The 228,849-nt window shown below is 36.2% G+C and overlaps 4 protein-coding genes across 10 annotated transcripts; 2 read left to right on the top strand and 2 right to left on the bottom strand.

Annotated features, from left to right (window-relative positions):
• Positions 1-12,250: 12,250 nt before the first annotated feature.
• rcn1 (reticulocalbin 1, EF-hand calcium binding domain) lies at positions 12,251-18,777 on the bottom strand. The gene is made up of 6 exons (XM_051900635.1): positions 18,314-18,777; positions 16,544-16,737; positions 16,274-16,452; positions 16,114-16,174; positions 15,765-15,964; positions 12,251-13,963 (listed from the first exon to the last, which is right to left on the bottom strand). The coding sequence occupies exons 1-6, from the start codon at positions 18,532-18,534 to the stop codon at positions 13,856-13,858; spliced, it is 963 nt and encodes a 320-aa protein (XP_051756595.1). The 5' UTR covers positions 18,535-18,777; the 3' UTR covers positions 12,251-13,855.
• Positions 18,778-44,271: 25,494 nt separating this feature from the next.
• On the top strand, positions 44,272-64,153 carry pax6b (paired box 6b). Of its 5 annotated transcripts, none has more exons than XM_051900613.1 (13): positions 44,275-44,441; positions 47,482-47,621; positions 50,145-50,198; positions 53,590-53,720; positions 53,960-53,998; positions 54,088-54,303; positions 54,565-54,730; positions 58,213-58,371; positions 58,463-58,545; positions 58,646-58,796; positions 60,529-60,641; positions 60,858-60,999; positions 62,626-64,153. In XM_051900613.1, exons 2-13 carry the CDS (start codon positions 47,609-47,611, stop codon positions 62,709-62,711), a joined length of 1,353 nt encoding a protein of 450 aa, XP_051756573.1. In that variant the 5' UTR covers positions 44,275-44,441; positions 47,482-47,608; the 3' UTR covers positions 62,712-64,153. The 5 variants fall into 5 exon arrangements, with proteins under 5 accessions (XP_051756577.1, XP_051756578.1, XP_051756573.1 ...); XM_051900615.1 differs by lacking the exon at positions 44,275-44,441 and adding an exon at positions 49,914-49,982 and having other exon boundaries at positions 47,484-47,621; XM_051900617.1 differs by lacking the exon at positions 60,858-60,999 and having other exon boundaries at positions 44,272-44,441.
• A 4,179-nt stretch (positions 64,154-68,332) lies between these two features.
• elp4 (elongator acetyltransferase complex subunit 4) lies at positions 68,333-157,351 on the bottom strand. Of its 2 annotated transcripts, XM_051900625.1 has the most exons (10): positions 157,148-157,351; positions 156,525-156,560; positions 149,771-149,892; positions 147,128-147,259; positions 141,279-141,412; positions 130,363-130,447; positions 121,412-121,600; positions 112,441-112,549; positions 106,894-107,000; positions 68,333-68,823 (listed from the first exon to the last, which is right to left on the bottom strand). In XM_051900625.1, exons 1-10 carry the CDS (start codon positions 157,314-157,316, stop codon positions 68,713-68,715), a joined length of 1,194 nt encoding a protein of 397 aa, XP_051756585.1. In that variant the 5' UTR covers positions 157,317-157,351; the 3' UTR covers positions 68,333-68,712. The 2 variants fall into 2 exon arrangements, with proteins under 2 accessions (XP_051756585.1, XP_051756587.1); XM_051900627.1 differs by lacking the exon at positions 121,412-121,600.
• Positions 157,352-157,365: 14 nt separating this feature from the next.
• immp1l (inner mitochondrial membrane peptidase subunit 1) lies at positions 157,366-175,122 on the top strand. Of its 2 annotated transcripts, none has more exons than XM_051900636.1 (6): positions 157,366-157,504; positions 168,818-168,942; positions 169,044-169,132; positions 169,224-169,350; positions 174,341-174,451; positions 174,982-175,122. In XM_051900636.1, the coding sequence occupies exons 2-6, from the start codon at positions 168,838-168,840 to the stop codon at positions 175,042-175,044; spliced, it is 495 nt and encodes a 164-aa protein (XP_051756596.1). In that variant the 5' UTR covers positions 157,366-157,504; positions 168,818-168,837; the 3' UTR covers positions 175,045-175,122. The 2 variants fall into 2 exon arrangements, with proteins under 2 accessions (XP_051756596.1, XP_051756597.1); XM_051900637.1 differs by lacking the exon at positions 157,366-157,504 and adding an exon at positions 163,173-163,383.
• Positions 175,123-228,849: the final 53,727 nt, after the last annotated feature.

Raw genomic sequence — 228,849 nt, 5'->3', positions numbered from 1 at the left:
CATTATAATTGTAATGTTATGTGCTTTGAGGCATGAGGTAGTTTAACGCCGTCTCTTGTCGCACTTTGCCGAGAGCAGCTGTGTGTATGTGTGTGCATTCATGTGTTTTGGAGGAGGCCAGTGTTGCCAAGTCCGCAGTTTTCCCATGGAATTGGGGTACTTTTACACTGTTGCCGTGGGTTGTTTTTCATGTCGGCGGATTGAAGCAACCCCAAATAACATGATATTTAGCTCCTCAAATGTGAATTTTACCAGGGGAACCCTGCCAAAAATGTGAATTTTACCCCACACATCAGATTTTATCTCCACAGGACCTCCCCCCGAAATGCGATTTTGGCTAGTTTTGGGCTTGTTTTAAGTAGCAAATCCGCTGCCAACCCTGGAGGAGGCATGGCTTTGGAGAGTGCTCTGAAGGGCGGGTGGGATGTTTTGATTTGAAAGCTAGCTCGCTATTGCTAGCCTCTCCGAAAATGTACTATTGCACCTTTAAGGCTTTAAAATTCATAAAGTTTGAGTTCATCTGTGAAGATTATCATGATGAACAAAACGTGTAAGAATCATAAACTTTTGTTGGTCACAGAGCTTATATTCTACACGTCATCCCTGCAGGAATCTATTTACTCATCTTACTCATTATCTTCTTTTGTATTCCACAGAAGTCAGTCATACAGGTTTATGATGACATAAGGGTGAGTAAATAATGACAGATGTTTCATTTTTGGGTGAACTAGGCAGCATTGAATTTCAACAGAGTTTGAAATCCTGAAGCTCATTCACCCTTTATTAGTGAAATACACTGAACACTTTCTGAACCAGCACACTGAAACACACTCGCACACTTTTTCAGTGAAAATCTGGCTTTCTTAACACCATGTAATTGCCCCATCTTAGAACTACTATTTTCAGTTTGAAACACTCCCTCTATTTTTGGATAATGAGAGGGCTGCTGTTAAAGAGCTGTACACTAAGAAAGAAAGTCTGAAATAGTAATTCCTCACTGTAGGGATGTGCGAATGAATGGGACACAACAGGCTGGGTAGAAAGACTTATTTTTACCCTGGCTGAACCCTCATTCCTTCTCACTCCTTACAGAAAACCAGTCCTAATTAGCTCCTGTGAGCATTTAGCCATTAGCAGAAGAATAACGTCATGTCTGGCCACAAAAGATGGAGCCCCATGGATCACCAAAAGATCAAAATGAGATATGTGATAACAAGATCATATCTATCATGCCTCTAGACACGTTCCAATTCATAGCCAGGGCAGTTGTCTGAAACAACACGGCTAATTGTGCGAGGAGCTCAGTTTGATTTAATTTTCCATGAGTCTGCCCATGATTAAGCCTATAAAACCTGACACATGAAATAATAGTCAGGAGAAAATTTTTTTTTAAATGGAACAGTTGATTGAACATTTAGACAAAATAATTGTAAACAATCAGAAAAAAAGTTGGCATGTGTTTTTTGGTGAGTATCATATCAGGCTTTTATGACTCATGTAGTTTGGTATCTGGAGAATTTGGAGCAAAATATTAAAAACTAAGCAAGATAAGCAATTTGGTGAACTTGCTGGGATGGGCAAAAAGTAAGATGGAATTTTGATATCTTGTAAATCAATGAGACCTTTATAACAATATAGGAGACTACTTGCATAAAATGCAAATAAATATCAGTTGTCACTCTGTATCTTCCAATAATATGTCTTAGTAAGATGATGATATTGATTAGTCCTATGTAATCAAAACATAATGCAATTCAATGACGGTTGAGAGAACGTTCCTCAAAAGCCCAATGTAAATACATTTCAACATGATTTTTCTAGAAAATTATGTATGGATAATTGAATAAATGTAAGTTGCTTCAGTCTAGTAAGTGTTCATTTTGAAATACAACAAACAATATAAAATGTATTCTCCCAATTACGTCCGTTTAAGGAAAGACACGTGTAAAACAACCTGAAGGGGATGTTTTTAAAATTATACTAAAAGGCCTTTTACTTGCTAAAAAAGTATAAACTATCAATCACATGACAGAACGCATTTATTAACAGTTTTTTCAGCAAAGTTTTGATCATGTTTATCATTTAGAAATCATATAAATTTGCATATCAAATATGATGCAGTAGGATTTATAGGCTCTAAACGTCCATTTATGTGTAGATAAGAGAGTCAACCAAACTATTATAGTGAACAAGATGACAATCACATGAGGAGAGTCAATGAAAGTAAAACGCAAACTGAGGAAAGATTCCATCAGCTGTCTGCATATAAAGGGAACTCCAAAGTGGCCACTACAGAGCTCAGAAGCAGCCTCCTTTCTCCCGTTTCCTCACAAGACACACTGTTTAGCAGATGGGTCTTCATTCCCTGAGGAGGAAGAGACGGGGGGAGAGGATGATGTTGGGAAGGAGGGGGCAAAACACCTACAGCATTTCCCTTTCCTATGCCTTTCTCCAAGCTAAAGGAATCTAGGCCAGACACACAGTACAAAGAGAGAGTGCAATGGACAAGGCCTTTTCAGGGCATTGCATTGTGGGAATGAAGATATTATGCCAGAGGCAGACGAATCATTCTGGGCCAACTTAGTGATCCAGCAAATTGAATTTGACAATCAGTAATTCTATTGAACTCTACCTGAAAACTCTACCAACTGATGATTTTGTTGATTTTTGTTGATTCTATGCAGACAAGGGATGAGAAAGCTATTATCATTTTGAACTATTTGCAAATAATATTTGCATTAAAATATGCACACATACTTTTATGTGTATACCTAATATGTCGAAAACATAAAACGTTTCTTGTCTAGTCACACTCAGAAATTACATGAATCACGTAAATGCATATTTTCAATTCAAAGTGTCCATATTTGGGAAAAAGCTAGCTTGCATCATTGGATGTCACTGTCAGTCGTTTAACATTTCTATCGCAAAACAGTTGACATGTATTAAATGTTTCGCTATTTACATCTTAACTGTTGACCGATGAGGCAAAAATGGAACTTTTAAACCTTTTTGTCAAACTTATAATTATATTACAGCTGTCGGGACGGATTTCGCGGGAAATTGCATACAGTACGTCATTCGCCTATGCGTGCACGTCATATCCATACACAGAAAAAATGCCCCGGCTACTGTGGTGTGTATGGGACTAGAGTTAAGGTGAATGGTTGTCTCAATGAGAAAAACTCACCAAGGATTATTAAAAACGGCAAACATCCGGGGAATTACCAGTTACAAGAAACAGAAACCGTAATTTGTATCCCGTATGCATGTGTAGGCTACATCGGTGCTTCGAAACACATTCATCCGCGCAGATGAGCAGACTAGAGCCGAAATACAACCAAAATAACGTTCTTCCGCAAGATGTATTCCGCATGCAGTTGTATTATTTAACCGCTAGAGGGCCAAAAGTAAAAAGTTGCATTGCTTTCAATCAGTTGCTTATGTACGGAGCCCCACACATGACATACAAGAAAAAAAAAAAATTAAATCGTGCGCACGATTTACTAATTCATTCCCTCGATTTATTAAATTGTGCGCACTACTTACTAATATGTTCCCTCGATTTACTAAATTGTGCGCACGATTTACTAAAACGTGCAAACGATTTACTATTTCGTTCCCTCGATTTATAAATCATGTGCATGATTTATAAATCGAGGGAACGAAATAGTACATCGTGCGCACATTTTAGTAAATCGAGGGAACGAATTAGTAAATCGTGCGCACGATTTAGCCTACTATTTTTTTCCTGCATGTCATGTCCGGGGCTCCGTACTTATGCAGGTTTTTGAATTAATTAATTAATCCTTTGCATATGGCAATAAAATAATTTCTTAGTGTCTTATTTTTTTTTTTCAATAAAAAAAAGTATAAAAGTATATTGACTTGATATAATGACGTATGATATTAGGTCTTGTTTCCAAAGAAAGTTTATGCATAATTCTCTAAAAAAAAAAAAAAAAAAAAAAAAAAAAAAATGCAGTAAAAACTAATATTATGAAATATTACATTAAAAAAAAAAAATATTTACAATGTAATTTATTCATGTGATCAAAGCTGAATTTTCAGCGTCATTACTCTAGTCTTCAGTGTCACATGATCTTTCAGAAATCATTCTGATATGATGATTTACTGCTCAAGAAACATTTATTATTATTATCAATGTTGAAAACAGTTGTGCTGCTTAATTACAGGATTCTTTTGTTTTGAAGTTCAAAATAACAGCATTTATTTGAAATAGAAATCTTTTGATCAATTTAATGCATCCTTAGAAATTTAATATATCCTATATTTTTAAGTCATAATTATGTGCCACAGACTTGGCATTTTCTTAGTCTTTTGTCTTTTATAAAACATATTTAAATCAAAATATATTCACATATTGTTTCCAAAGAAATCAAACAAGTTTTGTGAAGTTTATGCATAAAATAATAAAAAATGTCAATTGGGGAAATTTCATTAGATTTTTCTGGAAATAAGACTTACTGTATGTCGATTTGCTTCTTAAGTAAACTGATCATGAGTTACCACTTTGTTGCACACCAGCTTTTTATTATGGTGTCTGTTTCTTATTTACTCACACCTAAGTGGTGCATTAAAATAAACCGTGGCTGGTCACTTATGGGTCAGTCCCACCGTAAGCTGCAAAGCGCACCATGTCCACATTATGTTGCTGCCAAAAATCACACACACACATAATTCTCTGCTTTACAAAATGATGGAGACACACACGTCAACTAACCTGAACATTAAGTCAACCTCCTCCTGTTCAAAACCTCCTGACTTTATTCCAGTTACGTTTCCTTGCAGGACATTGATAGCAGTTAAACTCTGAGAGGATTAGACTTAACCCCTTTTACTTATAGGCCAGTGAGCAATCATTTGAAGTGGAGTGTTCTTGCATTTCTGCGTTTAATGTTTGACAGGGCATTCCCGTGATGTGTTCTGTGCCTCAGACACAGATAATCCTGTGCACTTTAATTATAAAGCGCCAGCCTTTGGTCTCACTGCTGAGTGGAGGTGGGGAAGATCAAAAAACGCTCCTGAAGAACATGGCTACGTCCTTCTTCTCCGCTCACAAATCCAAATCATCCCACTCCATCGCTGTTTATTGTTCACTTAGGGTAGGGTTAGTGGTTTGAACAAACCAAAAGATACCAAAACAACTTCCAATTGCATATAATGTGCCAGTTGCTGTGGATACAAATTAAGTGAAACAAAAACCATGATACAAGGGCTTGTATTAACCCTTGTGCGACCTTATGGACATTTTTGTCTTTTGGTTTTGTTTTTTGATCATTTTGCCTGTTAATGCCAACTACATACATTTTGGCACAGGTGTGTATTTTTATTGGAATTTTACTATTTCACCCCCATTTTTTTACTAAATCTATTTTGCACTATAGGTACACAAAATAGTTCCACTCAGGACCTTAAGGACATAAAAAATGTCCCCACTGAAACCCATTAAAACTGCAATTTTTAATCCCAGGGTCATTTAACTATGAAATTATGCAATCTTTGTTAACAGGCTTTCATTCTGTTGGCAAAGTTTCAAAATTAAAATTTTTTACTATTATTTTACCAGTGCCATTTTCTCAGGATTGGTCTATAAAGCAAATAGTCACTTTATTGCTGTTTTCTGCTTCTGCATATTATAGCGCCAATTGGATAATTTATGCAGGTATAATTGTGAGGGTGTGTTGGTATGTGTGTAATAAAATTGTGTGTGTTGCTTGTAATATTTGAGAGAGAAAAACTGTGTGTACCAGTGTTTTACTGGCATGTGGAAAATTTGGTACTGCGCCCAAACAAAATCTTACTGAAAGCTCATTTTTTGAGATTTCAACCTCAAATTTGGAACACAACTTGTTTAGATTTATGGCTTTGGTTTTCTAGCAGTTTTAGAGTTCAACATGTTTCATAAAATATATATTTTATATAAAACAATGTTCATAAATCATTTTCATAAACTTAAACCTCTATAACTTTTTTGTTTCACTTTTTAAACTTTTTTTTTACATCAACAATAATCTGCCAAGGGTCTTCTTTAAAATGAGACCAAACTTAAGTCTGTGTTCCCAAGCTTAAAATTTTAATTTTTTTTTTTTTTTAAACAGACATTTTTATCTACTTATGTGTAACTTTTTTTAATTGACGCACAAGAGTTAAATGAATTTCAGCAAATAGTGTGGATGTACATTTTATTATGTGCTTGAACTAAAGGTGCGGTCACATTTAGACCTACCGTTGCTCAGCGAAATTTTGCAGAAGAAATCCAGTCATTGCGATTGAGAATATCGCATGAGGTGATTCCAATTTCAATAATAATATCATTAATACTATCATTATTATCATTATATCAATAATAATATCATTGCGGTGGCTATATTTTGCACATTTTCGAGTTAGTCATGTGAGTTCCCCGCGCTGACCAACAGAAAGCTGTTCAGTTTGAAAGAAACTTCTGTTTGAACTGTGCTTTATACAATGTACATTATTGACACTCGACAATGGACCTTTTGTGCCTGCAATATATTGCTGAAATTCCGCTAACTAATGTGACCGCACCTTAATTCATAAATTCAGATTCATCCATAACAACTTTGGACTGCCTCTGTGACACCAAGCTGTAAAACCTGAATTAAAGGTGCAGTAAGTGATTTCTGAGAAAAATTTTTGAAATCAACTCAAACAAACACACTTTTCGGTGCTCCTCCCCCAAAATGCACAAACTCGCAGTACAAGAACAGATGTGTCTTTATCATAGCTGAAGTGAAGTAAAATGAAGCGGAAATAAAACAACACAAAGATGACAAACAACAAGAAAGAAAAAAGAATGAACATACAGTACACAAGAGTGTATAAAAATAAAAGTTGGTTGTTGTTAGTCACCAGCAGCACAGCAACTCCAGACAAACAATGACACTCAAAATTTCTTAGTTCTGTGAAACAGCAAAATCAGTGTTACTCATGTATGGAGAAACAACGCAACCTCAGCATCAGCTTTCAGGCTTTCCTGCTTAGGTCTCTCCAGCGCTCGAAAGCTTTTCTAATATTAACGTGGCTCTTGCCTGATCATAACCCTTCTTTTCCCAGTCATATTCCTCTGAGCTTTTCTCTTTTGTAATGTCTCTCAGCCATCTCTCTTTCTACAGTCTTTCTTCAAATTCCTCTTGTTCACTTTCTCTCATCATGAGTGGACACGCCCCTTACTGCTGATTGGCTCACTCTCTCTCCTCCCCCATAATGATCGGACACGCACCCCACTGTTCAGTCCAATCCACTTTCAACAGCATTTCTCAGAAATCGCTTACTGCACCTTTAAGTGATGAGCGAAAACCGAGAACCAATTTTGTGTGCATTATAGATATGACTAAATGTTTCGAAACTTTTAAAGTTTGTGGTCCGATGCAGTTTTCAATTCATTAACTTTCATTTCCACCATTAGGTACTGTTAACTATTACAACAAGGGTGCTAACATTGAGAGCTTCTACTTAAATGTTCTTAATGTGTCTTTGCAGAAAATAAAAAAATCACATTACTTTAATAAAGGCAGCTCCTAATTTTCTTTATCGTTACAACTGTATGAATTCACAAGTGCCAAGACACTGTCTAAAATGTCATGTATGATGAGACCAACAAAATCCTGACAATGAAATGTACTGCAGCTCTATTTGTTTGGGATGCACGCAGATCATTAGTGGCTGAGGATGGAGGTCTTAACAGTGTTTTTAATGCTACTGAAGCGTAGGGACAGTTTGTTCCCTTCACACCCCTTCATTAGCCGAATGTCTGTCGACTGTGCCCTCAATTCTGCAGCAATTGTCTGTACGGTTTGGCACGAAATAATGGATAAATGAGGTCATATTTCACTCATTTTAACACAAAATGCCTTTTTAAAAACAAAGCTTCTTTATTGGCATCAGTGGTTTCATGAAGAACATTCCATGGAACATCAATGGAATCTTTCCATTCCACAAACATTTCTTTATAGTAGAAAAAGGTTCTTTAGAATTTTAAAATGTTCTTTACACAAAGAAAAAAAAAAAATGGTTCTTTTAGAAACTGTTCCCTGAAAATGAGATGCATGGGAATACTAACAGATAGCTTGCTCCAGGTATTTTATAAGTCCTTTGTTTAGACTAAGGTCATCATCAGAGGTCATCTATAATGAAATTTATATTTTAGTAGCATGCAGTCCAGAATTAAACTCACTTATAGAGTTATATAGTTATCTCACAAGAGTAATGTCTTTATATATCATCTGCAGCAAGAAATACCTCAATACACATAGGACGCCTTAGAGTTGTGTGTGTGTGTGTGTGCCATGTGACAGAGCCCTCCGGTGTCCTGAGAGGCTGTGAAAATGCAGACGTCTCCCATGCTGTACGCCTTAATGCCTGGGGGGCACAGGGACACCGGGGCCCCTGGCAGCTGGAGCTGAGAGAGACTCAGATGGGGCCCGTCTAAGCAGTCACTCTGGGACCAGAGACAGAGGAGAAGCCAGAGAGAGGAGACGAGGGTACAACACCTTGAGAGGAAAAGAGCAGCCAGAGTATTCCCAAGACACACAGACAAACATATTTAAAGACAGATGCATTCATGATAGAAATATATGGATGTACAGCGTTTATATGATATAAAAACAAAGTGACCCATATTAGGTAGTGGAGATGGAAAAATAATGCAAATAAGATGCAAATTTACCATACTGTTGTCCTCACCATGTATCCATTTTCGCTTACTTTTAGGTATAGTTCAAATAAAATAAGGAAATGAGTATTGGGGCTGTTGAACTCGAAAAATAACACATGCACTAGTCGTGAATCATTTTTACTCATACTGTTGATATGACAACAACATATTGTTGACTAGTTTATTATACTTTAATATGATGCATCTTATGTGGTTCTTTTTATTTATTTTTTTTGGTAATTTCTAAGTAAACTGTTCCTTTAAACAGTTCTAACGTGTTTACATTGATTAACATCATGTTAGAGTTTGGATCAGACGACATAAGGTCTTCAGGGAGGGACTGATTCAACCCCTCTAGGTCTCCGAGGAAAGCGAAAGACACAAGAGAAACAAGGATCCCCGAGGCTGAACGTATTTGTTTTAAAGTCCTAAAGGAATCTGGGTTCTCTCCTGGGATAAGACCATCAACTTAACCTCATTTATAAACATAGGCAGATGTTTGGTGTACAGTCATGTACTGGAGAACTGATGGAGGAATTATAAACATTAAGTTAATGTTAATTAAATATCCATTCAAAGAATTTACAGTAAAATGCATAGAGAAAAATGAATAGAAATAGATTTAAAAACTGAAATATACATTTATAGAATGGTTATTTTTATATTTAATTTATTTCTATTTTATTATTATATATTTCTATTTTATTATAGGCTTTTGACATAGGACAATTTGAAAGCTTGTTTCCACCACAAAATAAAAGAAATTAAAAGATAATTGTGACTTTTTTTCTAACAATTGCGAGATAAACTTATAATTGCTAGTTATTATAGGTGCAATGTGTAAATTTTAGGAGGATCTATTGACAGAAATGCAATGTAACAGCTATGTTTTCAGTGGTGTATAAAGACCTTACATAATAATCCGTTATGTTTTTATTACCTTAGAATGAGGCATTTCTATCTCATACACCGCGGGTCTCCTTACATATTAAGTCACCATTTTGCGTCGGCATGTTTCTACAGTAGCCCTAAACGGACAAACTGCACTACAGAGCGCGTTTGCTTGACTGGCTACTCTGCTGTCTCAGACGACGACATCTTTGTCCTGTGTTGGCCACCATAGCTTCTCTATATTGCAATTCACGACCTCACCGCTAGATGCCACTACAATTTACACACTGCTTTAAGTCCAATTCTGAGGGAAAAAAGACTTTTGCAAGACATAAAATGTGATGTTTTGTGATGTAAACTCGCAATTTTAAATAATTGCACCCTGAGGGCTGTATGATTTCTCAATTTCTCCAGGATTATTCATAAAAGTTCAGGATTTATGCTGAGAAATTGCTTGTGTGCACAACTATATACAAGTTCTTAATGTATCAACCACTAGAGGGAAGAAAAAGACTTAATTTCATGTAACAAAAACAGTATGTAAACATATTTCACTGCAAGAAACCACTTTAAGACAAAAGTCTTTTTGACTACCAACTATCTTCAGGCCAAATACACATTGTGTAAACTCTGCTAGGAGAAGGGAGAAAAATAGAAACAATACTGGAATGCTATCGATTTAACGTGAATAAAACATCGCTCACGTGAAGATGAGAGATATTTTCTGCTCAGGGCTCAAAACCTGAGATATGCTGGAAGCGGGGATTGCAAACTGTATCTACTCAATCTTTACCTTAGGCAGTGGGTCAGGTAATCCTTACATTAACTGGCTTAGCTTTGACCAATGTTGTCTTCAAATTATGTGATTACCTTCTGCAGGGCATCTTATTGAAGACGGCTGGGCTGCAGACATGCACTTGGACATTTGATATTACAGTATCTCCAATAAAAATCCATGAGTCACTTCACTGGAGGTAAACAGATGGAGCCGCAGTTTTGCCTTAAGTACTAAATGCCAGGTTGAATTCATTTCTGTCTTTTGCAGAAAATAATGCACTTAAGCTTGGAAAAAGTGGGGGTGAACAATGGTCAAACAGTTACAGAAATCCCTAAACACTGATTTCAAAATTATATGGGCCATTCTACAGAACTGGTGCAAACTACTGTCCCACAACCAAAAAACACATTTAAAAAGCATTATTCACATTTTAGATGTTTACTAAGATCCTTAATATTTAAAATCTCAGTAAGCTTAATATATATAAATCATCATTTATTGGGTACTTTAAATTGGGAGGTGGCTGTCCCGAACCCTAAATTTAAACTTAATTCAACTTAATTTTTCAACAATAATTTTTGCAATTTTTTCGATTGTTTTTACAAATATATTTTAGATTTTTTTTTTAAAAAGTGAAGTTAAAATATATATATATATATATATATATATATATATATATATTTAAATCATGAAACAATGTAAAAAAAAAAAAAAAAAAAATGTGTCCCGCATTTTCATGTCACTACCGAAACAGTGCATGTTTTAGTCCATTGGCTGAGACTGATTTTAATCACACCCCAAAATTTTTGATCAGGAATTATTTCTGTGTCCCTCCCTCTCATAGCCTCTCATTCATAGTAGATAGGTACCATCATTTTGAGTTAAATGTATTCAAAATCTGAAAATCTGCATGTAACTTTAAGGAACGTCACTACTAAACACCTTTTTTCTGCAATTAAGCAAACTTTTTTAGGTGTTATTTCATAAAAATTAGTTTTTATGTGTGTACAACTGTTTATAACTGTGCTAGCTAACCATGTGCTGATTAGCATCTTTGAGGCTCAAAAGTATCTAAAATTGTCACTACCGAAACTTCACCGTTTCAGTCGTGACTGTTTTGGTAATGACATCATTGTTTTGGGGTAGGGAACACATAATTGTTTATTTGGGAGAAAACACAATTTTAGTACAGTTATGCAAATCATTAGAATTTTAGTATGTTTTATTATGCAAATCAATAATGTTTTAGTATGCAAGTTAAAATTCTGTAATGTGATGTGGTCACTACCGAAACTGTACAGTTATGACTGAAACATGGGATGTTTTGTCAAAAATAAAGCATATTGAATCATCAGCTAAGATGTTATTATAGTGTTTGGTTCAATGTATATTCAAACTAATGAATCCTTAACTTTGAAATCAGTATGATAAACTTTATGCCTTTTACAAAGATTGGACTCAAAATACAGCAAATCTCATAAATTACGCTTAAAATATTGTTAAAATTGTTATGATCTACCTGTGAAAACCTAAAAAAAAAAAAAAAAAAAAAATAGCAAAAAATATATTTACAAGTTAGATGTAAACAAAACCTTAATAGGTCAATGTAATCTTTCTTATTAAATTTATCGTTTTTTGGGGAGAGGAAAAATAATCAAATAAAATAATCCAAAACTTTCTGAAAATATGAGAATTAACTGTACAATTACTAGAAATGTGTACCTTGGATATTATACAATTTACATGCATACAAAATTTGTGGAAAAAGACTTTTTTTTCCCCAAGATGTTTCCAACTCTGACTTTGAACCAATTCTGTAGAATGGCCCATATAGCAATTAATTAGACAAAAAACAAAACAAAACAAAAAAACCCCACAACTTTCAAGTTTTATGAAAAGTTTTATTTTAACTTTTTTCGCAAAGTATCACTGAGAAAAAAAAAATGTCTCAAATGAGTGTTTGTTCGCTTTGCTGGCAGACAGCTGACATTTCGGCTCGTTTGCTCTTCCTCCAGCAGGTTTTTAACAACATGGTGCCATTTAAAGTTGTGAATTAAATTAAAATAAAAACATTTCACAAAATAAACATATTCATGCAAGCCTCTGTAGCCAAGCCAAAAAAAAGAAGGTCTTGGTGATAAATTATCTACTATTATTCTGCATAAAAATGAAGACTACCAGACTTTAGTCAGGTTAGACGCCATATTGAATTTAACGCTGATGAAACCGAGGCTGTGAGGGATGGATGGCAAGCACTGTATAAACGTCCAAAGATCACATACTGTATTTTCACAACTTTTAAAACAGTTTCTGGAGTTTGTCTTCTGGGAGTTTTTTTCTTTTTCCCAGAAAGGTGTCTCAGTATGTTTTTAAATAAATAACAGTACAAACTACTGAACACACTGTATTCTCTCCCTCACAGCCTCATTTCATTCCTGTCAACAATTAAATATGGCACTACCCTGATTAAGGTCTATAGGACTAATTTTGTAGTCAATTGAGTTCTTATTGAGTAACTGGTAGAATTCAGAGAGAAATGACTGAAATGGGTTATCAAATTATCAAACACATTTAGACCTTCATCTAAGCAGCTTCAAAAGTTGGTCTGAAATATCGCTTCAGATTATCATGCCAAAACTTCTCAGGTTCAAAACAAATAAGACTCATTATTGGCCAGCAATGGGAAATTTGTGATAATCTAAAGTATAATGCACATTTATGTATAACCATATATCAACACTGACTTGTAGTGCTTTCTGTAGTAAAAGCATAATAATATCAAAGCATGAAGTTCAAATTCTAATTAAATAGAATGTTTGTTCTAATATAGACCTTATGCACCAGAGAGAAGCGCGCAGCCATCTTTTTTGTGTTTGAACTTCCATTTTTGCGGTAGCTCTGTATGAGTCTATGGCATCGCTGTCGAAGAGTAGCTAGCTGATGAAGTGGATTTACTTATTGTAGAGTTATAATGAGTACTGTAATGTTTGAAGCGGATGTCATAGAAAATGTCATTAGACCGGGAGGATTTTAAAACGAGTGTTTCATTCATAAATCCATAAGATCTTACCTTAATGCTGTGGAAATACAAACCAGAAGACAGAACACAACAAACGCAACACTGAAAAGGGGCGGGGCTACACAGAATCAATACTGACACCGGACAAAAACAGGCACAACTTGTACAAGTACAGGCTTTGTCCTATAACTGCTCTTTGAGTTAAAAGTTTGAGTTAAAAGGCTCAGCTTCAGCTGAAGAAATCTGTAGCAGCTCATTCAACCAGGACCAGAAGAGTTTCTTGAGCACTCACAAAAAGAACATAGAGTAAAGGAGTTTATATTCAAGAGTATGGCCGTCAGTCAGTGATTCCTCTATGTCCAGTGTCTGTGAGGTAGAGCTGCAGTAGATCAGTCAGTGGCACGGCTTCTCAGGGAAAGGAAGCCATGGAGTTCCTCAGGTAGAGTTCCACACCCTTCGCTCGGGCTCATAGCTCATCATGGTTCCTGGTGAGATCTTCGCCGTAGTTGGTGGCCTGGCTGCCTACAAACATGTTCCAGTTCTCAAGAATCTCTTCTTTGGTCAGCATCTGGTCCTAAAAGAATTTAATATTTCATATAACGCATTATTATAAAACAATTTCTCCTTAAAATTCACGATCAATTAATTTATTTGTTCTTTATATACAAATATACTAAGCTTTGAAAGTTGGGGGTGAGTCAATATTTTTAATTTATTTAGAAGGAAATCTCTACTGCTCACCAAGGCTGCATTTATTTGATGAAAAATACAGTAAAAACAGTAATATTGTGAAATATTATAACAATTTAAACTGATCTGATGTATTTACTACATGGATTTTCCTCTCAATTTTTAACCATTAATGACAGCAATTCAACATTACAGTATAATTGATAGTACAGTATGATGACATTATAATTGATCGTCATTTTTAACATTTAATAAGCCTGAAAAAATATCCCCCAGTTTTACAGACCAGGTTAAAAGGCACAATATGTAAGATTTTTAGATTAAAATATCCAAAAACCACTAGAACAGTGTTGTATATTTTATTGATTTCGTACATTATCCCAAATGTTTCCAAGAATGTTTAAATCCTGAGAAATAAGCAATTTTAACCAGGACACGGACCGTGTCTGTGCGTCGGTTTCCGGTTTTATTTTGTAGAAACCATGGAAACACCAAAGACACTTTAATGTATTATGTGTTTTATTAGACAGGTGAGCAACTGTTTTGATACATTCATCGACAGAAAACTAATCATGTTATATAGTTCAACACAGTAAGTCTTATTGTTTAAATCTTGTTTTCTTGATTTATAGCAAGTACCATGTTTTACCATGCCTAATATCGATCTAGCTCACTGCAGTGTGCAACAAGTGTCTCATAGCAGCCGCCGAGCGAACGCACAGAGTAGCACTATAACAACTTTCAACACACAAATGTATCTAATATGATATACAGCGCTGCGTTACCCCACAAACGCTTGACCGGAAGAAGCGGAAGCGGCGACTGCGGCATAATAAAAGTCCCGCTGCTCTCAAGCCGTGTGTCGCGCTCGTCTCTCATTAGCAATCACTCCAGCAACCTCATTTCTGCTTGCACAGCACTCAGCCCTGCTCTGCTTCATACTACAGTAACCTTAATAATCTCATCCACGAACATGATTTCTGCTCAAGCCCGAGTATTTTCCACCAGCTGTAGACGTGAAGACAACACCTCCCATTATTCCGTGAAATCAAGGCGTCATCAAGCTATGCCTTTGTTTTGAATAAGCGACCTCTAGTGGCGAAAAATTACATATTGTGCCTTTAAGCTAGTCGCATACTAAAATGCATGTTTGAGCTGTTTTAACTGAAAGCAACTTACACTGACAAATCTTAAAATATGTCAGTGCCATTGTTTCATCTCAAGATGCACACCAGTAATAAGGCACATTTATAAAAGGTGCTTGAATGTCCTAATTAAACTAAGGGCTAATCCTGGCTTAATCCGAACCCTAACTGTGAAACCAGGCCTATAACTTTTAATTTAAGTGAACTTCAAACAATTAAGTTTAGCCACATTTAGCTGTTCAATTAACAGTGTGTTGTATATAGCGTAAATAATAATATAGAGATGTTGCTGTCTCTGTAATATCAGCAGAGCTGTCAGTTCATTTTTTTTTTACCCCACTAAGTTTATTTTGCACATTAATTTTTACAATAAGTAAAAAAATTACTTTGCTATCAGTATTTTTATGCAAGGATTGGTCCTCTCGATACAAGCAATTTGAATTAATGGTAATTCAAATTAGTTTAAATTACCATTAATGTATTACAGGATCAGTACTAATATTTTTGATTCAGGTTTAGAGATACTCCTGGTCAGCTTACCTTGTCAGTGTCCGACTCGTACACCAGATGCCGGGCTTCTGCCTGCGCATGGTCATAGTCCTGCGGCAGGATCCAGTGACGAATCTCTTCTAGGTCCATCTTCCCGTCTTTGTTCAGATCTCTGAAATCTGAAAACTGGTCTCTCTCAGTTCTCACCCAATCTGGCTCTGGACCGCCATCTTCATGAGCAAACATGTCCGCTGGAAAATAGCAAAAAAGAAACAATGAAAACTTTTTCCCTTGGATGAGGATAATTCAACCAAAATGTCAATTCTGTCAAGAGTTTTAGTTTCTAAAACTCACAAGAAGATCTGTAATACTGCACATGCAAAAATACAGATGAACCTACCAATGTATTCGTCCTCATCTACATGTCCATCTCCATTTTTGTCAATGTCCTCCAGAGTTTCCTGATAGAAGATAGTAAAGCGATTAATGATTTTTTAAAAATAATCAGCATTATTAAACTGACAGCTAGTCACACGGTCTAAAATCCAACTGACACTCACAAGAACCACAATTTCCTGCATGTGATCAAACTCCTCCGGGTGGAGGAAAGCAGTGAACTCCTCTCGTTCTGCGGCTAAATCACCATTGAGATCTGCAGCCTTAAACCTGCGTTCATCTCGCGGAAGCATCTTCTTAAAGCTGAACTGGTCTGTTGCGTCTTCGAACTCCTCTGGATTGGCTGGAAAACAATGAATTTCATTAAGCGAGCTATCACAAAAACATTTCATCGATATTAAAACTTCAGATGGTTTGAGAACAGTGTGGCTCACCGAGGTAGTAACCATAAGTTGCTTGCTTATATTCATCCCATGAGATCTTGTTGTCTTTGTTCAGGTCATAGTCAGTCCAGACCTTTGCGACGTTCTCATAGACGTAACGCTTCTGGACTCTCTTGATCCAGGCCTTGAGTTCATCGGTGGTGATATATCCATCAACATCACTGTCAATACGATCAACTATTTTCCTAAAGAGTTTAAAAGTGCGTAAAAAGAAAAGAGTGTATAAAATGTGTAACTTGATATTATTTGCATGTACAGTGGACACACGTACACACGTTTCTAGTTTTTCAGCTCATACAGGGTGAAACCTATAGATAGAGATACCAGGTAATATTGCATTATATATAGGTATAGGTTATATTAAAATTATATATATATATATATAACACTGCTGTTCAAAAGTTTGGGATCTGTAAATATAATATAAATAATTGTAATAATACAAATAATTGTTTTCTGTTTGAATATAATTTAAAATGTAATGTATTTCTGTGGTCAAAGCTGAATTTTCAGCATCATTACTCCAGTCTTCAGTGTCACATGATCCTTCAGAAATCACTCTAATATGATGATTTGCTGCTCAAGAAACATTTCTGATTATCATCAATGTTGAAAACAGGTGTACAATTTAATTTTTCAGGATTCTTTGATGAATAGAAAGTTCAAAAGAACAGAATTTTTGAAATAAAAATCTTTTGTAACATTATAAATGTCTTTACTGTCACTTTTGATCAATTTAATGTGTCCTTGCTGAATAAAAGTAGTAATTTCTTTCCAAAAAAAAAAAATCTTACTGACCCCAAACTTTTTGAATGGTAGCGTATGTTACAAAAGCTCTCTATTTCAGATAAATGCTCTTTTAACGGTCTATTTATCAAATAATATTTTTTCAACATTGATAATAATATGATGTTTCATCAAATCATATTAGAATGATTTCTGAAGGATCATGTGACACTGAAGACTGGAGTAATGATGCTGAAAATTCAGCTTTGATCACAGAAATAAATTACATTTTAAGATGTATTCAAACAGAAAACAGTTATTTTTAACTGTAACAATATTACTGTATTTTAGATCAAATAAATGCAGGCTTGGTGAGCAGAAGAGACTTCTATATATATTAATGTAATAGATAATTGATACATTCAATATTTATTTGCATTAAAGTCATGAGAACGGAGTGGGAAATGTGCTTAATTTCCATCTTTCTTGCTTAGCATCATTTTCTTTTGAGCAAGATATAATCTAAGTTTATTTTGGCTTGAAATACAACCGAGAAATGTTCTTGACAGGAACTAGAGTCTAAGTAACTAGAAGACTGTCAACAGCAAATTATTTTTATCTCTGATGCCACGTTGTGATGTTAAGTGAGCCCTCCCATGCATCCAGTACTGGAGAGGGAGTTCTGTGGGAAGGGCACGTGAGCTTCATGTCTACGCCCATTTCACCCAACGGGTCAGCTGCAGAACTTATTACATTAAACCCTGATATCCAGCACCAAAATGTTGGCAACCACTATGTTATATGTTATATATATATATATAATACACACACACACACACACACACATATATATACTCTTTAAATCTGTTTGTAGAAAATTGTATTACATGAACTTAGCATGTTTGAAACTAGATTATTAAACGAATGAGTTCTCCTTTTTGTCATCTGGAACAGTCTTATCTGCTATTGACCCACATACAGAGATATGCAACACTACTGCTGGAGTAGGTCTGTTGAACAAAACCCCAATCTTACCCTAATCTGGCTTTGCTTTCCTCTGGGGTGAGCTGATCAAATGTGGTGGCCTCCTCTTTGCCCAGAAAGGCCTCGTGGTCGTACTGATAGCTCTGGTTATCTTCGTGAGGTTGTCTGCTCAGTTCAGGCTCGTGGTGAACTCTTTCTTTCCTGAGAGTGGGTTTCCCGTGCACCAGACACGTGCAAACAGACAAAAACCATAAATAAGTCGACACGTCCATGTCTGAAAGACGCAATCCAACGCAAAGACAGTTTAAAACTGGCACAAAGTTAAATGCTGTAACTATCTGATCGATCACCGTCAAAACCGCAGAAGCTGCGGTTGCCAGGCAGACGCGTTTCAATTGTTATCAACTCGGAGCGAAACAATTCAAGTCATCAGAATACGAACAAGACAGTTCTTTTCATTTTCGATTCAAACATACCCGGCGGATCACTAAAGGCTACAACCAAACCCCGAATGGATGCGTGTCAACGCACAGCCAATCATACCGCGGCTAACAAAGCACGGGATTGTTAGAAGCTCTGCTATTGGCCAGTGGGTTGTCTGTAACTCGAGATGGGCGTGGACGCCACGTTGCAAGATGACACGCAGAGCGTCTGCTTCTTATTTTAGGAATGCCATAGCAGGAGAACATAAAAGTGTATTATTAAAATTTAGACCATACTAGTCTAGTAGTATTAATATTAGTGACCTGTTAATTTCCATCATAGCGCTGAACATATTTAAATAAATATTTGCATTAAACAAGAAAATATGGTTATTGTTCGTGCATTGTTAAACGTTGTTTAGATATTCAGAAGTGCTGAAAGAGCTCTGAAGGAAGAATCTTAAGTACAAAAGCACAATCTATTAAATTATTGACTGAACGTACGATACACTGATTTGTTATAACATTTCTTCTTTTGTCAAATCAACTTATATAATTAATGTAGTTCAGATAACATAATATTTTGAGTTTCTGTTGATTAAACCAATCACCTTCATTGTATTAACTCAAAATTTTAATTTCAATGAACTCAAAATTTTTAAGGCAACCAGGTAACTTACTTTTTTTTTTTTTTTAAGTTAAACCAACAACTCTTTTTTTTTTTACAGTGTAGCTGTCTTCCAGGAGTGTCATCATCATCATCATTGCGCGAAAATTGTGGATCAAGAGATCTCATGCATGTGTGCATCTTTGTTTGTTGTTTACTGACATTTGCGATTTCTTATTTTTTGTCTTCTATGTGTTTATCTTTCACACTGTACTGCAGTGCATCTGCAAACTATATTTGAAACATCATGTCAAATAGCTGAGAAAATATGATGCAGATTAATACAAAGTTAGGCATCAGATTTAGAAGACTGTGACATATAGAACTATGTTTCATTAAAATCACCAGATTGACCTTATTTAAATTGACAGAGCAAATATAATTTAAATACATTAACTATTCATTACTCAAATAAAAGGCCACTGGCCTTGGGCTAGTTTCATAACAGAGCCGTGGCTCTCAGTTTGTGCTGGAAAGATGGCATGTGTTAGCATATTAATCAAATAATGAATGACAAAATTCATGTTGGCCTGTTTGTAGAGGGGAATTTGAGATGACAATGTCAGCAAGTTATTCCCACAGTACATTACATGAGCTGATGCAAATTTTTAACATATGGAAATATTTATTAATTTGTGAATACATTAATATGAACATCTTTGACTGGATTTGGTTAAAAACTACAATGGTGACATCATATAGATGTTCGGGTTTGCATTTATGTATAGGAAAAAGATTTCACATTTCACTTTTAATTCTTTCCCCGCCAGCGTTTTTGAACAAAGTTGCCAGCCAGTGCTAGGATTTTTGATCATTTTCACAAAAGTTTCATGGCCCCCAGAATATTTTCTTGTATGAATAGACTATCTGAACATGCAATACATCAAAAGAAAGAACAGACCCTCTGCTTTTAAACAAAACAAACAAACAAAACCCTGTTTTACTCTAGCTTAATGCATTCTTTTTTTATTAACATCTGAATATGAGTAAGTTTAATTAAAAAAAGCAACATTTTGAGCAGATGAGAAAACTGTGTTTTTGTCAAAGGCTACACTCACTGTCAGTCCAAATCCGATTATTTGTGTATCCGATTGGAATCTGATCTAAAATTATTGACTGTCCACATTGTGTATCGCAACTGTTCAGATCCGATTTGTGTGTCCACGCAGCTCTTTCCCAGCAAACATTTGGACGTTTAATGACCGTTGAAAAGACTTCCCTCCGACACATCCCATCATGGTTGAAAAATAGTTCCAAAATGAAATTTGAACGGATGTCTTTGACGTTATCTTATTATTATATATTGAACTACACATAGCTAAAAGTCAAAGTAACAATTATACATGCAACCCCAGAGAATTGTAGACATACAAACGTATCTAAATGCATTTTTAGGAAATGTTCTGTTACATATTTTTACCAATTTATGTAGCGTGAGAAAGTCACATAAACCACGCAAAATCTGATCAGAGCAGGATTTCCAGAAATGAATTGGATTTCATACCACATATGAACGTAGCCCGAAACTGATATATAAAAATTGCATTTCACGTGATTTTTGGCCGTTTAGACATGCTAAATCTGATAGGATTTCAATTGATAAGCAGAAAAATCGGATTTGGACTGACAGTCTGAACGTAGCCAATGACTCCGCCTGGATCGTATTCACAACTATGATCAAAATATAGATGGAGTAGATCGAGTCCATCAACACCCCAGAAGCTTTACAGATACAGCTCGTTTTGATTTATATGCTGTCATAAATTATCACATTTTACATTTGCATTTGCTTACATTATGCTTGTTTTTACTTCTTCTTCGCCTGTGTTTTGATCAAGAGATTCACTACTCTTTCACACAATGCGTAAAAGCTAGGGTGACCAGGCGTCCCATTTTTCCTGGGACAGTCCCGTATTTCATCTCCATTTTTAGTGTCCCGATTTATTAAGAAAATATCATGTTTTGTCCCATATTTCATCTTTCCTAATTTCTTTATTACAGGGTAATCAAAGAACGAGTAGTGGAAGTGTTCTGCTACATGAGAACAGCCCAATTCGTCGAAGAACAAAAGTACCATCCAATCACAATTTGTTATTGATTAACTTGCCATTAGTGAAGGCGGGATAGGCGTAATCGCGCTGAATGAAACACACCAGAAGCGCTCTCTCTCAGCGCATGATCAGTTCCCCTTGCGCCTCAATAGTCAAATGCACACATAGTTTTTCAAAATGTCTATCATGTGGAGTACATAAATACAGTCGGTTATGGCTTAAGTGGATGTAAACAGGTGGGTGAAAATCAGATATGTGTCAGTACATCCGTGAATTCGCTCTTAAAGGGACAGTAGCCTAATTAATATTAATGTTAATCAAACAACAAAAGATGTTAAATAAATGTATACATGGTAAATAAACCTACTGTCTCTGAAAAACAAGTTTATTTAATTTATATCTCTATCATATTGTTTGTAAATTTATGCTCACCCCTCCCCCGTATTCCACCATGAGAAATCTGGTCACCCTAGTAATAGCGCATAAAACCCTACCATATAGATCTTATGTAGCCCCGCCCCCCTTTCAGCATTGCGCTCATTGTATTCTGTCTTACGGTTTGTAAATCCACAACTTGAAGGTAAGATCTTACGGATTTAAAAATGAACTGCTCATTGTAAAATCCAGACCCAGTCTGCCGACATTTGTTATCACATCCACTCCAAACATTACAATGCTCATCATAACTTTCGTTAACACTACAATAAGTAAATCCACTTCACTAGCTAATTACTCTTCGACAGCGATGCCATACACATATACAGAGCTACCGCAAAAACGGAAGTTCAAAGACAAAATTGTAAAGATGGCTGCATGCTTGTTTCTCTCATGGCGCATAAGGTCTATAACAGTGAAAACACGGAAAGTCAGAAAGTCCCGTCAGTGGCAGGGAAAGGGTTAACAATACTAAGTTTTAAACAAAAATTTAAAATGTTAAACTATTAATGATAAAGGCACACTTTTTTTTTTGATGAGTGACTGGGCTAATCATAATAGACTTTCTCCAGCACTTAAATTGGCGAATAATTGTCGTGCTGCCATGCTTAACACAGAGAACCAGCTAGTGGAAACTGGCTATTACTTTTTACTATTCTCTCAACCACTGATCTGTAAGCCTTTCGTGAACGTGAACTGTGTGTTCACTCACTGCGCCTGTGTTAAAAAACCTTTTGCAAATGGAGGGCATCAGGGAAGAAAATAGTATTTACAGCACCATGTTATGAAGATAAATGTTCCTTTGAGCATGAACATCATGAAAGATTTTTAAAGGTCTTTTATGCACAATGTACCTCATGGATCTTAATCTAGCTTTACATTACCAGTTTTATGCCATTAATCAACTGGAAGCATCGCTGTGGTTTTTTGGATGAGCTGGAAGGCCAGAAGAAACATTAGTCCACTCATCAGATAACTTTTCAAACCAATCCATACATGTACTTTACAAAAAGAAGGAATTTTCATATTATGTATTTAGTATTTTGTGTTTGGGCTTCTTTACATAGAAGCTCACGGATATTTTTTTGGCTGCATATTCATTGCATTGTTCTACAGTGACTGGTTTCAGCATAACTGCTTTTCAAACAAACATTCCTTGTGCTTATTTTCAGTTTCCGAACCCAAAGGCTTTACTAATTATCTCATCATCTCCGAGGAAGTGTTAATTCTTAGTTTGGCTCCCAGCACTAATGTTCCATTAATTAGATTGGCCTTCATAAACACATCTCATATTCAATAATTGTTGAATTGTCCTGACAATTCATTAGAGAAATTAGACAACTGATCATGATTTGTAACACTGATGATAAACTGTCAGGCTGGGCCAATGGTGTAGATAGTTTTTGGTTTTTAATAGATTGGAAACAATATCTCACTTTTTTCAGTCTTCAATGATCCTTCAGAAATCATTCTAATATGCGGATTTGCTGCTTAAGAAGCATTTTTGATTATTATTATCAATGTTAAAAACAGCTTAATCTTTTTGAGGAAACAGTGATACATTTTCAGTAGCCTATTTGTTTATATAAAGTTCAAAAGAACAGTATTTATTTGAAAAATAAATCTTTTGTAACATTATAAATGTCCTTACTGTTGCTGAATAAAAATACTAATTTCTTACCAATCTTTTGAACCGTAATATATAGGCCTATAGATTTTTTTGTAAGTAACTTCCTCTGTGTGTTTGTTAGGTTCAAACATCACACACACACTCATAATCTCCTCCAGCCTTTAAAGCAATAATATCTGTTATTCACTATCTATCAAAACGATCTCAGAAGAGAAGGTTGGACAAGGACAAGATAATCAGCGGGTGACACCAAACGCTTCCTGCGATCTAAAATCTGGATGTGACATAATATGCAAAAATGATTGAGAGGAAACAAAGGCAAGCAAGATGTGCCTTTGTGTGTTGTCAGTGATGTGATGATTATAACCATCAGGCTTGGACTGAAACACAGACACATCTCTACATAGTCAGCCAACTGGAGCGCCTCACAAGAAGTCAAATGCTTTATGGTCTTGCAAAAAGAAACAGACATATTCTCATTCAAAATGTGTGATCTGGGTACAGATGCAAATGTATTGCTCATTGTGCCTTCTCTGTTGCATAAGACTTTACTTTTTATGATGAAAACATAAGCTTGCCTGTGCATAAGGCGTCGAATCAATACTCATTAAAAAAGTAACAACCTTTCCCCAATAAGATGTGTAATTTGAGATATTTACTACTCAAATTACTCTTTTTGTTCAAATTCTTGTGATTCTTGCCTTAACCCTATAAAGCCTTTCAAATTTGATACACAACATTCTAAGGCCTCTAAATCATCAACATGATCAAAACTTTGCTGAAAAACCTTTTGTACACAATCTGCTTCATGCCTTCTATTATCTGATGGAGATTTCATACTCAATATTTTTCCTAACTCTAAGGGTACCTTTACACGACAATGATGTACTAAAAATGGAAAGTGTTTCCTTTGCATTTTCGCATACAGGCAGCACCACTGTCAAAACGATCCTCATTCACCCAGGTGAATAAAAAGAATAAAGAATAAAAACATTTCCATAATGTACTTAAAGTGCTCTATTTTTGCGCACTAATTTTGTATACCAAAAATAATTTTGTAGTACTTAAGATAATCTTAAGAACATCTAAGTGTACTCAACTGTGCTATTTTAAGACAGCATGAATATGAACTAAAATGTGCTTTTAACATACTATCTCTATATTAAAAAAAAATGCATTTAGCACATTTTAGTTCATTTTAGTTCTACACTGTTTTCCAAATTATTATGCAAGTGACATATCAGTAGGATTTCAGTACAATAAACATTCAGATTTTAGTTTTTCTAAGAAAGTATTTTTGTTTATTTATCCATGTCTTTTTAGATAACTGTTATCAATCTCAGATAAAATAATTTGCCAGGTCTACTTAGGTAAATGGAAACCCTACTTAGAGGTTGTTCCACATTATTAAGCAAGTCACAGTTCTCATGCAATATGGGGAGGAAGAAAGATCTTTCTGAAGATGAAAAGCATGAAATGGTGCAATGTTGTGCAAAAGGCATGAAAACAACTAATATTGTGCGAAAACTGAATGGAGATTATCGAATTATCATAAGATTTGTGAGTGAAATTACATCAAAAGTGGAAAACGTACATTTACACACAAACTAACCTGTAAACGCAACTTACAGACACCATCTTTCTATTTCTAGCTCAACTGTCAAGGAATGGAAAGCACAGGATTGTGGGATATCAAAGGCAGCGAAGGATACATTGATGCTGCCTTTAAAAATCGACCAGATGAAGGTATCTCAGGAAACAGGAAGTGAAGATAACATTGGATTCGGACTTGTCTTGATGCCTTCCTACCTTGAAATGTATCCTCCGAAGGCAGCATTTTTCAATTTTCGGATGCAACCTATGACTACATGTCTATCTGAACACGTAATAAACACATGCGCATGACGTAACTATTTTCACAAATTCATGTTTTTGTAGATTACACAGAGATGATAACGTTTTTTTGTTTTTTTTAAACTTGCTCTTTGAAACCAGTTTTTCAAAAGTTGTGTAAATGAACGGCCAAAATGCATAAAAAGTTTTACCTTTTTAGTTGATAACGGTGTCATGTAAACGGCTCCTAATTCTATTGTTTGCAGGTGTGTCTTCCTCTCATGTACACCCCAGTGTTTCCTGTGTTCATTGTCAGGTCTTGTCCTTTACAGGCTGTTATGTTGGTGTGCTCAGTTCTGTTTCGTTTATCTGTTCCTGGAGATCCCTAGTGTCTGTTACTTGGTTTATTTTAGTTCTTTTATATCTTTAAAGGCCCACTGAAGTGCCTTGAAACACGCAGCATTATTCAATGTGTTGACGTAACTTTCACTGAAACAGGAAGACAGGGCGGGACATATCAAACACCTTTTTTAAAATAGCCAATAGTGTTTAGTTTACATCACAGCTCGGCCAGAGCCGCTAAATAGTTGCAGTTTCCTCCTAATCTCTGACTGTTTATCCTCCTAATCTCCTCCATATCGCTTTTAAAATACAGCATTCTGTGCAGAATTCAAATGGGTCTGATACGTTTTGCGGTCTGCGCCGACTCATGCATATGATCCGCTCTGTGCTCTCGTGTCTCTGGACCGGAGTAGACTGTGCGCACGGTGGCGGTTCGTGTGACACTAACATGAAACCAGACTTTATTCGCCTCAATGGAAAGCATATTTACACTGTCTGAATCGTTCACTATCCCCTATATAGTGCACTATGTGCCATTCACCATGTAGTAAAATAGTAAATGTGTGAACAAATGACCGATTTCAGCTGCAGCTTCAGCGTCTATTTATAATGTAAGGGGCGGGACGCTTCAGATTCTAGAGAGCATTTGATTGGACAGAAAATCTGATAAGAAGCTTAAGTGCAGCGTGACGTCATCAAAATCATTGATCCATATTGGCGGAAGTGAGAGACTGTAAGTTTTGAATGCTTATATTTTCTAAATACAAATTTTGTCTGTTTTTTGGAGCACGCTAGCTTATAGATAACAGTAATGGTGCGTTCACACCAGACGCGAATGAAGCGAAAAGCACGAGTGATTTACATGTTAAGTCAATGCAAAGACGCGATAGACATCCTGCGGCGCGAATTGAGCATTTTGGGTGTTTGAAAAGTTTGAGTTGAAAAATCTGAACTTTGGCGAATATTCACGCCGCGTTAACCAATCAGGAGCTTGCTCTAGTAGTGACGTGACGTAGCGAGCGGAGGCAGAAATTCGAAACAACAATGGAGGACAAAATCACCGTCGCTGTATGTGGATACCTGGAACTGTACAATACATCTTCGTACTTTTATAGAAACAGGAACAAAATGGATCTTGCTTGGAAGAAAGTGAGTGAGCAGGTCGGACAATCTGGTAAGATGTAAAAAACGCTCTTTACTCAATTTCAGCTATATATATACATATTGAGACTACAAGCTAGCTAAAGCCGGCAAATTGAGCTTATTCGCCATATTTTACAACTACTTTCCCCTCCCATGACACGAATTCACGTCTGTTGTGAAGTGAATTTCACGCGCAAATGAAGCGAGTAAACTCAAAATGTTCAAGTGTCCAACTACGTGCGAATAACGCAATTTATTCGCGCAAGTTGCATCTGGTGTGAACCCCCCATTAGGCTAACATTCATACTAAAAGCCCAAAAAAAAAAAGAAAAAAAAAAGACAATTTTGATTTCATGGCGACTTTAATAAACCTTATTAGCATTTGGATCCAGCCTTCCCTCATCTCTGAGTTCACATCACGCCAGGCTTTACACAAACACCATTAACAAGCATTAATTGAGGAAATTGACACGATTACAGTGAGACTTTCACCTAAATCATTTGAGACCCTTTTGCATCCTTGTCTTTCTACAGTCGCCCCTCACCACACCCCCCAGCCCTGTAATGTCCCAGGAATGTCAAATGATTAATAGCTGATTAGTGCGCATTAATAAGGGTCTGCAGAGCCTGTAGTTCTGCTACTGCAAAGGTCACAGTCAGCAAAGGGGGCAGATGGGTAATCTGTCTTTTAGCTACTGCAAACCCTTGGCCAGTTATCTAATGCTTCAGCCAGAGCCAGAGGCGGCCAGAGTGTCACACAATCATCAAATGATTTCTGACCTCAATAAGCTGGCTGGTGCACAAATATTGTATATGCTTTAACATATTATGATGATGCATAAAAGGGTAGTGGTTAAAGACCTAAAATGGAGGATGCAGCAAGGAGCAATCTATGAATTATCATCATTGTAGTCTCAGTTTGCCCACAGTCTGTTCTCTAATCATATGATGCATAATGCATCTAAATTTAGCAAAATTTGACTGAAATCTGTATAACCAATGTTATACGGAGTGACACCACTGTTAATGAACATCTGATAGATGTGAGTGGCAGGGTTGTCTTTTGTCTAAATTTGAATTGAGGTATAGCAAACAGGATGCAGAACTGCAGTTTGATTTTGGATGAAAGAAAGCACCATTAAAATTAATTAAAAAAGTTTAAATAACTGTAATTTGTCAACACAAACTATAAATGTTCCCTTGTGAAAGCATCTTTGAAAGTTTTGAAACAAAAGAAAAAGTCTTCAAGTTTGGCATCTATGCATGATTTTTTTTCTGTTGGTTACATAGTAAGCTACACCATTAGGTGCGACAAATGACTTTATGAGTGAATCAATGCATTCGTTACTTCAACCTGTTAGTTTAAATCATTGATTCGTTCAGAAAACGATATAAGCGAGTCATTGAATAATTCATTCAACCAATTTGTTCGAAAATTTTGAATCATTCAGAAACGAAACAATTACTGCCTGTTGTTCGATTCTACGGATCTCATGTGGCTTTGCTTGGAACTATTTTCGTTGGATTTTCTTTGATGGATTAAAATCAGACTGCCAATATTGTGCATAAAATGTAAGTTACTCGATATTAACTAATTATTAAACTTGTCCCAAGAAAAACTGTTTTTGAAAAATGTTTAAAAATCTTTACATTTGAAGGTTTATAGGGCTTACAGACAAAACAATGATTTTAATCATATGTAATAAATAAAATTTTGTGTACTAGAGTCTAAAAACACAGCCTAATTTCGCAGTGGGTGTTGAATGCCTTTGAGTTACAATGCAGCACTTTCTCAGACCATGACACCGATACATAAATCTAGTAGCTAAATCATTGTAAATCAAGTTTTGTTTTGTTTTTTATGTAGCCAATACATTTATAACACTATACTTTGTCTTTGTGTTTTATTACTGTGGCATTGAGTTAGAGGGAGTGGCGGCAAATTTGACATCTTTCTCTCTTCTGTTCTGACCAAGGTAATCACCCTTACAAAAATAAGTAGGCCTAGTCTATACTTCAAGTTCATTTTATTAAGTATACTGAGGTATTATTCTTAATACCTTATGTAGTAAGTATACTAATATCAATGTACTAATAGTATACTTGTAAGTGTACTATTTTAATACTATTTGGGACTAAATCGGCCCACTTTTTAGTATATAAAAGACAGTATACTTTCAAGTATACTTTAAGTGTAGTAAACTTTGAGTACACAACTCGTTAACAACTATGTTTTTCACTTGTAATGCAACTGCATTACAAGTGATGTTATAGTTATACTGATAGTTTACTTGTTAAATACTTGAAGAACAATTTTTATGAAAGTACACTTTAAAGCATACTCTTCAGTAAATTACTAGTTAAGTAGTTTTATTCTGCAAGAATACTTGTAAGTTTTCTTTAAGTTAACTTAACCTCATACTTATAGTTTACTATTTATATATTATTTTTACATGTTAAGTACTATGTTCCAATTTAGGCATTCATTTTTATACTTAAAATATACCTTTAATTGTGCTAGATTTGAAGTAACTTCCTACTACACAAAAATGAACATACATATATTATAAATCAATATTTTCAAACAAATCTATCGTGTTGGATGCCAAAGCATGTATGTTTATAAAAGGGTATGTAAAACTATGTGAAATAAGTATTTAGTAGGCTAATCAATCAAAAGAATAAACACACCTACAAAATATACTTAGAATACTTAATTATACTTTTAAATATATCTCAATCAAAAGATTGAGTACAAGTATAGGCCAAAGACTTTTCTGTCAGTATAAGTCAAGTATACTTTAGTGTAATTTTAAGTAAATTTAAAGTACATAAAAAGTAGACTGAAAGTATACTTTATTATTTTTAGTTTAAAAGAAGTATACTACACTCTAAAAACTGCTGGGTTAAAAATAACCCAAGTTGGGTAAAATGTTTGACCCAGCATGTTGAGTGGTTTATTTAACTCAAATATTGATTATAAATTACTTTATTGCTCACTTAAAATGAACCCAAAATAGGTTGGAAATTAACATTTAGTAATATGTTTAATTAATGAACATTTATTAATAAGTTTAATAAAAGTTGAGTTAAATAAAACTGCCCAGCAGGTTGGTCAAACATTTAACCCAACTGCTGGGTCAAAACAACCCAAACACTGTTTAACCCAACTTGGGTTGTTTTTAACCCAGCATTTTGAGTGTAATAGCACACTTGAATAAACTTTTTTGTAAGGGCAGTCTCTCAATATTTTTTCTTCTTTTGGAAAGTCACAAGTGCTATCATGGATTCTTTTTTCTTTTGCTATTGGGGCAAATGAGAATGAAAAAATCATATTTGTTGTAGTTCCGGTCACCACTAGAAGTTTACTTAATTCGTTTTACTTCCTCTGCTGAGACCCTGAAAATGTCTCCATTCAGATAATTCTTCTTCCTGTCATTCCAAATCAACTTCTGGTGCAGTGTGTCCAATTCAGTTCAAATTCACACTCATGAACTGAAACAAAGCCAGTTCTTCCATTCTGAATGTTTCACCTTTCTGTAAGCAAAGAGTTTGTGCATGTTCCTCCTCAAACTTGCGCACACGCTCGCTTCCTCATCTGTCGTACTTCCAAGAGGACGCTGCTGGTCTCGATTATCCCTGAATGAAGCTCGTCCAGTGGGGCTGCTCTTCTGGTGTCTGCAGCTGTGGAAGAACATGGACAGATGCTTTCATTGGCCAGCCCTCATCAAGAGAAAGGAATGACAAACTCAACTGGCTCATGCACCTGACTGCTCCAAACAGAACATTCCAACTCACTGCATGACAGGTTGTCAGACTTTTTAATCCAAAATGTGTTTGAATACATGCACAAAACATTGTGGCTCATATAAACTTCACTATGTACTCCCAATATGTATGTGAACGCTAATAGGGAATCAACTGTGTGTGTATGGCCATGCAGGACCACAGGGAAAGACAGAATGAAAGAGACATCGAGACAGGCTGGGAAACAGATGGATGAGGCTTCGGTGTGGGCACAGAACAGACGGGGCTGGCACAGCCTGGCATAACTGTGAGAACAGGTACAGATGTGGTGTGCATATTGGAAAGGGCTGCAGCTCAACCACAGCAGTCATACATACATTTATGAAGATATAAGAGAAAAACAGACACAAGGAGTCATTTGCTGGTCAGTTCAGGGTCGCAAGTGACAGAAGAGCACAGAAACATTCACATTTATTCAATATGAGTCATGACTGTTTACTTTAGTCCATCTCATACCCTGAAGTCCGTTCTGCAGAGATGGACTAAAACTTACTGCTGGATTCTGGAAGATGAATTCTTCAGACAGTGGTACAAGAGGATGTGGTGCTGTTCCTTCAAGAGTCACTCTCAATCTGTCTGTTTATAAAGCCTATAAAAAACAATCTTCATGTATTTTACAACACTTAAGCTTGTGATTCTTATTAAGTGGAGGTCATTTTTTAGGATTCTTTACCTAACCTAAGTCTTTGACATCCTGACACCTTGCACTTCTGGAGACTCCAGGTAGGTTGCAGTTCTGGAAAATGGTGGCGCTGGAGACTAAAGGGTTCCTGATGGTTTCATGCTTAATTCTTCACCTTAATTCCTAATTATTTTGCAGTTAACATGGGTCTTTTCTTCTCCACCTGTTTTTGTCTGACCCTGCTGACCCAATGAGCATTTCACTGTCCAATGGTCATGCCTTAAAGTCCCCCTGTGGTGAAAATCAAATTTTTAATGTTGTTCATATGTCTATCTGGTGTTTTTACCATGCTTTAAGACAAACCATGTGCAAATTCATAAGTTAACACCATTGCCGAGTATTTTTGCTTTAAAACTACAGCGAACTAAAGACAGTCTCAAACCCTCGGTTTGAAATCGCTGGTGTTTCTGACATCACAAACTACCTTGTAACCAATCATGTCAACATGCCGGCAGGCTTTAGCATAACTGACTGCAAAGGAGTCTCAAAAGAAGATTATCCCGGAATATTTTTCTGTTGATATGAAAAATCGGGTAGATTTAGCAATATGGCTGTCTGACTCGTGAACAGGAACATGGTTTCTGTAACATTAGCAACACATTATTAACTGTTTGATAATGTAGTCAAGCAAAACGCTAATCATATTAATTACCGTCATGTGTCCGACGTTGTAAAAAGCATTTTTTTAAACAAAACCATTGTGCAGCGATTACCTCAGTAAGTTGACCGAGTGGTTCTCTGAGCTCGTGTGAGTGAGTGGAGGCGGGGCTAATTATCATATTCATAGATCCGTGTATATTAAATGAGGCAAGGGTGTAAAGTTACATTCAAGCTATTTTAAGGCATTAAGTTTTTTTTTTTTTTTCACAGGAAAAAATGTTTAAATATGTAATTTTGGTGATCAAAGATGAGTTTTAAGGGATACAATTATTGACTACAGGGGGACTTTAACTGCAATTATGCATTACTATTGCATTCTTCTCATGGGCATTTAATAATTTTTGACTTTTCATTCTGAGTTAAATCTCTTTTTTTGGCTCATTTTATCTGTAAAAGAAAACCTGCCTAATTAATTATGCACACCTGAATATAAGGCGTTTTTCATTTCCAACCTTCATGAACAATTATATATCACTTATAAATTATTAAATACAATATTAATAGTAGTTATTAAGATTAGGTTTTAAGATGTGGTTTGGAATTGGTAAGATGTACCTGGAAAAAAATATAATCAGAAAATCAACTTGCTTAATAATTCTGAACGCACTGTACTGGTTAATTTAAAGGGGTGGTTGATTATGATTTCACTTTTTTAACTTTAGTTAGTGTGTAATGTTGCTGTTTGAGCATAAACAACATCTGCAAAGTTACAACGCTCAAAGTTCACTGCAAAGGGAGATATTTTCTTTTAAAGAATTTTCTGTTTAAGGACTACAGCAAACAGCTGGTAGGGACTACAACGAGCTTCTTCCCAGGTTAGTGACATCACTAACCTTAAAATTTACATAAACCCTGTGAGGCCATGTTATTGCAATACAGTACCTAATGCAAATGCAATAGTATGTCATAAAAGCAAGATGACAAGTTATAACCGTAATTACACTAAACTATACCTGTTCTATCTTCATGCAGAATATATTCTCTGGCTCTGTAAGCATTTTACAACAGTTCCCACACTAGCGATTAATAGATTATCATGACAGATTATGCTAATCAATGACTTTAAGATAGTTAACTCTACATCAGCTACATAAATTCATCAACTAACCATTCAGAAACGTCCTGTTGCATTCTACATGTTGTCACTTCTTGGTCTCCATCATTGTCCGACTTAAAAGGCTGAACAGTTTCTGACATTTTCTGTGAGTCTGAGGTAATCCGCGCTGCTAAAACGAGCTCTTGAAACTCCGCCCTCTTTGTAGGAGCAGCAGCTTATTTGCATTTAAAGACACATGCAGGAAAACAGCATGTTTTTCCTTCCACTCAAAAATGGGCATTTACAACATGGTATAATAAATGATCTGTGGGGTATTTTGAGCTGAAACTTCACACACACACTCTGGGGACATCAGAGACTTATTTTACATCTTGTAAAAGTGACATTATATGACCCCTTTAATAGATCCTTGATAAATAAAAGTAGCAGTTTCTTTCTTCATAGAGAATCCAAACTTTTGAACAGTAGTGTAAAAATAATCTCAAAGCTTTTTCAGAAAGTGATAATAAAGATCAGTTGTTGAGATGCATATGAAAAAAAAAAAAAAAAAAAAAAAAAAAAAAAAAGAGAACGAGGCAGTTGAAGTGAATCACTCTTGGCTAGATGTTCAATTCTATGGTGGCATTAAAGCCAGATTTCAGAAGTAAGAGACTTTGGGTTAAATTGCTTGTTAAATTGACCAAAGTGATTTTCACTTTAGATGACCACTCAAAAGTCAGTTTCTTAAATGGGATTCAGCAGTTCATTGTTGTTGTTATTTAATGTAGGCTATTATTTATTAACAATTTATTTATTTTACATAGATGCCACAGAGTATAAGACGAATACTAGAGTATATAAGACGAAGACTGAGTGGAGTGGGTACATTAGGGGTGCAGCAGAATTAATTACAGATGACTGTCCGAAAAGAAAAGGTTAAAAAAAAAAAAAAAAAAACAGTATGAGGGATTTAAATAAGGTAAGTGAATTGAGTAATAAAGAATCAGCATTAGTTCGAGCTCAATTAGAGTGTAACGCGCACGATACGCTCGCGCCTGCGCCATAACTGCACGCGCATCTGGTAATGCGGTCACTGGAGGAGAAAATAAAGATAAAGTTCTCCACTGGCGCTGACATTTTCTTTCAGCTACTGGAAATCAACCTATTCTTTCTTTAAAGAATGTATGTTTGATCAGTCTCTATCTATCTATCTATCTATCTATCTATCTATCTCTAAAATACTTCAAATAGTTTGGTTGCAATATACATTATTGCCTGAACTATAAAAATAAGCACCATCAGTATTCACACGTGTGTTTTTGTACATCTATCAATAATTCAAGCATAATTTAATATCAATAGAATAGAATAGAATCTATGTGTAGTACTGCAGTCTGTAGGTAAGTGACCTTTGACCTGGTCCAGTGCATGCAAAGGTTGTCTTATTACACTGACATCATACGTTATTTAGAAAGCATGCAGTTATGATGGATACACAGCTGGCATTATGAACACCCGCACGTTTCTGTGCACATTATATACAGTGCTATTAGAAGTTGTTTGGTATAGGCATTTTTTTTTTACGTTCATGTTTGTTTTTACGCTTTCACATTCACGTTTTTACGCTGATACCATGATGTAGAAATTACATTTTCATTACATCAAGGTAAAGTTCAAAAGAAATTAAACATGAAAATTAAATTTAATGTGAAATTAATTAACGTGCTGACAAAATTCAATACCTGATAGCACTGAATTCACAGTGCACATGTTTAAGTCCTTGTTCTGTCTGCTGTCCATTTTCATTTCAGCTGAACCACAAAAATATTAAAATGAAGTGTTGTTAAACCACCAGAGGGCGCACTAACACAGCATCAACAGGACCAAAGGCTCAGATTCCTCACATCACTGCACACTACACAAAACTTAAAAGATGTTTGGATGTTTTATGAGGTGTAATCTGAATTTTTATGTTATGCTTGATAGGCTTACTTTGCTCATAATCATCTGAAATATGAATTGCATGCTATTCTAAAAGTTTTATTTTATTACAGTGTTTATTACTTTAGCAATTCAACATGCAATGCAGAATAAAATGCCCAAGAAACTGAAAGCATTTTTACTCCTCTTCACATGCAGCCTAATGAAGCCTCACTACAGTCAGCTCACTGCTCCAGGGCAACTTTACACCCACATCGTGCTTTAGTCACCCTAAGAGTCCTGAGAGATTAATCATCCAACAACACCACTGAAGCAGGACAAAAAAAAAAAAAAAAAAAAAAAAAAAAAATCACACAAGATTTTTTTTAAAATGGATCACAAGTTTCCTCTTCATCTTTATTGCTTTTTTATTTTTTATTTTACATTATATCTATTATATTTAAAATGCAGATTTCATACACTAATAATAGATAAAAAATAATAGACACCAATAAAAATGTATTGGTATGGATCTATGAACCTTCCATGGAACCTTTCCATTCCAAAAAGGTTCTTTAGATTTTAAAAAATGCTCTTCACACTAAGAAAATAAGTGGTTCTTTTAAGAACTGATCACTGAAAGATTCTTTGGGGACCAAAAACTGTTCTTTTTGGACATCACTGCAGGGAAAAAAGGTTCCTTCCTTTTGGAACCTATATTTTAATAGTGTATCTAAATAAAGTGTCCTGTCACATCTTAAAGGGCCATGTATACAGAAGAATAATGTGAATAATCTCATCATCTAAATGACCTGTGGGAAGGAGTAAAATTTAAATGATCAAATATTCAAATATTGCACTATTATTATTCGAGCCATAACAGAGAACAGTAACTGCAGTTCAAATGAAGTGTGGAGAAGGTCAGTAGAGATACTTGATACCACTTGTGCATTACAGCAATGATTTCAATTTATTTAAACTAAACCAAAATGTATGTTTAAGAGAAATATCCTTAGAGTTGTATACTGTAGAAGTCTACAAAATCAAAAAGTACACTTGACATTTCACCTTTCTGTTTAGATAAGTCATTAAGGAGCACAAGTACGATTATCTGGGTCAGTATATGGACCTGTTGCAGGCCGAGTTATGCCATCAAGCTAATGTATTGTGACTGCCGCTGGCTTCTGCGACTGAGCCTTACAGCTGTCCCCGAATCAATAGATGTCAGAGAACTATTAGGGCAGTCATGACAGAAACCGTAAACCCCAGCCTCCCACTTGGTTACGACAAATGTGCTCAGGTTCTCAAGACTGGGGGATTAATCTACTACAAACTTTATTTATACCCCCTAAACCCCCCATCTATCTAACTGCGGACGGAGCCCGGTACATCTGCTTGGGGTTCAGAGTGTAATTCTCCATTATTGGCCTTCATGCTCTGTGGCCTTTAATTACAACAGTGATTCACGGAAAGACCAGATGGTACAGTGACGGGTCAAGGAGGACTTCATTGCCTGCATTGTACTGTTGTCCTAGTGAGTTTCAATGTAAGTTTGGGTTAAACAGAGTATGGTCAGGTTTGTGAACTTACATTCAACTCATCTGTGAAAACAATACAGGTCTTTGAAAATGAGTGGGAATAATTATTGTCTAAAAAAGAACACTGTAAAACAGCATACAAGCGTCTAAAAATGTAACATTCTTTATAGTAAAAAGTTTGGGGCCAGTAAGATTTTTTTCTCTTTAGTCTCTTATACTCACTACGGCTGCATTTATTTAATCAAAAATACAGTAAAAAGACCAATATTGTGAAATATTATTACAATTTAAAATATCTGTTTTTTATAAGAATATAATTTAAAATGTAATTTATTCCTGTGATCAAAGCTGAATTTTCAGCATCATTACTCCAGTCTTCAGTGTCACATGATCCTTCAGAAATCATTCTAATATGATTTGCTGCTCAAGAAACATTTCTGATTATTATCAATGTTGAAAACAGCTGTGCTGCTTCACATTTTTTCCACAATTCTTTTATGAATAAAAAGCTAAAAATAGCATTTATTTGAAATAGAAATCTGTTATAGAATTATAAATGCCTTTACTGTCACTTTCGATAAATGTAATGCATCCATGCTGGATAAAAGTATCAATTTCTTTAAAAAAACAAATCTTGAACGGTAGTGTATGGAGAAAGTTGAAAAGTAATGCGTTACAATATTGTGTTACTCACTAAAAAAGTAACTAATTGCATTATTTTGTTAATTTTTATGGAAAGTAATCTGTTACAGTATTGCGTCACTCACTAAAAAGTAACTTATTGTGTTACTTGGTTAATTTTTATGGAAAGTAACGCATTACGATATTGCATTACTAAAAAAGTAACATTGCGTTACTTATTTAATTTTTATGGAAAGTAATGCATTACAATATTGCGTTACTCACTAAAAAAGTTACTTATTGCGTTACTTAGTTATTTTTTATGGAAAGTAACGCGTTACAATATTGCGTTACTCACTAAAAAAGTAACTTATTGCATTACTTATTTAATTTTTATGGAAAGTAATGCGTTACAATATTGCACTACTCACTAAAAAAGTAACTGCGTTAGTTAATTTTTATGGAAAGTAATGCGTTACAATATTGCCTAACTCACTAAAAAGTAACTTATTGTGTTACTTAGTTAATTTTTATGGAAAGTAATGCGTTACAATACTTTTGTGTTGCTTTTTCTGGGCTTGCTTGGGCTCGCTTACACAAAAGCTGTATTTTTGGCAAATGTAAAGTCCCTTTCACACCAAAAGTGAAATGAAGAAGCCTCAGGCTAAAGGAAATGCAAATTCACACGTGTACAGTAGAGGGCGCAGTTCAAACAAACCTTTCAGCTGTGCTGATAAAAAGAAACACAAATTTGATGTTTAACTAAAGTAATTTTTGCTTATTAGTGTGGTTGAATCATCGAAAGTCAGCAGCAAAGGCATTGGTAAATAAAGTGAAATTAAATACATAACGTATATTTGCGTTATTTAACATTTAAGTATTGCAGGTTTGCATAATCTGTTTTTCATAGTTTTTATTCATTTTGAGGAATACTGAATCTATTTTTGTGCAAGTGAGATGAGTAAATGCTCACATTCATTCGAGAACTGTAATACCCGTGACTGTATGTTCACACAGCGCACACAACACCTCTGCACTTACTCATGATTTCTCTCAACATGTGGGCAGGAGAGGAGTCAATAAATGGAAAACAAAGCAACCTGTGTTACATATTTGAAAAAGTAACTTAGATATTTTGTTGTAAATTTAAAAATAAAGCATTACTTTACTAGTTACTTGAAAAAAGTAATCTGATTATGTAACTTGTAATGTGTTACCCCCAATACTAATATATATATATATATATATATATATATGTATATATATACATACATAAAATGAGGTATATTTTACATAGTAAACATCACAGAAACGCATGTGATATTACAAATGTTGATATCCAGACCCATTTACTGCAGTAGAAGCAGTACACACTTTCACTGAAATGAGATTCTCAGAATGAGACACTTTACCGAACGGACATGACAGGTCTGGATCTGCCCTGGACTGCAAATTGAGGCCAAAACAGCACCATCACATCATATTTAAAACAGTAGAAAAGCATTTCAGAATGTACATATTCTGCATCATGATTCATTGATGCTTTGCATTTCCATTAAAATGAGAAACATGTACAAAAGGCAAAAGAGGCCTATTTTTCCCCCTTTGCATCACTCGTAGGCCTGTTCAAGGATGGAATTCGCACCCAGCAATCAGTTCGATTATCTTAAAAATACGCACTGCATGAGAGAATGCGTCAGGCAGATGTAAGATGGGATGAGTGGGGTCTCTCCCGAGTCTATTTTCCAGATGGTTTGCTGTTGTTATTGCCTGATTTAGTGTGAGTTGTCGAACACGGAAAAGGGTTAGCAACACAGGATCCATTTAAACCTATCACTTGGATTTGCGTTGAGTTCCTCACGCTAGGTGCTCCTTAGTTCTGCCCATGCTTTTGCCCCGAGCGAGAGATTGCTGTGTCGCATGCCTTAATGACCCTGTTTGGGCACGTGGCACGTTATAAATGTGCACGCTCTTGTGAAGGCTTTACTCTGCCACGTTTCATTAATAGTTTATTATTTAGAGTCCCTTGTGAAGCACTTTACAGCTTTACGTCTCAGTTTTGTCACATAAGACAGAGCATTAGGCCACAAACATAAACACAGCTGGGAGAGATATATGATAGCTAAGAACATATGAACACAACAGTAAACAAACAAACACACACATTTAGCTTGGTATCTCAATGGGAACATATTAAATGGTCGGTTAAAAACAACCCAAGTTGGGGTAAATATGGACAAACCCAGCGTTTGGGTTGTTTTGGCCCAGTGGTTGGGTTAAATGTTTGCCCAACGTGCTGGACAGTTTATTTAACTCAACTATTTTTTAAAAATTACTTTATGGCTGGCTTAAAATGAACCCAAAATAGGTTGAGTTTTTGAGTTTTTTTTTACACTAAAATAATGTATTTATGATTCCCTTTTTAAAGCAAACCCCAATAAATGAACTTTTCTGATAGTGGGAACTGCTTCAAATTTCTTTTTTGACATGTTTCTCTATATTTGTGAGGACATTTTTAAATAAAGACACACACTTTTCCACTTTCCCCCCAAACCTGCCTTACACTTAGCCACAAACATATGTTAGGTCAACACTGCACAGTTAAGTGTTCTTTTGTTTAACTCTAATCTGGCATGGTAACATCATTTGTTGAGCACCACTCAGCGTAAAAGCGATATCAGCTTTAAATGTGGGCTGGGGGGTAAACATAGATGTAATTTATGAATGACTTTGTCCGGCTCATTGTCACAGCAACCAAGTTTCCTGTTACTGTAGCAAGACGCAGAGAGGGAAGTTACACCTGGACAAGCAGAAATGACGCAAGAACAAGAACTGAACTCAGCCTGGTTTTCAGTGATCCACAATAATAACTGGCAAAATCATAAAAATCATAAAAAAGTAACTCAAGAGGAGATGCACAAAAAATGAAAATCTGTATATAATGTACAATATATAATAATCTTGGATGAATGGATGGATGGATGACTCTAAAAAATGCTGGGTTAAAAACAACTCAAGTTGGGTTGAAAATGGACAAACTCAGCGACTGGGTTGTTTTAACCCAGCAGTTGGGTTAAATGTTTGCCCAACCAGTTTTAAATAACTCAACTATTTTTCAAAAATTGCTATATGTCTGGCTTAAAATAAACCCACAATATGTTGGAAATTAAAAATCAGACACATAATTAATTACTAGAGGCAACAATAATGATCAAAAGGTAAACATGTATTAATAAGCAATTTAATAAATGTTTATTGTTTAATTATTATTAATTAAACACATAAATAAATGTTCATTTATTAAACATATTAATAAATGTTAATTTCCAACATACTTTGGGTCCATTTTAAGCAAGCAATACAGTCATTTTTAAACAATAGTTGAGTTAAATAAAACTACCCAGCAGGTTGGGTAAACTTTTAACCCAACCACTGGGTTAAAACAACCCAATTGCTGGGTTATTTTTAACCCAACATTTTTTGAATGGATGGATGGATAGATAGATATAGATTTTGTAAGATATTTTGTTGGATATTTAACCTCAGGGAATTAACGCGGAAATTCGCCCCTCATAATTAATTCGTTGTGTATTTTGAACTGAGCAATACGTTTCCACTAAACGTTATTAAATCGCGGGGAGTGACGAGCTTTTATTTGTGCTGTCAGAGTATCTGACAGCCTCGTTAGCTCCCATTTCGCCCTGTCAGCTCACAGTTTGCCACGGACACTGAGTCTCTCCTCTCCATTTACCGTGTTATTGCTGCCAGCTCTGCGCAGCGCGATCAATCACTGGCAGGTGTCAATCATTTCATCCTGCGACGAGAACCAATCAAGGGTCAACTTTTTGTGCGTTACTTCTGCTAGTCATAGATAGATAGATAGATAGATAGATAGATAGATAGATGTACAATAAATCTGTTTATTAAAAACAACTATTGCATGTTCATTGTTCATCATCGCAGAGTTTCGGACATACGGATGATTGTCATGAGCTTTGGGCGTATATACTGTATATAATTGAAGCTCGCCGCTGAATCTTTACTCTGGCTGTGTTTTCAGACTGTGGCTCGTATACTCAGGCTTGTCACATTGAGGTAAAGTGAGTTTCTAACATCCAGGGCTTTGCTGTCTGCGCCGGACAAATTGATTGCGATCAGCCTGAGGGAATTCAGCTAATGTCTCTGTCCAGGGCCGGGGGGTGGACTGCTTAAATTAAAGAGGGGGAGAGATTCACACATATTGCTGAAAACCCGAAATACACATAATACACATCACAAAGTCATCAGCATCTGAGAGAAAACTGGGACGACAAGGACCTGAAGGTAGAGATTTGAGGAGATCTCATATATATCATATACTCATATAATTAAACCTTAATGTCTTTAAGTATAGCTACTTATAGGCCTTGATGAGAAGAAGAGGGAAATATTATAAGTGCATAATTATTAAGTCTATTCATGCACTTTAGTTTTTCAGAACCCAAGAGAATAGAAACTGAGATTTGTCCATTCAGACACGATGACAATGCACAGTCCAAAATAATGTAATCTGTAATGCCTGGTCAGTGCTGAAGCTATTTTACTGTGTGTAAGCAGAAGCAGAAGCAAACAAAAGATCCATGACATGCTCGTGTGCTTCTTCTGCATGGATAGAGAGTTAAGGCCAGTCATTAGAGGAGTTATTCCAAATCTAACAGAACAGAAGGCATACAAAGAAGGAAAAGTGCGCATATCTTTTGCCTTTTCGGATCTCAGTTCTTTAAGGCTAATCCAACCTACCCGTCACTGGGGTTTAGACAAGTCGTATGAATTCGTACGAATTAGCCACCTCGTAAAATACGTATGAATTGGTCGTGAGATAGCGCTGGCTAATCAATATTAAATGCATAGTTTTAAAAATTGCCAATAATATTTTAATAAAGACGCGTTTTGCAGGTTACATGAAACTATTAGAAAACTTTGGAAAAAGAGTGACTCAAAAATTCACGATATTATCGATATACAAAAAATACATTATAATATGTCTTTCTTGAAATGTCTTGAAATAAATATGACACTCACATGTATTTGAAGAATCGTATTTTAATACTTTTTACGTGATGGTGACCACTTCTCTGAGTCATTAAAACAATTATTGTAAAAAGAATGTATTTAACCAACATGAATATAAAGATAACATTATAAGAACCTGACAGATATGTCAAAAACTAGATTTTTCCCCTCATTATCTACTGACATTTGTCTGTAGTCTTTATGAGATTGTTAATATACCAACATATTGTAATAAAAATGTAACGTAAAACAAAATATTAAATAGAGATGCACCGATACAAATTTTTTCCACCGATACCGATTATTCAGTGATAACAACACCGATAAAAATACAGATGGGGTTCTGCTGTTTATACCTTCTTTTAAATTAATGATAATTTCATTATAATTAGGCTAATAATTAATCATTATATTTTTAATCATTATGTTTTGAAAGAAATGCAAATAAAAACGTTAAAAGTATCTTTTATAATCAAACACATTACTCAAATATTAACACACTAACTAAATTCTGAAGATTAAATTAATACTTCTTAACTTTCTGAATGTTATTAATTCATATAATTACTATTAATGTTGAACATCAAACTGGTTTCTTAGCATTTTCTTTACACAAAGCCCAAATGCAGTGCATTTTCCTGCCCTCTTTTGATCGACAGGATATATCGGCCCTGACTATCGGCTGTTTTTAAACTATCGGCCGATAGTGTGGAAATGTGCTTTTATCAGCCGATACCGATTATTGGCCTATATATCTCTAAAATTAAATAAATATTCATTACATTTAATAACGAACATTTTGATTGCTCATATCAAACTCATCACTGATATTATTTGAAAACTTGTTGTATAGAAGAGAAATGTTATATATGTCAATGTATGTGTGTGTGTGAGATACACAGAGAGATAGAGGGGGGAGAGAGAGAGGATGCTGAGAGGCTGGCTGAACAGATTTTCCTTCACGCCTGGTCGGGTTCTTGAGAGCGGGGCGTCGTGGAGCAGGGAACGGAGGCACCTGGCCCGGCCGCTGCTCAGCGTCTTCTTTTATTGACCGCATGATAAGCCGTGCGGTTTCCAGCGATCACCTGGAGAACCCTGCAGCGTTGCACGGTTTCTGTGGCCCTTAATTGTGGTTACGTCAAACAAAGGGCTGAATAATGCTCGTGCGTCCCATACCTGCTTATATACGTCCTGAAGAACCAACACAACCCATTCATTTCCTGAGAGACACACCACGAAACTGTTGCGCATTTGCGCACTATATGCACAGTGACATCTGTAGACACGTCATATGAAGTAAATATTATGTGCTTATAATTATATTATATGCTTCTTCACCTTTACTGTTCTAATGTTTTCTTTGTTTAGATGTAGCTATTATGCGCAGAATCTCATAAATGTAAGCCTCTCCTTCATAGGAAGAGTAGTCCAGAAATGGTCGTAAACAACAGTGAAAGACATTAACGAAAAACTCACACAGGTGGAAGAAAACATTTTCACTAAACGGGCTGTTGTACCGGTTAACCATTTGATTTTCCACGTGAATGAGTAGGGTAAATAAGATCTCCGTGACGCCTTGGCCAATATTTGCTTAACAGACGGAAAGCAACTTGGGATCAAAAAGAGAGGCTGAAAAATAACATATGCCATTTGAAATATTTGCATTTATTGCAGTTATTGATAGGCTTTGGGACTTTCTGCAATTAGGCTTCTGAAATATATTCTCAAAGATAATTATTTTCAATGCACTATAAGGGAAAAGATGTGATGATCTCGAAGGAACTAGCAAAATATAATAATGTATTTTAAAAATTAACTATTTTATTCATATGATATAATATTATTATTAGATAGTAGGCTATATATACCATTATATACTTATTATATTATTGATATTATAAAACTGCCTCGCATTTGGTATCAAAGAAATGCCCAGAAGTCAGTCTGTCTTCTTCAGGAAACACCATGACTTCAGAAGCATAATTCTCCTAATTCTTCACTTGAAATATAGGGCAATAATCACGCCACGTCTTGAAAATCGAGGCTAATGTGAGCGCGTGGAGTTCCCCTGATATGTTGCATGCATGGCTGTATGAGAACTATTTTCCAGCGTGACGTAGCGCGTCATCTGACCAATCGCTGTCGAGCTGAGGCTGATATTAAGAGAAAGTTTACAGTGAGTGAGGGTTACACCGTTTTTTCATTCTCACTGACATTTCCGCTCCAAACGGGATTCAAACGTGACAACAATACAGTCTGGACTCATGAGATCGTTTTAATTTTATTCAATCGCAAGGGCTTGAAACTGCAGGATATTGATCAGAAGTCAGAAATATCCCGGTAAGTTCAGATCAAATACTGCATGTTTTCCCCACCGTCCTCAGTAAAGCAAACGCACGGCATTATCTTCATTAGGAAAATACATTTCATTGTGTCTGAAATATTTCATTATGAATGTTTTATTTGAAATATTTATCACAAACCAACTAAATTATACAAATTACATAAATTACAAAATATTTAGTAGCATAAATTTCTAGCGAAATTAGTTCATGGATTTGGAATTTTTATTTGTACTCAATAGAATTGGTATAACTAAATTTCAATCTTAATTAGGCTAATATCTTTAATTTATTACCTTTAGTTTGTGTCAAATTTAGACACAGGCATAAATCTGCTTTTGAAATGGTTATTTTAGTACATTTTCATAACGTGATGAATTACGTCAATTCATTCGCGCAGATACAGCGCGTTACTTCAAAATTATTTTTTTATTACATCAAAAGCACTTTTCCCCTTTTAAAAACAGTTCTAGGAATGATACGCAAATTAACATTATAATTAAGTAAAACATTTTTTTCAAAACTTTTTTTTTTTTTTTTTTGTCACAGCAATTAGAATAAATTTGTTTACTAAACATTCTTCTTCCTAATAATAATAATAATAATAATAATAATAATATGGGTGGTGCTTTTTCTATTATTATTTAATGTTAAACAATACATTTTTGTTATTATTCTAAAATAATAAACACCAATAAAAGAAAGTAAACAATATAAATAACATAAATAACTATTAAAAAGATCAACCAAAAATGATTTATAAAATAATCTGTCAGCCCGTTTCTGTTTATCGATACACTCTTTTGTTCGTGTTCTCCTGAAGTATGACGTCAGTCCCATTCCCTCCTCCCTCGTTCCCCTTTTCTAAAAAGTTTTCTACAGAAGACACAGTGACCACTTTGCCCAAGAGCGAAACAGCCACGAGATTAGGGATTACTTTTCACGACTTTGTATTAGCAGTTACTAATCCCAATCGGGCTAATTGCTTTGCGTGTAAAATTGCTATCTGCAGGGTTCGTGTGATGTCGCTGGGTTTGTATGGCCTGGAGGGCGATGATGCCCCCTGAATTAGACCACATCCTAAATACACCTCATTAACAGAGGATTTACAACTTATCTAAATGAGAAATCAACAGCCAGGGCACAATTACTAAGCTTTTTAGGCCATTCTTTTTTGTCACTGACTATTTGGAACTGGGTTTTTTGCAGCTTTATAATAAAGTTTAAATTAAAATTAATATATTTGAAGGTGCATTATAGAGACTAACACAGATAAGAAGAGCTCATCTATGGAAATATTTGCAGCAGTAAGAGAGAAACTCTGCAAGGCCATACAGAGACAGTGCTGTTCATTATCCGTTTTCATAAGGCCTCTTTTTATTATTATTATTATTTTTATTTTTTTTTACAGTGTCATTTGTCTCCTTCAGTGGTTCTCAAGCGCTCTCATTCACCTCTTAGATAGTTTACTGATGAACTTTGACTTTTTCCCATCTTTGCATACCTCGGGAAAAGTGAATGCAATGGCTTTCGTATCTTTTAAATCCCATTAGTTCTTGTACAAACCGGCTCCCATAGACTCGGGAGTCGAGCTACGACTTATATATATATATATATATATATATATATATATATATGCACTGCATTTTATTTTAGTTATGAAGTAGTTTTCAGTGTGTGCGTGTATTTTATATATAGGCCTATATATATATATATATTATATATATATATATATATACATACACAACAGTACTTAGCAATTATATCAAAGTTACCTAGTATTGTATCAAAGTTTGAGACACGCAGCGCGCGCGCACACACACACACACACACACACACACACACACTACAGCGATACAGACAGACTTTGGGAAATATGGTTGGAGCTAGCAGTTAAATTAGCAAAAATTCAAAGCCTAATTTTCACTATCTTGCTTGAGCTACAATAAATTTACCTCAGGGACCAGTAATTTCCGCATGATTATTTTTTTTATTTGCACTTTAAAATCACACACCACCACTGCTGCTGCAAACAGAATGTAAACAGATGTCATCACTATTTGCGACTCCGATGAACAAGCTGTAAAATTAGTGAACAGTGAACAATTTAAGGGGGGGAAAAAACTCCGGCCACGTGGACACGGAGGTAACCTCCACGCGCAGATACGGTGCAAAAGCGCGTGAGTGTCAACAAAAGCACGTGGAGAGTGTTTGCGTTTGTTTTAGCCAGTTGCACCAGGGACCATTTGCAAGTGCACTTAATGCACAGAGCAAACAGGTTCTCCTTTTGAATTCGCAGCTGTCAACAGGTTGCTTTCTTTTATCAGTGTCATGGAGGGCCACATCTCTCAGGACTTAAAAGCTCCATGCAGCAAACAATTATATTCAGCAAAAACAGATTTTCGTGCTTAACACTTCACAACAGTGTCCATACACATATTAGATATGCTCAAATAATTCAGCAGACCTTCTAGAGTAACATTAATGTAAAAGCAATTTCTTTTAAATGAAATATAATTTGCATTATGCAATCCACTCTATACTGTAAAATGTTACTTCTCACAAATTTCGGGCCAAACTAATATGAAAAAGACACTAAAATGCATTTTGTGAGTGAGCTCAAGTGCCCAGTGGTGAGATTTAAGCAGTGCAATCCTACCCCATTGCATAAAGCAATATTGAGTGAGATTGAGAGGGGGCGCTCGGCATTTGCATGCGCGGACTGATTAGTTGGTTCAAAAGTGGCCTGTTTTCTGTTCTGTGATGGCAGAGGGTCAGTGCTTCTCTAATGGGCCAGTAAAGAGCTGCAACCGGGAACAGACAGACTAAAGACATCAGTACTATCACCAATCAGCATAGGTGTGTGTGTCTCTCTCTCTCTCTCTCGAGCGCGCGCGCTCTCTCTCTCCCTACATGCGCCTTCACTTTCTCTCTCTCTCTCACTCACTCACTCACTACACATGCGAGCACACACACACTCTCAGTCCCTGAGCAGTCCTGACATCTCCGCTCACTGTCAATCTGTGTCTCCTTCGCAGGGAATTTCCTTCCAGATAGAGGGACGCTGGAAAAACATATATTTTGAGAAGAAATTACTATCGGAGAGCCATTGTTTATTTCCAAGTTTCAGTGTTTTGCTCGGAAGGGCTCAGGCGGGGGAGCAGAATGCCTCAAAAAGGTGAGTGCGCATGCTAAAACTAAAAGTTAGTTGTTCGTGTGATGCAGCATTTTATTGGAATTATCCACTAGCTATTATTTATTATTGACATTAAGATTATTAGCCTAGTAATAATGGTGTTGCCCAAGTCATAAAAATATAAACGTGCTCGTTGTGTTAATAATTTAGCTGTAAAACTAAATTAGCCTATACGAAATAAAGCTGTATTTTTTCGGTCTACTTTTTATGCAGAAAACCGCTTCTGTTTGTGGATAATAAATATTTATCTGTGAGAGGAAAGAGTTTGGAGTCACATTAGGCCTGAACAGTGTTTTTTCGGAGCACGGGAATGCACTGACCCGTTGAGGAAAGGTGTCAGTTTGATTCATCAGCCTGAATCTCGCGAGGACCTGCTTGTTTATTATTCTGTACATTGTAGGAATATTTATATTTAACGTTTTTGTAATTGTAAATAAAGTACAGATAATAAAGTTCAATATTTTTTTAATCAAATGCACTGTCAAGACTTTCCACTTAATGTATACTAGCCTAAAAGTGTTGCACAAATTAAATTTAGTAAAAAAAAATTATTAAGCAAATAATTACATTTAAAAACCGTTTATTGTAGCATCCAGCAAATATTCCCCATGCAGGCCTACTCTAGTGGCATTAGGACGCTCATAAACACTCACTAAATAAATGTAGCTCCAAAAACACAAAGGTTTCCCCATCGAAGGCAGTATAAGATGATTAGGGCATGTTAATGTCAGATCCTTCAAAACTTCCCACTGCGCTTTTGTACACGTACAGATGCGCGTCTGCATGAGAATGATGTTTATGGAGAACACAGTTTCCTGAATAAGCATGTTTAATTAAAGCAATTGTAGTTAAGGATTACACAAACGAAAGAAATGCAGATGAGATCCTAGTTAACCTCATAAACAACAACAACAGCCTGTATACGACGTTAGATAAATCATTAACGGGAACACGCAGAGTCGCGATGCGCGTACACAAAACAATTAACATTTCTGTGATTAAGAGCGATTAAGGGTTTTAATCATCGCATTAGGCTTTAAAGGTGTTTCGGATTTACCTTCGGGTTGTAGTTTCCATTTGACGTAACTTTTTTTTATTATTATTATTAATATTTTTTAAAGATCCGGCACTAAAATATTCACATTTATGAAGGCATATTACAGCTGGCAACATCTTGACACATTATATATATATATATATATATATATATATATATATATATATAAATTTAAATACAAATGTTTGAATTACATTATATTAATTTTAGGCCTACTTGTTTATGGGAAATTATAAAATGAAAATAAAAGAGTTGAAAGGTTAAAAACAACAACAAAAAATATTTAGAATATAGAAGACACAAATCCACAAAATGTTTTAGAAAACAAAAAAGAACTTTAGAACGCTTAAATACAAAAGTTTAGAATGTTCAAATATAAATGTTCTGATATGGTAAAGTTGATACATTTAAATGTTAAACGAACACTTCCAGCAGCTCTAGCTCTTCGATCTTGGGAAGCGCGCGAATGGAAACGGGCACACCGGTTTTGTTATTTCAGCGTCGGGAGAGAAAATGAAACGAAAGACTTTCCTTCCCTGGGCCCCTTTTTAGCAATGTCGCTGAATAGATCCTTTATTGCAATTGTTTTTTTCCCCCAATTGAGCACCCTACTGGGCTGTTGCATCCTTTTACAACCCCTAACAACCCACACCCGTTACACAAACACCAGATATTTATAACGCGAAATTACTTTTCTATTTCCCCAAAGCTCACAAACAGAAACACGCATTGGGGTTCGGGCACCGGGGTCATGGCCGTCAGGAAAGTGACAGTGGATGTGTGTGTGTGTGTGTGTGTGTGGATGGTCGTCTGGGGGGCAGGGTGCCCTCGGCTCTTTGTATTCGGGCAAGTATTGGTAGGTTTGGTGGGAGGTTGTGTTGCTAGTTGCAGAGGCCGAGTTGTGCTGGCTGGGTTTGGGTATAGAAGGTAAAAGAGGCGCATTGTTGAGCTCCAGCAGGCTTTGTTAGGATCCTCTCACCCCCTCCGGTTCTCACTTTTCAGAGCACTGATGCGAAGTAGACAGCGTGTGTCACTGTACACTTTTGACGGGAAGATCTAAAGAGGAAGGTTGAACATATTTTACAGACCACCAAGAAATTGAGATGCATATTTAACAGCACAAATTCTTCTATTTTATGTGCGCAGGTGCTGCTAAAAACTATATGACTAAAAACGAGCCATTCGAACTAATATTACTCTTTTGCTCTATCCTATAGGAATGATCTAAATAGTCAGACGCAAATGAAGGGCTAAATTTTTAAACGGACAGTCAACTCTGTTACCAGGCAAGTTTTTAAAGCTGAAATTCCCTTAGAAGGGATTATTCCCAAATATATTATGCGCTGAGACCGTTAACGCAACGCCGCAACTGCTGCAAAACTGCAATAAAAACAAAAACAAAACTGGATTTCACGACTAACCCTGTTTATTTTCTTTGTCATAAATAGAATACCATAACCAACCCACGTGGGAATCAGGAGTGGCGTCCATGATGCAAAACAGTAAGTGCAATTCTTATTAAGCCACTCATGACTGCATTGCATTTCTGATGGGAAATTATATTTATATTTTATCCCCCCCCGCACAGAAAAGTTTTCTATTATTTCATGTTGAGATTTAAAAGAAAAGGCATATGAATACATATATGTCGAGCATAAATAAATGCATGGCTGATGGGGGAGGAGATGTTTATTTCTGCTTGAGTTGGTAACAAATAAATGCAGCTCTGGCTCGATTATTTAATGCAGAGGATTTGCCAACTTCCACAGAGGACTTGACAGTCCCGAAACAGCGAATGCATGTTTAAAAAAAATAGTTTGATGATTCCAGGATTTTCTGTGCTTGCTTGAGGGGGAAAAACATGAGTTATGTTAGTTTGAAAACGGCAAAGCGTCACTTAGATCTTGCATTTGTCTCTTGCTGTAGGATCAGAGGTCTGACATACGATAAATGCTTGAATTAGCTCGTCGTGATTACGTAATGCAATCATATATTGTTCTATGTAATTCATGATATAATTTATGATTGCACTTGTTTTTATGGCCTCGGACCAAGCTGAATAAATGATGTTTTGAAGAGTTATGCCCTACTTTTCTGTGTGCGAATCTATTGGATTTCTTCGTTTGGATTGACGCACCTGTATATGGGTCAAATACGATAAAGGGGTTTCAAGCATCAAAACAATAAGTGTAACACAGCTTTGAATTGTAGTTGTTTTTCAGCACATCAGAATGGGTCCTGTTTAATTTGTTTGCTTTTTTTCTGAGCAAAAATTAAATATCATACATTTTTACCATGATTTACAGAAGACATGTCGTTCAGTGTAACAATCTTGTCAGGGATATTTACAACAAAAAATCTATTTTGGGCCTTATTAAAGACTAATTACTTGTAATTTTACATTTTTAAACTTTGCCACTCAAGTTTTGCCCATTTGTCAGCAAGAATTTTTTACTCATTTAAAATACAATAAAATGTAGTTATTCTGTTACATATTTTAATACGTACAGGTCAGAATAAGTATGTTGTTTCAATTTTGACAAATATAAGTGTTTCACTCTAAAAAATGCTGGGTTAAAAACAACCCAAGTTGGGTTGAAAATAGGCAAACCCAGTGATTGAGTTTTTTTTTAACCCAGCAGTTGGGTTAAATGTTAAATGTTTTATTTAACCCAACTATTGTTCAAAAATTACTATATGTCTGGCTTAAAATGAACAGGTTGGAAATTAAAAATTAGACATTATTACTAGACGCAACAATAAAAATCAAAAGGTGAACATTTATTAATAAGCAATTTAATAGATGTTTATTGTTTAATTATAATTCATTAAATGTATTAATAAATGTTCATTTATTAAACATATTAATAAATGTTAATTTCCAACATACTTTGGGTTCATTTTAAGCAAGCTATACGGTAATTTTTAAACAATAGTTGAGGTAAATAAAACTACCCAACAGGTTGGGCAAACATTTAACCCAATTGCTGGGTTTGTCCATTTTCAACCCAGCTTGGGTTGTTTTTAACCCAGCATACACTGAATGACAATGGAACATTATTTCAACCACATTTTGACATTTTATTCTCCCAAAACTTATTTGAAACCTTAAAAGTAGACATTTTACTTGCATTTAATGTGCTTTCTATGTATATAAAATCACTTTTTTTTTGTAAATTTCTATTGATGCGGACATCTAAATATCTTTGACCCATTTTGTCCTAATTTTTATCAAGATAAATTGAGAAATTCGACAATTTTGTTTAAAAAAAACAAAAACAATTTGGCCTGGAGATTTAGGACTGATGTTTAAAATTCACGACATATGTTTTCCCCATTAGTAGGGGAGCAATAAAATACAAGTCTCATTACGACTGCCACAATCCTACACCGTGGGGAATTATATGATTATTAAGACTTAACCTTTGAACTGTGAAATGACAGGCCGGGTCATGTTTCTGTGTGATGGTGACATCAATCAAATGCCTTCATTTGATAAACACCCACGCCTCCTTACGTTCAAGAGTCTATTAAATCCAACTAATCCAGGAATTATTGAAGACAGAGAGGATGACAGTGGATTATTCCACCGGATTTGAAGAGATTACCACACGTTTGTTGTGCGGTATCAGTGCTTAAAAGAATCAGGTTCATTAAAATGAGTTGGATTTAAAATACCCTTACTTTAACTTTTCCCACTGTAAATTTGAAATTTAGACACTTGAATTTATCTCCAGCAGATGTGGGGTTTGTTACAAACAGTACAACACAAAAAAAGAAGCTTTGTCAGATTTAATATGTTTGGGAGCACGCACGCCCCTGTCCTCGTAGCTCGAAATAAACCGAAGCCTCCCTTGAAGGCAACAAGAGCAGAATCCGATTTTGTCTGCTATCCAAATGCGGACAGAAAGGGTCGTTTTATCATGCTACTATTTGTCGTGACGATGCGTTTTTCAAAAGCAGAGCGGTGTCATATAAAGTGACAGTCCTGCCACAAGTACTTCAGCTGATCTTTTCAATGAGCCTTCCATGCATGATCCGAGGCGACCTCCGCCTATTTCCAGAAATTAAGCTCAAACTTGACGTGCAGCTAGCTTTATTCTAAAGACAAATGTCAGGGAGGCTCATCATATTTTCCCCCCTCTTCTTCTTCTACTTCTATATTTGGAGCTTATTTATTGCTTAGGAGCTCAGGCTCCTGCAGTCAGACGAGAGAGGAGCAGAGAGCTAGAGCACACACGCGCTCCGGGGAGGCTTTTCGTAGGGATTCGCCTGCGTTTTTGTGCTCGCTTTGTATTGACTTTTCATTGGACTTTCATCAAAAGTACCGGTATGCGCTTTTCATATTCTTCTGAGACAGTGCTCATCTAACATCGAATTATTTTACACATTGTTGGACTGCTGCCGTGTGCTTTGCGATAATTGGTCTGTTTCTGTTGTTCCTCAATGGTGACGTGTGCTTATTTATTAGGGATTTGTTGCTGGTCTGGTGTGAATGAGAGTTTCCAAACACTGACGCACGGTTCTCTTGAGGACAGTTTGATTATGACGATTTCAGTTCACTTGAACGGAGAGGTCGGTTCATCAGTCGATTCTGTGTGCTGATTGATTCGAGTCCAGTGCATGACATTCCTCTGTTGATTTGCTGGGTAGTGAGCATTCAAAAAATAAGTATAAAGTTTCCTTTGCTGTTGTGCATTTAAATATTTGATGTGCACAGTTATTGATCACACTGACAGTGCAATGCAAAAACTCAGCCTTTTTTCCTCTCTAATCCGACTCGGTTTGTCTGATCAAAGAAACGCTCCAGGACTCTGGACAATGGGACACCCATTGAGGGACTTTTTTCGAGGGGAAAGACGAGCCAATTTGTTATGTCTCCATGTGCCACAGGTCACAGCGGCGTCAACCAGCTCGGCGGGGTGTTTGTGAACGGCAGACCGTTACCGGACTCCACCAGACAGAAGATCGTCGAACTCGCTCATAGTGGAGCGCGACCCTGCGACATCTCCAGGATTTTGCAGGTGACCCTGAAGCCCATTTTCTACATCCGGGTGCTAGTGGAATAATTACATAGTCATATCATGGTCCGTGTTACAAATAGTACAGCTAAATGACAACAATATCAATATAATACGAACCGTATTCAAGATACTAACCCTCAGTAAACAAGCAAACACTAATGTAAAGTGTGACCCTAATTACTTTTAAGCGTAAATGAGATCATCCTAGCAATTTTAAGGCATATTTTCTGTGTTCATAGACCCATGATGATGCAAAAGTCCAACTGGACAATAAGAACGTAAGCGTATAATTGTTTGAAGTACATTACTTTATTTCAATTTAGTCTTAAATAATGTATGTGAATTGTGTATATTGCTGTCCATTCAGGTGTCGAACGGGTGTGTGAGCAAGATTCTGGGGAGATATTATGAGACCGGCTCCATCCGACCACGAGCCATCGGAGGAAGCAAGCCGAGAGTAGCGACGCCTGAAGTGGTCGGCAAAATAGCACAGTACAAGAGGGAGTGTCCCTCTATCTTTGCCTGGGAAATTCGGGACAGACTGCTGTCTGAGGGGGTGTGCACCAACGATAACATACCCAGCGTAAGTGCCAGTAATGATTCATTTGCATCATTTGAACGTCATTGAGAGCTTCTTACGTCAATAAATGAAATCATGCGGTCACTGCATTTCTTAATGGATAAGTAAGAATGCATATAATGCAAAAAAAAAATTATCCATATTGCAAAAACGAACAGGTATAAATATAAATGGCATTTATGGACAGAGCTATAGTGGAACTGAATGAAATAAAATGGCTGATACAAACAGTACTTGACTGACTGGCTTCTTTATGCCTTTCAGGTGTCGTCGATAAATCGAGTCCTACGCAACCTGGCTAGCGAAAAGCAACAGATGGGTGCAGATGGCATGTACGACAAGCTGAGAATGCTCAACGGGCAGACCGGCACGTGGGGGACGCGCCCGGGATGGTACCCTGGTACGTCTGTGCCAGGACAACCAAATCAAGGTGAGACAGTCGAAAAGCAATAAGAGCATCACTGTCATGAGAAAAATGATAATAACGACAACAACAACATAAAGGCATAGCAGGAACAAAACAACTGCAGAAAAAATAATAAAATAAAAATATTAATAATATTAAAAGATTTTTAAATATTTTAATAATGTATTTATAATAAAAAATAATATTATTAATGATTTTATTATCACATTTTCATGCTATAATATTCATACTGAATTTATACTAAAATATACAAATATAATCAAGTATACTATATATTGAATTATTTAAAAATAATAAATTAATAAAGTAGATAATGCATATATTGCACATTATTATTTTTTAACAACGTAAATACTGTAGTCAACAACAACAAAACAACTGCAGTAAAAAAATTATAAAATAAAAATAATAATAATATTAAAAGATTTTTAAATATTTTAAGTTTATTTATCATAAAAAATACTATTAATCTTTTTATCATCCCATTTTCCATGCTATAATATTCATACTGAATTTATATTAAAATATATAATATAATAAAGTATACTATATATTAAATTATTATTTAAAAATACTAAATTAATAAAGAATATGGTACATAATGCATATATTGTACATTATTAATTTTTAATGATGTAATTACTGTAGTCACAAACAAAACAACTGCAGCAAAAAAATAAATAAAAATTAATTAATAATATTAAAAGATTTTAAAATATTTTAATTATTTGTAATAATAAAAATAATAATATTAATCTTTTTATTATCACATTTTCATACTATAATATTCATACTGGATTTATATTAAAATATACAATATAATAAAGTATACTATATATTAAATTATTATTTAAAGATAATTAATAAAGTATATGGTACATAATGCATATATTGTACATTATTATTTTTAACAACGTAAACACTGTAGTCACCAACATCAAAACAACTGCAGCAAAAATAATAAAATAAAAATAATATTAATTAATAATATTAAAAGATTAATAATATTAATCTTTTTTATTATCCCATTTTCATGTTATATTCATACTGAATTTATAATAAAGTACACTATATATTAAATTATTATTTTAAAATAAATAAATAAATAAAGTAGATAATGCATATATTGTACATTATTATTTTATTATGAATTCATAGTATTCATAGTATTGAAAAGTATTTAAATTATGTAGGAAATCTCTCTCAGTCATTAGGTCTATATGTCAATCCATCTGGAGACGCATTAGATTATTATACAGGATCTAGAATTGCGTGCCACTGACATGCTTGGATGAGAAAAGGCCACTCATTAATTGAGGAGTTAATCGCTCACTTCAATACGGCTTCTGTCTGGGTCTTGGATCTGCGTGACTAGGAACAGAGTTTTCGGCGGAGGTGTCCATGCAGTACCACCTGCCCCCTCCCCCTGCTAGTGCCCTCCACATCATTTGCGCCCCATGGGGAGTGAGAGAAAAGCACTGTGCGTCCCGGGACAAAAGATGTTTCTGTCACATGCAAGAATTTGTGACAGGCACAGCTCTGTCTCTCTGTAATTGCTCATTAGAGGTTGTTGTTTTTTTGAGGGAGAGAAAGAACATGTACAGGCTTTTGGTCAGAGGAGACAATGATAAAAAGTTGAGTTGATGAATCGTTAGTTTCTAATCAGGTTGACGAATCCTTCACAGTAACACTATCTGAGAGCATTCATGTTAAACGAGAAAAATGCAAGCGATTGAATGTGTGATGTGTTGCTTAAAGGGACAATTCACCCATAAAATGAAAATATTAGAGAGATTCTGGTCAGATCGCAGAGACTTTTCCCAACTCATCCTAACCAAGCAAGCAAAGGTCTTTCAATGGTCATCATCATCTCCTGTTGAACGTATATAAATCCTAACTGGCGTTTAACAGGCCTGGCCTGGGGTTCTTTGATTAATGACAGTGGTGTGTAGAGGTTAACATACTGAACTGAAAGGTCTGTTGACTAGATCCTTGTGTTATACAATGCTGAGCACTGCACGCCTCTTTTTGTTGTTCCTTTCCAATTGTGCCCTCGGGAGAATTTGAGCCTGGCAGCCCATCTCTGTCTGCACAGTTTAATGGTTCCCCTCATTCTTCTGCTGGTATTGTGTCATTGAGAAAAGCAGCTCTCTATTCAAGTGTTGGTGGTCACCTCAATAGGTCCCTGGACACCCATACGGTGAATAGCACTAAGAATCCCTATACATTATATGTGCAGTGTATGAAAACATCCAAGGGAACCTGAGGATGATTCAATGCGCTTCTTTTGGGACTTTGTTACGGAACTATGGAGATAATGCTGACGACTCTTGCCTCGAATCTTTGGGGTGTATTCACACCATATGCTAATTTTCCATCTGAAATTAGTCTGAAATATTTATATTATATTATGTAGTATTATATAATATATTATTATATTAAATTATAAAATACAAAACATTTTTTTATTAATTATTTTATTTATTTATATTATATATTTTTAATCAATTTATTTATATTTTGTATGCATTAAAATACATATACACACATACATTTATATATATATATATATATATATATATAGTGTGTGTGTGTGTGTGTGTATATAATATAATGATTTGAATGCATACAAAATAACTAATAAAATAAATAATAATGAAATTATTTTGTATTTTAAAGTTATTTTGTATTTTATAATATAATATAAATAATGTTTTTGTTATTTTGTATTTTATATTATATAAAATACAAAATAACAAAATAATTTTATTATTTATTTTATTAGTCATATTTTGTATGCTTTCATATATATATATATATATATATATATATATATATATATATAATGATTTGAATGCATACAAAATATAAATGTATTACATTACAAAAAGAAATAAATAAAATAGTTAGCGAATTTATAATACTTTGTCAATTATTCACATGCAACTCTAATTGACTAAAACTAATTAAAAATTGTTTTCGGTAATCGAAATAAAGCTGAAATAAAATAAAATGAATAAAAAACTCAAACTTATACTTTGATACGGAATATTGCCTTGGCAACTAACTTTAATAGATATGTTTAAGATGAAGTACTAAAATTACTAAAAATTAAAATGGAAATAAAAAAATAAGGCTATACTGTAATGGGCGGAGTCTAAATGTAAGATGTTGAATGTGATGAGCATGATGAGAGGTATCAGGTGAACTAAGTTTAATTTTTCTAGAATAAAGAGTTATAACCATTTGAAAAGTGAATTTTTGAACTGGTGGTGGCGCTATAGAGTTGGTCCTAGAGACTCCAAAATTGGTCAGATTACTATTCATTACCATCACTACAAGTGTGCCAAATTTCTTCATTTTCCTTCTTACGGTTCATAGGGCTGCAATAGACTCCCAGTGGGGAAAAATAACATGCAACTCAAGGTAATGGAAAAAGTGGATTGCGTGATCTTTCTACAATTTTTCACCTTTTTTTTCTGCAGATGGTTGCCAGCAACAGGACAATAGTGGCGAGAACACTAACTCCATCAGCTCAAATGGCGAGGACTCAGATGAGACTCAAATGCGGCTGCAATTGAAAAGAAAGCTGCAAAGAAACCGAACGTCGTTCACTCAGGAGCAGATCGAAGCCCTGGAAAAAGGTATGCATCAAGAGTAAGCATCAACAACACACGTCTCACACGTCAAGCTGAGGTTCAAACTGAGTAACATTTGTTTTCACATCGGTTTTAGAGTTTGAAAGAACCCACTATCCAGATGTTTTCGCAAGAGAAAGACTTGCAGCAAAAATTGACCTTCCGGAAGCTAGAATACAGGTGAGAATATGGTAACAGTTCAATTTTGATACCATACCATCTAATGCATGTTCACTATTACTATTGTTTACATCTATGCTGACCTTCTCTGTGTCTGCAGGTATGGTTCTCAAACAGAAGAGCGAAATGGAGGAGGGAAGAGAAGCTGAGGAACCAGCGACGACAAGCCAGCAATTCCTCCAGTCACATTCCCATCAGCAGCAGTTTCAACACGAGCGTCTACCAGGCAATCCCACAACCCACCACTCCTGGTAAATAGCATACATCAACCTAAATTCTTGAGGATTGGATATGCAGATTTTCAATGCAAACACAGCTGGATTTTAAATGGAATCAATGCTTAGTTCTCTCATGAAACTCTAGATGGCACAGGCTCATGGGTCCTTAACGCAAGCTGATGATATTTACAGTGTTAACTACATTTAAATGGAACGAACATTTAAAACTATTAAAAACATTGATGTTTAGTGAAATAAAGATAAAATATAAATATTAGTTACAGGTACACTATGTAATTTTTAGCACTTAAACAAAACTATGAATTTTGCGGAAGAACATTGTTTTGGTTGTGCTTTGGCTCTGCATGACGGTGAGGATGAATATGGTTATCCTACTGCTCATAAAACATTCACTACTAGACTTAAGAGATATAACCAGTTTAGATGGAAAGGATATCAAGCTGACTAGCTGAAGATGTTACTGGAGCTAGTAGTGTTGTCAAAAGTACTCATTTCGGTACCAAAATTAAAAAAATGTGACGATATCAGCGTTTCCCCCTAGTATTTTTAACGCTGTTGAGTGGATTCTTAAACACCTCTGATTGGCCATTGTGTTCATGTGCTCAACAGATATGTCTCTGATTGTCTATTGCGTTAACATGATCAACAGATATGTCTGTGATTGGCTATTGCGTTCACATGCTCAACAGATATGTCTGTGATTGGCTACTGTGTAAGCGCTTGGTGAAGAGCGTCACACAGATTACTATTTACAACATGTTTTTATCATTGTTGCCAACCACAGACATATCTGTTGAGCATGTGAACACAATGGCCAATCAGAGGTGTTTAAGAATCCGATTAACAGTGCTCAAAATGCTAGGGGGAAATGCTGCCATCGTCACATTTTTAACATTTCAGTACCGTCTTGGTACCGAAGTTGGTACTTTTGACAACACTAGTAGCTATACCCTTTAATAGACACGGTACTTCTTTGAAAATAAATTCCAGCACAGCGCTACAACAACCATAATGAAATGCCCCTTTGCAATAGATGATGCTTTACAATGAACTCTGTCAAAAAGCTACATATGGCAGTTTATCTGTTCAATAAAACACCTTACTCGTGTGCTGAGTAATAAAAACATCACTTTTACAACATTTCAAATCCCTCAGTTTTTGCCACCTCCGAAAAGCTAAGTCAATGTTGATTCTTGTTTTATTACAAGATCAGTCACCTCCGTTCGGCCTTTTTTTTTTTTTTTAAATGGTTAATCCCGAAGGTTGAAGATTTTCAACCTTTCTTGCTCGTTGTGCCCACTTAACTATGCCACTCCCTCACCAGACAGCTGAGCGACTTCTCTGTATTTACGTATATGACAAGACGCGCACAGGCGAGTGACAGATGTACGCAATTTCCCGCCAAAACCACCCCGCTATTAATACTTATAATTAGGCTTACCATAATGAATCAGGTGAAGACAAAAACACGTTTTGGAAGAAGAATTAATGATGTTGTTAATTTTGAACAAAACACAGTTACATAGTGTACCTTCAAAAAATTCCAACTAAATGAAAATTAGAAATAAGTTTATGTTGAAGCACTAAAAATTATTAACTGGAAATAAATAAAAACAAAAAACGAAATAAACCTTAACAGCAATATAAAAAAAATAAAATAAAAAAATAAAATAAAAAAAACTAATAAAATGACAAAAGCACATAATGAAATGACTAAAATCTTTTTACCATTTTTCTTTACCAGTGTCCTTCACAACAGGGTCAATGCTGGGCCGCTCAGACACGGCTCTGACCAACTCGTACACGGGTTTGCCTCCGATGCCCAGCTTCACGATGGCCAACAACCTGCCTATGCAAGTGAGTAACATCACAAACACTTGTTTCCTCCTCTACCCTTGATAACTGGATTAATGTGTTGTGTGTGATGCTTCCTTAAGTGTCTCCCATTCCATCACCCAAGTCAAACTATACTGACACGTTTAACTCAAACTCCTCTGTGTTATAGAAACTACAGTTGTGCCTGTAGGTATAACTAAAGCTATATTTATATACATATATTCTTGTTTTTTATAGCCAAGCCAGACATCTTCCTATTCCTGCATGCTGCCCACCAGTCCGTCCGTGAATGGGCGAAGCTACGACACATACACACCCCCTCATATGCAGGCACACATGAACAGCCAAACAATGGCAACTTCTGGTACCACCTCAACAGGTAGGCAGAATAAGTTCATTGTGCGATTAACAAACTCACCCTTGATCAAATAGTGCATTTATGCTACTGTTCAAAAGTTTGGGGTCAGTAAGGTTTTTGGTTTTGAAGAAAATGAGTACTTTTATTCAGCATTAAATTGATCAAAAGTGACAGTAAAGACATTTATAATCAGGGCTTGACATTAACACCCGCCAAATGCGGGTGGATTTCAGCAGTGGTGTGTAATGCAGTCACTCCTACTAGCCACTTAATTTTGGTTGAGTTGAATTTTATATATAATATATACATTTTTCAATTGTAGTCTTTTAAAATGGCATCTGAAATAATAAACTAAGTGCAATGTAGTGTGCCAATAATCATTTTCCGCAGGATAGACACACGATACCAGCAGCTCTTTCTCTCTCTCTCATCTCTCCGACAGCGAGTCGACACACAAACCCTCCTCCGCTCACTCACTCGTTTAATTTGCTCCGGATAAATATTGTTGGTGTTACAGGGCTTGAATTTCGCCATGGAATTGTGCATAATTTTACTCATTCCAGCAGATTTTGTGCCCACACCCAAAGCCTCCTTTCAGTAATAAATTAAGTCATTTTTTCGCTGCTTATTGCACTTAAACAGTCAAATACACACAAAATAATGTCTTGGCGAGTATTCACGTAAACACAGTCAGTTATGTTTTAAGTGAACGTAAACAGTTAAGAAAGAAAATGCATGTGTAACAGTATACTGGATCAGTGCGTCAGGTCTTAAAGTGACAGCAGGTATATTAGGTATATTATAACTGCTGCCAAATTATGAGATAATATTAGAAATATCTATATTGCAATTTTCCCCCATGGTATCGATGTCAAAATTGGCTAGTGGCTAGTAACTTTGGAAAACCACTAGCCACAGTGATTAATGTCAAGCCCCTTTTATAATGTTACAAAACATTTCTATTTCAAATAAATGCTGTTCTTTTGTCAAGGAATCCTAACATAAATCATGGTTTCCACTAAAATATAAAGCAGCACAACTGTTTTTAACATTGATAATAATCAGAAATGTTTCTTAAACATCAAATCAGCATATTAGAATGATTTCTGAAGGATCAGATGACACTGAAGACTGGAGTAATTCAGCTTTGATCACAGGAATAAATTACATTTTACAATATATTACAATAGAAAACAGTTAATTAAAATTGTAATATTTCAAAATATTACTGTTTTTACAGTATTTTTGATCAAATAAATGCAGCCTTGGTGAGCATAAGAGACATAAAACATAAAAAAACAAAAACATTTGAACGGTAGCGTATATGTATACACTTATTTACCAATTTGTTCACATTTGTGTATGTATTTCCTGATTGTTCCATTTAATTTTAAATGCATGGTTTTATATATCGAAAATTGTCTTTCTTTGTTCCTCACCCATTTTATGTAACATTACTGAGCATTAACACTTTAAAAACCACACACACATCCTTTTCAATGTCTAGTTTTAATTTCATTACTTCTTTAATCATCACATTTGTTTAAAATATGATAATGCTTAGTGGACAGCACAGGTTCTTACATAACACCAAAGTTTGAAAAGGAACGTGTTTTTGACCTATATTTGACCTTTCTCTATTTACAGGACTCATCTCTCCTGGAGTGTCTGTCCCTGTCCAAGTTCCCGGAACTGAGCCAGACATGTCTCAGTACTGGTCAAGATTACAGTAAAGAAAAGAGTTACTTCGCCCTTTGACTTCCACACAGAGACTAAGAGAGAACCTGGACCTCTGCAGCAGTATTTTCACAAACACACAGACAGACACACACAGACAAACACGGGGACGAGGCGACGTGTGGTCTCTTCATGGTCTGAAAACTTTGCGGCACTACCTTTAAGAGGAAAAACTGACACTAGAGAGACTTTAATGGAACAAAACGCAACAAACCTCTGCTACATCCACATTTTTTTTGTTGTATTTGTACATTTATATGTAAAGAGGAAAAGACAATTCAACAGCCAAAAGATATGTTGGTCTCGCATCCATTTGAAATGGTGGAGAACGACATATTGGGACTGTTTTCTGCTGCGCTAATATCAGGATTACGGATCAGACTTCATACAGGCCCATATCAAACCAGCGAAGCAGAAACATACCAAGAGGAGACGCCCACTAGAGTTATCGGCTATAAGGACGAAGCTCAAATCAACCCACAACGGCTTCAGTTGACGACATACTATTGTACCTACAAAAGGAACAACAGCCATTATGTAAATTACTGAGTACTTTATAATTATGTATGAGGGTTGGGAGATGAGTAGACTGATTCTGAGGTTGTTTGCGCTTGATAATTTATTGGGAAGTTATCGTACGGTAGACTTTGGCATCAAACTAACAGTCATCCATTCTGCTACAGTCCAATTGTAAGTATTTGTTTTCCCTAGAAATTTCCTCTCGGAATTATCGCGGAACATAAATATATTCTTATTTGTATTGCCCCGAGAAAAATCTTTAATTGTTTTATACAGATTTTCATGCATCGTTAAAAAAAAGAAAAAAGAAAAGGAAAAACATTTCTTTAGGTCAGGTACAAGTTGTCTATTAGGTATAGTTGTATTATAGTGTCCTACGGTCAAATAATTTTGTGAGACTAGAAATATTTAATTCCAATAATTATGATTAAAAACGCTTGACAGAGTTTTTTTTTTAAAAAAACGTAAGTGTTTGGCAGTTGTTTACAAGTACATATCAGACTTAAACCATTGTTGATTGTAAAAACAGACCAAAGCCTTTGTATTTCATCTATTACACAACAATCTTAATCTTCTCTCTCTTTTTTTTTTTAATCGTTAGTCTTGTGTTGCTACATTTTGTAAAGGAAAAAAAAGTCGTTTTACATTCTAGTACACTGGCTTCGAGTATATTCGACTGCGGCTTAATCACGCAGTCATTTATTTATGATCGACAACCATTTGTGGTTTTAAAAACATCTCTTGAATTCTGCGTTTTTGTTGTGTACCTGAAACATGAACACTTGTAATGGTTTTTTGTGTCAGAGCAATGCTTTGGAAAACGAAAGGTCTACCCTGTCTTGCAGATATTTCAATTTAACTTTATTTAAAAGCTTTCTAAATGTATTTTGTGAAAACTATTAAAACATTTTGTACAGTATCCGTTTCTTTCTCTGTGAATATAACCGACTCCTAATGAAAACGAGGCATCGTTTTCAAAAGTATTGTTTATAATTGAAAACATGACCACAAACTACCCATTTAAAGACACATCGGCATGTCAAAACCTCTCTCTTCTCTCCACATACCTCATAACCACCAAAGAGCTCGTGAACAAAGGCACCAGCCGACTCCACACAACTCAGACATCACAAAAACACACCACAATAGAAAAGGCCTATGCCATTCAGCACTGCCAGCTCTTGTTTTGGTAGAGTTACGATGGTCTAAAAGGAAAAAGAAAAAAAAAAGCGAGCGAGCGTGGGGGGAGGAGAGAGGGGGAAGAAACCAGAAGAATAAAGCGGTCCGAGTAAGCTCAGGGTGAGCAGAGGGAGAGATGAAGCGATTGTGTGGCAGAATGAGTTATTTTGCTTCACTTGCTGTCTCAGCGGGAGGGCCGAGGGGAGAGAAAGTGTCCGTGTGGAAGGGTTTTTGGGGGTGGTAGGTTGGTCCTGACGTTAGCTGGGTCAGGTACTGGCCTATGGGACTCTCTCTCAGAGACAGCAATGGAAAGTGAAAAGGATGGAGAAATCTAACTAAAGCCACCTAAAGTTATACTTGGACAAAATTGTTATGTTTCACTGCCAAAAAGAGTATCAGTCGTATTATGTTGTACATGCATTTATGAGCTCAAATTAATTGAGAAACTATTTTCTTAAAAAATATTCATGTCACACCACATGAGTGCACTGCAAAAAAATAAATAAAAGTTGTGAAAACTAGGTGACCATACTCTTTAATTCAAAATAAACTGAGGTAATTCACAAAAATAGAAACCTCATTTGGAACCTAAAGAACTAAAAACTGTGAACATTGACAGCTATATTGAAAATGAGGCTATGAAACATTAACTTTTTTGGTAACACTTTATAGGGAACACACATAAACTATTAACTATGACTTTCCCCCTCAATAAACTCCTAATTTACTGCTTATTAATAGTTAGTAAGGTAGTTGTTAAGTTTAGGTATTGGGTAGGATTCAGAATGTAGAATAAGGTCATGCAGAATAAGGCATTAATATGTGTTTAATAAGTGCTAATAAATAGCCAATATTCTTGTACTATTCCAATATTCTTTTTTAAAGAATAATGACATATTAGATAGGTTTCAGTCCAGGTTCAGAGCTCAGTTCAGCACAGAATCTTTTTTTGAAAGTGTTATTGCCTGTTGATTTTGGAAAATGTGTCGTTTTTGTTCTCTTGGATCTAAATGCAGCCTTTAAAACTATCGATCACTCTATTTTACTGAAACGTCTTGAGCAGTATGTTTGCATTAGGGGAACAGCTTTAAACTGGTTTGTGTCCTATCTCAAGGGAAGAACTTTTTCTGTAGAAATCGAAAACCTCAATTCCTCCTCTGCAGCATGTACATGCGGTGTGCCACAGGGCTCCGTCTTAGGCCCTGTTTTGTTTTCCCTTTATCTCTTTCCTTTAGCCAATATTTTTCGTAAGCATCAGATTTCATATCATTGTTATGCAGATGACATTACAGCTTTATCTTCCAGTTAAGTCTGACGAGAATACATCTCCCCAGTCATTATTTGATTGTTTGAGTGAAGTTAAAAGTTGGAATGGCGGAAAACTTCTTTCAATTAAATGATTCCAAGACTGAAGTGTTAGTTTTTGGACGTCCAGATTCTGCCAATATCCTCTCAAAAACTTTGGGCCCTATACTTTGGGTACTTATGCAAGAAATTAGAGTTATTTTTGACCCGGCACTTAAATTTGACAAACAAATAAATTTTTTCAGCTTAGGATGATCACCAAAATTAAATCATTTCTTTTATTCAGGGACTTAGAAGCCATTATCCACGCATTCATCTCATCAAGACTGGACTACTGCAATTCATTACATTTAGGGGTCACTCAATCTTCTTTGTCTCGCCTCCAGTTGGTCCAAAATGCTGTGGCCAGACTTTTAACAGGGACTAAGTAGAGGGAAAATATTACACCTGTTTTGGCTAGTTTGCACTGGCTCCCCATTGAGTATAGAATCCAGTTCAAGGTATTATTGTTTGTCTGTAAGTCCCTGACAGGATTGGCACCAAACTACTTATCTGATCTTCTCTCCTATCATCAGACCAATAGGCCTTTAAGGTCATCAAACACAGTACCCAATGACACGCTTAAAACTTAAGGGGGATCGTGCATTTTCGGTGGCAGCACCCCAGTTGTAAAATAACTTGCCTTTTTGCTTGAGATCGGTCACTTCTGTACAGGTTTTTAAATCTTTACTTAAGACAAATCTTTTTATGGGCGCTTATGGGCTGGAGTAACTGCTGTATACAGTTTTATCTTGTGTGAATTTAGTGTTGTGTACTACTTGTGATTTGTTTTATTGCTAATAGCTTAATTCTATTTCTCTGTGCAGCACTTTGGTCGGCTCTGTCGATTTTAAATGTGCTATAGAAAAAAATTAAACTGAAACTGAAACCGTGTGTATAAAAACATACCTGCCTGATGAATACATGCTTTTACAGGCAGCTTTATTCATCAGCAGAAATGAAAAATTTGTGCATGCATGCATTTTTACATTACAAATACATTTTCCCATAAAGTCAAGCAGGATCACGTCAGCTGAAATTTATGTTGAGTATTATGAATGCAAAAGGATCTTATTATAATTAAATTGTAAATAAATGCAGTATCTTATTGTGGAACCTAAAAAATGTCCGGGTCACCTTTCACCCCAAAAGAAATTATATTTCCATCAAGCCTATTTTTTTTAAGAAAATTAACTTGAGTGAAAATGTATGCACATTAAATTTTCATTACTCTAATGAGGTCAGAGATAATTCCAAAAACATACCATTGTTCTCAATGGTGATTCCCATTACTGCAACAGTTTTTTACTGTACTAAAATAAATCATAACTGCAAATAAATGTTTTTTTTTTTTTTTTTTTTTTTTTTTTTAAACATAAAACCCAGCATAAATTAAAGGCAGATTTTGTATTTGAGATTTGTATTGAGAATTTTGTATTTTGAACAAACTTTGCGACCGTAAAAAAAACTACATTCCATATAGTATGAATGTGTGTAGTATGAATGTAATCTGGACTTACTACATCCGCCATGTTGTCATTTATGACGTGACCTACCAGCGCCAGTTACGTCGCTTCACCTCCATTCATAAATCCCCTACCGTGGCCTCATGGGACAGTAAAGTGTCCATTGTATGCACACTTCAGAATCTCACCGGAAGTAGTAGATCATCTGGGGACTCTTCGCTAACTGCTTTTAGAATACTACAAATTCGGACGTACTACTCTGTTGACATACTGTTTTTCGCATGCTATATAGTAGGGAAGTATTTGATTTCGCACGCAGCGTGTATCTCCAGTCGTGTATTTGAATATGATAACCTCTGACCTAGTTCATCGCCGTAGAGCTCTCATAAAAACACAAGACTGTATGCAGCTGTCCTGATGCATTATAAAGTACAACCTCATCTGCACCAACATCTCTCAACCCCTGAATTTTACACTCCTCACTTCCTGTACACGATCTCACTATCTTTTGGGTGAGGGAAAATGATAAGGCACAGATTCTTCATCTGTCCAATGAAAAGTACCATTTAAATGACAAAAGGCCTAATGGACACTTCGAAAAGAAGAAACATTTCAGCTTTAAAGAGGACCTATTATTCCCTTTTTCAAAGTCTTGATTGTGTTTTTGGGCTCTACTAGAATAAGATTTCATGCTTGAATGTTAAAAATTATTATTTTTCACATATTTTATATTGTTGAAGCTCCTCTCTTCCCAGTCTGTCAGTAACGCTCTGTTTAGTTCCTGTCTCTATGAAGCCCCTCCTTCTGAAAAGCGCAATGTGCTCTGATTGGTCGGCTGGACCAGTGTGTTATAATTGGTCAAGCACTTTCAGCGTGTTTGGGAAATGTCCTGACCCTTACCATAACCCTGAGATTCAACACACTACTAACTCAACCAGGCCCCGCCCCTTTATTTTGCGTATGCCTTATTTAAATGAGGAATATTGTGACGTGTTTGTTCTCGTGTTAATTCAATCAAGAAAAAAAGTTTGTTTGTAAAAAATGAGGGATGAGAGTAGAAACCATTTTCTGCCATAAAGCTTGTTTTGAGCCTGAATAAAAACATGACATTTATTACATTTTGTAGAAACTTTATTGACGCCAAATATTTATTAGCTATCGATGCTCATAAACACCAGGAAGCCATGAAGCGCACTGAAAAGACACCGGTAGCCAAATTACGTTATCGTTATTTGTGTCACATTCTCGCTTTATCCAAAGAGAGCAACAGGTACTTGTCAGGTTCTTGTGGCACGGAGTATCTTGTATGTAGTTACTAAACGCTGTGCCATCTTAATCTCTTTCACTAATATTCAAGTAAGCGTGTCAGTGCAGGTGTGACTGTAACCTAGTGTTGGCGTAGTGCAGCTCCAGCGCTCTCCTGCCCTTGAACATCACAGGGGTGGAGGTGGGAATGGGAGGGGGAGGGTGACGGAGGGATGGGAATCCGCTAGAAATCTAGGTGCTTGTTGCCTGTGGCAGTGGTACCACATCCTGCTGCCAGTTCTGTTTTACTCACTCGACTCACCGTCTCTGACAGGTCTGGAGGCAAATGCAGTCTCTGAAAGAGAGAGAGAGAGAGGGAGGATGTAAGAATAATGTAGAGAACAAGTGATAAAGCTATAAATGCAAAACAAACCTGTCACGGTACATTGGTATAGTGATGGTATCAGATGGTAATACAGTGGTATTTTAGTGTTAATCATTATATTGTCTGAATTACTGTATTCAAGCAGCTGAAAAGGCTCTTCTGCTCACCAAAGCTGCATATATTTGATCAAAAATAAAGTAAAAAGATAAATATTTTGAAATATTTTTACAATTTGAAATAACCTTTCTATTTGAATATATTTTAAAATGTAATTCATTCCTGTGAATTTTCAGCATCAGTCTTCAGAGTCACATGATCTTTCAGAAATCATAATATGCTGATTTGCTGCTCAAGAAACATTTCTGGTTACTATCAATGTTGGAAACAGTTGTGCCAAACCTTTAAACATACATATACATACATACACACACACACACACACACACACACGATACATATATACAACATGGTGTCAAATCATTTCTGTCCTCACTGAAAGTATGAAATACCACATAAATAGGTAAAATCACAGACATCCAACAGATATTTGTCAAAGTGTCTATTTATACCAAGTGCAAATAGCCCGCCTTGTTGGCAGAGGCTATTTACACTAACTCCGCCTACCAAAGTCTGGTTTGGCCAGACAAAAGTAGTAGACAAAAAGCAGTGTTGAGAGGGCTTTATTGTCCCAATAAGGTGGCAATTATTTCAGAAATACAATCATTTACACTCAATATGTTATTATTGCATACTATTTTATAATGTCCTAAAATACTAAGGTGCACACAGTATCTAAATACTATTTACACTTATTGCAAAGAAAATGCAAAGTGCCAATGCACCTGCATATAAACATTCACAGAGTTATCTATATAGTCAGCTTGCTCACAATTATGGAATTTCAGTGAAAAACAGGCTATTTTTGCTGTGTATAAAACATACAATATGCTTTAAATGATTTTTCATATATGTAAACATGCACTACTGTAATTATAAGACAAGGTGATGTAGCTGTAGTGAAAAAAATAATAAAGAATAGCAGTCATAACTACAGTACAATCGTTCTCCCTTCCGCCATGTTAAAAGTTTGTCCCGTCCAACTCGGAAACTTGGGTATCAAAATGATCCCTGAGCTTCCCAGTGGTAAATACGACTTGAGAGGGCGGTTATGTCCAGTTTTTAACAAGAAACTTGTATTTATGATAATTCCGATAGCATGTAAATGCAACATTAATATAATGAAATGTGGAGTGGGCTTTTAGACCAATGAGATTTCACTGTGGGCGGAGCTACCCAGTGCAAAGAAACAACTTGAACATAGAAACTATGAGACTGATAACTCATGTTGTGGTCGTGGCTGGTTAGGACAAAAACAAAAAAGAACAGAAAGGCCAAGATAGACTCGACTCACAACTGATTTAAACAAACTCTGACAACAATGCAGTTCTCTAATAAGCATAAAAAATACAATGCACACAAAAGATTTGCACATTTTGGAAATACTATCCAGATCAGCATTGTTGTTATTACTATTAAAAATATTTTCTGTTAATTAAAATAAATAAATATAAAACAAAATAAAAACAAAACAAATGAGAATTAGATAAATTATAACAAGTAGAAATAAAGAAAATAAGAAATAAAATGACTAAAACTACAATAAAAATAAATTAAATTAAAATATTTAAAACATATATAAAAAACACAAAACAAATTTTCTTAAACTTAAAATAAAATTAAAATGAAAACTGAAAATATAAAAATAAAAGCAAATTAAAAATATTAAAATAATTAAATAATTAATAAATACTATAATAGTATGTTTCAAAGGCAACTATTATAGTATTTATTAATTATTTAATATTTATTATTTATTTGCTTTTATTTTTATAGTTTCAGATTTTTTATTTTTAAACTAAAAAAACAAAATGAAAATTAGATTAATTAAATATAAGTTGAAGAACTAAAATTACTAAAACTACAATAAAAATAAAGTAAACTAAATTTAAGAAATATATGTTAAAAGCAACAAAAAATTAAATTTCTTAAACTTCAAATAAAATTAAAAAGAAAACTGAAAATATAAAAATAAAAGCAAATTCAAAATATTAATAATTAATAAATACTATAATAGTATACATAAAAAAAACTGGCCTAGATAGACAGCTCACTAGGACATTGAAATGAGCAGCACTGTTAGCATTTTAGTTTTCAGTTTTATTGAACTTTTGTAGACTGTAACAAATAGCATCTGCACAGTGCTGAATACAACAAACCAAACCTTTACAATCTGAGATCAGTTTAAACGAATAAGTCCTCATAGACACTTTTAGCCAGTGATGCCTGTTTCAGCTTCTTGCCTCCACAGTGAAGATCTGTAGACTCGAGACAGGTGAGAAAACATGTTTGCAGACAGACGAAACAGAGTGTGTGAACACAAATCGCGTTAGACGCTTGGCCATGCACCTTAAATGGTCCGAAAAGTGTAACTGTTAGCGTGCCGCTAAAAAACCCTTCAGGGAGGCTCAAGCTTTTTAGTGGTTTGTGCGTAGAGTTACAGCTTAGAGGAGAGTCATTAGAATCAAGCGTTTTATTACGGTAACTTGGCCCCACATGGGCACTAATCTCTAACAAGGCAATGAGCGACGCCAAAAGCTTGTGCTAAAGAGGCTAATGAGGGAGCTCAGCACAAGGTATACACACACACACACACACACACACACACACACACACACACACACACACACACACAGTGTCAAGAGTAGTCAAGTGCATGATTAACTACAGTTCTGTACAGTAAGTAAATTGCCACAAGCCAAACATACCTTCAGCCTTAATTCAGATGACCTTTTTTTCCTCAGGTTGATGTTTATCTCCTACCAAACAATGGCCTTCTAAAGCTGCTATTGTTTGCTGAACAGCAGGTAAGTCATGTCCCTAAAAGGGTCAGCCGCAGAAGCTCAGGACAATCTGTAATTTCCCTGAGCCTTTTCCACACGCCTTTAAGAGCTTCAGATCCTTTCCCCCTGAAACCCTCAAGGCTACAATGCATCCTAATCAGGAGACACCCAGGATCAAAATGTTAAGCTTGTCAGGAGGAATTGTGAAGAATATGAGAAGGGATCTGCAGATCGGTAGATGTTGGAACTTAAAGGGATAGTTCACCACGTAATGTGAATTCTGTACTCACCCTCATGACGTTTCAAAACTTTTTTTGTAATTTTTGGAGCTTTGTCACTATGTTGTTGTATCTACTGTAAAAAAGCTGCAGGAAATGTCCTTTTGAGTTTGTGTTCCACATGAAGGGTGAGGACATAATGACATCATTTAAACTCTTAAACTCTTTGCAGTTTTCCAAAAAAAGTGGACCAAATATATGTAAAGATATATAATAAATAATATCAGTGTATATATAAATAATAGTTAAATTAAATACTATAATATTTAAAAAATGGCTAAATATTTATTACTCAAAATGGCTGCAACAACTACTTTGGTAAGCATACAAGCTACATTCCCTCGTCCTTAAGTCACTGAAATGCATACAAATGGATAATATAATATAATATAATATAATTCTGTTAAATTTACGGTAAAAAAAAAAAAAAAAACGGATTTCATTAACTGATATAATGTTAATTTACCAACCTATTGAAGTGCTAATATCTATTTTGTACCTTTGTAATACACTGAGAACCACCAATCACAGTGGTGATGGGAGTCACATGATGAATCAAAGTTCATCACAAGCAGCTTTTCCACAAGCTGAGAAGGACAAAACTAATATACAGAAGGTGCACAGTCATTCACAAATTATACAATGACTTATTTCTCACTTCCAAAAACTGTAAATTCAATGGTATTATACTGTAAAATTACATTAAATGTACCATTGGATCTACAGATAGTCACCATATATAGTACGGAAACTTTCTGTAAACCAATTAACTGTTTTTCACCCTAGCATTTTTATACTCTTTTACCGTTAAAATCACGGTCATTTTTTACAGTGTAGTTCATGTTAGTCAATGCATTATATAATGTTAACAAACGAGACCTTATTGTAAAGTGACACCAATAATATAATATAATATAATATAATATAATATAATATAATATAATATAATATAATATAATATAATATAATATAATATAATATAATATAATATAATATGTATCATATTTAAATAAAATATATTATAATATTTAAATAAATATATTATAATATTTAAAAAGTGACATAATGTCGATATGTAGCGCCGATGCGCTTCAGACAACCCGAGTTCGAGTCCCGGCTCGTGATCCTTTTCCGATCCCATCCCCCTTTCTCTCCCACTTTGCTTCCTGTCTGAATACTGTCCTTGCAATAAAAGCAAAAGTGCCAAAAAATAAATCTTAAAAAAAAGTGACTTAATATTATTTACTCTAAAAGGGCTACAACAGTACTTTGCTACGCAGTCGAGCTCCTAAAGATCTGCATGCAACATTCCCTCGTCTTGAAGACACTGAAGTTAAATAAAAAACAAAACAAAAAAACAGACCACTTTGACTTTGCTCTTCAAAGCCCATTATTGCGTACAATTTGCAATTTCATCATCATCATCATCATCCATTAACATACTACTGTCAGCCTCTCAGCTGGCTAGACCAGTCAACACTAGACAGTGTGACTAAGAGGACTTGAACCTGACACACACTTGAACACACTATCTCCTACTGTCTGTGGAAATGCAGGAACTGTGTACACGTAATGTTTTTGGTATAGTTTAAGTCTAAGGGTGCTCTGTTAGTGTGGTTCATCTGAATAAGAGTGAACGCTGACATCCGATCCCATGTGGACACCAAACAAGTGGACCGAGAATGGTAAAAAGTTTGATCCCAGCACCCTTTGTTTGAGATGTTTGGTAAGTTTCACTGCAAAATATACACCATAAAAGACTTTTTGTTTTGTATCTTTAGGTGTCTGCCATTGGTCAGACAAACAGATGAAAGATACAAAATTTAAACAAACAAAACCAGAATGGCTTATTTATAATTGCATATTAAGCGGAGATTTTAACCAAGAAAGTTTCACACTTAAAACATAATAGAAAAGACAACCAACGCAGCCAACAGAAAGCTCTAGGATCATTAAAGGGATGAGTGGATTATTAAGAGGCAATCATTGTCATGAAGTGCTTCATGCAAACAACAATTTCTGCCAACAACTCACTTGAACAAAATCAGTTCAAATCACTTGAAGTGATTTACAAGAGGCTCTCGAGAGGAACATGAAGAGTGGCTTTCCTTAAGAGGGTTACAAATAACACTCAACGCCGAACAAAACCTCACACTGATAATAGCTTCAAAGCCCTCCAGCTACTTCTTGATGGTCGCACTTGTGAAGAATCACCACAAATCTCACAGGAGATTGTGTTTCAACACACTTAACGTAATGTGCTTCGGGATCAGAGGAGTTTGGATTGAAGCAGGTGACTTTACATGGGGTGAATTCAGGTAAATTAGGAAAGATGAAAAGCAAATGTAGCCCAATTTACCTGAATTCACACTAACTTATCCCAACTCTAAAAGTCTGGGATAGTGTGAAAAGGTTTTCACCAACTTACTCAAGAATAGATCACAATGTGCAACAAATTTTCAGAAAACACTAGGCCTGGTTTCACAGACAGGGCTTAGATTAAGCCAGGATTAGGAATTAGTTTAATTAGGAAGTATCTTTTATAAACGTACCTTAGAAAAAACATTACTGGTGTGCATCTTGAGACGAAACAATGGCACTGACGTATTTAAAGATATGTCAGTGCAAGTTGCTTTCAGTAAAAACAGCTCAAACATGCATTTTAATCTGGGACTAGGCTTGAGCCTTGTCTGTGTAACTGGGCATAATGACACAATCTAAACCAAATAAAATATTTTGATAAAAATAAAACATCTTTATATGCAATGTAAACCAAATATATTTAATTAAACTATTATAATTCTTAAAAAAAAAAAATCATGAAAATAATTTGATTCTGGTATGAAATGGAGCCAGTTGGGAATAAGAACCAACTCTTGATTCCCAACACTAACATTAAGCTTGTGTCTTCATTTTTCACCAAGCTTTGCATTTCATAGGCAAAATGTTAAATGATGCATGAAAGCACAAACTGTAGTTTAAACATGTTAAATATCCCATGCAATAACATTGCACATGTCCAGAAGCCTTTTTGTTTGACAGACATGAACACATTTTCCAGAACAGTACTTCTTATTTTTAAATGCTGATGAAGTTCTTTAGAGGCACATATACAGTATGTGCTCGAGGGCAAACGGAGAGGTTACTGAAGACCAGCTTAGTCTAACTAGAACCAATATTACCTGTTATTGTCTTCTTTCACTCTGATCACAAAGACCAGTGTAATATGATTCTCCGAAGATCACCTCACTATCTTCCGTTTCCTTCATTCCCTAAGAGTCTAGCATCAGGTACTTTTACCTAACATCAATGCATTAAAGGGATAGTTCACCAAAAAATGAAAATTCTGTCATCATTTACACACTCTCAGGTTGTTTCAAACCTATATAATTTTTTTTGTTATGTTGAACACAAAGTAAGATATTTTAAAGAATGTGGGAAACTGAACAGTTCTGGGGCACCATTGACTTCCATAGTATTTTTTTTTACTACTATGGAAGTCAATGGTGCCCCAAAGCGGCCTGGTTACAAACTTTCTTCAAAATATCTTCCTTTGTGTTCAACAGAACAAAGAAATTTTTACAGGTTTAGAACAACTTGAGGGTGAGTAAATGATGACAGAATTTTAATTTTTGGGTGAACTATCCCTTTAAGAGCATTAAAACCCCCATTATGTGATTCTTGAAGTAGCAACACTGTAATCAATGCAAAAAGTTGATTTCTTACTTTCCCAATAGCTTCTTTTACCATTTAACAAGATCCCCTCTGAGTATTTACTGTCACAAACATGTATTTTCTATCGCCCTACACCAACCCTACCCCTAAACCTACCCATCACAGGAAACTGTGCACATTTTTACTTTCTCAAAAAAACTAATTCTGTATGATTTATAAGCCTTTTGAAAAATGGGGACATGAGGTAATGTCCTCATAAGTCACCCTCTCCTTGTAATACCTATGTCATACCCATGTCATTATACAAATTTGTGTCTTGATATGTCACAAAAACGCACACACACACACACACACATACTTGTTGTCAAAAGAACAGACTTCGGTACCAAGTCGATACTCAGATTTTAAAAATGTCAAGTCAAGTCATCTTCATTTATATAGCGCTTTTCACAATATATATTGTTTCAAAGCAGCTTCACAGTGACAATAGGAAAATTATTATTGAGCTAAAGTTGGTTTTTGATTGAACCACTTCTGTTGTAAAAATTGTTAATTACATGTATTACTTTAGGGGCCGCTTAAAAGACACCTTTCCTACTGAAAACCGAATACCTTTAATGCATTCTTGCTGTTCATTTACGTGTTTAGTCTATAGGTTTGCGTGTTTGAGTGTGTATGTGCGCAGAAGCTTGGTCTTTTTTTAAAAAGTGATATTTGCCAAAGTACTTGTCTGGTCTGCACAATACAGAAAAATTAGTTGTGTCTGCGGATCTATGCGAAATGGAATAATTTTGATAACGTTTTATCTATGCATAGGGAAAGGAAAGGGAAGGAGGCCTTCACAGGGGATAGTTTAGTTGAAACGTCAGGGCTGCGTTGTGGCGCTTTGAGCGCTGTTGAACGGATTCCTAAACACCTCTGATTGGCCATTGCGTTCATGCGCTCATCAGATATGTCTGTGATTGGCTACAATGATCAACACTTCAAAAACATGTAAATACATCAATGACGCTCTTCACTGAGTGCTTACACAGATACACACAGCAGCGTTTGAAAGCAGGCATCTATCAGAGGACCGGTCCGCTGATAGACGCCTGCTTTTAAAAAATCCCGGTTTCAAAACGCTTTTACATTCAAATATTTCTGTGTGCTTTCAAACACTCCCGTGCGTAGATCATCTATCTGATGAGCGCGTCAACACAATGGCCAATCAGAGGCGTTTTTGAATCCGCTCAACGAGTCACATTTTTAAAATTTCAGTACTGACTTGGTATCGAAGTTGGTACTTTTGACAACATTATATATATTATTATAATATATTTTAAATATATATAGATATATACACACACATATACATACATTTAAATATAAAAAAAAATCGTGTATATGTGTATATATCCATACACAATTCTTGGCAAACTCTTCCATTTGTGTTTTCTGCATGGCGGGTTTTTTAATTAACCATGTTTAAACAAGCACCAAGAGTTAGTGCTCTTAAACACAGCTCTGTTTCACAATATGCAATTTGGGGGGCCTACATAATATCAGAACCATCGGACATGAAATAATGTGAAGTAATAACTTCTGGCGTCAGCACTATAATTATCACAATTTTCTTTTTCATTTGCTTCTTTCTGCACGTTATTCAAAATCCAACCCAAGCCAAGTGACAAGCACCCGAGGACAAGTGAAAGTAACCGAGATGATAAAAAACCCCAACTGTGTAGCACAATCAGTATCGTTCTCATTGCACCTCACCCTCTGGTCAGCTGTGTCCACTGTGCTCTGAGTCTTTAGGCCAGCGACTGCAGAGGTCAAGAGTCCAGGGGGAGTTTTCACTCCTCTCTGCTCGTTCGGATTTGGAGAGGTGCCATAAGAATGGACCCTGGGTGCTGTCGGATGGGCGTTGGATGTACGCTGGGGGCTTAAGACCCTTGCGGACTGGCTGGCTGGAATATGAATGCAGAGGCGGACGCCCTCAAGGTACTCCGGGGTGCAAAAGGCACAGAGGACAAACACGTGTAAGTGCTGCTTTCATATCCGATTGGCTGAGCTGAGAAATGAAGGCAGTATATGATATGACAGTGTATCACGAGGAACACCACCTCTGCTTCTGCTAGCTTCTTAAAATGCTTGTTTTAACCCTTTTGTGGAGAGTTACATAAACATTTTATATATAAGTGGCAATAATCTGTATGTTGTAACTGAAGAACTACATAAATCCAAATGTATCCTTCTACAGAACATATAGCAAACCAAAAAAGTGATTATTATACATGATGATTGTGTAATGGAGCATTTTTCTGGGTTCATATAAATGTAAATGACTAATAAAATAAGAAAACAGTGACCGAACAGTTGATTGTGAATACTTTTCTCACTGAAGCCCACAAGTTCATAAGTTTGAGATCAATACGATTTTTTATGTTTTTGAAAGAAGTCTCTTCTGCTCTCAAAAGCTGCATTTATTTGATCAAAACAAACTTTGATCAAAAGATTATAATTGCTTCATTGTCACTTTTAGACAGAATAAAAAGCAATAAAAGTGAATAAAAGTATTCATTACTTTCAAAGAAATCTCAGACTTTTGAATGGTTGTGTACTTTTACAATAAAGTACAGTTTGAAGGCTCAATTCAAACAACCACAGATTAAAGTAATTAAATTAATTTTAATACAGTATATAACAATTACTTTTTACTACAGTATATAACAACTAATTTTTGAGTTACCGAATTGTCAAATTGGTAAGTGGGACATCACCTTAAAGATGGAATACATTACTCAACTTTTAACATCTGAAAAGAATAGAAATATGAACAGAAATGGGTCAAGCTCATTTGAGTGGCATTAAAACACTGTTGAGATTCAGATTTGAGTCATAATTTAGTATACACTACTATATTACCTCTATAGTCTACTCTAAAATACCAAAGGCCAGATTTACTAACGGCTTGCGCCAGCGCAAACCCTCTTATGGCATTAAAACACTACTGTCAAGATTTACTAAAGACATACAGTGAAAAATTATTATAGGGTTGTTTCAACCTGGTCTCAAGGAAAGATGTACTTGTGGAAACATTTTTGCAAGTCGCAAAATACGTACATATCACTGCAGTTTCCAACAGAAATGAACACTAGAGGCAGTAAAACAGCAAGCACTTTAAATGGTTTTCATACACAGCTATGATTACAGGGTCAGATTATGGATTAATAAAGACTTCTTTTCACATCTCCTTGCACAATATTATGTTATGATCTCAAAACGCTTTTACCAAAGTGCACGATTTGTAAACAAATACATTTTGGACTTTGCATCGCTTAACCAGCTCCATATGTTTCGCTTTTCTGACATAACAAGTTTGCTCAGTAGCTCAGCTGATAAGGAGTTGTACTTAGGATGCAGAAGGCTTGAGTACGAATCCCGTGAAAGACGAGTCATGGTAAAAGAGCTCAAAGATGAGAGATCAAAAACAAGCTAAAATGGCATGATTACAAATGCTTTTTATGTCACATTTGATTTTGTTAACACTATCGGGTAGGTTTAGGTGTAGTGTTTGTGGTACGTTATTTTTAAATGTAATGGAGCATTAGTGCCACTCACCGGACATTTCAAATCAGAACTGCGGTGAAACGTATAAAACCAATGTAATAACAACATGCCATATTAACGTTCATCCGTTTCGGAAAAAAAACTGAACACGCTTTTAGCGCCACTCACATTTAAAGTGTCACGAAACTTACATGGCGCTACGTATTTTCGTTTGCAAAATTTTCCCAGAGGTACATTTTCTAATGAGACTGGGCTGGGTTGTTTTTGCAGTTGACCTTATTGCATATGCATTTGTAGGAGTTTTCCTTTCAGACCCAAAACTTATGGGAGGAGAGTATTTAAATGAATCATGCAAGGTGATTTACTAAGGTTTGCGCTAGTCAATTTACTGTTATTTGCGGCATTATTTACCGGGGATGTCTTAGGATGTCTTAAACCAGACGCTAATTTGCACTGCTCTTGGTAGATTGCGTTGGTCATTGTGGAAATGATCTGGATGCGTCTGTCTTCTTTAATTCAGTAGATCACATGCAGAACTTTCCACTTCCGTCAGTGCTGTTTTTGGAATTGCACTAATTTGCCATGTTTAGTAAATCTGGCCCCAAATGGAGAACAAATAGATGGAATCTGATGGTAAGAAATTGTACCCATTAGGGCTTGTATTGTATTGTATTTGATTTTCGATTTTGGCTTCCAATGATTATGAAAACAAGATAAAATGACCACTGCCGTATGCTGTTTTGGCGAATATCCTCGTAAAGTTGAGAAAGAAAACGCATGTTGTGTAACAGTATACTGGATCCGTGCAGCTCTTAAAGTGACAGCAGCCTAATAAATCTTCTGCGGTCATTAATGATAATCAAACAACAAAATACAAAGATAAAAATCACTCACGGCTCTTGAATGAATAACTTTTGTAGTTTTAATAAGGATTAGTCTATATTTAATGTATACAGCACTGTTATTTTACATTTGATTACTTTATATAATTTCTGTTGTAGGCTATTACTTATTTGAATACCACTGTTAGTACATCTTCCTGAAAAACCTAAAGCACTGCTTATTTAATTTGTATTTTTGTTCTGTTGTATTAATTTGTCGGTTTTGTTTGCAATTCCTTTCTTTGTTCTTATTGCATTGCTGACTGTTTGCTTATCTTCTGTAACTGTTTTGAGGACCTTTTATTAGTTAGCCTAGTTTTAGTTTTTGCTGAAGTATTGATAAATGTGAAATTTCACTGATATTTAAAATAACTCATTTCATGAAATAAGACTTTGATCATATCACCCACCAATAATTGTATTAAATAATGATGATTATGAATTTTGTCATAATCATAAAATTTGACGACTTCGACAGCGCAAAATATGCAGACTGGACCCGTCGGTAAGCTAAAATCAGGTTAGAAAAAGGGCTAAAATCTGTTTTGAAGTCAGGTAATATAATCCAGCCGTTAAATGTTCATCCCATCCCATTGTTTCCTCTGCAATTTTACATTGAAAAGAGCGACGTTTCTGAAAGGACTTTGTTGACCTTTTTGACCTTTCATGCTCATTAAAGACTGGAGGCGCTTGGAACTGCCAGTGGTAAACTCCCCAAAAAGGAACCACAGACAAATATACAATGTGAAGCCCTTCCAGTCTGTTCTCCACTTGCCCAACAAAACCCAGTCGCCGTCCTCCTCCTGCCCACCTCCCCCATACCAGAAGTGGGGTTCAAACACAGTTTAAACGCATTACGTGCAGCAGCGGCGAGGTCGGCCACGGGTTACTGTGCCGTTCCCTCTACGGGCCTGACCAGTCGGTTGAGTGCCGGAGTCTGGATCACACTCCAGGGTACATGTGTGCTGCGTGCAAGCATCCCCCAATGTCTAGCAGAATACAAAAAAAAAAAGAAACTCCCGTCTGATGCGGCTACAAATGGAGGTGTGGGACTCCATCCTTCAGCCCAGTAAGAGCAGCCCACAAGCTTAAGGGAAGTGTGCGTGAGAGTGTGTGCATTTGTGTGTGTGTGACAGTGAGCTAAAGGCTTCTGCTGTTAGCCATCGCTGCTCTTTATGCGTGTGCAGCACCGTGAGGAAGGAGCTAATGAGCCAGCAGGTATTTTCAGCTATCAAGACGACGTGGGAGGAGAAACGCTAGCGAGAGAAGGAAAAAGAGAAGGTGGGGAGAGAGAGGAAAAGGATTCTTTTAGGATAATGGCAGATAAAGATGGGGTTTTTCTATGGACGACTTGGCTTTTGCAAGACTGCAGATCAAACCGAGACAAAAGGAGAACTGGGTGTGTGAGAGGACGAGAGAGGAACTTGGAGACAGAGAGAGAGAGCGGGCAAAAGAGAGTCTAAGTGTGTGTTTAAGTGCTTCACAGAGTGTTAATGAATTGGGGGTGTAATCCATCACAGGTTGTAACTCTTCACAAGAAAGAGTCCCTTTAACTAAAGGACAGCACTTGTGGGGACAAAGACCGGCATAGTGTGGACTTAATACTGCAGCGCTGAAAAGGTGTTGCCATTAGTAACCCCATCCCCTTGAACCACAATTTGCGCTTTAACAGTCACAAGTCTGACCTTAACCAACAACACCGAGCTGACTAGAATGACAACTTTAGGCCTGTATATATGAAGACTTCAGATGCAAAAGCTGCTAAATATCACCTCCGTCAAAGTGAGATATGAGCGAATATTCTCCACACATAGTTTACGTTCATCAAATACTTCAGCTTCAAACCTGCTAAATCCCAGTCTTAGCCCATTCAGAAATACCAGTTTGTTGGCAGAAACCTTTAAACACCAGTTCCCTTTGCCAGCCAAAGCCTCCAAGTTCACAGAACCAATCAGAAGACGCAAATCGAATCATGATTTCAAGATGAATGAGCTTTCAATTGTCGAGCTGCCAAGTTTTTATCCTGTTTAAAGAGATTTTTAACTAAACAAGATGGAGGAGTATGACGAAATGGATGAAGATGTGGTAGTTTCAGTCATTGGTAAAAGGAAACGTTGTCAACCTCATAATTCTGCACGTTGTTAAGGCCTGTACACACCGGGACGAATATCGCTCGCGATTATCGCCGACGTTTAACGTTTCGTGACTAAACAAAGGGCACCAATGTGAGTGTGCACACCGAAAAACGGCAGGCGTAAAAGCATCATTTTTTAAAAAAACGCCTCGGGTTCGTTTTTTTTGGTTTGACGTGCCGCGTTAAAAACTGGCCGATGAGATTGGCGCTTTTGTTCACGTGCATGGAGCTGCTGAAGTTACAGTAAAACACGACTTGGTGGCGCTCAAGCACAAAACGGTCTTGCCGAGCACACATTGATACCAAGACGACGAAGAGGAAGTAAGTAGATGAGGAAGACCCCTACAAACTATCCCTGCGTCTCAATCAGCTCCCTAGCTTCCTAGGTCGTGTATCAGTATACCGTGTAAATGAATGTGGCCGACTTCCTGATCAGTGCCCTGACTACTGAACTAGGGAGCTGATTGAGATGCACGCTATGGGTGCTCTGCTAGTTCTTGGCCACACCAATTGTATTATTTCTTTATTTTTACTGTTTGTTTTTTTCTTTTACATTCAAAGAAATATAGTTGAGAATATCTATTTCATAAATATGTTTATTTGCACTACCGTCCACTTGCACTACTGTCATTGTGACTTATTTGCACTAATGTTTCTGAATACCATCTCTCATGTGTCATGTATATGCCATATATGCCATTTTATATCTGTATTTTTTATCTTCTTTAACTTTATTAATATCATAAATATGTTTATTTGCACTACCGTTCAGCACAAGAGCCAAATAATATCAGGGAGTGAATTTACTCTGCGCATCGCCAGTAAAAATCGATTGGGTATGAACACAAAAAACGTCTCGAAAAACGCTGGCGATAAGCGCGTGCGATATTCGTCCCGGTGCGTACAGGCCTTAAGGCTCAAGGAAATCGTTACAGTGGCAATGACAGGATTTCGTGAGTAGCATGTAAACACAACAGTGTTTTGTGGGCTGCTGTAACTCTGATAGAAACGGACATAACCTACTTTAAAGAACAGCTTCAGAGTTTTTTGCAAAAAAAGTACACAAAGTCTTGATATTTCTTGGAAATAACATCACAATATTTATTTCCATCAAGAGGTTCATCAATTTTTGGCCAAGATCTTGTATTGACAATGCAAGAGGTGAGCTCTCTGTAAAGTCTCCTCCAGCACATCCCAAAGACTTTCAATGAATTTAAGGTCTGGACTCAAGAGGTGCCAATTCATGTGTGGAAATTTATTCTTCATGCTCCCTCCCAACCATTCTTTCACAATTTGAGCCTGATGAATCTTGACATTGTCATCTTGGAATATGGCCATGATGTGTCTTCCTACATGATTGTTTAAGAAATGAAAAGCTACACACTCCATCTTTAAGGGTTAGAAGAACTATTGCCAAACATTTAACATGCTAGAAACATAATAATCACTGCAATAATGATAGACTCTTAAGCTTTTGCCAATTTAAATCCAAACAGCGACTTTTTTTGGCAGGTCAGTGTGTATATATATCGACCTTAATGCCCTCCCATGACACTTTAAACTTGACGTTGACTAGTCGCTGATTATGGCCTATAGAGTTAATGACAAATAAATGCATACACCAAGAGTGTTCCAGAAGATATGTTTGATTATATCATCTGGATGTTCAATATTGATCAGGTGAATGCACGTTTTAAATAGCTTATTGCATACGTTAGTTAATCGCCGTTCTAAACTAACGCGCTGCTGCATTAACGCACACACACACATACAGACAGTAGCACGCAGATCATGTGCAGATCGCACGCAAGCGCAGAAATGTATTGTCAACACTGTTCTTTGATTTATCACTAAAATAGCTTAGTTCTAGCATATATTTCTTAGCAAATATAACCCACAGCTTCACTATTCGTAGAGAGACGCTGCCAAGTAGAATTCATTCACACGCTCAATTGCTCTCTCTCTCTCACTAATGCATTCATATAAATGTAAGTAATCTTTCTGTGCTACTTTATCTGTATCAGATTTAGAACAAGCAATCTGTGAGAAATATAATGACCAGAAGACAAAATAACTGATAAAAATAAACTGTTATGTTGGAGCAATAGCCTTGTGGGCAGCGCTGTGTCATATGTCTGTGCACAAGGCGACCCACGTTTGAGTCTCAGCTTGAGGTTCAGGCTTATTTGACGTCATCAGCGACTAGTCAACGTCAACTTTAATCACATAAATGTTGACTTTAAAAAATCTGAAGTCATTCAACCCCTAATATACACACACACACACACACACACACACACACACACACACACACACACGTCTATATCTATCTATAAGTCTATCTAGACATAAAGTTGTCATTCTAGATAGTTTTATGTGTGTGTGGCTCATGTGAGGTACACAGATTTGTAATTGTGTGCTGTGAGTGACTTGAAGGTCACTGAAGGACATACTGTAGCAGGGAGAGACAACAATACTCCAGCGACTCCTCTCCTGTCACAACAGGTTTAGTCCAGCACACATTATAACAGAGAAACAACAGCTCTGTTACGCTACATACACACCATTCACATCTGCCGTAACAAAAAGTTTTTTTTTTTTTTTTTTTTTTTTTAAACATGTGTTTTACCTGTATTTAGAATTTGCACATTGCACATTGAGTTGTGTTTTAGGGTTAACGGAAATGTCTGTAAAATGACTGGATAATGTCCAGGTAATGAGCTGCCAGCACGTTTTCTGTTATTTTACGGATTTATTTTTTACAGTGTAGAAGGAAAGAGGGAGACACTGTCCATTCTGAGATGTCGGTCCATTCATCCTTTACCATAACTGTGCAAATAACTGTATATAGTTGCAACTCCTGGTTGTGCAGTTCCTTGTTGTGTTTTTGTTGCAACAGGCTCTTGATGGGGAATTCTGTTTGGATATGCTAGAAAAAGCTTGTGTGCAGTTCTGTTATAATAAACACATCAAAATTATAACAACTTCAGAGTGGATGGGTAACCAACTGGTCACTTTTTCAGACAGAAAACTTTCAGTAATTCAAAAAAACAGCAGGGAAAGAAAGAGGAGAAGCAAAAGAGAGAGAGACGGTGTGGGTGTTTGGCTACAGTTTGTGCTGTGCAATTGAATTTCACACAATATGAGGCAGCAAATGACATGTAAATCATGAACAGCGTCCGGCTTGCTTTTCCACGACAGAGTTAAATACCGGAGGTGTTAGAGAAATCATACGGCCGCTCCAGAGGGCCAGGCAAGAGAACAGCAGGGGTGCAGAGGGCTCCGAGACACTGAAAGGTCTTCCTCGAGCTCCACTGAACAGCCAATCTGGTGCACACACACACAAACGATTGCTTCAGACTCTGGGCCACCACAATGAGGACGAGGCCTGTAATTGTGTTTGTCCACCTGGGTATAAAATAAGCATTCTGGCGATGTGATGCTGGCTTGCTGTGCTGCTGAGTCCTGCGCGGAGGGGAGCAGCCATGAGTGGATACACTTCATTACCCCCTAGATTCTCCCTCCAATTACCCCTAAATAAATACACACAGCCTACTGGCAACAACAATGACATATAGCCCAAAAGGAGAATGAAAGGAGACCGTATCCAACGCAATTCGCATGCATATATGAGTGCTGCTGGATAATGACCATGGACAAAGAGAGATACGCACACATTTAAAAAATTATTTCAGACCTGGAGGATCTACATATTTAAGAGCTAAAGAGGGTCAGTGCAAAGAGTCTGAAGAGATCATTCAGAAGGACACCAGGGATTTATTGATAGACTGATAGACAGACTTTGAAACAGACAGACAGATAGATAGTAGACAAACAGATAGCTAGATAGATGATTAGACAGAATGTCAGATACATTTTTAGACAGACAGACACACATTGAAACAGACAGACAGATTTGTAGACAGACAGTCAGAAACTTATCTGTGTCTGTTTATACATTTATCTGTCTGTCGATAACAGATTTATAGACAGACAGCTACATAGATGGATAGACAGAATGACAGATACATTTATACAGACAGACGGATAGATATAGACAGACAGACAGATAGAAAGACAGAAATACAGACAGAGACAGACAGATGGATAGATAGATAGACAGATAGATAGAGACAGACGAATGGATGGATAGAAAGAGACAGACAGATGGATAGACAGACAGACAGACAGACAGACAGACAGAGACAGACAAATAGATGGATACATAGATAGATAGATGATAGACAGACAGACAGACAGACAGATTGACAGATAGACAGACAGACAGAGAGACAGATAGACAGATAGATAGACAGACAGACAGATGGATAGATATATAAAGAAATATTAGACAGACAGACAGACAAACAGACAGATAGATAGATAGATAGATAGACAGATATAGACAGACAGACAGATAAATAGATGATAGACAGATAGATATAGACAGATAGATAGATAGACGGATGGATAGACAGACAGACAGATAGACAGAGACAGATAGACAGACAGACAGACACACACACAGACAGATAGACAGACAGATAGATAGATAGACGGATGGACAGACAGACAGACAGACAGAGACAGATAGACAGAGACAGATAGACAGAGACAGACAGACAGACAGACACACACACAGACAGATAGATAGATATAGACAGACAGATGGATAGACAGATAGATAGACAGACAGACACACACACAGACAGATAGATATAGACAGACAGATGGATAGACAGATTGTCAGACAGACAGACAGACAGACAGACAGACAGACAGACAGACGGATGGATAGACAGACAGACAGACAGATAGACAGAGACAGACAGATAGACAGACAGACAGACACACACAGACAGATAGATATAGACAGACAGATAGACAGACAGACAGACAGACAGACAGACGGATAGATAGATAGATAGATAGATAGATAGATAGATAGATAGATAGATAGATAGATAGATAGATAGATAGATAGACGGATGGATAGATAGATATATAGAGACAGACAGAAAAAGAAATATTAGACAGACAGACAGATATAGACAGACGGATAGATATAGATAGATAGATAGATAGATAGATAGATAGATAGATAGATAGATAGACAGACGGATGGATAAGATAGATATATATAGACAGACAGATAGATAAAGAAATATTAGACAGACAGACAGACGGATGGATGTATAGACAGACAAGACAGACAGACAGACGGATAGATATAGACAGACAGACAGACAGACAGACAGATGGATGGATGGATGGATAGATAGACAGACAGACAGACAGACAGACAGACAGATGGATGGATAGACAGACAAGACAGACAGACAGACAGACAGACGGATAGATATAGACAGACAGACAGACAGATGGATGGATAGATAGATAGACAGACAGACAGATGGATGGATAGACAGACAAGACAGACCGACAGACAGACGGATAGATATAGACAGACAGACAGACAGACAGATAGATATATAGATATATATATAGTGACCACTATCTCAGCATTCGATCGGACTATTTCACTAAATTCCAGCTACTAGAACCAAAATTTATGGCATCTTCAAATACAGAAAAAATAAATCATATTCTAGGAGAAAACAGCAAATTGATTGCAACAGCAGCAAAATACGTAACAGCTTGCCACAATCTAAGAGAGACAGCAACCAGTGGACAAAACTAGAATCAGAAATATTCTTAATGTTTGTACAGTTTTTTTTTTTTTTTATATTGTCTTATTCTTTTTTTGTTATTGTTGTTATTTCTTGTATGCATATTTATATGTTTATGCATTATATAATCATTATTTGTTCATTGTAATGGCCACTGCTTTGGCAATACTGTGTAAGTCATGCCAATAAAGCAAATTTGAATTTGAATTTGAAATTTGATATATAGATAGACAAATTTACAAACTCAATGAAGAACTTTACAGCCATGACTGAAGTAGAACAAATAAAGATAATATTAAGAGGGACAGACAGCAGCACTGGCTGTGAGATACGTGTGGATGAGCCACAGCCTGAGAGACAGCAGGTGAGTGTGTGTAATGTGTGTGTCTGACCTCAGTGTGTTTCCCTACCGTCCACCACAGCATGTATGTGTGTATATGTTAAAACACTGTTCTAACACGGTTTATTTAAGTTTAATTTATGTTATAATATTTTCTTCTATTATTTTTGATGTTTTTATTATTGTTTTATTTATGTATGTATGTATTCCAAGCTTTGGCAATATTGTATTATTTACAGTCATGCCAATAAAGCAATTCTGAATTTGAATTCGATAGATAGATAGATACAGACGTGAGCAGAAGGCGTTTATCTATCAGTGATCTCAATCATCGTAAGACTGGAGCACGTGAGCAGTCAGCGCACCTGCCAAAAGGCTGTTCCCACATCACCAGTTTTTAAGTCCTGCTCAGCAAGAGACCAATCACACTCACGGGAGCATGAATGAACACGGCCATTCACAAAGCAGGAGGCGTGTGTTCGCTCATGGCCAAGCTAATGATTTTGACGAGAAACGCAGTTGAAAACGCATCCTGTGCAGCTGAGTGATGCTGATTGATGTGAACTGACACCAAAAATGAAACGGGTTCATCAAAAATCCAGTCTGATTGGGAACTAATTGGAAACCATCACAGGTATTACATGAACGGCGGGGGTTAACGTGCATCCAGTGCATTGTCAGCATTCTGCCATGGTAGAACACCTTTCAAAAGAATCCCTGCACACCTGTACACAAGCACCACCTTGGCTCTGGGCATACAGTTAGTATTTGTCATGCCATTCGATCAGTTGTTCCCACGGAGGAGGGAGGCAGGCACATATTTTCACCAGCTTATAGGCAGGCTTTCATTTCAGCGAACAAAGTGTAACTGGCTTCCCGAGAACAAAGAGTGTCGAGAATGGCAGCTATGAACTGTGGCATCTTTACCTGTTGCATTGCGTGTGAGCATGCAGAAGATCAGTGCATACACTTAGTGACATAAATAATTATATATACAAGATTTATTACGTTAGAGGCAATGTGACAGGAAAAAATACTTAAATCCATTGTATAAAACAACCAGTGCCAAAACACACCACATTTCTCCCAAAGACAGATGGATCAGAATCTATATGGTAGCCTTTCATGTCAAAGATCTATTGATATACATTTACATATAGCATTCAAAAGTTTTTTTTACTTTTATTCAGCAAGTTTGCATTACAAAAGATTTCTATTTCAGATAAATGCTGTTCTTTTGAACTTTCTATTCATCAAAGAATCCTGAAAAAAAAATGTATCACCGTTTCCACAAAAATATAACCTGTTTTCAACAATAATAAATGTTGCTTGAGCAGCAAATCAGCATATTAGAATGATTTTTGAAGGATCATGTGACATGTGTCAGCTTTGCATCACGGGAATAAATTAGAAAACGGTTATTTTAAATTGTAATAATATTTCACAATATTACTGTTTATATTTCTGATCAAATAAATGCAGCCTTGGTGAGCACATAAGAGACTTCTTTCAAAAACATAAAAATATCTTACCAATCCTAAAATTTTGAATGTTATATTTTATATAGTTTTACGATTTCACTTATTTTCAATGACAGGTATCATAATCATAACACAGTAAAATGTTTTAATTATTTTTCTAATAAGTCAGAAATTAAAAACCAGCAGAACAAATACTGCCATGATGTATTACAAAAACATTTAAAATTTAAATAATCTAAAATTTAATTGAATATTACTGTAATAAAAAAACGAGGAAAAGGAACTATATAAAAAAAATATGGTAACACTATTTTATAGTGTCCTTGTTACACACTGAATAATAACAATAAGCAAAATGTATTAAATTTTTCTTTTGCAAGTTTTTGCATGCATATTTTTTAAGTAAATTTCAAATATGGAATTAAGTAACTCTACTTATAAGTTAAGTAAAATTAACAAAGAAAATAAGTCATTTTAACTTGCCAGTAAAAGGTTGAGTGATTTCTACTTAGTTTTTTTTGCAATACATTTTACTCAAACAATATAACACTAAATTAAACCACGCTTTTAAAGTGTATGCTGTACTTAGAAACATCTAAGTAAATTATGCAATAGATATTGTGTAGATACCATATCTACATATTAGAAGTAACGCGGCACCTGAACACAGAGACCTCAATACTTGGTAGACAATACACAATGACGGTAACATTCGATGGATCGTTTATGAGGGTGAATGTGCCATTCTGAGTAGAAAATGAACTCCAAATGTCACAAAATGGCAAGTTACTAAACATAACTAAACATAAAAAAAAAGTTACTAAAAATAACAAAACAGTGTAAAAACAGCTGGAAAAACAACGAAAAAAATCAAACAAATTAATTATTCAAGGCCCAGTGTATGATAGGAACACCAGTATCAGAAAAGTTGAGTAGTTTTACTTAAAATTGTATAATGTTGATATTTACTCTTTAATTTCTACAAGCTTAAATTGAGTACTAATATAGAATTTACTTAGTTTTTTTTAATTCTTGCCTGAACTAACTTTTTCATGTAAAAATTACATTTGTTTTTTCTGTAGTATTTACTTCACCATAAAGTCATTTTTTACAGTGCATGTTACAAGTAGTTACTAAAGTAATAACTAAAAATTATGCATAATTACATGCAACTAAACCTAAACCAAACTTAAACCTAACTCTAACCCTACACTCTAAAAAATGCTGGGTTAAAAACAACCCAAGTTGGGTTGAAAATGGACAAATCCAGCGATTGGGTTGTTTTAACCCAGCAAATTGATTGTTTTAACCCAGCAGTTGGGTTAAATGTTTGCCCAGCAATTATGTTGGAAATGAACATTAATATGTTTAATAAAATGAATAATAATTAAACAATAAACATTTATTAAATTGCTTATTAATAAATGTTCATCTTTTGATTATTACTGTTGCCTCTAGTGATTATGTGTCTTATTTTTAATTTCCAACCTATTTTTGGTTCATTTTAAGCCAACCATATAGTAATTTTTAAACAATAGTTGGGTTAAATAAAACTTCCCAGCACGTTGGGCAAACATTTAACCCAACCACTAGGTTAAAACAACCCAAATCGCTGGGTTTGTCCATTTTCAACCCAACTTGGGTTGTTTTTAACCCAGCATTTTTTAGAGTGTATAGTAAGTACATGTAGTTTATTATTATTACTCAGTACTTAAATGTATAATTACAGTGACAAAGGCACCTTAAAATAAAGTACAACCAAAAATATATATGCTTCATATTCTTTATACAAAATGTAATTTCTTATTTTCTTATACTGAAGAATATGATCTTTACATTTCTTTGTGAAACTCACCCAAGTACAGAACGCTGAAAGACATTTCAATGGAAAAAATGCTGCCGATCTTCACATGATCAACAGCCTGGTCAGACTCATAAAACACACCTCATAAATGCACGCAAAATCTCTCTGGCGTTAGCCTAGCCGGTCTGACCCTCGCTCACAGAAACATTAGCATGCTAATGTCAGTCAGCATGGTTAATTGATTACCAGTCCACCCGGGCCAAAACCACTTGAAGCAAGAAATAAAGCAGATATCCCTAGGTGGCCATATTGTTTGGGGCAAAAACTATTAATTTGTCCACTGCCAAAAAACCCTAAATGAACACTAATTTTTTGGCTTGTTCCTGGCAGGGTTTCTCGCTTTCAGCTGGCTTTCAAAGGGAAATTAATTATCTCAGATACATGTAGCTCTTCGGTGGGTCTGGGCTTATTTGCATTGAGGAATATTCAGCAGAAGTAATGGATGCACAATCAAAATACTGGCACAAAAACGAACGCAATTTTCATACGCAAATTTCTCAAATCCCACAGGAGCAAAAGTATCAAGCACGGGTGAAATAAAAATACAAAACCAAACAAAAGGTACAGAAAATGAACTGAGAATATTCTGAACAGAATAGCTGGGCTGTGTCTTCACTAAAACACAACAACTGAAGGGAAACGTCAAGAAATGATGATGTGTTTGTAGGCTGGCCACCAAAGGGTGAAAAAGGGATATAATGACATGGCTATGTGACAGTTGATGTCTTCATCTAAATGTAAGAATTTACATTTCAATTATGGGTAAATTTACATATTAATCAGGTATTGGTGCTCAGTGCTCCGTTAGCATTAGTAATAACGCCGAGGCTGTGCCTCTTCTGCTGGAAACTGCCATGATCTCATAATACTTTTTAATTAATGCCTCTAAAATTGCTGCTCAAATAGAAAAAGGTTTATAATAGTCATAATAATATTAAAATATTATGACAATGCTGCTTAAATTTCAATCTGCTCATTACACACATCTACTAGATGGCTTCAGAAGACTTAGTTTTATGGTGCTTTTTTGGTCATTTTCAAGCTTAACAGCTCCAGTCCTCATTCACTTGGTCAAATAATAATACTGTCCAGTAATTTTCTGGCCACTGTATTAAAGCTCAATCTATCCTCATTAATTTCTCAATTAAGCACCTTAGATAAGACTCCTCTCTGTACAAAAATCATATAAAGACTGAGTAAATCAAAGGCAAACACACAGCACCATTACAGCTTGCTCAAGGTAAATGAAGTGTGTTCGTGTGACATCTTTCTATCGCCTTCCCTTAGCCCGCACTAAAACATAAAGGTCAATGAATGTATTAGAGTTAGTCCTGCTTCACTGGTGGCCATTACCAGCACCTTAATCACAGTAATACTAATAAAAATACCAGCTGAAAGATGATGAAAAAATGCAGACACCCCAGATTATTACAAAGAAGAAATCTTCATAATTAAATCATTTACAACTAAATCAAGTTTAATATATATATATATATATATATATATATATATATATATATATATATATATATATATATATATATATATATATATATATATATAAAAAAAGAAACAAGCAAAAAATATTTCTCAGGATAAAGTACAAACTATTTTAACAGTTTTTTTTTTAAATAAATAAACATATATGGTTTTTTATAAATAAATGTTGTACACTTTAAACATTCTTAAAATTAGGACAAAGGTAATTAAATAAAGGACCTATAACGCCCCTTTTACAAGATGTAATATAAGTCTCTGGTGTCCCCAGAATGTGTCTGTGAAGTTTCAGCTCAAAATACCCCACAGATCATTTATTATAGCTTGTCAAATTTGCCTCTATTTGGTTGTGAGCAAAAACACGCCGTTTTTGTGTGTGTCCCTTTAAATGCAAATGAGCTGCTGCTCTAAAAGAGGGAGGAGCTTTAACAGCTCACACTTCGGTTGCTCAACAACAACAAAGCTGGAGAATCTCACGCAGCCAAAATGAGGATTGTCAGTAACGGTGTTCAGCCTTACATTGATCAAACCGGAGTCGACACTGATGGAGAGACTCAGGAAGAAGTTACAACTTTTAGAAAGAAACTGGACGTTTCTGAATGGTTAGTGGATAAATTTATGTAGTTTCTGTTGAGTTGATTCAACTCATCGACTAGCATGTGCCGTCATGTTAATCTTTTGTGAATTGACCCTCGTTTGTGAAGCAGTCCGGTGTAAAATGACGGCATGATAACAACACTTTGTGATGTCACCAACCCAGGAAGAAGCTTGTTGTAGTCCCTACCAGCTGTTTGTTGTAGTCCTTAAAAAGTGATTTCTGTAAAAGAAAATATCTCCCTTTGCATTGAACTTTGAGCGTCGTAACTTTGCAGATGTTGTTTATGCTGAAATAGCAACATTACACACTAACTAAAGTTAAAAAAGTGAAACCATAATCAACCACCCCTTTAAAAGTGTTATAAACTACTTTTTAAAACTAGAATAATTAAAAAAAAAAAAAAAAAAAAAATCTTACTAGGGGACAGAATTAAAGAATCACCCATTTATGAAATGTAATATTTTATTCATGAAAAAAAGTAGATGAGATGACATTAGGGAAAATCCAGTGGAGAAGCATGTGTGTTTTAAGAATGAAGAAAAATAATGTTTTAATTTATCTATTATAATAATTTATATTTATTTATAAAAAAAAAAAAAAAAAATGGGAAAAGGCCTCTGAGAACACTGCTTGTACAACCGGCCTGTGGAGGGGCAGAGAAAAGAAATGAGATCGTAGAACGGAGAAAAACAAAAAAGAGTACATGACTGGTCTCAGATACGACTCTAATGCTGCTCTCATATTCATGCCGACTCATGCATTTGTGCTCTGTTTCACACTGGCCCAGCACGCAACCCTCCATTTCACAACATACAAACACACACTCACTCGCCCACAGCAAACACGATGAAAATACCCAAGTGCTTTGAGCAGTTAGAAGACACACTTGCCACTTTAACCCTGCCACTTTCTATCTCCATAAACAATGAGACCTAAATGGCTGTCCATGTTTGACAAAGTCAGGCAATACAACAAACTGAAAAGAAACAAAATCCAAAAATAATAGTTCATACAACAAAGAAAATAAGGAAATATAAAGATATCTGCCCAGACCCTGGTACTTCTGACCTCAAAATCAAATACAAACCAAACAATAAGAAATCCAAACTATAACACTCCTATTTCAAATCTAATGCTTCGTGGAAAATGATAAGAAACACACATCAAATTAAACTCCTGAAAAAATAAAAACAATCAGCAAAATGGACCATATTCTTAATAAGACGCTCATGTTTGCCATAATAGATTATGTCATGAACACTAACTGTGTCATGAACACTAGTTAATATCTAATTATATTGAGGTTATGAAGAATTAATCATCCTAATACACAAGTATCCATATGTACGTGTGTGTAAACACAAACACTGGTGTGTTTAGCAATCCAGAATTCACAGCAAATGTGCGTGATTGCGGCAGTGTGCGTGTGAATGGGGGATGGGACGAACCGGAGGCACGCCAGGGATAGGTGAGCTGTCACTGGTCATTAACATCATCACCGCCACAATACAAGGAACCAGGGGAGGCTGGGGGAAGTGGGCGGAGACTGTTTGGCCATAAAATGCAAGTGTGATAGGAAAGGCTCTCCTGCCTTTCTGAATTGCCACATGGCAGTTGCCTCATGGGAAACCCTGGCACGCAAACACTGTAGTTATTGCCAAAAGGGAATGCACACCAATACAATAACGCACAAATGAATAGCTGTCTGAGGGCGGAAAATAAACCGATTTGCTGTAATTTTACAAAGTACAATTCTGAAACAAGATGATCAAGAATATGGTTACATGGATGCAATAAAGAACATGCAGTTGACGGGGCAGTGCTGTATCGTCATGAAAGTTTAAGCCTTGCCAATTTAAATATTCAAGCGCAAGACAACGCAAAAGGAAATCAATTCGTTACTCACTTTATTCAGTTTAGTGTGTGCAAACATCTGAAGCACACACCCAGAAAGCCCTGTCTCAAAGAGCCCGTGACTACTGAATTGAGCTCAGTTTCACATTGTCTCACGCTTGAATGGACATATTCACAAAAAAATGTGTCAAAAAATGCCCGTTTGGGCGAGTATCCTAGTAAACACAGTCGGTTGTGGCTTAAGTGAAAGTGAAAGAGAAAGACAACATGTGTAGGTCTTAAAGTGACAGCAGCCTAATATTTCTGCTGCTGTCTGTGTTTTTAATGTTAATGTAAATGTTTCATTTATACAGTGAAGACTAGCTTATATGTGTGAGTGAATTACGATTTTTTTTTTAATTTACTGCATAATTCTTTGCCATTTTCTCATTAAAAACAAAAGCGCAACATTTGAGATAGAAATGTTTTGTAAAATTGTCAAGTGTTTACTGTGACTATAAATCAATTTAATGCGTCCCTGCTGAACAAACGTATTAATTTCTTTAAACAAAATCTCACTGACAATACTTTATATAACAATAATTTAACAGGCCAATATAAATATTTAGACTATATATAAAATTGTTTAAAACTAAAAAAAATTTAAAATTAAAATATAGGCTCATATTTATATCAATTAAATCTTTTGTAACATTTTTAAGTGTTTACTGTCACTTTAAATCAACGTAATGCAGCCTTGCTGAATAAAAGTATTAATTTCTTAAAATAATTACTGACAATACTTTATATAATAACAATACTTTAATAGGGCAATTTTTAATTTAAATATTTAGATTATGAATAAAGTTTACAAAAACTAAAAAAATATTTAAATTTAAATATAGGCTTTTATTTATATGAATTAAATATTTTGTAACATTGTCAAGTGTTTACCGTCACTTTAAATCAATTTAACGTGGCCTTGCGGAATAAAAGTATTAGTTTATTTTAAAATTTCTGACAATACTTTATAGAACAGCAGTAATTTAATATGTCAATATTTAATTTAAATATTTAGATTACATACAGTTTACTAAAACGAAAAAAATATACACAAAAAAAAAAATTAAATATAGGCTTATATTTATATAAATTAAATTTAAGTATAAAGTTTTCACAAACCAAAAATAGTCTTTATTATGGTAAAAAAGCAAATAATTGATTAAAACAACTATTTTCCAATGATTCAATCATATAAATTTTAGAGTAAAAAATGTGTTTGTGAAATTTTAATGAAGACTTTAGCAGTGCTTGAGTGTAATTTGTCAGTTCAAACATGATTGGCTCTGACATACTGTAGCCCCGCCCCTTGTCCCAATACCACTGTCACTCAGCATTACTCCTCCTCATTAGCTACGATGGGAAAGTTTGTCTAAAGCAGAAATAGCACAGGTTGGCTCACAGTTCACAAAGCTGGGCTTTGGTCTCAAAAACATTCTTTAAAATGGATCAGGACCCCCCCATTTTGACTCATGAATAATCTATTAATCTACATTAAAGTGCATTGAGAACTCATTAATTTGCATTTCCAGTGACCTCGGTCATCTGTTTGGGTTCCACTGAAAAGCAGCCAGCTGTAGGTGTCAGGGTAAAGATGGTCATAAAATTCACCAAGTTTTTATGACCACTTACTCAACGACTGCCTGTTTAAAGGTTTTGATTTATGCAACCTTTAGAAGAAAAAGAGGTAGGACAAAGCAGCCCAATAATTCCTCCTTTCAACATTAAAAACTTCATCATCAAGTGTTAAGTATATAGTCACTGACAACTAGGGAACTGGATTTGTACATAACCAGAGGCTTACCATTACTAACCAACTGCAATTCTCAAAACCCCTCACCTGCAAAATATCCTTTATGATGCACAAAGCTATTTTTACTTTGTGGACAGAGTTCAGAAAACTAGCTGTCAGTTGAAAGAAAGTACTGCGAAAGCCCTTGGAGCATTTCAAGAGTGTGGGAAAGTTATTTTTAGCAGCCATGCCAGAACCGACAAAGACTTCTACTCGGCCATCTTCTGCTCCGGATCAAAATTCCACCTTTGAACCGGCCGACAGTGGACCAGGTGGGGGTGAGGCGGACTTTGCTGATGATGGCAAGTTTAGCTCAAACTGTGTCGCTGACTATTTAAAGTGAAGCAGTGCACCTCTAAAGAGGCAATAATTGCATGTATCTGCTCAAATATTCCAGGAGCAGAGGGAAGCGGAGTCAGAAATTAACCGTTTAACAATTAAAAACAACATCAGTCTAATTACTTAATACATTTTCAATCAGGATATGTTGATCTGATTATCCCACAAGTACACAATACTTGTCTCATCCTTGCTTTTACTTTCATAACCTACATTTTCATAACATAGGGTATGTTCAGAATGGCACACTACTATTTATTTTTTTAAAGAAAGTAGTATGCAGTATGCATACCATGAATAGTATTGCTCATGCATGGCCTAAAACATTTGCCAAATTTGTCAATGCAAAGCACACTGCGTGAAATACTGTATCATACAATGCAATGCACTTGACTTGAACTTTCATTTAGTGTAAAAACGAACCTGAAGCAATATTAATCGAATTTTAACACCTCTGTCTAGACGCCACCTGCTGAAGTGAACATGCAACATAATGAGGTCATTCGACAACACATGAAACTACTGTACATTAATGTTGAGGAAAGTTTGTATTAAATTTGTCCTCTATGCAAAGAGAAATAAGACAAAAAATAAATAGCATAAAAATATTTCTGTCATTTCTATCATTTCTTAAGCACATGCAGCTGTAAGTGACAGGCTGTAAATATATGGTCACATGACCAAAAATTGGTCAGTTTCTTAGGTGGTGACGCCCACTTACTGTACTGACACATCTTATTTTACTTATTTATTTATTTTTTTATAAATCTTGTAGGTAGGGCTGCCCCCTAATATTTGAATAATCGTTACTCGACTGGAAGAGACTTAGTCGACTAAAAATTGCATTAGTCAGTTAGTCGCAGAAAAAAAAAAAAAATTTTTTTTACAGTAATTACAGTATGTCAGTCAGGAAATACAAATGCTCGCCTATCATCCATCGACCTCAAATATGGCTTAGCTTTCGAAACATGTAAGTAATAGCAACTTTACTTGGCTCTCACTCTAACGTTAACCTAGATTAATGTGCGCTATTATTAGGTGCATATCCAAGTGTTTGCACTTTACTGCAAGACATAGAGGCGCCGGTGCGATCGCTTGCATTTTTTCCTGATAACGGCGGTAACAACATAAAATACTCCATTTTTATTCATACAGATAAGAGTAATATATCATTCGAAACTGTAAAAATATAAATAAACCAAAACTCAAAGTATACTTGCCTCACAGACTTGAGAAATATATCTATAGATAGCTTGAAATGTCAAGCGCTTGTCAACCAATTCAAGTGGAAAACAAATATTCTCAGATTATGTAATCCATATGAAATGTGCATATAGGTGCGTCCACTACTGTGAAGATGACAAGTCAGCATCGTCGACTTAATCTCTTAATTGACTTAATAAATTATTAAAATGTTTAGACAGTCTCCTTGCTGTGTTTTTCACGACACATTCTTGTGCGCTGCGGAAAAATTTATGCGTGCGCTTGAGAGCTGATTAGGCTATGTATTACCGGTATAGATAGGCAATTAAAGGCTCATTATTATGATTTATATGGCTTATTAATATACACGTGCAATTAGTTGACTAATTGCTCAAATGAACGATTACTAGAATGGTCACGTGTTGGAAAGTTCACGTGTGACGTAGTCAGAAAGATCCAGAGTTTACAAAGCGAATGTGCAAAGACTAAGTCAAATGGCCTTTACAATAAAAAGGTAAAACAACGATGTCGGACAATTTTGAAGTTGGAGTTTTTCGCCCTACGTCACACGTGACCTTTCCAACGTGATTACGTAATTTTATTTTATTTTTTTTTTAGAAAACGGCCGATCGTTTCTCTAGATAAGACACTTATTCCTCGTCTGGGATCGTGTAGAGACCTTTGAAGCTGCAATGAAACTGCAATTTGGACCTTTAACCCGTTGGTAATCATTTCTTTTCGACTGAAGTAAGAAAGACAAACATTTTGGATGACATGGGGGTGAGTAAATTGTCAGGAAATTTTAACTCTGAAATGAACTAATCCTTTAAAAGGAGTCAACCTTAAAAACGGATCATTTCAGACAGAGGGTCAGAATGAAGGTTGAAAATAATCGTTTTTCTGCATTTATATTTGGATTTTCTGTGCAAACAACTTTATTAACATTATAAGAAAACCTCAAGGAATATATTACAGTAATAATAAAAAAATATTTTATAAAAAGAAAAGAAAAATAGCACTGACCCCAAACTTTTGAATGGTAGTGTAAATCAACACTCAAATGATACAACAATAAGTTATTAACATTAATTTACATGATCGAGCAACAATGTTTTACTATATTTTAATTACAGTAATAATTTCTCCTAAATTTAGTTTAAAACTATCCAAAAGCACAGATACTTCACTGATTTGCAGAAAAGACCAAATGATTGATTAAAAATTAAAATAATTGCCTGAATGAATAAATAAAAAAAGAAAGAAAGAAAAAAAAATTGTTACTTGATATTGGTCACTGTTAAACGCATACTGGTCAACCACTAAAACTAACTAACTCTCCAAAAACTTTACAAATATATATATGATAGTTGGATCACGGCAGCAAGGCCCAACCAGCCAGACCCAAATAGGCTGGCCCAGACACAACCAATCAATCAAGATCTTGCCGCAGGTGCAGAACCTTCAAAACTAAGATGGGACAACAAAAAAACAATTACTAAAGGAATGCTTGTGTGGTTATGAAAATTATAAAACCAATGTTCTGACATAACACCATAAATATGTCCACACAAGTCTTAAATATGCCCTCAACTTGAAGGCTCAATCAGTCCAAGGAAAGCAATGCAGGTATTGCGATTAAAATGCTCATAGATAATGACACTCAACCCAGTGCTGATCTTTCAAGATTGTACCTCCACAGCTAATTTTACCCAAATTCTGGGCTGAAGGTATCTGACCTCACCTCTAAAAACCCCAGCACCCTCAAGGTGTGTTTGGCTCAAGTTTGGGTCAGGTGTCACACTAGGGTAAGTATAGTTTAATCACATACCTCTTACATTCCTGTCTGAATCCTCAGTTGATCACCCCACTCGTTGTCGAGCGCTCAACTGAGTGCGTGAGTGTTTGCTAATCACGATTTTCCTCATAACCCCTCTTTCTCTCTCTCTACCTGCCGGAACAGGGACAGAGGTTAATTCTGGCTGCAGGGCATTCTGGGCAATTGACTGCTCATCAACCGCCAACTGAACTTTACCAGTCAGTCAAAGACAAGCAGCCAAAATGCTCCTCTGGGTAGCTGAGTGACAGCATGTAGACCCAGCCTGCATTAATTACATTACAGCACAGCAACTCACTTCAACAGACAGGCAGAATATCAGCAAAATCACGCATGGCTGTATTTGCTTTTGAGAGTTGGGAAGGCAAGATATACTCAAAATGTTAAAAAACTTAAAAAAGACATACTTTTAGCTTCTTCTGTTGATAAGATTCCAACTCTTTCTTTCTTCACTATACAGTGCAAAATAAATAAATAAATAAATTCAAATTAAATTAAATTAATTTTTTTTTTTTTTTTCTTTTGAGAGTTGGGAAGGCTTTTTGAGATTTACTCAAAATGTCTAACAAATGAAAACGTTAAACCAATTAAAAGACATATTTTAGCTTCTTCGGTTGATTAGATTCAAATTCTTCCTATCTTCACAACACAGTGCAAAATAAAATAAAATAATAAAATTAAATAAAATAAAACAATAAAATAAAAAAAAAATAATAAAATAAAAAAATAAAATAATAATGAATGAATACCAATTAATAAAATGGTAATTTTAGTTATTTTATTTTATTAGTAATTTTAGCTTGTATTGTGTGTATAATATATATATATATTATATGATATATATGATGCCTAATTTCACTTGAGGCAAGACTTAATCATGAAAAAGTTTTTTAAAGTAATAATAATAAAATAAATAAATAAATAAAGCAAAGTGATGATGATCAAAATAAACTATTATCGGTTATTGACCATAACAAATATAATTATAACACATGACCCCAAATAATAAAATAAAATAAAAAATAAAATAATGCATTAAATTCTTTATTAATGAATGAATACAAAATTATTAATAAAATGATAATTATAGTTATTTTATTAGTAATTTTAGATTGTATTGTGTGTATGTGTGCGTGCGTGCGTATATATATATATATTAAATTTTTCTGATGCCTAATTTCACTTGAGGCAAGACTTAAGCATGAAAGTTTTTTTAAATAATAATAATAATAATAATTTAAAAAAATAAATAAATAAAAAATAAATCAAGCAAAGTGATGATGATCAATCATCAAAATAAACTATTATCAGTTATCGACCATAACAAATATAATTCTAACACATGACTCCAAATTTCTATATCACTGCATCCCTAAAAATAATGAATGAATCGAGCATACAAGAAAGTTTCAAGCTCGGAAAGTTTCAAGTTCGGAATGATTCAGGCTAAAATTTCAAATTGAGGTTTCCATGTCTTGCATGGTTTCTATGTGTGAAAACACATCTTTCTGCGGTCATGTTGCCATGACATGGCTAATCTTTGATTGACGTGTGCACTCTAAACGACCTGACTGACACACACTTGGCCTGCCAATCACCTTTCAAATACAATCATTGAACACAGATCAGACCTCTGATTCACACTGACTCATCTTAAAGGGAAGGTGACGAGCATGTCTTTCTTTGTAGGAATGAAGGTTGGAATGATGGCATGGCTAGCAAGAACAATGTCTCAACGTTTCCAGCGAGCAGGTGGCAAAGGGGCCATATCATATTTCAAGTCATAATTCAGGTTAATTCAGACATGCCAAAAGTCCACCAAGCTCTCAATGTCAAAAGATTTAAAAAAAAAAAATCTGATTCTTCCTTATATGACCTTTTTATAGTAAATACTGTACTTGATTCTTGATGTGGTGATAATGTAAGCATACATAAACAATTGGTGTCCTTCTGTCAAGCCTTCCCATCAAGACTGCATCACAGATATATTCATGGAATGATGGCATGTGGTTGGAGCGCACACACGCTACCAACAGCCCTGCGGGGAAAACTCACTGCATGAATTTCGTTTCACCCAGTATAAACTCTGCACGGCACATTTGTTTGTGCGTGTGACAACGGTATTGGTGCAACACTATTTATCAAAGGCCTGTCTGTAGGTTATAGACTAGAATGGTACAGTAGGATCAAATGGGGAAAATCCCTCATGAAGACAAGTCACTATCTCTTCCTTTTACTGATGATTTCACATCAAATTTTCCTGAGAAATTCTCAACTGCTAGTTTGTCGTGTCCCCTTGATTGTGATGTCATCACACCTGACGCAGCTCCAATCAAGAACACGTTGTCATATGATCTCATTTCTAACTATTCATTTAAATTGTGTTGTTGTATGAAGAAAGGTAATATTTATACAGAAATTTGTGAAATAAAATATATAGCATTTCTGTCAACCCAAAAGGTCATGGGTTCAGTTCTCAGGGAATGCATGAACTGATAAAATACATACATTAACTGCAGTACTGTTTAGGGTTTAGGCAGGGCTTGACATTAACGTTTTTGCTCAGCAGTCACTGTGGCTAGTGGTTTTCCAAAGTTACTAGCCACTCAACATTTTCACTGGCCACAATTTTGACAGCAATACCATAGGTAAAAAAACTGCCATATAGATATTTTTAATATTATCTCATAATTTGGCAGCAGGTATATTAGGCTGCTGTCACTTTAAGACCTGACGCACGGATCCATTATACTGTTACACATGTGTTTTCTTTCTCAACTGTTTACGTTCACTTAATACATAACTGACTGTGTTTATGTGAATACTCACCAAGACTGGCATTTTGACATTATTTTGTGTGTATTTCACTGTTTAAGCACAATAAGCAGTGAAAAACAACTCAATTTAGTGCTGAGAGGTGGCTTTATATGCCACACTTTGGGTGTGAGCACAAAATCTGCAGGAGTAAAATTATGCAAATTATGTTTTTTCAGTGTTTGGGTAGTTTTTGTGTTACCCAGCTCCTGGGTCACCCAGCTCCTGGGTCATACGTAGCAACCCAGCGGTTGAGTTATTTATCGCAAGCTTTTTGCATCCTCTTCAGAAGAGAGCAGTTCTCAGTGCCATTGAATTGGTTTGTCTACATTTTATTTTATCTATAAAATCCTTACTGTGCTGTAAATCAATTAATTTATGTTGTAAGAGTTTCTCCATCAGTGTTGACTCCGGTTTGAACAATGTAAGGCTGAACACCGTTACTGACAATCCTCATTTTGGCTGCGTGAGATTCTCCAGCTTTGTTGTTGTTGAGCGACCGAAGCGCGAGCTGTTAAAGCTCCGCCCTCTTCTGGAGCAGCAGCTCATTTGCAATTTAAGGGACACACACAAAAATGGTGTGTTTTTGCTCACACCCAAATAGGAGAAAATTTGACAAGCTATAATAAATGATCTGTGGGGTATTTTGAGCTGAAACTTCACAGACACATTCTGGGGACACCAGAGACGTATATTACATCTTGTGAAAAGGGGCATAATAGGTCCCCTTTAATTGTTACTTCTAATGTTTTTTAAATTTAAGTTTAAATGTAGGCAATATGTATAGCCTACATATTAAAAATGGTATAAAATATGCTATACTGTAAAATATGACCGAAAATTAAGGAAGTTATCATGCAAACCAGTGGTTGTGTGGAGTATTTTACAAAACTTTAGAGGATTTAAGTTAATTGGTAAGCACTAATTCATATTTGAGGTAAAAAAAAAACAGACAAACAAACAAACAAAAAAACTAGTACTATAGTAAAAGTGAATTATTAAAATCAACCCATTATGCTGGGTAAAATTAGCCCAACATGTGTTATGCCCTATATTTACCCAGCCTTGGGCTGAAAACAACCCAAATTAGGTTGTTTTTAACCCAATGTTTTTAGAGTGCAAGTTTAGTGTCAGTATGATATTTTTTGTTTACATTTGAATTCGCCAAGTAGCACAAATGTTTTCAACAATGACAATAATAAGAAATGTTTCTTGAACAACAAATCAGCATATTACAATGATTTTACATGCATATTTTGTTTATGATTTTTAAATTTATGCATTTGGCAGACACAAAGCATCTTACATTGTATTTAAGGTATACATTTGATCAGTTGAAGCATTAGAAAAAGGCGTTTGTTAAAAGATCAGGTATATTACACTGCCCAAAAAGATACAAATTCTTCAGCGCTGCTCCAACACAAACCCACATCTGAGCTCTTCCACAAACTCAAAGCGGTCGGCTCATTAAACAGCCATTGAGGGAAACCACCTTGACTTTTATTGACCCTATAAATCTAGTGAGGAGTGGATGAGAGGTCTCTGCCTTAGAGAGCGTTTAAAGACAAAGACTACTGGTCCTTCGGAGACAATAGACTTCCTGATTAACTATTAACAGCTTCAACGGTGATAACTTAATTAGGGGCCAATGATGGGGCTTCAGTAAGAGCTCGGGCCCTTTCATTTGTCTCCACTTGATGGACAGGCACTCATTGGTTGGAAGTGGATTGTGTGTGTGTGTGTGTGTGTGTGTGTGTGTGTGTGTGTGTGTGTGTGTGCTGAAGAGTTTGTAATGGTAGTAAACATACAACCAGGGTCCAAAATGAACACTAGCCAAGCACCAAAGGAAACCAATATTTAAAACTTTTCTATTGCAAATGAATGCAAAATAATTTTAAAGTTTAACATAGCAAGCCAAACTAAGATCTCTTATTATAAACAAGGTTGTATTTTATCTTACAATCTCAACAACTAATTCATGAATTATTACCAACATGACAGCAGGTTTTAAACTCAACTTACAGTAATTGTCAGCAACAAGTAGCTTTAAGTCGTCAAAACAGAAATGTTAGTATCAAAACCACAACATTTTCAACATTTTTGCTGCAAGTTACAGAATTACATCTACTGTATCTGTTGTAGGTAAAACAGCTAAATTGTTCATTTATTACTGGGACATATATATATATATATATATATATATATATATATACACATACACATATATATATATATATACACATATATACACACATATATATATATATATATATATATATATATACACACATATATATATATATATACACACATATATATATATATATATATATATATATATATATATATTCAAAGAAACTTATAAGAGTAGACTTATGTAATCAGATTACTTTTTCAAGTAACTAATAAAACAACGCATAACTTAAATTTGAAACAAAAAATCCGAGTTAGTTTTTCAAACAAGTAAGGCAAGTTACTTTGTTTTTCCATTTATCTACTGACTCCTCTCCTGAGCTCATGTTGAGAGAAATCGAGTGCAGACACGTTGTGTGTGCGCTGTGTGAACATGAATAACACAAAATATACTTTATGAATTTAATCTCACTTTATTAAACAATGTCTTTGCTGCTGACTTTTGATGATCTAATTCAACCATAGTAATAAGCAAAAATGACTTGGATAAACATTACATTTGCGTTTCATTTCACAGCCAAGGTGAAAAAAAAAAAGCAAAAGTAATGTAATTACTTATTATTACTTATTAAAGTACTTTTTTTGGAGTAACTATTTCTGACCGGACCTGTCCGAATACCATATAATTTACAGCAAAAACAAGTTACACATTAATGAAAGTGTATGTATGAGTCTTCAGAAAGAAAGTCTTTTGAGGTTATTCTTTAAGATGTAACATCTCCAGACTAAAATCAATAGTTTCAACCTTTCAAATTGACACTCAATAGCTCAGGAAAATAAACAGGAATTAGTGAAGCACAGCTAATGTGGACATCAATTCATAATCATGACCTCCTAATATGTGCACCGATTCGAGAGACATGGGGGAGGAAAATAAAATTCGCAATTAAAAGGAGTAATTTTTTAGCACCTAGTAACGTCATACTCTTTAGGTTTTCCACCAGAATGAACAAACGTTAAGATAAAAAAGCTGCATAAATATATGCTAGCAGGAGTTAAATAAATTAAAACGAACATTATTCAAAGAAACCTATAAGAGGAGACTTTATCTGGTGTACTGTGACAGCATTATTGTGAACTCACCTCAATTGTGAACTGCTTCCTCTTAAGTTTGAAGGCCAAGTCTTTCGTATCGGGTACTTCACATGACAGACAGTTCAGATGGGGCAACTGACGAACATGCAGGAGACCTGAACAAACACAGAAGACATTAACATTGAATCATATCACTGCAGAAACGTGCTGGAAATACATACTGTCAGAGATATTTTTCAGTATACACTGCCATTCAAAAGTTTTTGAAAGATGTTTCTTTTGCTCGCCAAGGCTGCATTTATTTGATCAAAAATACAGTAAAAACAGTAATATTGTGAAATATTATTATAATTTAAAAGAACTGTTTTCTATTACAGTATACTTTAAAATGTATTTTATTCCTGTGATGCAAAGCTGATTTTTCAGCATCATTACTCCAGTCTTCAGTGTCACATGATCCTTCAGAAATCATTCTGATATGATGATCTGCTGCTTGAGAACACTGAAAAAAATAGTAGGATTTACTTTGAAATAATTTTCACTCAGAAATTACTAGTAAATTTCATAATTACAAAGAAAAGACAAGTGCCACATTGAATTAAAAGTGAAATTTTGAAGTAAAATATCTTCTTGTAAAACAATTTTTATTTTATTTACAACTTTGAAAAATAATGTTAATATTATTTGCCTAACTATTCTGCTTAACATTTTCGTGGAAACCGTGATTCTTTGATGAACAGAAACTTAAAATAACAGCATTTATTTGAAATAGGAATATTTAAAAAAAAATAAAAATTATAAATGTCTTTACTGTCACTTTTGATCAATTTAATGCATCCTTGCTGAATAAAATCTTACTGACCCCAAACTTTTGCACACTAGTGTACACAATGTAGTGCTTATGGGGACGAAGGTGTAATTAGTGTTGGTCCGAGTTTTAATTAGCATTCAATGATGGCGAGTAAATGATTACAGAAGGCTCAACTTATATGAATGGGTTTATTTTTTGGTCGAAACTGCATTCAAAATCCATTTGGCTCAAAAATCTGAGGCAGGGCATGACGTTTCAAAATATATCGCACAGGCTAATAAACATGCTCTGTAGCAAATATTTTCCCCAGGTTTTGTTTTGCCTGTTACCTATTTAAACAGACTCTGGCTTTCATTGTCTGCTGAGTTTTACTGTGGGCACATGTAGCTATCATCTTTCACACTGGCCACTATAGCATTGTATCAACCATTATTTTATTAGCTGCACCAATGGGCAGAAACCAAAACATATGAGAGAAGGAGTGCAACGGAGGGAGGAGGAGAGAAATAGGTTGGTGGGAGGGAGAGAAAGCAAGAGAGGTGAGTGGAGGATGGGGTAAAACAAGGTCAGTCGGCACAGGGGCATGTTGGGAGGAGAGAAAGCTTTTTCGCCCTCTTTAATTCCTCCCTCCATCTCTTTTTTTCCCTCAGTTATGTGGCCAGTAGAAATATGACATTAAAAAGGAGCACTGAAGACCAAGATGAGGGGGATGAGAGGACGGAAAGAGCATGTGTGTGTGTGTGTGTGTGTGTTAGGCCCCGCTTGTAAAGGGACCCGTGCGCTAGGTTGATTCCGCTCGAGTTGATTCGCTGTGACAGAACTCCCAACATGCTTTGTGCAGTAGACGCACCACAGAAAAGAAAGAGTGGCCTCGTGTACGTCTTCACATTCACTAAGACCTTATGGCAAAGCATTATTCACGAAATGAGGTGAAAATCAATAGCAAAAGCTGACAATAACTGTTAAAAAAAACACTAAAAAGTAAGGATACATGCATTTCTGAGACGTTTGTGAAACCACCTGGAAAGCATTGCGTTGTATTTTTAAAAAGAGGTGATTCACATACAACTCAAGCAACATTAATATCATTAGTTTCTTATTTGTTTACAAATATGTTATCTCATAAACATGCATGAACTTGAAATTATTAATTTCTAACATCTGTATTGATGAACAAATGCTCTAACAATTACAATTTTCATCCATTCAATACATGTGTGTGTTAGTTTTAACTTGTCAAATAACTATAAACTAAATTAATAAAATTGACACAAGTGACTGACCTAACAATTTTTTTAATATTATAAAATGAATAACACTCTGACAAAATGTAACTGTGCCTGATATTTAAAATAAAAATGTGAATCAGAAATTAACAACACTGACAAAACTGCTATTTTTTAAATACATATTTTGCTATATACATATATATAGCAAACAAAACAAACATTTCAATTCATTTATTTAATAAAAGAACTAACTCATTTAATTAAATAGCGATTAGCATCTTTGCTCATCAACAACTGATAAGCATCTTAAAGTTAACAAATAAACATAAAAAAATACCATTATAAAATAAAAAGATAAATATTAAAATCAGGTAACAATAAATAAAAGTACTAAATCAAGATATTAAAAACATTTTTCATAATTATCTGATAAGCATCTTAATAAAGAAATATCATAATAATAAATAAATAAATAAATAAAACTAATGATCTTAGATGATTTATTTTTTTAATAAAAGAACTATCTCATTAAATTGAAATCATTAGCATCTAATTTGCTCATCAACAACTGATAAGCATCTTAAAGTTAACAAATAAACATAAAAAATACCATTATAAAATAAAATGATAATTAAAATAACGTAACAACAGATAAAAGTACTAACTCATGAAATCAAAAACATTACTGTAAGAATAATATATATAAGCATCTTAATAAAGAAATATCATAAGCAATAAATAAATAAATAAAACTAATGATCTCAGATGGTTTATTTATTCAATAAAATAACTCATTAGCATCCAATTTGTTCAACAACTGTTGAAGAAATTAATGAAATTAACAAATAAATAAAAAATACCATTATAAAAAATAATAAATATTAAAATAATGTAGCAATAAATAAAAGTACTAACTCATGAAATTGAAAACATTAGAGTGAGACTAATTTGCTCATAAATATTTGATAAGCATCTTAATAAAGAAATATAAGTAATAAATAAACAAATAAAACTAATGATCTCAGATGATTTGTTTATTTATTCAATAAAAAAACTCAATAAATTGAAATCATTAGCATCCAATTTGCTCAACAACAGTTAAAGTAATTAATTACATTAACAAATAAATAAAAAATACCATTATAAATACATATTATTTATTGTTACATTTTTTTAAAAGTACTAACTCATGAAATTGAAAACATTAGAGTGTAATTCGTATCTGATAAGCACCTTAAAAAAGAAAATATTAAGATAAGTAAGCAAATAAGTAAGTAAATAACTAAATGAATAATAAAATCATGTGAGGTCATTAGTGTTTGTGAACCACACCCCCTTCGGCCATTCCGTACACATGGAGCAAATGAATGCAAAAAAGAAACAGGGCAGGGGGCGGAAATGAGGAGAGAAAACTGTAAACAAACTGACCTTTACAGAAAGACGGACACAAAAGAGATGAAAAGATAAAGCATGCAACATGAAGAGATGGAGAGAGAGTGTACGATGAAAACAAGGGAGAATATAAAGAGGCACAATGAGAGGAAAAAGGGAGAGAACGGAAAGAGCGCGAGCCCCAAAGATCTTCCTCATCTGCAGTGTGGCCAGAGAGGTTTCAGCCAGTATGAAAATATTGATTCTGCAACTCTGCGGCCCCTGAGGGCTGTGCTGGGTGCTTGTGTGTGTGTGTGTGTGTGTGTGTGTGTGTGCGTGGCAGCTGAATCTCCCCCTGGCCTGTCTGCCAAGGAGCACGTCTGATTGAACACGGCCACACTAACATGAGCTGACAGCTAGAGAGAGGTCCACCCTGCCTGCCCCTTTCTACTAATGCACTTTACTGAGCCAGAGTGTGTGTGTGTGTGTGTGTGTGTGTGTGTGTGTGTGTGTGTGTGTGTGTGTGTGTGTGTGAGAGAGAGAGAGAGAGAGAGAGAGTCAGAAAGATAGGATGATGCAAAAGGCATGAATCAGACGAGGGACCAATAAAAAAAACATCTTTTGAAAATAGATTTTCTGAAGAAATGTGAGGAGTGTCTGTCGTGATTCTAGACTGTTGTGGATGGTTGTCAGGGTGTTGCTATGCATTTGCTGAGGTGTTCTATGCAGTTATTTATATACAATTATTACTATTATAGCTTTTATTTTTCTATATATTCAGTTTTCACGTGAGATTAAGTGCTTTTGTCCTTTTTAATAGTTTTTTTTTTGGTAACACTTTAGTATAGGGAACACATATAAACTATTAACTATGACTTTTTCCTCAATAAACTCCTAATTTACTGCTTATTAATAGTCAGTAAGGTAGTTGTTAAGTTTAGGTATTGGGTAGGATTAAGAATGTAGAATAAGGTCATGCAGAATAAGGCATTAATATGTGCTTAATAAGTACTAATAAACAGCCAATATTCTAGTAATATGCATAATAATAAGCAACTAGTTAAAAAAAACCCTAAAATAAAGTGTTAACGAATATTTCTATTTTCAAGTTAAAGTCTTTCATCTAATATTCATATACATATATTTTTTTTTATCCTATAATGCTTTATATTTTCATTTCAGCTTCATTTTAAATAACAGCAACAATTTTTAATAGTTTTAGTTGACAATAAAAACACTGATTCTGAGTCACCCTCATGTCATTGATATACTATCATAGTTTTTGTTAATAATTTGAATTAGATTTTATTTGTATTATTTCTGTTTTCACTTTAATTTTAGTTTAAATAATTTTATCGTGTTTTATCAAATGTCAATATAGCATTTAATCATTTTTATTTATTAGTTTTAGTTTATTTAATTTCAGTTATTATTAAAGTACTTGAATTTAACCTAAACGAAAAATAAGAAATGTTTTTTTGGCAACTTGCTAAAATAAAATATGTTTAATTTGTTTTATTATTATTTTATGTAACAAATTAATGGTTAATTAATGATAATAACTCTGGTCCTCATGACATTACGGTCAGTAGATATGTTGATTTTTTTTATTTTTTTTATCAGATTTATTGTCTGACATATAATATAATCTGGTAACACTTTATTTTACGGTGTCCTTGTTACACATATTACATGTAGTTACTATAGTAATAACTATAAATTATGCATAAATACTAACCCTACAACAAAAATCTAATTCTAACCCTGTAGTAAGTATACGTAGTTAACTAATGTTACTCAGTACTTAAATGTATAATTACACTGTAACAAGGACAACCAAAAATCTAAATCCCATTGTTTAAAAATAGGGGTTACACACTTTATTTTAAGGTGTCCGTGTTACAGTGTAATTATATATTTAAGTACTGAGTAATAATAATTAACTACATGTACTTACTATAGGGTGAGGGTTAGTCGCATGTAATTATGCATAATTTATAGTTTTTTACTACAGCAACTACATGTAATATGTGTAACAAGGACACCGTAAAATAAAGTGTTACCAAAATAGGTATCAGTTATTACAGAATGACTTACGAGCCAATGTTTAATACTTAAGCTTTGGGTTTGTTTTTTTTTGTTTTTTTGTCAGTGTATTTGAACTCTTTGTATGTTTCTTCTCACCATGATAGTCTTTGTAAAGTGGGTTGGTCTCCTTCTCCGAGCCTCTGAATGATTCCAGAGCGATGGCTGTGTCACTCAGTCTGATTATTCGCCCCATTACGGCTCTGTTCTGAGAGTGCGAGATGGAAAGAGAGAGGGGGAATGGATGAGAAAGACAGGAAATACATGAGAAGAGTCCAATTAAAAGTGTACAAGCAAACGTAGAAACATCTAGAGCGATGCTGAGAGCATGCTAATTAAACCCTTCATTACAAGCAGGGGTTTCACTCTCTTTGCTCTGAGAACTGAATTAGGTCAACATTATCTCTCGGAAAAAAATGGAGCAGGGTATTCCGGAGACGGAATTCATGATCTTACAACAAAGCCTGAGCTTATAGATCCAAAACTACCTCAATCACCAGATAAAAAAAATAAAATAAAAAAAAGTACCCATTTTACCAACACCACTCTCTATGATAAATGAGGTGGACGATTACTTTTCACACATATGGTGATACGGGCCGGAATTGGGCCAGAATATCACAGACACTTTTTAACCAATTATAAACCATCCAGAACAGCATAGCAACAGCCTGGCGATGGTTTGCCCAAACAAGATTGTATGGGCAAACATTACTCATATTTACTTCCTCTGAAAATGTAAAATATAACATTCAATGCATCAAAATGATGCTTAAACATATAAGCACTAGCACTAATCATGGCATCCAAACTGGTATTAAGTTATCTTAGGATGCCACCTCTGTGAACTGCTGCCTTTGGTTGCATTGTGTAACATTAAATCCATCAGATCAGAGCAGAACATACGTTTGGTGCTCAAACACATTGAGTGCTCTGATTCCCTCAAACACATGCTCTCCAAATCTGTCTGTCTCTCTTACTCTGATCGCACAACTCATGCAGCGTCGCCATACGGCACAAATCTGGATGAACGTAAGCACAAAGCCACATCAACTCAGAGAAAGATCCAAAGATCCCATCCGCATCAGAGCAAAGACGTCTTATCCATTAATGCTTTCGTTCCAAAAATATCTGCTGTTAAATGGTGTAAAAATGCCTTTAAATGCCTTTTAGCTCAACAAGGTTTTGTGGCACGCAGGAATAACACAAATTTACATTTATGCTATGAAATGGACTAAGTTTGTGTTTACATAATGTGTGTATATATATACACTAGGGGTGTAACAGGACATGTATTCGTCATGGTACAGACTTCACGGTTTGGTGCATACAGTCAGAAGACGAATACAGTCAGTCACAGGTGATCCACACTCCAATCCAGAAGGGGGCGCGCACGGTAATGCAACACTGTTTGCTAACCACCACATCAGGAAAAAGCGAAGAAGAACAGATGAACTACGCATAGATATGATTAAGTATAATCTCCCAACCAGTGTTTCAACCGCAGAAAGACATCAATAAAACAGCTTGAGAATAATATCTCACGTAACATTACATTTACCTCAGGCAAGTCATTTAGTGTCCGCAGCATGTTAGTTCACTAGAGAAATCAACTCTAGAGGGAGAATATATGCACTATATTAGCTTATATATTCATTATTTTTACTTTACCTGTTAGTAATGTCTTAATTATTTAATAGATGTTTAAATAAATTTGTCATGAAAACAAGTTATGAGAGTAACGGTGTAAATGATCGTAAATGAGCAACTGAATTTAATAGTTTGGGCTCTGTTGTTAATTGTAACCTTTAATATCATAGTAATATGCAAGAAAGTGCTCCCTGTATGTAGTTTACATCATTAGCGGAGATAGATTTGTTTTATCCTTAAGAAAAAGTTTATTATAACTGAATTTATTTAAAGAGACACAATTTGTTCAATAAACCACTGTCTAATAAAAAAAGAAGAAAAAAGAACCTCTGACCTTGACCTTACTGATATGAAGACTGAACAAACACAAATCAACAGCTGCAAAGGCCAATACAGATGAGAAAATAAGCCAGTTTAAAGCGAAAAACCCCACACAAAAATCAAATACAGTACACACAGCAAATCTGCTGAGAGCGCCTCCTCCTGGCCAAAAACTAATACAGAGACCATTCAAAAAGGAGGGAGCACTCCAAAGAAAGGCTGTAGTGAAAAATTAATCTCTATGCCACTCCTGAATATTTCATACGCTCCCTCTCTGTAGCAGCTGACACGGCCTAATGCAGTTTTCATGCATCCGTGTCCTTTCTTTTTTTCTTGCCATTCCTTCCTCTCATCTACAGCAGACTTTGAGAGCATGCGTGTTTGTGTACGCAGCCTTGACCCTTTTCCCAAATCTAGCATAAAAAATTTATCCCAAGCAACTGTGTTAGTGACAGTCGCTGCTACATCAACACTATCACACCAATTCAAAATAAAATGCAATGCAACTGTACAACAGTTGGGACAACACATTGAAGGCTAGAGTCCAGGATAGGATCCAAACAGATGGGTTAACAAAAGAGACAGTGTTTTAAATCGATTGCTTGCATTATTTATAATTCATAATGATATTAGGAAACATTGTGTAGTTGAACTTCTTGAAGCACCTATAAATAAAGATGTTTTATGGACAAGTCAGGAAAAAAAGCACTTCTGTTAATTAGATTATGATATATGAAAAAAGAAGCATATGCAATTAAACTGAAGTATACATTTCATAGTGGCAAATAATATGAAGCACATGCAAAAGTACAAGTAGCCTACACATCAAAAGATGAAGCAATTTATATTCATTCTGCTCATGTGTCATGAATGAAACCCATTATTTTTTAAAGATATTTAGGCTTTTTGTTCAACTTTATTTTTCAAACATATCAGCAAACTGTTCATCATAAAAAGACAACAACTAAGGCTACGTTCACACTGCGAGCCTTAGTGCTCAATTCCAATTTTTGCTCAGATCTGATTTTTTTTTTTTTTTTTTTTTTTGTATAGCTGTTCACATTGTTGTTTTAAATGTGGCCAATATCAGATTTCCAGTGTGAACAGATCATGGTTCTGAACTGACCTGCGCAAAAGAACGATACAAACAGTCTTGCCAGGTTTTTACCACAAAATCCACTCAATTGCTTCTCAAAATTAGTCCAAAACTAGCCCAGTCACGTTCCATGGGGTATCCCGGTAAAAATCGCATTCTGGTGGTTAAATATCGCGTTATTGCGGTCATTCCAACAACCCGCGGAAACAGTGAAAAAGTAACCCAATCCTGCGGGAAAATCACGTACTTGACAACAAACACAGCGCACTGCCATACAGAAGTAAACACGGAGGGCATTAAAGTAAGCGATTACGCGTTTGTTTATAGCGTGATCTGCTGTGGAAGTTATGCGCAGGCAATATGAAAATAAAGACAATGATGTGACAAAAGAGAGCAGAGTTTTGAAACTTTTATGATACGAGCCCTCATGTTTTGCTGCTATTATAGAGCTGTCGAGTTCTGACACATCACTGTCCTTCTACTGACTACCTTTCGCAACCGTCTTGATAACGTTGGATATGCAAAATCTTTGAATAGACTCCCATGAGCGCAGAATCGTGACGAATGTTGATCTTGAGTGACATAAAAATCACATGAATTCCGATATGACTGTTCACACTGCGGTCGCATTACAAAACATCTGACCTGTGTCGTATTTAGTACCACATATGGAATTGAAAAGATCAGATTCCATGTGGTTCGTACTGCTCACACTGTCACGGGGAAAACAGATATGAGTCACATGTGGGCAAAAAAAAACCAAAAAACCAAAATCAGATTTGGGCCACATTTACCAGTGTAAACGTAGCCTAATTTACATACATAGTGCAGAGTCCTGCACGGGTCCTGTTTGATAAACCCGCACCCGCCCCACACCTGCAGTTATTAACAGCACCCGACCCGATATCCGACAGAAACACTAATTTTAGCCCGTACCCGACCCATTTGACATAAAAACCGCGACCCGACCCGTGCCCGCATTAAATCTCCTTCATGACATAAGGCAGACAAAAATAATTTTCTCATGTAGCCTAACACAATCAATAAAACCAACATTAGGCATTCTATACGTCGCTGCATTTAATTAAACATTGCATTAAACAACACAAGTAAAATAATAGAACAAATAATGTTTTAGTAGCCTATTTAACTATAAGCTTAAAGCTAGTAAATATTTCAGCAGATTCACTCGGCATTTAAACACGGCTGTCTCTTCTGAAACTTAGCAGTGTTTACCTGGCCGCTGGTCCTCTTTGTAGCAGCGCGAAAAATATTCTACAACTTTTATACAAATTGTGAATAGCCTATATTAAAAACATAAAGAGAGCAAAAGCGCGTTCCCTTTAATATAATCATAGCTTTCAATCAGATGCAGCGTGATTGGCTACAATGCTCAGCGCTGCAAATCATGCTGTAAGCCTTTAACGGTCTTCAGACAGAGCGTGAACACAAATAAGCATGGGACCATTTGAAAGCAGCTGTCAAACGCACCGAATTGAGTTGGAATAGTCTTGGCTATTGGACCCGCAGTCCGCCCGTGCCTACCGCGCGTCCGACCCGCACCCGACACGTAAATATTATTCCACCCGTTACATAAAATTTAGCGGGTCACCCGTCGGGTACCGCCCGCATGCAGGACTCTGACATAGTACACTTCAAATAGATTAGAAAGAGAATTTTAATGACACAAGAAGAACAAATCTCTATACTTTAGTTGCACATAAACTATAATTCAACTTAATGCAACAATTTACGTAATGTAAGGAAGTAATTTTTATGAACATTTACACAAATTTGTGTTAATGAATGAGGTTGCTGCAACAGTTGGAATTTGCACATTTTTGTGGGGAAATCTGTGCAATTAATAGATTTTAAAATGGCAAACAGTGTTAAATATAGACCTTATGTAGCCCCGCCCCTTTTCAGCGTCACGCTCGTTGTGTTCTGTCTTCCGGTTTGTAAATCCACAGCATGAAGGTAAGATCTTACGGATTTATGAATGAACCACTCGTTTTAAAATCTTTCTAGTCTGCTGACATTTGTTATGACATCCGCTTCAAACATTACAATGCTCATGATAACTTTCGTTAACTCTACAATAAGTAAATCCACTTCACCAGCTAATTACTCTTCAACAGTAATGTCATAGACATATACAGAGCTGCCGCTAAAAATGGAAGTTCAAACGCAAAACTGTAAAAATGGCTGCGCACTTTTGGAACAGATTTCATGAAGGCCTACTAATTGGTAAAAGAAAACGCATCTAAGATAGACCTGCTCTACAAGTCACATTAAAACAAACCAAAGTCTAGCCATGATAGCAGTCCAGCTCTTCCGTCTCCAAAGCTGTCATCCTTCAGACTGATAGACTGGGTCTCCAGGGTCCTGACCCAACAGAGGCTGTATCTGTAGGTGTGTGGTAGTGGACTACGGCTATTTGAGCAGAGATTGATTAAAGATTCAGATGGACTGTGGCTTTAATCTCGTCATAGGAGGCTTTCAATGCCTGGCCCCTTCCTGGCGACATTAAAAATAAATGACAGGATACATGACTTTTCATTACAAGTCGCATCAGAATAGAGGATTAACACAGCAGTTCAACAAAAGTTGACTCTACATTTAGTAGTTAAAGCAAAAATATAGATTCCTCACACATACTGTACATTCAGAAAACTTCTTCAAGCCCTACATAGAAGCAGATGTATTGATTCAAAAGCTTTTGAGATTTTGGGTCCTATCATACACCCGGCGGAATGCGATGCCAGGCGGGTCGCAAGTGTTTTTTGCTTGTTTCAGCCCGATGCAGTTATCATTTTCACGTCCTGCGCCACGTTGTTTAAATATCAAATGCATTTGCGCCCATCTGTTCGCCCATGGGCGTGCTGGTCTGAAAACGAGGTGTGTTCAGGCGCACTGTTGGCACGTTGCAATTTTGAGGCAACTGAAAACGACTGCACCATTGACCAACTGAAACCTGGTCTAAAGTCAATGGCGCGTTAAAGAGCGCGTTAGTAATATGCGCCTATATGCGGGTGCACAACGCACGTACACTCTGCTTATTACACACACAGGGCACACAAGCAGCAGCAGCACACACAAACATGCCAAATATTAAAAATAATAGGATTACAAATGTAAAAGATTATTATTGTGTGCATAAAGATAAAAATGCCTTGGTGCAATCCGGCTTGTCCTGTAGATGGTGTGCTCGCATGCTTTAACCTCGCGCATGAGCAGATCCGTTTCCTCGCTAGAGAAGCGTTCAGATTTTTCGCTTGCAAATTCCGCCATGTAAATAGTAAATCCCCCATGGCATGAGCGCAACTGAATTTTAAAGGGAATGGGAGATGAGACTCTGATTGGTTTATTACACTTTACCTTTTTAACACTCATTAAGAGACTAGGGACAACCCTTTTAGACCATGCACCGGGTGTGTTGACCATTTTTCCTGAGCATTTTTCCTGCCCTAAGTGCACTTGCGTGTGCTTCAGACCATGCACTTAGATTGTTAAAATAGGGCCCAAAATATGTTTGTGACTAGTTAAGACCTCACTGCCTCAAAATACTGTACTTACTGAAAGGTCTATATATTTACATCCAGGGTCTAAAATTAACACTCGCCAAGCACCAAATACAAGAAAAAAAAATCAGCGCTGGCCAGTATATGAAACATTGTCAATCGCTAGTTGGCCAATGATGTGGATGCAATGATGCGAGAACATGAACGTAACTGTGAGAACATGAACTTTGGCAATTTGGCAATGAAGAGCAAGAAGACGCGAAAGGGATCTCAATTCGTTACTCATGCGCTGTGTGGGAAGTTTAGTGTGCGCAAACATCCGAAGCGCGCGCCCAAAATCCACGTCTCAGACAGCGCGCGAATACTGAATTGAGCTTTCTTTCACGTCTTTTTGCACTTGAACAGACATATTCACATTTATGACAAAAATAAGTAAACACAGTCGGGTATGGCTTGAGTGAATGTAAACAGTCGAAAAAGACAACGCATGTGTACAGTATCAGTATATTGGATCCGTGCATTTGGTCTTCATTTGCTGTCTGTGTTTTTAATGTTAATCAAAAAAAAAAAAAAAAAGGACAAAAAAAATTCACTCACTGCTCTTGACTGAATAACTTTTGAAACTTTAATAAGGATTAATCTATTTTTAATTTATACAGTGAAGACTATCCAGTGTTTACATTTGATTACTTTTTTATTCAATGTCTCTACCTGCAAACTACTGTTACTTGTCTTTAATAATGTTTTACATTTATATTAGTTAGGCTAGTAGTTTTAGCTGTGATAATTGGAATAGAGAATTGTGAATTTTCACTGGTAACAAAAATGTTGGTGTCATACCTGGGTATTTTTGTATAAACAATTAAATGGCCGATAAAAAAATATTTATGGACGGTAAATTGTAATAAAAGTCACCAGCCATTGGCAGGTGCGGCAAAAAGTTAGTTTTAGGCCCTGTTTACATCACATCCGCTCCGCAAAATCACTTTTAAACCAATCACAGCGTTTACACCACAGAAAACCGCTGTGTGCCCCCCGGCCTCCCTCAGAGGGGTTTTAGCACTTTGTCTCCAAACGGACAAAGAACAGCGAGATCTTGTCTTTTGAGCGTGCTTAGAGCACAGCGGCTGTGGCCTCACTCTCGTTGGCTAATGGAGGCACAAAGAAAAGGGCCTCTCAGGAACCGAAAGACGCTGAAAGAGAGAAGCGCCCAGAAAGACTCAAGACTGACCATTGGGTGGCTGAATGCAAAGTTGAGGGCCTCAGACAAAGAACTGTGGGTTCACGCGCCAATAAAGAAGCTCCTCTGAAGGCCAAACATACATGTACTCAAACAGATACACACACAGGCCCCCTGAACCCCAGCCAAGCGGAACCTCATTCACACAACGGAGGGGGGTCGACTCTTTGACTCCGGCTCATGGGGCGGTTATGGTGTGCCAGGGTGGACAAACTTATGGTGACCTCAATGCTGGTCCATGTGACTGACAGTTAAAAAACAAAAAAGTCTAAAAAGGCCGTTTTGCAAAATTAGTTTTGGAAGCTGATGTTGGAAATGTTGATCATCATCACAAGTAATAATGGTATCGTTAATTCAAAAGTTTGAAAACACAGCAAAACCAAAAATAAACCAGATATATTTTCTGAGGAAAAAGCTGCATCCAAAATCACATACTCTCGAGTAGGTACTTATTATGAATAAGTAATTACTTCACGACCGCTAAAAAAGTACGTTCTATATAGTATGAATGTGTGTAGTATGAATGTAATCTGCATGTACTACATTCACCATGTTGTCATTATCATGTGACCAACCAGCATCAGTTACATTGCTTCACTGCCATTCATAAATCCTCTCCCGTGGCCTCATGAGATAATAAAGTGTCCATCGTATACGCACTCCAGAATCCCGCCGGAAGTAGTAGATCATCCGGGTACTTTTTGCCTGCACTATTACTGTGAATTAATTTCAGACACAATTCTTTTATCACATACTGCTTTTCGCCTACTATATAGTAGGGAAGTATGCGCTTTCGGATGCAGACAGAGTGTTGTGAGTAGTTGCTAGGGTGTTGCTTACTGGTCAATTTAGCCATATATATATATATATATATATATATAGAACAAAGTATAAAACAAAGGCTGCATTTATTTGATCAAAAATACAGTAAAAAAACAGTAATATTGTGAAATATTACAATTTAAAATAGCTGTTTTCTATTTGAATATATTGTAAAATGTACTGTAATTTATTCATGTGATCAAAGCTGAATTTTCAACATCATTACTCCAGTCTTCAGTGTCACATGATCCTTCAGAAATCATTCTAATACGCTGATTTGCTGCTCAAGAAACATTTCTTACTATTATCAATGTTGAAAACATTACAATTTTATTTTTTTTTTCCAAGTCTATTTGATGAAAAGTAAGTTAAACAGCATTTAATTGAAATAGAAACCAGAAACTATTTAATCAATCATACCTGTATGAGGTGGGATGGTACGGTCACCATAGCGACCGAGAGTGAAGTGCGTAACAGGCCTCGGAGGGCATAGAGAAAGGTGGTGAGGGCATGGCAGTGGGTGGGGTTATCCTTACAGCACACATCATCCCCCCACAGCGCAGATCCCAGAGAATGAAGACCCAGCCGCAGGACATTCCGAACCTTAGACTACAGAGGTCAAAAAGATGAACATAAAACATTTGAATTTAAAACAACACTGTATTGTCAGGATACGTACAATTCATCTGAACAAATCCCCATCTGGCTTTTGCTATGAATATTTTATTAAAGCACCATAGGGAAAACTTTGGCGAACTTAAAGTTTTCAATAATGCATTTTAATAAGTGCACCTTAATTTAGAATAGAAACAAGGAGAAACCTGTAGTGCATGACATTTTACAGTAATACACTATATTGCCAAAAGTTTTGGGACACCTGCCTTTACGTGCACATGAACTTTAATGACATCCCATTCTTAATCCGTAGGGTGTAATATGGAGTTGGCCCACCCTTTGCAGCTATAACAGCTCTTCTGGGAAGGCTTTCCACAAGGTTTAGGAGTGTGTTTATGGGAATTTTTGACCATTCTTCTAGAAGCGCATTTGTGAGGTCAGGCAGCGATGTTGGCGAGACGGCCTGGCTCACAGTCTCCGCTCTAATTCATCCCAAAGGTGTTCTATCAGGTTGAGGTCAGGACTCTGTGCAGGCCAGTCAAGTTCCTCCACACCAAACTTGCTCATCCATGTATTTATGGACCTTGCTTTGTGCACTGGTGCGCAGTCATGTTGGAACAGGAAGGGGCCATCCCCAAACTGTTCCCACAAAGTTGGGAGCATGAAATTGTCCAAAATGTCTTGGTATGCTGAAGCATTAAGAGTTCCTTTCACTGGAACTAAGGGGCCAAGCCCAACCCCTGAAAAACAACCCCACACCATAATCGCCCCCCCACAAACTTTACACTTGGCACAATGCAGTCAGGCAAGTACCGTTCTCTTGGCAACCGCCAAACCCAGACTCGTCCATTGGATTGCCGGACAGAGAAGCGTGATTCGTCACTCCAGAGAACACGTCTCCACTGCTCTAGAGTCCAGTGACAGCGTGCTTTACACCACTGCATCCGACGCTTTGCATTGCACTTGTTGATGTAAGGCTTGGATGCAGCTGCTTGGCCATGGAAACCCATTCCATGAAGCTCTCTACGCACTGTTCTTGAGCTAATCTGAAGGCCACACGAAGTTTGGAGGTCTGTAGCTATGGACTCTGCCGAAAGTTGCCGACTTCTGCACACCGTGCACCTCACATGCGCTGACCCCGCTCTGTGATTTTACGTGGCCTACCACTTCATGGCTGAGTTGCTGTTGTTCACAATTGCTTCCACTTTGTTATGATATCACTAACAGTTGACCGTGGAATATTTAGTAGTGAGGAAATCGTAAACTTTTTAGAGTCACCATGAAATCAAAATGAACAATTCTTATTTTTTATGGACTATTGCAGTATTTATTATAAATAAAAAACAAAACTAATTCGCCAGTGTTTCCCTCAAGATCTTCCTATGGGATTTTATAATGGGGGTTTTCGATTTATGTGTTAAAAAAGCCTGTGGTAAACATAACCTGCCAGTTTACGTTGTAGAACGAAATGTATCATCAAGTTATGTTTATCACAGACCTTACTTTACTCATAAATTGAAAAACCCCATTATAAAACCCAATTGGAAAATCTTGAGGGAACCAGTGGTGAATTAGACTTCGAAGTTTTGACGTCATCCCTGCACCATGTACAAAATCAAACCCCACCCTACATTTTTCTTGTTCGAGAAGCCATTTAACTCGACATTTCACTCAGATATACAACACAATAGGGAAGAAAAGGCTATTGCAACTTCCATTTCATGCCAAATAAAGCTGGAACACCTAAGACTGAAATTATACACAAAACAAAGTTTGAACAAGGTTAAAATAATGGAGGAGGAGAAAAAAAGAAGGACTGTAACAATGCAATTATTTAAATTATGGATTTTCTTAAATATAAACACTATAAAATCTAGTGAATATGCATAAAATGAGCAGTTATTTTATGTTATTAGTAAGATTTCACTGTTTAAGCACAGTCTGTGTTTCTGTCTTGTATAGATTTTCTAATAAATGTATGTTGAAATCACAGGACAATACTTCATTTACTTCAATTAGAGACTCTCAACAGGACATGATTAGCTATTGTACAATTTCACATTAATACTCTCTCTATAATGAATGAGAGGGGGAGAGAGAGAATGGTGAAAAGCAAACAAAACAGTGCCCAAATAGTATGTCATACATGAGTGTGCAATGACTTGTGTAACTAAGTCAGTAGTGGAATCCTGTCTGTAGTGAAAAGCCTTTTGTCTGTTGGAGTGAGGGTCATGTACCTCTCAAACAACTTGAATCAATGAAACAAACGGCCCAGCCAAGACCACTCAACAGCACGGTCAAACGGAACACGATGGTCAAAAGTGATTGGACAACATCTTCCAATCAGGACAGTCGCCTGACACGACCACAATGTGGCTGTCAACCTAAGAGCCAAAATGTCTGCTTCCAACAAGTGCCAGGAAATTCTTGGCACGTTATCCACCAACATCAGCCAAGCTAAGGGGCCATGGGTGAGAGATGTGCCCTCTACAGTGTACAAAGCCTGAGATAGAGTGACAGAGAATTGAACCTTATTCACAAATCATCAAAGACCAAAGAGCTTATTCTGAACCTGCTAAATAGAGATAAATAGGACACCTGTCTCAGATGAGAACATCTACAAGACTGGCCTCATGGAACCGTGTGAGACACCAATACAAGTTTCAGATATCTTGAAAAAGCAGGACAACTTCATACTTGCATGTTTATGAGGAGAAGATGATCACAGATCATACCTAATAGCTTTGTAGTCTTTAGTAAGCCGTTCAGTGACAAATACACTTTTTGGGCAAGCTGTGGACTTGCCAACACAACAAGTTAGCTACTGTAGAAGTCAAATTAAAGAGTTAGTTCACCCAAAAATGAAAATTGTGTCATTAATTACTCACCCTCATGTCGTTCCACACCCGTAAGACCTGAACAATTATTACTTTTTATGGACTATTCCAGTATTTATTATAAATAAAAAAACAAAACTAATTTCCACACCAAATTTCCAATTTCCAAAACTAATTTCCAAACCCGTAAGACTTCATCTTCAGAACACAAATTAAGATCTTTTTGATGAAATCTGAAAGCTTTCTGTTCCTCCATAGACAGCTACGAAACTGAAACTTTGATGCTTCAAAAAGTTCATAAAGTGATTGTAAAATTAAACCATATGAATTGAGTGGTTTAGTTCAAATTTTCTGAAGAGACACGATCGCTTTATATGAACAGATTGAATTTAGGCTTTTATTCACAAATAAACATTGATCAGCGAACATAAACAGAAGCTCAACCGAACCTGCTTGATGCACGAAAACAAACCTCTTCTGCAAGCTCAAATGCGCTGTGTAACACACGAGAATTAACCTTACTGGTTCTTGCAGAAGCTCAAATGTGCTGCGTAACGCGAGAATGAACCTAATTGGTTCTTGTAGAAGCTCAAACATGCTGCGTAATGCGAGAATGAACCTCACTGGTTCTTGTAAAAGCTCAAACGTGCTGCGTAACGTGAGAATGAACCTCATTGGTTCTTATGGAAGATCAAACGTGCTGCGTAACACAAGAATGAACCTCATTGGTTTTTGTAGAAGCTGAAACGTGCTGCGTAATGCGAGAATGAACCTCATTGGTTCTTGCAGAAGCTCAAACGTGCTGTGTAACGCGAGAATGAACCTCATTGGTTCTTGTAGAAGCTCAAACGTGCTGCGTAATGTGAGAATGAACCTCATTGGTTCTTGTAGAAGCTCAAACGTGCTGCGTAATGTGAGAATGAACCTCATTGGTTCTTGTAGAAGCTGAAACGTGCTGCGTAACGCGAGAATGAAACTCATTGGTTCTTGTAGAAGCTCAAACGTGCTGCGTAACGCGAGAATGAACCTCATTGGTTCTTGTAGAAGCTCAAACGTGCTGCCTAACACATGAGAATGAACCTCATTGGTTCTTACGGAAGATCAAACTTGCTGCATATAATCATAATTAAATTTCTTATCTTGAACTGCCAGTTAGGAAACGGTGCAAAATAATATTTCAATGATTTTTACAGGCTTTATATAGATGGAAATATTATTTTGCATCCTTTCCTATTAATTAAAGGGAAAGATAAAATGTAATTCTGGCTAATGTAACTGTAGAAAACACTCTTAAAAATGTAGAAATAGTCCTTAAGACACAAAAATGTTTAAAGCTATTATAATCTAGCTTTTACATCATCCTACACTTTTAAAATAATGGTTGTTCAAAAAATGTTGTTCTATGGTATCGCTGTGAAAACGCCCATTTAGAACCTTTATTTTTTAAACTGTAAAGGACAGAAAAGTTCTACTGATATTATTGTACATATGCCTTCATTCAATGAAATCGTTGTATTGTGAACTAAACAGCCTGCTTATGTCTTTGAAATAGAGAAAAGGAGGGTAGATATCTTAAACAAACCAGCTGAAAATAGCCATGGTGTTGAATTAGGTCTACCGCCCTGGTTGTTCTCCTCACATTAGCCTTCGTCCACTGACAATAAACACCCTCCACGCCGTCCAGCAATCACAAGCATCTTAAGTTAAATAAACCTCATTGTTTGACTGTTTCCAAAGCTTCTTGAGGGTTGAGCTCAACATTTCAACAGTGAGGGTGTTCCTGACTCACTGGCTTCCTCCTTGCCTTCAGACACACTCCAGCTTTTTTAATCACTCACACTCTTTTCCCCACTATGTGTGCATGAGAAAGATGATATGCTTATAACCAATTCTGATGGTAACAAACACAACTGCTATTCTTTAAATTAAATTAATGTCCACTACCAAAGCTAACACAACCTACAAAATGTTTTACTTTAAGTTTAATTCAAACTTCATAGGTCATTGCAATCATACTAGAATTGAGTTGCCAATTTGACAAACGTTTTGGTCAGTCTCACTGCTGTCCCTGTTTGCTCTCATTCTGAACATTCTTGCCTTTGTGCCCATGTTCTCTCAACCTCATCACATTCCGCGACCTCTGCCAACAGAACGGCACTGTTTGATGATGTAAGCGCTTAATCCGTCGGTTGACTGACAGGGATCGAGGACTTCCAGGGTGAGGAGCCCGAGGTGTCCATCAGTGCCACGGATTCAAAGAAAAACACTGCAAATATCAACAAGAAAGTGCTAGCATAAACAAGACTGCAACTACTAAACAGTACAAGATGTTACATTTGATTGGGAACTTGATTCAATCAGATTTATTTTTTTTTTTTTTAAAGAGCAATAATAAGATTGTTTACAAGTCTAAATTTAGAGGTGCTCAACAAGTGAAAATTTGATGACATGAGCTCGATTTGCTCATTTTTGCACAGCTGGTAAGACTAAAACATAAAGAGTAAAAAACAGAAGTTTTTTAATTGTAAATGGGAGGACAAATAGATTTTTTTTTTCAAATGTCTTCATGTAATCTAACAAAACTGTGCACAGACAAGATTATCTTGTCTTTAATTGAATTAGAACTCCAATTAGAACTCTTAATTTATTATTTTGTTTTATTCCCATTTCCTATTTTAGCTGAATTTAACACAAGCAATTTCACAAGTTTGTTGATTTGACATAAGCGTACAGTGTAGCTACAATATGTACAAATGAAAAAGAAATCTGTGAAATATAAAATAAATAAAATGACTCAGATTAACCCTGGAGTAAATTTTACTGTGAGAGACTTTATATCGGTTACAAATATACAAATTTGATTTAAGCTGATGAACAATAAAAACATTGACAGCCAATCAATTAACTTTTTTAAACAACGTTATTGTGTATTGGTGTGGGAGCAAATATAGTTATCGTTACTGTTCTTGGTGTGAACGGGCCTTTAACTGTGAGTTCTGTGTGTTGTCATATCACTCTGTTCTCATTCATGTTCATCTTTAAGTGTAGCATTTAAGTTAAAATTATGTGACATGAGCTTAATTAGGTTATTTTTGCACAGCTGGTAAGATCGAAACTGATAAAAGAGTTAAAAACAGAAGGTTTTTATTTGCAAAAGAGAGGTCAAACTGTAATTTTTTCCCAAAATGTCTTCATGTGATCTAACAAAACTGTAGACAGACACGGTTATCATAACTGAACTACAACTCCATTTAACGAAAAAATAAATAAAGTAATACTAAAGAAAATTATTTCATTTTATTACCATTTGCTATATTAGCTTGTTTCTGCCACGGAATAAAAAAAATTAAAAAGTTAATTGCGACTTTTTATCTAACAATTCAGATTTTTTTTCTCTCTGAATTAGAAGAAATGTTTGAATTGTGACAAACTGTGAGAAAAAAACCTCATAATTGTGAGATAAATTCTCATTTACCTTTTTTATTTTGTTATTCCGTGGTTGAAAAAAAAGAAAGAATTGTGAGATGTAAACTCATAATTCAGAGAATTGTGAGATTAAATCTGATAAAAAAAAAAAAAAAAAAAAAAAAAAAAGAGTCAAATATGTGAGTTGTAAACTCTCAGTTATAAGTTTATACCTTGCAATTGCAATATATACACTTGCAAATGCGTCAAACTCAGAATTGTGAGAAATAGTCAAAATTGTGAGATATAAACTCAGAAAAGAGGTTTTTAGACTCTGGAGTAAATTTGGATGGGATTTTTGTATAGGTTAGACTAACTTCATGTAATAAAGGTATAGACCTGTTTACTAAAGGCCCCGATATACTTCAAGCGTAATCGAAGAACGAACTGGTGTGACAAAAACAGCTTGCCAAAGCAAACTTTCCAGAAAAGTTCATTCCAGCTGGTAAACACCTTTAAACTTCCACTTAAAGGTGTCTGTGGCGATGATGTAATAGTAAGGTGTGTTCTAAGGCTCCGCCTTCTTTGGTCTGGAAATCTTCTCCAGTTCATTTTTTTCTGTTCAGTCCATCAAGGTCAGACATCCGCGAGTAAAAACATGAACACACTAGGGAGCCAATTTATAGTAGAAAATGTAGTTGTAAATTCTTAAAGTTGTAATTCTAATTGAAAGAGAAACTGGCGTATTTTATTTTCGTTTATTTTCGTACGTATTTTACAAGGTGGCTAATTCGTACGAATTCAAACGACCTCACTCGTACGAATTCATACGATTTGTCTAAACCCCAGTGACGGGTTTAGGGGTGGGGTTAGGGGTAGGTCATTTGTACCAATTCATACGAATTTAGCAACTCTAAAAATACGTACGTTTTAGAAAACCTTGTAAAATACCTACGAATTGCCGTGAGATCGTGTTAGTTTTTTCATGTTTATTACTGCTTTCTTTAAAACAAACTACTGTAAAAGGGACACAAAGTTTGGTCACAAGACCATCTCTGGAGTTCACCACATGACAGAAGCCACATTAGAGCCACATAAAGTTGGAAACTGATTAAAAATAGCGAGTGTATCCTCAAGCGGCCGGGTCCCAAGAGCAGCTCAGCAGATGCAGTGCTGATGTGGAAGTCAAGACAGGGGCTATCATGGGGCCGTTTCTGAGAGGGGCCCCCAGAGGGGCCGAGCTCCCCTGCTTCTCAGTAGGAGCTAATGAATATGAACAGACAGAGGGCATATTGCCCAGTGTCTGTCTTGGCCTGTTTACCACAAAACTAATAGGACTCAGCTTTAAGGAAGAGGAACCCAAGGGAATCCATCTCCCTCCTGAGAGAGATTCAAGCACAACATGGAGAAACTGACAACTGAGGATGAGATGAGAAAAAGAGGAATAAAGATGGAAAATTAAATAAAACATACAGACTTTATTTCTGAAGTTCATTTCTACTTCCTAATTATCACAAGCTACGCAAAAGCCACATAACAAAGGAAGTGAAAGCACAGAAATCAGGCAACAATTAGCCAACCGAGACCAATCAATGAAACAACAAATTAAAGGTCTTGTAAAAACATTGCCTGAAGCAAAACGCTTTCATTGTTCCCGAGGTGTGAATGACAGAGAGACTGTTAACTGTGCATTTCATGATAGCCTTTTTACTCAATTTAAGGCAAGACACTACAGGCAAAAACACTTTTTTCATGCATCTGTCAATTTTGAGATTTTGGCTTTTAATAAAGTGTTTTTTCAGACTAGTGGAAAGAAAACATCCAAAATACATGTTTAAGTGCATCTTTTATAGCACTTTATGTATTTGCGAATGCAGATTTCAATTGAAGTACATATCTTTAAAGGCCATTTTCTCAAAATGAGTTTCTCCACTTCAGAGGAATATCAGAAAGAGCAGAATTGGGGCACTTTAAAATCATAACTGTTGGAAAAACGTTATCTGCATGATCACAAGAACAACAGAGACAGAGATAACAAATAGTAGGGATGCACCGATATGAACATTTTGGCCGATACCGATAACTCTTTATATCTGAAAGCAGATAACTGATATGTTGGCCCATAAATCTAAATCCAAATTTTTATATAATTCTTGAGAGCCTGATTACAAAGACAAAAGTTTCACCATTAAAAGCCATGTCCCAAGCACACAATTATAATGTTCTCATTACAATTTTATGTAGCCGATATAACAGACTTACACTATACATTGTACTTATCTGTATTTTCAATCATATTTTAAGCAATTCAAAACCATAATGGTGGAAAGTGTGCATCTGAAGTGTCTCAGCTGAAGGAAATAATCCATTATTTATCGGCTTTAATATATCGGCCAAATTTTATTATCAGGCCGATAACGATAACATTAAAAATGAACATATATCGGTCGATACCGATATGGTGGTCGATATATTGTGCATCCCTAACAAGCAGCTAAACAAATGGAAACCAACCTGGGGTGTGGATCCATCAAACCCTTCCTTCCGGATGACCGTCTGGATGGACTTCAGGAGAGCTTGATAGGGCGATGGTAACGGACTAAGAGAAATTGGAGAAGAACAAAACATACTTAACCCTAAAACAGGCAAGAGTAGAAAATGATCAGCAAAAAAATCATTTCATGTTACTTTTTATATCATCATACTTTTTAAGTAAAACATATCCAAAGGAATTTTTGAAATATTTGATATAGTTAGGATTTTGTGAGATGTATCTCCCAGGATATGTTGCCCTATTTAGGTATAAAAAAGACCAAAGTCATCAATGTTTCTGTGATTTATTTGATGCAAAAAAAAAGTAATATGCAAAATATGCTTCATGTATGACATGTCTAAGTATCCTAACATTGAGGAATATACATTTCTTATATTTTTTCACTGCTCAACTGTTTCATCTTCAATCTCAGGGGTGGGAAACTCTAACCTTAGAGGTCCAGTGTCCTGCAGGGTTTGGCTCCATCCCTAATCAATCATATAATGTAATTTATGATACAACTTTTAATTTTTTAAGTAACCCTGAAGCCTTTTCAGGTGCGTTTGCACGGTAGCCCTCCAGGAGCAGGGTCGGACAACCCTGTTCTACCATAAAATGAGCTGTGTGAAACCCTGCAAGAAAATAGCTAAAAATGCAAAGATGTAGTCAACTAAATGTAATAATTTCAGTTTTACATGTGAATATTACCATTTGCACATTTTTTAACTGACAATACATAGATTGAGAAGGGGGACTGTGTACAGGGAGCCCAGTTTACCTTGAGACACCACTCATTGTCAATACATCATCCTTTTTTCTTTTCAAAATGTAAGGAGTCATAACTAAGAAAAGTTTAAAAGATGGATACAATCTATCTGAGCTTCATGATGAGCTTCAATCTATATGTTATTTTATTTATTTTCAGCAAAGTGCTTGAATGTGAATGATTATGATTACGGCTTCGTAACAGGTCAAAAGTTGACGATACCTGCGTACACTTCAATTAAAACCACTCATGGCTGTGGCATATGCTGCCAACATAAAACAAGATTTGCTTCGGTATCACAAAAGCCTGTTGACATCGACAGTAACCCTGGCAACCAACCCTTACATGTAGACGCAAGGAAATACATCACTAATTAAATCAAATGAAATGAAAGGAAATTAATTAAAGACTTTGGCACCTCCGTCAGCTCCGGGCGCTCCCCCTGAGGTCTGCGGTGAGCTGAAACAGAGCGCTGTGTTAACGGGACAGTGCTTCTGATCCCAGTGACACAGCGCTTCTATGTTAAATCAGGGGTAAGATGTGCAACTCCTAATAAGGAAGGTCATAACATTTGACCTGCACTAAGTTCACTAAGCACATTCTGTCTTTACTTTTTAGACCTTCTAGTCACACTTAAAATTGCATGAATGACATTGTATTAGATAAGAAAACTCTAAACCATGTGGCATTTATTTGAAGGAAGGTTAGCATAGGCACACCTTTCAAGCAAAACACAGCCAAATGCAGGTGTATTTCAGCAGTGGCGTGTAACGCACTCACTCCTACTAGCCACTTTGGCGAGCTGAATTGTATATATAAATTTATACATTTTTAATTTGTAGTCTTTTAAAAAGGCGTCTGAAATAATAAACTAAGTGCAATGTAGTGGTCAAAAATAAAGATTTTTCAAAATAAAGATTTTTCAACACTTCCAGTGCTCATTTTCACACACGATACCAGCTGCTCTTTCTCTTTCTCTTATCTCTCAGACAGCGAGTCGACACAGAAACCCTCCTCCCCTCACTCACTCGTTTTCGGTGTGGGATTGCACATAATTTTACTCATTCTTGCAGATTTTGTGCTCACACCCAAACCGTGCGCACATAAAGCCGCCTCTCAGTACTAAATTGACTTCTTTTTCACTACTTATTGCGCTTAAACAGTCAAATACACACAAAATAACGTCAAAATGCCGGTCTTGGCGAGTATTCACGTTAACACAGTCAGTTGAGAAAGAAAACGCATGTGTAACAGTATAATGGATCCGTGCGTCAGGAGTTAAAGTGACAGCAGCCTAATATACCTGCTGCCAAATTATGAGATAATATTAAAAATATCTATATGGCAGTTTTTCCCCATGGTATCGATGTCAAAATTGTGGCCAGTGAAAATGCTGAGTGGTTAGTAACTTTGGAAAACCACTAGCCACAGTGACTGGTGAGCAAAAAAGTTCAAGCCCTGGCAAAACATGCTACAAAAATAAGTATATTAAGTTTAACATTATTCAACAACAGACACACTACTGTTCAAAAGTTTGGGGTCAGTAAGATGTTTTAAAAAAAAAAAAAAAAAAAAAAGAAATTAACACTTTTATTTAGTAAAGACATTAATTTAATCAAAAAGTGACCGTAAATTTCTTTTTCAAATAAATACTTTTAACTTTCTATATTCATAAAAGAATGCTGAAACGAATGTTTCATCATGGATAATAAAAATGGTTTCTGAAGGATCATGTGACACTGAAGACTGGAGTAATGATGCTAAATATAGTATTTGGACATTTCAGAATGTCTGAACCTCAGGGGTTTTGCAAAGTCATTCATTCTGTCACTTCAGTCAATCATTTCAGCCTTTCCCTCTCATTCTGGCTCACAACATGTTGTAATGACCACACTGTGCCACTCTGCATGTAGCTATGATAGCCATCAATTACTCAAAGATTGACAACTGGACTTAAAACAGCCACCTCCAGGCCTGTCACTGCCTTTCAGTTGTTTAAAGGGACTCACAGAAAAACAGCATCTATTGCATAATGCCAACAAATGTCCACAGCAATTCATTCTGAAATTAATTCTAAAAGTCTCTCAGTTTAAAATAATGAATTTTTAAAAGCAATAATGAAGCTCATTTTAAATTCGATAAAAGCACCTGAATTCCTTTTTTAAATATTGTGAGTTATTTGCGCCTTTAAGATGTTCATTGTGATTTGGGCAGCTGTTCTAGGTGGATGAACTTCTAAATTTTGCACCTGTGAAATATTACAGGGTTTATTGGCTTTACATGGCCGAGATGTGACTGGAAATACTTGATTATAACTTTGAAAAGATTAAAGCAGTTTTCATGTCAACACATAATGTTTAAGTCTCAAAGTTTCAAAACTATTTTCTGTGGTAATCAACATTATCCCACAAATGCTGTTGATAGAACTGATGATAAACCTAAAACATCATGATGCATGTTTAGTCTTCCATTCTCACACATACACTATCGTTCAATTATGCTCACCAAAGCTGCTTTTTATTAATTAAAAATACAGTAAGAACCATATGTGAAATATTATTACAATTTAAAATAACTGAATGTAATTTATTCCTGTGAATTTTTTTTAACATCATTACTCCAGTCTTCAGTGTCACATGGTCCTTCAGAAATCATTCTAATATGCTGATTTGCTGCTCAAGATATATGTATTATCAATACTGAAAACAGTTGCGCAGCTTAATATTCATCATGCTTAGTGCATGATTTTTTTTTTTTTTTTTCAGGATTCTCTGATGAATAGAAAGTTCAAAAGAACAGCATTTATTTGAAATGGAAATCACTTTTGATCAATTTAATGCATTCTTGCTGAAGTATTAATATTGAAATATTGAACCTAAACTTTTGAACAACAGTACAATTTCACACTCTGATCCCAACTTACTGATTTGCTCCTTAATGGGGTGAAACACGTGTTTCCCTCTTTTGATTAAGACCTGGAGAGGTGGGGGTGGTGGTAATCAAAAGAAGACACGCCCCCATTGTGTCTGAGACACCGAGACTGCAGCAGCCCAACGGAGCGTGATCGCTTAAGGTGCCGTCCGTGGAGGATAAAGGCCGACAGGTGAGCTAATTAAGATCACAGTGATGTGAGCGCGAGGGGGACCAGAGGGGTGCATGGAGGTAGCATCCGTCTTAAACAACAGGCTCCGCTTTCACCTGGAGAGCAATTTGTGCCAATTACGCCACGTAGTGAAACGGAGCGATTTAACAGTCTGGAAACGGCATGGGGCTTTTTATTCTATGAGCTGTGAAACACAGAAAGACAATGAGGGGTTTTTTTTGTATCTCAAGACATTTATTTGTCGTTTAAGCTTGCTGATTAATTGATTTCTCTGAAATGGATATGAAGCAGTTTTCTACAGCAGCTCCAATTTGTGCTTTATAGAAAAATGACCAACATAGGCTCATTGCAAAAAACATTATTTTCAGACAAACTCAAAAAAATTTACTGATTTTCACAACGGTTTCCTTCTAAAATGAACATTAGAGGCAGTAAAACATTATCAACTTGTATTGCTTTTCACATAAATTAACATTACAGCCAGGGTAGATTATCGAGCAATAAATCATTTTCATGCAGTCCTTGCACAATACACAAAACACTTTTACCAATGTGCATGATTTATAAGCTAATTTGACGTTTACAACACATAAATCAGCTACATATGTATGGCTTTTCTGACATGGTAAACTTGCTCGTTAACTTACCTGGTACAGTATTGCAAACGCTCTGGTACGAGTCCCGTGAAACACCAGTAAAAGTTCAGGAGTTCAAAGACACAAGCTAAAATGGCATGGTTGCTTCAGCAAATGCATTTTTTTATATTTGTATGAATTTCAGGTGGCACATTATTTTCAAATGTGATTAACCTTTTAGCACCAATCACCGGACATTTCATTTTCAAGCTGCTGCGATACGTACAACCACCAATAGGGCTGGGCAAAAAAAAAAAGACTTTTCGATTAATCGTTTTTTAAAATGTGGCCGATTCGATATCAATTCTCAAAAGCCACGAATCAATCTTTTTTTCTGTATTTATATCCACAAACATTGAACATAATATCTGATTGACATTAATCGTATTTCTAGTCGCGAAAGCGGGGACACTGTCATTCATTCAGTGCAAAACATGGCGGATGCAGATGCGCGTTAAGCGTGAAAGATGTTCCAGACAGTTGAAGGAACGGTCACTGTCCAGATCGGGCCAGTGCTGAATGGTCACAAAAGCTTATTTGCACACATTTACAAGCCTTGCCAATTTAAATCAAAGGAGATGTGAAAGAAAACTGGCGTGTGCTGTGTGGGAAGTTTTGTGTGTACAAACAGAAATCTGCGCATCTCAGACAGCGTGCAAATAATAAAATTAATTCTCTTTCATGTCTCCTTGTGCTTAAACGGACAAATTCACACAAATTTATCTCAAAATGCCCACGTTGGCGAGTATCCTAGTAAACATGGTCGGTTATGGCTTAAGTGAACGTAAACAGCAGAGAAAGACAACGTATGTGTATCATATGTATAATGGATCCATGCAGCTCTTAAAGTGACAGCAGCCTAATATTCCCGCTGCTGTCTGCATTTTTAATGTTAATCAAACTACAAATGACAAAGAAATTACTCACTGCTCTTCACTTTTTTTGTAACTTTAATAAGCATTAACCTTTATTTGATTTGTACAGTGAAGATTAAATGCAGTGTTGTTTTACATTTGATTACTTTATTCAATTTCTGTACCTGAAAACTACTGTCAGACCTACCTGAAAAACCTTAAAAGCACTGATTATTTCATTTGTATCTTTGTTCTGTTGTATTTATTTAATTGTGCTATTGCTTGTAGTTTAATAATTTGTTCTTTAGTTAATTAATGACAGCTTACTAAGTCTTTAAAGGGGACCTATTATGCCCCTTTTCACAAGATGTAATACAAGTCTCTGGTGTCCCCAGAATGTGTCTGAAGTTTCAGCTCAAAATACCCCACAGATCATTTATTATAGCTTGTCAAATTTGCCCCTATTTGTGTGTGAGCAAAAACACGCTGTTTTTTTGTGTGTCCCTTTAAATGCAAATGAGCTGCTGCTCCCGGCCCCCTTTCCAGAAGAGGGTGGAGCTTTAACAGCAACAAAGCTGGAGAATCTCACACAGCCAAAATGACAATTGTCAGTAACGGTGTTCAGCCTTACATTGTTCAAACCAGAGTCAGACACTGATGGAGAGACTCAGGAAAAAGTTACAACTTTTAAAATGCAACAGGAAGTTTCTGAATGGTTAGTGGATAAATTTATGTAGTTGCTGTGGAGTTGATTCAACTCATCGACTAGCATGTGCAGTCATGTTAATCTTTTATGCAAATCCAGCATTGAATTGACCCGTTTGTGAAGCAGTCCGGCGTAAAATGACGGCATGGTAACAACACTCTACCACAACAACTCTTCCTCTTCTCTAAAGCAGCCCAACATGGCCTCACCCCCTTTGTTGCATGTTCCAGAGGGCAGGGTTTATGTAAACTTTGGGGTTTGTGATGTCACTAACCAGCTTGTTGTAGTCCCTACCAGCCGTTCGTTGTAGTCCTTAAAAAGTGATTTCTGTAAAAGAAAATATCTCCCTTCGCATAGAACTTTGAGCGTTGTAACTTTGCAGATGTTGTTTATGCTCAAACAGCAACATTACACACTAACTAAAGTTTAAAAGTAAAATCATAATCAAGGACCCCTTTAATAATCTTCTAAATTTATATTAGTTAGTAGTTTTAGCTGCGGTATCGAAATTGGAATCGAGAGTTGTTCAATTTCACCGGTACCTAAAATTTTGGTGTCATAACCTTATTTATTACAATACAAGGATACATGGGTCAAAAACAACAAAAACAATAACTATTTTATTAATTTATTTTAATGTGATGGGGCCAGTGAAAATTGAATCATTGAATTGAATCACAAATCGAATCGAATCAAGATCTTGTGAATCAGAATCGAACTGAATCAAATCTGAACACATGAATTGATACCCAGCCCTAACAATCAACGTAATAAAATTTTCCACATTCACACAAAACATGCCAGGAAACATGCAACATAAAATCATTTTGCAGAAATGTAGCCACTGGCATGTTTTTCCAGTGAGCCTGGGTTAAAAAAAATTACATGACGACTAGAAACTCTTCATCAATATATGTACTAGGAATAACATCTCTTGGTGTTCCTGTGGAACCAAAACACATATAAAAAGGCGTTCTAAAAGAGCTAATGGCTAAAAGCTTTATGATTGCATTATAACACGTCATAAAATCATAATAAACTGAATGCGGAGGAAGGAATGACGGCAAAATTCCAAAAGCAACACCTACGTAGGCCACAACATCCATCATGTTGCTGCCACGGCACAAGCTGTTCCGCCGACACAGTATCGCCACACAGGAACACATTTACCGATGCAAGTAAACATAGGCTGGGAACACGACCCCTTCACTATGGTGCTGTTATGCAGATAAACAATTAGAAGACCTCTCTGTTTGCGGACATAAAAAGCAGAGAGAGGCTCCATGAACCAGGGGCTCCAGATTGATTTGTTTGCACTGCGGCCATGCCGTAGACTTTAATGCAACCAAAGCTCCTGCCTCCTCTACACGGGCACCCCTCGCAACCATAAAACAACCGCATCGCAAACACCACTGAAGACTCAACCCCGTCTCTCGCAGTGCCGGCTAGGACCTGGAAGTACAGAGACGTTTTTACGAAAACCTTTATTAGGCTGAACACCCGTCATAAAACGAAATTGCAGATGTGTTCCTCAGAAACATGACATCAGCATTGAGAAAGCATTTTCTTCTTGGAGATATGTGACGATACTTAGCGCACTTATCATGCTAGAAGGACATGTATGAAAGATAAGTGCAGAAGGCCGTGTGTGTGTTCAGTTATAATGTTTGGTTAAGCTGTTCCTGATCATAAGCATTCTTTTATGAACTTCCATGAGTAATAATAAAAGCCCTGTCAGAGCAATATAGATATTTACGCAAGACAGGCAGACTCTGTTGTCTGATGCTCTGAAGATGACATATACACACACTCCCATTAAAAAGTTTGGAGTCAATAATACAATAAAAAAATAATATTTCACAATATTGCTGCATTCTTGATCAAATAAATGCAGCCTTGGTAAGCATAAGAAACTTCTTTCAAAACAAAATTAATAAAAAAAATCTTGCCCCCAAACTTTTAAATGTACATCTTGGCAAACACAACGCCAATGCTATCAAAGCTGGTTTATGCTTGGAATAAATCACATTTTTGGGTCAACTAATTTTGAATATTGGCCATAACTGAACAGACATTATGATACTGGTAATAGATATTCATACATATGTACACACTGTCCATTTTTGGGATTAACAACCATATTTAGTTTCGACATGTCTCTTATAAGTAATTATGGTGACAGTGGGCCTTTACCCGACAGTGACCAAAGTAATATCAAAGATGGTAACGCCCATGGGGCAAATTCCAATCGGAAGTGAGCATCCCTATGCCCTACTCACTCAGAAGGGCGGAGCCCTTAAAGTGGGAACTGTGTAGGGAGCAGGGCACTTGTGTGCCATTTTGAAGCTGTTTGGAACACACTTGGTGAAGGGAGAAATGAAAGACCACATCATTTAACTCATTAGCTTCACATGGAAAGTTATCACAACAAAGCTAGGCAGCAACAATAGGAATATCTTATTATTGCTGTTAATAAGATACAAATACATTTATAATGAAGTTTTAAAATATGCTTTATATGTGTGTCTGTGTGTTCCTGATTTGCTCTTAACTTTTTAAGTTAAGCATTAAACAAAGCATTAAGGACATTTCTTACCTATTAAACATTTTAAAACTTAAAAGGCACACTATGTAAGTTTTCGCCGACAGAGGTCGCATTTTCAAAACAATATCAAAGTCGAAGCTTGATGACACTAAAGGAGAGTGGAACGATGGGAGATGTCATTTTCACCATGTAGAGACGTATGGAATTGACGAATCATGTTCATGGATGAGGTAATGAATTAGATTTTGTATTGCCTGTACGTTTGACCACACTAGTTTATGTCATCGTAATGAATCTGCTGCAAGGAACGTGAAATTTAAAGGATTAGTTCACTTTTGAATGAAAATTTCCTGATAATTTACTCACCCCCATGTCATCCAATATGTTCATGTCTTTCTTTCTTCAGTCGAAAAGAAATTAAGGTTTTTGATGAAAACATTCCAGGATTATTCTCCTTATAGTGGACTTCAGTGGTCTCCAAACGATTGAAGGTCAAAATTAGTTTCAGTGCAGCTATAAAGGGCTTTAAACGATACCAGACGAGGAATAAGGGTCTTATCTAGCGAAACGATCGGTAATTTTCTTAAAAAAAAAAAAAAAAAAAAAAAAAAAAAAATACAACTGTATGTTTAACAAACACAAATGATCGCCTTGCAAGTGCTTCCACCATTCCGCTTTCCGTATTCTTCAAAATGCTTACGCTGTATGTCTTACGCCTTCCCTATTCTACTTATGGAAAAAATGTAACTGGCGCTGCGTTCGTTCCGTAAGTTGAATAGGGAGGGCGTAGGACATACAGCGTAAGCTTTTTGAAGAATACGGAAAGCGGAAACACTTGCAAGGCGATCATTTGTGTTTATAAAGCATATACATTCGTATTTTTTTTAGAAAATGACCAATTGTTTCGCTAGATAAGACCCTTATTCCTCGTCTGGTATCGTTTAAAGCCCTTTGAAGCTGCACTGAAACTGTAATTTTGACCTTCAACCGTTTGGAGACCAATGAAGTCCACTATAAGGAGAATAATCCTGGAATGTTTTCATCAAAAACCTTAATTTCTTTTCGACTGAAGAAAGAAAGACATGAACATCTTGGATGACATGGGGGTGAGTAAATTATCAGGAAAATTTTATTTGAAAGTGGACTAATCCTTTAATGCTATATTAGCCCATTAGTGATATGTGACTATTTGTCAATTGATTTGGTGGGTTAATGCTGCGCAGTTTTACGTGTTTAAAACATTCATACTAAAAGTAAATTTGAACGAACCCACAGTATTTGCAAGTAATGGCTAAATATTTACTAACACATACTGTATTTAATTTCACGGCCATAGATGTGGTCACCAGACTTGATAAAAAGCGTTACTGAAGTACAAACAAAATGCAATATAAGTATGTGTAATTTCATCAGCATAACCCACAGATTTATGTAATTACGAAGACTTGATAGTTTTTCAAGTGAATCTACCTATGCATTATCAGATGTCATGTCATATCTGTATCTTGCATTGTTTATATGTGCTATTATTGACATTCATATCTATTCAAATCATCTGTAAATGACTATTACTTGTAAAATAAACAATATATTTGCTTAACTGACTATTAAAACATGCGAGAGCGGAGTCTCTGTCAAGTCCAAGTTTGTCGTGAAGCTCTCTTCATCTCAAAAATGCCATGGCAATATTGATCCTTGTTTTATTTCTCCATTTGTCCCAAAGCCTGCTTGCCTCAGCTGATCTACGATTACGTTTTTTTGGGATTTTCTGTACTCTCCAATGAGTAATGGTGATTCATGATGACTGAACGACACAACAGCAACGTGCTCGTCGACAAGGGATGAGCCATTATTTAAAATTGGAATTTCACTGGATTTACAAATCCTTGGGAACCTTTGGGATAATGTAAGTACACAGCTGCATGAAATATATCACACTGTGGTTTTTGGATATTTTATTACAAACATTTTACATATTGTGACTTAAATATGAAATGCATGACAAAACAAAACAACTTGAATTATTCTACACGTTAACTCCAACTCTACCAACGTGTCTAGATTTAAAATGAATCGTGAGGATTTGTCACCCTGAGTCATATGACCATAAATTATTAAATTACTTCATTGAAGTGACTATCGCATGTTCCCTTCACTAACGGACTTGTGGAAAGTGCCTTCATGAAGTAAGTTACTGAAACCACACATGAAAACCCTCAACACATGGTAGACAAGCGTTTGTGACTGACAACCATATTCTGCTTCTGTGTGAACGTGGCCTTAGTTACCTTGATCCTGTGGTTACTGGTGTTTCCTGTAGCTGATAAAAACTGTGGCATTTGGCTGCTTGCCGTAGCTCAGGCTCCATGGTCTTGGACACGTCATAGTAATGACCAAACCTCATTGAGGACGCCAATGCAGTCTATAAAAAAAGAAAGAAAACATTTATGACAACACAACTATATGGATAGAAGCACAGAGAAATAATTTCATTTAAATCACTTTTAGAACGATTTTTTCCAGCTGATGAACGGTACAAACACTGACAACCAATCAGAATCCATCCTGCTTTAAAGAGCTCGAGCATTTAAAGCGGCAGACGACAGAACTGCAGAATAAACAGAACGGTATCGTCCGCTGGTGTGGACGCTAATATAGTTCTCATTATAGTTATCTTTATAGTTATCAATCTTGGTGTGAACGGGCCTGTACCCTCATTAATGAAAGTGACATTACAACCCGAATTCCAGAAATGTTGGGACGTTTTTTAAATTTGAATAAAATGAAAACTAAAACTTTCAAACCACATGAGCCAATATTTTATTCACAATAGAACATGGATAACATAAATGTTTAAACTGAGAAATTTTACAATTTTATGCACAAAATGAGCTCATTTCAAATTTGATGCCTGCTACAGGTCTTAAAATAGTTGGGACGGGGGCATGTTTACTATGGTGTAGCATCTCCTCTTCTTTTCAAAACAGTTAGAAGACGTCTGGGCATCGAAGTTATGAGTTTCTGGAGTTTTGGTGTTGGAATTTGGTACCATTCTTGCCTGATATAGATTTACAGCTGCTGAAGAGTTCGTGGTTGTCTTTCGTTTAATGATGCGGCAAATGTTCTCTATAGGTGAAAGATTCACCCGGACTCTTCTACGACGAAGCCATGCTGTTGTAATAGCTGCAGTATGTGGTTTTGCATTGTCCTGCTGAAATACACAAGGCCTTCCCTGAAATAGACGTAGTCTGGAGGGGAGCATTTGTTGCTCTAAAACCTTTATATACCTTTCAGCATTCATAGTGCCTTCCAAAACATGCAAGCTGCCCATACCGTATGCACTTATGCACCCCCATACCATCAGAGATGCTGGCTTTTGAACTGAACACTGATAACATGCTGGAAGGTCTCCCTCCTCTTTAGCCCAGAGGACACGGCGTCCGTGATTTCCAACAAGAATGTCAAATTTGGACTCGTCTGACCATAGAACACTTTTCCACTTTGAAACAGTCCATTTTAAATGAGCCTTGGCCCACAGGACATGACAGCGCTTCTGGACCATGTTCACATATGGTTTCCTTTTTGCATGATAGAGTTTTAGTTGGCATCTGCAGATGGCACGGCGGATTGTGTTTACCAACAGTGGTTTCTGGAAGTATTCCTGGGCCCATTTAGTAATGTCATTGACACAATCATGCCGATGAGTGATGCAGTGTCGTCTGAGGGCCCGAAGACCACGGGCATCCAATAAAAGTCTTCGACCTTGTCCCTTACGCACAGAGATTTCTCCAGTTTCTCTGAATCTTTTGATGATGTTATGCACTGTAGATGATGAGATTTGCAAAGCCTTTTGCAATTTGACGTTGAGGAACATTGTTTTCAAAGTATTCCACAGTTTTTTTACGCACTCTTTCACAGATTGGAGAGCCTCTGCCCATCTTTACTTCTGAGAGACTCTGCCCCTCTAAGGCATCCCTTTTATAGCTAATCATGTTACAGACCTGATATCAATTAACTTAATTAGTTGCTAGATTTTCTCCCAGCTGAATCTTTTCAAAATTTCTTGCCTTTTCAGCCATTTGTTGCCCCAGTGCCAACTTTTTTGAGACCTGTAGCAGGCATCAAATTTGAAATGAGCTTATTTAGTGGATAAAAGTGTGACATTTCTCCGTTTAAACATTTGTTATGTTATCTATGTTCTATTGTGAATTAAATACTGTCTCATGTGATTTGAAAGTCTTTTAGTTTTCATTTTATTCAACATCCCAACTTTTCCGGAATTCGGGTTGTAATTTTATACCCTCTTTACACCTATTGACAGTCATGTTTTTCCTCAATCATAATCATTTTCCCCTGATATGATTGTGAAGCGTTTTGGGTGTGTGCAATAGTACATAATAAAGTGCTATTTAAAGGCATAGTTCACCCAAAAATTATTTACTCACCCTCATGTTGTTCCAAACATGTATGAGTTTATTTCTTACACAAAAGAAGATATTTTGAAGAATGTTGGTAACCATATAGTTGATGGCACTTATTGACTTCCATAGTATTTTTTTCCTACTATGGAAGTCAACGGCTACAGTCAACTGTTTGGTTACCAACATTCTTTAAAATATAAGAATTTGTGCTCAACAGAAGAGAGAAATTTTTGAAACAACATAAGAGTGAGTAAATGATGACAGAATTTTCATTTTTGGGTGAACTATCCCTTTAACCACTCATTCATTTAACCATTGTTAAACCGTAAAAAACCCAGATGATTCGTTAAGCCATTGAGAACATAATGACTTTCTGACAAGACTGAGCTTAGAAAAACACTTGCACCCGGGCAGATGTTTTCCTGAGGTCTGGCTTTCGCTCCAGAGTTTCTAATGAGCAGTGAGGTGAGCCCCTAATCTTCTCCTGATCTGGATCAGCGACTCTTATGTGTTCCAGCACCACCTTCGGAGATTGACAGCTTGGCACTTATCCTCGTTTAGTGGGCAGGTCGGGTCGACCCCTTTAACGTTACGGGATGGGTTTTGACTGACTGAACTTTGATCTGGTGTCTCCATTGAGATCGTGAAACGAGGGGGGCACTCCATGTTTAGGATGCAAATCCCTTACTAGATTTACTGGTGCTTTGTGAAAAGGACAGAGGTATGATAAAGGTTAAGGAGGGTAAGTATCCCCTCTGAGACAGAGAGGAAGAAAGGGTGGGGGGGGAGGAGGAAAGGACGAAATAAGAAAATGAGACGAAGAGGAAAAGAGTAAAAACACGAATTCTGTGAAATTTTATTACAATTATTAGCAAACAGTTATTTTAAAATATAATGTATTCCAAGAGGAATTTTCAGCATCATTACTCCAGTCTTCAGTGTCACATGATCCTTCAGAAATCATTCTAATATGCTGATTTGATGCTCAATGTTCAGCTATTTAATTTTTTTTTTTTTTTTTTAGGACTCTTTGATGAATTGAAAGTATGTCCAATGAGAAGGAGGGGAGGGAAAAACAGGAAAGAGAGAGAGCAAAAGTTGTCAGAAAACACAAACAGAAAGAGTGAAATCTTTGGGGACTCACTGGTGTCCCCCTAATCTCCATAGCAATCTGGATTATGGGCTGGCGGGAGGGGTCTTTTCTCCAAACGGAAGAAAGAGGGGCACGGGGATGCCATGGCAAGGGCTGTGAAGGGATTTGGGGGTGCTGGAGGCTGCTGTTCTATTGTAAAAGGCTTGAGGTTGAATAGAGCCGCCATGTCCTCCTGTCTCCTCGGGTTTTAAGTCTACCTATAACCAGCTAAGCGTGAGTAATCCACCTAAACTGTGAATGAGAACAGCGAAAGCCCATTCACAGCACTGGGTGGGTAGGAATTGATATATTTATTATGGGACACTATTTTTCCCAACCCCCTCCTTTTCTTAGCCAGTATAAGTAAGTAGTTGGTCACAACCTAAAAATGAGTCACAGGCCCTGTTTACACCTGGTATTAAGATGTGTTTTGGTCGATCGGATCACAAGTGGATGAGGGAGACACATTCCCTTTTACACCTGGTGTTTTAAAGGTGCAATGTGTAAAATTTGTGAGGATCTACTGACAGAAATACAATATAATATGTATGACTATGTTTTCAGTGGTGTATAAAGACCTTACATAATGAACCGTTATGTTTTTATTAGCTTAGAACGAGCTATTTCTATCACGTACACCGTGGGTCAAACACTCTACAGAGCGCGTTTCATCACTATGTTGTTGTTCTTCTAAATCGTTCGTGTTTTTAGAGGCAGCTTACATCATTGAATACACACAAGGAAGAAGTAGTAGTAGTAGTAGTAGCCTTCTGGTTTATTAGAAGCAGAGACCGTTCTTTGTTAGAAGTAAGAAGGAACCTCATTGCTTGACTGGCTAACATACTCTCTGCTGTCTCAGACGACGACATCTTTGACTTGTGTCGGCCAGACAACCACCGTAGCTACTTTATTTTGCTTCGAAATGGAGGGGTGAGCTGCCGTTGGTTACAGTTCGCAACCTCACCGCTAGATGCAGCTAAAATTTACACACTGCACCTTTAATCTGTCTCTTTTGTCCACTTTCAACTACTTCTGTTCTGATTTCTTCGAGGGGAGGGTTTATGGGCGGGTAAATGTATGGGCTTTTTCAGATCTTCTGACCTACTGGACAAAATATGCTCACACAATTTACATATGAACACGCACAGATGACGGAAAAACATACGGAGAGCAGCAGCTTTTGTTTCTGCTCTGACAGCCGCAAGACCGGCCGAACACTGTGAGTGTGTGTTAGAAATCAGGAATGGTGAGAGAACATTGTGCTTGGTATGTTTTTCATCTTCAAAACAAACTTGGGTCTTCAGCCGACAACGTTTAAATCTCGTCTGGCTAGCGTTCTTCCTATAATGTTTACGCATTAGGTCAGTAGATGGAGAGTAGATGTCTTTTGTGGCTGTTCGAACACAATGTGTTTTCAACTACCTCTGGTGGTCGAAAGTGGACAAGCGCAAAACGTTTTACACCCCGTTTACACCTGTATTTAGTGTCGTCCACTTGTGATCCGATCATCAGGTTCATACAAGTTTTGATAGGGTTGCAGAAAGCAGGGATAAAAACAATGCTAAATGCAAACAGGAAAATGCAACTAATTGAACCATAAAATCTTGCATGGGTAGGACAGTAAAGTAAAGAGGCTTGTCAATTTTTAAAAGGAAAGACAAGACAAAATTCTTCACATTGCTTTGGTTGTTGATGTCGAAAGTTGAGTGTCCAATCAAACTATATGGTATTTTGGCATAAAAGCTAGACAAATAAGACCAAAGCTAACATGGACAGGTTGTGTGACATGCACTCATTCTCAAAAAACATTAACAAAACTATGCAAAGCAAAACAAACTAGACTTCTTTAAATCTAAATTCACTAGCAATGAAGATTAACAATGTGCCAAGCACAATGAGTGTGTACAGTGACAATGTGAAATTTATATACACCATAAATACTTTTGCTACATTGCAGGTTGCCACTCATTGTCTAATGTAAACCTGGGTTTCTTAAAGGGTTAGTTCACACAAAAATGAATTTTCTGTCATTAATTACTCACCCTCATGTCGTTTCACACCCATAAGACCTTCGTTCATCTTTAGAACACAAATTAAGATATCTGAAATCTTAAAGGTTCTCCTACGCTGTTTACGCCATAGGAGAATGGCAGGGTAGAGAAGAAATTGTTGAATAAAGTCGTTAGTTTTGTTTTGTCGCACAAAAATTCTTGTCGCTTCATAACATGAACTACTTTAAAGATGTTTTTACTAATTTCTGGACCTTGAATTTGGTAATTACGTTGATTTCTACGGGGGATAAAAAAAACGTCACGGATTTCATCAAAAATATCTTAATTTGTGTTCTGAAGATGAACAAAGGTCTTGTGGGTGTGGAACGACATGAGGACGAGTAATTAATGACAGAATTTTCATTTTTGGGCGAACTAACCCTTGAAGCAAAACCAGTTGAGAACCCCTACTTTATAAACAGGGCTATCAATTTAAAACATACTTTTAGCAAATGCCATCTTATATGAATGTGTGAGGGTGATTTTTCAGTGTTTTACTGAATAAAAGTACTTCCCAACAGATGGTCTTTTACCTGGACTCTGGGTTGGTTCTGGTAGCGCCAGGCGATTTTCATTGTGTCTGGACTCTCTGGGTCGCTTGGTTGAGGTTGACCCTCACCGATTTTCAGGCTGGCAACATCATCCACAATCGGAGAAGGGAGTTCCTATTTCAGAATACATAAAATATATAAAAAAACAACATTAAAGTCACAACGAAATCAAAATAGACAATTCTTCTTTTTTTTTTTTATGGAATATTGCAGTATTTATTATTAATGATTTGTCCCTGCACATCATTTTTTTTTTAAAATTAATATGTCTTTGTAATCTTTAATCAAAATAAAAATAAAAAAAAAAAACCCCCGCAGCGACATCTCTTCTCTAATGAGGGCGGGGCAACCTGTCACTCACATGAGTTCAACCAATAGCAAGCCACGACCATCCAACCATCCAATCAAGTCCTGTCCTGCACTTTTTTTCCTATTTTTTTTTCCTATGAAATGTGCATATATTTTAGACACTGAAGAAAATGAAAATGAAATTAAAAAAATGAAAATTATGAAATAATGTCAATGAATCATTTTTTGCATCCACTAGAGCGACTATTTTACGGTTGACAAATGCAATCTGAATATGGCAAGACATCTTACTAAAAGCTATAGAGAGGCAATTAAAACTGGAACATTTTCACATTAAACGAATTGCTACATATTTTTATCTTTGACAAATCAAATATTTTGCCTATATCTTCTGTTTGTGTGGGTATAGTTCTTTCTAGATCTTTACATTGTATCTAGATAGACTAAAGCTACAGTCTTGGCCAGAGCTCGCTTGTGAAAAGGGAAATAAATGTCAAGTGACCCGTTTTAACAAGGCCAAAAGTATGAACAAACACATCAAAATAGTGCAGGCACTTCAGAAGCTGTTGTTTAAACAACAGGGTTGACACTGTCGTTAATGCCAAAAAATGCCAAAATGAGGGTGGGGGAACTGTCTCCCTTAGGGGACAATTCATACAGACCATGCAATAACAAAAAACAGAGACTGTTTCACAAATAACAGCTCAACGCAGGAACAGTCTGAAGGGCAACAACAGGCCCTCATTAAGCTTGTGTTGACTGGGGGCCAATCAGGGGCCAGCGAGAGAGGAACTCCTGTCCACTGTCATTAAGGTGAGACTCGTTAGCGCTGTTAACACAGGTAACTCCCTGAGCTCCCACACAAAAACATTCATGTATCAGTCTAGGAACGCTTAGATGGGGAAGGAGAAGAGGGAGAAAACACTGGCTATGTTTGGAATTGAATCTTAGTGAACTGCCTAAAGCACACTGTGAACTAGACATTGAGAACAGCCTAGCACGCTTTTTTTAAGGCAGTACATGAAACAGTATGCATTAGACAACCATTTAAATTTTAAACAGTTGCATTCTACAGTGACATACACATAATAAGACTATGTGGCAACCAATAAAATAAAAATTAAATAAAGGTCTGATAAAATAATAAAGCAAGAAAAGATGCAAATAATGTCAAAATAAGATAAAAAAAAAAAAATAAAAATAAAAAGTGTGATCAAATAATGACGCAAGAAAAGATGTGAATTAAATCAAAATAAAAAATAAATAAAAACGTCTGATCAATGAATCAAGAAAAGATGTGAATGGTGTCAAAATAAAATAATTATTAAATTAAATTAAATGTGTGATCAAATAATGAAGCAAGAAAAGATGTGAATTATATCAAATTAAAATAAATTAATTAAAAATAAAATAAAAATGTCTGATCAATGAATCAAGAAAAGATGTGAATGATGTCAAAATAAAATAATACTAAAATAAAATAAAATGTGTGACCATATAAAGAAGCAAGAGATGTGAATATCAAAATAAATGAATTAAAAATATAATAAAATAATAAAGATGTCTGATCAATGAATCAAGAAAAGATGTGAACGATGTCAACTGAATGATCAACAAATGAAGCAATAAAAGATGCAAGTGATGCCATATAAATAAATAAATAAATAAATAAATAAAAATGTCTAAATCAAACAATGAAGCAAAAAAGATGTTAAAATAAAATAATCTGATAAAATAATTAAGTAAGAAAATATGTGAATAATGTTAAAATAAAATAAAAATGTTTGATCAAATGAAGCAATAAAAGATGCAAATGAGGTCAGAATAAAGTAATAAACAAATAAATAAATAAATGCCTGATCAAAGAAATGTTAAATGTATAATTTGATATGCAAGCTCAATCTGCATGAATTGTGGGATAGATTTGGAATGTGCAAAGAACATTTAGTAATGTTCAATCATATTCTATACTTCTTATTCCAAAACACACCCAAAAACAAAAGTATACAACACAGAGAGGCAGCAGTTTCAAAGTGACCATAGACCAAAAGTAGATAAATTAGAGTATGGCGGAGTCATAATAATACATACAGACACTGTGTCAGGTTCAGTCAAACTATTCCCGACCGATGCTGAGAATAATATCTTTCTCAGATTTCTCAAGGTTTATTGTTTTGAGGGCCAGGTACTGGTTATATAAGGAGAATACGGTTGTAAATAATGTATTTTGATGTACTTAGAGTTCACAGAACCAAAAAACGTGACTAAAGTGTCAAACGGGCCGTGTGTGAACACATGATTTGATTCGATTCTTACCTGCATGATCTCATCAGGGTGATCTCGGGCGGATGCCAGGAAGAGTTCATGTCCGCACACAACACCCTCCGCCAGGAAGTACTTGAGCAGCATGCGGGAGTAGCTGTCATAGCGGTCCTCCTCTGTGAAGAAAAATCACCATCAATGCCACATACATCAACCCAAACTGTACCAAAACACACAGCGGTGAGACTCTTGACGCACCTAATGACAAAAGAACGGCCAGAGAGACAATATCCCAACATGGAGAACAAAAACAACACTAACCTTAGTTGAAATAATAGAACACCTGTTTATTCTGGTTGCTAGTGATGCCAAATACACTAGCCGCTTTATCATGGGGTGTCTGACAACAGGATCAGAAGCCAGTATTCGTAATGGATTTAATGGTCAGCAGCTACATCATACATGAATACTGATATATTTCTGTTATAAAACAGCACTGAGGAAAAGAGAAGGGAACACCTGTCTTGATCCATCTACCAGCTCTTCAGCACTATACTTTGTCCCATGAAACCTCCATCAGATACAGTTATACAGACACACATTTAGATACAAGTTCTTCTGAGATAAACATTTTCATAACTGCAGACGTGTTACATTTTCTTGGTGAGAAGAAAATTTTAGTGGCCAAAAATGCCATTGCTATTACTGTCTTTGCATTTACATTATTATTAGTACCCTGAAAGCACCAAGGAGGTCTAAAATAGAAATGTATTTGTTAGCATTTCCAATTTCTTCCAGTTGCAGTTGATTGGCAGGCAAATAATCAAACTCTCTCATCTAAAATATCTATTCTGCCTCACTCTCAACTGAATCATTGTGAAGTCTGATTCATTTTAGCAAGCTGGTTTGTTTGGACGGTTCAAAATTATTCAGTGGGGTTTTATGTAAATATCTTTTTCATAGAAATGCAATATACTGTACAATATAGTATTATATTACAAAATGGACAATATAAAATAAAATACAAGAATGTTTGGAAACATTACTATTTTTAATGTTTTTGAAAGAAGATTTATTTACACCTCCAATACATTTATTTGATCAAAAATACATAAAAACTGTAATATTGTGAAATATTATTACAATTTAAAATAATGGTTTTCTATTTTAATATACTTTATAAAACTCTATAAAAATACAATTTATTTCTATGATGAAAAAATTGTCAGCATCATTACTCCAGTCTTCTGTGTCACATGATTCTTCAGAAATCATTCTAATATGCTGATTTATTGTTGGAAAGTGTTGTGCTGCTTCATATATTTTTATAACCTGTGATACTTTTTTCAGGATTTTTTGATGAATAAAAAGTTAAAAAAGAACAGCATTTATTTAAAATAGAAATCGTTTTTTTAAAAATATACACTACCGTTCAAAAGTTTGGGGTCAGCAGTTTTTTTTTTTTTTTAAAGAAATTAATACTTTTATTCAGCATGGATGTATTAAATTGATAAAAAGTGATTGTAAAGACCAAAATATTTTTATTCTATTTTGAATAAATGCTGATCTTTTTAACTTTTTATTCATCAATGAATCCTGAAAAAAGTATCAGAGGTTATAAAAATATATGAAGCAGCACAACTGTTTCCAACATTGATAATAAATCATCATATTAAAATGATTTCCGAAGGATCATGTGACACTGAAGACTGGAGTAATGATGCTGACAATTCAGCTTTGATCACAGAAATAAATTATATTTTAAAGTATATTAAAATAGAAAACCATTATTTTAAATTGTAATAATATTTCACAATATTACTGTTTTTACTGTATTTTTTTATTTTTAAAAAAAATGCAGTCTTCATGAGCATAAGAGACTTCTTTCAAAAGCATTAAAAATAGTAATGTTTCCAAACTTTTGACCGATACTGTATGTGTATATATAATAGAAAAAATATCTAGAAAATATTATATTATATATATATAATATTTTCTAGATATTTTTTCTATTATATATATACACAGAACAACATTTTATAGTCAAACTGAAAAAAAATGATTTTATGTAAATTACATAAATGTTATCTGATAGTTAAACTACCATTCAAATGTTTGGGGTCTGTAAGATTTAATGTTTTTAAAGAATTCTATTATGCTCAGCAAGACTGGATTTATTTGATCAAAATGCAGTAAAACCAGTAATATAACGAAATAGTATTAAAATTACAAATTAAAATAAACTTTTTTATTTAAATATATTGTAAAATGTAATTTATTCCTGTGATATCAAATTTTCAGCATCATTACTCCAGTCTTCAGTGTCACATGATCCTTCAGAAATCATTCTAATACACTGATTTATAATTATTATTAATAATGTTAAAACAACTTAATATTTTTGTAAGAACAGTGAAACCTTTTTTTTTTTTTCCCTCAGGATTCTGAATGAATAGAAAGGAAAAAAGAACTGCATTTATTCAAAATTGTTACAAAAAAATGTAAATCTTTACTGTCCTATTTGATCAACAATGTATTCTTGCTGAATAAAAGTAATAATATATTATTATTTAATTACTGTCCCCGCACCTTTGATCAACTGTTTTTTTTTTCTATGTAAATTAAATCAGCTTCCTTATTGGTTTAGGGCTGACACAACAAAACAAAACAAAAAACCAATTATATATATATATATATATTATATTATATTATATATATATTACAACCAATGTGGAAAAATGGTTTTGAGCATAGGTGACTGGTCAACAATTTTTAGCGTTAATCAAGCATTAATCAATGGTCCACTCAGAAACACTGACAGTCTGCTTCATCTTCTCCAACACACACTGACAGTTTCACCCTTGCATTCTCTCTGACAAACAGCCTCAAACCCACACAGGTCTAAAGCCTCTGAAGGATTCCTCCAACAGCAGGAGAGAACGAGGGGTTTCCTGTCCTCTTCCTGACTCTGCCTACTAACCGGGATGCCTCTCATATTCCATCACCAACGGAAGAAAAAAAAAAATTCCTCAGCTCTTCAATTTGTCATCGGAAGAACTCCCCTCTCCCTTATTGATGTGTTTCTAGGTCAGCAGGCCTTTGTGGCTTTCAGCGGCCCCGACAAAGACTCCCAGATGGGCCCACTCGAGATGGGGCCTATTGTGGTGGTGTTTCTATGGCGCCTTACAAATGAAACCTGCGGGTGCTATTAGCCTAGCGGGGGTGTTTCGGGGGCAGGATGGGATATGTTGGGGGTGCATATCTCCACTGTAGAGGCACATATCAGTCACTCAAGAGGTGGGGCATCTAGAGACTTCCTATCTTTTCTGATGCAGAGAGAGGCGGTCTGTTTTGGTGAAAGAATAATGTAAGTCGTGTGTAGGGCAGTAGAAGTCTGTGAGTGCAGCGAGTGTGAGTCAGTCGCTCAAAGCTGCAGGGGAAATTTGGGTCAACACTTCTGCCCTCCTGCTTCCATATGTTTGCCGTCTGAGTCCCACTGATTCACAGTGGAACCGGTAGCACAAATCTAATTTGAATGCGCAACCTCTGGGGACACATCTAACATCTATTTCTTACTTTAATTACTGTTGCATCAAATAATAACAGCGAAATTTTCAACTCTACATAAACAGCTTACAATTTTGACCCTAATCTTAAAGGTGAAGTCTGTATATTTTAGGGTTGCAAAATTCAGGGAAGTTGGAAACTTTCCATGAAAATTAATGGGAATATATGGGAATTAATCGGAATGAACCGGAAATTTGCTAAATTGCATGTTAGCCTATAACAGGGAACTTAAATGTAGTTAGGAAAAAACATTTTGCAGCAACAACTTAGTTAAAGGGCACCTATTATGCAAAATTCACTTTTACATGGTGTTTGGCTATAAATGTGTGTTGGCAGTGTGTGTACACAACCACCCTATAGTGTTAAAAATCCAACCATTCCTTTTTTTTTAATCCCCATAAATCATAAGCAGTGTCTCAGAACAAGCCGTTTCCAGATCCCTGGCAATGTGACGTCACATTAGCCACAGGCCCCGCCCACGAATGTTGACAGACACTGCCGTTTTAACATAGAACCGCCCTGAGTGAGTTCACAGCCAGTTGTACAGTCCGCCATTTCTGCACTGACGAGAATGTCTCCCAAGCGTTTTAGGTGTTCTGTAGCTGAATGGATTAATCCACATAGCTCTCTCTATTTACTCCCGAAATCTGAGCCGCTGAAGACGAGGTGGATTAATTTTGTGTTCGAAGAAAATGCTCCCTCAACTCTACCGAAATTCGTTTATGTCTGTGTGAATCATTTCACACCGGACTGCTTTGTGAACGAATGTCAATACAAAGGGACAATACAAAACAGAGGTTGTGCTAAAAATTTGTTACTCAAGGATAGATCAATAAACTGTTCGTGATCCTGCTTACAGTCTCCAGAGTGATACTGGATATGGCAGTAATGAAAGTGAGAGCACTTTATTACAGTTCATCGGAGTTGATTTACGGATATAAAGTTTACCAGTTTATTAAGCACCACCCGACAAGGCATAAGGTCTTTATATATTTGTTTACTGTTAGTTGTAACGAGTGTTTCTGTGAACTTCGCTATGTATGTTGATGATAATGCAAGGGATTATGGATAATATTTTAATGCACACTTGCACTGTTTTATTAAGCTCTTACAGTGATTTTCTAGAGTGAAAACAGATGCTTCATCTTTTGTATGAGGTACAATAAACATCATAAAACTCATCTGGAAAGTTTTGGCCATCATTTGGACGGGGTCCGGTACAACAGGCTTGTACTAATATAGTGGAAGAAGACAATATAAGTTATAACCATAATTGAACTAAACTATACCTGTTCTATCTTCATGCAGCAAATATTCGCAGTTTCTGACATTATAGTGCATCCTGACTGACTCCTGACACCAGAGAATCAGCTCTTGAAGCTCCGTCCTTTTAGGCAGAGCGCAGCGGCTCATTTGCATTTAAAGGGCACACACTGAAACGGTGCGTTTTTGCTCAACCACAAAAAGTGGCAATTTTAACATGCTATAAAAAAAATTTTGAGCTAAAACTTGACATACACACTCTGGGGACATCAAAGACTTATTTTACATCTTGTAAAATGGGGCATAATAGGTCCCCTTTAATAGTACCAGATTTATTGCAAATTCATAGGGAATATGTTTATTTTATTCAACATTCATGCTTTTTTGTTGTTCAATGAAAGAATCGAAAAACATTTTTTAAGTATGTTTGCAAGCATGTCTTCTTATGACCAAACAAAATGTTTTTATTTATGTTTATGTTTGTATATGATACAATTTTTATATAAGTGATCCCAAATTTCCAATTAATTCCCATAAAATTTCCAACTTGGAATATTTACAAAATTCCCTAGCTTAACTTCCCATGGAAAGTTTCTGGAAAATTTCAGGAAATGTTTCACCCCTTTGCAAGTCTAGTATATTTCAATATTAAAATAGTATAATATGCATTTTGAGACAGTAATAACTAAGGCATTCGTACACATACACATTATTTTTTCTTATTTCTGCATCCCAACCAGTCCAACACAGCAACACTGGGTAAATCAATTATGTAAATTTGGGGCGGAACTATCTATTTAACCAACCAATGGCAGGTCAGAGGCGTGTTCAGATTAAAGTATTTTTTACAATTTCATTTGGTGCAACTTGTAATGCAAAAACTACACACTTCACCTTTAGGTTAATAACATCTGAAGAAAAGGAAATGAAATAAACTTCTTTAACATAATTTGTAGTATAATAGATAAAGCTACATCATACCATTTAAGCAGATCATTTCCTTCTATTATACATCATCTCTCTCACACAACAGTTGTATCTTTCATGTGGGTCACATGCCGGGGACATAAGTGACCTAGACAGGACTCGATTGGTCATGGTCCTTTATGATCTATCTACTTCCAATGAAGTGAAAACAGGACAAAAGAATGCAAAGAATACAAATTAGGATGTAAAGATATAAGATCCTCATGAATATATGTTTTTAGAATAATAAGGCACATCAAAAGAATTAATTATTCAAATAAAATCTATATTACGGTCACATACTAGAGTGCAAAGCAAATAGTGGCAACTTTCTTAACCTTACGTCAAAATAAATAAATACATAATACTGATAAGGAGCAACAGAAAGACTGTCAAATTTGAATCTGTCAAACTACTTTAAACTGTTAAAGTCATGATGAATTACAATTCTTATTTTTTTATTGAATATTGCTGTGTTTATTATAAATGATTTGTCCGTGCACATCATTATTTTTTAAATTCATGTGCCCTCATAATCTTTAATCAAAATAACTCCCCCTTCCTCTTCTCTGATGATGAGGGCGGGGAACCTGTCACTCACATGAGATCCACCAATCCACAACCATCCAATCAATTCCCAAAGGACAAAATCAAGCCCCGCCCTACATTTTTTCTTGTTCAAGAAGGTGGGATATACGTCACAATAGGGAGGGGAAAAAATCACAACTCCTGTTTCATGCTGACTTTAACACTGCAGAATCTCAAAACAACAACAACTACAACAAAAACCAATAGTCTGTAATCAGAGGTACTGTATCATCACATCTAATGCACTATCAACCAACTGTATAGCTATTTGCACTTTTTGTTAGATTTCATTGGCTTTGTACTGTACTCTGCAACATGAAAAGACTCATCTACATCTAATGAAAACATTTTTTTAATAAAAATAAACATGCAAAGCAGTGGCTTAAACAACGTGACATGACAAATACTTTGCTTCATTGCTTACCTACAAGTATTAGAGTTCCAACTGCCAGACCACCACCTATGGAAAAAAAGTGTATATTTCTGAATTAACTAAACAAATATTGTTTTTATCTCCATAACTTAATCAGAAAGGCTCAAGTACACCTACATTGAAAGAAATGTTTTCTTTTGGATATTATACCAGCTAGTATTTAGCATTATTACACACACAAACACATATATCCACACATACGTTATTACATTATATTACATTACATTACATTATATTATATTACATTATATTATATTACAGAACACATAACCCTTTTTTTTCTTGTTCTATCCTGTTTCCATTTTTTATACATGCCAAGATAAGGCTATCGTTATCGGATCAATATCTTACAACTTACAATACAAAAACATTTCATATAATGCAAGAATTATACCTTTAATGAAGTGAAAATATATTTTGATTGATGAGATTACGGCATTTCTCAGTATACTGCAAACATTACAAGTGTGACAGTGGTGCAAACAAAAGTCTAATAATGCTGAATTATTTTTGGATTTATTAAAAAAATATGAAGAAGATAGAGAAGCATATGAAATATAAATATAGTACACATCCACTTGACAGTGAGCTTCAACCGAGTGAATTATACTAACCAATCACGTAGTCAAGCGAGCTGACGCCAGATGACAGTAAGAGTTGTCCATTCTGTACAGACGGTCTGGTACCAGGGATAGAAACTAGTTTGCTGCGGGTTTTTTTCTGAAAACTAGTTGTGTTGCCTATGCTGGTGGATCCAGCCATGCATCTAACGGGAGCCGCCATGTTCTTCTGTTGACAGTAACGCCGATGACTCCACAGCCAATCAGCGACTGAATTGTTGTGTTCTTAGCCAATCAGAAAGAGACTTGCTTAGCGACGATGACGCAATGGAGTTCAAGGTTGACTGCAGCTGCGTAGTGAGCATATGATCAAGGGATACAAACAGCACGCTGTCAATGGACACAAATAAGGTAGGATTACTGTACAAATTACTATAGTGTTTATTGTAATTCCATCACACATGACATTGCTGCTGTAGATCCTGTTTATATGCCATCGGTGTTTCAAAACTGACAGCTACCTGAGCCATAACACAAAACATATTGCCCTTGTACTTTAAACAAGACTTATGAAGATCATTCAGAGCTTCTTTCATCACCAGTGACTCTGTAAAAGCTGAAGCTGTCATTGTAACGGTATATTTATTGATTCTTTGCAAAACAGTCATGCAATAAGCAGGCTTAATTCTATTACATGTCAGAAGCAGAACTACCAGAACCATTTTTATAATATTATTATATATCATATATAATATTATTTGAAATAATGTAATATTTTTATCCAGATGTTACAAATGAATTGTTTTTCAATTAAGTACTGTTCTTTTGAACTTTCTATTCATCAGCACAACTGTTTTCAACATTGATAATGATCAAAAATGTTTCCTGAGCAGCAAATCAGCATATTAGAATGATTTCTGAAGGATCATGTGACACTGAAGACTGGAGTAATGATGCTGATAAAGGAATAAATTACACATTAAAACATTAAAATATAATGTGTTTTTCAATTGTAATAGTATTACTGTTTTACTGTATTATTTTCCGTCAAATAAATGCAGTCTTGGTGAGCAACTTACTGACCCCAAACATTTGAATGTATACATACCATAGATTGTAATACATACATACATACATACATACATAAATACATAGGCTATATACACCGATCAGGCATAGCATTATGACCACCTTCCTAATATTGTGGCATGGACTCCACTAGACCCCTGAAGGTGTGCTGTGGTATCTGGCACCAAGATGTTCCGACAGATGCTTCATTGGATTGAGATCTGGGGAATTTGGAGGCCAAGTCAACACCTCAAACTCGCTGTTGTGCTCCCCAAACCGTTCCTGAACCATTTTTGCTTTGTGGCAGGGCGCATTATCCTGCTGAAAGAGGCCACAGCCACCAGGGAATACCGTTTCCATGAAAGGGTGTACATGGTCTGCAACAATGCTTAGGTAGGTGGTACGTGTCAAAGTAACATCCACATGGATGGCAGGATCCAAGGTTTCCCAGCAGAACATTGCCCAAAGCATCACACACATTGCCTTCTTCCCATAGTGCATCCTGGTGCCATGTGTTCCCCTGGTAAGCGACGCACACGCACCCGGCCATCCACGTGATGCAAAAGAAGAAAACGTGATTCATCAGACCAGGCCACCTTCTTCCATTGCTCCGTGGTCCAGTTCTGATGCTCACGTGCCCACTGTTGGTGCTTTCAGCGGTGGACAGGGGTCAGCATGGGCACCCTGACTGGTCTGCGGCTATGCAGCCCCATACGCAACAAACTGCGATGCACTGTGTATTCTGACACCTTTCTATCAGAACCAGCATTAACTTCATGAGCAATTTGAGCTACAGTAGCTCATCTGTTGGATCAGACCATACGGGCCAGCCTTCACTCCCCACGTGCATCAATGAGCCTTGGCCGCCCATGACCCTGTCGCCGGTTCACCACTGTTCCTTCCTTGGAGCACTTTTGATAGATACTGACCACTGCAGACCGGGAACACCCCACAAGAGCTGCAGTTTTGGAGATGCTCTGACCCAGTCGTCTAGCCATCACAATTTGGCCCTTGTCAAATTCGCTCAAATCCTTACGCTTGCCCATTTTTCCTGCTTCTAACACATCAACTTTGAGGACAAAATGTTCACTTGCTGCCTAATATATCCCACCCACTAACAGGTGCCGTGATGAAGAGATAATCAGTGTTATTCACTTCACCTGTCAGTGCTCATAATGTTATGCCTGATCGGTGTATATAATATATATATATATCCATAACATCCATATATTTATTGATTTTGTAAATACATGTGATATTACCCATCATAAATGTGGGTGTCAGTTGTCAGTTTTGGCCTTTTAAAAACTATGGTTCCTTTTTTTTTCCTCATTTCCGTACATAAAAATGCTCCATCTCCACTAGACAGGTCCATTCAGTGTTAAGGTGCTCTTTTTAGTTTGTCCACATGCTGGTATCGCTTATGTTATTTTTATTATGTCAGCTTTATCAACTCATATCTGATTGTTCCACACAGTACTAATACTAACAGTCATAACATGTCAAATGTTTCCTGAGCACCTTGTTTGGGTTTCCCCAACATGATTCTCTTCGCTACCACAATCTGAGGTTAAGAATATAGTGGCATTGCTCAGAAGGGAAGTTAGATTGTCATCTGCGGAGGGTTTGTTTGAGTTGGTGTTGAAAGGAAAGCAATAATCTTGGATGCCAGGACAATTATAGGGTTGTGGTGACTATTATTTGTGACCCACAGGAAGGTCATTTTATTCTCACCTCTAAAAACTGAATTAATCTGTATTTTTTTTTTCCAATATGAAATAAAGGATATCTGTCATATAAAAACAAAGCAGGCTAATTTTAAAACGAAATTGGTAGGGATGGGCATTTACTGAATAGACAATTGTAAGATTTCTCTTTTACCCACAACAGAAGGCCTAACTTGGCACATCTGATAAGATCTGTTTGCCTTTCAGCCCTGTCTTGGGTTCAAACTGCAGTCAAAGGTCATTTCAATAAAGATTAGTCTATTTATGTCACGTCATTGTTACAGAACTAGCTTAGCATCCTTTGAAATTGCTTCGCTTTTGTTCATATTTACGGGGATTGACACTGTAATTGGCTTTATTCATTATCCACCTTTTAAAATTCATTTGATTTCCTTTGGACTGTTGTAAAAATGATGTGATTGAGGGAGGTTTCCTTTATGTCATGCATGCTGACATCTGTCCTCCATCAACCAACCAGGTGTCACCATCCCAGCTCAATCCGCCGGCCTCGTTTTGATAGCTGCACCGATAGCCTCCCGATTACCAAATCTCAAGGTTCTCCGATCCATTGGGAACAAAGAGAGCAGTGCGAGGCCTCCCTCAGCTGCCTTCTGCCACACAGATCCAGAACATCAGAGTGTCCCCCCTCCTCATCTTCCTTCCATCTGGGTTCTCGGGGGAACACCATCTTAGTTAACACTATTCGAATCAATGTAATCTTCTTAAGTCCCGCAGAAGCTCCCAAAGTCCAGATCCTCATGTATGTCTAAATTCAGATGTGCTGTGATAAGAAGCTGTGAAGCAGGCCTTGGGATTGGATTCCTCACTTTTTGCTACTGATCTCACACCACCCGCTGTCCCGCATTATATATATACAGTCAAACCAAAATGTATTCAGACACCTTGAACATTTCATTCATTAATACAGTTTATTCACTATAGTTAAAAAAAAAATGGTAATAAAATATGACAAGATCTCAGAGTTAAACTGTGTCAGAAAAAATTAATCTTAATTATGTCAGATAACACTTAAGCAAAACATGGTCAGGTCAAAGAGTTTTTTGGTATAATATGTCACAGTTTACTTTATTTTGCTATCCTCACTTGCATAAATGAACTATAGTGTCCTGCACCCACTAGTAAAAATATATCAAAAATATAAAAAATGTCTGAATAATTTTTGGTTTGGGATCAGTACGATTTTCAGTGTTTTTAAAATAAGTGTCTTCTGCTCACCAAAGCTGCATTTATTTGATCAAAAAAAAAGTAATATTTTGAAATAATATTACAGTTTAAATTAACTGTTTTCTATGGGAATAACTAGTAAAATGTAATGTTATTTTCAGCATCATTACTCCAGTCTTCAGTGTCACATGATCCTTCAGAAATCATTCTAATATGCTGATTTGCTGCTCAAGGAACATTTATTATTTTTATGAGTGTTGGAAACAGTTGTGTTGTGTACAATTTTCAGGATTCATTGATGAATAGAAAGTTAAAAAAAAAAAAAAAAAACAGCATTTATCTGAAATAGAAAGCCTTTGTAACATTATACACTATTGTTCAAAAGTTTAGGGTCAGTAAGAATTTTTTTATTTTTTGGAATGAAATTAATACTTTTATTCAGCAAGGATGCATTACATTGATCAAAAGTGACAGTAAAGACATTTATAATGTTACAAAAGATTGTTTAAAATAGACGCTGTTCTTTTGAACTTTTTATTCATCAAAAAATCCTGAAAAAAAATTGTACACGACTGTTTTCAACGTTTATAATAATCAGAAATGTGTCTCGAGCAGCAAATCAGAATATTAGAATGATTTCTGAAGGATCATGGATCATGTTAATATAATATATATATATAATTTTTTTTTTTTTTTTTTTTTTTTTTTTCTCCCCAGTCTCACAAACATTAGGCTATATCTGCTCTATATCAGAGAGGAGCTATTTTCTGTCATTGCATTAGTAAATGACTATTTCTGTACCAACTTGTACCAACTCTGTACAAATGTCCGGCAATCATGAACAATGGCGCTCAGAAATGAGAAATACAGCACTGCATCCTTTCCACTGTCACCTGGGCTGCTGTTTATTTTCTTTGCTCTTTCAGGAGGTCAGCGGAGTGCGAGCACATTAGATGGTGGCACAGAGTCATAGTGACCTTTACACAAGTGTGACATCAGTCTCAATGCCTCAATTGGTGTTTGCACACTTTGCTTTTATATATATACCGCACTGTAATTGACTCTTAAAGGGAAACCTCTGTTTTTTTTAACTGCAATATTTTGAAACTGTCTGTGCCTCCAAATGATATCAGCTGAGAGAGTTTTAAAAATGCATTTGATACAGTAATATACTGATACTGTAATTGTATTACTTTGGAAAATCAAATGTCTAAACTCTGCTGTTCAATATTACATGTAGAAATATTTGGACAACATAGCAAAGAAGAATTTTTGGTTTCCTCAAATACTTTTGCAGACCAAAATGTTTAATTAGACTGTTTTACTTTGACTGTTTTAATTTCGGTTTTGGTAAAAAAATTCATTCATTCATAAACAGGTGTGCAACTGAACTGATATGACGGTATATTTGAACTATTGAACTATTTCATATAACTTTTTGTTTTTACTCCAGCTGCCATATTAAAACAACGCCCATGCCATGAGTTCAAGACATGATGCAACAGCTTGATTTATTTCTCTAATACTCAATAAAAATAAAATTGTTTTAGTTATTGTCACACGTGTTGCCAAGACTGTAAATGATCTATTTTTTTGAGCAGTTTATCAGATTAAATGCTGCTAAACCAACATTGATGACAGCTCTCGCTCTCTCAAGAGATTTGTTCAATTTCAGAAGTTTGTTTTTACAGCAGATTTATAGGATTAAAAGGGCGTTTTGATGCCACCTGCTTCTCAGCTCTATGGGAACCCTTTCTCCCTTCTGTTGCATTATGGGTTTTGGGGGTCCGGGGCCACAGATGGCTCTCCAGAGATGCTCTATGTGATTCTGTGTAGCAAATATATACATTGTACTGTGTAATCCTGGATTAAGGGGAGACTTGGAGCTAATTATCCAATTTTTAGATAAAATTCATTTTGGTCCGTCACTTCCCCCGTCAAGGGAATCATGTGGCCGCTAGTGCTTGTTCCGAACACACAGGGGAATGTTAAGAAATAGAGATTTAATCTCAATTGTCTGAAGGTCTGTTTGATTTTGGCTACACTCCATTTGATTCCAAGCAGCTGACTCACCCAGTCTCTCTCTCACACACACACAGGGTGCCAGTGGAAAACCAGGCGGCCGCATATGGACTGTCTCTTGATATCATTCACTGGCCGTGTAATCTTATTATGCTAAATCCTTAATCCTCACCTATGCTGGACGCCCACAACAGTGACGGTGCTGGTGATTGGACGACTAGACGGTCGTTGCGGATGCTGTGTTCTCCGCCACACATTCTGCCGATATGAGCCTGACAGTCTCTTGAGGTCAGGACCAGAATGAAAGATAGAGCCAATCAGATTGAAGTAGAGGAAGATATTTCTGGACAACATCCTTTGTTGTTACTAGAATCTGAATTGCGTTGAGTCGACTAGTTGGCTATTGTCAGATCAAAAGTTCCGTTCAAAAGTTTGGGGTCGTTCAAAAGAGGTATCTTATGCTCACCAACGCTACATTTAATTGATTAAAAATACAGTAAAAATGTAATATTGTGCAATTTTATTACAATTTTAAAGAAATGTTTTCTATTTTAATTAATTCATTTATTTTTGTTAATGGTAAGGCTGAATGAATCACATGTTTCTTGAGCACCAAATCTTTGAATCATTTTTTTATTATCAATGTTGAAAACAGTTGTGCTGCTTAATATTTTTGCAAAAACAATCATACATGTTTTTCAGGATTCTTTGATGAATAGGCTTAGGGTTAAAGAACAGCATTTATTTAGAATAGAAATGTATTACTATCATGTATGATCGATATAATGCATGCTTGCTGAATGGAAGAATTTTATTCTATCTAGAAGTATAAATAATAAAAAATTACAGCTGCGAGCAGCGATTATCGGGGTTCAAGTGCTTTAAGGCCTTTAAGCATACACGTAAAAAGGTATTATGTTTTATATAGCAAGCATGTAATCCCGTAGATCATAGAAGGAAAAGACCGTTTACAGCCAATACAGGCAGTTTACTAAGGAAATACATGATTTTTAAAGCTTTTTTCACCTTTGTAACAGTTAAAGTGCCAGCTATGGCCCGATGTCCATAAAAGTTTCCATGCTTCTTTAGAATCATGTGACGCATATGCACACCCAATTTTGTGAAGTTCTACGCAAGTGAGCCAATTAATGGGATTTTCCATAGAAATACAGCACCAGCACCAAATAGCCCCACCTACAGTATGGCCTGATGTCCATAAAAGTTTCCATGCTTCTTTAAAATCATGTTGCCGCATGTGCTCACCTAATGATGAGTTTTCATTTAGGAATGAAAGGCTTTTGGGTAGACTTGGCCACCCTTATTTTCTAAATGATCCTGCTATAGTTATCCCAAGGCCAAAGTTCAACTTTTTTTTTTTTTGATAATTATTGACCTAGAGAGTCCCGAGAATTGTGCCACAGTGGTTTTATCGAGGCTGAGCCAAAAACCTAGGACTAGTTTGCCAAAGTTGGGTTTTTAAATAATCTCCGATGTTTAACGAATGATTCGGTGGACAGTGGCCATCCTAGAGGCAAAGTTGCTCAGAATGAGGAGTTCTACCATGTGGTTTGAATGTTGTGGGCGTGTGCGAAAAATCGTGTGATATACAATCCTTTATGCAAAAACGCAAAGGCGCCCCCCAGTGGCCGATTTCTTTCGAATTTTTCACAGGCCTCTAGGACAATGAGTCAAAAAAGGCTTTCGCACCAGAGGAACCTTTTCATAGTTCCTAGAACTATTGGCTGAAGTACCCAGATTTTGCCGCGTTCGCACCGCTGGAACTACATTTACCTGTTGTCTGCAGAGTTGTGTTCTTTTCTCCGCCCCTGATGATATGTAATACTGTAAGTTGTCATAGGAGATTTCGTCTCTTAGCCCCACTTTTTGTTCTTTCAGTCTTGTAAATTATGCGTTTACATTCCATCTCCGTTATTACGAAACCCATGACACGCCACAAACACAGCTCCGATCACTGCATCTTCCATCCACCGGTTTTTAGCGTTTGTAAATGCCATGCTTAAAGACGACGCTGTCGGCCGCTTCAGAGTTCCTATTACTGGTGCGAATGCAACCAGGAACATGGCCCGGTGGAGAAATTAGTTCTCTGGGAACTATCCTAGTGGCTAGTTCCTAGAACTATTCGGTGCGAAAGCCCCTAAACAGGCCCAGAGAGTTTCGTTCCGATCTGCCTCCATTAACCTTGTCTGATAGCTGCTCAAAATTCACTGGCCACTGCTGGCCGCGTTTTTCGAGATACGCGAATGCCCTGAAAGGTGGTCTTGGCACCTTGGACAAAGACACCGAATGCCAATTTTCAAGTCAATCAGACTAAAGTTTGCGTAGTTATTGCCATTTTTAATTTTTTTTCCATGTTATAGCGCTGTCAAGTGGTCAGTCGCCACATCCTTTTTCATGCCAAGTTTGGTTAAAATATATCAAAATATATCATATATTTTGGTTAAAATATATCACTTCACGAGTTATAGCCATTTTAGTAAAAGTGGCTCTGCCCACTTCAAACGTTTTGGCGGCCCTTAGAGCTATGTATTAGTTTTCAGACAGTTTGCACAGCAAAATCCTCTCAGAAAAGTTGTCTTTAAATTCACCTCTTGTAATTTACCGTAAAACTTTATAAAATGTCACATTAGATATATTACAATTTTTCACCATATAGAGTACGAAAAATTACCGGTAACAATGAACCGTATTTTTCCATCAAATACTTATAGTCAATTAGTCATTTTTTTTATCCCAAAAGATGCACTTTATAACAAGCTGCACAGAGATTTAAAAGAAGAATGTACAGTATATGTTATAGTTTAGGCACAGAATCTGTGCCCGATCAATTGCCAAGGAAAACGGCTCAGAAACAATAGTTTGTTTGTCCCACCCTGGAGTTTGATAAGCAAAACAACAGCTGGCCCTTTCACTGCCTCCCTGAGATACGACCACATCCAGTCAGGCAGAAACATCCCCGGACGGAGGGGGCCTTTGGGTAGCGGAGCCAACTCTCGCATGTTGTGTTTGTGTTGGGGGTATCAGACGTAATTATGAGGATTCAAAGGTGTGGATTCGATGTCTGACCGGAATGGAAAGAGAGGGGTGTCAGGGACGAGGAGATGGCTGGTGGGTAATGGGATTAGGTGTAGCACTTTCCATGACACACGGAGACGGACACCTGACACTTGGCCTGGGACTGAGATGGAGGAAGTAGGGGACAGGGGGATTAATTCCACCCCATATTGGAGAAGTCATTCCCAAGGCAATAGGGGCTTTTGGGATAGGGCTCTGTTTCGTTTAGTTTCTGCTCGGCCGGGTCGCCTTAATTCCTTTGGTTTGTTTCAGGAGAAAAGATTGAGGTTTATCCTTCATTGGACATTGGTTGTTCTTCTGAAGACTTGTTTTCTAATTGCGATTTTTAGAGTTTCTTGTTATGAACTGACAAACGGCACAACATTGAAGTGTTGGTTTATCTTTTGAGCTGTTTATCTGCCAAGCGAGGTTTCACGGATGTGTACAAACATCCCAACACGACCTTTATTGACTCACGCACCCTGCTAGCTTGATGGCCAAGGAAAAGTCAATAGTTTGAGAGAGGATGGACTGTTTATTCAGACAGCGCACCACAGTTTTATCAGTTAAAGAGCCGGGATGCGAGGACAAACAAAGGAGCTTGTGTCTTCTGTTGCTATGGCCATAGCGTAACTCTTTTTTTCACTTCGAGGAGATGAACCTGTGCCTTCTAGCGCTGTCACCTGCTCCCACAGGTGTAGATTGGGTTGTCTCAGACAGGGTCAGATGCTCAACCCATCAACAAGGCACAAAGAGTGACCTTTGTGCCTTGTTGATGGGTTGTAGAGGCTGCTGAGAATGAAACACCATCTCTAATGATCACTTTGGTTTCACAGTTTTAACTGTTAGCCATTAAATGTGTGAGGTGCATTTCCCCACCACCACCACCACCTTCGTGACAAAGTGTTTAAAAGCCACTTTCGAGCCTCTGGCACAGACATGCGTCATCAGTTTTTGGCACTGAGTGAGGTTTCCAATTGAGACTTTGCATGCAAATTTTAGGTTTTCATTTAGAGTCGCGGTGTAGTGATTAGAGCTCCAGAGAATGATTTTTAGGATATTCAACTAATCATAAAATAATTAATAAAAAATAATAATGTTTGATGTTTCTTTCTAAATTTTGGGTTTAATTCATGTGTCTTGAAAGCGCCATATATCAGTGTTATTTTAGTATTATTTATATACTATTTATTTATCATTTTAATTGGCTTTTTTAGTTTTTATTTTAATTTTAGTTGAAGTTTGTGTTTCTCATAATTTTAATAAATTTTTTTATCTAATGTTTTATTGGTAACACTTTACAAGGTCCCATTAGTTAACGCATTAACTAACATTAACTAAAAATGAGCTATACATTTGTTATAGTATTTATTAATCTTTGTTAACATTGGGTAATAAAAATACAACTATGTATTGTTAGCTCAAATCCATTAAATAATATTAACTGATACAACTTTTGATTTTATTAATGTATTAGTAAATGTTGAAATTAGCATTAACTAAGATAATAAAGGTTTTTGATGTTAAGTTTAGGTATGCAGTAGAGTTTAGGGAGAATATGGTCATGAATAATATCCTATTATTGTAGAATATGGTCATGCAGAATAAGGCATTATAAGTGGGTCAATGACGTGACGGGTCTTTTTTTTTTTTTTGTCCAAAGGCCTTAATAATAATAAAAAACAAAGATATGACATCCAAAGTATGTAAGGTAGTACAACTAGGTCTCTTTTATTGAATCCAAAAGGTTTTAATGATATTTTTCTACATATAAATGTATTTTAAAGATTTTGAAGTGTCAAAAGGTCATTCGGTTTAACCGTCCAAAGCCAATACAGCCATTTCATTAGTGATTAAAACATCTTAAAATGTAGTAAATGTATATATTTTTTTTATTCTAGCATGATTTTATATTATCATGTATCAACATAGTGCAAAATGGTATTAAAATTATGTGTAGAAGTCATTGCTTTGTTATGACAAAGAATGTCCAGAAAAAATAATTTCATTTATGTCATTCGGAGTAACCAATATAAAGGGACCATTTTGATCAAGTCATGCATTCAATATATATCATGTGACAGGAAGTGACATCTTTCAGACACCTGCAAAGGACCACATGGTCATGAAGCAAAGTAATTAACTCTCTCTTATTTGAAAAATTCATGTTTTCACTTGCTCATACGAGTGTCTCGAAACATCAGGTCATTCGGTACAACCGCTATAAAACATGGAAAATGTTGTAATATTTTAAAAACTTGTTCTAAATATAAAATATTTGATTGTCATTTTGCTAGCTAGCTAGATATCAGCCTGTTAGCATTGTTTGAAAATATCATCTTTCAGTAAAACCAAAAGTGTCATTCGGTAAAACCGAGATTTTGGTTAAACCAAATGACTTTTTTGGTGACAAGTTTTGTCCATCTTGTAAAAAAATGACAAAAGCAGTGTTAATTGATTATAAAAACCACATAATCTTATTGTTAACACTTAATAAAACTTCAAAATCTCCATTATGTTTTTTTACACTTTTAAAAACCTTATTCATCAATTCATCAACCTAGTTTAGAACTCAAAGCAAATCTCTCCTTGTATGACAATATCAGTGTTGGTTGTGATTGATTGTTTTGTTTTGTGTTTTTAATTTCAGCATCTCTGAGGAGCGACAGGATGTTTCGTGGTTTCTTTGTGAAGACAATTAGCTTTGTCGGTTACACCGTCCAGTATGGCTGCATCGCTCACTGTGCCTTCGAGTATATTGGTGAATTTGTGTCTGTAAGTTTCTTGGAGATGTTTAGTCAAAGCATTTGCTGAAACATACAAAGACATAAATATAAATTCTTATATCTACCCACAATTCACCTATTGTTCAACAGTGTTCAGGACCTTCCATGGAACCCACCATCACTAACCACGATGTGGTTTTCTCAGAGCGAGTAAGCCGTCACCTCTGTCGAATACAAAAGTGAGTGTGTATCAAATGCGTTTATTTTAAAGTGATACTGTCATGCCAAACCTTTGGCTTCGTTTTGACCTCACCTGTTACGTTCTTTCAGAGGGGATATTGTAATAGCCAAAAGTCCTTTTGACCCAAAGATGAACATCTGTAAAAGAGTGATCGGACTGGAGGGGGACAAAGTCTGCACCAGCGGACCATCTGACATCTTTAAAACACACACTTATGTGAGTACCTACTGTAGTGCACTGACATGAGCTCTGCATGAAAGAATGAAGACACAGACTCCCTGTCTTTGTTTTTTGTATGAACCACTGCGTTTACTCTTAAGGTGTATGCATTTGAATTTCACATGCATTCACCTCTGTTGGGTAAAACATTTACCTTATGGTAGCAACAAATGCTCGTTTCTCAGTTATTATTGGTCCTGAGAGAGCATAGCCACCCTGTCACTGAAATAGCTGTTATTGCTTGTTTTTTGTTTTGTTTTTTTTCACCTTGACTCAGTGCGGTTCTGGCCTGTAATTTTTCCCGAAGCTGTTAGTGTTAGTGCCAGATGAGTAGAGCAAGTGATGAAGAGAAAGGAGAGAAAGAAAGGCCTGTCACCGGAGTCATTTAAGGTAAAGAGATACAAACCCTCAGCTGAAAAAGATTGTAGAAGTTTGCTCGGTCTCAGTACTAGTCGAACCTAAACTGATTACAATGACAATTTAATGAATTGCAGAATAATTACAAGGCATCGATGTCCTGATACTTTCTCCTCTCCTTTTAAAATCTAAGATTAAAGTTTGAAAATTGATTAGAATACCAAAATTAACAGCAATGATTTACATATTGAATTGCGATTGGTCTTCTTTCTTGCATTCTGATTGCATTTTAATGGCCATTTTGTCTTACGTTGCATTTTTGTTGCAAGGTCACAGTTGTCGTTTCGTGTTGATTCTTGTGTATATTTGAGAGAAAACACAAAACTAATGCTAATATAATAGTCATATCTATGGCTTTGTGGTATCTAATAACACGGAAATATTAATACTTTATAAACGTTTTAGTAAAAAAAAAAAAAAAGTCTCTTGGCAAGTAGGTTTAAATACTACCTTCAATATGACAGGATGATTTGTTTGTTTCTTTATATAAAACGCCTTTGGGAAAGTAAAGGATTTGTCAATCAAAGATAGGAGGCTAATTACCGATTTGGCTGTGTGATCTTACGCAGCTGTTTTTCACTGCATGACTCCAAACCACAGCATGTTCATGGGCAAGACCTAAAGTATAAACAGGAGAAAGTGTTCAGTAGAGTGCTGCAGGAATGAGTCTTAAAACCCAAAAACAAGTTAGCGTTTTTGAGTTTTCACTTCCATCGTCCTTGTCATTTTTTTTTAATTCGTTTTTTTGGTTAAAAGCGTGAAATAAGGTCTGTTGTTTACACAACCTCAAGATAACATTAAAAAAAACATCCCACTAGTGATTTTTTTTTTTTTTTTTTTTTTTTTAAGATTTAAAGGGCTAGTTCACCCAAAAATGAAAATGATCCTATCATTTACTCGCCCTCAAGTCATCCTACACATAATCGGAGTTATATTAAGAAATATTCTGACTCTTTATAATAGGAGTGAATGGTACCCTAGATTTTGAAGCCCAAAAAAGAGCATCCATCCATCATAAATGTAATCCATACGGCTCCAGGGGTTAATAAAGGCCTTCTGAAGCAAAGCGATATGTTTTATAAGAAAAAAATCGTCTTCTTCTGGGGTTTATTGTTGGTTGGCAAACAACGAACTGGGGCATTACCGCCACCAACTGGTATGGAGAGTGGACCAGAACGTCTACTATATACATTGTTTAAAAGAAAAAAAAACTATATCCTCTTTCTTAAATTAGTTTCTCTGAGATATTGAAACAATAAATGATCTTTTGACGCCTTTCGGAGAAAATCTATTAAATCAAAGTGTGTTTTCAGCTCTCCTAAGTTTTGGATCAGTTTCTTCTTTCTCTTTCATATTTCTTACAATACGTCATAACATGTTCTACGGTTTCTTCCTGCCCACAGAAATCACATTTCCCTGTATTATGTTTACCTGTTTTTGGACAGTGTTCCATTTAGTCCAGTGTTTCCAAACCTAAGCCTCGATATTATTTTCTCGTCCCTACTGCATTTCCTGAAGAGTGACCTCTGACCCGACACATGACATAGGATGTAGGAGTAGCGTAAGCTTAGGTGAGAGTAGACAGACGCCTCTTGTGGTTCAAACAAATAGGGCTGGGCAACAAACTCAAGCTCCTCTTCTTTTATATCGAAATCCTCTGACATTTCTCTTTAAAAATTCTCGTTTTAGACTTCTAATTCATGACCGGTGTTTTGTTTTGCTCTATCCTCTGTTCTTCTGCATTCGTCAATACATCATACACAAGGTCAGAGGTCACTCTTTGACCGGTACTAGATTCGCGTACGGCCGTTGCTGGAAGCCAATGATTATAATTTATAAAGTCATAAATATGGATATTTTTCTAACAAAAACACATCGCTTTACTTCAGAAGGCCTTTATTAACCCCCTGAAGTCGTATGGATTACTTTTATGATGAATGAATGTGCTTTTTTGGGCTTCGAGCCCCTTTCACTCCCATTATAAAGCTTGGAAGAGCCGCTTTGTGTTTGGCTGAAAGAAGATAGTCATATACACCTAGGATGGCTTGAGGGTGAATAAATCATGGGATAATTTTCCCTTTTCAGTGAACTAACCCTTTAACATGTCTTGAAAAGGCAGTTGCTAATAAGTGGCTAAATGGTACTACAGAGGCTGTAGGATGTGATGACGTTTAGGGATATTAAACATCATCTTACTGAACCCAAACTCATCTACTCGCTAGTCCACATTTACAGCCTCATTTAGACTCATGCTCTTGCAACTTTCCAACTTGTACATTTTAAATAAAGACTGAAAGAGTTGTCGGCAGCTTAATGGTGGTGAACTTGAAGTCATGCGACTGTGGTGTAGTTCGTTTAGGTTTTTACTTCTGACAGTTGTATTTAGGCTTCAGAATTCTTAAAGGGATAGTTCACCCAAAAATGAAAAATTATCCCATGATTTACTCACCCTCAAGCCATCCTAGGTGTATATGACTTTCTTCTTTTAGACAAACACAATCAGAGATATATTTATAAATATTCATAGTCCTCCAAGGTTTATAATGGTTGTGAATGGGGGGGCCGCATTTTGAAGCCAAAAATAATGCATACATCCATTAAAAAAAAAAAGTAATCCATATGACTCCATTGGGTTAATAAAGGTCTTCTGAAGGTCTTCCTTTGAACTGATGCACAACGTAATGACGAAGGCAGAAGCACAGAAGATAGAGCAAAACAAATTACCAGTCAAGGATTATGTCTAAACGATCATTTTTAAAGAGAAATGTCGGAGAATTTCGATATAAGAGAAGAGGAGATTAAATTTGTTGCACAGCCCTATTTGTTTGAACCGCAAGAAGCGTCTAAGCTTACGATACTCCTACATCCTGCATCATACATCGCGTCAGAGGATTACTCATTTGGCACAAGTCGACTTGCGCATTCTGCGTACGGTCGTCCACCGGAAGCTATTTATTTCAATGTACAAAGTTTTAAATATGGATATTTTTCTTACAAAAACGCATTGCTTCACTTTAGAAGGCCTTTATTAAACCACTGGAGCTGTATGGATTACTTTTTTTTAATGGATGTATGCATTATTTTTCCCTTTAAAACACGGCCCCCCATTCACAACCATTATAAACCTTGGAGGATTAAGGATATTTTTTAAATATATCTCCAATTGTGTTCGTCTGAAAGAAGATAGTCATATACAGCTAGGATGGCTTAAGGGTGAGTAAATCATGGGATAATTTTCATTTTTGGGTGAACTAATCCTTTAAGAGATGTATAAAACATGTAAGTATCATAAACTTTTGTTGGTCACAGTGCTTATTTTCTGCAGTACTCCAAAAAGCAATTGGAAAAATCTTTCTGGTATATTGTCAAGGGAACCAGGGTGATGCAAACTTCTGGTTTGGCCTACAAAATTACATCATGCCTGCAAGACGCTATTCAGTTAAAAAAAAAAAAAAAAAAAAAAAAAGATAGCAAAACAAAGTTTGGAAAGCAATTCAAAGCTAAGATAAGCCCTATACTAGCTGTAGTTTACATTAGTAATTGTAGAGATATTTTATTGAGCAGAATCAAGATGTCTCTAACATGCCTCCCATTTGTAAGATCGAACATTTGTGTCTGGTCACAGTATGGTGTGAAGTCTCGTATGCTTGGCTGACAGACAGGACAAAAGCTTCACTTCTGAACAACAGATGACGATGCGCTGAGATTTCTTGTGGATGGGATCAAACATATGTTTCCATGCTAATGAGAGTCGACTGCAAGACGAATACATGCTGACATATGTTTATAATCACAGTTCTTTTTGCATTTGTCAATGAAGAATTTGTTTGCAATACAAAAGGTCACCAAATCATTTTGTAAGTCATATTTGGGGGGGTTTTCACACATTGATGCATTGCTGTGTGACTGTAAATATACTTTCTAAACAGTTATGCACATCAAATCCTACTGTACGGAATTCTTCAAACGATTATTGGAACCCTACTGCAGGGGGGAAAAACGGATATAAAAATTCTTATTAAAGTTTGGTCAGTTCCAGATAGGCGTCTCCATACTGTTATGTTTATAATGACAACGTGATGTGTTGTTCACCCTCGCCTCGCATATAGAGGAGGTGGAGGGGACTTAATTAGGGGCTTGACAGCCCCACTCTCCCTGTGTGATGAGATTATTCCTAATTGATGTCAGTGTGGATCAGGCTTCGCTCGGTTGCCGGCCCAGCCTGGCAGGTCTGTCTGTGGTCTAGACCCATGAAGCAGCTCATGGAGGCGTGGCTTCACCCCTCACCGAGAGGATAAAGAGGGTGTTGTGGGAGGGGGGTGCGCGGCCCCAGCGGTCAGTAAAAATGATCCCATTCCCATCTGAGATGAGCAGTTAAGTCATGTGAACTTTCTCACTGTTAGGAACTTCTTCTTTATCCTCTAATCCGGGAGAACCAATATTGTGTGCCACATGTGAATGGGTCAGAGGATCATTTTAGACCTTGTTTTTGGTGTGGCTGCAATCAGAATAAATCATTTTTAGTTAGCTTTATGGTTTAAGCTTTTGCTCTTCCCATCCTGCCGTATAGGTACCAAGAGGGCATGTGTGGCTGGAAGGCGATAACCTTCGGAATTCCACAGATTCTCGAAGCTATGGCCCAATTCCTTATGCCTTGATCCGAGGACGCGTTTGCTTAAAGGTAATGAGGATACAGTCTCATTTCTTGACCTATACGCTTCCCCAAAGGCCAAACCACAAGCCTTTTCAGTTTGAACTGTTGCCTTTTTATGTAGTGTTTGTTTTTTCATGTGAGGTATTGTTTTTCATCAAACAAGAATACAAATGATTCTTTCTTAATTTTATTTTTTATTTTAAATACAACTAAATTATTTCAAACTAAGGTTATCCAGTTACTAGCTAAAAACCTGGGTGCTGTGTTCATTTGAAACTGTTTTCAGCTGTCGTGTCATATAGCGTCATGTGCCCATGACCCTGTAAACAGGTCTCCTCACCTTCTGTCAGCCCTTGATTGGAAAGTCAAAGGCAAATGATACAGGGGTGTTTTTTTCTTACAGGGTCTTATGAGTAAAAAAAAAAAAAAAAAAAAAACTGTTGTTTTCTGCGCTTCAGTTTCTAAGTTGTAAAATTATAACATAAAATGGTATAATGCTGTATTTCATAGTATAATCATTTAATATGAAATTTTTTTTTTTTTTTTTGATTTTGCAGTTGTGGCCACCACATAGTTTTGGAGTATTGGCTGAAAGTCCAAACGACGGGCGCATTTTATGAAGAAGCTGTGTTCATGTATAGTCACAATGTAAATGATATTTTTTCAATGTTTTAAAATAAACTCTTATTTGTAAGTCATGTCTGTTTCATTGTTTAAGGAAAACAAGGATTTATGATAGAAACACAAATTGATCAACTACATCATGTTGCAATCAATGGTTTAAAATGTTAGTGAAAATACTAGGATGATCTGTTGATGTTTCAAATTCATCATCGGTGCAGCTCACTCATTGTTACACCGACATTTCCTTTTGGTATAAAAACACTTATTTGCCTGTTTTAGTAACACATTTTGCTGTTGTTGATGGGCAGGACTCATTTTGAGGGTTAACTTTTTAAATAGTCTGAAAAGGCACCCTAAAATAACAGTTTATGACTATATAGAAACTTCCTTTTCGATTGATGATGCCCATTTCCACTTTCCGAGTAAAAAAATAAATAAACATTTAAATACATTTTTAAACATTTTCATACTTACTCATAGTGTGGACTAATATTTATTATTAAATGTGATTATTTCTTATTTTAAACCCTCAATTAACCGTTTATTTTCCTTTTACTCTGTGAGTCAGAAACAGGCTTCCAAATTTTTCTATATTCCATATGCAGTTGTGTGGTATATACTGTGTGTGTGTGTGTGTGTGTGTGTGTGTATATATATATATATATATATATATATATATATATATATATATATATTAGTCTTTTAATCAGGTGAAAACCACACTGACATTACAAATCTCTTTTACAGGAGTGTCTTCACCAAAATAGGATATACAGATAAAAGCATTTGCAAATCACTAAATCTTTCTCTAGTGCACACATAAGTGTTTTAAAATTACTAAAAGACACCAAATGATTTAGCCTCAATTTCATTTGAAGAGAGTTCCAGTCCGAACGGGCAGCATATTTTAAACCAGCTTTAAAGTATAAAACCTTGTTTGAATAATATCAAAAGCAGATTGTAAATCACCCAGAGCTTGTTGTTTTGTAGGAGCAGAGCAATAGATGACTGCATAAAAGTGAAACCTTCCATTTTCAATATTAAAGGGATAGTTCACCCAAAAATGACAGTTATGACAGCATTTACTCACCCTCAAGTTGTTCCAAACCTGTATGAATTTCTTTCTTCTGCTGAACACAAAAGAAGATATTTTGAAGAATGTCAGTAACCAAACAGTTGATGGACCCCACTGACTTCCATAGTATGGAGGAAAAAAAAAATACTATGGAAGTCCATCAACCACATTGACTTCCATAGTTTTTGGGTGAATTATCCCTTTAAAGTCAAGACAATTTATAGATATAGTGAATAATAATGGTCCCAGCACATATCCTTGGGGAACTCCCTTCACCACTTCCATTGAGTCTGAATTGATTCCTTCCACCTGCACACATTGAGTTCTTCCCTTTAAATAAACATTAAACCACAAAACTACAGACCAACTACTGGTCTGATAAACCAACACTTCTAAGCCTATCTAACAAAATCTCATGGTCCAGTGTGTCAAAAGCTTTAGTTAAATCAATAAAAAGATGTTAAATTTGGTTAAATCAATAAATACATTCAAAAAACTTATTACAGAACATCTGCTATGTTGGCATTGTCCTTTGACTTTTTTGATTTTGTTGACCTGTTAGAAGAATTTAATCACCATTTTGGTACATATTGCACTTCTTGAGTTCTTTGCCATTTTTATATTCATTTATTTATTAAGTTACTTACAGTCAGTAGAATGTTTGTTGGGAAACCATCAAAAAATTGTTAGCAGATATTAAGCAGACAGTGAGTCTACTAATACTCTAATGACTGCTAGTTGACATGTAGTTGCAAAGCAACTTATAGTTAGTATAATGTCTAAAGTGAACCACTGAAATTGTGTTACCGAAAAACTTATAAAGACAGACACTTGTCTTCACTGTTGCACAACCTTATATCCTCGTTGTAACTACCCTTAGAGGTTTTAGTTGATGGTTGAAACATCATAGTATTGGTTTAATCACACCTGGGATGTAATTCACTATTGAGGGTAATGATTAATAAACTTAATCATAATTAAAGTCCAAAGAGAAAGTTCTACATTCCCTCCTCAAAGACAAACTCCCTCAGAAGCTCTTTCTTCTTTTTTCAGTGTTTATTGGTGTGTTTGGATGTGTGCATTTAAGGTAATGAGAAATTGACGTCCTTCTTTCAATGCAGAATGTGTCTTTCTTTAATCAAGGTTTTAATTAAAACTTCACAGCGCCGTTTGATCTCAGCGCAGGATGAGTCTGTCTTTGGATGATGCTGGCTGACATCAAACATAAACGTGAGGCGGCGGTCACAATTTCTTTTCAAAAACGTGGGCGTTTGCATGGGATGAGCCTCTTAATTTGGCTAAAACTTGTTTTTGTGTGCTGATCTGAAGTCAGATTTGTGGTTTCTGTTGTTGTGGTTGAGATTGAGGGTTATGGAAAGGGAATTTGATCTTAGATCAGTTCAAAAGGGAAACTTCTGCCAACATTGGATTTTCTCCCCGCTGGATCCATACCAGACAGATGGCATTGAGGGGGAGACAGACTATTGCCGGCTGTTGTGATCAGACCCGTGTGGATAATCGATAGATAAACCCTTTGATTTAGACTGTGAACCAGGCTTCAGAATTATTGTAGAAAGTATAAAAGCGAAACAGAATGCGAGGTACTTTGATGCGAACACATTTCCGGGTGTAAGTTAAGAGTCTTTCTTTGTCTGTGAAGAAATTAAAAATATGTTTACTAAAGCTTACTATGGTAACCAAAGTTGTTCATAGTTGATTTAGTGACTACAGGTATTATGACAGCCACGACGGTCATCGAGATTTGAAAAGTTTCTTAGCTATTTTTTACACACGAAATCCATTAAATTGCAGTAACATGACTTTTTCAGTAAATGTACCACATGCACGCAATGGTTTTCAGTCTTTTATCCAAATATCTTTTAGCCCTAAAATACATTTCTGATGATAATTTGTTAGAAAACCACATGTATTGTTTCACTCTTTCATTTCATGATCATGATTTTCAACTCCAGCCTTATAAAAATTATATTGTAAATTTACGTTTTTTTTTTGTTTTTTTTTGAAAAATCTTTATTCATAAAATGAAAATCACCAAAAAATAAATACATTTTTACAAATTTCACACTAAAACTATTTAGTAGACTGGCAGGATTGAAAATGATTTTGAAAGAAAAGTTTTGTTCACCAAAACTGCAATTATTTGATAAAATACAAAGACAGTAATATTGTGAAATAATATTCCAATTTAAAATAGCTGTTTTCTATTATTATATTACTCCATTAAGGCCCTTTCACATTGAACGTGAAATTCGGTGCGAATTTTTGAAGTTGAATCGAAACAATAGATCCCTACGGAGCCTTTCACACTGGGCGCGAAAAAGCGAGGATTTGTTTTCTTCAACCTGTGTGTCGATTTTTTTTTTTTTTTTCCGCCGCTCAACGATGAAACAGGCCGTCCAATTAGAGTTGCGTTTAGATCACGTGCCCGGAGCAACTGCTGTTGCACAGAAGGGCGAGAGTGGTGGCGCCACCTAGCGTGCAGGCGTGAATTAGCAGAAGATGATCAGTTGTTTCGCATTCAGTGTGAAAGGTCCGTTCTTCCGCGATTCGCCTCGCTTTTTCGCGTCACGTTCAGTGTGAAAGGGCCACTGAAGTTTGAAGAACAGCAAAAAATCTTTTGTAACATTACAAATGCCTTTACTATTATTTCATCAATTTAAAGGTGCAGTATGTAGGATTTCTGTCCGCTAGAAGTCGCTAGAGGCCTATTCAAAACAAAGGCGTAGCTTAATGACGCAAAGTTTGAGCGCGGAATCTTGGGACATGTGGTCTTCACCTCAACGGACGGTGCAAAAGAATAGGGATAGGCCTCGGGAAGAAATCATGTTCATGGATGCAATTATTAACGTTAGTAGTATGAAGCAGAGCAGGACCGAGTGTTGTGGGAGCTGAACGAGGCCGCTGGAGCGATTGCGCAACACACGCCGTGAGCAGCGGAACTTTTATTATGCCACAGTCGGCGGCGCCGCTTCCGTTTTTCCGGTCATGAGTATGAGGTAATGCAGCTATGAGGTAATGCAGCTCTGTTTATCATATAAGATACATTTGAGAGTGTTGAAAATGATGTTATAACGTTACTCTGTGCGTTCGCTCGGCGGCTGCTGTGAGACACTTGTTTGAGACACACTGCAGTAAGATAGATCGATTTTAGAATATATTAAATACTGGATGGCTTGTGTTGATAAATGGCATGCTATTCATTTTAAAACGTATTGCATGATGGAGAAAATGCTGTATTACTGTTACTAAAAATAAAGCTGCATCTGATTATGCTATGTTAGCTACTTGACAAAATAGTGTTTTTCTCTGAGGCATGGTAAAGCATGGTACTCGCAGAAAATCAAGAAAATTAGATTTAAACAATAAGACTAAACGTGTTGCGCTATATAACAACAATTAGTTTTCTGTCTATAAATATATCAAAACAGTTGTTCCCTTGTCTATTAAAATGTGTAATATATTAAAGCGTCTTCTGTGTTTCCATGGTTTCTACAAAATAAAACCGGAAACCGAGGGTAACGCGGGTATGACGCAATTGACAGGCGACTCCTCACACGTCCCGGAGCCTTGGTTAAAATTGCAATTTTCTCACGATTTACAAATAGTTGGAAACATTTGGGAAATTGCAAGTACTCAAGTGAACAAAATATATAACACTGGCCTAGTGGTTTTTGGATATTTTACTGCAAAAATCTTACATATTGCACCTTTGATGTGTTATTTCTGAATAAAAATATCAATCAATAAAATATATATATATTTTTTCCCTGTTATTCTTTTTTCATGTTTTTATGTCCATTCAAACCTTGTACTTGCTCAGATAATAAGTTAATCGTATTGCTTTTTCACACAGAGCATCAGTACAAAATGTTTCTGCCAATGTTCCGGCAACTCCTCATTAAATTAACAGAGCTGATTTGGCAGTATTTTAACAATAGCTCCTGTTCACACATGATGCCAAACAGGAAAGTGGCATTTCCTTTATAGAAAAGAGTATTTGAGTGAAAGAACCAGTAGTTTAAAGTAGATCTCTTAAAACGTTCGATTGATGCTAATAACTGTGGTATTTTGGTTTTAAACTATGGTTACCATGGTACATTTTTATGCAAGGAAATAGTCAAACAAGCGCATAATTAATCAATCTCAGTGGAGACTGATGACATTTTTTGATGATCTCAGAGCCGAGGCAACCTCCTTCAGAAGGGCACAACAGCAGCTCTGAGGTCTGTGGTGTGAGTTTGCAGTTTGGGACTGCCATTGTGTGTGGAACTGTCCTCGCGCCACAGGCATTCGACACCATTACTGACGCTCTCCTCGACTAATAGTGGCAAGAGTGCTGGGGAGCAACACTGAACGCTCGTAATGGAGGGCAAAGGAACATTTTCCCCAAGGCCTGGAGACATGGGCAGGGGGCGAGCTGGGAAAGAAAAGGGGGCATAAAGGGGCAAAAGACCCATCACTTTGTGTAAAGGCAGTTTGATTCTGACAGTCCTGACCCACATACCCCCCGTGGGTCTGCAAGCACTCTTGTTCAATGAAAGCACTTTTTGAGAAACAAGCCTAAAACAGTGACTCTGCACAGTCTTTATCCTGTTGTTGTCTTCTCATTTTATCCTTAATTCACTATACAATTTCAATGTGTCAAATGAAATGTGGTTTTCATCTTTGAAGTGACACCAATCAACCTCCAACCCTCCAAAAACTGACATTTACTTAACTTTCTAAGGCCCTGTTTATACCTGGTATTAAGATGCGTTTTGGTCGATCGGATCACAAGACAACGAGGAAGACAACGCTGAGAGTGCGTGTTAGAAAACAGGAACGGTGAGAGAACATTTGGAACGTTTTTCGCTTTCAACCCAAACTTGGGTCTTCAACCGCCAAAGTTTAAATTCCCTCTGGCAAGCGCGCTTCCCAAACATTAGGTAAGTAGGTGAAGAGTAGGCGTCTTTTGTGGCTGTTTGAACACATGGGCAACTACACTATGAAAGCAATCCGGTCAGATGCGTTTTTGACTCTGGAAGTGATCGAATGCGAACAAGCTCAAAATGTTTTAGACCCCGTTTACACCTGTATTTAGCATCCTCCACTTGTGATATGATGAACCAAAATGCATCTTAATACCAGGTGGAAACAGGGCCTGGATATGTGATGTCCAAAGAATGCACCACATACTCTCTGTAGATGTTTTATTTCTCTCCATAATGTCTTCAGTTGTTCTGTATTTGGACAGAAGTGATGTTATGTCATCACAAAGTACTTGGGAGTCGCCTTTAATAATTTAATAATAATAATTATTTATTTTACCAGTTAAAATTAATAATTTACCTGACTTGACTATAATGTTTCACCAAATCAGTGACTACAGAATTAATAAAATAATTTTCCATTATAATTAAGTACCCTTCAGACTCAAGAGTGTCAAAAGTCTTTGTGAAATGAAACTTTTAATGGAGAGAAGCTGCTATCAGACTCCAGCAGACCTTTCACAAAAGGTCATCGATCCAGCCTTTAATTAAGGGCAGCATTAGAGAACCACCTTCTAGCACATTTAACACAACTTTGATGTTCAGTCATTGATTTAATTTCCTTAAAAGCCTCACCGATACGCCTTCACAGAGACAATGGAGAGGACTGCGTCATCAACTCTGCTTGAGAAGTTAGAGAAACCAGAGGAAGCAGGTTAACACCTCCTGTGTTAAAGGACAGTGTCTCTAACCCAGTGTCATGAACCAGACCAGTGTCCACACCGAACTGATGTGTAGCACAATCACAGTCAGTCAAACATATTTGACATTTAATATACACAGCAATATGTATAGCTTTAGTGTTTGGGACCAAAACTATTAAACTGTGAAACAGAAGAATGTTTGACCAACTGTAATTGTCCTCCATAATTGTCCTACATGTATAAAATATTATCTGGAAAATATTTACTTTCTGACAAGTTATCTATTTTGTATGGAAGCTTGTTTCCACCACTAAATAAAAAAATAAAAAAGGTAATTGCAACTTTTTATCTCAGAATTCTGACTTCTTTTCTCAGAATTGTGAGATATAAACTTACAATTGCGAGACTCACAATTTTTCTCGCAATGGCGAGTTGTAAAGTCCAATTCTGAGGAAAAAAAGACTGACATTTTTTCTCAGAATTTGACTTTATATCTCACAATTCTGACTTTATATCTCATGATTCTGACTTTATATCTCGCAATTCTGACTTTATATCTCGCAAGTCTGACTATATATCTCACAATTCTGACTTTATATCTCACGATTCTGACTTTATATCTCGCAATTCTGACTATATATCTCACAATTCTGACTTTATATCTCACGATTCTGACTTTATATCTCATGATTCTGACTTTATATCTCGCAATTCTGACTTTATATCTCGCAATTCTGACTATATATCTCACAATTCTGACTTTATATCTCACAATTCTGACTATATATCTCACAATTATGACTTTATATCTCACGATTCTGACTTTATATCTCACGATTCTGACTATATACAGGTGCTGGTCATATAATTAGAATATCATCAAAAAGTTGATTTATTTCACTAATTCCATTCAAAAAGTGAAACTTGTATATTATATTCATTCATTACACACAGACTGATATATTTCAAATGTTTATTTCTTTTAATTTTGATGATTATAACTGACAACTAAGGAAAATCCCAAATTCAGTATCTCAGAAAATTAGAATATTACTTAAGACCAATACAAAGAAAGGATTTTTAGAAATCTTGGCCAACTGAAAAGTATGAACATGAAAAGTATGAGCATGTCCAGCACTCAATACTTAGTTGGGGCTCCTTTTGCCTGAATTACTGCAGCAATGCGGCGTGGCATGGAGTCGATCAGTCTGTGGCACTGCTCAGGTGTTATAAGAGCCCAGGTTGCTCTGATAGTGGCCTTCAGCTCTTCTGCATTGTTGGGTCTGGCATATCGCATCTTCCTCTTCACAATACCCCATAGATTTTCTATGGGGTTAAGTTCAGGCGAGTTTGCTGGCCAATTAAGAACAGGGATACCATGGTCCTTAAACCAGGTACTGGTAGCTTTGGCACTGTGTGCAGGTGCCAAGTCCTGTTGGAAAATGAAATCTGCATCTCTATAAAGTTGGTCAGCAGCAGGAAGCATGAAGTGCTCTAAAACTTCCTGGTATACGGCTGCGTTGACCTTGGACCTCAGAAAACACAGTGGACCAACACCAGCAGATGAAATGGCACCCCAAACCATCACTGACTGTGGAAACTTTACACTGGACCTCAAGCAACGTGGATTGTGTGCCTCTCCTCTCTTCCTCCAGACTCTGGGACCCTGATTTCCAAAGGAAATGCAAAATTTACTTTCATCAGAGAACATAACTTTGGACCACTCAGCAGCAGTCCAGTCCTTTTTGTCTTTAGCCCAGGCAAGACGCTTCTGACGCTGTCTGTTGTTCAAGAGTGGCTTGACACAAGGAATGCGACAGCTGAAACCCATGTCTTGCATACGTCTGTGCGTAGTGGTTCTTGAAGCACTGACTCCAGCTGCAGTCCACTCTTTGTGAATCTCCCCCACATTTTTGAATGGGTTTTGTTTCACAATCCTCTCCAGGGTGCGGTTATTCTTATTGCTTGTACACTTTTTTCTACCACATCTTTTCCTTCCCTTCACCTCTCTATTAATGTGCTTGGACACAGAGCTCTGTGAACAGCCAGCCTCTTTTGCAATGACCTTTTGTGTCTTGCCCTCCTTGTGCAAGGTGTCAATGGTCGTCTTTTGGACAACTGTCAAGTCAGCAGTCTTCCCCATGATTGTGTAGCCTACAGAACTAGACTGAGAAACCATTTAAAGGCCTTTGCAGGTGTTTTGAGTTAATTAGCTGATTAGAGTGTGGCACCGGGTGTCTTCAATATTGAACCTTTTCACAATATTCTAATTTTCTGAGATACTGAATTTGGGATTTTCCTTAGTTGTCAGTTATAATCATCAAAATTAAAAGAAATAAACATTTGAAATATATCAGTCTGTGTGTAATGAATGAATATAATATACAAGTTTCACTTTTTGAATGGAATTAGTGAAATAAATCAACTTTTTGATGATATTCTAATTATATGACCAGCACCTGTATATCTCACAATTCTGACTTTATATCTCAATTCTGACTTTATGAGAAAAAAAAATTTAATTGTGAGATAAAACGTCGCAATTATACTTTTTTTTTTTATTATTATTCAGTGGCAGAAACAAGCTTTCATAATTTTGTTTTATATCTTTTCTCTCAATTAAATAAATAAAATGATCTGCAATTAATCTCATGATTTTTGACCAGTATTTAGAAAGCAGAATGAAATGGTAATGGCAAATTTGGTTAAGTTTTGGTTAACTATTTTTTCCTAAACTTTTCTTCATGCCTCCCCGGGCCCCAATTTGAAAACACCTAGTCTGACATTTTAGTTGGCTCATAGTCATGGGTAGCCTATATTGATATAATATTAATATTTTTGAAATCTAGAGAGCCCAAAATGAGCTAGCTGAACCAGCTGCTGTTGTGAGCTAGAGTTAAAATAGACTTTGTGTCAACAAAACTAAATTACCACAACTTGCATGGAGGTCCACAAAATTAAGTCATGATAATAACCATGTACTTTAGAGTGGATCAGTGCTGATAACACTGGCAAGGTTCTGACAATGTGTCAACTCAAGAGAAATCACAATGGTAGCCATTCTGGCTGAACTCTCTCTGGCCACTTGCCATTTAGTTGTTCCAAAAACTCTCATGCTGGGCATAATAGTAATTGAATAGACAAACCCTTCCCAAGTAGACCCAATTTGCATCAGCCCAGATATTTAGCACTTAAAGGGGCTATAAGTAAGAATTTGAATGTATTATTCGGCTTTTTATTGTGAATGTGTTAACAGCTTGTAACATGAATGCTTATACAATGTTCAGGATAATGCTGAAAAAGATGCAAAGAAAAGGGATTAATCCAAACTATAATTCATCTATAGTCTCAAATATATTTTTTAATCAAACTATCATAACAGTGTAATTTTAATTACCTCATCTGTCGACATGATGCCGGTGAATCGCTATGATCAGATGCTTTCTTAACTGCTGCTTTCTCACCGCTGTCATTTTTGTTGCGTGTTCATTTTGTTATTGAGAGGAAAGAGGGCAGCACATATTTACATATTCATCTAAACCTCTCAGCAGTGTGGACAGTGTCGGGATGTTTGTTAACAGTATATCGCTGCAAAGACATTTCCAACTTCTTTTTACTTCTAAGCAAACAACAAAAAAGAACTTCACTATGAGTATATCAGGCCATTGAGTCATGTTCAGTCTCTTGTACATTATGTGTGTGGTAGTCAGACTGCAGCAGAAGGTCTGGACTCTATCGCAGCTTTCATTGGCCAAGGACTGCCCAAGAGGACGTTTGACTGACATGTAACGCAACCAATCACAGTTCGTTTTATTCCACATTTAGGGGCGTGAAAATGTAAAGTCAATGTCCCTACAATAGCAGACCAGTGTGCATCTAATAAATTATTCATTCAAGAATGTTGTGGAAGTTTACCGCAACAATGGAGCCGCGAACTTCACATACTTTTGAAAATCCTGAAGTGTTTCCAGTTAAGTGTGCCACATGCATCAGACGTTCAGCCAACAACTAAATGTCTATATTAAGCTGCGTGACGTAGGCGGAAGAACAGAGCAAGTGTTTACAAAGCGAACGTGCAAAGACTAAGTCAAACGCCCTTTACAAAAAAAAAAAAAAAAAAAAGGTAAAAACGACGTTGGATGATTTTGAAGTTGGAGGAGAAAATGAGATGGAGTTTTTCGCCCTACCGCGGTACTTCCGTGTGACCTTTCCAACATGATTACGTAATGCGTGGTGCATCACACAGCTAGTGCAAGATGAGCATTTGTGGTTAAAAAGTATATAAATTTTTATTTTTTTTTAGAAAATGACCGATTGTTTCTCTAGATAAGATCCTTATTCCTCGTCTGGGATCGTGTAGAGCTCTTTGAAGCTGCACTGAAACTGACATTTGGACCTTCAACCCATTGGTAGCTGTTAAAGTCCACTATATGGAGAAAAATCCTGGAATGTTTTCCTCAAAAACCATAATTTCTTTTTGACTGAAGAAAGAAAGACATAAACATCTCGGATGACATGGGGGTGAGTAAATTATCAGGAAATTCGAATTCTGAAGTGAACTAATCCTTTAAGTCCAAAAATGTTTGGTCTGCATCATATATTATCTAATGTCACCAAACTTTGGACTTCAGAATGAGATGTTTTTGTTAATTATAACAATAACAAAAAAGGTGTTTTTTTTCTCAGAAATAAAATCATCATCTGGTTCTCTTTGGCAGCAGTTGTTTGGGCCGACATGCATGACTGTCTTTCCAACACTGCTGGCCCAGCCAGCGAATAAAGGCTAAAGTGATGCCAAATTACCCAGCTATTCCTGCCCTTCCTTTACCAGACCAGTGAATCCAGACCTTCTGCAAATCTGGTGCTGTGGCAGCTTACCGACTGATCATCAATCTTCCAAAAGCCTGGTGGGCCAATGAAACGAGGGCCACTGGGGATGATCGTTTTTTTCTGGGTCTGCTCGGGTTCGGATGTGGCGGCACGGTGAACAGCAGATGGGTTTGAGTGTAGAATGAGCCAAGAGATGGACAGGAACAAGAAAAGCTGTAATTACAACAAACAGATTGTTTTTTTCATGTAAATAAAAACAAAGTTGTTGATTAACTTACTTCTGGACATGTCCTGAAATTCTAGCCAGATGTCCAGGCAGTGAAATGTTTCTGTAAATTTTATTTTTTTAACTTTTACCTATTAAATATTTTCCATAATTCCTGTGAGATTTCACTCTTTTTTTTTTCTCGAAAAAGCTCTTGCCAAAATGGCAGGATATAACATGAAATATATACCAAGGGAAAAATTCAGACAGATTGGTTGTTCTTTGTACGTGGTGACTTTTTCGAACCTTTTTGGAAAAAGTTGTTGTGATCAGATTTATTAATATTGCATGAGAAGAAAATATTTTGTTTAGGAAACAGTACAATTTCATTTGAAATGTTATGTCATGCTTGGGTTATTTTGTTAAAGCTGGCATTAGGATATATTATTAAGGTGCAAAGTAATATAGGGACAAACAGAAAACATACTGCAGTTGAAAAAAATAAAAAGATAATAGGTCAAAAAGAGGAGAAACGATCATCTCAAATCATCTTGGTAGCAATTTCATACCATGTTTTAAAATGAATAGAAGATTTAATTGAACTCATATGCAGTATTAAATGATTCACTGCATAATTACGTGTCCCCATTACAGCTATTTGCATTGATGGCAAATGTTAAAACATGTTTTGTGTTTTTTTCTGTGTGCATGACATACAGTCACATGGTCTGACAGAACTCAAGTGAAATGCAAATAATTTTGTAGTATTCAAAGAATGCAGACAGTGTGCACAGGTCACTCCATTCTGTCATAATGGTCTTATTCAACAGAGCGTTGCTAATGCAGGTGCATATACGCATACACGCACACACACACACAAACACACACACGTCAGTGACAAGGTGTCGAGAAGAGCTTATTAAATTCTGCATTTCCATAAACAGCCCTGGGGGCCAGAATGGGAGACGCTCTCCAACATGCTTCTGACCTGTGTGTTTGTAATACCTCCCTGAATATCTGTTGTACATTGATTGCTAGTGATTTTGGGGAAAAAATATTCAAACTTCCGACGAGAATACTTTTTGTGCTCCAAAAAAACAAAAAAACGACTTTATTCAACAATATCTAGTGATGGGCGATTTCAAAACACTGCTCCATGAAGCTTCGAAGCTTTACGAATCTTTTGTTTCGAATCAGTGGTTCAGAGCGTGTATCAAACTACCAAAGTCACGGCCCCCCCCAGTGGAGAACCATTGAAATTTCGAAACACTTATGACGTAACGAAGCCTCGTTTACTGAAATCACGTGACTTTGGCAGTTTGATACACACTCTGAACCACTGATTCGAAACAAATGATTCATAAAGCTTCGAAGCTTCATGAAGCAGTGTTTTGAAATTGTCCATCACTATATTGTTGAATAAAGTCGTTATTTTGCTTTTTTGGAGCACAAAAAGTATTCTCGTCACTTCATAATATTAAGGTTGAACCACTGTAGTCACATGAACTGTTTTAAATACGTTTTTAGTAGCTTTCTGGGCATCTGAAAGTGTTAATTATCTTGCTGGCAATGGAGGCCTCACTGAGCCATCGGATTTTATCAAAAATATCTTAATTTGTGGTCTGAAGATGAACGAAGGTCTTACGGGTGTGGAACGACATGAGGGTGAGTAATTAATGACAGAATTTTCATTTTTGGGTGAACTAACCCTTTAATCCTTTGGTTTTGTTCACTTGGGGGTCACACTTGTGTTGTTTGTAGTCAAAAGTGACCAAACATCTGAAATGTAACTTTTTTTTTATTTTCAGTAAAAATCAACTATATTTTTGTTCAATAATATATATTTTTTATTTTTATTTTGTCTTTTGAGAGAATTTCATGGTACTAATTAATATTTATGCAATAATTATGATCAATTTTTTCCCATTGAAAATAATACAAAAATTGCTTTTCAATTAAAGTTGTATTTCATGTTAAAATAGAAACAATGCCTTTAAAATGTAATTTTTGAAGGCAGATTAGTGCCATCTGGTGGGAGTAAAAATAAGAAAAACATCTGTAATGCCATGGTGTAACCACTAGATTCCTATATAACTCTCTATAAAAAGGCTTATAATTTCTCTAGTGGTTTTAGACATAAATACTTATGATAAACACTTAATATTTTTATATATATTTAGACATTTTCAAAGACTACTTTTTGTCGAGGTTTAGATTTTTTTTTTTTTTTTTAAATGTTGATTTGAAGTGTCAGTTTTTGCATAAATTTTACCTGTCAAACCTGAACACAAAAAATTCTTGGTATTTTTGTATTTTTCGCCTATTCCCGATGGCGGTCACCACAAACAACATAAGTGTGACTATTTTTACGACCATTTAGCTTTTTCGAATCAAGTCCACAATTTTTGGGGGGGTCATATAGCGATTGCCATAAAAGTCACTGAGTTTCGTACCATTCTGATGAAGTAGCGATTTTTTTAAAATTTCCAAACATTTTTTTTTTTTTCGTCTAAAATGACAGAACAACACCAGAGGGTTAAAAAGGTTCAGTGGGGTTCTATATAGAACCCTAGGGTTTTTGACTCAATTTAAAGAACAGTCTTAATAAAAATTAAACTTGAATTTTTTTTTTTCTAGTGATAAAGTATATTAATGAGATGCTTAATTCATAAAATTTAGTTAACAATGAATTAAAACAAAATTAATTAAAACTAAATCCATAAAATGATGGGAGCCCCTAAAAGGTTCTACTGTAAATATGAAGCACCTGACAGACCTCTTCAAGGTTCTAAATAGAACCTTTTCTTCTAGTAGTGTAGCATACCTCTGAGAGGAACTAAATGAACTGGTAACTGCAATTCAACCCTCATCTGAATGCAGAGGGATTTTTGTCTATTGAAATGACTATGCATCATCTCCCTAACACTGACACTAACTTAAGATGCTCTTCACTGCCAATTTCCCCGTGCTTGAGATGAGTCAAATCTTTGGCTGTCTGACTGTGATGGTGGAGAGAGCAGATATTATAATGCCTGATCAATCTGCGAGCGAGCGTTTCCACGGAGATGCATTAGTCCACTTGCTCAAGCAGAAGATTCCAGAGCATATCTGAATGTGGGAGTCGTGCGGGTCGAATTCAGGAGAGACTGTGTGTCTGTTGAGAGAGCGAGAGGAGAGAAAGAGATACAATGGAGACATCACCAGCAAACTGATTTTGCCTCGAGAAACATTGCAAGTTATAGGCATTTGTATGGAGTGTAATAAAAATTGAAACTTTTTTTCTCAAAGAAAAATAAGTGAAGTAATGTGCAGGTGTTGGTATGTGCTTTCTAAGGTTTTCACAGTTGTTAGCGCAAAAAATGTTGGGTTGTTTTAACCCAATTTTGGGTTAAATATGGACAAACCCAACATTTGGGTTAAATTTTTAACCCAACGGTTGGGTGATCTAGCATCCACTTTTTGCACATTTTATTTAACAAAAGTTAAAGTAAAATATCTAGCTTCCGCCAGACCGCCTTCCATTTTCAACTTACGAAAAAAGCTTTTTTCGTGAGTTGAATAGGGAAGGTGTAGGATGTATAGCGTAAGTGTTTTGAACTGCGAGAGGCATTACACTTTCTTCGTAAGTTGAATACGGAAGGCCGTCTGGCGGTCTTACTTTATAACTTGTTAAATATGGATATATATTTTTTACACAAATGCATTGCTTCACTTAAGAAGGCCTTTATTAACCCCCTGGAGCCGTGTGGAATATGTTTATGATGGATGAATGTGGATGGAGACACTTTCTACAGCTCATACTTGTTGGTCCTCGCTCACTGCCATTATAAAGCTCGGATGCGTCAGGATATTTATTAATATTTCTCCGATTATGTTCATCAGAAAGAAGAAAGCCATATACACCTAGGATGGCTTTAGGGTGAGTAAAGCTTGTGGTATTTTTCATTTGAAAGTGAACTAATCCTTTAACATGCTGTCAGCTGAATTGGTCCATTGAACCTTTTGAATTGAGGTTTTAGTTTATCCATCATAGTAAATACAGTCTGAATTTCTGAATAATGTATTTCAAGTGTCCTTAATGGAAAGTTTCTTTGTGCTATTCGTGAAGAAAACAAGACAGACAGTGAGAACTGCCTCCAAACCAGTGTGGACTACAATTCCCAAGGTCAGATTTGACTTTGTGCAGCTTTCAGTTGAAAAACTAAATCTACATCTTGAGTGTTCAAGTCTGTATGAGTGTGTTTGTGTGAAACAGAAGGTCCAGAGAGATTAAGTTGGGATGATCAGGAGAAGGTTCAGCATACCTTTACTGAAGTGACCATGACCTTATTCATCTGCGTGCCAGAGCCCAGCAGGACGGCCATGCTGCACCTCTCTGATCTCTGCTGCCTCAATAATGATTCTAATTGTGCTTGTCTCGCAGTTGTCTGTCATGTTTTGCCTCATTTATTTTGTTCTCTTTTGTTTTTTTTCCCCTTCATGCCTTGAAGTGAAACCCTTTGCACGCAACCATTATAGCAAACTAGACCCGGGTACAATCTCTTTTTTTTTTATCTTTTTTATAGTCACAGTCTCGCTTTCATTCTTTTTCACTTGTCTCTCTGACAATTTTTTACATTCTCTCTCCTTAGCTTCAAAAATATACACGGGTGCATCAGCACATGATTTAAGCCCATGTTAAAAAAATATTTACGCCATTCAATCAGCTAATAAAATAGTTGTCAAGTTCAGATTTTATTACAATTCCATTGTATGTCAGATTATGAACTCTCAAACAAGCCATTCAATTTTCACCTTTAAAAACAATGCAAGTGTCTGACCTCTTTACGAATATACATGCACTGTTCTTGCTAATATTGTGACAACTAGAGCTGCCACTAATGAGTATTTCGGTAATCGAGTAATCAGTTTTTGACAAGATATTCATAGCTGTTCACGTCTTCGGGGAACGCTGACGCGCATTTTTTCATGCAAAGTGTTGCGCTGGTTTCATTTACTATGGAAAGCCTAAAGGTTCAAAAACACGTGAATTTTAACGTGTCAACAATGGAAAAAAATGTGTATTTCACATGTTAAATAGGTGTTGTTTGCGTGTATTTAACGCACTGATTTTTCAAGTGCAAACAGCACGTATTTACTGTGTGAAATATGCGTTAAATATGTGTGAAATACACATATTTTATGTGTTGTTGACGTTAAAAATGTCACGTTTTTGGACCTCTCAGCTTTCCATAATTTACATGCGTGGAGTGCGTCTCTGCAGCTTGGTTAACAAACTGTGCTATATGCTGTGAGTTTGGACCAGGTTTGGACGTTCAACTGGGTACGCAATACATCAGTAGCTACAATATGTTTCTAAATATGCAAACTGTTGTTCATTGCAATTTCAAAATAAAAGTTTAAACCTTTGCTCCAAGTTTGCATGCTTTGATGTCCACATGTTCTTGTTCCAGAAATTACAGTGGCTGTAGCATTTCTATCGTAAAGAAGTGGCCAAACATTGGGAATTATGCATTTTTATAGCACAACTATCAAAGCCTAAATTAATCTGCAGCAGTCATGTGGTACAAGTAGGAGCTCTCAGAAAAGTAGTTACAAGCTGTAACTACGAGCTCTACGAGGATGTGAACGCTTTTTACAAATTGAAACTTCGAAATTGCAGTAATTTCAACATTCTGTGAATGCACCAGCATGATCAAATCTTGTTTAATATTGGCCAAACAACATTTAATTCAAACATCATTCTAATCTTTCATATTTGGCCACTTCTTTACGATAGAAATGCTACAGCCACTGTAATTTCTTGAACAAGAACATGTGGATATCAAAACATGCAAACTTTTATTTTGAAATCGCGATGAACAACAGTTTGCATATTTGGAAACATATTGTACTGAGGTACTGCATATCCAGTCCAAACTCACAGCATACAGCAGAGTTTGTTTATTTAAATTATGGAAAACTAATAGGTCCAAAAACACGTAAAATATGTGTATTTCACGCATATTTAACACATATTTCACACGGTAAATAAGTGTTGTTTGCACGTGAAAAATCAGTGCATTAAATACGCGCAAACAACACATATTTAACGTGTGAAATACACATATTTTACGCGTTGTTGACATTCACGTGTTTTTGAACCTCTAGGCCTTCCATAGTAAATTAAACCAGTGCAACACTTCGCATGAAACAATGCGCGTCAGACTTTATGCGTTCCCAAATGCACGTTATTGGAAACCCAAACAAACAGCACATGTAGAGATTGAGGTTGCGTTCACATTTGTCATGTTTGGTTCGATTAAAACGAACCCTGGTGTGATTGCTCTGTTAGTGCGGTTCATTTGAACATATGTGAACGCTGCAATCCGAACCCTGGTGTGCCCCAAAACAAGCGGACCAAGACCTCTCAAAAGATGGGTCTCGGTCAGCTTCCAAACGAACTCTGGTGCGGTTCGAATGATATATGAACACAACACGGACCAAAGACAAGTAAACGAACCAAAAACAGGAAGATGAGACTCTAAAAAGGACAGAATCCTCACGCATATCGGTTTTTCTCGTCATAGTCGCGAGTTTTCTCATTACAGGCATCAGACGCGCGTCTCCACGCAGCAGATCGTTTGTGTGTGTGACAGAGGGATTTCCGCTGCTGTTTTGACTACTTTACACATTTTATAAGCTCTTCATGAGTTCCCAGCTGGCCAAAATACCATCATATGCAGGCTACGCACACACAACAAGCGCATTTATCTCAGCACACAGCATTGTTTTAGATGTTCGGTAAGTTCCGTCTCAAAATAGTCAATATCCTACGTCATAAAATCAGACCAATCAGGTTGTGAATGTATCCCTATGCCTTTAGGTTCGGTATCTTTTGGTTCGGTGATAAAATTGCCAATCTGAACGCAAATCGGACCAGGACTAAATGTTTTTTTTGTTTTTTTTTGGTCCGGACCAAATGAACCAAACGAACCGAACTACAAGTGTGAACGCACTCTGAGTTTGTGTGGAGCAGCATTTACTGTGAACGGAGCCACTCTGAGATGGTAGAAACTCGTAACCTGCACGCATGTAAATAATTTAAGCTTCGCGCTTCACCCTGAAACCCACAGCGCATATATTTATTTAAAGGAATAGTTCACCCAAAAATGAAAATTCTGTCATTAATTACTCATGTTGTTCCAAAACTGTAAGACTTTCGTTCATCTTCAGAACACATTTGAAGATCTTTTTAATGAAATCTGAGAGCTTTCTGTCCCTCCATAGACAGCTACACAATTGACACTTTGACGCTTCAAATAGTTCATAAAGAGATCATAAAACTAATCCATATGAATTGAGTGGTTTAGTCCAAATTTTCTGACGAGACTCGATCGCTTTATATGATGAACAGATTGAATTTAGGCATTTATTCACATAAAAATATAAAAAATAACATTATTTTTTAAACAAACAATAAATAAATTCCTGTCTGTCCACCATATAGCCTACATAAATGCTTTGGCAAAGAGTGCACATTAAAAAATCTTTATAGGGCGCATATATGATAATAGACAAAACTACTTTGGATTTGAGTGACTTCAGAAAACCAGGTGAAATTGCCAGTGACAGAGGAGATAGAGCCATCAGTTTCAGCCACACTGTAGAATTCACTTCATTAGGCTGATGGTGAGAGAACTGGAACCACTGCAAATAGAGCAGGGTAAGATGAGACAAGCTGCCAGCATGACAACACTGCCACCTAGAGCCCATATGCATGTATGCAAAGTGAGGTTAAGGACTGAGTTTTGATTATAAGGGTCATTTGCAGTGCTCTCTCTCTCTGGTTGATTTTGCTATGTGTGGTAATATTGGACAAGATATTGGCTTTGACATACAATATAAGCAATGTAGTCGGCACATATGATCTTTACTGTTACATGTGAGAAAAAGAAGATATTAAAATCTGACTTATTCTGAAATTGGTAAACATTTTTGCAAAACAATTGCATAAAAGATCATGCAATAAATTCTTTGCCAAACCAATTTTACCCATGACCGAATAATGTTGGTGGTACTGGGGTGCTACGTATGGTGGTTATATGCTGAAATCACCAAATGGTCCTGACTTTGAGCTCAGCCGCAAAACAAAAACAGAGACATTTTTCCATATGCTACCCATTCAAAACCCAAGGGATGAACAATGACAAGAGAAAGGCTGTGGAATGAAAGGTGATAAAAATATAGGCACAAAAATAACTCCGCTGGAGTAGCAGATCAAAGGCAGAAGGTTCAAGCTAGCAATGCTGCTCTGGAAAACGCTCACAGGTTCTGGTGTTAAAAGAGAAATGTTTTTAGGACAGAAGTGTCTCACCTGTGAACCAGATGGTACCAACACCTTTGATCAATTAATATCCATGACTTTTTATTTGGCATGGATTATTAATTTAGCAGTTTTAAAAAATCTTTTACAGAGATTCATATCCTGAATTTCCATTTGTATGGCAGATATACCGACCCTCAGTTGAAACTAGATCTATGTGAATCATACTAATTCTTCAGTATGACAAAAATTGTCAAAAGGTCTCAATGTGACTCAGATAAACTTGGTTTCCCTTAAGAAAACAAAGCTGATAACATTTGTCATTTAAAATGAAATGAAATAAAATTTCTATTCATGATATTTTATTCTATTATATTTATTTCCATGACTGTGACCATGTCGGTCTTCTCCATTGGCATGTTTTATGCGATTAGTGAAGGTTACTTTAGGTTTTGAAAGGAAAAGTAGACATTTTTGGAATTTAGTTTCTCAGTCATGTCATGAATTATAACTCATCATAATTGTGTGTTTACTCCTTTTTGTAAGGAGACATTTATCAGATACTTTTATCCAAAGCAACTTACTGTACACAAATTATAAAGACAAGATCTCTCAAGCAAACTTGGGTTTAGTCAGAAAATCCCAAATATTTTTGTCAGTTGAAAAACCTAAAATATTTAAGTTATATATTAAATATTAATAATTGCATGTTCACAGTTCTTGGTAATGGTCACATGCATTAAATGTTTGATCTTTTTGTGTGTTTTATTTTGATGTGTGTTTATTTTGCTTATTTAAATTAATATTTTATGATTTAATTATTAACTTTTCATCAGCTCACATACCCACTGCAGTTCCTTCACAAACTTCAGTTTGGGAAACCCTTGGTGGGTTTGGTCCTGCAACCACTAAACCATCTATGTACACTTACTGTATAAATAAAGGTTCTTTAATGGCATCTATGGTTCCATGAAGAACCTTTGACATTCATGGAACCTTTCCATTCCACAAAAGGTTCTTTATACTGGAAAAAGATTCTTTAGATTTTTAAAGTCCCCCTGAAATCAAAATTTAAGTTTTTTAGCTTTTACTATGAATATGTTAGCCTTAATATTATTAATAAGCCGGTGTGTTCCAAAACAATGACAAAATTCACATTTAGGAGATATAAGCATTCAAAACTTACAGTCTCTCATTTCCGCTAAAATGGATCACGGATTTTCATGACATCACATCGCACTTCAGCTTCTCATCAAATCTTCTGTCCAATCAAATGCTCTCCTGAATCTGAAGTCCCGCCCCCTCCTACACTATCAACAGACACTGAAGCTGCGGTTGAAATCGGTCGCTTGTTCACACATTTACTAGTTTCTACATGGTGAATGGCACATAGTGCACTATATAGAGAATAGGGAACGATTCAGACAGTGTAAATATGCGTTCCATAGACGCGAATGAAGTCCGTTTTCACGTTAGTATAACGTGAACCTCCGCAGCGCGAGCACAGTCTGCTCTGGCTCAGGGACACGAGATTAGGAGGATAAACGGTTAGATATTAAAAGGAAACAGAGGTTTTACTGGGTTTAACGGCTCTGGCCGAGCTATGATGTAGAGAAAACGCTATTGGCTATTTTTTTAAAAAGGGGCGGGGCTGTTCGATATATCGCCCTGTCTTCCTGTTTCAGTTGAAATTACGTCAACACACTGAATAATGCTGCGCGTTCCAAGACACTTCAGCCTTTAAAATGTTCTTCATACTAAGAAAAAAAATGGTTCTTTTAAGAACTGTTCACTGAAAGTTTCAAAAATGGCTCTTCTGCGAAACCCTTTTGGAACCTTTATTTGAATTTGAATGAATTGATTTTGCACCATTTATGGCCCTTTAACTGTACTGTTCCGTGTGTGTGTGTGTGTGTCTCTCTCTCAATCAACAGATCAAACAAGAATTGTCAGTTCTGTCCACATCACAGGCTGTTCAGACCTGTTGTTAGCAGAGTGCTTTATCGGTCTTTAGTAAGCATAGCTTGAGTTCTCTATGCCTGTTGTTATCTACATAGGGTGCCTTCGGTTCTGTATGTCAGAGATTGTTTGGCCCATGGTGATGCTCCATTAATGTGGAAACATCCAACATACTCTTACACTTACTGCTTGTAAAGTTTCACCTGTATATGAAGCATTCATTCAGCTTTATAACAAGATCTCTTGGCTTATATAGGTTCTCAAAGAAAAGTCTTTCTGAATGAGGTCAATAAAGGTCCTTAAAAGCTCTTAAAACATACACTTTCAGAAGTCACACTAATTCAATCAATCACACACATGCCTTCAACACCATCTCACAGATAAGATCTTACTCTCACTAGAGGATTAGCCCAACCCACTTCAATTAGCCCATTAATGAATTGTACAGCTTAGATAGTACCAGAAGAGAGTGAAAGACCACAAAAATAGAGAAAGGACCAACCGAATGTACCATATTAAGGGTTAGTTTACACAAAAATTAAAATTCTGTCATTAATTCCTCTCATATCGTTTCAAACCCGTAAGACTTTCGTTCATCTTCGGGAGACAAATGAAGATCTTTTTAATGAAATCTGAGAGCTTTCTTTTCCTCCTTTGACAGCATATGCAACTACCACTTTCAAGCCCCAGAAAGTTAGTAAAGACATCATTAAAGTAATCCATGTGACTCCAGTGGTTTAACCTCAATTTTATGAAGCGACGCGAGTGCTTTGTTTATGCATAAAAATACAATTTACCACTTTATTTGCAAAATATTAGTCTCCAACAGGTTTCAAAGTGCAAGTTTTTGAAAATTATACCGTTATCGTCTCCGTGTAAACTACAAAAATGTGAATTTGTGAAATCGGTGACGTCATGAACATGCGAATTACACTGTGTCCTAACCAGACATGACGTGACGCGACGCCACGACACTCGATAAAAGGTATCTTTTCCATGTTAATCAGAGTTTTTGTCCTAACCAGCCGCGAATATTCTATTTTAGAAACGGTTTCTATTTCTCCGCGACGTCGCGGCTGGAACAGCAACACAAAGTATGGCAATGTTAATATCAGGTACTGTTTATGTGCTTTATTTAATGTTAAAAGTGTCTAACGTGAGTTTGAATATCATTCTGTGTACCTAGCTTTTTAGCTGTAATGAAAACAACACTGGCTAATTCACCTCAGATCTTGAAAATAAATAAATGGGCACAAGAACGTTCAAACTGTCAACTCAGTGCGAACAAACAAGTGTATTCTATGACAAATGGTTCGGTCACTCCGTATGTACTTTAAATGTTTAAATTGTGTAATATTTACGAATTTTACAAAGTACTTGCCCATTTCATTGTGTCCGCTATACTCTTGCCGAGAGAGCCCTCCCACACTCTCTTCTGATTGGCTATGGATTTTGATTGATTTTATCGCTTCTCATTTTCGTATTGCGTCTAGTGTGGACAGTCAAATTGCTCGTCGTTGGAATCTTATCGCATCGCGTCTGGTTAGGACACGGTGTTACGTGTTTTGTCTACAAGCACATAGTGTTTCTTAAAGTAACATCGCCAACTACTGGCCTGGCATACGTTTACACAATGATGTACTAAAAAAGGAAAAGTTATTAATTTGAGTTTTTTGTGTACAGATGACAACACTGTCAAAGCGAGCTCCGTTCACACATGTCCACAAAAACACTGTATTCTGCTGCCAGGCCAGTAGCTGACACTGTCACTTTGTAAAGAAACACTACGTGTCTATAGACTAAACATGTAATATGCATGCGCGGGACCTTAGCGTTTTCACAAATTCACATTTTTGTAGTTTAGAGACAATAATTGTGGTAATTTTTTTAAAAGCTTGCACTTTTAAACCCGTTTTCAAGTTTTTCGCTTTTAGTTGAAAATGGAGTCGTGTAAACGTCCCTCAGTCTAGACAATGTGTTATCATGCTGGAAGGCCGACCTGCTTTCGTGATTTTCTTTAAAAAAACTCTGTCATACTACAGCTGTATCGAGTCTTTAAAGTAACAGCGGTCTGTTAGCCTCTCACCCCTGACAGGCTAATGTAACAAACTCCAGTGACCACAGCTCATGACAACAAGCACCAGTTTTGTGCTCGGCTGCCCTCCACGGCTACATATTACAGCTGCGGCTAAAAGTCCTGTCATGGCCGCGATTTTGAAAATAGCAGGAGAATGAGGATGACACGAGAGGGGATGTGCACCCTCTGTCCCCTGTCATTCTGTGTTATTGAGAACTTACCGGAAAAATCACCTGAGGGAATCAAAGTCCGTCTGGCTCCCGTCACAATCCACTTAACACAAGCTGATGGGTCCAACACTGAGGCCTCTTTCTATTTCCTTCTTCCTTTCTGTCCCACTGTATCATTTTTCTTTTCATTTATTTATTCATTTATTTTATCAAATTTTATTTTTTGACAATTTTTCTATTTTTTTTTTACACTCTTAAAAAAAAAATAAAGGTTTTATAGGGTTTTAGTCTCATGTCACATGAGAAAGTTTTATTTTCAGGTTTTAAGTGCTTTATAGAACCCAGAAATCAATTGAAGAACCTATAATCTAACTTTAAGAACTTTAGAGCACAGCAGCTCAATAACCTTATAGTGAAAATGGCTTCTCTTTAATATCTGATGAGTTGGAGAACAAATGGAGAATATTTTGCTTTATTTGTCTCCATCTTCCCAGATGATTCCTACACTATTGTTAAAGGTAGGGTAGGCAATTCCGGAGAGGCTAGCAAAAGCAAGCTATCTTTGAAAGCAAAAGATCTCCAAAGCAACGCCTCCTCCAAAACACCTGTACGCGCACAGGAATTACCTCATGTCTCAAAGCACATAACATTACAATAATAATGAACATAAACAACTTACAGAGCTCTTACTTTTACCACCTGACTGCTGCAGATTAATTTCAGTGTTGATAATGTTGACACAGAAACATATAAATCTGAATCTGAGGACATGAACAGCTCTGGGAAAAGGCGGGTGCACACTGCGATTTTGGTTGTCTGAGGCAAATTTTGAGAATGCTAAAAGATTCCTGTAATCCTAGGCAAAAATCTGTAGTCTTTGATCGCTAGTTTGACATGTTCACAGACAGCCGATTAATAGGGTGACCATACGTGCCATTTTCCCAGGACGTGTCCTGTCCAGGATTTCTAAGTTACATAAAATGTCGCAGTTTTGTTTTTGTTTTTATATTTGCAGAAGGTAATGACTGAAAAATAATTTGACCAATAGCGTGCATTATACATAATCGACCAATCGTGGCTTGCGAGAAGGCTGGATCTACAGAGAACGGTCAAAGCATTGCAAATACGACAACATTTTAATGCATTGCATGAAGACTGTCAATAAGAACAGTGGCTTGCACAGACCTCCGTGTAGAAATCACGGTCCTAAATCACATTCCGGGGGCACATCGATATGACCACTTTCACGATTAAAGAAGCAAGGGCTCAAGCCATTTTAGGCAATTTAGAAATCCTGGACAGGACGCGTCCTGGGAAAATGGCACATATGGTCACCCTACAATTAATGACCGTTGCAATCAAATTTTACCTCAGACGAAATTCTGGCAGTGTCAGAAGATTTGGCGCACAGTCCTGCAGTGTGACTTCTCCTACGACAAACGTCAAATTGCCTTCATTTTTCAAGATAAGCAATGATCAAAATTAATGCTAGAGATGTCTTTGTTAGCCATGCACCATTTCAGTCCCGTGTGTAATGCAGCTCACTGTCACCGAATGTGTGTGGGTTGACAAGTTTTTTGAGTTGGACAAGTTTTCATGTGCGCGTCCATTTTTAACGCGTCTTGACTGTTGTACAGTCTGACATAAATGACAGCTGAGATCCCACAGTGTGACATGACGAATCTGAATGTACAGTCTGAGAAGCAACAATTGTAAAGGACTATTATAAATCGCACAGTGTGCACCTGCCTTAACGGTACGGGTTGCAATCTAATTAATTACGGTTACGACATGTAACTGTATAAACAGCTGCAGAAAAAGTTAAGTGCCATGAAACATGTAGTGTGTAATTGCATTACTCATCACAAATGTATTGGAGTAAAGAGTACATTTACTTATTCAAAAATGTAAGTACAGAGTAAAAGTTGCTAATATCTTTGATACTCAGTAAAACTACAAAGTAGCCAAAAAGATACTTAAGTACAGTAACTAATTATATTTACTCAAATACTTTACACCACTGACAGCGTGTAAATGTGGACTTCAAAGATTTCTTATCCTGCTGCGCCCTCTATAGGCCATGACCAGCAACTAGTCAACATCAAGTTTAAAGAGCATTAAAGTTGACTAATCGATTACATCGAACACCTTGCTACATGTACTGTGCTAGACTAACTGGGACTAGTCACAGCACAATATTGTTGCACTATTGTTAAAAGCATCTGCTAAATGATTAAATGTAAACATAAAGGATCTCAAGCTGACTAGCTGAAGACGTTACAGAAGCTAATAGACACGGTACTTCATTGAAATAAATTCCAGCGCTACAACAACCATAATGAAATGACCCTTCACAATAGGGCTGCAACAAACGATTATTTTGATAATCGATTAATCTACCGATTATTGGAACGATTAATCGACTAATCATCGATTACTATACTGCTTAATCAGTATGCTTTGTTCGAAAGTTAATCAGTATGCTTAGTTAAAATACATAAAATACATAAAGTTATACCTTAACTAATAATTAAAACAAGGAAATCACTTTCGCTTTTGAAAGTGTATTTTTAATGAATTTGTTAAAAATACTGTTAAAATGACGTACTGTGTTTTTATTATGTCTGGGAATTGTAATAACTTTTTAATAAGAGTAAAAATATGAATATGTAATATTGTGCAAAAATTTCTGAAAAATGCTCCTCTCTAGATTTCTTCTTTTTTTTTCTTTTTACTAACTATCAAGTTTCTGGGAATTGCTTTCCTGAGGTAAATGTAACATTTTGTGACCTATTTGTTTGCATGCTGTTTTATTGCAGTCTTTCTGCGGTTGAAACTCTGATTAAGTGATTACATTAGAGCTGGATTCATTTCAGTAAATTGTACTGTATCTTTCAACATACTTGTTAATATTCATTCATGTTTATTTCGTGCTGTAATAGCAGAAAAGAGGAAGAGATAATAGGTTCACGTGCCGCTTGACCTGAGGCGCTACAGCGATCTGTCACTCCATATTAAAGAGCGCCAAAACCACATGTATTGTTTGAATCCTGTAGTAAATTTGACAGAATTTAAAAGTTAAGACTTTGTTTTATATCAAAAGTAACCTGATCTGTCTTATCTGTCGGCGCGCTGTCTGTGTACTCTATGCTCTGCTATGTATCTTTCACTGCATGAGAAAATGGACGTGTGGCGAACAGTGAGTTTGAATTGAGTTGGTGGCCCAGCATGACAGCGTTTTTTGTAGTTATGCTAAACGTTATGTTTTATGCTATGTTAAACTCCCACATTTTACGGGTTCGACTTCGTTTGCACTATGCACTCCGAAGCGCCGTGTCTTCTATTGGATTCGATCCGGGAGGGCTGCATTACAGTATTGCGCTACAGCGCCCCACTGGTCAAACCGCGTTATTGCGGGCCCTTCAAATAGATCATATGAGATCAAAAGATTTTTTATTGTCGACGTTGTCGATAATGTTGACTAATCGTTTCAGCCCTACTTCACAATAGATAACGCTTTACAGTGAACTGTTAGAGAGCTACATATGGCAATTTATCTGTTCAATAAAATACCTTAACTCACCTGCTGAGTAATAAAACCCAATCCCCACGTCGCTTTTACAATATTTCAAATCTCTCAGTTCTCGCCATCACCAAGAAGCCAAGCCAATGTTGATTCTTGTTTTATTACAAGCTCTGTCTTGTTCTCTTTTTCCCCACAGACTCTCCTTTATTCGGCTTATATTTAAAATAGGTGATTCCCCCGGAGGTTTAGCTGCTCCATGTCAACCTTTCTCACTCATTGCGACAACTATTTGCCACACCCACACTATACAAGCGTCAAAGTAGCCAGAGCAATTTTTCTCTATTTACAGATATAATGAGACATGCAGGAGCAGGTGACGTATGTATGCAATTTCTTACCATAGTGAATCAAGGTAATGTTCTGGAAGAAGGGTTAATGATGTACTGACACATTATTTAAATGTTCTAATTTTGAAAAAAAAAAAAAAAATATATATATATATATATATATATATAGTAGTGTATTTGTCAGTGGTTCCATAGTTTGCAATCAAGTGTTAGAGATTTCAATGTTAACTCAAACATTTCTCATTAAATTCCAATGTTATCCACATTCATTTTATAGCTCTAAGATCTGAGGAAAAGTTGATAGAATCTATAATAAAATATTGAAGAATCTTTGTAGGAGTGACAAGCACTACTGTTAAGAATGCGATTAAAAAATTAAAGCAGCAAAAAACAAAACAAAATAATTTTCTATCAGAACTCTCGTCTGTACCTGAGCTCTACAGAAGCCGGTCTGGAATCAGCAGGCTGCCACTGAGGGCAATGCCAGCAGGACTGTGCTGTAAATATGATTCAATTCTCTGGGGATTATTAATTAACATGACACTCAGAGCAGAGTGTGAGTGTGTGTGGTGTTTGAGAGCAGATGTTTGCTAGAGGGCATCTTTCATTTCATATCTACACATGAAACAGTGCTGAGAGACAGACCGAAAAGTGCCACGTTCAGGAAATATTGTCCTATTTATCATGTTTATTTTACATGTATTTGTTATTCATGTTCAAATGATTTACAGCTTATGAATTTAACTGCTCTTATTAAGGGATAAATTAAAACAAAATAATAGACAGTATAAAGATTCGTACTGTATCGAGGCATCGTTTCAAATATGCACCTAATTGTGTTAGAGAAACTGCAAAGAGGAACATAATGAGCACTTATTGTTGTCTTTTAATCAATTTGATAAAATCAATTAAATGAACCATAATATTTTGGATGAACACAAGGATTTTTTGTTTTCATGATTAGAAGCTAATTTTACCTTACCTAAATTTTTCCCCCCATCTACAACTCTATTGTTTTGTGGAACAGGACAGGAAGAGATGATTATTAATGATCATTTCTTTGCTATCCCGATAAACTGTAGATTCATTAAAAAGAGCCATTATAAAGCAGATTGTAATAGGAAGGAACTTTGATCAAGGTGACCACAGGAATGATCTGACATTTTATTGAAATAATGTTTTTCAATTAAGTGTTTAATGATGGTATGTCAACCTTCCATATTGTCTAATTTAAAGCACTGAGCTTACTAACTAAAAGTTTCATGAATTAGCTTGTTTACTGAATAGCAAAATAAATAGAAATTATTAGTGCAAGCATCACTCACATGGCCAGAAAACAAAAAACAATTAAATTATAGTGCATGATTTTTCATGTAATGTATTATTCTGTGAATACAAGACCTTTTAGTTTGAGTCCTAAACTCTTTCACAACCCTGAATAACATGTGTAATACCTGGAGAAGACAGCGTTTCCGTCATTTTCCATACTGATGAGCAGAAGGGATTCGGTTTTGCTTCAGCGTCTGGGGCCGGATTAAAGTCTGGAGACAAGAGCATAACTCTATGAGGTATTCATACAGTCTCTGCAGGAAGGTCAAGAATAATTGGATTATCTTAAAACACCTGATGCCTGAATAGATGTAATGATGTCAGTGGAAGTAATGCAATATAATCCAGATTTGATTCCTTATTTGGACAACTTTTCATGAACCCTTTTGTCTTTTAAAGAATCTTACTTTGCTAGTCTAGTGAATTTAATGTATTCCTTAAACAAAAACTATTTTCTCTTGTTCTTCCTCTGCACAAATACAAAGAGATACAAACAGACACGCACATGCAGACTGGGGCCCTTCTGCCTTTTTCACAAGCCATTAGCTCCTGGAGCTACATCAGAAGGCTGGAGGAGACGAGCAAACATTTCAGCAAGACACAGATGTCATGATCAAAAGTCAGAGAAGTTGCTCTGAGCTACAGGGAGGATCCGTGGGTATGTGTGTGTCAGATATACAGAGACAGAAAAATTGCCATGTTCCATCACATAGCCTTCACAGTCAAAATATCCTCTTGCACTGGAAAAAAAAAAAATAAAGATTTTCTTACTCTGTATTTTTGTCTTGTTTTCCAGAACAAATATCTAAACATTCTTAAATCAAGATACATTTACTTGAGAAGCAAAATTACTTAAGATATTAAGTAAATGAAAAAAATAATCAAAATTGAGTGTTTGTTTAAAATAAGAGTGTCAGAAAAATTCACTTAAAGGAACACTCCACTTTTTTTGAAAATAGGCTCATTTTCCAACTCCCCTAGAGTTAAACAGTTGAGTTTTACCATTTTCGAATCCATTCAGCCGATCTCCGGGTCTGGCGGTACCACTTTTAGCATAGCTTAGCATAGTTCATGGAATCTGATTAGACCGTTAGCATTTCGTTAAAAAATGACCAAAGAGTTTCAATATTTTTCCTATTTAAAACTTGACTCTTCTGTAGTTACATTGTGTACTAAGACCGAAGGAAAATTAAAAGTTGTGATTTTCTAGGCCGATATGACTAGGAACTATACTGTCATTCCGGCATAATAATCAAGGAACTTTGCTGCCGTACCATGGCTGCAGCAGGCGCAATGATATTACGCAGCGTCTCTCACAAATGTCTCCATGGTTGCAAGGCACGCTCCCTGTGCAAGCAGGGGTCACAGGCGCTGCGTAATATCATTGCACCTGCTGCAGCCATGGTACGGCAGCAAAGTTCCTTGATCATTACGCTGGAATGAGAGTATAGTTCCTAGCCATATCGGCCTAGAAAATCGCAACTTTTCATTTTCCATCGGTCTTAGTACACGATGTAACTACAGAAGAGTCAAGTTTTAAATAGGAAAAATATTGAAACTCTTTGGTCATTTTTTAACGAGATGCTAACGGTCTAATCAGATTCAATGAACTATGCTAAGCTATGCTAAAAGTGGTACTGCCAGACCCGGAGATCGGCTGAATGGATTCGAAAATGGTAAAACTCAACTGTTTAACTCTAGGGGAGTTGGAAAATTTAGCCTAAAATAGAGCCTATTTTCAAAAAAAGTGGAGTGTTCCTTTAACAGGAAAAACAAGATTAATTTTCTTACCTCACTGACAAATATTGTTTCTTGTTTTAAGCATAAACTCACAGTTTTGTTTACCACAGGCTTTATTTTACCCCATTATAAAACCCCATAGGAAAATCTCGAAGGAACCAGCAGCGAATTAGACTTCCGGATTCTTACGTCATACCTGCATCACTATCGCGACTCGGAGCAGATGATGAATGTAATAAAATAACGAGGAACAACGTGTTTTTATGAAATGTAGTGAAGTAAAAGTAAAAAATAAAATAAAAATACTCTGATAAAGTACAGATACTTTAAAAAATGTACTTAAGTACAGTAAAGAAATGAAAATATTTCATTACTGTCCACAACTGGCTAGGGCTTAAAATGCAGCTGTCTATGGATAGGCAGTAGACACTTTCTTGCAAAATCTTGAATGTCTGTTAAAATCATAAATGTAGTTTAAAGCTGTGATGTAGCGGTTTGCATATGTGCACAACACACATCGAGCAAAGGGAAAATTGGGTTTGAATTTCAACCCTCTACAATGTGAGTAAATCACTCTCATATGCGACTAAAAGGACAATTTTGGTGAAAGGTTTTGATCCACTTCAAATGTTGACTACTGTATTTTCACTGGCCTTGTCTTCAACACTAATTGAGTGCTTGAAAGTTTCGCTCTCCATCAAACGCACTATTTCAATTCACCTCAATGGAGTATTTGACATACCGTAAACTCTAGTCACTTACCTGCGAGAGAGTCTTACATACCACATACAGTAGAATTGACGCGCTTCATGTAAATAATATTCTCTCTTTTGTATTTTACTGTCAAAAAAACATTAATTCGGAATTATTCAGCCTTTAAGAACAAGCAAAAGCCACTGTCGGTATCTCCTGTAGTAGGCAGAACTCATGCACAAACAGCAATCTCATTGGCTAGCTCTCACCTATTATCGTCAATGTTTTTTTTTATTTCAGCAAATCAGTTCGAGCGAATGCAGATAACGTGATTAATATTCATTAACAGCAGCTCATCAGTCCTTAGTGTGTATATGCTGATTTTAGTGGTAGAATTAGTAGTAGTAGTAATATCAGTATTTATCAGTATTATTGTTAGTTTTTTTTAACAGAAAAACTGACCAACAATGTCTCAAGTATCACCACCAGTCCTAAGATCTGTTAAAATGACAAATATGCATTCATACATGCATTTCATTCATTATGAAATTTTACATTTTAGTTCTAATTACTTAAGTTCTATAATAAAAAAAAAAAATGCTTGATTGACTGATATGTACTTTCAGATCATATCAAATGAATGTATCTTAATATAAAAAGATGTGCCATTTTACAAAGATTAGATGCTTTGGTGGAATTATATATATATATATATATATCCTCTTCACCATTTACTCTAGTCATCATTTACTGTTATCTCTCTACTAACGTTATTTAATAAAATGACAAAAGCTAAAAGATAAATAAATCAAAAAATGTCAATGTCATAAAATATATGTCCATTTCTGTCTGGATGATATTTATCATCATTGGAGGGGTGAACAGAATCAGCTGCTGCAAATTCCCTGTTTATTCCCACATAAAATCTGTAACACACACATACACATAGACCAGATGGTTCATTTGTAGCTTCCAGATTTTGCAAAACGGGCACAGAGCCAACTGGGTCATGCATGCACCCACAGAAAGGAAAAAAATGGCACTATTTCTTCATTAAGACACACACGCACACACTCCATCCTTGCATTTCCCACTGCTGTCATAAGATATCTGCTATCTGTCATGCACTATGAGGTGTTGAATGCCCCTAAAATTAATTTGCCCCCTGCTGAGCCTCTTGATTGTAGGAAAGCTGAGGTCAAAATGATATTCAGATTCATTTTGTTGATAGGAAGACGATGTAAGCTGTCATGGAATAAAGAGACACTGTACCCTCAGAGATCACTCAAAATCAAGCGTGTCTTCGTAATTGATTTCTCATGACATGTGCAGATAGAAATGGAGACCTTTGGGTAAAGGGTGTGTGCCTCGTTTTATCCTCCTGACTCTTTTAAGAGTGAAGAGGCGATGTGATGTTAGTCTTTAGAAGTTTTTGTGAACATCCAGCTAAATTTCTCTAACAAGTTTGGCTTGCTTAGTTGAGGTTTAAAAGACAATTAATGTTCAGTAATTTTATCAATTAAACTGCACTGGCACCAGTGTTGGGGTAATGCGAGTTATGTAATCAGATTACTTTTTTCAATTAACTATAAAGTAATGCATTGCTTTTATAGTTGAAACAAAATGTCTTTTTCAAAAAAGTAATTCAAGTTACTTTGTTTTCCATTTTACTGACTGACAGCTCTCCTGTCTCCATGTTGAGAGAAATTGTGAGTAAGCGCAAAGCCGTCGTGAGCGATGTGTGAACATAATGGTTATTGTAGTTCTAGACTTCCGTTTACAAAAAGGATCCTCGTCTACACTGGTGTTTCCACAGCATTTAAGAAGCAATCTCCGTCTATACTACACGACAGAAAACGCATCCTCGTCAAGGATATGCAGAGCGAACGTGGGCATGCCATCATTTTCAAAAGTCTCCGTTTATACTGAAACGCAACCCCGGCGTTTTCAAACTAAAACGGGATCTGCAGCGTTTTCGAAAATCTCAGTTTTCAAAGTTCGAAAACGCCGGCGTAGTGTGAACAACAGGCGTAACCGTAGCAAAACTTATACGTTTTAAAACTAGTGTAAACAGGGCCTCAATATCAGCAGGAATTTACTTTACACTTGCACAAAAACAGATTCAGTATCACTCAAAATGAATAAAAACACTGAAATGCAAACTCAGAATATTTTGCAAACCTGCAATAATTTAATATGTTAAATAACACAAATATAACCTACTTTATGTATTTAACCTGTCTTTGCTGCTGACCTTCGATGATCTAATTCAACCTAATAAGCTAATAAGGAAAGATGACTTTACATGAACAACACATCTGTACGGTGCACACGATTTACTAATTTGTACCCTTGATTTATAAACTGTGCGCACTGTTTACTAATTCGTTCCCTCGATTTGCTAAGTGTGTGCATGATTTATAAATCGAGGGAACGAATTAGATAATTGTTTGGACGATTTAGCAAATCGAAGGAATGAAATAGTAAATTGTGCACAAGATTTAGCAAATCGAGGGAACGAATTAGTAAATTGCGCACACAATTTACTTTTTTTTCATTGCATGTCATGTGCGGGGCTCCGTACATCTGTGTTTAATTTTTTTGTATTGCTGAAGTAAGAGTGTTGAACTTTTTTCTCCTGCGTCCTATTCTTCATGCAATCGAGAATATCAGCACAGCCGAAAGGTTTGTTTGAGTTGCGCCCTCTACTGTACAGGCGTGAATTTGCATTTCCTTCAGCCTGAGGCTTTTTTATTTCACTTTTGGTGTGAAAGGGACTTTACATTTGCCAAAAATAGAACCTTTTGGCACTTTTCCACTGCATGGTACGGCTTCGTACGGCCCGCTTAAACAGCACCACTTCGGTTGAGGTTACAAGCGTGCCGTACCGATACTAAAATAAGACATGTAAACACTGTAGATCACTGATTGGTCAGAGAGAACAGCAGCATCCACAAAGACACAATCAGCGTCATTGGATTTGCGATATGAGACACCAAACCCGCTAGATTAAAATAGTAAAGAACAGCCACAGCCGTACTTGTTCGCACGACTTTTTTTTACTGACCCTCGTTTGCAACTTGAAAAAAGAAATGTCTGTATCGTGGTCAGTAGACGAGGTGGCTATAACAACTATAACAACTATAGCGATCAGTCTATAATCCCACCCACTTTGAAGCAGGACTAACTGCAGTGGAAAAGCAAACCAAGCCATGCCGAGCCGTACCATTCAGTGGAAAAGCGCTTTTTTTTTTTCATTTAAAAAACAAACAAGCAAGCCCAGCCCAGGTGAGAAAAAGTAAAGCAGAAGTAACAAAGCGCTTTACTTTCCATAAAAGTAACTAAGTAATACAATTAGTTACTTTTTAGGTAGTAATGCAATATTGTAATGCATTACTTTTAAAAGCAACTTTCCTAAACACTGACTGACACTATTGGATGAGAACAAAGTTTGAACTGAATTAAGCTGAATAATGACACTGTTATTGAACTGAATTGAATCAACTTTGAACTGAGCTGAAACTATTGCCTTCTGTAAAGCTGCTTACAGCTGAACTGGATTTGTTTCATAATTGATGAACTTTGCAACATTGACAGTGTTATTTAACTTAACTGAATCAACACTAAACTGAATTGAGCTGAGTAATGACACTATTGTCTAATGTAGAGCTGCTTTACACCTGAAACTTTCAAATGAAGCGGCTATCTGTTGACCAACTGAACCAGTTGCAAAATTTGCATGGGTAATTCTTTAACCATCACACCAAATTTCCAGTTGCATGGATTTATTAAAAGTCAATTAAAAGTCAACAAAAATTCACAGAGCAATGGTAAATGTGAATAAAGTCTGATCCTTTAAAAAAGCAATAGCACACCTCTTCTATTCATGGCATGTTTTGAGGTATAATGCATGTCCTTACCACAAACTGAATCCCATTTAACCTAGACAGAATCTGAGCCCTGGTTTGAAATATAATAATCTCTCTTTGCTGAGTCCAGAGGATGTCACCATCATAAATGTCCTCGCGACACTGACTTTAAGAGAAGTGACCCGCTCTCACAGCGAGTGGTGCCTGAACTGCTGGACCAGAAGAATCAGCAGTGAAAGTATTGGGCAACTTTAGCGTCCACCCTGCTGGGCCCTGCCATTTCGCCCACGGGGCCAGAGCCCCAACCGGTCAGGGGCGCTTTATGTGGCTGCACTCATGGGGCTGTGGACAGGGAGTCATAGCAGGCACAACAAACAAAAGCAGAGGAAGGATTTCATGGGTTGTGAAGATGTCAGATGGGTGTCAGAGGTCTGTGGACTATAATAAACACTGCCACTAGAAAAGGACATTTCATACTCACTCAAATAAGCACAAAATAGTTTCATTCTCACATTGTAATGTCCACACTCTTTATTTTTCATAAGTTATTCCATGACCAAATCATGAGCTTTATAAAATCATGATACTTTAACTGTAAATCAATAATTGTCTCATGTGTTTTTCATTTCTCATGAGTCATTTTATGAGAAACATTTTAGACAAACATAACTGAGAATGTCATAATACTGTAACTTAGGCTAAGAAAGACATTTACATTTAAAGTGTTAGTTCACCCAAAAATGAAAATTTTGTCATTAATTACTCACCTTCATGCCGTTCCAAATGTAAGACTTTCATTCATCTTCAGAACACAAATGAAGATCTTTTTGATGAAATCTGAGAGCTTTCTGTCCTCAGCGGTAGCCTACGCAACTACCACTTTCAAGCCCTAGAAAGGTAGTATAGACATCAAAGTATTAAAGGGTTAGTTCATCCAAAAATGAAATTTCTGTCATTTATTAGTCACCCTCATGTCGTTCCAAATCCGTATGACCTTCATTCATCTTTGGAACACAAATGAAGATATTTTTGATGAAATCCGAGAGGTTTCTGATCCCCCATAGAAAGCAATGAAATTACCACATTCAAGGTCCAGAAAGGTAGTAAAATCATTGTTAAAATAGTCAACGTGACTACAGTTGTTCAACCTTAATGTTATGAAGCGACAAGAATAAATTTTGTGCACAAAAACAAAACAAAAATAATGACTTTATTCAACAATTTTTCCTCTTCCCTGTCAGTCTGTAACGCAGTAGCCGCAGTTCAGCTTTTCTGTGTTGTTTACGTCTGAACGTTGTCTCAGTATTGGCCGATGCTGTTCAAGTGAGCACCACAAAGCATGCGTCTGATACCGTCACAGGAGCCGGCCAATAATGAGCCGGCATTCTGACGTAGAACCTGGAAGTACTGCAACGTAAATAGCGTAGGAGATTGACAGGTGAGAGACGAAATTGTTGAATAAAGTCGTTATTTTTGTTTCGTTTTTGAGCACAAAAAGTATTCATGTCGCTTCATAACATTAAGGTTGAACCACTGTAGTCACGTGGACAACTTTAATGATGTCTTTACTACCTTTCTGGACCTTGAATATGGTAATTTCAATGTTTTCTATGGGGGATCAGGATTTCCTCTCGGATTTCTTCAAAAATATCTTCATTTATGTTCCGAAGATGAACGAAAGTCTTACGGGTTTGGAACGACATGAGGGTGAGTAATTAATGACAGAATTTTCATTTTTGGGTGAACTAACCTTTTAACCTCAATTGTATGAAACAACATGATTTTGTTTGAGCTTTGGTTGCGCAAAAAAAAAAAAAAAAAAAAAAATTGACCACTTTATTTACAATATTAACCTCCAACACACGTTCACGCAACAACGTCTGATCTCATGTCAACACAACATGCATGCGTGATGCTCTCGTGAACGCGTGTTGGATTAATATTTTCTAAATAAAGTGGTAAATAAAGTTTTTTCTTTTTTTTTTTACACAAACAAAGCACTTGTGTTGCTTCATAAAATTAAGGTTAAACCACTGGAGTCACATGGATTACTTTAAGGATGGCTTTACTACATTTCTGGGGCTTGAAAGTGTCAGTTGTGTTGCTGTCAATGGAGGGACAGAAAGCTCTCAGATTTCATTAAAATGATCTTCGTTTGTGTTGCGAAGATGAACTAAAGTCTTACGGGTTTGGAACGACATGAGGGTGAGTAATTAATGACAGACATTTTCATTTTTGGGTGAACTAACCCTTTAACATTCACATTTAATCATTTAGCAGATGTTTTTATCCAATTGAGGAGAACAAAAGACTAAGCTTTGAGCAACAAAAGTGTTCCATGGGGTATAAATATAATTTTTAAATATATCACTCATGTCTCAGACTCTAATGTACATTTGTATCACAGTTCCTCGTTGAAAAATCCAGCACTAACAAGACTCTGGCTTCACTGCAGGTAAGTTATATTCTGGGCATTACAAATATCCCGAACCTATTAAAATGTTTTTCTCATCAGAGAACAACAGCATATATTTAAACAGCATGCACCTAGATTCCCTCTAATTATAAATTAACTGTCTGAAGTCTAGGTGTGTGCACTGAGGGGAACATTAAAATGTAGGCTATAATAATTAAATCAAGGCATGAGAGCAGAAATATTAGTTTGGGACAATCTCTCTGAATCTATTTTATTTATTTTAGTAAAGTTAAGCACATTAGAAAAAAACGTGGTACTGATTAATGTTATGATGTTACTGAGAGACTAAAATAAATCTTTAATTCGTTTATAATTCACTCAGGCTGTTGGTCATTTCCACGTTACTCACAGTAAACAGTCCTCTAGCGCCGCCGACTGACCGACACTGTCATAGCAGCGTCACTTTGCTGGGCAAGCCTCAAGAAATGAGCCATTTCAAACGGTTAAAAGAGAGAAGAGAAGAGAAATGTACTGTTTGTTGAGTCTTCAACGTTGGTTTTTGATTCTGAGACGGGGGGGAAAGTCACTCTCCTTGGCACGTTCATGAGAGAAGTAGCAACATCCGGTGTGTGAACGAATCGCTCTTGTGAGTCGGATCTTTTTAATGAATCGTACATGGTCGTCCGATAATATGATAGTAAAATCATTAAAAATAATATTATTATTATTATTAAACTTAGAGTACTGGAGTCTCACAAAGCATATGAAGTCCATTTCAAAAGCTCTTAAAAAAACAAACAAAATAAATAAAACTCAAATTTTCTCTTTGACCTATTATTTTAAAGGATTGTCTTAGGTCTAAACATTCCCAGCATTATTTTTGTCAGGGTAGGCCTGAGAATTATTTCATATCGAGTTAAATTCCACATCTAGTCCCTCTCTCTGATTCATCCTTGCTGTTTTGAGAGGGAAACATGGTTCACCGTGACCCATCGGTGACTCTTGTCATGTATAGGATGGTTTGACTTCCACTGCGCCTCTGATCCTGAGTGAAAGGAGATGAAGAAGGGGGAATGTCTGCTCAGTCAGAAAATGTGTTGTGATAACACAGTATCATCTCTCTCTCTCTTTCTCTCTCTCTCTCTCTCTCTCTCTCTCTCTGAGAACATCTCTTGCAAAGAATGGCACGTGTCTATGGCCTATTTGAATATTGCATGTGTATAAAAGAGAAAAGATAACACAAAGTGCATTTGATATTAAAAGGAATAGTTCACCTAAATCAGTCATCATTTACTCTCTTTCAACAGTCATTCCAAACCAACAAGACTTGCTTTCTTTAATAGAACACAAAAGGGGAGTATTCTGGATGTTCTTTTCAATGCAATGAGTGTAAATGAGGATTGATCAAGCTCCAAAATCAAAAAACCACCATTAGAAAACTATTTAAAGGGTTAGCTTACCCAAAAATGAAAATTCTGTCATGTCGTTCCACACCCATAAGACCTTCGTTCATCTTCAGAACACAAATTAAGATATTTTTGATCAAATCCGATGGCTCAGTGAGGCCTCCATTACCAGCAAGATAATTAACACTTTCAATGCCCAGAAAGCTACTAAAGACGTATTTAAAACAGTCCATGTGACTACAGTGGTTCAACCTTAATGTTATGAAGCAACGAGAATACTTTTTGTGCACCAAAAAAACAAAATAATTCAACAATATCTAGTGATGGACGATTTCAAAACACTGCTTCATGAAGCTTTGAAGCTTTACGAATCGTTTGTTTCGAATCAGTTGTTCGGAGCGTGTAACAAACTGCCAAAGTCACATGACTTCAGTAAAAGAGGCTTCGTTACGTCATAAGTGTTTCGAAATTTCAGTGGTTCACCACTGGGGGGTGTGACTTTGGCAGTTTGATACACGCTCCGAACCACTGTTTCGAAACAAAAGATTCGTAAAGCTTTCTGGGCATTTGAAAGTGTTAATTATCTTGCTGTCAATAGAGGCCTCACTGAGCCATCAGATTTTATCAAAAATATCTTAATTTATGTTCTGAAGATGAACGAAGGTCTTACGGGTGTGGGACGACATGAGGGTGAGTAATTAATGACAGAATTTTCACTTTTGGGTGAACTAACCCTTTAATACTAAATCTACTTGAATACTCTATTAGTTGATTCAGATCTTTTAGTGAATCAGTTTATTCAATTCACAAAAATGGTCTATATTATTGGTTTATGATTCAGACTGATTCAGTTCACAAATACAAGATACATTTAGTTTATTACTCAATCTTATGGCTTCAGAAGACTTGAAATATGGTGCATGAATCATAAGGACTACGTGTATTATAGTTTCTATGGCACTTTTTGAACTTTTTCTTTGGTCCTTCATTTTTGTAATTGAAAAAAATCTACTAGTACATTTATTTACATTTTTTCCCTTTGTTCTCAACAGTCAAAACAGGTTTGGAGCAATATAAACATGAATAAATGCTGCTTTATTATGGATTTACAGATGTATTTTGGTAGAAATTATGGTTACTTTTTCCTGCACTTGTTTAATACCAGATTAATCGGTACTGTAGCAGAGGACCTCTGGGAAACACTCTGGCGTCTTGGCAGGTAAGCACGGCAAATGCGATTAACGTTAATATCTTTGACTGATTACCCTCTACATGAACTGCGCAGGCATTAGCCGCGCTAACTCAAACTGTCCCTGTGCAATCAACAGTCAGCGTGAATGAAAGATCAGTCATTAGCATTAGCAGGCCGGGTGTGAACCGTGATTATGGGAGTTCTCTCAGCCCATTGAGTGGCCTACTCTAGTGTAGTCGACTGTGTGAGATCAGGGCAAGACTCCTCACTGGTGCATATGCCTGCGTTTAACGCTCCAACCTGCTTCCACATGGTGAGTTTACATGTCCCCTGCAGTGATAGGTGTCTATGTGGTATTGGATGTGTGTATTTGATGATTGTGCATTGGGGGTTAATATCAGTAATCAGTGTAGTGCAAACGGTCGGGGTATAACTATGCCTGACGTGTGGAACTGTGCTTGATATAGTCTAGCGATGTATAACCGACTGGTTCTGTGGATGTATTTGCTGATGTGTGGGGAAACTGTGATTCAAAACGTGCAACAGTGGTCCTCATGAAGTATCTTGAAACACCAGCCATCAGGTAAAAACTTTAGTTTTTTTTAATGATATATAAATGTTAAAATTAAAATATGTTATTGCATTTTTGCATATATGCAAATGTGGATGCATGACACCTGTTTGAGTTTAAAGGGATAGTTCACCCAAAAATGAAAACTGTCATCATTTACTCGCCCTCATGTCCTTCCAAATCTGAGTTTCTTTCTTCTGTGGAACATAAAAGAAGATATTCTAAAAATAAATGGGGTCCAAACAACATGGACCCCAGTGAGTTTTATTTCAAGGACAAAAAATTAAATAAATTAATTAAAAATAAAAATATCTTCTTTGCTGTTCCATTAAAGAAAGTCATTGGTTTGGCGAAACCTGAGGTTGAGTAAATGATGACAGAATTTTCATTTTTTGAGTGAACTATCCTTTTAAATCTAGCATATGCTAGGAAGCATAATACAAAATAAAAGCATAATACATCTGTATAAACTGTAAGTTGATACTGTAAAATGTAAATATTTTAAATGTTGAAGTGCAATGTTTAGTGTCGAGTTCATAACCTTTGAGCCTTGTGTCATCTGCAAGAAAAGAGAACTCAAAAAATGAGATTAAAAATTCAATAAAGATGTAATTTGCACTTTAGCCAATCCTTTTTTTTTTTAATTTAAATGACTTAAAATAAATCTGCAACCACTTTGACTTCAGTACTGTTGTTTTGTAAGCTTTTTTTTTTTAATAAGTTGGTATTTATAGACACATGCAGCAATGCAAAAATATATTTTTTAAAGCAATCTGAGATCTTGTCTATTTCAAATAGGTTTATGGCAAGGTAATAATTAAATATTAAATGGATTGTATGAAAATACCCTTTTTTTTTTTTCTTTTTTTTTACAATGGAAGTCAATTATGAAAACTGGTTGTCAACATTCTTCAAAATATCTTCTTTTGTGTTCCTCAGAAGAAAAGTTTTGGAACAACATGAAGGTGAGCAAATGATGACAGAATTTTCATTTTTAGGTAAACTATCCCTTTAAGACTTATTTTCTGTCAACTTTTAAACAGTCTTAAACTTTTTCATCCTTAAACATTTTTTTTTTTTTTCATAGGATCTGACTCTGATGAATTCAAGTCTGCACACAATGGCCCACTGGACACATCTGATCGCCCTTAGTGGACAAACTCCATATACCACAGGGTTTGGATTACAGATTTCACAAAACCATGCACTGCTATATTCAAGCCGGATAAATTCTCATGCTCCTCTATCTGATTTTCACAGTAATTTGGACACGTAATGGCTGCACCTTCACTTCTTGCATGAAAATCAGGTTGAACTCATATCGGTGGCCATTCCAGCACCGTGTTCATCATTTGCACATCACAACTGTGTCCTCATTACTGCCTGCAACACCGGAGAGTTGTGCCATACTGGGGAAATGTTCACACTTTGGTTGACTTTCATTTCCACCCACTGGATTTAGCTTTCAGCATCCATGACAGGAAATAATTCGAACCCTGGCTCGTTCATTTATGTTAAGTTATTATCGAATCACTTTGCCATGTGATTTTCCTAATGTGACACAAATTATATTGCAGGAGATATAATTGGCAGTTAGTTCTGCCAAGGCCCCGGTGCAGAAGGCGATCTTCAAATTGAGTTGCTTACAGTTTGTGGAGCATTCGCACAAGCCAAGTGTGAAATCCATAAACACTCCGCCTTGGAGACTATATAACACACACACTGGGTGCGATATGAGCTGTGCTTGTGTTCAGTCTTCTCGAGTGTGTTAAATGTTCTTCCTGGCCAGTGCACGGCCTAAGGGTCCAGTAATCAAATCTGAGACTGTAACCCAGCGGTGGATTTTCCGTCTTGTTTGTGTCGAGTGATATTGCTGAGTAAATTTGCATAATATGATCCTCCACCGATGTGCTCATTGGTTTTGGGGGACTGAATGTGTGTTTGTTTATGGTTGTGCGTTATGGATTCGAGCACTACTTAATCCAAGGCTTTATATTTGTCAGGAGTTAAAGAATATAATGAGATATGTGTGCACGGGGCAAGAAGAAAAACAGGATGTCAAAAGGGTTTTTGTGTTTAAGGTTTGTTAGTATTTAAGCGTAATGTTTATGAATATATTAAGATGTCATAGGAAGCCACAGCTGATTCTATCCTCTGAAACACACAATGTAATGAAAGTGTGACATCTTACTTTCCGAACAGGATTTGATTAATTTGATTGTTTGGTGACTTCATTAACTTCGTATTATCAAAATCCTTTTAACAAGGATTTGATTAATTTGATTGTTTGGTGACTTTATGCATTATGGACTTCGTATTATCAAAGTCCCTTTAAGACAAGTCATTTCACTCGGCGGCCATCATTGAAACACCTCTCGAGCAGCTATTTCAGTCATACAAGTAAAGCTCCCATCTTTTTGAAAGGGGAAACATCAAATTCTGCTCGCCAAGCTTACGATTAAATTTCATATTTGAAATCACCAATGAAATGTGACAACAATGCTCTCATAAATGTTGTTTCTAATGCTCAAATAGCGTTCAAAAGCTATTTTTTTAGGCGCATATGCAGTCCACATGAAAAAAATACTATAGTAATTTAAAGTAAATACAATAGTGTTTTTGAACAATACTATAGTAAAGTACTTGAATTAATTTGTTGTGGTAATTCTATAGTTGCTGTGGTAATATAACAAATATAGTAATATAAACAAATTACTTTGCCCAATACTGTACTAAGTTCTCTACAACTATAGGGTATATTATACTACAACACACTACAGTTTACTGTAAAAACTAAAGTATACTACAGTATTTATTAGAGTTTATCCGTTCACTATAGCCTAGTTAATACTACAGTATGCTGTAGCATTCATTAACAAAGTGTTGTAAATACTATAATATACAGTATACAACAATTTACTATAGTATGGTTCAAAAACACTAGTATTTACTATAAATAACTAGTATTTTTTCATGTGCAAAGGCTTGTTCGAGATGTCTCGGCGCTGCGCAGAACGATTGGGCACAGGGTTGCCAGGTTTTCACAACAAAACCCACCCAATTTGATCCTCAAAACTAGCCCAAAGGCATTTTAAGGGGGGTCCCACGGTAAAAATCGCGTTTTTGGCGGGGCTTCCCTGGTAAAATTCGCATTCCAGGGACTGAATATCATGTTATTTTGGGTCGATTCAACCCGCGGACATGAAAAACAGCCTGTTGCAACAGTGTAAAAGTAGCCCAATTCCGCGGGAAAACTGGTATGTGTGACATCAAAGTAACGCGAGAGCGATTCAAAAGCATAAGGAATCGTATGCTCTCCAATGGTCTGCGCAGCGCCGAGGAATCTCGAACAAGCCTAAAAGATTTTCAAAATCCAGCATTTCTAACGGCAGCTGCAGTGACGCGACTTTTTCAATCAGCGATTGGGTCTTTTTATTTAGAAGGCGTGACTTATGCCGTGTTCCAGGCAACCCATAACCCGTGTTTTTCCAACCTTCTACCCGTGAAAGTGCACTGGAACGGCAGTCAAACCCGTGACTTCCCATCCGTGAACACGTACTAGATCGATGTACTCCCAGTTCCGCGCTCTGACGTCACATAGCCCGCGAAACAACAATGGCAGCCCCTACGGATGCAGTGTATATGCAAGTGGTACATGTTGAGAAATAGACTTTAGGACAATATAATGTTACAATCAAATTAATAATAATATAATACATCTAGCTACCACAATTCCTTGCGCTCAGGCAGTTTGGCTTGACTTGCCTGGAACGCTACAAAGTCGTGAGTCGTGGTTTGAAGTCGTGGCTTACGGGCTCAAAAACCTGCCTGGAACACAGCATTATTCCAACACTTTCTCCCAATCAAAAGTATTTAAAAATTAATGTTTTTTGTATATCTAAAATGTGACAAAATTAAACACTTTTGTAAAGTAATTTAAATGTCAAATGGAAAATCCACCAAATAAGACTCCCTCCCCTTCACACATCGCGTTGTCCTGGAAATGCTGAAGAAAAGTGCAGCTGTGCATGTGTATGCAAGTCTCATGATAAGACGAGAGGCCAAACACACCCTAGGCTCTCGCTCTGAGGTTAGTCGTTGACAGGAGAGAGTTATTGCTCAATGACATTAGACGTTTTCCTTCAGTTTCATGTTGGATTGATTTCTCTGATTTTTCTGAAATACCTCCAGAGCCCTTGAGCACTGTGACTGCCATTACTGAAACAAAACAGTGACAAGGACAGAAATGGGGGATGAAGATGCCAGAATGGAGGAGAAGATAAGGTAACAGAGATATATAAGAATTAATTTAGTGAAGAGCTAAGTATTGAACTTCTGTGTGTAATTTGTCTTGCACCGTTTGTTGTACATACAAGCAAGCAGGGCTTGACATTAACACCCGGCAAATGCGGGTGGATTTCAGCAGTGGCGTGTAACAGTCACTCTTACTAGCCTCTTTGGCTGGTTGAATTTTTTCAATTGTAGTCTCTCATCTCTCAGACAGCGAGTTGACACACAAACCCTCCTCCCCTCACTCGTTTCATTTGCTCCGGATGAATATTGTTGGTGTTACAGGGCTTGAAATTCGGCGTGGGATTGCACGTATTGCACATAATTGTGCTCACACCAAAAGTGCGCCACATAAAGCCGCCTCTCAGTACTAAGTTGAGTTCTTTTTTGCTGCTTATTTCTCGTAAACAGTCAAATACACACAAAATAATGTCAAAATGCCGGTCTTGGCGAGTATTCACATAAACACAGTCAGTTATGTATTAAAGGAACACTCCACTTTTTTTGAAAATAGGCCCATTTTCCAACTCCCCTAGAGTTAAACAGTTGAGTTTTACCGTTTTCGAATCCATTCAGCCGATCTCCGGGTCTGGCGGTACCACTTTTAGCATAGCTTAGCATAGTTCATGGAATCTGATTAGACCATTAGCATCTCGTTAAAAAATGACCAAAGAGTTTCAATATTTTTCCTATTTAAAACTTTACTCTTCTGTAGTTACATCGTGTACTAAGACCGACGGAAAATGAAAAGTTGTGATTTTCTAGGCCGATATGACTAGGAACTATACTCTCATTCTGGCGTAATAATCAAGGAACTTTGCTGCCGTACCATGGCTGCAGCAGGCACAATGATATTATGCAGCGCCTGTGAGCCCCTGCTTGCACAGGGAGCGTGCCTTGCAACCATGGAGACATTTGCGAGAGACGCTGCATAATATCATTGCGCCTGCTGCAGCCATGGTACGGCAGCAAAGTTCCTTGATTATTATGCCGGAATGACAGTATAGTTCCTAGTCATATCGGCCTAGAAAATCGCAACTTTTCATTTTCCGTCGGTCTTAGTACACGATGTAACTACAGAAGAGTCAAGTTTTAAATAGGAAAAATATTGAAACTCTTTGGTCATTTTTGAGCGAGATGCTAACGGTCTAATCAGATTCAATGAACTATGCTAAGCTATGCTAAAAGTGGTACCGCCAGACCCGGAGATTGGCTGAATGGATTCGAAAACGGTAAAACTCAACTGTTTAACTCCAGGGGAGTTGGAAAATGAGCCTATTTTCAAAAAAAGTGGAGTGTTCCTTTAAGTGAACGTAAACAGCTGAGAAAGAAAAGGCATGTGTGACCGTATAATGGATCCGTGCGTCAGGTCTTAAAGTGACAGCAGCCTAATATACCTGCAGCCAAATTATGAGATAATATTAAAAATATCTATATGGCAGTTTTTCCGCATGGTATCAATGTCAAAACTGTGGCCGGTGAAAATGCTGAGTGGCTAGTAACTTTGGAAAAACATTAGCCACAGTGGCTGGTGAGTAAAAAAGTTAATGTCAAGCCCTATGTACAAGAATGTTTCCTCAAATTAGGTACTGTATGTCATTTCTTTTCTAAGTAACCAGTCATGACACACTTTTAGAAGAAAAGGTTCTATATAGAGCCTTAAAGGGTTCTGTTAAGAGCTTCATGGATTTAGTTTATGAATTTTGTTTAAATGAATTTTGATTACATTTTATGAAATAAACAGTTTGTAAACATGGTTAATCAATAGAAGAAAAAAAAGAGAAACTTGATTAAATATGACAAGTATTATGCAATCATTTAAGACATTTCTCCGTATGTAGAGCTTTTTTGTCAAAAAGGGCACTTCAAAATTGAGTCAAGAAACTTAGGGTTCTATATTGAACTCCATTGAACCTTTTTTTTCTAAGAGTGCAAAAAAGGCATAATTGAAACCAAACCATATCTAGGGGTCAGAATATGTTTCAGCTGTGTTTACACCTATTTTTATGCACATTTTGCAATATCGCATAAAAAACGCTTAATGGAAACACCAAGATGCGCATGAATTCTAAAAATGCACATAAAAAAATGTAACACGCTCAATTCGAGTGGATACATTTTTTATCTGGTAAGACGGCATGCCCACGTGAGAAAGAAGTACACTTCTATAATGTACTTAAAGTGCTCTATTGTCATGCACTAATTTTGTACTTAATATACTAAAAATTCTTCTTTAGCACTTCTTAAGATAATCTTAAGAACATCTAAGTGTACTCAACTGTGATATTTTGAGACACCTTGAGATATGAACTAAAATGTGCTTTTAATATACTATCTCTGTATTAAAAAAATGTATTTAGTTACCACTTGTAGTACACTATGGGTTCAAGTGTACTATAAGTGGTAACTAAATACATTTTTCTAAGAGCTCCTACTTGTATCACATGATCGATAGTGTTGCCATAGGAATGCATAATTTCCAGTCCGAGGATGTGAACAGCTGAGAGCAGAATGTCATGTGTTGTCACCTCGAAAGTACGGTAAACACATGGCATGAATGCAGCATAAATCCTTTAATGCACAACAAAAAAAGCCCTCGCGTAACTTTGCCTCAACAGTGGATTTGATTGGATAACTGGACTAACCAGCGGGCCACTTTCATCGCACAGCATCTCAAATGTTGGTTTGATAATTCTGAAATGCCTGAGCCAAAGTCTGTCATCAAAATGATTTGGTTTAATTCCCTCTCAGAATTGTCAGACATTAATGCGTGCCCAAATACCAGGCACCCTCCTAACCGCAGTCTATGATCCTAATATAACATGACAGCGTTTATTATGTTTATATTTACGTTTATGACATCTTTTGTTCTCTTGAACAAATGGGATGAAAACTGTGCTTTATTCACAAATGCTTTATGCTTTATTCCAATTTAGCGCATAATTTAAATTCACAACTTTCAATGGAAACATGAATGGATGTTTTGTGGACTTTACACAAAACACTTTAGCACTTTAAGCAATGCCCTGGCATCATAGCTGAGAGTTTTGCACTCACATTTTCATCAGAAAATGTAAAAAAAAAATATAGTTCATAGTTTACTGTAGTGCTTTAAAATGTTGTGCTCCATTCCTTGTTTATTTAAAAAAAAAAAAAAAAAAAAAAAAAACTGAGCACAACCGCTGTTTGCCGCTGTATTACTCAATTACCCTTTTGCATGTCCTGGCATTTAATGCAATTTCACAATAACACTCACTCTACGACTCATTAGCAGCTCGTGTTAAATCACAAGGTTCAAGTTGCAATGTGACACAAAGTCCCAGATTCCTACCTCTTTCTCCAGATGTGGTACTACGAGCCAGAATAATCGCTTAACAATGTGCATTGTGTGAATGCACACCTTGACTAACACACCCTGTTCTCGGATCAGAAATGTATTCTGCACAGCTGAAACAAATTACGTTGAGTTTAATCAGAGGATCTCGCCCTGATTTACATGCTCTGCTTGAGATGTGTCGTGGCGTGAATATGAGAAAGCAATTCATTTACATAAGAGGAAACAATACGTGAGCTCTAAGACAAAGGATGGAGTTAATTTGGAAAACAATAACATTAACGACAATCCTCTAATGAGCCTCACCATGGCCTGACATTGATTAAGATATCAGGAGGTGGTACTGAAGACATGACAACAAAAGAAGACATTTGCTGAATTCAGAACCGCATACCATATATTTCTATGGCAGGGATAGTACGAGTAGTATGCTAGTGCAGTTCTGAATTCAGCAATTGTTATCAGGCCAGTTTAATGCAGAAATGAATTAAAGCTCTTAACTTGGTGTTATTTTGGCTATTGATGTCAAAGTTAAGTGCATTGTTATTTTGCCCAGTAATTAATAATTCCAATAAGACAAATTTAAATGGCATTGTTTCAGTAATGTTGCATGGGAGTTTCTTCAGCTATGAGCACGTTTGGCCTTGTGGACTCTCTTACAACACACTTTTCACACTCTCTCTAGTTTATTTAATTTGTATACTGACAGTGTCCAACAGTTTACTACAGGATGTTTTATCAAAAACAGTTCCACCACAGTCATTCAAAATCATTAATTCAATAGTCTGCCTTAAATATTTACTCATTGTCTATTTTCATAGCTATATGTATTGCAAATACAAACGTAATATTTAAATAATATAATTAATAATAGGGTAAAATGAGGCTAAAGAAAACACCTTAAGAAAAATGTGCTTTTCACTATATTCCCATAGTGTATGATTGCTGAATACATGTTTGTATTGAACATTGATGGAGCAACAGATTTTGTGAAAATAATTCATAAAAGTGGTTTGTTTTGGTTAAAATCTTATAAAGACATAAAAAAAAAAATAAAAAAAACAGCATGGGGCAAAAGGCACACAGTATTGATACAAAAAAAATAATGTTTTCAATAATGTCTTATCCCCTGCAAAGGCCTCCTTCCCTTTCCTTTCCCTATGTATAGATAAAACATTATCAAAATGATTCCAGTATGTATAGATCTGCGGAAATTACTAATTTTTCTGTATTATGTGGGCCAGACGAGCAATTTGGCAGTCACTTTGTAAAAAAAGACTAGGCGTCTGCGCACATACACATTCAAATGCACAAACCTATAGATTAAACACGTATATGAACAGCAAGAACGCATTAAAAGTCTTCTGTTTTCAGTTAAAAAGGTGCCATTTAAGTGGCTCCTAAGTTAATAAATAACAGTTTTTACAACAGAAGTGATTCAATCAAAAACCTACTTTAGCTCAATAATAATTTTCCTAGAACTGCTGTAAAGCCAAAACAATCTGTCAATTAATTTTCCTATTATCGCTGTGAAGCTGCTTTGAAACAATCTGCCTTGTCAAAAGCGCTATATAAATGAAAATGACTTGACTTGACTATTAATACTTGTTCAAAACAATCACTTTAGCAAAGTTTGTATTATTTTCTATTTATTTTGTTAAATAAAATAATTCATTTTTGTTCAATAAATATACTGTCATTAAAATATGTTAATGTAAAATATATATTTTAAAAATACCAAAAAAAAAAAAAAAAATTTTAAAAAGTAAAGATTTTGATAGCATTGAATGAGATCCCATAATAATTTAATATAGCTTTACAATAGTAACAATAAAATATATTTTAAATATGATGGTTTCATTAAAAATATGGTGATTATCTCTAAGGTGGACACCCAATTTAATATATGATATTTACCATCTGAATCTAACCATTTATTAATTTATTTATTCTCTTTTATTATCTCCCTTATGAGAAATTTGTCTTAGGCAATCATGTCATGTCAACAAATGGAAAAGTTAGCCAGCTGTTTATTATCATATTAATTATTGTGCCTTTCGCCCCAACAGCAGCGGCGCTTTTTACCCCAAATATCATACTTTTATATATTCTTCCGTTATTATAAAACTGTTGCTTTAATTACCTTGACCAAAACTGAAAATCATTAAAGGGTTAGTTCACCCAAAAATGAAAATAATGTCATTTATTACTCACCCTCATGTCGTTCCACACCCGTAAGACCTTCGTTCATCTTCAGAACAAAAATTAAGATATTTTGATTAAATCCGATGGCTCATTGAGGCCTGCATTCACAGCAATGGCATTTGCTCTCTCAAGATCCATAAAGGTACTAAAAACATATTTAAATCAGTTCATGTGAGTTTGGTGGTTCTACCTTAATATTATAAAGCGACAAGAATATTTTTTGTGTGCCAAAAAAAACACAAAATGACGACTTTTCAGCAATATAGTGATGGGCCGATTTCAAAACACTGCTTTGGAGCTTTACGAATTGAATCAGTGATTCAGAGCGCCAAAGTCACGTGATTTCAGCAGTTTAGCCGTTTGATAGGAGACCTGAATTACTGATTTGATTCGTAAAGCTCCGAAGCAGTGTTTGGAAATTGGCCCATCACTGTATTGCTGAAAAGTTATTTAGTTTTTTTGGCGCACAAAAAGTATTCTCGTCGCTTCATAACATTAAGGTAGAACCACCGAACTCACATGAACTGTCTTAAATATGTTTTTAGTACCTTTATGGATCTTGAGAGAGCAAATGTCATTGCTGTGAATGCAGGCCTCACTGAGCCATCGGATTTAATCAAAATATCTTAATTTGTATTCTGAAGATGAATGAAGGTCTTACGGGTGTGGAACGACATGAGGGTGAGTAATTAATGACATTATTTTCATTTTTGGGTGAACTAACCCTTTAACAAGGCCTTTGTCTCAAAATATATTCAATAATTTTAGCGATTCTCATTTGCTACTTAAATCTACAACATTTTAAAAAACATCAAATATTAGATTTAATTAGCACAGAATCGACTTTGCGCTGCTGACTGTGATTGCGTCAAGGATCAGCCAAATTTCCACATGCATCTTGAAAAGCGGATGTTTTGGAAAGTGTTGCGGCAAGTTTTTGTGCCATCTAGTGGTTTAGAGGGAAAAAAATCAAATGCGCCTTTTTACCCTGGTGCGCCTTTAGCTGCATTGCATTGAACCATGTGTGTGTGTGTGTGTGTGTGTGTGTGTGTATATATATATATATATATATATATATATATAATACATAAAGACCATTTGAAAAGTTTGAATCAGGGATTTTATTTATTTATTTCATGAAGGTCACTTAGTGGGTTTTTTTTTACTTTTCTAGTGGTCTTTATATATATATATATATATATATAATATACGTATATATATATATATATATATATATATATGTGTGTGTGTGTGTGTGTATATATATATATATATATATATATATATATATATATATAAATATATATATATAATATACATAAAGACCATTTGAAAAGTAAAAAGTTCTGCATGCAGGTAAATTTAGTAGCCTAATTAGTGATGTTTGCTATAGGCGATGAAAACAGTTTGGTTTCTAGATCACTAATGAGAATGAGATTGAAAAAGGTTACATCTGTCTTGAGTGCACTTGTGTGTGTCACTGTTTTTTAGACGTCTTTTGGCCTTTATGACTGGAGACAGTTTGTGACAATGATATTAGGAGAAGCGTAACAATATGTTGTTTTAATACAGGCGGGGGTGACAGTCTTACAGTTAGGTGGGGTGTATGTATGCGGGGCGATGCCCTGGGGTGGGTCGGCCCAGCGGTGCGCAGTGACCTGGCTTGTCGCTCACTGACCTGTGAGACGGACATAATGAAGTGTGAGTGGCCGTCACCTTAACCGTCTGTGACAAGCCGTCCCAGCCCGGAGCACATCTGTGTCAGGCAGCTCCGCCATCAGAGCCCTAGCCTGATGTGGGCTCTCACTGGCGACTCCGCATCCGTCCGCACTCCGCTCCTGGGATGGCCCCGGCACCCCGCTGGTGCAATATGGCCCTGTTATCCAGCGGGGTCATGAGGAAGAAGGAGGCAGAGCACAGCCAAAGACCAGCTGTCACACACCAGGGCCAGAGATTTTTCCCATTTGTAAGTCACTTTGTATAAAAGCAACTGCCATATTAAAAGATTGTTTAAAAAAGAACATGTGCGCTTTTAAATCTTAGTTTTGACTGTCCTTGGATTAATGTACACTGTAATTCAAAAGCAAAATTACTGTAGCTCAAACAGTAGAGCAACGCCACAGTCATGGGTTTGATTCCCAGGGAATGCATGAGCTGATAAAATGTATAACTGTAAGTTGCTTTGGACAAAAGTGTCTGCCAAATGCATAATGTAAAATTAAAAATAATATGCTTTTGTTTTATCATGATCTCATTACCTTTATGCATTTGGGGGACGCTTTTACCCAGAGAAACTTACATTGCATTCAAGGCACTGTACCCATTTTATCAGAACCCATGACCTTGGCATTGCTTCTGTTTGAGCTGTAGGAATGCAGTAATAATAGGTATTTATGCACATATTTTGTTTGCTTAAATACTGAAACATTCATTAATTAGTTGACAGCATCTAAAATGTTAGTATTTTACATACAAGCAACTTTGGATGTACTAACAGCTGTGAATACTAATAAGATCAGGATTAACCAATCCTATATATTAAATTCAACCTCATTTTTTCCCCCAAGTTC

Source organism: Ctenopharyngodon idella, chromosome 7, assembly GCF_019924925.1.
Source record: "Ctenopharyngodon idella isolate HZGC_01 chromosome 7, HZGC01, whole genome shotgun sequence".
Taxonomy (NCBI): domain Eukaryota; kingdom Metazoa; phylum Chordata; class Actinopteri; order Cypriniformes; family Xenocyprididae; genus Ctenopharyngodon; species Ctenopharyngodon idella.
Note: the sequence above shows the minus strand (reverse complement) of the source record. Positions and strands in the feature narration are given on the sequence as shown.

Coding starts and splice junctions, on each gene's coding strand:
- rcn1 (XM_051900635.1), bottom strand. CDS start 18,534: ATGGACGTGTCGACTTATTTATGGTTTTTGTCTGTTTGCACGTGTCTG. Junction 16,175..16,273: donor TGCAGGAAATTGTGGTTCTT/GTGAGTGTCAGT, acceptor ATCTTCTATCAG/GAAACTCTGGAGGACATTGA. Junction 15,965..16,113: donor AGATGAGGACGAATACATTG/GTAGGTTCATCT, acceptor GCTATTTTCCAG/CGGACATGTTTGCTCATGAA.
- pax6b (XM_051900613.1), top strand. Junction 58,546..58,645: donor TTCCGGAAGCTAGAATACAG/GTGAGAATATGG, acceptor CTGTGTCTGCAG/GTATGGTTCTCAAACAGAAG. Junction 58,797..60,528: donor CCCACAACCCACCACTCCTG/GTAAATAGCATA, acceptor TTTCTTTACCAG/TGTCCTTCACAACAGGGTCA.
- immp1l (XM_051900636.1), top strand. CDS start 168,838: ATGTTTCGTGGTTTCTTTGTGAAGACAATTAGCTTTGTCGGTTACACC. Junction 169,133..169,223: donor CACCTCTGTCGAATACAAAA/GTGAGTGTGTAT, acceptor ACGTTCTTTCAG/AGGGGATATTGTAATAGCCA. Junction 169,351..174,340: donor TCTTTAAAACACACACTTAT/GTGAGTACCTAC, acceptor CCTGCCGTATAG/GTACCAAGAGGGCATGTGTG.
- elp4 (XM_051900625.1), bottom strand. CDS start 157,316: ATGGCGGCTCCCGTTAGATGCATGGCTGGATCCACCAGCATAGGCAAC. Junction 149,893..156,524: donor TGGAACTCTAATACTTGTAG/GTAAGCAATGAA, acceptor TTTTCTTCACAG/AGGAGGACCGCTATGACAGC. Junction 147,260..149,770: donor ACCCTGATGAGATCATGCAG/GTAAGAATCGAA, acceptor ATTCTGAAATAG/GAACTCCCTTCTCCGATTGT.